This window comes from Emys orbicularis, chromosome 6, assembly GCF_028017835.1.
Source record: "Emys orbicularis isolate rEmyOrb1 chromosome 6, rEmyOrb1.hap1, whole genome shotgun sequence".
NCBI lineage: Eukaryota > Metazoa > Chordata > Testudines > Emydidae > Emys > Emys orbicularis.
The window spans coordinates 77,287,107-77,575,464 of NC_088688.1; the positions used below are offsets into that span (position 1 = coordinate 77,287,107).

The window sequence follows — 288,358 nt, forward strand, 5'->3', positions numbered from 1 at the left end:
CGATATAACACGAATTCGGATATAACGCGGTAAAGCAGTGCTCCGGGGGGGGGGGGGGGAGAGGAGGGGGGGGCTGCGCACTCTGGTGGATCAAAGCAAGTTCAATATAATGTGGTTTCACCTATAACCCAGTAAGATTTTTTTTTGGCTCCCTAGGACAGCGTTCTATCAAGGTAGAGGTCTATCCTGACAAAATTCCCCATACTTTTGTAACCCTCCTCTATACAAAGGTATACAACTTTTTTTCTTTTCTGGATTAGGTGTATTATACATTTAGGACCATCATGGTAACAGTTGAGGTGCTAATCACACTCCTTGCTCAGTTATTCTCAGCTATGATTGGCATATACCATGGTGAAAAGGTTCATCCATTTTTCTGCACCATCCTGATGCTGTTATCAGGGTGAAGCCTGGCATCCTGTCCTGATGATACCAATGCACTTCTGGGAACTGAAGCAAAGACATACACTGGATTTGTACATCCTAAAGTATTGTATTCTGCTCTAGATGCAAATGGAGAATGGGAATTCTCATTGTTTTATTTGAATGAGGCAAAAATATTACACAACTTTGTTTTAAAAGTACTCCAAACTCCATGAGTGAATACATGAATGGAATAGGGATGTCTCTCATTCTCATATAAAGGGTACATTAACATCTCACAGATAAATTAGAATTACTGAGCGCTCACTGTCATCAAAGAATTTTTTAAAAAGCGTGCTGGAAAAAATATTGTGTAAAACATCAAGGTTCAAATGATTTTCTGGAAAAGTGACATAAGTTCCATATAAGAACAGCTATCTTAATATTAGATGTAATGCTTGTTGGCTGATTGGAAGGTGTGTTGGAAAGAGAGATGTGTAAATATTTGCATTTTATAATTTTTCCTATGAAGGCTGACTCATAGTGGAATCTTTTTACTGTGTAAGAGGGTGTAGATTTTGACCACTCAGTAGCTAGTATGTTGCCTCTAGTTTGTTTTTAGATTGCTGTGATGTTCTGTAAGTTTCTGTATTATGTCATGTTAATGTTGTACTTTTATTTATATATAATAAAAAATATGGTTTATATGATGCTTATGTACCCTTAGGACAATGGACGCCATTTTGTTGGCTTTGCCATTTTGAATATGGCCAAACAACTATTTGGACTCCATATTGTAAGCCCTTCTTTATCAAACTTTGGTGCCCTTTTTCCCTAACGGCGGGAAAGGCAGGGAAAATGCCAGAAGAGTCTCACGCACTAGGGTTTTCGCGCGCTAGAGTCTATATAAGGCTGCCGCGTCCAGCATTGAATGCTGTCCGCCACAGAGGCAGCCTGTAAACCAGTTATATGCGTGCGCGCCGAGAGTCAACATCCGCCCTAGATACTCACCTGCAGATCATTGAGGAGTATCCTAGGCTGTTCCACTTGCTCCATCAGGTTCCGTGTTCCTCCTACTAGACACCATCTTCAGCAGTGGAAGGTCCGGAACCTAACGGCCGCTGGGTCGAGACCAGCTGTCTGTTGTCCAATCGTGACATCACTCTGCAAGTATAAAACAGACTTTAGTACAGATATCCCTCGCTTATTTAGGATTGTACAGGAGCCAGGTTTCACGCCCAACTGGTTCAAAACCACTGAGTCATTTTACTGTTCTCTGTTTATCCCCTGGGTTCCCAGTTGTGTTTGTTTCCCTAAATAAAATCATTTTGTGTTTTTACCTTCAATCTGGGTCCAGTTTTCTTTAATCTGGGGAGGCGTGCAGGCAGTGAGGATTTTTAACAGGTGATAGATACTGCGTCTGAGTCGGAGCACCACTCTCTGATTTATTAGTTTTAACACCCTTTGCCCGTTGCCCCCCGTGTCGGCGGGCCTGCTTACAACCATTGTATTGAGAAACTCCAGTGCCTCCATGCTTTGGAGTAGGAACCTGAAATTCGGCAGGGGCATCACCTTGGTGTCAAGGCTGAGCCTTTTGTTGTTGCTGTAGAAAACTATCTAATTTTGCCCAAGTTATAAGCCTTTGAAAAATTTCAGTTTGCATGTGATCTGTAGAGGCATCTTAGAGTTTGGCAACTAAATTCTTCAGATTCCATCTGCACAGCAGCTGTGAAGGGATGACAGATTCTCTGTGTGACTGGATTGTGTGTGCACCATTCCCAAAGAACTAAGCATGCTCCAGGCCCAGGCATGCAGGGGCTAAGAAGGATTTTTCCTACAATGGCTCCTCCCAGCTTCCACAGGCCAATGTGGTGCCATACATGGAAACAGAAAGCAGGGAGACTGTAGCCAGGCATTGTGAAGGATGAAGCTGGCTGAAATACACAGGGGTGAGGTGCCTGGCCTGAAGGGGAAGAGGGAAGTGTGGAAGGAGTAGATTGGGACAAGGATCCTGGGTGTGTGGGGAGACACAAGAAGACTGAGGCAGGGAGCCAGTGGGATAGATACAGGGTGGAGTGGGCAAGAAGACCACTCAAAATGTTACATATTCTGAAAAATCAGGTCCTACGCATTTCAGACCAGGCACCTAAAATTAGTGAATACTTTAGACCTTTATCTCTGTGTGATTTAGCTCCCCATCTCTAAAATGGGTACAGTACCACCCCATCTCACAGGGGCATTGTGGAAATATTCATTAATGTCTGTGAAGCACTCAGATGCTATAGTAATAAGCACCACAGAAAAGCCACTTAGGAAATCGGTAATTCTATATTCAGAGTATTTGTTGTTTGTTTGTTTGTTTGTTTTCAATTACACATTGCAAGCTTGTATATAGTTGGCTTTTCACTATCACCTTGAGTTCTTTCTCAGCATTATTGGTTTCCCAGTTTCTTTCTCTCTCATTTGCCTATCTGTGTTTTGAGTTACTTCCCCACCAAGATCTACTAATCTGCATTTTTCCAAGATGAGTCTCATTTTGTTATATCCAGTCTCTGTAGGTCCCTTTCTATTACGCTGTCCATACTGGGATTTTTTTTAAAAGCTGACATTGTTCTTTTTAAATACTGATTTGAAAAACACTTGGCTATTGACAAGATTTGAGATGACAGATGAGAGAGGAGAAAAAACACTGGGAATTCAGTTATATCCATGTACATAAACTAAAATGACTGTAGATGTTCTAAGCCTTCAGACATGCATGCGTGAGAGTTCTGCAGACATCTCTTAGGACAGAACTGGGCTCAGTATATCTCAGCATGGAGTGATCTAAATCACCAATTTTAATCATGCTTTAGATCAGGAAGAAAACTTTTATTTAAATTGATTTTAATTTTGTTTGGTATTTATACTTATTTCCCTAAAGAACTCATTGGTTAATAACTATTAAAATATGTTGGTTTGCACCTAAATGTAGCCTCTACACTAAAACTGGAACTACTTTTTACTAACTATACACTATATATCTATTTAAGCAATCAGCGGTTCTCAAACTGTGGGTTTGGGACCCCATTTTAATGGGGTCCAGAGCTAAAGCCCTGGGCTTCAGCCCAGGATGGCAGGGCTTAGGTTACAGGCCCCCCATCTGGGGCTAAAGCCCTTGGGCTTTGGTCCCCCTGCCCAGGGTGACGGGACTGAGCTGGGCCAGGCTTCGGTCCCCCCTCTTGGGGTTGTGTAGTAATTTTTGTCAGAAGGGGGTCACAGTGAAATGAAGTTTGAGAACCACTTAACATACACTTATTCAGATTTTTAAGTTTTACATTTTTATTATCTTAAACAGTATTTAAAAATATAGTTAAATAAAGCTACTTTAAATGGCTGGGTAGGAAAAAAAGTTTATCAAACCATGTTTTGCATTTAAAACTAAGGGAGTATTATCTGTAGTCAGGGAATTGAATTGATTGTTTGTTGTCACCATATCCTTCAAGATTTTAGAACTAATAGATCTCATTCTCTCCTATTTCATTATTATTCATAGATTGGTAGAGGAAAGCAAGATTTCCTGCTTTTTCAACACCCAGTTTCTCAACTTTGAATTAACTAGTCATTGAACTGAACTAGTTGAATGAACTGAATGAGTTATTTGAAATATTCTCTTCACCTGCAGAAGAGGCTACTGCTGCAAAATCTGGTTTACCACTTCACCGAACACCAATTCTAGGTGCTTAGCTAATAACTTCCACCAGTTACACAGTCTGACTTTCTTTAAAACTTTGGCAGCCAACATATACTGTTTGAATGTTGTTTTAAATTTAAATTATTTTAATAACTTATAGTGAGTTTAAGACTTAATAGAGGTTCTCATAATTTCAAACTTAATTTTTAAAAGGTTTCTTTTTAAAAGAAAAATGTATTAATCTACATTAAAGAAATCAAATGTAAATGTAAAAAATATCCATTTTTTATTTAAAAACATCACTGATGTTTATCCACTCTGATATATGTTGAAACAAACATACAGTGAAATCATGGAAAGTACAGGTTGACTAAGATAGAGCAATCAGTTAGACATTATATACAGGTTCAGATATGGCATATATTCCTTTGTCCAACCAAATGCTAAGAGCTAAAAGCTGATCCCATTGAAGTAAGTGAGGGTCTTGCTGTTACATTCTCTGACAGTAGATATGCCACACATTTTTGAAGGATTGCCAGATTAAGTAAAAACAAGTTACAAATAACATTTTATATTCTGTAGTCAAAGAACAAGTTAAAACTGTGAATACTGTTATGAGTGACCATAATGCTATAACTAACACCTTATGTCTGTTCTTTGAGTTTGTTCTTATTTGCTTCTGTGGAATACTTTATTAAATGGTGTAATAGGTACTCCAAAGTATCTGAGACATAGATTAATCGTCTAGCCACATTAACACTAACCATGTTGGTTTGAAACTTGATGAAATAACAGAAATAGTTAGACTGTTGCATTAATTCCTTAAAACCAGTGGAAAACCATAATTGCACCTAAGCACTATATTATTTTGATATACTTGCCAACCTTTTAAAGAGAGTAATAAATATATAATCTTCTTAATCAAAGAGACAAAGATAAAGCTGACATTTTTATGATGTAATACCAGAGTACAAAATATGCCCTTTGTAGTTGAATCATAATTTCCAAATAAACTAACAGTGTACATTCCCTGTTATGTATTTGAGAAATTTGCAGAAGTGGAATAGTGGAACAGGAAGCCTACAAAGATCTAGAAATGACTAACCTAGCTAAAATCCGTTGGGTTTAATAATGATAATACAAACCACATAAAAATATTTAGAGGTGGGAGAAATATCCTTTCTGACTGGAAAGTATTTGAATATTTTGAGCCTTTAGTTTAGGGAAACAATTTACCTGATTTCTCGTGCCACAATAAAACCCACTATGCACACTGCAAGTTATCAAGACTTATTTAACGTCTATGACACCAGTAAGTTAAGACTTAATCAAGACTTATAAGTGGTTTTCATTTCATATCCATTACTAGCAGTGTAGGCTGGATTCATTACTAGTCTTATCTGGTGCAGTCAGGTGAAAAATGGATGTGTTTTGAAAAAATTTACTTTCCAGTGCCAGTGAAACAGACCATCTTTATTTTGTTTCTTTAGTTCAGTATCTTCTGAAGTCCATTTTAAGTTTAATAAGTATGAGTTTGTTCAAACCATTACACTGAAGTAAAATATTTTTCTTTAAAACAAGTTTTTAGAACCTACAGCATTACAAGATTCCTTCATATCAATAGCAAATATCTAAAGTTGTTAATTGAAGTTCTACAATTTTCAAAATTGTTCCAGAATTTAAAGATTTCTTTTTTTGGTTTTTTTGAGAGACAGATCTGTAAGATTTCAATCCAGAGAGGGGATGAGCACTTTCTGTTAAGAACTGAAAACCCATAACTCGCCCTGAAGTCAGCAGGAGTGGAGGACATTCATTCAGAACCTGAGAAGAGTCAACACTTTTCCCAGTGGGGCTCTTTGTTAAGCACTTCCTGCAATTGTATTTGAACATAGCCTTGACCAATCCAGACAGTCATATATGACAATTCCATGGTTTGTAGACCACTTCTTTGTCTTTTCTGGTGATGTGGCAGTGCTTGGGGGGAGCAAAGCCTGAAAGAAAAATATGTATGATTTCATTCTTTCCTTTGTTTTCATTTCACATTTGAGAGCAACAAAGACAAGGCACATTGACCTAGATCCAAAAAGGGACTTGGGGGCCTAACTCCAACATTTGAAATCTTCTCTGATATCTTCAACCCTCCCTGCTCAACTGTCCCCTAGTCCTGTAGATGCCTATGTTTCAGCTGGTGAGCATGCACAAGACCATCTAAGTCCTGATACCACTGAGCTGCTCAGCACCCTAGCTCACACATTCTCAAATTCAGCATTCCCTCACCTGCAGGACCAGATCCAGCAGGTGGTTTCTGAGCATGATTAACCTGCATAAAAGACAGCCAGATTGTTTTGGGGCTGGGTGGTGGTGATGGGGATGTCCGTCCACCCATCCAGTTACCCAGTAGTTATGGTATTCATCATCTCTGCTCCAATGATTATTGAAGTCAGTGAGAGTCAGAGGCTCTAAAGAGCCCCAAAGAGCTTAGAATCTGTGGTACAGTATTTGTTTAGTCTGCAATGGACACAGTGTAGAAATAAACTCAGACACTTCAAACATTAACACAGTCCTCACAGAACAGAGGCACACTGAGCTAACAAATGTTTTTCCATGATCAAATTAATAAACAACTCAAATAACTGATGCATCGTTCTGTTTTTTGCTTCTACTAAATGAATAGCACGCTTAAAAAACAACTTTTTTTTCAAAAGCTGCTTTCTATAAAGGAAAAATAAATTGGAAAATAAGAACATATAAAAACGGCCGTACCGGGTCAGACCAAAGGTCCATCTAGCCCAGTATCCTGTCTACCGACAGTGGCCAATGCCAGGTGCCCCAGAGGGAGTGGACCAACAGGCAATGATCAAGTGATCTCTCTCCTGCCATCCATCTCCATCCTCTGACAAACAGAGGCTAGGGACACCATTCCTTACCCATCCTGGCTAATAGCCATTAATGGACTTAACCACCATGAATTTATCCAGTTCTCTTTTAAACGCTGTTATAGTCAATACTTTTGTGCTGACAAAAAATCATAAATAATTTATACATTAAACTTGATTTGACTATATTAGCTAATGTCCCATAGCTAGACCCTGCTGCTAACACCATTGACACTTGACATGAAATGCATCCTAGAATACTCAAGGAGCTAATAGAGAAGGTATCTGAGCCTCTAGCTATTATCTTTGGAAAATCATGGGAGACGGGAGAGATTCCAGAAGACTGGAAAAGGGCAAATATAGTGCCCATCTATAAAAAGGGAAATAAAAACAACCCAGGAAACTACAGACCAGTTAGTTTAACTTCTGTGCCAGGGAAGATAATGGAGCAAGTAATTAAGGAAATCATCTGCAAACACTTGGAAGGTGGTAAGGTGATAGGGAACAGCCAGCATGGATTTGTAAAGAACAAATCATGTCAAACCAATCTGATAGCTTTCTTCGATAGGATAACGAGTCTTGTGGATAAGGGAGAAGCTGTGGATGTGGTATACCTAGACTTTAGTAAGGCATTTGATACGGTCTCGCATGATATTCTTATCGATAAACTAGGCAAATACAATTTAGATGGGGCTACTATAAGGTGGGTGCATAACTGGCTGGATAACCGTACTCAGAATTGTTATTAATGGTTCCCAATCCTGCTGGAAAGGCATAATGAGTGGGGTTCCGCAGGGGTCTGTTTTGGGACCGGCTCTGTTCAATATCTTCATTAACGACTTAGATATTGGCATAGAAAGTACGCTTATTAAGTTTGCGGATGATACCAAACTGGGAGGGATTGCAACTGCTTTGGAGGACAGGGTCATAATTCAAAATGATCTGGACAAATTGGAGAAATGGTCTGAGTTAAACAGGATGAAGTTTAACAAAGACAATTGCAAAGTGCTCCACTTAGGAAGAAAAAATCAGTTTCACACATACAGAATGGGAAGAGACTGTCTAGGAAGGAGTACAGCAGAAAGGGATCTAGGGGTTATAGTGGACCACAAGCTAAATATGAGTCAACAGTGTGATGCTGTTGCAAAAAAAGCAAACATGATTCTGGGATGTATTAACAGGTGTGTTGTGAGCAAGACACGAGAAGTCATTCTTCCGCTCTACTCTGCTCTGGTTAGGCCTCAGCTGGAGTATTGTGTCCAGTTCTGGGCACCGCATTTCAAGAAAGATGTGGAGAAATTGGAAAGGGTCCAGAGAAGAGCAACAAGAATGATTAAAGGTCTTGAGAACATGACCTATGAAGGAAGGCTGAAAGAACTGGGTTTGTTTAGTTTGGAAAAGAGAAGACTGAGAGGGGACATGATAGCAGTTTTCAGGTATCTAAAAGGGTGTCATAAGGAGGAGGGAGAAAACTTGTTCACCTTAGCCTCTAAGGATAGAACAAGAAGCAATGGGCTTAAACTGCAGCAAGGGAGGTCTAGGTTGGACATTAGGAAAAAGTTCCTAACTGTCAGGGTGGTTAAACACTGGAATAAATTGCCTAGGGAGGTTGTGGAATCTCCATCTCTGGAGATATTTAAGAGTAGGTTAGATAAATGTCTATCAGGGATGGTCTAGACAGTATTTGGTCCTGCCATGCGGGCAGGGGACTGGACTCGATGACCTCTCGAGGTCCCTTCCAGTCCTAGAATCTATGAATCTATGAAGTATTTTTAAATGAGTATTATAATATACCTTAATATTTTGGAACAATATAAGAATTTATGAACCAAGTCACAGTGAATACAGGAATAAGAGCCATTTAGAAGTAATAACTTAAGGCCAGGTCTTTCAAACACTTACTCACATGAATATGCCACTGAAGTCAATGGGACAACTAATGTACTTAAACACTAGTTATATAACTGCATCTTCCCAAGACCAGGACCTAATACTTGTAGCTCTCAGCTTATAAAATAGGCTTTAATACTCAGCATTGTGTGTGTCGGTTTGTACTACTGCTGAGGGTTTGTGTCTCTGCAATCGCTGCCCTAACAGCATCTTAACTCATCATTTAAAATTTCTTTGAATCTCTGTGAAAACTGCTAGCTATGTTTATACATAATGATCGCCTGTCCCTAAAAATTCTTCATTCACTGTGGCAACAATTCACATAGTAGTTTCATATCTTCCAAGAACAAAACTCAAAAATCATTTATCACTTACATTTTTCTTCAGCCCAAAACACCTTAACTAATGATTCTCCCCTCCATACCACAAACAGAGTTAGCAATACATAAAGTCAATTAAAAGTCAGAAAGAAACTTAATCCAAAGGTTGATATAAAATGAGGGGAGAACAGTGGTCTTGGGCTCCTCCTTCCCCCCTCGAAAATTCTGAAATGCAAGTACAATTTAGAAGGTTTTAATGGTCCCAATGAGAGCCCTAAACACTTAATGGACTCTGCCAGTGCAGGGAAGAACCACCTGTAGCCGGACGCCCTTCCCCCCCTCCCCTTTGCTATTTCGAGTGCAGTCTGCAGAGTTTCCTGTTATGCTGTTACAAAGCCAAAAGCAGCGGAAGCTCCCCACTGATGTTAGATGCTTGCTTAAACTGCATTGCTCTATATGATCAATTGTACTCATGCTTATGAATATGTAATCAATTAATGTAAGGAATGAGTGAGATAGTGTGAGTGAGTGACAGCTAATGGCAAAACAAAGAAGCAAATATCGCCTTTTATGGAACCATGGTATTATCTTGGTGAAGGTATAAACTTCAAGATGGGCAGCCAGGTCGGGTACCAACAAGGAAATTTAACAGCGCGCCCTCCAGCAGATCCGAAGGGACTTCAGGGGCTCTCGTTGCCCCGCAGCCAATCTGTGGGCAGCTGTTGCCTGGCCAGCCTCAGCCACCTACAAAATCAAAACCAACATCCGCGCCTGCAGCCTGCCAGCATGAATGAGTTGTGTGTGTGAGTATAATTGCACAAATAAGGGAAGCAAAAAATCAAGCCTCAGTGCTGATCTAGTTCACCCTTTGTTTGTGGTTATTTCTTGGCTGGTTCCAAGAACAGGCATCAGAACCAGGGCCAGTGCATGGAAGTTTCGCGCGCTAGGTGAAATTTCCACCTTGTGCCACCCCCCCAGCCCTGCAGCAGCTCCCCACCCCCCTCCACCCTGAGGCGCCCCCCCTGCGGCAGCTCCCCCCCTGCCCTGAGGTGCCCCCCCCGCGGCAGCTCTCCCCCCCCGGACTGGGGAGCCGTGCGGCAGCTCCCCCCCCACCCTGAGGCACCCCCCCACGGCAGCTCCCCGGCCCGGGGATCCGTGCGGCAGCTCTGACCCAGGGGTTCCCCTGGGCTGCCGGCGGCGCGCTGACCCAGGGGAACCCCTGGGCTGCCTGCCGGCAGCTCAGACTCCCTCTCCCTCCCAGCGCAGTGGCCGCTGTAAAAAAAATGGGGGCGCCGCTTTTTGGCGCCCCCAAATCTTGGCACCCTAGGCAACCGCCTAGTTGGCCTAAATGGTAGCACCGGCCCTGATCAGAACCAAAACAATTAATAAGATTTGCTTAAATCTAAATTTAATATTAAGGGGGCTCCTTGTGCCTTTTGAGTTTGGAACCTTTAAGGAGAGACTGACCACTCTTGATTTATCATTTCAGATTCAACATGCAACTTTAAATGCATACACAAATATGCAGGCCCTTCCACTGCCTTCTCATGTGGACTCCACTTACTCTTCCATCCCTGATATGTGGGAAGCTGACATGCTATCATTCTCCATCTCCCTCCCTGCCACATGCAGTCCCTCACCCCACTCAAATTCTCCATTCCTGCCTTACTTATAGTCTTCTGTTCCCCTATTTTGTCCCTGATATTTTCTTCTTGGTCTCCTACCCCATACATTCTCATTCCTTGTGCCCTTTTTATTTTGCACTCCCTCAGTTTCCTTCTGCACACCACATTCCCGTGTCCACCCCATCTCTCTCTTTCTGTCCTACATTCCCTATAGCCCCAAATCTCTCCTATGCCCCATACTCCTGTCACCCAAAGTCTTTCTCCAGACCCGAAGAAGAGCTATGTGTAGTTCAAAAGCTTTTCTCTTTCACCAACAAAGCAGATACAATAAAAGATATAACCTGACCCACCTTGTCTCTCCAGCTCCTCACTTTTCTGCACCTCAAAAACCTCCTTCCTGTCCCTCACGTTCCCCTAGATTCCTGCAGTCTCCTACCTACCTTACATGTTTCCATTCACTTCAAAATCTACCCCCCACCTACAACACTTCTCTGTCTCTTTACAGTTCCTAGCACAGCATAAGCAGTGGCATCTTCTCTGAGGACATCCCAGCTTTAGTTCCCCTTGAAACCATTGGAGACCACAGTCCAATTTACTAGTAGCAGCCTCGCTTTACAGCAATGCTAGTTGTCTTGAATGAAGGCAGTCTCTGATGTCAGTACCACTGAAGGTAATGGCAAAATTTACATTTGATAACAAAAATTGGGAGATCATGAGAAACCAGACTTGTGATTAAATTATAATTACTGGCAACTCTGTACTCTAAATCAAGGACTAGCACAAGCACTTTTGAGCAGTGTATAAATAATGTAATCTGATAAGTCTTGTAAAAATTCTTAATTTTTTTTTGTTTTGTTTTGGACATACAAATAAAACCTCATTAGTTTTACCACAATCAACCATCCAAACCCTTTTAACATCCCACTTGTTTCCCTGATGCCCACAAAAAGAAGTATAAAAATAGCAGCTACCTGTATTTCTGGGCTTACCATTGCATCCCATCGCCTAAGAATCTATCTTTCAGTACTTGATCCTGCAAGCACTTATGCATTTGAGTAGCTTTACTCATGAGCTCCACTGAAGTTGATGGGCTTATTCACAATAACAAGCCTTATGGTCAGTAACAAGTGTTTGAAAGACTGGGCCCTTAGATTGCAAAATTGTTGGGGGGCAGAGACCATCTTTGAGTTATACAGGGGGAAACACAATGTCAAGTTTAAACAAGAAAATGAAGCATCGTAGTAACAGCAAAGTTCAGGCTAGTACATTTTCATGACAACTTTGCAAAGATGAAACAGTTTTAATATGTTATGACTAACTTCATCTGTCTGGATGATGGGGATGACAATAATGCCTGGAGAAGAACCCAAACTGATTATTGCTGGATGCTGTCATATTTGCAGTGGTCCACTCCAACCAACCACATTAGAAACCTGCTTCAAGCCAGAGCTGTGTTTAAACACCCAGCTCCTTGTTTTGATGACCCAATGGAGCATGGGTGTGATGTGGAGCAGAGAAGAGGAAAAGTAGGGATGGTTGTTTGTGACTGCATAAAATATAAATACATGTAGGGTGACCAGATGTCCCAACTTTATAGGGACAGTCCCCATATTTGGGGCTTTGTCTTATATAGGCACCTATTACTCCCCCACCCCATCCTGATTTTTCACACTTTCTATCTGGTCACCCTATGTTCATGAACTAATTTGAATATAGTAGGCATAGAGGAAATTAAAATGTATAGGGGGATTTAGCACTCAACCTACTGGATTATCACCAAAAGGGTTCTCCCACAGAGTTAACATGGGCCTAGCCTCAGAGCAGCGGGTCTCAGCCCGCAGCCCACATGTGGCCCAATTAGCATACAGCCAAGGCCCAGCTCAGCTGTGTGCTAAAGGCGACGGGGACCGGGGCCTGGGCTGCCGCCGGCTCCGCAGCAGGCTCTGGGGTCCAGGCAGCTGGCTGGCACCCCGCAGGCTCAGGGTCCGCGAAGGCTTTGCCGCCAGCTCCGCACAGCGGGCTCCAGGCGGGGGGTATAAGGAAGGATATTGCTCCGTGTAGGAATGTGCTACCAGTAGCACTTTGCACGACAGGCTCATGGGGCCAGACTGCTGCCCGGCCCCGCAGGCTCCGGGCTGCCAGTGTAGTGGCATGCTCAGTTCAACCTACCTAGGAAATTCTGCCAGGGAGCAATTTGTGCCACTACACCGGCGGGTCTATGATAAAGCCCACATGTCAAGGAAGGCGGTTGCGTGACCCAGGGGGCCCTGCGCACGCAAGGCCGAGGAAAGCAGTAGCCCCGCCGCACAGCGCCTCTCCAAGTCCTTGGCGTGCGCCAGTAGCCGGCCCAGGTGTGGACGCAGCTAAGCCCGTCCCGCCCCCGGGGATCTGGGGCCCGGCCGGCGCGGGGTGGCGGGGGCTGAGGCTACACGCGGAGCTGAGAGGAAGCGATTCTCCCCCAGCCGCTCACAGAGCAGCGCCTCGCGCCGGCACAGCAGCTGGGCCTAGAACAGCCATCGACACCTGTCCCGGACTGGCTGCAGTGCGGGGCGGGGCCTTCCGCTGCCCCGCCCCTCCGAACACTCAGCGTCCAGCGCTCCAGAACGGCCGCTGCTCAACTCGCGCGCTCCCGGCTCTGGAGATAGGGAAGGTGGCGCGCGCGCTCTAGTCACGTCCTAAAGGGAGCGGGGCCTGTTCGTCACGTGACTGAGGGGACCCGGAGCTCGCGCCCCAGTACGGAAGGGAAGATGGCGGCGGAGAGGGAGCCCCCTCCGCTCGGGGAAGCCAGGCAGCCCGAGCTCGAGGAGCTGGAGGACGGCGAGGATTTGTTCACCAGCACTGTATCCACCCTGGAGGTGAGAGGCGGGGCCCTGCTCCCGCGCGGCGCCCCTGTCACCCGGCCCCCGCCGCCTTTTTCGTGCCCTGCGGGGCAGAGCCGCGGCCGTCGGGCCCCGCGCGCCCAGTAGCCACAGAGCGCTGACCCGCCCGAATGTCCGGGCTCCAGCGTCCCCACACCGGCCTCCGCCGCGCTCCGGTGACTAGTGACAGGAAGCCCCGCCCCCAACCTGCCCCGGTGCGTTGGCGTCCTCTGACCCCTTCCGAGCTACCTCTCCCCGCGCCGGCTAACGGTCTCCCCCATCCCTGCTGGGGTGTACACCCCCTGAGCGGGGCGGTCACTTCTCTGGAGCTGTCATCCCCTGCTAGAGCGCTCTCCCTCCAGTGTCCCGGGCTCCCTTCCCCGGGGAGCCTCCGCTCCGCTGCCGAGATGATCATGCTTTCGCCTGAGAAATAGCTACCTGTCTCTTCTTCTGCCAGATGGTCTTTCTTCCCCCATCTCTGTCTCCCTGCTGGAATAACATCTCATTCCCCTTTATAATGTTGCCTACCCCAGATCTCACTTTCTGCATCTCCCCAGCCCATGGTCTGAAAACATAACCCACTTCCTTCCAAGATAAAAATCCCTCTATCTTGCCTTGCTCAAGGAATCTATGTGATCACTCCTTAAAATGAGTTTGTTCCTTCCCTTTAACGCTGGCATTGAGCAGCTCCTGGGAGCTCGTCACTGTCTGAAGATTCTCATTTTGATGCAGTTCAGTGTCATCTGTCTCTCTTTAGGGATGGATGGTACTTATGGCTAGTTAGAGAGATGCATCCATGTGAGGGCTTTTGAAACCTACAATTACCATATTATTTTTCAGTAACTAGGTTTCTTAAAACTTTGTGCAGCTATTGAAAACTCTAGACCTGTCTTGCTTTTTGTAAGCAACCCATCTCCACCCTCCCCCCCATTAAATATAATTGAACATTTTTTTGAAATAAGCAGTGTCTGCATAGGTTAAAAAAAGTTTTATAAAGTGATAGCTTCCCTCTCCTCTGTAATTCGTCCTGGTTTTTGTTTTCAGTATGCAAAACTGTAATGCACAACATTACATGTCCTGTTCATGCAGACATCTATCTAATATGTGAAGTGTTCCTGTTTTTGTTGAAGGAAGCTTCCTGCCCCTGAACTTTACAGTGATGGGTCAGTGTGTTCAGTTCATATGTGGTCTATCTTTATCAGTGTTATCTTCCTGTAACAAAAATATAGTAAATTATGTTCTCAAACACATAAATAAGGCACATAAATGTATTTTGAGGAGAATTCTCTCTACAAATAAAAGGCAAAATACTAAAACTTTAAATATGCAGTTTGCAGGCAATTTTTTTCCAGAAAAATAAATCTGCAAAGCATACAGTAGTAGGCCCACTTATGTACATATATAAAATATTCAGTTTGTTTGACCAGATTGAAAAACTAATAGGGCTGTATATATTTTAGTACTTTCAGATGAACTGCATTAAAACACAAAAAGTAACTCTCTTACTTGCCTAGAATAAAACTACAAACTTAGAGAGAGGTGTGATGGAATTTATGGCTAATCCATCTCCATACAACAACAAACATCTTTTTGTGTTTAAAAGTCCAGTCTTAAATGGATACAGTTAACTTCAAAATCACATTTCTGTATGAAAAGCTTGGTACCTCCTATGGTACAAATAACACTACAGATTAACTGAAAAACCAACGAAAGTTCAGTTTGTTTCCATTGTGCATTTGACAGCACTCTGTGTACAGTGCGTTTGTTTCACTGTTTCTCTATGTAGTCAATTGGAAGAAAGTGATTAATTGAAAAGAGCCTTATAAACATGAGTAGAAGAAAAACCCTCTATTTTTTAAAAAGTCGATACTTTTTTTAGAACTGTTTATCAAAAGAATTACTAACTCATTTGAATTGACTAATTTAAAAAAACAACAAGGAGTTCGGTGGCACCTTAAAGACTAGCAGATTTATTTGGGCATAAGCTTTCGTGGGTAAAAAACCTCTAAGTGAGGTTTTTTAAGCTGCCACCGGACTCCTTGTTGTTTTTGTGGATACAGACTAACACGGCTACCCCCTGGTAATTTAAAAAAGTGTCCTTTTGAGGTTTCAGCAGAGAGTATGAAGTTACTCCTAATAACATTTTCTGGGAATTCTGATTTTTTCCCTCTTATGTATGAGTAAACACTGTTCCTCTTATAACCTTCCAATCACACATACCCAATGTTCATATGTAAAATATTTTGATATGTCAGAAAAAGACAGTTCATTTACATGCAGCAGGTTTTTTGAGCAGAGGGGGTACATGTGTGGGATAATGGCTTCAGTTATAATTTTGACAAAGTTCAGTTTTATATATAGTCTACAAAGTCCTGCCTAGTCTCAAACTAGATTGTAAACTCTTTAGGGCAGCAGCTCTGTCTCTTTTTCTGTATTCTAAGGTTCCTAACACACTTGTTTGCTGTAAAATAATAAATGGGTCACACTCTTGGCCTAACAATCTGATAACATTGCTTTACATTAGGCTGCTGTATTAAGAGATTATGAAACTTGTGCTTTTAAATTCTGTGGCTCTAACAACTTTCATATTGTACCTGCTTTGGTAATATTTCTTAGATTCTTTAGGAGTATTATTTTTAATAAAAATAAAACAAAACCAACTTTGAGTGTCCTTCATAGTTGGTGATTAACGTTTACTGCACACTTATCAGTCAGACACTGATATTGGGGAGAAGAGGGATGGAAGATGGTGGGTGGGAGGGCACAGTGAAGTCCAAGGATAACTCCAAGGAAGGTGAAAACATCCTCTTTCTTCATCGCTAATTGATGGGGATGGGGGAGATCCCAACTACCTGAGTGCTGACTATGGAGCCTACAGAGGTGGGGACTCCCTCTCTTGTTTTGGCTCCTATATGTCTGTTGAACGTGAAGCTTATCTTTTCACTCCTCCTCAGGCTGATCACAGGAGAGTCTTCCCACTTTTTTTGTTTCTGGCTGGAAGAAGAGTAAACAAGAATTTCTTTCTGCTGATGTTTTTTTTTTTTTTTGTTATTAAAATTTGCTTTTCCCTCTCTTAGCATAGTCTATTGTTTCCCCTCACCTTTTGCATTTTGTTGCCATTCACATATCACAAGATCATGCCCTTCATTTTCTATTTTCTGTTTGGTGGAAGTAAAACCAAGAGAGTGAATGAAAACTCTTTATCAGATATTATGCTTCAAATTTAGATTTAAAATGTTTTATAACATCTATGTATTTATTTAGTTTTACTCTGCAAAACAAACATTGTTAACTTAAATATGTTTGCTCCAGTTAATAATATAAACCTTATACAAAGTGTAACACAAGAACATCACACTTAAAGAAAATTAAATGTAAGTAGTGTGAAAACTGCTAGCTCAGGAAACTTTGCCTTACCCATATTACACCTCGTACATCTTGGTAAACAGCAATATTGACATGTAAAAAATCACTGTACAGACTTCAATCAACCTTTATTGTCCCTCTACCCACTTTCAGTTTTTCTGTGTATATCACTGTATATTGCAGTATGTAAAGCATATTAAGAACATAAGAACAGCCATACTGGGTCAGACCAAAAGTCCATCTAGCCAAGTATCCTGTCTTCTGACAGTGGCCAATGCCAGGTGCCCCAGAGGGAATGAACAGAACAGGTAATCATCAAGTGATCCATCCCCTGTCACCCATTCCCAGCTTCTGGAAAACAGAGGCTAGGGACACCATCCCTGCCAATCCTGGTGATAGCCTCTTGATGGACCTATCCTCCATGAATTTATCTAGTTCTTTTTGAATCCTATTGGCCTTCACTACATCCTCTGGCAAGGAGTTCCACTGTGCATTGTGTGAAAAAATACTTCCTTTTGTTTGTTTTAAACCAGCTGCCTATTAATTTCATTTGGTGTCCCCTAGTTCTTGTGTTATGAGAAGGAGTAAATAACACTTCTTATTTACTTTCTCCACATCAGCCATGATTTTATATACCTCTATCATATCCCCCCTAGTTGTCTTTTTTCTAAGCTGAAAAGTCCCAGACTTATTAATCTCTCCTCATATGGCAGACGCTCCATACCTCTAATAATTTTTGTTGCCCTTTTCTGCACCTTTTCCAATTCCAATATATCTCTTTTGAGATGGGGTGACCACATCTGCGCGCAGTATTCAAGATGTGGGTGTACCATGGATTTATATAGAGGCAATATGATATTTTCTGTCTTTTTATCTATCCCTTTCTTAATGATTCCCAACATTGTTTGCTTTTTTTGACTTCTGCTGCACACTGAGTGGATGTTTTCAGAGAACTATCTACAATGACTCCAAGATGTCTTTCTTGAGTGGTAATAACGAATTTAGACCCCGTCATTTTATATATATAGTTGGAATGATATTTTTCCAATGTGCATTACTTTGCATTTATCAACATTGAATTTTATCTGCCATTTTGTTGCCCAATCACCCAGTTTTGAGAGATCCTTTTGTAGCTCTTTACAGTCTGCCTGGGACTTAACTATCTTGAGTAGTTTTGTATCATCTGAAAATGTTGCCACCTCACTGTTTTTCTTTTTTCCCAGATCATTTATTGTGACATGTTGAAGGAATATGAGGGGTTAAAGATTTTGCATATTAACCTTATGATCTGTGTGCATAAAACCTTGTATATTGTTAAATTACAGGCTCTATATTCATGCTCTGTATCCAGAACATTTGGAGGTTTTTGAGGCTTGGTGAAAGGGCACTAAGCACTTTAGTTATTGGGGAGTGGGAGCTGAAGCACTCATATTTTATATGCTTGAAACTTCAAGCACCACATCACTGTTTAACTCTCTTAGCTATAAGTTTATTTGCTATAAGTATAAAATTTTAAGATGCCAAATAGAGTAGAGCAGAGATTCTCGAACTGTTTCAGAGTACTGGCTGCATCTTAATAAAAAAATGGATTGCTTATTTCCCCTCCCACTCATAGTCACAAACTATTCTTTTGGCAACTGCAGCAATTGCTTGCATGGAAAAGTAATACTAGGATTTTTGTTTTGTTAAGTTATTTATTGTAACAAGTGTTCTTTTTTTTAAAAAAATGGTAATTGCTATCTACCTCTGCTCTGTATTTCATCTCCCCTCACATCTTTTCTGTTCCCCTCCTCCTCGCTCCCTTGTAGGTGCTTCTCTGCCCCCAGGTCCCTTGGTTCTCTTCACCTCTTCTTTTTATCTGTTGCCCTGTTCTTTCTCTTCCCTTGCACTTGGTTCCCTGCCCCTTATTTGTCTTATTCCCAGACATTCTTCTCTTGGTGGGTGACAGACATCTCCTGTCTCCTCTTCTACGTAGCAGGTGCCAGGAACAGACCGCTAGGCTGACTTCCTTATTTCCATCTGCTTTTACTGGTCTGTAGGCTCTTCATTACAATAGAAGAACCTATAGAAGCACCTGAAAGCAAGGCGAGCCAGCACTATAGGATCTAATAGTCCTTCATGGACCACAGTTTGGAAACATCTGAGGCAGCGAGCTATATTTAGTTCAGTGACCTGCAGTTACCGAGCTTGCAAAGGTCCCTAGGCTGTTTAGATCTACAGATTACTAAAGAATATTTTCTGTTGCCTTCCATGCCAGCATTTGTGATTGAATAATGCCAACTGTTTTTTTAACTAGTCTATTTTATGAATATCTGTTTGTGTGTCCTTCTACCTCAACTTTTGATTATGAAGACAAATCCATTTTTAAACTAAAGAATCTAGGGAACATTAGACTTCAGCCCTAACATTTCAAAAACTCCTCAACTATTGAATGTTTTATTGTAACTTTACAGAAAACTAAATCTGTACCTTAAGACTAAGTGGTGCAGTTTTGATGACAATTCACACTTGTTTTAATCCTGGATGAAAGAACTTAATCCGTGCTTTAATTGAAACCATGCAACCATAACTGGAGCCCTACAGATGCTTCTGTAATAAAAGTAATAAATGAGCAGATAAAATTCCTGATAGTGGAAAAATCTGCCTATATTTCCCTGAAACTGATTCACATTACAGTAGAGGAGAAATATATGCTTTCAAATGCAAATTTAGCTTGGAATGGGTGGGGGTAAGGGCAGAGTCTTATACTTAGAAATTTGTTTTAACTGTCTCTGATGCCAAAAGAACTGACACACTACTCTTCTAGCCTCCTGTTTTATATTTATTTCTTCTATCATAGGACAGATGACTGGATCCATATCTGTTGCTTTTGTCTCCTTGAATGCTTTTTTCCTGTCAGGAGATGTTTCAGTCTTTCCCTACATCTCATGTCTCTTTTCAGTTTTCTCCTTCCATTTTGTATCTTTAACCTGTTTCCTCACTCTTGCTGTTTACTCAATGCATGTACATATGCCATTACTCCTGGGGGAATTCTGTGCCAAAAAATTAAAATTTCTGCATATTTTATTTGTCTAAATAACAATATAATTACTCCAGTTTCAATTATTTTGATAATTTATTTAAAAATACCTGTCAAAGTATATCAACAATACAGAGAAGAGCAAAAAGATTTCCCCAGGAGTAGAGAGTTAAAGAAACCCCTACAATAACCCAGTTACAGTTGTGCGGTGCTGGAGGGAGCTGTTTGGGGCCTCCAGAGCTCAGATACCCACACCCCTTTTCCCCCCAGACCTGAGCCCCGTGGCACCCCCCTGGCCCAGACACCAGCATCCCCCTCTCCCACCAGAGCCCAGCCACAGAGCACCCCCCAGCCCAGACACCCACACCACACCTCTCCCACCAGAGCCCAGCCACGGGACACCAGCCCCCCCTGCCCACAGAGCCCAGCTGCGGGGCAGCCCCCAGGCACCAGCACCCCCCTCCCAACAGAACCTAGCCATGGGGCAGCCCCCAGTCCAGCACCCCCTGTCCCCACAGATCCCAGCCGCAGGGCAGATCCTGGTTCAGACACCAGCACCCCCATAGCCTTTACTCAGTCCAACTTTTTTACTGTCTCGCCAGGGGACATGGTGTGCTGTGGTCTTGCCCTTCCTCACCCTTTGCCAGAGCTGGGTCTCCCAGGCCCTCTCTCGTCCCGGGAGAATGAGGATCAAAGAGCGTGCAGTCTCCAGGCTAGCCGGGCTGGGCACTCTGCTTACTGCAAGCTGGGCTCTGCAGAGTTCAGCGACACTTAGGGGCGGCCAGAAATTCTGTGGGGAAAATGGAATTCTGCGAATTCTGCATTCCACAGTGGCGCAGAATTTCCCCAGGAGTAATATGCACGTGTACATACACAACCCCCACTGAAGGTATTTTTGGGCCTTAGTCTTTCCCCCATGTAATCTTGCTCAGTTTTCTGATAATCTTCAAATCTCCCCTCTCCATGACCCTACTAGTAGTTTATGCTGCTCTGATACATCAGCTCTACTTTTCTTGGGTATTCCATCTGCTCTTCTTGATACTTACAGGAGCAAAATAAGCAAGAGATTGAACACTTTCTGGTCTCTGCTCAATCTAGACAGAATAAGGAGTGGAATAGAGCAGGAATAACTGAATATGCCGAATAATGGCTTATTCGTGAGGTTGAACAGTGTTGTGTCCCAGCTCCACTACATCCTTTCAGTATTTGTTGTTGATTCAGTGTTTTAGTCACTACTGTAGGTTCAGTTCAGAAAAGTTCAGTGACTTGGCCTTTTTACTACCTTCATAATTATCAGGAATAACACCTGTCTTTCTGAAGGCAGTACAATTCTAATTTGGGCTCATCTGTGTACAAAACTGCAATCTAATGTGTTTGAAAGCTTCGGAATAACTGTTTTAGCCTACAGACCTTTATTTAGAAGGTTTAGTCCTCTGGTTAATAGGTATTTAATGTTTTCAAGCTTTTTTTTTTTTTTTTAAACTGTTAAATTACTTACATATACTCTCAACTTGAACTCTAATTAGCAGTCTTTGGCTTGGAATTTATGTAATGTCTTTCAGACCAAAAGAACTCAAACAGCTTTACAGTTAGATACTACAGGAAATATATAGATCCTTATCCCATCTTAAAATGCATCATCATCTGTGATGAACACGTCATCTGTCTAACAGTGTCTAATACACTGTCCAGCAGTTTATAGACCAGAAAAGGAATTCATTATACAACTGAAATGAGGCATTTTTTTGTAAACTGAATGTAATCAAATTGTTAATCCCTACTCGCTTTGTGAATAGAGCCATGGGATATTTAACCACAAGTGGCCAGTATCTCAGTTTTCTTTCTAGATACCATCTATGCAGGATTATCACGCCTGCGTCTTATGCCTCCAGCACAAGCTATGTGGGTAATTCATTTAGTTCTACTGGTTTTTGTCCTTCTGAGATGGCTGTAGGCTTGCTTGAGAACATCCCAAAAAGGCAGATATGGCCCGGCCCCCACCCCCTATCCGACTCCCCCTGCTTCTCGCCCCTGACGGCCCCCCGGGACTCCTGCTCCATCCACCTCCCCTGCTCTCTGTCCACTGACCGCCCCCAACAGCCCCCCTTCGCCCCTTCCAACCCCCCCCCCTCCTTCCTGACTGCACCCCCCTGGGACCCTTGCCCCATCCAACCACCCCTTCTTCCTGACTGCCCCCGGATCCCCTGCCCCTAACTACCCCCACCACCCCATCCAACACCCCCTCTCCTTCCTGACTGCCCCCCCGCCCCATCCAACCACCCCTTCTCCCTGTCCCCTGACCGCCCCCGGAACACCCACCCCTGATTGCCCCCCGCCGCCCCATCCAACCTCTCCTCTCATTACTGACTCCTTCCCACCTCCCCCCGGACTCCTGCCCCATCCACACCCCCGGCCCCTGACCACCCCCCGAACTCCCTTGCCCTCTATCCAACCTCCCTTACCTGCTCCCTTCCCCCTTACCGTGCTGCCTGGAGCACTGGTGGCTGGCGGCGCGGCTGCACCAGGACAGGCAGCTGCGCTGCCTGCTTGGAGCCAGCAACGCACTGCACAGCACAGAGCACCAGGTCAGGCCAGGCTCTGCAGCTGCGCTGCCCCAGGAGCTCGCTGCCCCGCCACCCAGAGCATTGCGCTGGTGGCGCAGTGAGCTGAGGCTGTGGGGGAATAGCAGGGGAGGGGCCGGTGGCTAGCCACCCAGGCCAGGAGCTCAGGGGCCGGGGAGAACGGTCCTGCGGGCTGTAGTTTGCCTGCGGGCTGTAGTTTGCCCACCTCAGCTGTAGAGACTGAATACAAATAGTGGAGTTTAGTAACTATATAGCATGTAACCATGTAGTAATCATGTTTATGTACATGTATTTTGGTAAAGGAAACCCATGACATACATTTAAAAACAAAAGCATGGAAAATGAAGTAAAAGCTGGGTAAAGCAGCAGCATTTGGTACTTTGACCCTACCAAACATAATTTGATCACAACTTTTAAATCCTCCATTCCACTTTCCTACTAGACAAATCCCACCTTCAACAGCCTCACCCTTTCACCAACGCTCCTTTAAACAAGAAGAGTTACAAATCAGAGCTATTTAAACCTTGGGAAGCTGAGCACTTACACAGGAAGGGGCCCTTACAGAGGAAGTTCTGCCATCAGCTCCCCTACTTTTTATGAAGGAGAAATCAAGCTCAGGGTCTCTTCTGATTGCAAGAGTGGCAGCCGTGCCAGGGGAGACATGGTCTCCCATTTAGGCAAGTCCCAAGCAGTTTAAGAATAGGTCAAAACCATTACTACCTAAAATTCCACCCAGAAACCATAAGGTAGCCAGTGTGGCTCAATCTAGCACGCTGGATGAATCACACTGCCATTTAAAGGCACTGTTTAACATGCTGGTATTTCATCTAATAGCCTGCTTAAATTTAGATAGATTTAAGATGTAGCCCTCAGAGGACACCTCATCACAGTCTTATATGGCTTGAGTTGGTCACGTTGCTCTCATCTATGCCACAATTTCCTCCAAACACCAAAAAGCAAGCCATCATGAAGGGAGACAGTATTGTCTGCCTCACGCTGAATGTACTCTATGTATGTTCCTTCAGTTGCAGGCTAGCCAGTGAAAGATGTGAATAGCTACAATGATACAGCCCACTAGCAACAGTGTTGCATAGGACACAGATGCCAAATGAAACCAGAAAGTGAAGTGCATTGCCCAAGGACCTAATCCAGGTTGAGATCCCCTAAACAAGAGAACAGAGGCTTTGTAAGATTGGGCATGTAGATGTGAAAAGAGGCTGGCATCGTGACAGGACTATTAATATGCTTATTGGTCACTTCCCTGTTACAGATGCCCATTAAAATTGCACCCGCCACATTATCCATGGAAAATGGGAATGTTATACATTAGGTACTGAAGCCCAAAGTTTGGGTGCCTAAAATTAGGAATCTAAATATAAATTGCCTGAAGTGCTAATCATACATAATCCCAGTGAATCCAAACTGGAGCATTTTCTATGCCAGGGAAATCCGCTGGCGGGCCGGGCCGGTTTGTTTACCTGGAGTGTCCGCAGGTTTGGCTGATCGCAGCTCCCACTGGCTGCGGTTCACTGTTCTAGGCCAATGGGGGCTGTGGGAAGCGGCATGGGCCAAGGGATAGGCTGGATGTTCTCAAGGGGGGCCTTTTTGGCCCTCCATACAATTTCTGAAACCCGATACGGCTCTCAGGCCAAAAAGTTTGCCCGCCCCTGCTCTACAGCAATCTTGCTCTGATTTTTACAGATCTGAGTTTGCTTTTGAGTAATGGGAGTTCAAACTTTCTACCCACTTACTTCAGTCTGTCCCTTAAGTTGTCAAATCAATTAACTGTTTCTGGTTCTTTGGCATTTGCCTTCATTTTATGCCTGTTTTAAAGTTAATTTTTTCCCCTTTGTTACATTCCTCTGAGTTGCTTACTCTCCAAGAGTAAAAATTCTGATTAGTGTCCTTTAAGAAGAGACAACTATTTGTTTATTCTGTTTCTCTGAATATACCTTGCAGGATTGTCACCAACCTACCTAACCATCTCTGATTTGGGGGGTTAAAATCTGTTATGCTGTGGGTACTCTGTTTCTTCACTGCGATGAAAGTAGTGCTTCTCTACATCTCTGATTCTCAACCAGGAGTACATGTACCCCTGGGGGGTACGCAGAGGTCTTCCAGGAGGCACATCAAGTCATCTAGATATTTACCTAGTTTTACAACAGGCTACATAAAAAGCAGTAGTGAAGTCAGTACAAACTAAAATTTCATACAGACAGTGACTTGTTTATACTGCTCTATATACTATACACTGAAATTTAAGCAAAGTATTTATATTCCAATCCCTTTATTTTATAATTATATGGTAAAAATGAGAAAGTAAGCAATTTTTCAGTAATAGTGTGCTGTGACACTTTTGTATTTTTATGTCTGATTTTGTAAGCAAGAAGTTTTTAAGTGAGGTGAAACTTGGGAGTACGCAAGACAAATCAGTCTCCTGAAAGGGGTACATTAGCCTGGAGAGGTTGAGAGCCACTGCTCTACATTATTCCAGAGTTTGCCCTGGCCCCTTGAGAACCTTATAATTGGGAGGATTTCTACTCCCACCCTAAGCCCCATCTTCTGTGCTGTGCTGCCTGGAGACTCAGCACAGAACCCCAACCTATGTGGGTTTTTCCTATATTCTTGGAGGTTAGGGGAGCTCTTGCTTCATGCTTGTAAGGAACTGGCTAGAATGTGTTTTGGTAGATGGGGCGGAGAAGGGTGTCTTTGAGGAACTCAAAGTTGAAATCTACCCAACAGAGCAGTGTTCCTGAACCAGTTTAAGATTTGGCCCTCCAAGCCAAAGATAAGAGCTAGGGAATTTCCCGCATGACTTGTATTGGAGGCATGAGACCCGGTTGAGAATCCTTAATATCACTTAAGATGGGCAAGACTGTCTGCTTTGCTGCAAGGCTTTATTGTCCAAAGTCTTGGCTACTGGCATAAAGTCTTGCTATTTTGAGTCACATCCTGACATCAAATTATTTTTTCTTTATCAAAGAGCGTTGTGCCATAGATTCAGTATATGACTGTTTTTGTAGTAAAGGCACTGTATGCTCTATAGGATGTTTGTCCTAACTTCTACTAAAAAAACCCCTCATAAATACCATGGGATTCCCATGCAGCAAACTAAAAAATCGAGGTAGCTTTAGTTTAATTTGAAATGATGGACACATTTTATTGAGTTAAATGAGCATGCATATTAGTTACAATCAATATAGCATTTCTTGTTTGAATGTTATTTTAGCTGAAATGTCAAGCAAATCAGAATTGTGATGATTCAGAGTGATGTCAGCTATGAAGCTGCATGATTGCCTAAACACCCTTTGAAATGAGTGGGGACAATTTACACCATGCTTAAAGTCTGTTACTCAGGCTTTTTAAAATGAAGACTTGGATACTAGAGTACGGTTCTTCAGCAAAAGGTGAATTTTGTAGCTGTGGAAGAACTGGGGCCTGGTTACAGCACTGAAGCTGGATTTCTTTCTTGTTTGTCCCAGCTAACCTCTGAACGCTAATCCTGTGAATTGTTTGATACTTTAGTATATGCCTCAGAATGAAAAATAAGTTAGATAGGTAACAGCAGATTTAAAATGCTGCTTGTCCCTGTGAGGCCAGCTTAACTTCCATGACAACATGATTTGACACTTTACAGTTTGCAGAATAAAAATCCTAATGGAATTAACTCATTCCTTTACTCTTTGTAAAAACTGATTTGTGGACATATTTGTACATCTTGGACAACTGTTCAGAAGGGTTAAATTGCAGTTTGTTTTGAACATAAATTTACAAAAAGGAACTGAGTGCAGCAATCTGAGAAACCAGACTCAAACATTTCAATGTTGAAGATGGTAGATAAACTTATTCTGGATTTGTCTACAGCAGCTCTTGGTTCTATCTTATTAACTATATAAAACATATTTATTAACTTATGGAAATGCATATCAAGAGGAGGAAAAAGTGAATTTTTTAATGTCCATAAAGAATAAGTGAAAAGAGTTGGTGACTAATTCATTTCCTTTGGTCATTGTTATCCTACTAGGAGTAGGAAATGGAAATAGCTGACACGGTTTCCTTTCCATGTTGTTGTTGCTTTCTCTGCTTGTGTTAAAAGACTATCGTGGCAATGCATGAAAATGATTATAACAGATTACGGTACCAGTTCTTTGCCTCCTAACTGTTTGTTCCTTTTAACAGTCAAGCCCATCGTCTCCGGAACCAGCCAGTCTTCCTACAGAAGACATCAGCACAAACTCTAATGGTCCAAAGCCTGCAGAAATCATACTAGATGATGACAGGGAAGACCTTTTTGCTGGTAATTTTCTCTTCTTTTCTCTTAAAGTATATAGTTCACATGGACACTTACACTTTTGAGTTTGGGGTATACTGTAATGGAAACTTTATTCCTTTTTCTTTCAGAAAGCTGCAGTTTTGTTAGATGTATAGTTGTGAGGAAAGATGAAGTAGTTAAACTTGTAATGCTGAACTTGATTTAAAATGCATATGCCTTAATATGATAAAATGGACTTGTGGCTCTCTAAAACAATGATTCTCTCCCACTCCCCCCTCAGCAAATGCTTTTTGAAGAAAAACTTTTAACAGTTGGTCTACCCTTTTGATATTTGGATTCTCTTCTTTGGCCACTGTTGTCAGTCGTTGTTTTGGTTACTCATCTACATTATTGAAATGCTGTGTGAACTTCTGGGGATACTGCTTTTTTAAGATTATTGATAACTGCAGTAAAAATCTCAATTTAGTAAAATTGTTTGGACTATGTCCTATTTAGTGCATTGCGATCATCTGACGACATTTTAATGTAAAATTTTATGTTGCTAAATATTGTACTCAGGCTCAAACTAAGCCTTCCTAATTAATTGTTTTAATGGTCGAATCATAGATTTAGTTCGTATATAACACACAATGTTGTCTACATATAAAACTAACAATGGGTTGGAAACACTTTCTTCTCACATTTACCGCCTAATTAATCATCTACTGTTGAACGAGTAAAATTGTCTCAAGTAACTATCAAATGGAAATGGCAACTTGATACTGTAGTGAAACTTGTGATAGCTACCATGGACATCTTTCCTTAATACCTATACTGAAATTAGAATATTTTCACAAGGTTTATAATATGGAGATATATTTCATATAATAAAGCAGATTTCCCAGGTTTCAAGTGAAATAGGAGTTGTCACATGGGATTAGAACAAGATGTTCTCCATCCATCATTCACAATATGTCACATGCTCCACAGCATCATACTCTGCACCAGAAGTGCATACCTAACTGTAATTATAATACGTCTACAAACTATGATAAACTTCTTCATTTATCTTATCAAATATCCATTGTCTATCCTCCAAAAATCAAATCAAATATACATTGTTCAGTGATCAGCATGCATTCACCAATCAAGACAATTACATGTTTGTTTTACCATCTATACGTACAGCAGGCTGTATATCTTCAAATAAATACACTAACCTGCTCCTCCAGTTCAGTGCCATTTTTCTCATAGTCCTAGCTTAGACTGTATGTTTTGGTGTGGAATGTGATGCTCTAGATGTCATGATGTGTATGTTAGATGGAGTATAGCAATGTGCAGAAGTAAATTGGATGTAGATAAAATAGTTATTGCCTTATTGCTTGTTTCTTTGCCTTTTTGTATTGTGGTTCTCAGCTTTGCATAAAGAGCCCTTGTCCCTCCTTGAAACTTTTTTATAGGCTGGAAAATTGGGTGCTTAAACCTGGATTTAGGAGCTAAACCTTAAGTACCCAGACTCAAAAATGATGGCCTAAAAGCAAATTTAATTGCATCTCCTACTGTTAGCTGGAGTAGCAGACATGTAGCCACTTAACTACAGCTGCAGAAATGTAGCATTGGGCTGCCTGTAATAATAGCATTAGGAATCCTGTCCTAACAATCCACAGATGATGCAGGATTTGATGAAGCTTGTCACAATGCGCTTACATTAGTGCTGATAGAGCGTCAATATATATTCAGATCTTTGGCTTATAACCACTGGATTTCTCACTTCCTGATGCTGAAAGCAGGGTGGTATTCTCTCTTCCCTCTCTTGGATACTGGTTCTGCTTTACTGCATATCGATAGGGGGGTTGGTGATTGGATCCTGTTAGCAATTTAAATCACTGACTCTAATCAGTAAGCAGAAAACCTTGATTGAAACTGGCAATTTTAATTATGTTTTGCATTTATACTTTTCAATTATTTTCCTAAAAAATGATTCTCATTGGTTGGTGACCATTAAAACATGTTGATTTACAACTAAATGTAACTTTCGCACTAAACAGCTATACACACATGTAGCAGTTAAATAGCTTACTTTACATTTGTTCAGACTCTTAGTTTTTACATTTTTGTTGTGGTAGAAAATTGTGAATGATGGAGTTCTTATTTGCTAGATTAACTTGCTATTTGTGTCAAGCTCTGTTGGGATGAAAATTCAGTTTAAAATGCACAAAACCAGTATTTAAATTTTTTTCATTAAATAAAACTACTTTAAATGTGCCAGATAAATAAGGAAAAAAGTTTATCAAAACATGTTTTGAATTTAAAACTTATTTATTAAACAAAGGAAGTATCTGTAGGTAGTGAATTGAATCGATTGTTTCTTGTTATCGCATCTTTCAAGATTTTACAACGATTAAATCTCATCCTCTTACACCAAGTTTTCATTCTTAGGGTGGAGGAGGAAAAAAAGCTTTCTTGCTTTCTCAACACCCAACTGGTTTCTTAACTTTAAATGAACTACTCATTGAACTGAACTAGTTGAAGAAAATGAAATGGAAAATATATTCTCTCTGCACCTGCAGAAGAGGCTATTACTGTCAAAAGCTGGCTTAGCACTTCAGCAAACTTTGGCTCCAGGTGCTTCGCCAGTGACTCAAACCACTGAACTGGTGAAACTTGGCAGCAAACACCCACTGCTTAGTATTAATTTTAATTATTTTAACAGGTTGACAATTTCAAATAGCTTTTTTTTTTAAAGAACACCTGTATTTAATTTAAATAAAAATCAGTTTTCTTTATTTAAAAAAAAGTTGATTATTATCCACCTTGTGGAGTTCTGTTATTGGCACTTTATTTCTGAGATCCAGGTAGAATAAGTGGATTATCAGTTGTTTGTGGACCGCAAGAGCCACAGGGGAAGCTCTGATGAGCAGCATATAACTCAGGTGGTTAGTGTCTCATTCTTGCTTTTGTTAACATAAAGTGCCTGATCACAAGGTGGCATGGCTATTAAATTACATCAGCAGTGTCTCAGTATGATTTTTAGAAGCTGAATATTCTGTGTTTCTTCTTGAACGAACAAAGAGTCATTTTAACGAAAGAGGCAGTTACCTTATGAAGCCAGAAGGAAGTCTCATTTATCAGAGGCTTACAAATACCTTCATGAGAATTATGTATCCCATTTGAAACAATCTTACTGGGGCTGTTTCTAGGCCATCATTTCTGTAATAAGGATAATAGTGCTCTTATTTCTGTTTTAAAAAGAACTATAACTGTAAACATTTCTGAATGTTTATCTTTGTGTATGTTTCTGTTCTTGGTCCTGGTGTAGAAGTGGCTATCTCAAAGAAAACTAGCAAATCTATGTCATCATCCTAGTTAGATTTCAAATACTGTAAGCCCAATAGTATTTTAGATGCAGTCTGTTTAGCAAGTGTAATTTTTTTCAACCCTTCTTTAGACGCAGTGTCACACTGATGCCAATGCTTTATTCAGCTGGTTACCGTTACTAACACTTGTGTACCTCAGGTAACATTTTTCAAAAGCTACCAAGTCCCATTTTGAAAAGAGACTTATGCACTAGGAGCCCAAGTCTCACTGGCTTTCAATACACCTAGTGCATGAGTCTTTTCTGAAAATGGGACTGGTAACTTGGGTGCTTGTGGAAATGATCCCCTCCTGTTTTAAGATTTTCCTGACTATGGAGTGCAAATCTGTTCAGTGTTTATTAGAAGATCATTTTTGTAGGTATTGAGTGACTACTTAAGATGAGTTTCACTGTACTTCAAAAAAATCATGTATAGTAGCTTTATTTGGCTCAATACTCTTAATGTTAAAATATAAAATCTTTTGCACAATAAAAATGTGCTGTAGGCTGACACATACATTAGAAAACTTGTGACTAAAGCACCTTAGACTATATTAAAGCAAAATTAAAATAATTTGCATTTTGCTGCTTATGCTGTTAAGCATTTTTCTTAGCTAGAACAATACTAGTCCATTTTACTTTCACATTCACGAGCATACACAACAGAAGAAAGTTACTTTTGTATAAAAATCATTTCTCTGAGGTTTTAAAAATCAGTGTAAACACTTCTAGTGGTCTTAGATTTTGTAAAATATTTTAAACATTTAAATTTGGATTAAATTGGTGAATTTCCTCCTTATGTGACTAAAATAACATGGCCCAAAGACTGGCTTAACATATGCTTTACGTTCGGGTCTGAAGTTTGCCAAACATTTTCTGGTGAAACAGACAAGAAAAGAATTTTTCCAATGGAAATATATCAAACAAAAATGTCATTTAAGTGATTTCTTAAGAACTGAAAGCAGAAGCATCTAGGAATCAAAAGCAGAAGTGTCCACGTTCATCTGAATTGCTATGACAATTTCTCAAGTATGTGGATCTCGGCACATGTATCACTTTATAGGTGATAACCGGCACTTTGTATTACACTTGAGGGGGAGAAAATAGCTAACCAGTATGGATCTGAGGTTCTTAAACTAATTCAGTATAGCTAGTGTGGGGAGACAACCAACCATTTGTTCTGAAACTGGTTCTGTCCGACTGATAACGTGTGGTATGGTTAGGTTCTCTATTGTAGTCAGAATTGGTGGTTCTGCTTGTGTTAGTTTCTCATCTGTTTTATAGATTTTTTTTTCACTTCCAGTTGTATAGTCTTAACTGGACTACCTTTATTTCATGGTTTTGTACCAAGGCTTCTTGACGTTTGAAAGTATGGTGGCTGAGCACATGAGGTTAGCAAATTGACAGATAAATTACAGCGCCAAATACTGACAAATGTGCAGTAGATAATGGCACCAGAGGAAGAGCTCCAGTGGAATAGAAAATGATAAAACTGTACATTTTGCACTGAAAAATGGGTGAACGGTCAATCTTAACTTTTCTCATTTATCTGTGTGAAAGGGCACTAACTGCCAAAAGCAAAATGGAGACTTCTGCTAGGTCTCTGTGAGAGAGCCTAGCCACTTATACCCTGATTACGTGGGACAGATGTAACTGATTGGATGTAGTTGGACAATAAGGGTATGTCTACACTGCAACTAGACACCTGCAGCTGGCCCATGCCAGTTGACTCAGGCTCGCGGGGCTTGGGCGGCGGGGCTGTTCAATTGCAGTGTAGACGTTTAGGTTAGGCTACAGCCTGAACTCTGGGATCCTCCTACCTTACAGGGTCCTAGAGCCTGGGCTCCAGCCCGAACCCAGATGTGTACACCACACAGTTAAACAGCCCCACAATCTGAGCCCCGCAAGCCTCAGTCAGCTGGCATGGGCCAGCCATGGGTGTCTAATTGCAGCGTAGACATACCCATAAGTATTAGAAGTGAACTGCAAAGCAAAAAGCGGTGCCTTTTACTGCCCTTTGAGAAATAAAGCAGTCTAAATACATACAGTAGTAACGGGTTGCCACTTTCTTTTTGCTGGATATCCTTAGTAAGCTCTTAGGAGGACTTTAATGGTGATTTCCCACATTTATCTAAAACCTAAGCTACAGCTTTCCCCAAGTGAGGTGGGACAGTGCTTCTTCTCAGACTACATTTCTTTAGTTGGTTACTGTGAGAATCAGTATCCTCTCTACATATCTGAGGGCATGCAGGGCTGCAGCTTTGACATCACCATTTGGGTACTTCGAAGACAGCTAGCCAAATAGATGAATCTTATATTTCTGACTTTCTTTTGGGGGGGGGGGGGGGGGAAAAAAGCTTTTTTGAGGGGAAAAAAACCTTCTCGGCGGTCACTATACATTACAAAATAGCAGTAAAGGGCATAAACTTTTACTTTTCAATTCACTTTTTGAAAATCACTGTGGAACTCTAGAGTCTGGAAATGCCCACACTAACAGAGCACTGGCTGATGTTTAGCGCAAACTGTTTGTGTGTTGTACTTATGTGGCTCCCATAATTTAAGCAGTTCCTCAGATACTGTGGTTCAGTATGTAAGTAATGTTTGCCAGTGAGAATCTTTCCTCCTGTTAGAGGGCGTCCTGACTTGAGTGCTTCTAAGTGTCAAAATATGCCCAAATATCTTCATGATCTTCATGGTCCCTGGAGGTAAAATGGGGATGAGAGAATGGCAAGAAATTACATATAGAAGAATTGATCATTTTGCTACATGAATCAAGAGTTATGCATGAAGTAACAGGAGCTATAGAAACAGCGAATATAATGTTTCCATTTTGCTATGAAAAAATTAAACAATTGCATCTTGAATAGTAGAATGAAGGCATATGAGTTTATATACTAAATATACTTAGAATCTGGGTCCTTAATTACATTAAAAAAGGTGTGCAGTTATGTATGCAACACGTATAACTTTAAAGATTGTTAACCTCACAAAAGCAAGGCAGTTCAGTTTCCAGCTGAAAATATAAACTGTTGCTGCAGCCTTGAGCTGATGTGCTATTTGTAAAAATCAATAGACTTAGTGAACTGAATTCTTTTCCATTAGGTTGGTATAATTCAGAGTAACTCCAAAGTCAGTCATGTCCAAGTTACATTGGTATATGAATACAGTTTGCCATGGGAAGTCCAGATTATAACCATTTTCTTGTTTGTCATTCTAAAGTAATCAAAATAAAATTATATGAAAGCTGCTAAATGTTTACTAAACATTATCTACTATCAAAAGGCTATTGGTAAACAGAAATAAGTTTTTAAAGTGCATATCTTGTTAAGTAATAATTTGAGTAAAAATATCATTGAGTTATTTCAGAATATACAAAGCTCTGTTCTGGTTGAGATAAAGATTTATATAGACTGTGGCCAAATTCAGGTACTGGGGGAAGGAACGATAAACTTATAATTGACAAATATGTAGTATCTAGGCATTGGGAGTCATTCTCTGGACTCCAGAGAGTACTTGGATTATGTCTTGAAATGTAATGGTTTGTATATATTATACATTTTAATCCTATTTAGTGTAAGTATGAATATTTCTACTATTCATATAAATGCCTAATCTTTTTGAATTCTGCTAATCTCTTGCCTGGATATCTTACAGTAGTGAGTGTCTGAGGTGGTTTATGCATTGTGTTAAATTACCTTTATCGGTTTTAAATTTTGTGCATTCTTTAGCTTCATTGGTTGTCCTCATTCTTAAAACAAGAATTATCTGTATAGGCTATGAAAATGCTCAGTTATCAATTCAAAGCCTGCTTAATGGACAATTTAGCTTCTGGATTGATTGTTGACCATATTGAACTTCATGAATTTATATAAATACTGCATATGTGCAGCAGATCTGTATGCTTAAAAATTTGTAGGAAATCTTCACTACCCTGCATGCAGGCTCTCCTAATTTAAGAGAATGACTATTGCCACTCTCACAATCTTAGAAACACACCCCTGTCTCCCTCTCTCCCCCCCAAAAAATACCCCCCTAAAGACTTCCACTGAAGGCGGCTTCATCTGCTACAATATCTAAATACTTATTGGGTTTGAGTAGTGAATTCTTAAACTAACCACTTCACGCACTGTTTTTATTCTTGCCAAAGTCAGTTCTTCCTTGTGCCCCCAAATATCCCTTGATTTAATTGCCGTGTTCTGAACGGAGCCCTGGCTGACAAAGTTCACTTCAAAGTAAATTTTTACGGATAAATTTTACAACAAAACCCCCTGAAATTGGAGGAAGGCTGTAATGTAAACTATAACTAACAGTACAATGGAAACCCATATAAGCATTATCCATTAAACTATTAGTGCAATGTTTGCAATAATTCTCAATTTGAAGAATGAAGAGATATACAATAAGATGTACAATCAATTCCTATGAATGACAATAAACTTGTAGGTAGTGTGCTAGTGAAATATTTTATATCATGCATCTATGTTATGGGCATCTTGTGTAATATTTTGTACTAATTCATAAAATCTTTACCTAGAAGCTACAGAAGAGGTTTCTCTGGATAGTCCAGAAAGGGAACCAATACTGTCTCCAGATCCTACTCCTGCAATCACTCCTGTAACGCCCACTACACTAGTAACTCCCAGAATGGAATCAAAAAGTATAACAGCCCCTGTGATTTTTGATAGATCCAGGGAAGAGGTAACTGAATAATTTAGTATTTTAACACTTTGTTGCAAATACTATTGCTATGATATGTACAGATTTAAGTTATGGTATTTCATTTTTAAAACAGCATGAAAAATTGCAACTGAAGGTATTAACTATGTAGACTCTGAATCACAAGAACATTCATTGCCATGGGGGTGTGTGTGAAATTTATGCAAATATCTATTGCGTGTTTACTTTCTGCAAGATGTCCTTCTTAGAAAAGATCTTATGAATATTCATTTAGGGGATTCTGTTCACAACTCCCTGTTTATTGAGATCAAGATTCAATCTATAGTCCATAACAATTATTTTCCTTGCTCCCATATGAACATCTAATACACTGATAATATAAATGTTGCAAAATAAAAACATTACTTGAAATAGTCGTGGGGAGATGCTGAGTACCTGAACTCCCACTGGCATGTTGTAGATCTAACTTTAGGCACTGCTTTAAAAATCACAAGTGGCATATGTATCAAGAAATGTTGCTACATGGCTGATGATCACCTGGATGATAAGAACTTTGGTGGTGCAATAAGATCACCAGTGATGGACAAACTGAATAAACTGCTGGACCACCTTAAGGATCTAATCGTAGGAGGCCATCAATATTACTTTGTTCAAGAGCAAAAATCTGGTGCTGAGCAAATCAGCTCCCATTCATAGCAATGGGAGTTGCAGGCACTCAGCGCATGAGAGTATTTGGCAGATGGGATATCAAATGTGAATACAAAGCATTGGTTTTATAATTGGCTTCATATGTAAATGTCCCAGTACTAAGTGAGATACTTCATCACCACACTAACCTTTGCACTTGCAATATAAGTACCAAATTTAATTATCTGCATTATAGGTATGTATATGTAGCTTACCTAGTTTTTTCTGACATCTGTTTAACTGCTTGCACATGTGAATAATGAGAAATAATGGAATTCAATATGTTGCTTGTCCAAATGGAATTGGTAAAAGTACTTTTTTTGTGCTGTATATATGGTTATAAAGAAGGCTAGGGAGTATGTAACTACTGTGTGATAAAGAGAAATGTATTCTGCTTCTGGTGGTGGTTGACAGTTATGTTTAAGTTATTAAAGATGGACTAAAAAGGGAAACACTTTATCTTGGAACGGAGATTGTTCACATGATTTTAACTCTACATGTCAGTAATTTCCAGGGTGGATAAAAATCAATGATTTTTTATTTATTTTTAAATCAAAAAAATCTGATTTTTTTTAATTTAAATTGGATTTTTTGATAAATAGGTTTTTTTCATCAAAAAGCAATCTGAAGATAGTTTTAATAAAGATACATTATAGCTCAAAGATATCTCATCATGGAATAGGGATTATAAATTCTAATTCTATAGTATGAGACAATATATTCATGTAAAGTTTAAGAAAAGTTTTGTAAAAGAGTTCCAATAGTTAATGGATTAGGGACCCAATCTTCTGGGGTTCCAGGGGCTTCTGTATAGATTATTTAGGTTAATCTTTCTATCTGCCCAGTGGGACTCAATGCTCAGTCTAGAAGATACCATCAGAGATGCTTAGTTTTGCAGTTCTCAAACTGTGGATGTGTGTACACAGAGTCAATCCCTTACCTCTCTCTAAAAGTGCAAAGTTTCAGAAAGTTCAATGAATAGAAGATTGTTGGGGGCGGAATAGATCTGGACAAGGAGAAGAAGTCGGAAGATAAATGTGAGAAGGGAGGGACAGGCAGTAGAAACAGAAGTGAAACTGTTTGAGCAGCATATTCCAGAATTCTTGGTCTTTCTGAGTGTAGCTTTCATTGATTTGAGATCTACCATACCATTCTCTCACTAGAAGGGAAAACCTATAATGGCAGCAGGCCTTAAAAGAGACCCAGTTTGGGAATATTTTAATAAAGTTCCTCTACCTGTGAAGAATATGTATTAAGGTTATAACAACCAACAAGAATGCACTTTTATGTAGAAATCCATGATTAAATCAAGTCTTCCTGACTAGTGATTTAAATCAATTTGATTTAATCCACCCTGGTAATTTCCAATGTTTGTGTCCTTAAAGCAAAACATTAATTTAAAATTCCCAGACTTAAACATGTTTTGGGTTTTCCAAGAAGATTCATATTTCTTGAAGTAATAGATTCTTCCTTCGGGTTAATAGTTCCAACCCCCCAGTGTTTCAAAAATACATTTATCCAGAACTGTATTTTTTGACACTCTGCATTATCTGAATCCTTTACTTGTCCCCAACACAAGATACAGGCTGCAAAGGGCATGTATCTCATGCTGGGGGACAAGGAAAGGATTCAGATAATGTGGTGCTTCAGGTAACAGAGCAGAGACCCTCAGCCAGGATTGCGAGGAGGATGAGCCCCCGGATACAGAGGAGGCCACCCTGTTGCTAAATGGCTCTTACAGCAGCAAAGGGAGCCCTGTGCAGTCCCACTGTCATGGGAACAAGTGAGCAGGGCCATGACAGCAGACCTGCAGAGCCCCCTGTGCTGCTGCAGGGCTGGTGACACCCAATCCCAGCAGGCGCAAGGTACACAGGGGAGGCTGTGGTTCTGGTGGGGTAGAGCAGAGACTCCTGGCCAGGACTGCGGTAAGGAGACAGCCAAGCTCATGACTGCATGGGGAGCCGCCCCACTTCTGAATGGCTCCTGCCCTCTGTTATCTGAACTCCTGATTATCTAGTTAAAATCCGTGTTCCCTATGCTATTCTGTTTTTTATTTCAGAAGGTGGAGACGCCTACCAGGGGAGAGGCTGTTCTAGATTTGATTTTGACAAATAGGGAGGAACTGGTTGAGAATTTGAAAGTGGAAAGCAGCTTGGGTGAAAGTGGTCATGAAATGATAGAGTTCATGATTCTAAGGAATGGTAGGAGGGAGAACAGCAAAATAAAGACAGTGGATTTCAAGAAGGCAGACTTTAGCAAACTCAGAAAGTTGGTAGGTAAGATCCCATAGGAAGCAAGTCTTTAGGGGAAAAACTATAGAAGACAGTTGGCAGTTTTTCAAAGAGACATTATTAAGGGCACAAGAGGAAACTATCCCACTGCGTAGGAAAGATAGGAAGTATGGCAAGAGACCACCCTGGCTTAACCAGGAGATCTTCAATGATCTAAAAATCAAGAGTCCTACAAAAAGTGGAAACTAGGTCAAATTACAAAAGATGAATATAAACAAATAACACAAGTATGTAGGGACAAAATTAGAAAGGCCAGGGCACAAAACGAGATCAAACTAGCTAAAGACATAAAGGGTAACAAGAAAATATTCTACAAATACATTAGAAGCAAGGGGAAGACCAAGGACAGGGTATCCCGTTACTCAATGGGGGAGGGGAGTGAAATAATAACAGAAAATGTGGAAATGGCAGAGGTGCTTAATGACTTCTTGGTGAAAACTGAAACAAAGAAGGTTGGTGGCGATTGGATGTCTAACATAGTGAATGCCAGTGGAAAATTAAGTAGGATCAGAAGAGGCTAAAATAGGGAAAGAACAAGTTAAAAATTACTTGGACAAGTTAGATGTCTTCAAGTCACCAGGGCCCGATGAAATGCATTCTAGAATACTCAAGGAACTGACTGAGGAGATATCCGAGCCATTGGCGATTATCTTTGAGAAGTCATGAAAGATGGGAGAGATTCCAGAAGACTGGAAAAGGGCAAATATAGTGCCTATCTATAAAAAGGGAAATAAGGACAACCCAGAGAATTACAGACCAGTCAGCTTAACTTCTGTACCCGGAAAGATAATGGAGCAAATAATTAAGCAATCAGTTTACAAACATCTAGAAGATAATAAGGTGATATGTAACAGTCAGCATGGATTTGTCAAAAACAAATCGTGTCAAACCAACCTGACATGGTAACAAGCCTCCTGGATGGGGGAAGCGGTAGACATGATATATCTTGATTTTAGTAAAGCTTTTGATACTGTCCCACATGACCTCCTCATAAACTAGGGAAATGCAACCAAGATGGAGCTACTATAAAGTGGATGCAAAACTGGTTGGAAAACCATTCCCAGAGAGTAGTAATCAGTGGTTCACAGTCCTGCTGGAAGGGCATAACGAGTGGGGTCCCACGGGGATCAGTTCAATATCTTCTTCAATGGTTTAGATAATGGCGCAGAGAGTACACTTATAAAGTTTGCGGACGATACCAAGCTGGGAGGGGTTGCAAGTGCTTTGGAGGATAGGATTAAAATTCAAAATTATTTGGACAAACTGGAGAAATGGTCTGAAATAATGAAATTCAATAAGGAAAAATGCAAAGTACTCCATTTAGGAAGGAACAGTCAGTTACACACATACAAAATGGGAAACGACTGCCTAGGAAGGAGTACTGCGGAAAGGGATCTGGGGGTCATAGTGGACCACAAGCTAAATATGAGTCAACAGGTAATGCTGTTGGGGAAAAAAAAAGTGAACATCATTCTGGGATGTATTAGCAGGGATGTTGTAAGCAAAACACGAGAAGTAATTCTTATGCTCTACTCTGCTCTGATTAGGCCTCCACTGGACTATTGTGTCCAGTTCTGGGTGCCACATTTCAGGAAGGATGTGGACAAATTGGAGAGAGTCCAGAGAAGAGCAACAAAAATGATTAAAGGTCTAGAAAACATGACCTATGAGGGAAGATTGAAAAAATTGGGTTTGTTTAGTCTGGAAAAGAGAAGACCGAGAGGTGGCATAACAGTTTTCAAGTATGTAAAAGGTTGTTACATGGAGGAGGGAAAAAAATTGTTTTTCTTAAACTCTGAGTATAGGACAAGAAGCAATGGGCTAAAATTGAAGCAAGGGATGTTTAAGTTGGACATTAGGGAAGACTTCCTAACTGTCAGGGTGGTTAAGCACAGGAATAAATTGCCTAGGGAGGTTGTGGAATCTCCATCATTGGAGATTTTTAAGAGCAGGTTAGACAAACAACTATCAGGAATGGCCTAGATAATTAGTCCTGCCTTGTGTGCAGGGGACTGGACTAGATGACCTCTCGAGGTCCCTTCCAGTTCTATGATTCTATAATTGGGAGTATACTGTATTCATTTGACAAGCATCTCTACAAAATTCGTTTGTGAGCTGCACAGCATGAATCTCTTCTTTCCTAGACTGTTTTCTTGTCTCCTTTGAACTGCTTCTTGCTAGACAGATCTCTCTGCTTTGCTGTGATTCTTGTTCCCCCACTCCAAACTGGCTTCCCTATTGTTGCCACTTCTCCTATGACAATGTGTGGATTTCATAAAGGATTTAATGGAAGGCCTGACAAAGTCTGCATCATGCCACATGGAGTTTAGGAAGTGCACATGAGTGGTCAGGACTTGAGCGGTGTCTAAAATATTTCAGTTCCCCTTACGTACAATAAAATGGAATTTAATTTTCCTCCCCATTCAATCTCTTCCCCCCCCCCCAATTAAAGGCATCTGTAATAGCTAGAAAAAACTAATTTGATATTTCTAGACTAATTCTAGATAGTTTTCTCTTTATGATCCAGAAATTTAGGAAAATGTTTTAAATGAAAACATCTGAGTTTTGTTTTTAACCCCATTTCTTCTAAACATGAAGAAAAAATCTCCTTTGGAATAAAATGAGATCTGTAACATTTCAGGTGGATAAGGTTTCCCGACTAAAAGCCTTTGTCGGAGGGCTCAAAATGAAACTTTTGGGGAAAGCATTTTTCAACCTTTACTATGGTAAATACTAGTGTCTTCACGTTTTCCACTAAAATGGGATGGAAGGGATCTCAGGCTTGGTCCACACTGGGGCGGGGGATCGATCTAGGAAATGCAACTTCAGCTACGAGAATAGCGTAGCTGAAGTCGATGTTTCCTAGATCGAATTAAGTTTACTTACTGCGGGTCCACGCGGCGCAGGCAAGCTCCCCCGTCGACCGCGCTTCCTCCTCTCGGCGAGCAGGAGTTCCGCAGTCGACGGGGGAGCGCTTCTGGAATCGATTTATCGCGTCCAGATGAGACGCGATAAATCGATCCCAGAAGATCGATCTCTACCCGCCGAATCAGGCGGGTAGTGTGGACCTAGCCTCAGTTATGCTTTTTTAGGTTCCACACAAATTAACTGTTTTTTCTTGTATTCATAGATTTAGTTGGGGAGCTACCTTAATTATCCTTTGAAAGTTAACTCACTAGTATACTGTTAATGCCATACATTCTTCTCTGTAGATTGAAGAGGAAGCAAATGGAGACGTATTTGATATAGAAATCAATGTCTCAGACCCAGAGAAAGTTGGTGAGTTGGTATCTCAGACGCAGAGAAAGATGGCATTCTTTCAGCATTAAATTGTCTACTTGCTATTTGAAAAAAAAACTTTGGTTTTAGCATAATTTTGCATTTATTTATAATTCCAGCATATATGTGATTCAGAAGACTTGCCCTTGGATTAAGTACCTTTCTTTTAACTGTGTATCTTCTTACAGGGGATGGCATGAATGCTTACATGGCATACAGAGTAACAACAAAGGTAACTATTGTCTGCAACTACTTTTCACCTTGAATATAAATATACAGAATATCAACTACAGTACACCTGAGTAGATGAAAAAATAACTGAAAATTAAAATACAACTTTTCTGTGGATTTTTTTAGACATCCCTTTCTATGTTTCACAAAAATGAATTCTCTGTTAAAAGAAGATTCAGTGACTTTCTTGGTTTGCACAGCAAATTAGCAACAAAATACCTGCACGTTGGTTACATTGTGCCTCCAGCTCCAGAAAAAAGTATTGTAGGTAAGCATGGTTTCTATAAGGATGAACATATACATCCAATCTTTGACTCGGCTTTATTTGTCTTGCATTAGCCCTCAAATATTATTTAAATGCAAATATTAAAATTGTAACACATGGTGTCTGAAAATAAAATGTACAGTTCATGTCAAAATATCATTTGAACAAAATATTTTGCATAGAATACTGCCAACTGCTTGGATCTCAGGATCTTGAAAATTAAAATGGGTTGTAAATTAAAATTAAAATGCTTGTAAAAGAAGACTATTTTTAGTGCAAGTAGGGATTAAGGGTGAGAAGAGAATAGGAACAGTAACAAAAGCTAGTATTCAACAGTAAACTTCAGTTGAGAGAATATATATAACTACCCCCCTCCTGGAGCATATAAGAAGTGAGGTAGTATGAAAAGGAGATCTGACCTAATGCCTGGCCTCCTGTTTCTTGTCCATTTTCCTAGATTTTCAGCCTAGTCTCTTTGCTTTGAGACTTTTTCATTTTACTTATTTTGTGTTCATTACCAGTTGTTTGAAGTAGTATCCCCTGCATTCCCTGTTTAGTCCATGTCCTAACTTCTGTTCAGCTTTGAACCCCTTACTAGTATTTGTCAATAGATTTTGCAGCCCTTTTTGTAATTTTTGAAAACACCTGTTAATGTCCCCTTATTTGTCCTCATTTCTAATGAGAATAAGCCTATCTCCCTTAAAGTGCGGTTCTGCTTTGAATAGTGACCCTGAATGACACCGGTGTCTCCATGAATGCTGTTTATGATCAGATCCTCAGCTGGTATAAATCAGCATGGTCTGAGCACATAAATGCTGGAACTAATGGTGCTGGGGATGCTGCTGCACCTCCCTGGCTTGAAGTGGTTTCTATCATATACAGGGTTTACAGTTTGGTTCAGTGGCTCTCAGCACTCCCCACTGTACAAGTTGTTCCAGCACCCCTGGTTTAGCAAGGATCTACCTCCAGTGTGTTCTCTTAATAAAGATGATTTCTTGTTGCCAGTCCTTCAAGCTTAGTGTGGGCACTGGGAGTAGCAGTTTATCTTTCTGCATCACACATAATTAAAGGCTCTCAAGGCCAAATTAAGCCTTCAGTTATACCCATGCAAAGCCATTACATTCAATGGCTTTACATGGGTGTAACTAATTGGAGATTAATAAGCAATCTTATTCAATACACAAGGAGGAATAGAATCCATCTTCCTCTCCCATAACTGTAGTTGGTGTCTTAAGGTAACAGAAGTAAAAATTGTAAAACTTATTTTTGTCACTGAAATAAGTAAATATTGCTGAGTATGCACAGGAAGCAAATCTTTATGTAAAATGGTACCTTCTTACACAAGTCATTCTACAGTGTAGGACTGCATTTTAACTTGTCCTCATAACTTAAATATCTGGTCTCAATAATCTTCACTGGCCTCCTCTAAGGCACTGGTATAATGACCAATACTTTATACTATATTCCAGATGGGTGTCTGAAGTGTGCTGCACTAACAGTATGTAATCTCTTGTGATTCTGTTCCTCTACTGATATAATCTAGCTTCTTATTTGTCTTTTCTAACTGCAACTGTGAACTGAGCTGACTTTTAATTACTCTTCCACAGTAACCACTAAATCATTTCTGTAGCGTGCTATATGACTGTTCCGGTTTAGTATATACAGTACAGAAGAATCGTTTAATCTGCATTGGGATGATAGCCAGAGAATAGATTCACTGCAGTATATTTCAATAACTAAACAATGGGTAACTGATGCATCTAGTAATTTTGTTCTAAGTATTGACTGGAAGTGTTTAAATCTGTTTATTGCTCAGCGGTGTGAATTGGTGTTCATTTGTAAAGTTTTCACCAAAGCTGTTCATTCACTTGAGGTTGTCTGAGTGTTCTACTGAAATTAAATTAATGGATCTAATTTTTATCTGTAGTTTAAACTGTTAACAGAACAGGGAGGTAGTGATTTATTCAGTGTAAAAGTCAGCCAATTCTGATTTATTTTTTTTCCATCTTGCTGTATGTGATGCAATAGTCTTGTTAGATGCTCAAAACATGAATCCCTCATTACTTTTTGTCCTTCTCTCTTTTCTACTGATCTGATGGTTAAGAAGAGAGATCCTGGCAGCTCTGGCCCATTTGTACATCATGGGGAACACTTGTGGCATCAAGCTGTTTTCTCTCCTTGCTCTATCTACAGTGAACAGCTCCCATCAAATCCTCGGACTTGAAAAATATGTGGTGCCTGAAAGTGTCATGAAATTCTAGAGCCACAGTGTATCACTGTCCTAAAGTATCTCTCATACACAGGGTGAGAGGGGGTACTGGACTAGACTAGATGTACCATTGATCTGGTACTGTATGGCAGTTCTCACATCTCTGGAAAACCAATTTTGATTGTATGAATGAGTCCAGCTGAACTAGGCTGGGTTAGTGTGTGTGTGTGTGTGTGTGTGTGTGTGTGTGTCATTCACAATGAATGTTGATAAACCCTTTATCCCACAGAGTTTCCATAATCTACAGAAATTGTGGTAAAAAAAATTTAGTTTATTGGGATTACTTTTATATTTTTATTCTTGCTTACTACGAGTCCACTTATAGAGGGTTTAGAGGGAGCTATAAAAGCTCTTAGAAAAAACTGTTGGAAAAAATTAAACCCCAAAGTTGTGACTTCAGGGTCCTGTATTTTGGGACCTTGTAGGGCTAAAATTGAGTTGGGTCCAACCAAGACTGGGAATCTTCCCTTTGCAATGAATGGGATGAGATTCCTATTTCTAGCCCTGGACAGTTATGAGATACCTTTAAAAAGGGGAAGAAGGAGAATCCGGGGAACTACAGACAGGTCAGCCTCACCTCAGTCCCTGTAAAAATCATGGAGCAGGTCCTCAAGGAATACATTTTGAAGCATTTGGAGGAGAAGAAGGTGATCAGGAACAGTCAACGTGGATTCACCAAGGGCAAGTCATGCCTGATCAACCTGATTGCCTTCTATGATGAGATAACTGGCTCTGTGGATATGGGGAAAGTGATGGGCGTGATATACCTTGACTTCAGCAAATCTTTTGATGCGGTCCTCCACAGTATTCTTGCCAGCAAGTTAAAAAGTTGGCTATATTGTCGGGCTCAACAAGTAGTGATCAACAGCTCGATTTCTAATTGGCAGCCGGTATCAAGCAGAGTGCCCCAGAGGTTTTTTGTTCAACATCTTCATTAATGATCTGGATGATGGGATGGATTGTACCCTCAGCAAGTTCGTGGATGACACTAAGCTGCGGAGAGAGAGAGAGAGATGCTAGAGGGTAAAGATAAGGCCCAGAGTGACCTAGACAAATTGGAGGATTAGGCCAAAAGAAATCTGATGAGGTTCAACAAGGACAAGTGCAGAGTCCTGCACTTAGGATGGAAGAATCCCATGCACTGCTACAGGCTGGGGACCGACTGGCTAAGCAGCAGTTCTGCAGAAAAAGAGCTGGGGATTACAGTGGACCAGAAGCTGGATATGAATCAACAGTGTGCCCTTGTTGCCAAGAAGGCTAATGGTATATTGGGCTGCATTAATAGGAGCACTGCCAGCAAATTGAGGGAAGTAATTATTCCCCTCTATTCGGCATTGGTGAGGCTACATCTGGAGCATTGCGTCCAGTTTTGGCCCCCCCACTACAGAATAGATGTGGATAACAGGGCATAGATCACTTGATGATAACCTATCTGTTCATTCCCTTTGGGGCCCCTGCCATTGGCCACTGTCAGAGGACAGGATACCAGGCTTGATGGACCTTTAGTCTGACCGAGTATGGCCATTCTTATATTTTATTAAATTAAAAGTAATAGAATGAAAATGTTGAGTGTTTGACTGTATCATTATTATTAAAAATGCACTATAATATAAAGAGGTCTTCGCTAGGAGGCAGGTTAAGTAATATTTAGGAGCCAGTTGAAAAGAAGAACATTTCAATTTAAAAAGAGCTCAAGAAAAAATAAAACTAGAATAGGTGATGATAAAATAGTTTCATAAATACACAGGTTCAAAGATTGTATCAACAATTAACTGAAGGCCCTTGTATACAAAGCAGATTTTGTTATGAAAAAGGAAATAAGTGATAAACTATTGGCTCAAACGCTTAAAGGGATTCAAGAGCAATGTATTATTCCACCAATTAAAAACAATCTACAGAAGACAGTTACACACTCTAATGATATGTGTGCTACTTTGGTTGTTTATTATGAAAACCTCTATGCCTCAGATACTCCAAGCTCCTGAAGTTATTCAGAAATATTTGGAAGTAGCAAAGTTGCCAAAGACAAACAAAATTGATAAAGAAATAACAGAAGAAATCTTAGAGGTTAGCAAGTAGGAAAAGTGTTAAAAATTCCAGGACCTGACAGCTTTCCAGCTGGATTTTATAAGTATTTAAAGAAGTATTAGTATGTCCCTTGAGAGGTACCTTCAATATTATTCCATTAGGGGTGGGCTTCCGTAACCTATGAAAGAAGCCACTGTTGTTATCCCTAAAGTTGGAAAAGGCCTTACCTTATGCAGCTCATACAGGCGCATATCACTGCTGAATCATGACAAAGATTTTAGCAAAAATAGTAGCTAGCCGATTGCAGTCTATGCTCTCAGTTTGTACGAATCCAGATTAAACTGGATTCACTAAAGAGAGACATGTGAGACAATATTCTGATAGTGCTTGGAATCATCTATAATGCCAGATCAAAAAGAGATCTGCTTCTTTTGTTATCACTTGATGCAGAGAGAGCTTTTGATAGAATAGAGTCAAACTTTGTGTCAAGGCCTGTCCCATATGGATGCTGGCCCTCAGATCCTTAAATAGATAACTACTCTTTACACCAGCCCAAAAGCATCTGTGTGAGCTAGTGAGGTTAAATCTCCCCTGTTTGAATTACACAGAGGAACTTGGCAGGGATCTCCATCGTCTCCCCTCTTTTGCACTGGCCATGGAGATTTTGCACAGAGGATAAGGAACAGTGAATTTATCACTGGAATAGAACTTGCAGGGACACAGCAAAAATAGCTTTATGAACAGATGACGTAATACAGTTTTTCTCTGAACCAAATATTTCCCTAAAATTAGTTTCTAAAGAAATCTATTACTGCAGGAAAGCATCTGGATTTCAGATTTGGCATAATTTACTTTAAATGCTAGCTGTAAATTTACCAGACTGAGATGTCATTCCTTCCAAAAATATTTAGGTACAGATGGGTAACAAATTCTATAAGATACCTGGGAATTCAACTCTCAAGCTAGAAGAGCTCTATGATTTAAATAGCAAATCACTAGTACTACAAATGAAAATAAGATCTGGAGTGCTGTGGGAAGTATGCAATTTCTTGTTTGGGAAGAATAGCCACAGTCAGAATGAACACAGGATTTATTTTCTTGTTTAAAAATCTTTTTGTAATCCTTCTAGAAAAAACTCTAGAGGAAATGCAGAGGATGTTAGAATTTATATGGAGTGTGTGTGGGGTGGGGAGGAAGAGTGAGCACCAGTGCTTTGTATAGGAAAGCCATTAAACAGGATGGATTAGCTGTTTGAAATATTCTATGATATTGTCAAAACAGTTAGCTCAAAGCAGTTGTGGATTGGGGGAGTCTGATACAGCCAAACTATTGAACAAGAAAATTGTGGCAGTGAAAATATCGATATGTTACCAGGCATTAATAAAAAGTCATACCTTCCAGAAATGTATATACATCTCTTAGTGAAGACTACTCTGGATTTGGAATAGAACTAGAAATAAACTATTTTTCCTCTCCAGTGATGCCCATTGCAAATAATCCATTGTTAATCCAAATCACGAACCAGAGAGCTTTACAGATTGGGAGAGCCATGGAATCGCAGAATCATAGAACCATAGGGTTAGAAGGGACAGCAAGGGTCATCTAGTCTAACACCTGCCAAAATGCAGAATTACATATGGTTGGCCATCTATTCAGTAAAGAAACTTTTCTAACATACTTAGAAATCAAAACCAACTTTAACTGGCCCAGTCCCCCATTGTACCAGTACTTTCAAGTTAGGCTTTGTTTCTCAACTTTATAGAAAAGCTGTTTTATACAGAAATCTCATTTGAATAGAAGCAATGGTATCTGATCAATTAAGGAACAGAAAAATAACTAATTGATATTGGTTTTTGCAGACAATTTTCCTAACCAAAATAAAGTCCATATCTGACATGCTGGGAAAAGGATCTGGATAGACAAATTACCCTGGGTTTGAGCTTGAGATTGCTTGTCCTCTTTTCAGTCTGTAGCATGATAAAAGAACATTTCTTTACAATACCATTTCAGTGGTACCTCACAGCACGCAGGCCTTGGGGGAGGGTGCGGGGGTGAGATATTGGAGAAATCGTGGTGAAAGAGGAAATTTATATGCATATATAGCGGACATGTCCAGTCATTAGAGAGTATTGGGATGACATTCGTAACTAAATATTCAGCAATTTGTGATGTTTGTTACCAAAGGATCACTTCGTCATTTTCTTGGGGCTTCCAAGTGGAAATGGTCATACTAAGCTAGTGGTACCTTCTCATTTGAGAGAGAAAAATAGTCCATCTATACAGGAAGGTGGTGATTATGGAAAATTCACACACCAACTGCAAACCAAGCAAATTAGAGGACAGATACTTAGATATAAGGTTACCATGTAGTCAAAATTCAGACAGTGTACTCACCTGCGCGGAGGGGGGAAAGACACATGTCCAATTTTTTGAATGTTAACATTTGATAGATATGCCTGCTCTGTTAAATATATGTAATTGGAGCTCAGTGTAATAAAATCACTAGAAATAATTATCACTCAATCTAATAAAATCACTAGAAGTAACATAGGTGTAAGGATTGTCACTGTAATATAACACCCTACTAAAAAGAGAGATCTGATGCTAATATTATTGTATGTCTTTTTAAACAAAAACTCACTTTTGTAATGATTGTTTTGTTTCTGATATTTACATGGCAAGGATTTGTAAACATGTTTACTTCCGAATTAGTATAAAAAAAAAAAGGCAAGAAAATACACTATACAGTAGTCTATTCAATAAAGTGGCAAACTTTTTAGAAGTTGCAACTTAACTCTGTGGAGTGTGAGTTCCTAATAAGTTTCAAGTCATCTGACTTCTGTTAGATCTTTTTTTTTAATTAGGGCTGTCAAACAATTAAAAAAATTAATTGTGATCAATCGCAGTTTTGATCGCACTTTAAACAATAATAGAATACCAACTGAAATTTATTATAAATATTTTTGGATGTTTTTCTACATTTTCAAATATATTGACTGCAATTACAACACAGAATACAAAGTGTACAGTGCTCACTTTATATTAGTGTTGATTTACACTGTAAAAAAACAAAAGAAATAGTATTTTTCAATTCACCTCCAGACAAGTACTGTAGTGCGATCTCTTTATTGTGAAAGTGCAACTTATAAATGTAGACTTTTTTTTTTTTTTTACATAACTGCACTTAGAAACAAAACAACATAAAACTTTAGAGAACTACACACCCACTAAATCCTACTTCTTGTTCAGCCAGTCACTAAGACAAACAAATTTGTTTACATTTATGGGAGCTAATGCTGCCCACTTCTTATTTACAATGTCACCTGAAAGTGAGAACAGGCGTTCACCTGGCACTTTTGTAGCTGGTTTTGCAAGGTATTTATGTGCCAGATATACTAAACATTTGTGTGCCCTTTCATGCTTCGGCCACCATTCCAGAGGACATGCTTCTATGAGGTGAACTGAAAAATACTGTTTCTTTTGTTTATCTTTTTTACAGTTCAAGTATTTGTAGTAAAAAATAATATAAAGTGAGCACTGTACACTTTGTATTCTGCATTGTAATTGCAATCAATATATTTGAAAAGGTAGGAAAACATCCAAAAATATATATAATACATTTCAATTGGTATTCTGTTAACAGTATGATTAAAACTGCGATTAATCACTATTAATTTTTTTAATCGTGATTTAAATTTTTTGAGTTAATCACGTGAGTTTATTGCGATTGACAGCCCTACTTTTTATAATTGAAATTGTTTTAAATATCCAAAATTTTTATCAGCAGCAGTGTACTTGATTTCAGAAATTTGTCGTTTGGGAATTTTTAGAAAAACATACTGCATACAGTATCCATTATCTTTCTCTGTATGCCTTGGTGCTGATTTTCATGTAACTTTGACTTTAACGCATAACATTCAAGTGAGCTTTAATACCTTTATAGTTCTAAGCACATCAGTTATGTTCATGATTGCCTCATGGTAATGTAAAATCAATATCACATAATTTTCTTCAAAGGCATGACCAAGGTTAAAGTAGGCAAGGAAGATTCATCATCTACAGAATTTGTAGAAAAAAGAAGAGCTGCACTAGAAAGGTAATATGTGTATTTATATTTACTGCATTCCCCTGGTATATTCATGTACTAAGTAGGCTCTGTATGCCCAGTCTGATCCAGCAGCTTGTACAGTTCTTGAGCTGCTGGATCAGATCCACACAATCTGAATTTTCTGACTAAAGTCTGGTCAATTCATTTTACTTTTTAAATTCAGTTGCAACCTAAAAAAAAAAAAGTAAATAACAAAAAAATTCTAAGTTGGATGCCATACTAAAGAGACTTGATCGAGAATTATACCTTAATGATTTCCTACCTTTTCAAATATATTGATTGTGGCAGGACCAAGCAAACCTAGATCATCCCTGACAGGTTTTGTCCAACCTGTTCTATAATATAGATGGCATTGTTCATTTATAACTACACTGCATGCTGTATAGTAGTACTGTTAAGTCAGAGCCAAACATGACAGGTCCTTGCCCTAAAGGGCTTACTAAGGTACTGGCAAAAAAACAAAAAAAAAAGACCGTGGGACAAGACAGGACATATAGCATGAGACTGTTGTTCAAGCAGCAATAGATCTTTGTGTTCCAAGAAAAAGCAAAAAGTAAATTTCTCAAAAGAAAGCAAACATCAGAGCTGTAGATTCATTCATCAGTTACTGATAACTTCACTCATCAAGGGATGAATCTAAATTTGGTTGCCTTGTACTCCTTAGGTTTCTTGGCTTTTCTTTAGCATACCCATGTCTTCCCATTTTCAGTTGCTTTGGTTTTGTAACATTCTCTTCTTGGTATATGTAAACAAGACTTCTCTTAGTGATTTTTCATAATAGTTGTTGGCACAGGCAGATAACCAAATGTTGGGTGGGGGGTTGGAGGGACAGGTAACAACATACACAAACATGATTGTAAGTCACAGCAGAGAGGCAAAGGATTGAAGGGGCAGGGAGACTGAACTATCTTCTAACCCTTAGAGGTGATTCCTCCACAACAGGGGGCTTGAGCATATTGGCAGAATGATTAAGGGAAGCTTGCACGCTGCTTGCTCCGTGGATAAGGACATTTCCAGTGCTGTCAGGAGCACTAAATTGTTTTAAGTTATCTAATATTTTAATCTTTAAAATCATAGGTATCTACAACGAACAGTGAAACACCCAACCTTGTTACAGGATCCTGATTTAAGGCAGTTCTTGGAAAGTTCTGAGGTATTTACGTGGTTTTTTTTTTTTTAGTTTGTTTTTTGTTTTTTAAGTTCTCCTATTTGTTCTCTAGTTAATAATGGTACTTTATACAAAGTAATATATTCTCATCTTTAGATATGGAGACTTAGTCCCATAATTTCTTGTGCACTAAGATTAGATTATATCTTCAGTGGGATAAGATGTCTCAAGGTACAAAAACAATGAGCTACAGAGTCTCTTGCCTTTACCTCTTATTAAAATGTAGATTAGGTCAGTAGTGACTCTGAAGTTACCTGACTGCTCACTAGTTTATGGGAAATAAATTGTTCTTCCCAGCTCCAGATGGACAAATATCCAAGTCACTAAAATACACATGGCACTGCTGTTGGCTGCTTTCAGCAGAGAGTTGAGGGTTTAAACTGTCATGGAAACAAAATTATCCTCTCACCTGTAACCCCTAGATGGGATTCCCCTGACGTCAAGGTTGAGGTTTGTTGGTGGGGGTAATATGGAGAAGTTTGCGCTGCTGTTGGCCATACTATATCTGTTCTGTGGATAGAGGACTTTGATAGCACTGGTGACCAATCTAGCACATTTCACAAGCATTAAATACACTTAAAAAATCTGTATATATGACAACAGTCAGTTTTATGGATGCACATAATGTATCTGCTGTAATACTTGTTTAATAAGCCCACGTCATTATCCTAGTCATGTTACCCCAACCATACCAAAAGAATCCCATCACTGACATGTGCATCATTACTGGATAACTTAAATACTAATTCTCATGACATTCCTGTGAGAGGTAGGTTTCAAGACTTAACTTACATTTAGAAATTAATGTACACAAATACAGTGTGCTCATTTGTACACGACCAAGATACGATCTGAAAGATTTTCATAATGTACTGAAATATTATTATAGCATCTCAATGTATTTATCGTTTTATACTATATCTAAGCTTTTCTGTCTGTTTCTTTAGTAGCAGTTTGCTCTCTATAGCACATAGGTGGCCAGTTAAGGCCTTTGGCTATTTCGTAACAACTTTTGACAAATAGGGTGTTTGTTCCATCTAAATGTAAAGGTACAGAAGAAAAGCAAATGGAAAGTCTATATTTTTAAGTTTTCCTCTGAGAATGTAAAAGTAGTAAATTTGAGAAATTAGGTTCTACTATATTGAAATGTATGAGAGTGAAGAAAACACTACATCCTTTTCAGTCCCTCTTGTGCCCAGTTAAACCTCCAGCCTTTTAACCGGTTTGTTTGCCCTTATTTGTCATTCAATTCCAGCTGCCGAGAGCAGTTAACACCCAGGCTCTGAGTGGAGCAGGAATATTGAGGATGGTGAACAAGGCTGCCGACGCTGTCAACAAAATGACAATCAAGATGAATGAATCGGATGCAGTAAGAGCTGATTTTTCGACTTGAATAATGAGACAAATTAATGAGGCTCAACAATTGCATTTTAAGGCTGAAGGAGTAGAAAATGGGATATTAATTTACTTTATTGGCTTGGGTTCTCAGCTGCATCAGTTGACCACCATGGTTGTACATGGTTAATTTGTTCCTTTAAAACAAGGAATGTAGTTTGTTATTGGTAACGTAATTTGTACTGCTTGTTTTTTTTTTATCTTTTGCCAGTGGTTTGAGGAAAAACAGCAACAATTTGAGAATCTGGATCAGCAACTTAGGAAACTTCATGCCAGTGTAGAAGCCTTGGTCTGCCACAGAAAAGGTAGGTTTTGTTTTAATGTGGGTGTTAATTTTAGTGCCCAGGAGTTAAAATATTTTATTAAAACAAACTATTTCATATCCATGTTAAACTGATTTTTACTATAGACTTGCAACTAATACAAGGTAAGTTAGCCAGAGACTCAGAGTATACTGTGGTTTAATACAAAACATACACTAACTTTCCAATTTAAAATTCCTTTATTATTTTATTTAAACTTATCAAACATTTTGGAACTTCTTTTGTATCCCTCAACTTACATTTTATTATCCCAAATGTATACAATTCCTATTATACCCATTAAAAAGGGAATTTTTAAAGGTTGCTATATTGATTATACCATTGGATTCTTTTCTCAAGAAGACTTGTTTGATTAGTACAAGCTTTGCAAGAGTGAACTGTGCACTGATGGTACAAAACATGGGTGATAAACAAGTTTATTCTACAGGTGATTACCAATTCTATTCTTAACAGTCATCCTTACAGGTACAGGTACAGGTAAAGCTAAAGCAATTACAAAGGACATATTTGTTTTAGAACAAGGTTGAAGTTTTAACAGTTGATGCAAAATGACTGTGTAGGTAAGATAGGTCAAGAAATGCTTTGTTGTGCATCCTGTATGTCTTAAAATGTATAGTTTACAGTGTAAAAAGCAAGATTATGAATTTACACATTTAAACAAAATGAGAATAAAAATTATTACGTAAATATACGTGCAACATGGTCAGATAAATGCTGCTGTTGAAACTAACCCTTGCATTAAGCCAACTGTACTGAGAATAAGTCATCATGGCATTTAATTTGTCTTTTAAAAGTAAAAATTGTCAGTAGCTGATTTTTTTTTTATTTTTTTTTGTCTTATCAAATGAATGGGATAGAGAAGGGCTAGCTTAAACCATTGCAGCTCTTTAGCCAGACAGGTTTTTTGTGTACTGGGCTTAATAGTGCTACAGAGTATCAGTTTTAGATTATCAGCTACGTCTCCCTAACAGAAAGATAGAAACATAACCTTTTTAAGACAGTAAAATCTTAGTTTACAGCACATTGTAACATTTGAGAATGCAGCAAAACTCCAGATAGATGTGAAAACACAAAATACAGAATCTTTGTCCCTGATTAACACACTGGAAAATTCTTTAATGATGTGTATTCTTCCTCATGCATCCCATAACGCTGGCACTGTGCCTGCCTAACCTGCTGGTTAGGCCTGCTAAGAATAGACAGTGGTGTCAAATGGGAAAGGACTTTATTAAACTCAAGGCAAACATTAACAGAGTGTCTACAGAGCATGCTAAGTGACTGAAAAATTGGTGGACTTCAGTTTCAAAACTTTTACCAAATGTACACTAGTCCTTGTGCCAAATTTCAAACTAGTCATTTTGCTGTAACCCTATATTAATATTTTTTCCACAATTGGAAGTGTGAAATTTTATCTTAAATTGCTTTCCTAAATCTCAAATGAGGAAATTTTGCTCATGTTGAAAAATTAAAAAAAAAAAAATTAAAAAAAAAATGTTGATCTTCAGGCAGAGATGGCGTTAAAACTTCAGCCCTAAAGATAAATATTTCAGGATGCTATGAACACATGAAAACGGAAACTTGCTTTGGTACTATATAGGGAGTGTGATCAGTGGCTGCTAGAATTTCAATAACTACCAAAGTTATTTTTTGAAAAAGCCATAGATACATGTATTTATTTAAATACCTGAAAAGAAGAAGGAAAACGAGTTTTAAAATTACAAACATTTGTTATCATTGGCCCTGTTTATGTGGTGCTGCTTTTTACAATCCATTGTTACCTTAGTTGTAAGTTTTGTCAAGTTTCCAAATGGATTACCTGTGACATAAGCTAACATGCACATAGGCAATTGTTTATCGAATCCTGTTTGTACGAATTAACTCGATACAGCATTATTATTTAAAATGATTTGCATAAAATTAAACATGAAAATTAAACATAAAAATGTGTAAGTATTTTTGAAGATAATGTTGTAATATAATAAACTTTTACTGGGTTCATTTTATACTGCAAGTAGGTCATCTTTCATATATTGATGTAGGTGCACCTAATTACAAAGGCGCCACCCATATGATTATGGCAGCCTTTTAAAACAGAAAACTGACTTGCCCGCCCTTTACCATGAGAAGATTATAATTGGGGGTGGAGGATGAGGAGGAGGCAACGTGTATTTTGCAGCAAGTACCCTTAAACTCAATGTCAGTGTTAATTTATTGTCTTATGAAATAACTTCATTACTTTCCACCCTGTTTCCAAACATGTGCATCTGTGCTTCATAGCTGAACTTTCTTATTTATATAAAACTAGTAAAGACATATTTTAAGTTGAGCATTTTTGAGCATAAGTTTTTGCTTTACTCTCCAGGCAGCCTGGCTCCATTCACTGGGTCTTTGTTCTTGCAGTGTTGTCCAGTCAGCCTAGCTCAGAACTTCCTTCAGGGCTACCCGGGGGGGGGGGGGGGGGAGGCAAGTGGGGCAATTTGCCCCGGGCCCCGCAGGGGCCCCCACGAGAATATAGTATTCTATAGCATTGCAACTTTTTTTTTTTTTATGGAAGGGGCCCCCAAAATTGCTTTGCCCCAGGCCCCCTGAATCCTCTGGGCGGCCCTGGCTTCCTTTCCCCTGTGTGTGCCAGGGAAGTGGGGAGCATAGCCACACTCAGCTACACATTTCCCTTGTAGCATAGTTCTGCAGCAGAGGGTCAATTCCACAGAATACATCAGGACACAGACGATAATCAAAGATTTTTTTTTACTCATAATTCAGGAGTAGAATTTTACAGAACAGGATTAGAGGCTAGACACAAGGGCTGGCCTTCACAGGCCAATGCTTGGGCGTTTGAGCCTAATGTTTTTACCGTTATCTTGAATTTTGTTTTGAATTTTAAATTTGGAGTTCTAGGATCCATAACTGTCTCTCAAAAAAATTAATGTTTTATCTTCATCCTGATTCGTTTGCTTAAGAGAAATATTTGAATGTATACAGTTCAGGCCAAAGCACAGAAATGGAAACCTTTTAGTTTCCTCACTTTCTCCAGCCCCAGTACTTAACGATTTCTTCCACTTAGAGTTATATACTTGATCCTGATGCACCATACTCCTTGACATGAGTTTTGCTGCAGAGAAAGGGCAGTACTTAACCCCCTGTATATGGTTATTTCTCAGTGCCTTGTTTTTGTTCTCGCTATGTATGCTTTGTTTTCTCACAAGCTTTGAAAAGGGTAAGTTATAAGTGTAGATATATTTTCAGAATTGTATTTAGATGGAAAGTTGAATTATTTTAAACACAGGCCTATCTCTGGGGAACCTGGGTGGTCTTGTCTCAAGAACCAGTCTTTGATAATCTATCCTTTCTAATGGGTAATTTGTAGCCTCATTATAAACTCTAGGAAGAAACCAGAATACTACTTACTTACTCCTTGGGGAATTCTGCACCTAAAAATTCTGCACACAATATTTTAAAACTCTGCATATTTTATTTGTCAAAATAACACAATATAATCATGCCAGTTCCAATTATTTTGGTAATGTATTTCAAAATACCTGTCAACAAGCATGTCTGTAACAATACAGACCAAAAAAAAAAGATTCAGGAAATGTCTTTTGACAAATAGATTCTTTACTAGGCATATTAATACAGAACTTTGAGTAATTCATTTAAACTACAATACAGAAATGTATTTCCTGCACCCCTCAGAAGCAGTGCAAAGGCTTAGGGGAATCAGGGGTAATGGAGGAGCTGACGGAGAGGGAAGGAGCCTGGGAGTGAACCTGGAGGGTTGTTAGGTGTGGGTAGGAGAAGTATGGAACAGAGTTTATTTTTGTGGGGGGATTGTTAGGGAGTTGGGGAGCCTCCCTCATGCAGACCCTGGGGTTAACCCCTACCCTCTCCCATTTAGTCAGGCATATCTGCCCCCGTCCCCATGTGTCCCTGCAGCCCCCCTCCCATTCAGCCCCTGGCTTAGTGCTGTCTCCCCACTTGCTCCTGAGCCCAGTACCGGGTTTACAATGGCTCCGGTGGCACCAGGCCCACACTTGGAAGGGGCCCACAAAGGGTTAATCCAGCCCTGGCCACAGAAGAGTCAGCAACTTCCCAGCAATGACTGAAACACTCAGCAGCCCAGGGAGTGAAGTGCTCAGGCACAACAGGGACTGGCAGTTGCAGGATGTACTGAGAATTGTAGTTTGCACGCCGCTGTGTTCCGCTGGGGCCCTGGAACCTGCGTTGCCAGTTGCACTACTAGTCCCAGAATGCCCTGCGCCACGCTGCCAGCAAGGAAATGGTCTGGTTCAGGAAGAAGGTTCCTGGCGCTGATCCCGCTGCACCCTCCCTCTCCCATGGGGCACAGGATGGGGGCTCCTGGCTTGCTCCCCCACCCCTGTGTCTCCACCACTATCCTGGGGTGGTGGAGAGCAGAGGGTAGCTGTGATGCTGTGATTCCCAGCGTGCAGCCCCCTGGCAACCCTGATGCCTGGCTGTGGGCTCCTGGGCACTGACTCGATCCTGCAGCTTCATGGCGCGGAGATGGGGAGTGGTTGTCTGTGGTCCCCAGGAGCCAGAGGGGCGGTGACAGCTGGGCTGGGTAGTGCTGGCTGCCACACCCCCTGCCAGTGGGAATGTCCAGAAATGCGTTCCCCCCCGCACTCTGGGGAGGGGGTGCAGCACAGTTTTGGGGGGAAAGGGACAGTTGTGGGGCAAATCCAGGTGCAATGGGGGAGTTGGCGGTGACTCTGTGGGGGGGATAGAAGAAGCGGAGTGTGAAAGTGGGGGTTGATGGGGCAGAGGGCAAGGAGAGTCAGCGTTGAAGGTGGGGGTTGGGTGTGGGGGGGCAGAGGGAGGAGAGAGTCTGGGTTGAAGGTGGAAGGTTGGCTGCGGGGTGGCAGCAGAAAGGAGAGAGATGATAGCCCTGGGGTGAAAGTGTGTGGGGGCAGTAGCAGGGAGATTGAGGAAAGCCTTTGTGTGAAAGTAGGGGTTAGTTGGGTGGAGTGAGGACAGTAGGAGGGATGGGAGAAGAGCCCAGATGTGAAGGTTTGAGTAGGTGTTTGAGGCTGGATTGTGGTAGCCTTTGTGGTAATGTGTGTGCATCTCTGTGGCCCTTTCTCCCTGCAAAAGATGGGCACCAGCAATTTTCCTCCCCAGTAATTTTACTGTTTCACTTGAAGTCATGAGGGGTGGTGAGGCAAAGGGAGAAATAGGCTAAAGAAACTAGCTTTTTAAAAAGTTTTGTAAACATTATTGTATCAAAGTAGAAAATGCAGCTTTCAAAAAATGTATTTACGAAACATAACTTTGGGTGGAGAAGATGGTGGTGTGGAGATGCAGGTGCTACTCCACTGACTGCTACATTCGGGCTTAATATGGCTCATAAGTGTACTAATTAAGCACTTGTGTTCAGGGCCCCAAGCAGGCCCTGAGTGCTTAAACAAAAAAGACAAACTAACAAATAACCCCCTCCCACACAAACCAAATTCAAGAGTATTCTGGGTATATGGATGCTAGCCCAGTTTATCTATGGGCCAAGTGGAGGTCTCAATCAAGTGTGGCTTCAAATATCTTATTATGTTTTTGAATAAATGTTTTCATCCCCATCCTGGCAGTATCGCATTTACTATGGCACCAGTGGTGCTGTCGCGCCAGGCCCACACTGAGAAGGGACCCACAAATATATTTGGCACCGGGCTCAGAAAAGGTTAATCTGGCCCTGCCTGAATCCATGTCCCAGTCTGTCTCCCTGCTCCTCCACACACACACACATTAGCCTTTCTGAACCACAGTCTGAGACTACCCAGCAACCCCATGTGCCCTGCTCCATCCATCCCGTGCTTCCTCGCCTGGTCCCGCTGTGAGGAATGCAGCCTCTTTGCCTCCCTCTCCACCAGCTGGCTGTCCTCTCTTCTGGCTCCACAGCAGACCTTGATGTGCAAAAGCTATAACTGCAGCGTCTCTCCAGCAGAATCTATATTCTTGGAGGGGGGAAAAAAATCTGCAGGGGGACATGAATTATGCACAGTGGCTCAGACTTCCCCCCAGGAGTAACGTCTGAAAAACTTTCACACTGAATTTTGCTCTTGTCTTTCAGAGCTTTCAGCCAACACAGCTGCCTTCGCTAAAAGTGCTGCCATGTTAGGTAACTCTGAGGACCACACTGCTTTATCTAGAGCTTTGTCTCAGCTTGCAGAAGTTGAGGAGAAAATAGACCAGTTACATCAAGAACAAGCTTTTGCTGACTTCTATGTGTTCTCAGAACTGCTCGGTGACTACATTCGTCTTATTGCTGCAGTAAAAGTAAGCCCTGTTTTAAAAATGCAACCTGTTTATCTTGCTGGAAGACAGGATTTATGTTGAAAGTCGCAATTTCTTCACAGGCTAAGAATGCATGGGCAATAGAAGGGAAAGTAAATGCAGAACTGTTACAAGGAGAGCTGTGACTTCAAGCTAGCGTTGAAAATCACTAGGGAGAAATCCCCCTCTTCCAATATTGAGGCATCCCACTATATAAACTGTTGTGTAATGTGGATTAATCAAATTCGGGTTCTCCAACATCCCAAACATTGTATACACTTAAATGGAGAATTTATATATGTGAATGATAGTCCTAGGAAGTGTGTTTATTGTATAAGGACATTGTACTGTTCAGCATGGTGTGCTTATTATATTCAGGTATATAAAATATTAACTTGTAGTGGAACACAGGAGTTACGGGTCTGTACTTTTGTCTTAAAGATTTTTTTTATGTGCCTAGAGGCCTTAATGTGAGATGCCAGAGACACAAAATATCAAATTTAGCTCTATTAGAACTTAAAAAGCATTGTAGGAGTGTTCAGTGAGGGTGTAAACTGTGCTATCTGGTACCAGTAGCTTTTGATTACTTGTTGGGGATGTAAGAGAGTGTTTCAACACTAATTTATCTGGATGTATCTTTCAGCATTTTATCAGAAGTTATGTTTTGGTTTAGAAATTACTTTAAGCTTATGAACACTTAAAACTTAATTCTTACTACTTTGATCTGTTTCCACCAAAACATATTACCAGACAGCTGAGTGGTCTATAAAAACGAAATCAGTGGCCTAAATGCAGATTCTAACAGATTAGTGTTAAAGACTAGCCCTCCTTAATTGGCAGCCTTGTCAACAGACTTGGGAGAGAGAGAAAGGACTGAATGGGTATGGAGACTAAACTGTATGTTCACAGGAGATGACCCCTTGCATGTACGCCTTAGTCTGTGGATATATGGAGGACTTCATTCTGCAGTAGTCAGATACTTTTCATAATAACTGTATTAGAAAAATTAAGACAGTTGGATTGGGAGACGTTTGCAAGATATCTGATGCAGAGTAGGTCTTACTCAGTCATTTCCTGTTCTTTAATTTTGCAGCACATTGCCATAGTTAACATGATACTTTAAAAAAAAAATAATTTCTGTTGCATTATTACACTTACAGGGTGTGTTAGATCATCGAATGAAATGTTGGCAGAAATGGCAAGATGCTCAGGTCACTTTACAGAAAAAACGTGAGGCTGAAGCAAAGCTCCAACTTGCCAACAAACCTGATAAACTGCAGCAAGCTAAAGATGAGATAAAGGAGGTAATCATTAAGTTGAACGCCTGACTACCTATTTATATTCTGAAGGCCTAAATTTTCCATTGATTCATTCATCAGCATTATGCACTACTTTTATATGGATTTTTATTTATAAATCACTTACACATTTGCTATTTTCCATGTTTACTGAAATTGTTAAAAGGAATGATATTAATTAAATATAAAATGTGCACAATTGTTACACCAATATGAAATCTGTAAGGTGCTTTTGTTCTCTCTTACAGAAGGGGGGAGGAGGGGGACAAAAACATTCTTTACTGATTGAGTCAGTTTACTTCTATGCAGTCAAATGACTGGCTTCTGGCTTCTAAAACTAAAATGTATCGCTACAGTCAATTTAAAAAGACTATTTCCATGTTTTCCTTATTGGTGCAACGTTTCTGCCTTTATATATATTTATATATATATATAAAAAAATGGTATAATTTCAGTAAAAGTACTTAAATATAACATGTTGAAGTTTGTCATAATTTATACACTTTTTCTGTCATGCTTCACCAAGGAAATTGAAGAGGTAGGACAATTTTTTTAAAATTTGAATTAATACACATACTCTAAAAGAGTGTGTACCAGCTTTGTCATCCAATTGTGGGAAAACATCACTGCATAATAGAGCTTAAAATCTTCACAGTTGTTTTGTTTGGCTGCTTCATTGGTCGCTAATCACAAGCTGCTTTGTCTTTTCTGCACTTTCACAGTGTTTTGCCTATTAGACTTGAGGAAGTTTACAAATAGAACTTGGCCTTCTCCACAAAATATTATACTACCCAATGGCTCTCGCGTGTTGTTGACTTTTAGGAGAATTAGTGATTGTCCACAGTCATGTTCTCAATGGCTGCTGGACAGTTTGGTGATGTCACTGCCATGCACAAACTCAAAACAGTGAATTGTAACTAATTACCAAAAAGAGGAAACTCTCTATGCCAATTACACCAAAAAAGATTTTTAAAATATTCTATTGATTTTACACCAAAGGAGATGAAGGACAGGGCTGGCCTACTTGGCCCCAAAGCAGGATTCCCTTTTTCCTACTAGGAAGTATTTCTTCACAGGAGAAGGACTTGTTGCAGAAACCACAATTCCAAATATTGATGATTTAATTTTATTCAGATTATTGAGCCATACTCAAATAGCTAAAAACCACTCCAGAGTGTGCATTAATACTCCTTGTTAACTTCCCAGGCATGATGCTGAAGCCCATGAGGGGCAAGATCCTCACTTGTGTCTCAGCCCCTTTATACCAGGTAAAAGGGCTGGAGTGGCATATAGGGACCCTAAAAGCTCCATTTCCAACCAGGGAAGGATTCCCCTGGAACTGTAGAAGATGTCTGTAAGATTGACCTCCACTGACCCCTTCTCTTGCCCCTCCCTTCCCCCCCCCCCCCCTCCTTAGTATAGAGGGCATGCTGAGCGCAGGGCTGGCAGTGGAAGATCTGTATTGGAACTGGGATACAGTACTGTTGAGATACTAGGCAGTGCTGCAGCCCATAGGTTAGCTCAGGGATGCTGCCATAACTTGACAGGTCCCCAGGCATGCCTAGGGGCTTGTCTGTCTGAAAAGCTAGTGTGTGGCAAGCTGGGGTAAATCTACAGCTCACTAGCATGCCACACACTTAACTGGTCATGTGGACCATGCTACCGCACACTAGAGTGCATTGACCTTACACAGCCAGTTACTGTGGGGCATGCTAGTGCACTATAGATTTACACTCCAGCTTCGTATGCACTAACTTCATCTAGGCAAGCCCTAAATTAATGCTGGGGGTCTCTCCAGAGCAGCCCAGGAGAGGGATGGTGCAAAGGTGGCTCAAAGCCAAACACTGCACTCTAAGCTTTGAATTCTGTAGTGCACCACTTAGAGGCACAGCATAGAATCTCCCTTGAGGTGTACATCAATAGCCTACTGAAGCACGTTCTGTTGTGGCTTATTGCCTATTCCATGTCAGAATGGGCATCTGAACAGTAAAGATAAGGGAAATTAGAATAAATGTACTTAAATGTTAACTTTTTTTTTATTTTGCTGTATATCTCCAGTTATAAAACTGTTCAAGCATTGTTCCTTGATGCAAAATATATTGCAGTGCATCATTTGCTATGGTCTTTGTACTGAATATCACCTTTTTTATAGAATTATCTGGGGAGAGGGAATAGTATTTTCTTGTTGGCAACCTAATATAGATTGAACTTTCTAAATTTTTGGTATGTTTGACCTGTTGGTTGGTTTATAGGAAGATGATTGTACCAGGCAGCGGATCCCCATGCTTCAGTTACACCTTGAAACTAAATTTGTCAATCTCAACCTCTGAATGTTTCTCAAAACCTGATGCCTCTTTGTATGAAAGTGTAATAGGTTGCAAGCATTGAGAATTGCAAGCCTTTTTTTCTATCGTCTCAATTTACAATCAACAGCAGCTGTGCGCATCGTAGCTCAGTTTGTGCAGGCAAGAGAGCAGATTCTGAAAACTGACTACAGCAGTTATGGACAAGGTACCATATCTGGCAATGCTGTACGTTGAGTTCTTTGAAGGGGTCAACAAACATGTGGACAAGGGGATCCAGTGGACACAGTGTACTTAGATTTCCAGAAAGCCTTTGACAAGGTCCCTCACCAACGGCTCTTACGTAAATTAAGTTGTCATGGGATAAAAGGGAAGATCCTTTCATGGATTGACAACTGGTTAAAAGACAAGGAACAAAGGGTAGGAATAAATTTTCAGAATGGAGGGGGGTAACTAGTGGTGTTCCCCAAGGGTCAGTCCTAGGACCAATCCTATTCAACTTGTTCATAAATGATCTGGAGAAAGGGGTAAACAGTGAGGTGGCAAATTTTGCAGATGATACTAAACTGCTCAAGATAGTAAAGACCAAAGCAGACTGTGAAGAACTTCAAAAAGATCTCACAAAACTAAGTGATTGGGCAACAAAATCTCAAAAAAGATATACTGGCATTAGAAAAGCTTCAGAGAAGGGCAACTAAAATGATTAGGGGTTTGGAACGGGATCCATATGAGGAGAGATTATAGGCTAGGACTTTTCAGCTTGGAAAAGAGGAGATTAAGGGGGGATATGATAGAGGTATATAAAATCATGAGTGATGTGGAGAAAGTGAATAAGGAAAAGTTATTTACTTGTTCCCATAATATAAGAACTAGGGGCCACCAAATGAAATTAATGGGCAGCAGGTGTAAAACAAATAAAAGGAAGTTCTTCTTCACACAGCGCACAGTCAACCTGTGGAACTCCTTGCCTGAGGAGGCTCTGAAGGCTAGGACTATAACAGGGTTTAAAAGAGAACTAGATAAATTCATGGGGGTTAAGTCCATTAATGGCTATTAGCCAGGATGAGTAAGGAATGGTGTCCCTAGCCTCTGTTTGTCAGAGGGTAGAGATGGATGGCAGGAGAGAGATCACTTGATCATTACCTGTTAGGTTCACTCCCTCTGGGGCACCTGGCATTGGCCACTGTCCGCAGACAGGATACTGGGCTGGATGGACCTTTGTTCTGACCCGGTATGGCCATTCTTATGGAGCTTTCTCCGTAAGCTAGGGATAACTTGTGATCCTGAACCAGGCTGTATGTGGCAGTGAAATATTAATGGCATGCTACTAAGTATGACAACTTAAGGTTTTTAAAAAGTAACTTTTTAGGTAATTTAGTTTAGTTGGATGCTCCTTTTACAGACAGTGCCATCAAAGGTTTCACTAAAGAATGTTTTAACTGATATAGGAAGAGTTTGCTGTGAATAATGGGCTCTTGCTAACAAAAATTTCAAGTCTGTATAATCAGCTCTAAAGGAGGAGATATTGTTAAATAACAGCATTTTTTGGCATTCCTCAGTGTAAAATATAGTTGGATTGACATGGCCACTACCTTGAGTTTCCCTAAAATGTTTCTTTGTCAAATTTAAATTAAATACTCTTACTTTTCAGCTTCAAGCAAATAGCATTTTGTTGAAATAAAATGCTTTCTCTCCTTAATTTATTAGTGCTGGTAGATTATAGCTAGAACTGTCTATTTATTCTAGGTATGTGAATGAGTAACATAATGTCTTATCTATGCACGTTTTTCCTTTGCCAGTGGGAGACAAAAGTTCAGCAAGGGGAGAGAGACTTTGAACAGATCTCCAAAACCATACGCAAAGAAGTGGGAAGATTTGAGGCATGTATAACTGTTTTACAAATTCAGTGACATTTTCATTTGCTGTAAGGATATAATAGCAATATGGCATTCTAAAAAATCGGTTATTTATGTTAATCTACCAGAATTAATCTATTTCATTTATTAACAGAAGGAACGAGTGAAAGACTTTAAAACTGTTATTATCAAGTACTTAGAATCATTAGTGCAAACACAACAGCAGGTAAGCTAAACTTTGTGGAACTCATTCCAAGGGTTTTGTTACTAACCTAAAATGAAGCTCTGACTATGAGAATTTTTCAATGATAAATGGTATTAGTAAAATTTTGTAAAATTAAAAACTGACCGCATTGGAGGGGTGGGAAGGAGACAGAACCACACTTATATGAATATTGGTGCTGTCTTTCATCCATGTTACTACTGGTAACCTATTTATTTATTTATTTATTTATTTATTTATTTTAACTTCGCTTCAATATATTTACAGGGGGAGAAAAATGCTCCTAGTCTTGTTTTTTCTATCACTGATTAACTGAAGTAATTTATTCACGTGTGGATGGGCTGTAGAAAGTTTGCTTTTTCTTGAAACAGCCACATTGGACTTGTATGCAAAAACTATAAGATAATATAGGTACTCTCACTCAAGACACTTATATGCTTCATAATCTCAAAAGTAAAATTGGAAGCATGGAATTTTTTTAGCCATAGAGTGAAGTGTTTATAAATTATTATGGAAGGGGTGTCTATTTTAGTTTTAGAAATTGAGTGTTTGGATTTTAGTTTATTCACCTGACAGATACAAATGCTGAATGTCAAACAACAGTAAAATTACGTTAAGAGTAGGTTCAGTTCCCATGTGAGTAATGTATAAATGCTATTTCAGATGGAAAACCTTCTTTCTCATTACATGTAACGTATCCTAATCCTCCATTTTACATCAATCCAAATTCTTTCAAAGTATTTCACCCCATCACATTAGCTAGAAGTGGAGTGGGAAATCTGCCTAGAGGAGAGCTACTTTTGTAAATATATGCATGCTTATTGTGTAAAGACAAATGACTGAAGTGTCAACTTTTAGAGATTACTCCATAGTAACGAATGGATTTATGTAAACATTACTACTAGGTGCTTTCCTGCAATTGCCACGTTGGCAGAAAATGTGCTTTTGGAAAATGCTGAACTTCTTTTTTTTTCTTTTTTTTCTTCCTTTTCCTCAAGCTGATAAAATACTGGGAGGCATTCCTACCTGAAGCCAAAGCCATTGCCTAGAAAGGAGAATATTCCAAACCAGAAGACACTTTGGATGTTTGTCCCGGTTAAGCTAAATTCCACAGTGAAATCACTTTAAAATCGTTCAAATAAACCACTATATATTTTATGAATTACCATGTCTTTTTTTATATGCTACAGCATTTTATTAACAAGCTGCATGTCCTGACCCTCTTTGAAGTGGACTGTGGCATGATATTCTGCAATATTTTGCTGAATTGAACACTATTGTGTCTTAATACTTGCACTAAAATGTGCACTGCAAGGCCAGAAAGTTACGATATTTTTGTTCTTTACAATACAATATGTTCTGTAGTATGTTTACCTGATCTTTATTAAACAAATTTAATTGCATTGATTAATGTTCACTTACACATTCCTGTACAAAATCATGATTTTGTGATTACAAAAATAAAGGGATGTACCTTGTGAAACATTAGTTATACATTATTTTTACCTTCATTTTTCTATAACATTATTAATTTTCTAGATTACTTGGAAGTGGCATTTCTAGTAAACTGGAGATAGAATTTTAGAAACCACTGACAGGAATTGTAGTTCTAAATTATGAAAAGTTGGCACAAGGAGTTAAGTTTCTGTACACTAGCTGCCATGGCAGAATTCAACTTAAATGTTAAAAGGTTATGAAAAATATTTTATTAGTATTCTTGGAAAAACACTTTCTATTCTGATTCCTTTTAAATCCCATTCCTTTCTCTTTTAATTTTGAAACACCTATTTGCCAAGATGGTGGATTCTGAACTTCTTCTAAAACTAATATGATCAGTAGAATGGAGACTGTCAGATGGTGATAGGGGCAGGTTTAAATGAGACTCTATTTTCAGGAAAAAGATTCTCATCTTGCCAATATATGCTTCCCTCATCAGAGAAGATCACCTACCTGTTCAGGTACTACAACCACACTGTCCTGATGAAGTTAATCCAGATCAAATCTCGGTCTGAATATCATGTAGCTTCTGAGACTGGTTACGAAGGGAAAATCTCTTGTTCACATTAATATTTTGATAATCACAGGGATGGGGCAGGGAACAGGAAAAAGCACATAAGTAGTTTAATTGGGAGTGGACAGTAATAAGTTTAGTATGTTACTTAGTTTTTTAACAAGGCTATGATTTTTTTATTAGAAAATTAGAGAATTATCTGCATGGAGGATAGATTTTATTTGTGCCGTCTGCATATCTATGCTTAAGTTTTAGTGTTTTGCCTATTTATGTTTGATGTAGGGGTTTAACTACTGACACAGAAGGCACACAAACTATTTTAGGTTGGTGGTTTTGATTCCGTTCAAGGGAAACATTATTTCACTAGTAATAGCATATAGAACTGCTTGCTCTTCATTTCCAGAGTAGATATTTTAATGCTAAATAGTTATGTCAAACTATCACTAGAAAACCTTGTGCATTTCACTACCTCCTACTTACTAAACTCTGATTATAATAATAAGAATGCTAGAGACTGTGAATCAGGCCCACAAATTCACTTAGTCCATTCTTGGTTATAAACAAAAAGCAATATTTTTGTAGTTTGCATTCTTGAACAAAATGAATACAAACACTTAACTGATTTTTCTTCTCAGCTGATATTTCCTGAATCAAACACAACACACAGAAACTCTGTAGTTGAATTTTCATTAGTTGGGCAAATTCCATCACTTCATCTACCCTTATCTGAGCAGAGCCATCAGCATTATTGGGAGTTGAGGAGGAAATAAATAGGCAAAAAATGATGAGACTATGCTATTAAAAAAAAGAAAGGTACCTTTTGTGGCCTTATGTTTGGCTTTTTTATAGTATTTTAAATCTAACCAAGTCAAGAAGAAATACTAAACTTTAAATCCTATCTCGTATAAGGTTAGAAAACCCACTTACATTGGAGAAAATCCAGAGAAGAACAACAAAATGGTTAAAGGTCTAGAAAACATGATCTATGAGGAAAGATTGAAAAAATTGGGTTTGTTTAATCTGGAGAAGAGAAGACTGAGAGGGGACATAAGTTTTCAAGTACATAAAAGGTTGTTACAAGGAGGAGAGAGAAAAATTATTTTTCTTAACCTCTGAGGATAGGACAAGAAGCAATGGGCTTAAATTGCAGCAAGGGAGGTTTAGGTTGGACATGACGAAAAACTTCCTAACTGTCAGGGTGGTTAAGCACTGGAATAAATTGCTTAGGGAGGTTGTAGAATCTCTATCATTGGAGATTTTTAAGAACAGGTTAGACAAACACATGTCAGGGATGGTCTAGATAATACTTAGTCCTGCCATGAGTGGAGGGGACTGGACTAGATGACCTCTCAAGGTCCCTTCCGGTCCTATGATTCAATGATTATTTGGCCTACATAATATAATTAAGAGCTAACAGTGTCTCATGTAGTGCCAGTACATAAGCTTTTCAGAGAAAAGGTTATCTTACAATCTAAAAATGGCAACATCATCAATTCTGCTTAACCATATCTGAAGTAATACACCTGGACCGTCTCCCATGGTAGAGAGTTGCTCACTTGCCCACAAGTCTTCTGTAACTTTAACATCTAGGCTGAACTCCCTTCTATGTAGCTCTATAATAACTACCTTTTCACTAAACATTTTCCCTACTCCTCTCAGCATCTTTTAGTAGCTTCAGTCTTTGCATGCCTATTAATCCCAAGATTTGTACAGTTTTTACTGCCCCTCTTGTGTTTTCAGGCTTTCTTTCATATACATATTGAACTTGAAGGTTTAGTTAGAGATACATCTGGTATCATTGTAACGTTCCAGGAGCCATCCGTCTGGCTATACAGTGTCATCTCCCTAGTTCAATGATCAATATTAGAGAAATATTTTTTTCACACTAATATCATCCAAACTTCATATTTAGTCTACTAGCCATGTGTCAATTGTAGTTGTGCAACCTTCCCGGTTTGTTTCTGTGTACTGAATCGCCTCTCCTTGAACATGGCTGTCTGTTCTAAACTTTCCTGGTCATTTTGCATTAGTTGTCTTCTGTTGGCTATCCATCTGACATTTTGTTGTTGTTGCTTCTAAATTTTGATTTCTGTAGCATGCCTTGTTCTAATAATGATCCCGATGGACTAGATATAAGGCTCACTACTTGGAGGATTTATTATGGATTACTGTTCCAATTTATAATTCAGACTGTATTTTTTATCTAGTTATATCTCATTTGTCTTTTATATAGCATCATATCATGTTTGGTGGTGGTGTCCATGTAGTAATCTTCATCCTGATAATAGACTGCACTTATCTTGCACCACTGAATGATTCTCCTGTACTTTGCCCACTAATCTACCTTTCCCAGGATTGACACTGAAACTTTCTAAATGTATTGGTTGTATGCATTATTGGGCCGACATTGTCTTCCTTCTGTGTTTGTACAACACCCATCAGAATGGGGCCCCTGCCTTATTAAGGCATTTAGGCACTACCACATCATAAATATTTAATAATATAAAAGAGGTAGTATAAATTTTATTTAGCACTCACTTAGGATGACTTTGACTTTGCCACTCCTGAATAGTCTAGTCATTCCAAACAGAAGCTGATCAAGCCTTTATAACAAACTATTCATAATATTCTCATGTTACAGGAACGTGATAAAAATAGTTTATTAAATTGATGACTGTATCAAGTTAATAGAACTGTTTAGTGTGCCAAACTTTTATTGTCAGGTTAAATCCTTACTGTGTACTCTAATATCCTGCCTAGAATATTTTCCTTCCTCTTCTTTCCTGTGCTTTTTAAAAGCTCTCTATTCCATCTGTATCTGCCCAAACACTTGAGTAAAGTTCCTTTGTCTTCAGATGGAAATAAAATAATGAAGTTCTTAGTGAAGTTACCCAATATGTAATTAATTTGATGGCTCACAAATATAGCAGTTTGTCTCCAGCTGTGACAGGAATCAGCTTCCTCATCTGCTAGCTGGGATAGAAGAACCTATTTCAAAGACTTGGACTATCCACTGCGCACAGCTGCTGTCCAGTTAACTGAGACATCTGCAACCCAAGTGTTCCCCCTTTCACGTAATACCTGATGTGGAGCTGGTTGAAAACTTTCCAACTAAACATTTTCCATTGGAAAATGCCGATTTGACGGAACCCGGGCTGGGGAATGGTGGGCTCCCCAGCTATATTTTTGTTTTATTATACCAATTTCAATAGGAAATTACCGGTTACTAAAACAATTAGCATACCAATTACCAATTTTAATAGTAATGACCAATTATCAGAATACCAATCATCAATTTTATGTAACAAAATATGAAATAACTTAAAATAATAAGTCAGAATGCTTTGTCATGTCATAATATATTAGCTGAAATATTTATTGTAAACTGATATATAAAAACACAAGTCACATGGATAGTAAAAACTAAACTATTTTGATTTTACTGAAACAAAATATTTTGATAAGGCCAAATCAAAATGTCACTTTGACTTTTCTAAAACAAAACTAATTTAGTTCTCCAAGAAATTTTGTTGTTCTGATCCTGAAGAAGAAAAAAATTCAAGACTTCAGAATTTCCTGTAGAATAGGAATTCTAGTTTCCAGCCAGCTCTAGCCTGACATAATATGGATGATGTTCCAATCTGGCATATGGAGTCTTGCTTTCACTGCACAGGATTGCATTAGAGTAGACCTCAGCCTACCACATGGACTCCCTGTGCTCCTACTATAGGTAATCCAGTTGAAATTCTCTAAAGAAGGTGATTCCCATCCTTCCTCCCATAGATGTTCTCTTCTCCTTAGCCAGTCTTTTAAGATCCATCAGTAGGAAGCCATGCAAGGTAGTATGAGCTTATCCCTTTATTTCTAGCTGCAGCTAGCCCTGGGCTCTCCAAACACATAATTCAGTGGTGTGTCTCATATGATGCTCTTATTGGTGCCTCACATGGGAGTATGGTTGTCGTTTTCTCATGTGTTCCTGCATCAAAAACTGCACACTATGCTTCAAGACTGGGGGTCCACTTCATTGCATATGGCTGTTGAGGAACTGATTGCTCAAAGAGAGGAGTGAAGTGGTCAGAATGAGAGCCAAAAAAAAATTAAGCAACTGCATTTTAAATGGTCTGAAGAGGAGTGTTGTGTGTCTCCACTTGGTATTTTCTGATATTTCCACAATGAGCAAACCTTTGAAAAATTCTAAAAACCAGTTGAAAGACAACTTCATATCCTTTTATGTGTTGTGAGTTATGATGTGAGACTTGTAAACAGAGTGCATGTGGTGAATGAATCAGCTGTAGGTTTAATTCAAAACTTTAAGCACCTATAGAAGTGTATGGAGCTGAACTTCAGAAGCTCCTATTTCCTTCAAATGAATATGGAGAAGGGAGTTCCCACTTGCTGCTAGTGCCTGGGGACAGTATTTTGTCAGGCAAGTCTGAAAGAATGGTGGACTTGGGTGCAGGCAGCTCCAGTGACACTTTTAAACTGCTACATGGCATCCACAGTCTCCGGCAAGCTTCTTTTAACCCTATAAACACTGAACCCATTTCTGCTGCTGGCTTTCTCCACTCTTACAGTTGATCATACTTCCCATTTGTTATTGTTCATTAGCAAATAATTTCTCTTGTTTTGCCCCTTTAAGGGCAGCTGTATGGACTCAGGAACTTCATTGAACTCACCTTTTGAGGGAAATTGCAGAAGGCAAGCAAAGATACTTAAGAACGGGCAGTGGCAACATCTTTGGGATTATGCTGCACAGCAAGGGTTTTATTTGGCAAATTTTCAAAACTGAATTATATAGCCATTTGCATTATCATATAATTGTGTTAAACATGGAGCTCTGACTACATCTAATTTTTTTGATTGATCTAGAACAGGGGTAGGCAACCTATGGCATGCGTGCCAAAGGTGGCACGCAAGCTGATTTTCAGTGGCACTCACACTGCCCGGGTCCTGGCCACCGATTCGGGGGGCTCTGCATTTTAATTTAATTTTAGATGAAGCTTCTTAAACATTTTAAAAACCTTATTTACTTTACATACAACAATAGTTTAGTTATATATTATAGACTTATAGAAAGAGACCTTTTAAAAACATTAAAATGTATTACTGGCACGTGAAACCTTAAATTAGAGTGAATAAATGAAGACTTGGCACACCACTTTTGAAAGGTTGCCGACTCCTGATCTAGAATGTCAAACTCTTTCCCCTCTTTAGGACCTTCTCCGGATTTAAGGTTTTTATTAGCTATTGGGTCTTCTACTAGTTTAGTCAGTGATTAACTCAAGAGTTGAACATCTATCTTAGAAGTTTATATACAAAGCTTTATCCTTGTGACACCACTGCAAGGTAGGGAAAGTATTGTTATATCTGTTTTACCGATGGGGAGCTGAAGCACAGAGATCGTTACTTGCTCAACATCATGCAGGAAGTCTGTGGTAGAGCAGGGAATTGACTCCATGTTTGCTGAATCCCAGGATAGCACCCTAAGCATTAGGAATCTTTTCTCTCTCTCTCTCTCTCTCTCTCTCTCTCAAAAAAAAAAAAAAAAAATATATATATATATATATTCATTTGGGCAGGTAACTATGTCTAGCTTCTGTTTTCCTCTTTGCTCTATGGTTCATAATCTCGCCAATAGATTTTTTTTCCCCTCTCCTTGCGAAAGGTTTGTTGTTCCCACTTCCTGAAAATGGATAATATGGCAATTTAAGATTGTGACCATTTGAGTACTCTCCAAATATTTTTTTAGTGATATTTTTCGCAATGTATTTGCTTGCAGAAGGGACAAAAGAAAAGATTCTACGTTTATTTAGCCCCTTTCAGTTTTAGGTTGCATTTTTTGATGGCTAGTTGATATCTCTTAGTTTTGACACTGAAAGGCAATGTTATATTGCTTAGCTCTTTAACCAGGTCTTATTTTAGCCAGATAGTTTTATCTTTCTTATGTATTTAAGTTTGAATAATTGCTATTTTGAGGTTCGCTTTAAACTCCCACCTCCTCTCCAGCATGTTCTTTTGCCCAGTTTATACTACCTATTTTTATTTAATGTCTTCCAGTGGTTACCTCTTGCAACCCTTCTTTGCACTGTGTACATTCTATGTTTGTGGTTATTTGCCCTCCAACTTCCTCCAGTCTTAAAATCTGTTACCACATCTTTGCATTGCGTTATATTTCCCGCTGTTTTTTATGTAATACTGAGTTCTAAAGTTTTGATTTGTCTTTTTTCCCCACCCTAATAGCTGCTATTGAACTGTTATAATACATTTAATACATATACATATAATACATTTCAGCTGTCCCATAAATTTTTCTGACCAGAGGTGAAATCTTGGCTCTATTGAAGTCAATAGCCCAACTTCCACTGAATTCAGAGGGGCCAGGATTTCACCCCAAGTGTTTTGCTACATCATAATCCTTTTCCTGTGGCTTTAATACATAAACTTTGGCTATTTCCACCTAACATCTTGTGTATAACTATATGTATCTTTTTTCTAAATACTGGATCTGTCAACAGCTCTTGGATTTTGGAGGTAGTTTTGCACTATTTTCTAGGGTACAATGAGGTTCTGTGTCGTCTTGTATCCTGTTTTGTAGTATAGCATGTTAAAATATTACTGAGTGTACTTGAGTAGAGAGTGGAGGATAAGTAGATACTGACTTTAAACAGTAAACTTATGCATTGTAGTGGTTGCAGAAGTTTCCATTAGTAATTCCTCTTTACATACTCTACTTTCCAAATAATTTACCTTTGGACTTCATGCTTTCTGTGCCTCTTCTCCATTTTACTCCAACTTCCACAAGATTTCAGTTGAATCCACTTATTTGTGAAAGGACGTAGGAAGTTATTTTACAGTGCAATAAATAGTTTTTCCAGGGTATACTTAAAATATTGTGAGTAGTATGTGCTTTATAAAGTCTGAATACTTGAATGTAAAATACAAAGATTAAGGATATTTCAGAATGACACAGTACATACATTTCTGCTGTTTCCTGTGTATTTCATAAAGAGGGATGCAGCTATTTGCAGTTAAATGCTTATTAAATGACCTCAGGTAAAAATGACAACAATCCCATAACTACTTTTCCTTCTTCCTGCCCCCCCCCCCCCCAAATAAAAGCCACAATGACTTAGAAGAACGAGCTGAAGTATGGACTCATTTTCTGTTCCCACCTCTGCCCCAGGCTGCCCATAATTTGCATTAAATACTTTATAGCATCTTACAAACATCTTCCCCCGAAATAGATCTCAGTTTTGCAGCTAAGGAAATAAGGCTCAAAGGCTGTGTAAATAGTTGCTCAAAATAATACAAGTTAGTGCAAGAAACTGGATTACAGCCCAGTTCATGCCTAAATCATTATATCACAGTGCCTCCTACCCAAATCACTTATAACATCTTTTTCTTGGTAAAATAGGGATACTCCCAGCTCAGAGAAACCTCTTGCTTAGCTGCCTTTTTATTGACATGCTCATTTTGTTCTTTTGTGCAGGAATGCAAAAGATACTGTGCAACAAGTGTGGGTTTAGGACTTGATGCTGACAGCTGTAGGGAAGGAAACTTAGATCTGTAGAAAAGAGTGGAAATTAGTACTATACTCCCCATTAGCATCCAACAGGTACAGTGATATGCTTGTGCAGTTTTTCAGAAAAATCATGTCATTTCTTGCACAAGCAGAAGGTAATAAATGCATGGGTCTGAGAATTCACTGTAGACTCACCCACATGGTAGAATGGAAGTCACCTGCCCCTCATATAAGAAAAATCTTATATTAAATTTAAAATGCTGTAAGAGCAATAAGGTTAGGGTGATGTTTTCATTGTCTCTTCTGCAATTTCAGCTAATTTGACTTTGGAAGAAGTTAACCAAGCTCTGAATTGAGACAGCAATACCAACTTGACTCATCAACGGGAGTTTTGTTTCTGTGATTAAACTTGAAAAATATTCTCTCCCAAAAATCCAAATGTCAAATTTAGGGTTCACTCTTCCATCTCTTCCATCCCGTCTTCTAAAACCAAATTGTTCTCCTATGTATATTATATTATATCACCTGGATTATTTGAATTATAACATTGTGGTACTGATTTATCAAATGAGCAGAGCCTTTTATTTTCAGTGATAGAATAGCTTTTGCTGGCCATCCACCGTCCTGCCTAAACTTTTTTAAAGACTTCATTAATCCAAATTTAACCGCAAAAAAATCCAACTCCAAATCAGATGACCCATGGTCCATAAGCAAGCCCCTACTTTGATTTTTAACAAAGGAAATAGTTACTCTTAGCTCTAGTGCTTTCAGATGTAATTCAGGAGACCAAAGGATAGTTCGGGGTCCAAATTAGAGACTCATTTGTTTGCTGAACTCAAACTTGTATTGTCATCCCAAAGTACAAGGAAGCAGCTAGTTGTTAAAGAATTTCTTAATGAAAAATCAGGATTGCACCAATAAGGATACCTTTGAATTACATGTGGCCATGACTCATTGAAAGATATGGGTGAACCAGTACAATACTGTTTGCAGATATACCAGCTAAAACACCAGGTCAGTCCTGTGCTTGAATGAGGTTCATAATGTTGATTTCATTAGCACAGCCAGTTTGGCTAAGTTTCTTACTTCCCAGGGCCAAGAACTCCCAAAAGAATTTTTTTTAATTTGGTTTAAATTACAAGACATGACTAGGAGTCTAAGGAATCTTGCAAAAGGTCAGGAGGAGAATGTCCTCTGACATCAAAGGGTGAAGGTTGTAAACCATTATTTGATCTTTTTAATAATCTTCCAAATTTTCAGACAACTTTATGTGAAGATTTGACATGTCCATTAACCAGCTGCTGCTTGTTATGGTATTTTGCTATAATTTGTTTCCCAGCCTTAAAGTTTGGCACATAATTCTGTGATGTTGTCCAGGGAAAATGTAGAATAAATTGAGACTTAAATTTTTGGTTAAGTCAAAGCCATTTTATTTTGTTTATTTGTAATGCTTGGAAATAACACATAAAGGAGTTGCAAATGGGATACGTGCAAACAACCAAAGACAGCAGCTTTTTGACTGCTCTCTGACTAGACAGCACTTTAACACTTGTTTGGATATTTGCCAATTTAAAAAAAAAAAAAAAAAGGCCTTTAAGACAAATTGTCAGGATAGACTTGGGACAGTCATCCTGCTGGTTACATATAAATCTCTCATGACCAGAAATAAAATATTGAAAATCGTATGAGGCAAAGAACATCTAGAATTTCATATACCCAAATTATACTTCAGTACAGAAGAACTTTTGTGATGGTTTTGTAGGCCGCAGGGATTATTGTCATCCATCCATGTGGTCCCTGCTAGTGTGCACTAAAAGTTTCGTGGTATATTTTGACATCAGTTGGACCTGCTGGGTCAGAACAGTTGATCGAAATATTGTAGCCCAGGGCCTTGTGGGAGTGCACTCAGAGACACCAGAATGGAGACAGAGATGCAACTAGTCTATAACAGTGACAGAACTTACTCTACTCCAAACCAAAAGTTTGTTTGAACTGTTGAGAATAGCTGAGTATTCAATGCTGTGAATCCGTCATTATTATGAACTCATGACCAAGGGATTTTTCTACTTGGTATGATGTCTGAAACAGATTTATCAGCAAGGGATTTCAGTTATCCAGACAAAAGATCTGGCCAATATCTTTCTGCTGCTTTGCTTCGAGGCTGAAAAAAGACATGCATATTCCTAGCCCACTGCAGTTTATTTCAGGAGATATGAGGCTAAGATTGCAATACTTAAAAGGCTATCAAAGAAATGCTAACATTCGCTTTGCACACAGCCTTAAGAAAAACTGTAGCTGTAAAAACATATCACATCATCTAGCTATAAATATATGTGTATTGCCAACTATTTAAAAATGTTAATAAAGAAAGGGAACCTGCCATCATGTTTCCAGCTCATGGTGAAATCTGTGTAATTTAAAGTTTTAATGTTCTGAACAAAGAGTTTCTCATATCCTATACGAAAAAATTCTGGATCATGGCAGGAGGAATTGAACTAACTTTCTTTACTGTAAATAGTATACGATTTACTACTTCTCCCTTCCCAAGAGTAAGGACCTGATCCTGCATGGTCCAGAGTGCCCTCAGCTCCAGGAGTTGAAATTGATGGAGCTCAGCAAAATTAAGCCCTGGTAAATCTGTTCTTCTCCGAGAGCCTCTGTGTATTCCAAGTAATGGGATTCAGCCCCTTTAGCATTGAACTGCAAATGTCAAGAGGCATTTTGTGAATACTGTCATTGCTGTGGACAGACCATAAAGGATGATAGTGAAGTGATTTGATCCCACACAGAACTGGAGGTACTTCGGATTGGGCAAGTTTTACTGCTACATGGAAGCAAGCATCCTTTAAGACACAAGCTGCATACCAGTCCCCTATGGTCAGGGATGGGTTAATGTACCCTGATGACAATATGTACCCTGAACTTGAAAGTTTTTATATATCTGTTGGGGTTTCTGCTATCCAGGACGGGTCTCAGATCATCTCCTTGCTTGGGTATTAGGAAATATCTGGAGTAAACCCCCTCCTTTGGTGCTGCACAGGAACTTTATCTATAGCACCCTTATGAAGAAGGGAGCTTAGCCCTCCAATAGGAGTTTCTTGTGAGAGAGGGTCCCCAGAAGACAGGGAAAGTGAGGGGGCCTGGTATCTAATATCCAGTGCTCTGCAGGAATCTTGAACAAACAATGAAGAAGAAAGAAAGATGAGGTCCAAACCATAGGGGGAGAAGTGTGCAGCTCTTGAGCATTCCATCAAAACTGATACTTGGGAGCTTGTGGCTGGGATGATATACAGCAAAGGATTCTGCTTCTATGTTCTTTTTACAGGAGCCATTTTAGAAAAGGCCAGAGGTTGATATCGCCTCTGAAGTAGGGTACTCTGCTGTTACTGAGCAGCTGGAGATTGGCTTTAGAAAGGCTGTGTAATATGGCTTTTTTTAGCAGCAGATGCAAATGAAGAGAGTCCCAGAGATGGAGCTACAACTCTTAGACTTGATCTTTTCCAGAGTGTTATCTGACTTGTAACAAAAAAGGTCAGTGCCCTCAAAGGGTAGGTTCTCAATTAGCTTCTAAGAGTCTGGCGCAAGGCCCGATGCTCAGAGCTAGGAGTATCTTCTCAGAGCTATACCAGTGGTCATAACATTGAACCTGAGGTGTCATAAGCTGCCCTCAGAGCATACCTGGCTAATGTCCTTCCCTCAGTAGGTATCATGACATAACTGCTGGACACTTTTCCACACAGGAGTCTAAGGTGGTAGAGGAATATATCTTTCTTCTACCCGCATCCAATCTACACTCTTCTCTATGCAATGGAGCAGACAGGGATGTTCTGCTACCTTCAGACACTTCCTGAGCTGTAAAATAAACCCACATGGAGTTGGTCCACAGAAGAAGAAAGAGAGGTTACATACTGGTAACTGTTTTTCAAGAGTGGTCTCCCACTACACCCCTGCTGTCACCTGTGTCTTGGAATTTTTTGTATTGCAGCCTTGAGAGAAAGAACTGAGAAGGCCTGGGGGGTGAGTTTCCTTATATAGACACATTCAATTATGCAATCCTAGCGCAAAATCTTATAGCTGTCCCCTCCCCCAGCAGACACAGCTTTTCTATACAGCAACTTGTGAGGTGCTGAATCCTATTAGTGTGAATGCCCAAAGGCAACTCTCAAAGAACTGTTACCAGTAAGTAAACCTCTTTATCTTCTTTCTTAAAATCAATAAATCTGCAGTTTTAAAGTGCTGTTCTGCTCTGAAAACTGACTGTAAAAATGGCACCTTTTCACCCAACCAACTGGGTATTCAAAGTCTGGCTTGGTTTACTGACTAAAATAAGATATAGCTATGACTCCTATTAGCATAGCCAATAAGAGTATGGAAGACTGAACTGGCATCTGTGAGTCACGTACCAACAACATTGCTGAGTAAATTCAGTCTGCAGAATCTTTATTGTTAGGCTCTGAATTAGCAGGCTCATACTTGACTTTCAGAGTCTAGGCCTAGTTTGTAGGGCTAGCATCTACAGAGGGGGGGAATAAATCTTCGTGCTAAAATCAGCAGCTTTGATCCAGAAGCCAATGCAAAACATTGACTATTGAATTACCCAATGCCATTTTTAATTAAGAGTAGAAACTCATTCTTAAAAGGGCCTGTTCATTCTCAACAGATAAGCATTGGAAAGCTGTTACCGGTTCAAAAATGTTGGTGTCCCTAATTGGCCCATCAATCCTTCACCCTTTTAACAATTTTGCTTTTAAAAATCACTAGTGGGACTTATATATTTTAATATAGGCATGTCCAAAACTAAGCTATTGTACATCTAACCTATGTGTTTGCATTGCAACATTTAGTGGTGTAAATAAGGGAAGGAACAGTGGAGGATACACAGTTTCCTCTTTTTTTTGTTTTGGGGTACTCTTTTTTTCTTTTTTTCTTTTTTTCTTTTTTCTGGTCTACAGACTGACCACAACCAGGTAGGGTGACTCCACTGGATAGGCTAGAATCACCCGGAAATTGGGTGTGGCAGGCAAAAGGTGTGCTCATCAGTTGTTTGAAACTACTTAGGTGACTTCCATTGTAGGCAAGTTGCTTGACAGTGCAAATCCAGAAAATGGAACTAATAAGAACTCAAGAGGTGGGAAAGGAGTTTATAATAGTGCACGCCTGTGAAATTGGTGGATTCAGCAATACAGGAGCTCAAGGATTGGAAGGGTCTACTGTAATGATAGTGTTCAAAGCACTTTCAGTTTTGTTGGATTAAACTGCAGGCTCCCAGTGGAGAAGAGGATGACTAGAATTTGCTCTGGGCTGTGCAAATTGCAGACGGTTGTTGCAAAGACTCAAGGGAAGTTTTGTAGGAGGCTGTGGCACTGTCATTTGTTTCCCAACTTTGAGAAGTTAGAATGCCCTGATGTGGACTTGGACACCATTCCACAGAGATTGAGAAGGGTAAACCCTCCCAGAGAAGATCCCTAGGGAAGCTGTATGTATGTGTGCATCCATAATTATGTTTTTGCATTTGAACTTATGATAGTAACAAGTACTAAAACTTGGGAGAACATCCTCAACCCCCAAAGTGTTGTCTGTAAACAAGTTATTGACAATATTCACAAATGTTTCAAGGGTTATAAGTAAATTATGTATGCAAATTATTTAGTAAATATTTTCCTTTAGAGATTGTGTTGCTCTCTTTCTATCAGTATAGTATAGTAGATACTATATCAGTGGCTCTCACATTTTTTTACTGGTGAACCCTTTCACATAGCAAGCCTTTGAGTGCGACCCCCCCCCCCTTATAAATTAAAAACACTTTTTTATATATTTAACACCATTATAAATGCTGGATGCAAAGCGGGGTTTGGGGTGGAGGTTGACAGCTCGCAACCCCCCATATAATAACCTTGCGACCCCCTGAGGAGTCTTGACCCCCAGTTTGAGAACCCCTATACTATATACTATACTAGATCTGTATAGTAGATATAGATATATATCAGAGTCCTGAAAAAACTAAATTTCTGGACTGTGCCATAGCAGAGAGATAAGCGGAGATACAGGAAAGGGGAAAGAAACATTATATCCAACATTAGCATAGTGCTTTCTCCACATCTGTTACACATGGTCATTTCTAAAGTAAACATAGATAATTTCAGATGTGAAGGCCAATCATAGAATCATAGAATATCAGGGTTGGAAGGGACCTCAGGAGGTCATCTAGTCCAACCCCCTGCTCAAAGCAGGACCAATTCCCAACTAAATTATCCCAGCCAGGGCTTTGTCAAGCCGGGCCTTAAAAACCTCCAAGGAAGGAGACTCCACCACCTCCCTAGGTAACGCATTCCAGTGCTTCACCACCCTCCTAGTGAAATAGTGTTTCCTAATATCCAACCTAGACCTCCCCCACTGCAACTTGAGACCATTGCTCCTTGTTCTGTCATCTGCCACCATTGAGAACAGCCGAGTTCCATCCTCTTTGGAACCCCCCTTCAGGTAGTTGAAGGCTGCTAAAGGCCTCAAAGATTAATACACTGCTCAAATTATTTAAGATGTTACCATGCTTTTTGGTTCATGAGGATCTTCATAGTATCTTCATTCAATGTAAGTGGAGAAATAAGAATCCCAGAGTGCATCTCCATTCACTTCAGGCTGTCCATGATTTGTATTCTTTAAGTTTTAGCAGTGCCGGTCATATAAATTGTCCTTTTGGCTTCTTGTTCCCTAAATGTGTTGCTAGTAGTAAACCAAGACAATTTCAGGTCTGTCAGCCATGTGGAGAAACCCTGATTTCTATGTTAAATTAGAATTTTAAAGCTTCGCATGCTAATGATGATATACTGTGAAAATTGAATACTTAATATTCCAAAATATATTAATGCCTCTTGCTCAAATTCTGCTCACCATATAATTTTCCTTCTTCCTCTTGGTTGATGATGTACCATTGAATTTGCAACTGGATTAATGTCTCAAAAACACTTTTCTCATTAGTGAACTGTATTGCTCTTGGGAGGAAAATAAAGTAGCCTTTCTGTTGCTTTTAGGAGGAAGAAAGGTAGCCCTTCTAAATGATCAATAAATGACTGACAAACCACAAATAATGCCATGCAACAAAACTCTTGCACTAGTTTTACCCTGGTGTAATCGCTCTGACATCAATTGAATCATTTCTGTTGTACATCACCTGAGATCAGAATAAAACTTAGAAGTCAGTTATAGGACGCTCAGGGCTTAACATTTCTGAAGAATCCTGGATACCATAAAAATTATTCTCATTAAGGTATCTTATAGTGCTAAACTTGGGGACTGTTTAGATTTGTTACATAGCTTACCTTTTCCTTTGCTGTATGTTTAATGACTATTAGGCTGGAAAAAATTGGATGAAATTATCTACAATATAAATCCTCCCAAATACCTCAGTAGCAGGTAGCCCATAGGGGTTGGGAATGGATTTCTGTCAGCCTGCACCTCCACCATCATGGAGCAGCACCAGAGTTGCTCTATAGCAGGGGTAGGCAACCTATGGCACGCGTGCCAAAGGCAGCATGCGAGCTGATTTTCAGTGGCACTCACACTGCCCAGGTCCTGGCCACTGGTCCGGGGGGGGCTCTGCATTTTAATTTAATTTTAAATGAAGCTTAAACATTTTAAAAACCTTATTTACTTTACAAACAACAATAGTTTAGTTATTTATTATAGACTTATAGAAAGAGACCTTCTAAAAAAGTTAAAATGTATTAATTGGCACGCGAAACCTTAAATTAGAGTGAATAAATGAAGACTTGGCACACCACTTCTGAAAGGTTGCCGACCCCTGCTCTATAGCCACTACTACAGCTTCTAGTCTACAGTCCAGTACATAGTTCAGGTACTACCATTGTGCAGAGGGAAATGGCCAATAAATTTGGCAGCCCTGATTTCAGGTGAGTGCTTACTGTGTATTGTTGTATTGTGTAGAGGTTTAATGTGTAATATTTAAATATTTTTATTCTGGTTTTGTCTTCGACTCTCTTGGCCACAGATCTTTCCTTCCAGAGCAAAGTGTAGAACACACTTCAGGTTAGCTTTTCCACAACAAGGGAAAAAGATAGACGGGATAAATAAAGAGGTGGCTCACTAGATCATCTTACTAACGGAACTTCATACATGATCATCTTGGCGCTGAGATATGGTGATAGATGTGGTATGAATACTTAGATCATTTACTTTGATTTGTTTGAAAGTTAATAGGGGTGGGTTGTTTTTTTTTTGCAACAATATTATTGTATTTCAATTTGTGTTTATTTCATTATATAGAAACCAGAGCCCTGCAAGGGCATAGGGTTAACATGCTATATAAATGCAACGATTACAGGAAAACTCCAAAGATAAGTGAGAACAGTGAGGAAAATGATCAAACTGACCACTTTTCTAATGAGAAACTTGGAAACAAAAGCGTGTGTGTGCACGCGCTCAAGTCTGTTAAATTATCATAATTGTAAAGAGGAAAGAGAATATAGACTGTCATCTGCATCTGTGATTCCTGTGAGCTTGTGGGGTGGTTGTTGTCTTCTATTGCCTCAAGATGGATGGCTGATGTTTGGGGTTAGTAAGGTTTGCATAAGGGAGAGAAAAGTGCTATATAAACTGTTAGCTACAAAGCAGCATGGGGATACATCAAATGCATCTAATATTTCACTTAGAACTTGCCTCCAAAATTTACTTTGTCATCAATTCAGATATTTGCTTTTGGGCTAAATTTTGTTTGTATGAAATTAATCTCTCAAATGAATAAACATCTGCTCCTTCCTTTGTATTTTGTTCAGTAGAGCAAAACTGACATTTTAATGGAGGTTTCATCAGACAGGAGAATTGATTATTCAAAATGTTTCAGAATACAATCCACTTTTTCCTCATCTGTACAAAACAATCGTAATTTAATGGATCTGTTTAAAGCAGACACACTTGGTCTCAGTTTACAAATGAAATGCACTAAATTGTTTGGGTTCTGTGTATTTTAGCGACTACAAATCCTGACATTCACTGAAGTCAACAGGAAAGCTCCTGGCCAGAATTTTTTCCTGACTCTGTGCTTTATGCCTGCAGCTAAGATCTGGAATGTTCAGGCAGATGCTCTCTAGGTTTGTTGTACTGGTGAAAAGGGTGTTCTGAAGAGACTTTGCTCCCTTCTTCCCTCCTGATTAGAGCAACAGAGTTAAAAAATTATTATCTTTATTGCATGTTGCAAGGCATATCTATTTTCTGAAGACGTAGTTTGAATAGTGGATGAGATTTTTCCCCCCTATGGAAGATAGAGGTGGAGGAGAGATTCCTTATTGTTAATTGATGTTAGTTCAGTGTACAGTATGTGATTTTTATAGTTCTTGTACCTAGGCCTAGAAACCAATATATAGTACTCTCACTTTATAAACCAAAATAAGCTGTCTCTTGTATGGTTAAAAATAAATAACAAAAAATTATCAAGAGCCTTTCCAGCCAAAGAGGACCTTTTTCCCCTTAAAGCAGAATGTGAATTGTAAACAATTTCAAAGTCAAAGGTTGTAACTGTTATCCTGGCTTGATTCTTGAATAGAGTGTTAAAACTCCAACTGTTTACTGATTTGCTTGTCATCTTTCATGCATAGGTAGCCATGTGAATCGGGTGACCTTGATCTAGAGCCAACAGTAAACTGAAAATGGTGCCAGGAGGTAGTATGACCAGTGAATGATTCAACAGGCTACAGCAGTATTGTTTTGGGATAATAGTTACTATCTGTTACCTTCTATTTATCAAAGAGCTACTGATGCCTCCTAGGAAACTCTTGAACTTGCTTTTCTTAGTCCATCCTACTTGTGACTTTCTGTATTTCTCTGTACTGTTCCTCAGGCAAGCTGTGCCTAGACTTGCTCAACATGCAAGTATATAGGTGAGAATGAGACATTAAAGAGAAATTTAATGTCTACTAATTTGAGGTATCATAGAAAACACCTATGTGGACATAGCCTGTAGCATAGTATCAAAGGTGTTTTTGTTTGGATTTCTTTGCTATTACTAAAGCAGGTGCATAAAAACACTATTGTTTGTTTAGAAAGTCATCTGTTTATTCCTCTACACTGACATCATAACCAGTTGCTACAGCAATTTTGCCAACCAGCACTGGATTTGAGAGCAAACAGCGGTAGGGTGACCAGATAACAAATGTGAAAAATCGGGATGGGGTGGGAGGTAATAGGAGCCTATATAAGAAAAAGCCCCAAATGTTGGGACTGTCCCTATAACATCGGGCCATCTGGTCACCCTAAACAGTAGAAACAGATGACCGGCACTAGTGCAAAACTGACTTCAACGGCAGTAGTTGCCAAAAACCACTTTTGTACATTTCCGTGTTGGGCGATAACAACTCTGTTTCCGTGGCTGGCTTACAAAGGAGAGACTCTCTAAGAGATTTGAGGGGACGGAGAAAGAACAAGAATGCAACTAAGAAAAAAACCCGTTGAACTATGTAAGGGAAAAAGCATCATCATGTTTATCCTGATGCCAGGAAGAGGGGAACTCAGTGAGCCACAGGCTCTTAATCAGCACCCCATGCTGACCTCGGTGGCGGCTGGAGAAGCTAAAGGCCGAGCGCACCCATTTGCGCACATAGAGGAGAAGCCGGGGGAGCTGATGGCCTGGCACAAGGGTGGATACCGCCGCCGGCTGTGGCCGCCCGGCAGGTTCCCTGAGCGCCGAGCCGCTAGCCGGGATCCCCCTGGCGGAGCGGAGTGTTTTGGACAGGGACCGAGCATGCCGAGGGGCCGCCTGCCGCAGCCACGGGCTGCGTGAGCCCAGGGTCCGGCTCCAGTTCCCTGGCTGGGCAGGTCGCGAGCTGCACAGGGCTGCCTGGCTCGCGCGCCCGAGGCCCGCGTCGCCCCCGCCCCGGGCCGGCTGCTGCGCTGGGGGCCTTGCCCGCCCCCCGCCGCGTACTGGCGTCATGTGGGCTCCCCGCGTGTCACGTGACTCGCTCGCAGCTGGCTCGGTCCCGGGGAGCTGCTGCTGCCCTGGAGCGCTGCGGTGCCCGGCTCCCCCCGCTGGCCCGGCCCGCGCGCGCCATGGAGCTTTACATCCCGTCCTTCCGCTACGAGGAGAGCGAGCTGGAGCGAGGGTACACGGTGAGGGACCGAGCGGGGGCCCGGGGCCGCGGGTTCGGCAGCGTGGTGGGGCGGGCTGCGTGCGGCTGGTGCCCAGCACCGTCACCCTATGGCTCTCCCTAAGGGGCCGGGGCTCCATCCCCACCGGTGGCGGGTCTCTGCCTCCCCGCCCGGCCTGGGCACCCCCGCTGGGACCCTGGGCTACTGGAGGACAGCTGGCTGGCATCGCCGAGGGGGGCGTAAAGAGCCAGTGCATGGCTGGCACCCACTGGGAGGCCCCTGGCCAGGCAGCTCGCAGCTGTCCTTTCCATATGCTGGCTCTTTTCATAGACGCATAGGGCCGGCCCCTTGGAGTGAGGCAGGGCACGGCACAGCACCCTGGTGCCATTTGACATCCATGTGCGGGCTGGCTGCTCAGGTCGGTGGCTTACTGAGACCTGCCTGGGAAGGGGAGATGGAGCATGGCAGGCTGGGGAGCCTGTCTTATGCACAACCCTAGCAGCAGTGCAGACAGCTGTAATCTGCTCTGTTTTATTGTAACTGTTATTTATTCATTAACTGTATTACAGTAGCGCCGACGAGCACTAAGTGGGGACCAAGACCCCGATGTGCTTGGGGTTGTACAAACACAGAACAAAAAGATGGTCCCTGCCCTAAATAGCTTACAATCTAAGTATAAGAAAAGGGACAACAGATGAATCCGGACAGATGGGGGAGTACAAAGAAACAGTGCGGCAGTATTGGACAACACGATAAGCTATGGTCCATCAATGGTTAATTAGCCATAATGGGCAGGAATGGTGTCCCTAGCCTCTGTTTGCCAGAAGCTGGAAATGAGCAACAGGGGATGGATCACTTGATGATTACCTGTTCTGTTCATTCTCTCTGGGGCACCTGGCATTGGCCACTGTCGGAAGACAGGATAATGGGCTAGATGGACCTTTGGTCTGACCTGGTATGGCCATTCTTATGTATGATCTCAGCACACCAGAGGCCCAACCACTGTCAAGTTTTTTGTAGGCATTGTGGAAAACAAACATTTAATAAGGGATTTGAAAAAGAATAATGAGGTTGCTTTGTGGATGTTTATGGGGACTTCCTCCCAAGCATACGGGGCAAGATGGAAGAGCACAAAAGTGCTTGTTTGAAAATTTAACAAGTGGCCGATGGAGGCTCGCATCATCATCACCATCATGATTATTATGCCAATTAGTTGCAGCTCTTGGACTCCTAATGATTTATTTCCCAATAATGCCACCTCATTTTGCAACATTTAGACTTCCATTGTCTGTTACAAGATTACCGTTGATTTTCTCACTTTTGTCAGAGAATCTATATTCTCATCTTCCTTGGGCCTGCTAAATGTCATGTATTTTGTGTGTTGGTGACACATGCTGTAGACTTCTCTCATTCCCACGCAACTGGTAAAATAGAGATAGATGCCTCCAAGTAGTACTCTGTAGTTTAGGGGTAAGCACCTTAAGCTACAAACCAAGCTACCTTGGGTTCAACTCCCAGCAATTTTGCTCACTGTTCTTAGTATTTCTGTGCACCTCACACCTATTATTAACGAAGGTTTCATACACCTACCTTAGGGGTGGCAAGCATCTTTGCTCATTTTACAGCTAAGGTAACTGAAGGATTGCTGGAAGCATAGCTGGGGGGGAAATAAGTCACATCTATTTTCAACACTGGCTTTCAGATGAAGTGGGCCAAATTATATGCTTATCTAACTCATACCAACACACTATGAATTTTTGTCCCTCTATGGCTAGATCAGATACAGAGGTTTGAGTCCACTAATACTTGCATGATAATTGGTATAGTACCAGATCACATGATGGAAGTTCATGCTTTTAGATCCAGAGATCCCAGGTTCAGTCCCTACAGGTGACCCAGATAGGAGTGTTGTTACACTTTGCTATGCTGTCTCTAACCACTACAACGTACTCTGCTCTTAGAGCCAGGAATAGAACCAATGAATCCTGGGACCCATCATTCTGGTGCTAATTGACAAAAATGGTTGGGTAACCCAGTGATCGATCAAATGTGTGTTGTTTCCCCCTCTCTGGGCTGCTTATTGAGGATAACACACTTTCTATAGATGAAGTCATAGAGTTTTGTGTTGTGAATTCAGCTCTGGCTGATTAGCCTCACAGTAGCGTTATATAATTGTTGAAATGATTTTATATTGCAAAACATTTAGAGATTAATTTGAACATTATGTTAGTATATGTTTTATTGTTGTAGCTAGATACCGACCCAGGTGATGCTCAATCTGCCAGGAGGCTGTCTTTCCTTTGGGATTTGCCTTCATGATGATGATGATTATTATGGCTGCAGGTTTGTCATGGTGGGAAAATGTCACAGCATGATTTTCCTGTTTGTCCGTGACTCATCCCGCAGCAGAGGTTCCTGCAGCTCCTGTCCCATAGATCTGGATGCAGTGTTGTGCCCCAACCTAGTGCATGGAATAGCCGTGCCACTGGCTTGGCTCACCTGCCCCTCTGTCATGACAGGAGGGTGGGGGGGAATCAAACCCGAGTGGCGCTGTGACCCTGTGTGCTAGGTCACAATGCCCAAAGTGGGACACTGGGCCCGACCCCAGCCCAACCCCATGGGATAGGAGCTGCAGGAGCCACTGCTGCCAGGAGTGAGTTTGGGATGGGCTCTCTCCCCAGCCCTTCCTCACCAGATCGGCCTTCAGCTTGTTGTGCTGGGGCAGAGGGTACTGCTGAGTGTGGTCAGTGCCCCCTCAGTGAGGCGAGGGGGAAGGTATTTTCTATCAAAAATCGCAAACTGTTATAGTAATTTAGTAAGCTGTGACTGTTCCATGGCTTTTGATTTAAAAAAAAAAAATGTTGTGGCAAATCTGCAGCCCTAATGATGATATATTTTGAGTATATTGTGTTTTGGTTTATGTGATCTGTCCTTTCAGCAACAGCATGAGAGAGTCTTCTTCAAACAAATCCTATAATATCTGAGAGCAGTGTGCAGAGATGTTGCTTGCATATGCAGAGACTGGAAGACCCTATCTTGTGTAAGCTCCAAAAAAGTCAGAACTTAATATAATAAACTTATCTTTCTAGAAAACAAACCTCAATCTTGAAAGTATAAAATTAGCACATACTAAGGCACTGGCTGCCCGAGGACATAGGTAATGAACTTCATTGCATTTTGCCTGTCACTCACCAGTAAGAATCCAGCCCAATGCAATGGGGATTAAAAAGTTTTCCCCATCTAATGGATGTTGGTGGCCCCTTTATTATCTTTTTGATTCACCTCCAAAAATCACCAGACTTTGCACTAACTGGTGGACTTATTAGAGAGGCCATGAACTTCAGAGGCATGGAGACTAAACTACCCCTGTTACCTCTAGGTGAAGTTCTTTCTACTCTCCCCCTCCCCCAACCCACACAAGGTCAGGCATACTGCCAGGGCAGTGTGTGTGTGTAAAGCTTGCCCTGATGCTGCCCTGGAGATAAACAGAAGGCTTCATTTTCTAAGGTTGCATGAGCACTAAAGCCAGAATTTGTTGTTGCATACAAATTATTTACATATTTACAACTTTGCAAACTAGCTTATTAAATAATTTGTGTAAATGCCACACATGGAGCTGCACAAAACTTTGCAGCTATGCTTCCTACTTATTCTGTTTCTTCAGTGTTGTTTCATTCACCTGAAAGCAGATGGATGTGGGGAGAAATATTAATTATTTTGGCCTTTAAGTTCATGTCTTGACTCCTGCAGCCCTACCAAGACTCTTAGATTGGGAGGAAGACTCCCTCCTTTTTGGAATAATTTTAAGACCGTTAATTTTGGACAATGAACATTCTTAAATAAATTTAGACTTCAGCAAAAAGTACTAGACTGTTACGGTTACAAAAGAAAACAAAACAGAAGTCCACAACAACACATGTTTCAAAGCCAGGAAATTATAACTTGGTATTTTAAGGTCCCAGGTTCAAATTCCTTCTGACAACTAAGTTGTTTCTGTATGCTCAATCATTGTTTGTTAAATTTTGGGTGGTTCATCCCAGCCCCAGGGAGCAATTGCTCTGAGAGGGAGGGGCGAACTGCCTCATTGATCTCAATGCAATGGTAACTTCAGGACTTACCCCCTTTCCCCCCACCCCACCCCCCCGGAACAGTATCCCAAAACCATTACATTGGAGGTCTCCATGTGTGGCAGGAGGAGAAGAGTGCAGCAGGCCTTGCCCACCCACCCAAGCAGATACCCCAGCAGGCAGAGTGTAAGTACTGGCCTGCCCCACCCCAATTCTCCATGGGAAAGAGGGAATCCCAACTGCTATCCCTGATGCTCCCAAGGGAAGAGAAGCCCCTATTGCTACACCTAGGAGGGAGGGGAGAGTTTAACCAAAATATAGTGTTGGGATATGTAGTGCGCTTAGGGATCCAGGTTACCTTGATTTGGCCCTAGTTTTTGAGCGCTCAGTTGAAAATCAGGCTCTGTTTCAGTAGCAATGGTATAAGAATCCTTAAGAATTTGCATAAACTTTTACCAATTTAGAAGCATTTTTACCAAAGGATAGAATTTATTACTTCTTTGTACAAAGTTCAGTTTGAGAGCATTTGACATCTGTGACCTGACATCTGTGTCTCTTTCCCCATGAGGAATAAAAATAATTCTCTACCCCACTGAGGTGTTCTGAGGCTTAATACAACCTGTAAAACACGTTGGAATTCTTGGGTGGGAGATGCTATATAAGCAAGTACAAAGTAGTAGTAATATAATCTACACTTCTGTTTGTAATAAATTGTCGGGTTTCCCGTCACATTTCCTCACCTCTTGGCTCACAAAGTGCTCAACTGGTTCTTGCTCTGTTGTAGTTGGCAACACAGTGCTGTATCCATTCGCACCAGTCCATTAGGTTCCTCAGAGATCCAACCAGATGCTTAGACACAAAAATCATTTTGATCGCTGGTAAAAAAAAAAAGCTGTAAGAGAAAACAAAGTTAAATCTAGCCTCATTGGTGGGACATGTGAACCAAGAATTGTGCGGTGTGTGTCTGTTTGCCTTATGTATTTGTGCAATGGACCCAATCCTTTATCCATGGTTCACCAAAGAGTGGTCCAGAATGGATGAATCTCCCTAAAGCTTCACAGTATGAGAGAGTCTCCTGCTGATATGACCACATGAGCCTGGTATATAGCGATGTATAGCTGGGAGCTTCAGGAATAGGGGCCAATGGCTAAGTAATGTCACTGTGACAATGGGGAGTGGCAGCATTGTCTGGAAACCTTATAGCTTAGTAGACAATGATGGATATCATGGCTACAAGATGCAACAGAAAGCGCTTTTCTTTAATAGACAGAAGAATGGATCCTGAAGAGGACGGATGTCCCATAGGAAACAATTTCACTTTCTGTAATGACAGGTGATAATCAGTTACTATAGACGTTTCTTTAAAAGTCAAGCGACATGACTAGGATCATTGATCCAGGAAGCCACAGTTTGCTGAATTGCTGAATATAAAAGTGTCAGTGGCCAAGTCATGTCTACTTCCATTCTGTTGGGTCTCATTGCCAAAAAAAAGGAAAATGCAATTTTAGGTAGCCTTAACAAAGGCATAACATGCAAATCACGGGAAGTGATAGTACCGTTCTAATCAGCGCTGGTTGGCCTCAGCTGGAGTACTGTGTCTAGTTTTGGCCACCAATGTATAGAAAGGATGTAGAGAGACTGGAAAGGATCCAGAAGTGACAAAGATGATCAGAGGGATGGAATGCTACCCATATTAGCAAAGGCTGAAGGAACTGGTATGTTGAATTTGGAAAAGAGGAGATGCGGGGAGGGGAGAATGGGTAGACATGACAGCAGTCTTCAAATACTTGAAAGGCTGTCATAAAAAGATGGAGAAAGGTTGTTCTCTCTCTCCATGAAGGGCAGTACAAGAGGCAATGGGTTCAAACTACAGCATAGTAGATTTAGGTTAAATCTCAGGGAAAAAAATTTAACTGTAAGAACAGTAGGACAATAGAACAGACTGTCTAGGGAGGTTGTGGAAACTCCTTCACTGGAGGTTTTCAAAAGGAGACTGGATAGGCATCTGTGTTGGATGGTTTAGACACAACAATTCCTGCATTTTGGCAGGGGGCTAAACCTTGTAGTCCCATCTAACTCTATGGTTCTGTGATTCTGTTACATGAGAATTAAGGGTCACATTGAATCTGTAGGTTATAAGAGAGGCCAATATGAAATTTGGGATACAGAGTGGGATGAAGTATCAGAGGGGTAGCCGTGTTAGTCTGGATCTGTAAAAGCAGCAAAGAGTCCTGTGGCACCTTATAGACTAACAGACGTATTGGAGCATGAGCTTTCGTGAGTGAATACCCACTTCGTCGGATGCATGTAGTGGAAATTTCCAGATGCAGGTATAAATATGCAAGCAAGAGTGAGTCAGACTAGAGATAACGAAGTTAGTTCAATCAGGGGGGATGAGTTCCTCTTCTAGCAGTTGAGGTGTCAGAGTGGGATGGAGATGCTGGAATTTGGGGTGAAATGGCTTTTTACCAATTACAAGATACCTGAATATGCTGAGTTGGAAAAAGTTATGGCAGAGTTAGGCGTTGATGAGGCTGAAGCAGGCTGAAAATGAGAAATGGGCTAAAATAGTGAAGAGGGATAGAGATTTGGATATCGCAACCAAGGTTAAGTTTGGAAAGGGGGATTGGATACATATAATAAGGGATAGAAGCCTAGATTATGTCAAAATTAATATTTCCCTTGCTATGCTATCAGCTGATGCTGCAGCTGATCTGGATGTACTGTGTGTATTAGTGTGAAAGAGGACAAGGTGCTGGAAGTTCTACTTCTATTTTATTCCTGTTGTGTTGTCAGTCTTAAGTACGTTCCTGTGTTAATTTTTTTCATTAAAAATCTAAGATACAAAACATAATGGTGAAATCTCTTGTTATAGGACTACTCATTACCAGACTCTCCCCCTTCCCTGTAAACAATCACTTTTGGTTTGGTAGGAGCCTGAGCAAAAGATAAGGATGCTCATAACTCCAGTGAACTGTGTCAGGCAGTTGAGAGAGATGTGATCAATAGTGTCACCTTCAACATCAGGGCGAAGGAGAAGAAGACTATAGTGTGGATCAGACAAAAGGAAAACCAGTGTGAGTACCTTGAAGTTAATGTGGCATGGACGGCAGAACGAACCTTTTTGAGGAGTTTCTGTGGAGAAAGGGCAGATTTCTAGCTGTTGTGAGGAAGCTAGATTGAGAAAAGGATTTTTGAGAAATGCAGTGGTGATGACAGTCCTGATGGCATCAAACAAGATGCTAGTGAACAGTGATATTGGTTGATCACTGGTGTGAAGTGAGAGGAAGAAGGGAGTGTAAGACCCACCCTCTGGCAGCTCCATACGGCTCACATTATAGAGCACACAGCAAACTGCACTCTTTCCCCTCCCTCCCAATTCCCCCCCTTTGAGAGGGAAGGTTGTCTTTTGGCATTTGCAGAGAATAATCCCAATCTCTCTTTTCTTAATCCTTCCACAGTTTATTCTCATTGGTTGGGAAGGAGAGAGGTGGGAAGAGCTCTTGACTTTAGCTGTGTGAGCTCTGTTTCCTTCCTTCAGGGTTGCTCTCTGTCTGCCTGGCCAGCAGCTACTGCTCAGTGTTTCCATCTCCTTCCTTTGCTACTATTCTCTGAATCTGTCAGCAATAGAAGGAAGACTTAGACAATGATCTGTGTGGTGCCAGTTGGCTGCGGAGGCATAAAGTAACCTTGGAGGGCAGGGACAGAACTAAATCACCACAGAAGCCAAAAACTCCCTCTCCTTTTCACTCTTTCCCAGTCTGAGAGAGGAAACTGAGAAGAGAGGGATGAAGAAGAACTTGCAGGAATGATGATGAAAAGCTTGAAAGTAAGGAGATCGGGAAAGGAAAATGAAGACAGAGCCTATAATACAGCACCTATAATTTTAGAATCCCCTCGCCTCTGTCAACAAGAATACTGGGAGAATCCATCCCCCATTCCAACTCCACAAACTAAAATTTAGCTCTTGAAACATATGACCTGTTCTCTCTGATGTATCTTTTAAAACAATTCTCCAAAAAATTATGATTAAGCAATGGCTTTGATGTGTCCCAATTTTGTCAGGGGACTCTCTTTCCATAATACTTCAGTGAATTGAAAGTACACCCCAGATGGTGAAAAAAATTATGGAAAATGTCTGTGTTCCTCATTTAATACTAGGGGACAATTAGACCTCATTGTCAGTTTGGATTGATGACTGTAGCTTCCAAACTATTGAGCCTGTGCTAATAAATGCAACAGTTGTTCATAATTTGGCAGTGAATGACCTTTAAATGTAGATGTTTACTGAGGATATCCTTAGGGAACAATTTAACTTCAAAATGACACCCATGAGTACTTGTTATCATTTAAATATGCTTCCTTTGTCAATAACAGAATAACAAATACTAGTTAGATTTCTAATGTTGATTCAGATACTGGGAAACCTGCTGAATAAATTAGTGCACATTTGATCTATATTGACCAAAAAATGTTACACTGGTATGTTCCAGGTTAAGATGACATCCATTTAAATATGTTGTAGAGCAGAGAGGTCATGTTTGACTGACATATATGCTTACAGTGTTTTTAATTAACTTTTTTTAACACTATTCCCCAAATTCCTTTTAAGTAACAGATTTTGTGGAAACAAGGTAAATATGAACATATAATGTCTTCAAATATTGTGATGGTTATAAAAGTAGTCCGTAGCCTTTATCTTGCCTATAAAATTATTGATGAGTTAATTATGGTGAGCTTTACTCTAACATTTTTGGAAGTGTGGAACTACTATAGTGTACAGTATGCTTTAGATTGTGTATCTGTGCTCTTACTCCTTCATTTAAAAGACTGAATGAGAGTCAAAGAAGTGAAGACCTGAATATTCCTCTGCATGAAGACTGACTATAAAGAAGCCAAACTAGCAAATACTTGCTTACATGATTGTATCCTCTGTGTTTTTTTTTTTTTTTTTCAAACGTGGAAGGCTTCAGTGGTTTTATAAGCATAGGTGATTTCTGTGGGAGTGATTATACTAATTAGTTTATGTAAAAGTAGCATTCTAACACTTCTATTAAGCCTCTGAGCTGTGTGAACAAGATATTGCCATAAGCCTGAGCAGACTGAGTCTGACTTGAGTGTTCATTAAATTAATAAGTTCTGGGACTTCTCCACCACCAGCCTATGTTCTGAGAGCTCCCTAAATATGACATACTGTTACAAGTTATAGTGAATCAGCAATGGAGACGTTACTTGCTCCAATTCCACTGGATTTTCAAGAAAATGACACAGAAATATGGAGTCCATCTTAAACAACAGTTGGACATTTTTTCTCATAGTCACAGATGCAAAGAAAGCATCTAAATGTCATAGAGTACAATTTCTCCATCTGGCAGTCCCAGCAGCACTGTAGGTAGATTATATTTGGGAAGAGGAAGAAGATAAACAGGATTTGGCACATCAATGTCAAAGTAATGTAACTCCAGAAAAATACTACTTACGAAACACAATTGTTTAATTTCTAAAGACAATATGAATCAGTTGATCTCTGTATAACTGACTTAGAGACAGTTGATACCAAAGATGACTATAACTGAAAGAGATTATAGAATATGTGTGTGTATTTATACAAAAATCATATTTTCTCTCTTTCCTCCTCTCTTTTTTTACTTTGGGTTTTTGGCAGCAGTTTTAGTATAGCTAGTTAAACTCTTTCTTCTGCATAGCCAGTTTTCCCTCATGTTTGTTCATGGATTTTAAGGCCAAAAGGGGTCATTATGATCAGCTAGTCTGCTAAAGATAGAATAGATAACATTTTAATTTGGGCAAGGGACTTTAAAGAACACCATGGAAAATTTGCAAAGACCCCTATCACTGAACATGGGAAAATGAAAGCAAAAACAATACAAAATCTGTTCGAAAATATTATCTATGTATACATAGCAATCAGTTAAAGAACAAGAGAGATTTTTTTCTGACCTGGGATGAGTGCTCATATAATAGACATTAGCTCATTGGGATATCTGTAATCACTTGTGAAATGCACAAACAAAAGAGCTGATGCAATGCCATGAAATTGTAGTGAAAAAGCTAGGAGGGTGTCCTATTTCAAATTGTTTAAGAAACCACTGTGAATTGATTACTACTGTGAGTTCTTGGAGATTTCAGAACAGGTATACACAAGCAGCAGACTATGACTAACTGTATCAAGTGGGATGCTGGAACAATTTTTATAGTGAGGGTGCTGAGAGCCATTGAACCAAATTATAAATCCTGTATATAATGGAAACCACTTCAAGCCAGGGGGTGTGGCAGCATCCCTAGTTCCAGCATCTATGCAAAGTCATAGTTTGGCCCTGAATTCCAGATGTTCTGACAATGGATCACAATTGTTAATTGTAGAACCTTAGGAATATTCTTCAGAAATAGCCAGTTGCTATTTTGGAGAAAAAATTATATGCTCAGAGAATTAAACAATAGAGCTATTCAGTGTGCATGACAGTAAAAATACATAAATCCATGTTGCAATGTAATGTTGAACTGGTAAAAGTACTGTTGGCATAGTGCCATCAATAAAACTATTTTGGCAGAATGTGTTCAGACTGAGATACTTGTGCCAGCACATTGTGCCCACACAGCATCAAGTAGAAATACAAGAGTAAAATGACTGGCTTCTCCACACAGATGCTAATAAACAGCCAATTAAGGACTTTACTTCCCAGAAAGAACTGAGAAAATACCAGTCGTAGGCCTGGTCTACACTAGAAAATTAAGTCTGCTTAACTGCGTCGCTCAGGGGTGTCAAAAATCCATACCCCTGAGCAGCATAGTTAAGCTGACCTAACTCCCAATGTAGACAGTGCTAGGTCAATGGAAGAATTCTTCCATTAACCTAGCTACTGCCTCTTGCGGAGTTGGATTACCTGCGCCAATGGCAGAACCCATCTCATAGGCTTAGGTAGTGTCTACACCGAAGTGCTACAGTGGCACAGCTGTGCTGCTGTAGTGTTTTAAGAGTAAACATACCCTTACAAATGCAACCAAAAGAGAAACAAATGATCCATTTATTTAAAATTATGACAGACATAAAAAACACTGTCCTGCTTGCCAGCTAAGCTTATTAGTCCTAAGAACAGATGAGCTTTGAGCTTTTTGTAGTAGTCTGCACTGAACCCCCATTTGCTGGTGGAATGAGCACTCCCCCTCCTATTTCAATCAACTTTAATCACTCGAAACTTATAAATGGAAAAGATTTTCAATGCCATAGTCATCACTAGTCTGCTTTGGAGTAGGTACTGAATGAGAAGTGACGCCCAAACTTTGTCATACACACTGTATGTTTTTAAATATTATTATTTATTTGTATAACAGTACTGCCTACAGGTCCCACTTAAGACAGGGACCTCTAGATGAGAATCATGTAAGTCTCCATTTCCTTGGCATAGGAGTTCTAAAGATCAGTCTTAAAATATGATCATCTTTTGCTGGGGTTGATACTTGTCTCCCTCACCTTGCATGTTGTGAAGATTAGTTAATGTTCGTAAAGATCAATGTTCGTAAATATCACTTCCCACGTGGTAGCTAGTGCTATATCAGGAGACTGACCTAACATGCTTTGCTTTGACTTATTGTAGAGGTGAAGATGGTATGGAACTTGACTGTAGATGACTTTTTTTTCTCCCATCAAAGTAGCATGAAAATTATAGTGTAAAAATTAATGAATTTCATTATTCTATTTTTTCTGTTGTTTTGTCTCCCTCTGTAATTGATTCACTGTTTAAATGGATTCAGTTTTTAAACCTGTGCAGAAAATATTCATACACTGCAATATATTCAGTTTGGAGAATAATGAAATCTAAAGCTTCCCCATCATCTTGTACATAAGCACAAATTAAGAATCTTGATTATGTGGTGAAACAATCAATTGGGTGGCAGTGAGTATTTATTGATTACAGAGAAGCTGCTTTTATGAAATGTGATCAGATGCATTTCACCTGACTGGCTTTACTCCTGGTCTTTCACAGATCTCTCTCTTGTTTTTTGTTTTTGTTTTTGTTTTTGTTTTCCTTTTCTGAAATCAGAATCTCTCCTGGAACTGGAAAAAGGATGCTTGGCCACTCCTGAAGCCAAGCTATGGTGATTGCTGCAATCTGACTTGACTCTCTTGATGCTTTTTAGGTGGGAAGAAGAATGGACATGCTAATTGTATTTAGATTTTAGGTTAATGGATTAATAGATGTATTGTAAAGTCATTCAGTTTTCCAAAAATATTGCAGTTGCTTACAAGTTGTAAACAAACTCATCTCATAAAGACCAAGGTAAAGTAAATGTAGATGTCATAGGCCAAGTTATTGTGGAATTAAACAGAAAAGGGGAATGAGATGTTTCCCTAACCCCCATAATATTTTTCCTCTCAACATATCTTCTTGCTCGAGTGTCAAAGCATCCAGACAAAATATTTTGATGTTTACTTCTTCTCCCAAGTCTCCCAAGTCTCAGCTGTATTCCTGTGGATTCCAATATCCCTATCTTCTTTCTTGATCTGTTCTTCAGTAGTTCTAGAGGTCTCAAATCTTTGTCTATGTCAGATCCTCCATGCAGGTTTTCAGTATTTTTATTCAAATATCACTGATGTCTATGGCCTAGACTTTCAATAATCTTCCTGCAAACCCAGGTTTTCCAGCAAAATGAATTGCCTCTCGCTCCAAACATCATACAGTGATAAACTAAAATGACTATGTACTCGTTCATAAGCCGAATGTTTTTGGTAAAAAAGTGATGCATCAAAGAGCGGGGGTCGGCTTATAAATGGGTCTACACCAAAATGTGATGATTTTAAACTCTATGGAATCATTGAATTGAATATCTAATACGTTGTTGTTTTGTTTACCTGGAGCGTCTGCAGGCATGGAGCCCCTCAGCTCCCTGTGGCCGTGGTTCGCCGTTCCCAGCCAATGGGATCTGCGGGAAGTGGCGCCACTTCCCGCAGCTCCCATTGGCTGGGAACGGCTAACCGTGGCCACAGGGAGCTGAGGGGCTCCATTCCTGCAGATGCTCCAAGTAAACAAAACATCCCGACCTGCCAGTGGCTTACCCTGATGGCCGGGAGCCAAAGTTTGCCAACCCCTGAAATATAGGGTTGGCTTATGAAAGGGTCATACAGTTTTTGCTATTTTTACCTAACCATGTTGGGGGGTCAGCTTATAGATGAACGGGCCAATGAATGAGTATATACGGCACTTAGTTTTTCTACTGCGTTGCATTTGCCACTGGTGCCCAGTCTAAAGAACTAAACAAACATGGCACAGATATGAAGTTCTAGGCAGTTTTTATTCTTTGGAATATGTATTTTTTTAATTTGCTGATGTCATATCACTCAGTTTTGACAAATTACCTGTGAACAGATGAGCAGGAAGGAAAACTTTACAAGAGTTTCAGTGTGCATTTCAACTATACAACAGTGGTTGAACAAATTAGGTATAGCTGCAGAATTTTTTTAAAATGGCAAAAAAGTGAGGAAAAAGCCACAGTATGCTATGAATAAATGACAAGAGACAAATATGATCAGGTCAAAAATATCCTTTTAACAAAAAGAATTCCAAATCAAGTGATACTAAAAATAGAATTTTAAAAATATAAAATGATCTGACACTTCAATAATCTTTGCTGGTTTATATGTGCATTCCTGGTTTATTTTAAATTCAGCCTTCTTGTTATCTTTATTGATCATCAATACATCTTAAAAATATTTTATCATTCCTATGTAAACTCTGGACTGTGAACTTTAATTTCTGGAGGAACACTTATTTTTATGGTAACATTAAATTGACATCATTATTGAAATGTCAGACGGAAGATTGCTTGAAGCAGTTTTGTGTTCACATGACAGCCTCCAGTACATAAAGAAGCCTTTGTGTGTTGCTACCTATTTTGATCACTTTTTTTTTTTTTTGTGGCTTTTAAATATGGATGAAATGGATGATTCCTAATGGTGTATTTTTACATTGATCTGTTGCATAAACACCTCTGATTTAACAAGACAGTCATTTCATGGTGAAAATTGTTTCAAATTTCTTATTTCAGAACACTGAATTACAATATTATTTCAGAATGCTTTCATGACCACAATTAGATCATTTTCTTACATTATATATTTACAAAGTCCACATAATTCTGTGTATGTGTGTCGCCCCTCCCCTCCCCAAAGTGGTGAACAACCGTACAAAGTGTGCTGGGAGAGTTTATTATGGAAATATTATATTTCAAGCTTCCAAGGGCTGGGGAGAAGTATGTGGGTGCATGTATGTGTGTAAAAGAAGGCTGGCCATTTCCAGAGTAATAGTTGTTCATTTCTTTTAGAAGATAAAACAGTCTTCATGCTGGGATTACTTGGACACGTGGGGAATATATTGTACAGTGGTAAGACTCATACTTTCAGTTAAGAAAGATCTTAAACTATTTTTTTTCTTTCCTCTTGGTACCAGCTTGCTATGATATGTATTTATGGAAGATAAATATGGAGGATTCTTCTGATCCTTGTTAATTTGGATTTTAAAATAGATTGTTTTCCCTTACCATTTCTGTTATACATTTATTTGGGGATAATATTATTTAATGTTAAAGTTAAGTTCTTAATTTCAACATTAATAACGTTCTAAATATAGTTTTAACTGCTAGAAAGAAATGGCCATGTGAAGTCTCTTTATTAATAATATCACTGGTCTACAATTTTTGAGAAGTCATCTGCTTCAGAGATAAAATGTGCTATTTATTATGTATTTTGATGTGCTGAATTCAAATATGACAATTAAAACAACTGATTGGCTACTGTTTCTAAGATATTTACGTTTTTACATTTTATGTCTATGTATATTGTGTAGATAGTAGAGTTTTAATCATAAATTGTAAACCTAGGTCTTTTCATGTGTTTATGGTTGCTTTACATGATAATATTTCACCTGTCCTGTTTATGTAACACTTTAAAAATCAGCAAAAGGGTTATATAAATAAAATTTATTATGAAACAAAAGGCAAAAAACTATTATGTACATAGTTTAGTCCTATTCAGTGTCTACTCGGCGCTTCTTGGCTTGTCTCTTGTATTCATTAAATGGAGCATCTCTTGTCACTGTCCAGCAATATTCTGCAAGCATTGATGGGCTCCATTTGCCCTGATAGCGTTTCTCCATTGTTGCAATGTCCTGGTGAAATTGCTCGCCGTGCTCGTCGCTCACTGCTCTGCAGTTCAGTGGAAAAAAATCTAGATGAGAGTGCAAAAAATGTATCTTTAGTGACATGTTGCAACCAAGGCTTTTGTATGCCTTGAGGAGGTTTTCCACCAACAACCTGTAGTTGTCTGCCTTGTTGTTTCCGAGAAAATTTATTGCCACTAACTGGAAGGCAGTAAAACAGCTTTAAGACTCGTCTTCGATGAATCAATGAACATCCTCCACTCATCTGGATCGTGAACGATGTTGAGGGCTGCCATCACACCATCGATGTTGTTGCAGGCTACAAGATCACCTTCCATGAAGAAGAATGGGACAAGATCCTTTTGACGGTCACAGAACATGGAAACCCTAACATCACCTGCCAGGAGATTCTACTGCTGTAGTCTGGAGCCCAACAGCTCTGCCTTACTCTTGGGTAGTTCCAAATCCCTGACAAGATCATTCAGTTCACCTTGTGTTATGAGGTGTGGTTCAGAGGAGGAGGAGGGGAGAAAATGTGGGTCCTGTGACATTGATGGTTCAGGACCAGAAGTTTCATCCTCTTCCTCGTCTGACTCAAGTGAGAATGATTCTGGTGCATCAGGAACCGGCAGTCCTTCTCCGTGGGGTACTGGGCGTATAGCTGATGGAATGTTTGGATAATGCACAGTCCACTTTTTCTTCTTTGACACACCTTTCCCAACTGGAGGCACCATGTAGAAGTAACAATTCCTGGTATGATCTGTTGGCTCTCTCCAAATCATTGGCACTGCAAAAGGCATAGATTTCCTTTTCCTGTTCAACCACTGGCGAAGATTTGTTGCACAAGTGTTGCAGCATATGTGTGGGGCCCACCTCTTGTCCTGATCTCCAGTTTTGCAGCCAAAATAAAGGTGATAGGCTTTCTTAACCATAGTGGTTATACTGCGCTTTTGTGATGCAAAAGTCAATTCACCACAAACATAGCAGAAGTTATCTGCACTGTTCACACAAGTACGAGGCATCTCTGCTCACTTTGGCTAAACAGAAATGTGTCCCTTTGCAAAATCAAACACTGACAAATAAGAGAGCATGACACTGTATGATTTCTAGAGCTGATATAGGGCAATTTGTTCAGCAGCGTGATGTAAGCTTCGTTATGATTGCATCATCCATGACTTCTAGGAATAACACGATGCAATTCATATCATGTATGACGCAATACCAGCTTCAGATTGCATCAGTCATTGTTTTGCCTAAAAAGCAAGTACTGTCCAAACCCAGTCATAGATTTATTCATAGATCCAGTCAAAGATGTATTTTAATCATTTCTGGTTTAAATTGAGATCCCTTCCCTTTATAACTCACTTATCCTCCACCATTCCCAAGTCAAGGGTCTTATATACTGACCCAATAGCATATCTTGAAAACTAGAGCCAATCAACAATTTTAAGCATCATTTTCATTCTCAGTGACCCAGAATTAGTAAAGTTTGACTACATTTATTTCAGAAGCATTTTGGCTGTAGAGCAGTGTATTTTGTCCCCAATTTGTAATAAATTGGTAAAAATATACTTCCTTGAGCTTCCTTGGTTTTTATTAGTTGTTATTAAAGGAATTGTGTCTCCCTCTTCCAATGGGCTGGAGCTAAATATGTTTAGAACCAAATAAAGGCAGTTTGCAGCGTTCTTGATAGAAGGTAAGGAATTTTGACAAGAACCTTTGAGTTTGATGTGAATTAATACAGTGTAGCTCAAAGCCATAAGTTCGTCTTCTGTAAGTTAGTCAGATGGTTAAACCTGCAAGAGGTACCTTTATCCTTCTGCTCTTTCTTTTTCCATCCAAATAAATGACATTGTTAATTTAATCTGTTTCCAATTTTTTAAAAACTCAGTAATGATCAACATAACATGTACTAGAGCAAAACTCTCCTGATCTGCTTCAAGGTTGGAGTATTAGATTTTATAATGCTTCATAAAATATACAGTGACTTTGATTATGAAGAATACCTGGAGTCTAAGAAGGGTACCAACAACATGCAGCAGATTCAAAACTATTTTCTGATAGTTGCACTCTGAATTGCCAAAACTTGTTCATTTGAAGGGAGGGGAAAGTAATGACAGATGTAACCCTTATCTTTTAGGGGCTAAGAACTTAATGGCCCATTTCTCAAATGAGTTTTTACAATAACTAGATAGCTGTATCACACCCTTAAGTGAAGAGCTCATGGACTTTCCTGCATGGTTATTTCCAACCTCAACTCTTCTAACAAGCTTCCAAAGTTGTTTTTGCTTATAAAAGTGGAAATGGACCTGATAAAAATGTTTAGTCTGCAGGACAGTGTTTTATTTATCATATCACAAAAGAACAATGTTTTGTTGCATTGTGGTCAAAATAGAAGTGACCTTGCTTGTTCACGAGTGTTTGAAGCCTAGAGATAAGAGGCACAGAATAATAGAGTACAATGGAAAGAGTGTAGTGTAATTATTTGTGGCTTGTCAAGTGAAGCCCTTTCAGGCCCCAAGTGATTCAAATCTGGGAACTCTGCACAATTCTGTAAACTAACCATAGCCAGCATCAGAGAAATCTCGCCCAGCTTCTCCGACAGTACTGAAATTGCATCAGTTTGTCATGCACTGAGCATGCCAGCTCCACACAATATCATTTGCTTGCAAATGGGCCTAGCCCTAAAGCCCTGAGACACATTCTTTGGTATCTGACTCTTGGCCTGTGATTTGTCATGTCTCTGGTGCTATCAGCGTGAAGTAATTTTAATAGATTCTGATGGTTTGCTTGTGGAAGGCAAAGAATGCACTATAGATTGTGTCAGGTAACTTTCTGTGGCATGTAACATGGTAGAGGCTCTCATGCTGGTGATAGCTTTCTTGTTTCTCCATACTCTCTTTGTTTGGCTATTTTGTGTGGTATTATTAAAAACTGGTATGGACAGCTTTGGTAACTCTTCTCAGCATTTTCAAGTACTCTGTTGCTTAAGTCTTGCTCACGTGTAAATAAGAACCCTTTTTCTGTTAATAGTTTGTCATCTTCAATTGCAAACTGTAAAAATGAATCAGTGGTATTGTCTCTTGCCACCCAAGCAGAACAACTGCTGAAGTATGAAATGTAGACAATAAAAATTTCCAAAGAATGAAACTGTATGTGTTGGTACATAATGTAAGGCAAAAATCTTTGTTAAGGTCAATATTAACAATGTAAAGGTTTCGGGTTTCTTGAGTGAACCATATATTCACTAGCATATTAGTACCAGGCTTCCCCTTGCAGTAACTTTTTATGCTGCAAAACCCCCTATTTGCATCGCATAAAACTGAGGTTTTATTAACCCACTGTAGTGCAGAGATTATATGGAATTAATCACTTCATAGATTCTGGATATAGTAATTATGGAAATTGTTCCGAAAATTGGATCTTTTAACTTATTTAGAACAATTCAGCCACTTAATGAAATAAGTAAATGGCATATTGTCTGCTCATCTTTTGAAACCACTAAAATGAGATTATTTTGCCATTGACAACTCTGCTCTTTGCATCATTTTTTTTTCAACTGACTGCCTTAATTGATTACTTCTATGATGTTAGAGTCTGCAGCGTAGATCTCCAGAATTCTGCTGACACCAATCGATTACCGTAAAGGTGCTAATGTTAGTGATTTCATCCAAGAAACATTCAAAAACTGTGTCAGTAATCTGTTGCTAAAAACTGTCAGATCATTGACTCCTGTTGTTTTGGACATGCAAGTGTTGATTAACAGGGACTTCTCTGGATAGCAAAACACATTTCTTTGAGTCCTGTGGAAAGAACATTTTTCTGTTTTCGTGCTGTACATTAATGTGGAGTACATGCACACACTTTAATTTGTATCTGATGGTTTAAAAATGTTTTATTAATATTCATTGTATCCCTGTGGAATTCACGCAAGAAGTGCTCAGACACAGACCATTTCTTTTGACTTTTCCCTAGGGGATGTCTGACAGGAGAGTAACTCTGAGCTTCCCTGCAGCAAGTCTGCATGAGTCTTTGTTAATTCCTTACCCACCTCACCCTCTACACTGGTTTAGCAGCTTGCCTTATCTAAGTGACTGTTAAAATGAGGTTGAATTTTCCTGTGTTTAGTATTTACTCTGAATATATTTAGAATACTATACTGTATTATAAAGCCCCTAGGAAATATTTTGGATTGTGATCTGAATTAGTGTTCAGTAACATAAATGCAAAAAATGAAGGAAGTGTTTTGTCTTTAAGTTTGAGGTAGGATGTGCAGGGAAAATTCCATGTCTTTAGTTTCTGTTGCATTTCCATGAAAATGTTGAGGGATAGTATACTTTTCCTAAATTAATGTGCAGGTTGTTACAGTATGATGTGTATTGAGTGTGTGTGTTAATAGATACATAAATAAAACCAGTTCTGCCTTGTCCCCTAATGCCAAACCAGAGTACCATGTTATATTGTCAAGTAGTGGTGGGAGGCACAGCTTGGAAGATCCCCTTATAAATCCTGTGTATTAATACTATATCTGTTTCATCAGAGCCAGAATAACAGGAAGCAGCAAAAGAACCAATTAATTCAGCCCGTTTAATCTCCTAATAAGTGTGTGGGGAGAAAGTGTGTGTATGTGCATGTCAGACCTGGCTACACTGGCAGACCGAAAAAATTGCATAAAACTTACGAATGGAAATTTTATGGAAGTTTTAAAGACCCAAAGTGGGGAGTCCCACTGCACAATCTCCCTAATCCAGTGTTTATCACCTCACAATCCTCAAACCTCCCCTCATAGGCCAACAATTCTTCTTCCTTCCCCACTCCGTTAATTCTCTTACTCATCAACCCTATTCCTTCCTGCAGCCTATTAGGTCTGCCACACGGTAGTTCTCTTCCCTCCTCTCCCCACGCAGCCTATGCTTCACATAAACACTGAGTTGGGCTCCCTGTTCCTCCTCTTGCTGCTGTTCCTCTTGCTACCACTCTCACCATCTCTTCTCCTCCTGTTGGGTTCTCAGGACTTCCAGCCCCCAGCTCTGTCTGAGTCTATCTCAAGGACAAGGGAAAGCTGAGGATAAAGGAGGCAGGCTAGGGTGACCAGATAGCAAGTGTGAAAAATCGGGATGGGGGTGGAGGGTAATAGGCGCCTATATAAGAAAAAGCCTCGAATATCGGGACTGGCCCTATAAAATCGGGATAGCTGGTCACCCTAAGGAAGGCTGATTGACTCTGAGAGGAAGGCAGGGTAGCCAGCCATGGGAAGCTGAATAGTAAGGAACAGACCAAAACCTTTCTCTTTCATTGATTTCACTCTTCTGGGCAGAGTTCTTACATCGTGAGTTATGTTCAGTCCGGTGAAATGGAGTGTAGAGTTCCTTTCCCCTCCCCCTTTTTAACCTGAAAGCTCCTCTTACTGAAATTTTTGTTGAACCAACCATGCTCTCTTCGGTCTCTCTATCTCCATGTAGGAGAATGGATGCTTCCTCTTTTGCTCTCTGCAAGAGATCCTTTTGCTAATGGATTCCTTTTCCCTGGAAAATGAGTGTTCTTTTATTTTTCCTCAGGAATTTTGCATTGGGAACTGAGAGCAGTGCTTGGGGCAAATTTCCCTAGCATCAAAGAATTTCCTCTGTTGCTTGAACTCCACCAGCAGTATTCAGCAGCTCTTCACCTGCTCTTGCAGCAAAGGATTGAGCTGCCTCCAGCTTTGCTGCCCAATGGGTGAGGGCACCAAGATAGTTTTAGCACTTGCCACTGACCTGCCTCTCTTTGAGGTACAACACTTTGGAGACAGCAGCAGGGCAGTTTTGAAATAACTCTCCCAGTCTGCTCTGCACTTGTACCTGTATCACGCTACAAAGCCTGCAGTCAAGTTTGGTAAAGAGGAGGAAAGCTCCCTCAATGGGAACCAGTGCAGAGACAACTACCATAAGTCTCCCTTTGTGCTCAGGACTATGGCAGCAACACCTGCTGTGTTCTATCCCAACCAGTGCAAGCTCCTCTGAAACAGTTACACTCATACAACACGTGCTCTCTGTGCTAGATTAGTAGCTCACTAACTGGTTGTAAGCAGTGTTGTAGTAGCCATGTTGGTCCCAGGATATGAGAGAGAGAAGGTAGATGAGGTAATGTCTTAGGTAGGGTTACCATACGTCCGGATTTTCCCGGACATGTCCGGCTTTTTGGGCCTCAAATCCCTGTCCGGGAGGAAATTCCAAAAAGCCGGACATGTCCGGGAAAATAGGGAGGGAGAGGTCGTGGGGCTTGGGTCTCGGCCGGGGGCCGGAGCCGCTGGGGCCGCCGGGGCCAGGGTGGGCCGGAGTCGCTCGGCCGGAACCAGGGCCGGCGCCCCAGGGCCCGAGCTGAGCCGGGCGGGAGACGCCGGGGCCAGAGCCTCTTGGCCTGGGCCGGCCGGCCGCCAGAAGGAGCCGCTCGGCTGGGGGGGGCCGGACTGGGCCGCGCCCCGCCCCAGCCCCAGCTTACCTGCTGCCTCCCTGTTTCAGGCTTCCCACGAACATTTGATTCGCGGGAAGCAGGGGAGGGGGAGGAGCAGGGGGGCAGAGCGTTCAGGGTAGGGGGCAGAGTTAGGGCGGGGACTTTGGGGAAGGGGCAGAGTTGGGGCGGGGCTCGGGGTGGGGAAGGGGCAGAGTTGGGGCGGGGCCGGGGCCCCGTGGAGTGTCCTCTTTTTTTTTTAAATTAAAATATGGTAACCCTATCTTAGGTAACCTCTGAGTGGTTATAATGCAGTCGGCAGAGGGCAGGGAAGGAAATTCTGTGGCTATGCTTGTGTGTGGGTGAGAAATTGCTCTCAAATTCACTTGAATAGAGGATTCTGGTTCTCAAATCACAAGTTCTCCCAGACCTGCTTGTCCATAGGCTCAAAGCCCTGTCTTCTTTACAAACTGCCAGTGACCAAGCCTTTTTGTAGCCCCTCACTTCTACCATATTCACTACCAGCTACCTCAGTTTTTCTAAACAAGATGGCTTGCAGAGGCAGGAATTTTAGATGGCAAGTGGGATTCTGCAGGCAGATACATTTGCCATCTCACTTTGTCTGCTATGTTTAAGGGACTAAGTTGACACCTGCAGTCTTTTTCCTTAGCCCTCTTGTGCCTTTTTAAAATAAAACAATTTCTTCCTACAGCATGGTTCAGAATTGGAATGATTTATAACTGCAAAAAAAGTAGAAAATCTGAGCAATTAAAACAGGAAGGGAAAGTTTCCTTATTTTTCCCTTTGATATTATACATACCTTTATACTTCTCATTTTAAAGAAAAGTGACTCGTGCATCTCTAAATGTCAATGCAGTAAATCAAAAACTCCTTTTCTTTTTTGAAATCTGATTGTTAATAATAATTAAGGGTTGAAACCCATGAAGTGTGTGGCTCTTTACTTGAGTGCCCAGGGAGATTGAAGTGTTCTCCTACTGGTTTTTGAATGTTCTAATTCTTAATGTCGGATTTGTGTCCATTTATTCTTTTGCGTAGAGACTGTCCGGTTTGGCCAATGTACATGGCAGAGGGGCATTGCTGGCACATGATGGCATATATCACGTTGGTAGATGTGCAGGTGAATGAGCCTCTGATGGTGTGGCTGATGTGGTTAGGTCCTATGATGGTGTCCCTTGAATAGATATGTGGACAGAGTTGGCACCGTGGTTTGTTGCAGGGTTTGGTTCCTGGGTTGGGGTTTTTGTTGTGTGGTATGTAGTTGCTGGTGAGGATTTGCTTCAGGTTCGGGGGCTGTCTGTAAGCGAGGACTGGCCTGTCTCCCAAGGTCTGTGAGAGTGAGGGATCATCCTTCAGGATAGGTTGTAGATCCTTGATGATGCTCTGGAGAGGTTTTAGTTGGGGGCTGTAGGTGACGGCTAGTGGCGTTCTGTTACTTTCTTTGTTGAGCCTGTCTTATAGTAGGTGACTTCTGGGTACCCTTCTGGCTCTGTCAATCTGTTTCTTCACTTCACCAGTTGGGTATTGTAGTTTTAAGAACACTTGATAGAGATCCTGTAGGTGTATTAAAAAAACAGTAGGAGAACACTTCAATCTCCCTGGTCACTCAATAACAGACCTAAAAGTGCCAATTCTTCAACAAAAAACCTTCAAAAACAGACTCCAACGTGAAACTCCAGAACTGGAATTAATTTGCAAACTGGACACCATCAAATTAGGCCTGAATAAAGACTAGAAGTGGTTGGGTCATTACAAAACCTAAACCTAATTTCCCCCATACTAATTTTCCCCTACTGTTACTCACACCTTCTTGTCAACTGTTTGAAATGGGCCACTCTCATTACTACTACAAAAGTTCTTTTTCCTCCCTTGGTATCCTACTGTTAATTGAATTGTCTCGTTAGACTGACCTCACACTTGGTAAGGCAACTCCCATCTTTTCATGTATTTATACCTTGCTCCTGTATTTTCCACTCCATGCATCTGATGAAGTGGGTTCTAGCCCATGAAAGCTTATGCCCAAATGAATTTGTTAGTCTCTAAGGTGCCACAAGGACTCCTCGTTGTTTTTGCTGATACAGACTAACACGGCTACCACTCTGAAACCTATAGATACTGAAGATACTTGGATTCACAGCAAATTCTTCCAACCCTTTCATTGAGAGTGCCTTCATGCTTTAGAAAAGGAACTTGAACTTTGGCGGGAAGAGAGTCACCCTGCTGTCAGGGATGTGCGTTTTGACATTCCTGTGAAAATTTGGCTCAAATTTGGCCAAATCATAACTCTTTCAAAAATAAAAATCTCAGTATGCACATGCTCAGTAGAGACTTGTTAGAGTTTGGCAGCTAAATTCTTTGAAGATTGCCTCTGCACTGAGCATGCTTCTATGTGCTGACTGGACTGAGCATGTGCCATCTGCACAGAGCAACAGAGCATGTTCCATCCTGGGGATTATGGGGCTGAGCAGGACTTTTCCTGTAATTGTTCCTAGTGCCTGCAGGAGGCATCTGTGGCACCAGAACTGACAGCAGGGAAACTATTTCCTGTGCTTTCCATGCCCCCATTTAGAGGAGGAGGAAGCATTTGATTTAAATGAAGAGGGGTGAGAACTTGTGAAGGAAGACGGGGTTGCAGGAGCCCAAGGATGGGGGGCAGCAGAAGGCAAAGGGTGCAGTAGCCTTAGAAGGATAGTGGGTGGGATAGGACAGAGAGGAGCAGTGGGTACAGACATAGAAGGGTCTATATCTATTGGAGCACATTCCCCTTCAAAACATGGAATTGAATGCAGGGGCTCTGAGTATCTACATTCCTCTGCTATGAGCAAATAGCTGGGGAACTCACTCTCACTCTAGTGGTTGATCCACGTAGAGGGTAACAGCCTACTACTGTGGACTGTGCTGTGGATCTAAAAGTTCAAACCATGTTGATGACACAAGTTTGAAAGTAATATGATGTATTTTCTGGTTTATGTTGGTTTTCAGTTTTTTGTTTTAATTAGGCGGTTACACACCAAAAAACAAACAAACAAACAAAAACCCTATGTTAAAAAAATTAAGGTTGCAAAGTCGGGTATTCCAAAGTTAGGAAATTTCAGAATTAAAGATGTCTGTGTGACCTTAATTTGGCCTCCTTGTTTACATATTATGATAATCTTTAATTACACGATCACATGTTATTTTTGGACTGGACTCCAGCCTCGGTCAGTGCACAGGATGGATGGTGATCTGAGAATGAATCATGACTGTGTAGTGAAGGATGCTAGTGTCTGTGGGACCCCCTTTCTCATTTGTTGCAGAAACAGGAAGGTGTGTTGTAAATGAGGCAGGGCATTACAGAAAGAGATGGTCTTCTGGTTAGAGAAGTTGACTGTCACCCAAGATAATTGGATTCTATCCCTTCCTCTGCCAAAGATTCTTGGTGATGTTGGGCAAGTCACATAAACCAAAATGTTTACAGTTGGCTACTAATTGTGTGTTCCTCATTTTATGGATGCCATGAGATATCTGGGGCCAGATTTGCAGAAGGGCTGAGCACTCTTAACTGCAATTTATGTCAATGGGAGATGGGCTTTATAAGTCCCTTAAAAATGCCAAGTACTCTGAAAAATCAGATTCTAGGTATTCCCAAAATGAGTAGATAAATGCTTTTGAGCAATTTTGGACTTAATATAGCTGTGTGTGTGTTCCCCAGCTATAAAATGGGGTGGTAATACCACATAAGCTCAGGGAAGTTCTGAAGATAAATTCATTAATGTTTGTGAAGTACTTGGAGGCTATGGTGAGAGCACCATAGAAATGCCCAGGAGGAAGTTAATGGTTTTATATTCAGTGTAAGGTTTGGATAGTGTGTGTTCAATGTGCGGCCCTAAGCCTTATTTAATGAGGAGGATAAAAAGAAGTATTGAATAAGTATCTATTTGCTGAATGAGGCAGGAGTCCAGTGGAAAAACTAGTATATGATTATGTAATTAAAGACTCTATCATAATAGAGAGACACAAGGAGGCTGAATTAAGGTTGCCTTGCAACCTTAATTCTGACATTTCCTATCTTTTGAGTACTTGACTTAGCAACTTTAACAGTCTCTTATTATAGGTTTTTGGATGTATAAAAATTTACATTTAACAGTTGATATTGTGGCCCACAGATGATTTGACTGCAATCAGTAATGAGTTTCACTGTGTAATCCTGACAAATGATGTCAGATAAACTGCAACAAGCTTTGTAAATGTTTTATAATGTGTCATTGTTTTTCTGTTTTCTTCTTTGTTGTAACTTTGTAAATATTTAAATATGGATACCTAAAATAAAATCTTTATAAATGTTCAGCTGCTGTTGAAGACACAAGGGAGTTGGTGCACTGACTTAGAATCGTATGGCTGCACTTTAATTTTTTTTTTTTTTTCAACTGTACATGCAGTTTGCTTCACAGGTCTGACTAATGGTCAAACTGTAGGATGTAGGCCCAACTACCGTTAGTTTTTTGGTAAAACTAAAGTTTTTTGGTCAGAGGTCCAGATTCTGCATCCTTTACATTGAGTAGTTGCATTGACATCATTGGTGGGACTACTCATAAGTTACCTAACATGGATCATAGTGACAGCTTGTGGCTAACGATTTGCAGTTGGACTGACTAAATTTAAGCAGTGTGTATCTGTGGAAACAATGCAAACGTCAGTAATTATAGATTATAATGTATTATTATTTACTTCTTAATTTTCAGGAATTTAGTTGGGGGAGGGCAGGCTGTGATAAATGAAGGGGGAAGGTAGCTCCCTTTTATGGACACCTAGCCAGCCAGATAGCTACAAAATCCCTGTTAGTAGCTGTTCTCTACTTGCTTTATCTGTAAAGGGTTAAAAAAGCCCATTGGTAAAAGGAAGGGAATGGGCACCTGACCAAAAGAGCCAATTGGAGGGCTAGAACTTTTTAAAATTGGGAAAAAACTTTCCCTTTGTCTGTGCTTGTTCTCCCAAAGAGCAGGGACAGGGCTGGACTATGCTGTAAAAAGCTTTAAGCCAGGTATAAAAAACCCATCAAATCTTACCTAGAAACTACTCATTTGAAACTCCAGATATGTAAGTAGATCAGGAAATGTCTAAAAAGATGCGATTAGGTTTATCTCTTTTATTTCTGTAAGGCTTGTGGACTCCTCTGTGCTAACCTCCAAATGCTTTTGTTTTGCTTGTAACCGTTAAGCTGGACTTCAAGAAAACCATTCTTGATGCTTAATTATTATATTTGCTCTTTTTAAATCTAGCAATAGCCTAAATTCCAGATGTATTTTCTTTCTTTTTGTTTTTAATAAAAGTTACCTTTTTTTAAGAACAGGATTGAGTTTTTTGTGCCCTAAGAGGTTTGTGCATGTTGTTTAATTAGCTGGTGGCAACAACTGATTTTCTTTGTTTTCTTTCTTAGCTCTTCCCAGGAGGGGGGTGGAAGGGCTTGAGGGTACCCCACAGGGAGGAATTCCCTAGTGCGCCTTCCTGGATTCAAAGGGTTTTTTTGCATTTGGGTGGTGGCAGCATCTACCCATCTGTAGTGAGCCGGTGTGGCGCCCCTCCGTCCCGCATAGGGCCGAACCTCCCCTAACCCCAATGTGGGCGGAGCCACCGGGTCCGGCGCCCGCCCCTCCGAGGTCACGGCCCCGAGCCGGAAGTATAAAAGCCCGCCGGCAGAGCTCAGTGGAACCCAGGCCGCCAGAGAGAGCAGACGTCCCGGGCCGAGCTCCTGCTTGGGAGACAGCCCCAGGCCGCGAGCCGCCTGCTACCCCACCGCGCCGGTCGAGCCTACCTCTCGCCAGGTACCCCGAGGAGGACTGGGCCAAGCCTGCTCCAGACCAGGTACCCCGAGGAGGACTGGCCAAGCCTGCCACGGACCAGCTACCCCGAGGAGGACTGGCCGAGCGTGCCCCGGGCCAGCTACCCCGAGGAGGAGCCAAGCCTGCCCCGGGCCAGCTACCCTGGTGGAGAGCTGCCGGACCAGCCCCCAAGCCCCGCACCAGAGGAAGCGATGCTACTGGACTGGCCCGAACCCGGCATCGCCAACGAGGTAGGCCCCGAGGGGGAATACGGAAGTAGCCCGGGGATAGCCGACCCTGGTCAGGCTGCAGAGGCCTGTGAGCCAATGTCAGTGTGTTTCGGTCAGGATACCCCACTGACCAGCAGCGGCAGTAACCGCTGCTAGGGCCCCGGGCTGGAACGCAGTGGAGTGGGTGGGCCTGCGTTCCCCCCTGCCACCCCGCTCACGGGTGGCAGGCTTCCCCCTCACCCGACGCTCAGGTGTAGGAGCCTGGGCTTACCCCAACTGCTTGTTTGCTCAGCCCCTGCATCCAAGGGCCTGAGCTGTGACTGTTTGTGCCCCGCCCTGATCCAGGGCCTGGGCTCCTTAACTGCTTGTCTGCTCAGCCCTGCACCAGAGGGCCTGAGCTCCTTAACTGCTTGTCTGCTCAGCCCTGAACCAGGGCCTGAGCTCCTTAACTGCTTGTCTGCTCAGCCCTGCACCAGAGGGCCTGAGCTCCTTAACTGCTTGTTTGCTCAGCCCCTGCATTCAAGGGCCTGAGCTGTGACTGTTTGTGCCCCGCCCTGATCCAGGGACTGGGCTCCTTAACTGCTTGTCTGCTCAGCCCCTGCGTCCAAGGGCCTGACCTGTGACTGTTTGTGCCCTGCCCTGATCCAGGGCCTGGGCCTGCTTAAACTGTGGATTATTGCTCAGCCCCTGCACCAAAGGACCTGAGCTTTGACTGTCTGTGCTACGGTGAGCCGGTGTGGCGCCCCTCCGTCCCGGAGGGTAGAGCCCCGGCTCGACCCTACTACACCATCCGAGGTCAGAGAGAAGCTGTAACCTTGGGAGTTTAATACAAGCCTGGAGTGGCTAGTATTTTAATTTTAGAATCCTTACGGCCCCCCACCTTCTACACACGAAGTGCCAGAGAGGGAAATCAGTCTTGACACAGGCTGATTCTAAACTAGTATTATAACCCCTGCAAGCATACTTACCACTAGAGATTGAAACACAAACAAAAAACACTCTTGTGCCAGTTTATAGCCACATCTTGAAGAAAAGAACAGTTTTTAAAGCTGGAGTAAAAGTCTCTGATTTTTGCTATATGCAAATACTGTTCAATCCTTATACTCCTCTCTCGCCTAAAGTATAGTAGGAAAGTTGCCTATGGTTTTCAAGGCTGAGATTTAACATTACTTTCTCCCACCTAGATACTTGGGTCCATTGAAATCACTTGAAAAAATTGTGTTCTCTTCAGTGAGGCAGGATTTCACCCTCAGATTTATTTGGTGGCCTGTTTCCCTCTATCTTTCTTTCACACTTGCATGGTAAACTATACACATGCATGCTTTTAAAGAGAGACTGATGGTAGAAGTAGTACCCTCAGAAGGCTTGAGTATGTAGAACACTTTGTTTTCTTTGAATTAACCATGGATTGGGGAATTGTTTTGTAATGAAAAACGATATTTAGCATTTTAAATAACCAGCCATGCTATGTTTCCTGTCTAGGTTGTGTGATTTCTTGAAACAGTTTATTATAGTGTTGTTCTTACTTATTTTATGAGTGGTTTGATGGGTTGTAATAATGGATATTGCATTAAAAGCAATTCAGACTTTAGAAATGACTACGTTTATATCTAGCAGTTTTTAATTAATACTTTGCTTTTAAACTAGTAAGAGAGCATAATGGGTTGTGAAGTAAGTGTGTGACAAAACATTTTATTATTCATTTGGCTCAATAACAGATTGTGTACTAAAGCAGATAAGTTAATATTTACACACATTCTTAACCCTCATTTATTTGCATAGCATGGACAATAGAAAGCGTAATATGATTCACTGGCTAGATTGTGGTAATAACTGTTCATATTTAATTGGGTGAATACATTACATGCGGCTAAAACTCATTTTAAAATGGCTTTTATTAAATTAACATGAAGTTTATTTCCATTAAGTGATTTTTTAAGGAAAGTTCAGTTGTTATTAGTTTAAGATCTATATGATAACATGCCTGATATCTTAACTGTAAATACTGGTATATGGTGTACAGGAACTAAAAGTAAGATAATTGTTATATTCATTATCTATTTTATTCTTCCAGAAGATTGAGTATTAAAATTAGTGATGTTTTCTATAACATAATTCTAGCTCTAATCACGTGGAACAATTAGAGCATTACTTATAACTGAAAAAGTTACATAAATAAAATCTTTATGTGGAAACTCTCCCTACAAATTAGCTATGTGCTATACAGAATTACAGTACTGTGTTGTGCCTTTACTCACATGTCTGACTAACAGACCAGTAGGGGTCACTGTGTGCATTGAATTTAAGTAATCTAAGTAATTTAAATTAATTTTTAAAATTACATGTTCAATTACATTTTAAAATAAAATAAAAGGGAGGGAAAATCCTAGAGGTTGTCAGAAAATGAAGTGAACTTTTTTATCAGAAAAAGGCGGCTATCTGATAAACTGGTTTTCTTCTTTTATTTGTTTATTTGTATTTTTCTGTTGTCTTTTAACTTGGGGTGTCTACAAATAGCACATACAACAGTATGTATGGCCAAGATTTTACAAGATGACTAGAAAGTTTGGGTGTCTCAATGTTTGGGTGCCCAGCTTGAATCAACTAAAAGGTGCCTGATCTTTAGAGAGTGGATTCACTCAGCACTTGCTGAAAATCAAGTGCTTTTAAGGTGTCTCTGGGCACTCAAAGTCACTGATAATTTTGTAAAATCTTACCCATATATGTTTAGGCTCAAGCAAAGTCAAATGCTGCGAGTGGGAGGAGAGAGAGAGAGAGGTAGAGATTCAAAACAAATGTTTATGTTTTTCTCCTTCTTCCTCTCCCCTTCCGAAAACCAAAACTTAAAAGTTTCTTTAACAGACCAGTGTGAACACACTAAACACATTTTTCCTTTTAAAATAAGCATATAGGTTTGATTCTTGGCCAACATGGACTGCCAGTGAAAAAGGGAATACAATGTAGGAAAGGATACAACAATCCAGAGCAGTATTCTGTCCTTCAAGATCAAGTGGATGGGTATTGGAAAACATGGAAGGTCTTCACTCCCTTAATACTGATCATGAGGTGGAAATCAAGATGACTCTGGATCATGTCAGAGCAAAATGTGAGACCCGTCTGTTTGCGGAGGTTTTCTATAATAGTAACACTTGAAGAATGTCCCAGAAAAAAGTTTCTGAAGATAAACATTAGAAGTAATGTCTTTGTGAAACACCCTCTCATGTTTATGTGCGCAGGCACTTGCATGCGTGTGCGCATGCACACACATATACACCCATCTATTAATGGCTATTTCTGAGGGAGATATGAAGAATAGTCCATCAGACCACATGTTACTTTATGTAATATTTTTGGCACCCTGATCTCTAGTGAGTATTAGGAATTCATAGACAATTCACTAAGTTGTTTAGCACTCCAGGGTCTGTATTGGCTGTTCCTATTTCTGTTTTTATCCCTTGGACACTCAGTCACTCATCTCTTCCACCCTTACTACCACAGTTTTTGTATATGCACTGTTCTATCCTGCAATAGTGTATCGTGGAGTTCACATATACACCTTGGGTCTGATCCAAAACTTATAGAAGTCTGAGTCTTTCCCTTGATGTCAGTGGGTTTTGGATCAGGCCCCTATTGCATGACAAGAGAGAAAGGATAGTCTTATGGTTAAAGCAAAAGAATGAGAGTTGGGAGATGTCAGTTCAGTTTCTGGCTCTTGCAAATCATTTGAGGTGGGATCCATGAAGGGACTTGTGCATTGCAACGCTAAGCGTCATTGAACCTAACTTTTAGGCATCCAGAAAATCACAGGAACCACACTGTGATTCACAAAGTCTGAATTACATGCGTAGGCTCCCTATACAATGAATGGCACCTAAGAATGCAATCCACAAAAGCCAGCATGTTAGGTGCAAAGCCACCTAAGCCAGCCAGTGGGCGATGCTGACACAGGTGTGTGCACGGAGATAGGCGCCTAAATCCAGGTTGCTGGGAGGTGCCTATTGGAAGCCTAGATAGGAACATGACAGAAACCCACCCCCTGAGTTGGATAGCTTAAGCATCTAAGCTGCCACTTGTGGGAATGAGTTAGGCTCGTGCCTTGCTTTACATAAAACAGCAGCAAGAAAGGAAGTTATGCTACACACCTTATAACTTTTAGCACAGTGATTAGAGTACTCACCTGAGATGTGGGAGAAGAAGGTTCAATTCCCCTCCCTGCCTGAAGGGGAGAAAAGGATTTGAACAGGGATCTCCCACCCCAGAGTGCTCTAACCACTGAGCTATGGCATATTTTAATGTGGGGCTCCCTCAAACTCTCCTGTTGAAGCTATTGCACTGTGGGCAGGGAACTGGACTTGGGGTCTCCCACTTCCCAGGTGGATGCCCTAACCACTGGGTACCCCTGCTCCAATCACTCATTATTTATCCACAGTGGAACAGCTTCAGCAGGGGGGATTGAGTTAGTCCCTTATCAAGCTGTCCCATAGCTCGGTGGGTAAAGCAGTGATACTTGGACTGCAGCTTGCGAGCTGTAAGTGGCTCTTTAATGTGTCTCCTACAGCTCTTTGTAACACATAATATTAAAACACTGTGATTTAATTATTAACCAACCTAAGTTATTAACCAATCAGGATGCTTTTAGTATGTTATTAACCAATTAAGTTGCACTGAGTTATTAATTTACATGATGTGAGAAATTTTTACATCTATATATCTATATCCACACTCTCTCTCTCTCTCTCTCTCACACACACACACACACACACACACACACACACACACACACACACACACACACACACACACACACACACACACACACATTCTCTCTCTTTCTCTCTCTCACACACACACACACAGACACACACACTCTCTCTCTCTCTCTCTCCCCTGTCATACTGTTTAAATATGAATAGTGCTATAGTAAATGAAACAATGCATTCACACTACTGTGGCTCTTCTGGGTAACGCTGATCTCTACTTTGGCTCCTGAGGCCTGAGTATCACTGAGGTAGAGCATTCTCCCAAGAAGTGGGAGACCCCTGTTCAAATCTTTTCTCCCCCTCTGGCAACTAAAAGTTGTAAGGTGGGCATCACCATTGCCTCGTACTACTACTCTGGATGTATTTTGACTGGACCCAATCTGGTAGGTGTGCTTAGAGGCTGCTACACACAACTTAGGTAGCCGAATACTTATCTTCCCCCTGTTTGTGAATAGCTCTGGGACTTAGGCAGGAAATAGGTGCCCAGATGCCTAGAATACAGCAGCATTGCATATGCCCCGGGGTCTAAAACTTAGGTCACAAGTGAGTTTACATGCCAACAGATTAATCAGCAGCCAGGCGAGAGTTTCGTGTATCGCAGTGGTGTCACATGCAGGATTTAGGTGCCTAACTCTGGGGTTTAGGTGTCTGTTGCTTTGTAGATCCCACCTTTAGTCCCTGATCCTGCAATTGACTCAATAAGGGAACAAGTATCCACCAATTTGGAGTAAATTGCAGGATTGGGGCCTTAATCTCTGCCTCAGTTCCCCTTCTGAAAAATAGTAATAATCCTGTCATATCTCTCTGTGTTGTTGTGAGGGTAAAATCATTAATGTTTGTGAGGCTCTCCAATACTGCAATGTCTGGGAGCAGAGAAAGCAGTATATAAATGCCTAGATAGGTACTAGGCAAGCATTTTTCCTATTTTTCTGCAACTGCTCTGAACCTTCTGGATTTGGCTCATGGTCAATAACTCTAAATTGTGCTGATCATAACTTTATTTCCATGTGGTCCATTCTGACTACACAAAAATGTCTCACAAGATTATGGCTTTTTCTGTTCATATAAATCTGTTAAAATTTTAGGTATATGGGTAATTTTGGTTTTGTTTTTCATTTTGCTTTTCATTTAATTTTGTTTTTTCATTTAAAATGTATCAGTTGGTAACTGTGGAGATGGTAACTTATATGCAGAGAGATGAATACAGGGAGAGGAGTCCAAGAAATCGAAGGCAAAATCATAGGTGCTGGAACTAGGGGTGCTAGGGTTGCTGCCGTGCCCCCTGGCTTGAAGTGGTTTTCTTTATATACAGGGTTTACAGCTTGCTTCAACGGCTCTCAGTAGCCCCACTATACAAATTGTTCCAGCACCCCTGGGCAAAATCCAATTAAGCAGGAAAAAATATCCACTTCCCTCCCCCTTGCCAAACATCCCCAGGACAGCATGAGAGCAAGAAGCCTGACTGGCATAAAACTGAGCCCCTCTTTTTATTATAGTTCATGTTTTATTTTTTGCTTGGTAAGTTTTTCAAGAAAAAGTGATAATTTCTGTGCTTGTAAAATGTACCACCTTCAAATGGTTAGTGGTAAATTTTTGACAGGAATATAAGAACTGTGGCATGCTTATATCCAGATGCTATGAACATCTGCCAAGTTTGTGTGCCGTCTCAATGCATTTACAAACAATTTTAATTTCGATGGACATGAACCTTACAGCATCATGGTTTTGGGTTTTTGTTTCTTTGTTTTTCATCTTCTTTTTGATGTCTGCATTGTCTGTGGAGTTTTATTTAAATAATAGATTTCTCTTTTTTTCCCCTCCGTGTCTGATGGTTGCTCTTGTTTTAGTCTTTTAAAAAAATAACATTTCTTGACACTGTTGCTTTAATCTCTATGGTGCTGTTCTTCAAAATGAACACCATGCTCAAGTGTTCATTTATGAGACACTAGTAGTCAAACCCCTCTTTGTGTGCCCTGCTATAGCAACAAAAATAAACCGGAAATTAAATTTTATTTGTAAATATTTTTAACTGCTGGTGCAGTAGACAAGAAGTTATTTGCAGAATTCTCTATGGTCCACATTAATGGTCTCATATTGACATGCCAGAAAACTATCAAGGAAAAATTCATACAGGTAGCTGGTAATACTGATGGTTTATAATCGCACATAGTATATTCCACTAAGTTAGAACAATTAAGTTATTTACTCTGATAGTTAATGTTAATGATTGCTGCTTAGTTAGGATATTATTAGCACCTTCTGCTAAATGGAGACACATTTAGCTGGTGCCAAGTAATTAAATAGTGTTTAACCAGGTGTTATTAAATGTTAAATTTTGAGGCCTAGTGGTTTTTTAAAAGAGAAACTGTGTTCAAATTTATTTTAGACTGAAATAATAAAAGACACCTATACAAGGCTCTAGACACCCTAACATATAATTAGTAATACAGCAAAATCCCAGCATCATTAAAATATAAATTCAAACAGGATCTCAGCCAAACAGCCACCTGAGGGGAGGGGGAAAGGGAATCCTTTCCAGGCCTGCATCTTTGATGGAAGCATACCCACAGCCCTCTCCAAAAGGCAGATGTCTTTTGCAGCATTCCCAGAAGGTCACCAAATTTGGGCTATTTTGGACCAAGTTGAGGGAGCAAGTTCCAGGGTCCCAGAGGAGCTATAGATAGATATACGTATTTTATTCAGTATAGTATTTTATGATTTTCAGAGCTTTTAGTTTTAAATGACCTCTTAAGGGTGATAAGAGTTGAACAGGTGGTCCACTACGGAGTTTCTTTCTTTCTTTCTTTCTTTCTTTCTTTCTTTCTTTCTTTCTTTCTTTCTTTCTTTCTTTCTTTCTTTCTTTCTTTCTTTCTTTCTTTCTTTCTTTCTTTCTTTCTTTCTTTCTTTCTTTCTTTTTCAAGAATAGATCTGCTTCACTTTAAAGTACAGCAGTGGGTAAAGCTGGGCTCTGAGCAACTGCAGGATGTAAATCCTACCCCTGAAGGAGCTGTCCTTCCTGGGTGTGCCCAGAACACCACGCTGAAAACCTTGCTGCAGGTTAAGATGCTGAGGCAGGGAAGAAGAGCTGCTACATCCTAGAGGTGCTCTAAGATGCTAAGCCTCTCGAGGTAGTGGGGTTGGTGTGTAATTGAACCAGCGCAGTGGCTGAATATTCTGAGTCTCCCAGGTGAGTAGAGGGGGTGGTCTTGCCAGGGAGTGGCATGAGATGGTTGTGAAGATGGGCAAAGGGGCATGATATGGAAGGAAGGTACTAGAGTTGAGTCATGGGGCCCCCACTTAGAAGTTGTGCTTGGAGATGCTCAGAGTTATCATGCTCCTGCTCTGCTTATTACAGAGTAGCAGTTAAGCAATGGAAACATAATACTGAACAGTTTAAGCCACCTGAATAGTCATTTCAAACATTGCCAGGTTTTAAATAATATTTTGATGGCATTTCACCTCAGATAGCTTACATGTGATAATAGTTAGTAACACAGCTAAAAAGCAATAGTTTAGATGGTCAGGGGGCCTCTATTTATGTCTCTATTAAATGTATTCCTATCAAACAGAAGTCAAAGTAGTGCAGAACACTTGTGTTTTTAGTAAACCTTTCATAAGATATCAGCCTATGGCACTAAAATCTATTCCTTTCCAATACCAAAGCAAGAAGCCTTTCATGCATAATGAATTGAAATATTAGTTTTTCTTTTGACTTTGACTTAAACTCCATAGAGTTTAACTAGGAAAACAGAAAAGTCATTACTTCAGCTAGTGTGCCTTTCTGGAAAGAAGTAATGATAGTGCTGCAGGCGTGCCTTGAGCAATGGTCCAGGCATTTACTCAGTTCATATATCCCTGTCATAAAGAGTCAGTTCTGTTCTTTTGAAGTCATACGCAGTGATGTAGGCTTCCTGTGAATCATTTAGTAAGTCTTCTGTCTCCTTTAAAAAAATGTCTGTGGTGTTTGATTTTTTGCAATGAAATCAGAGTATTGAGATCATGTCATAAATACAAACAAGTAATTTTGATTGTCATTCTGCAGTTAGTACTTGGTAAATGCTTTAGGTAAATTGAAGCAGAACATAAAATGAATAAAATTGGAAAACTGGGCTAGATTCACAAAGGGACTTAAGTGCCTAATTGCCACTTTTAGCCCCTAAGTCCCAGATTTAGGAACCATTGGTATTGACAGTACCCCTGCTCAGCTGTCGCTGAACCCTATAAGCACTGCAAACACTTGCTTGTCATCTAAGTGTTTTCAGTAAAAGTATCCTGGGTGTCTATGTTACTGCCTCGGAGCATGCACACTGCTACCTTACTCTAGCTGTCCAGATGCCTGCGTCCAATAGGGTTTCATGAGCCAGGTGAAGATAGGTGTTCCTTCACCTAACCCTCCTGCGGGGCCTGATCTGGTAGGCGTGTTCAGAGCATGCCCAACTCCACACAGAACAGCTAATGGAGGGGGGAAGGCAATGCCCTTTCTCATAACTTTTAGCTTAGTGGTTACTGTATTCACCAGGGATATTGGACACCCCTAGTTCAAGTCACCCCTTCTACCTGAGGAGGAACAAGGAATTTGAACAGGGATCTGCCAGCTCTCAGATGAGCGCTCTAACCACTGGGCTATGAGATATTTTGATGTGGAGCTACTTCAGTCTCTCCTGTTGAAGCTGTTCCATTTTGGATTAAATAATTAGAGAGTAGTTGGCCGAGAAAGAAAACATGCATGCATGAGAATGACCCAGGATTGGGAGACATAGGATCCTTGCCTAATCCTAACTGTTGACTTGTTATCCAAAATGGAACAGTGTCAAGAGGAGAGACAGAGGGACCTTCCTCCTCCAGTCTCTTGCAAGAAACATGTCAGGCACTGACTCCAGGAGAGGGTTTTCAGCTGAGAATCCCAAGCAAAAGACGTTGCCTCCCCCCAACTTGGACTTAGGCACCAAACTCCTTTAACACACCACTCCCCCTGTTCCTCAGCATCTCCTATTAGCTGGGTTAGGCAAGGAGCCACCTAGCAGGCTGGTTTTTGTGAACCCCATTCATCTCTTCCATTCATTGTAGGAAGCCTGAGCACCTAACTCAGGCTTTGTGAATTGCAGTGATGATCCAGATGCCTAAAAATTAGATGTTATGACACTAAACTAGCCCATTTTATTTATACATTTATAGATGTGACTAACTTTTGATAATGTGAATTATTTATCCTAAAAAAATTGAAGAAGCAAAATAAACTTTATTATAATTATATGGAAATGAAATTCACATTCAGATTCCCCACTTCCTTTTTCCACACCATCTCTCTGTCACAGAGTCCCTGTTTTCTGATTGGAACTCCCTAACTACTCCTCCGTATTAACAGTTGGTTTCTTGCTTTCTTTATGGGCATTGAATCCAGAGTATGTCCATCAGCAATTAGGACACTGTATACTAAATAGTGGAACATTCTTCAGTTTCAGTATGGGTGAGGATGAATCAGCTTTGTACAGAAATAGAAGAGACCTCACACTTTGGATTGGCTGTCCCACCACCCTCCAGATAGAACAAACGTTTCTAGTTCCATTGTTAATTTTTTTAACAACCCAGAATGAACCCATTTCTCATAGTCATTGTTATCAGTTGCCATCACCATCATCTATATCAGGGGTTCTCAAACTGGGGGTCGGGATCCCTCAGGGGGTCACAAGCTGTCCGCTTCCACCCCAAACCCTGCTTTGCCTCCAGCATTTATAATGGTGTTAAATATATTAAAAAAGCATTTTTAATTGATCGGGGGGTTCGCACTCAGAGGCTTGCTATGTGAAAGTTTGAGAATGACTGATTTATATCAATGCCAAATCTCTGTGCCCAGTTACTTTTGCAGATTAGGCTGCTAAGAGGAGTTTCCTGTATAAGCACTAAGGGCAAGATTCAGACTTGGAAAGGGCAAAATATAATTTTTCTGCAACTTCTTGTTTAACGCAAATTTTTCTGATAAATTTTAGTTCTCATGAATAAGGAACTAACTGGTGAAAGGTTTTTATGGCAGAAGTGCAAAACATATCTGTATACTTTTGATTCCTTTTTAAAGGAAGATCACTGCTAAACTGCATGTCTTATCTATCCACAAATATGCTGGCCAAGCTATGCTTTTCATACTCTGAAAACTTCCACACTCTCATCGCCTTTAATTAATTTTTCATATTTCCAGGAGTCACACAGATTGAGAGAGGACCAAAGCCTTTAATAAATCACTATTTCTGTTATCTTGAATTTTTTGCTGTAAGAAACCCTAACAGGACTGTACATATTTAAAATGAATCTGTGCATACATACACTTACAAATGTCTATGGTGGTTGCCATAAAAAAGTCAGGATTCAACAATAATTATCACTCCACAGCATAGTTATTTCCAATTATAGGCAGAGCTGCCAATGGCGCCTAATACTTTCCATTATAAGACCCTGTTTTCAGTTTCTTATAACTTTGCTCAATTTTAACTGTTTGGGCTGAAATTTTCATGCCAAGTGACTCCCTTAGGCTGATTTTCCACATCAACCACACCATCTGGGGCTCGTTCACCTGCTCATCTACCAATGTGATATATGCCATCACGTGCCAGCAATGCTCCACTGCCATGTACATTGGCCAAACTGGACAGTCTGTATGCAAAAAAATAAATGGACACAAATCTGACATCAGGAATCATAGCATTCAAAAACCAGTAGGAGAACACTTCAGTCTCTCTGGTCACTCAATAACAGTGGCAATTCTTCAACAAAAAAACTTCCAAAACAGACTCCAACGTGAAACTGCAGAACTGGAATTAATTTGCAAACTGGATGCCATCAGATTAGGCCTGAATAAAGACTGGGAGTGGTTGGGTCATTACAAAACCTAAACTTAATTTCCCCATTACTGATTTCTTCCTACTGTTACTCACACCTTCTTGTCAACTGTTTGTAATGGGCAGGGCCGGCTCTAAGTTTTTTGTCGCCTCAAGCAAAAAAAAAAGAGCACCACCCCGCCGACTCCCCCCCCCCCGAGCGCGGCGCCGCGAAACCCACCCCCAAGAGCCGCGCTGCCGAACCCGCCCCGAGCGCCGTGCTGACGAAACACCCCCCCCCGAGCACCGTGGAAACACCCCCCCCAGCCCCGCCGAAACACCCCCCCCGCCCTCCCGGAGCGCCGCGCCGCTGAAACCCCCTCCCCCCTCAGCGCCGTGCCAGGCCGCCGAAACAAAAACAAACAAACAAAAAAAACCCCTCGAGTGCCGCCCTGCCGAACCAAAAAAAAGAAAGAAACAAAAAATAAAAAAACCCCGAGCGTGCCCACCACCCCAAGATTGGCTGCCCCTTACAAGTGCCGCCCCAAGCACGTGCTTGGTCGGCTGGTGCCTGGAGCCGGCCCTGGTAATGGGCCACTCTCTTACCACTTCAAAAGTTATTTTTGCTCCCTTGGTATCTTGCTGTTAAGTGATTTATCTCGTTAGACTGACCTCTCACTTGCTAAAGCAACCCCCATCCTTTTATGTATTTATACCTGCTCCTGTATTTTTAACTTCATGCACCTGATGAAGTGGGCTCTAGCCCACGAAAGCTTATGCCCACATAAATTTGATAGTCTCTAAGGTGCCACAAGGACTCCTCGTTGTTTTTGCTGATACAGACTAACACGGCTACCACTCTGAAATTTAAGAAAAAGGTTAGGGAAAAACATTGTTTTGCTAATGTTAAAAATTGTGACAACCATTTTGTTGAGAAGCATCTTTGTGCTTTGGAGCAGGGAGTTGAAATTTGGAATGGGAGTTGTGTTGGATGAGAGACATGTTTTGCTGTCCCTGTGAAAACAGACCCAAATTTCATCTCTGAAGCTGTAAGACTGAAAATCACACTTTGCGTATGCTCAATCCAGGTTGTTTGGAGGCAGGCAGTGAAATTCTCCTAAGATTCTGTTTGCATTGAGGGCTCAAGGAACTGAGCACGATTCTTCCTACAAGTGCTCCTTTTGGTTGGTAGGAGCTACTGTGGTGCCAGACTGTCTCACCCATATTCTCGATGCTCTCCCTGCTTATTCTGTACTGTTACGTAAGGAAGGTCTGAGTTCTTCCCAGTGAGAGAGTGTAGAGGGATGTGTTCTAGTTGTTTTAAGAGACTCTTTAGTTGCCTCTCATTGATATTCTTGAGGTTCCATCTTTCTGGATGTGTACCACTCAGCCACAGTAAGTTCTACTGAACGTCTGGTCTCTCCCTGGAGGTTTAGTAGAAGCCCTCTTTGAAAGCTGAGTCTTCTGCCTCACCTAAATGTAAAGAATCCTCTGAACATTTGGAGGGCCAGAGATCTTAATTCTGAGTCTGAAAACTGTTCTTGGTTACAAGCGGGTAGCCTGAACTTTCAACTTAACTTGGGAAGAGGTGGGTAATAGGTGGTTATCAGTAGTCAGAAGTGATCCAGGTATTAACAGCTGCAACTTTATTTTTCTTCTGGAGATTCTTTGTTTTTGTATTTTTTCTTCTTCTTTCAAATAATGATCATGTTCATCCCTGCTGAGTATGGGATCTAATGAGACCTTAGATGAAACTTTGGCACCTCTTATACAGTCAACAGTGTTCTTGATGTTCTGTAGGAAGTTTCAAGATCCTGAGTTATCAGGGGCCGGTTAGGGCTTTGTGGGCCCCGGGGCCAGAGCAAGTGGGGGCCCCTTCCCACCCCTTCCACCTTCAGTCCCCCCCTTCCCTCTCCTGGTGTGCCTGCCGGGGAAGTGGGATCAGGGCGTGGGGGCTTGCCCCGCTCACCTGCCCGGCACTCCTGCTGGGGAGCAGAGTCGGGGCCCAGGGGCTTGCCCGGCTGGAGCGCACTGCCGGCTGGAGTGCTGGGTGGGTGGAGCGGGTCGAGCACAGAGGTGCCCATTTTTCCGTGGTCCCCCAATTGGCCAGAGACGCTAGGCATGGGCCCCGTTGGTTCAGTGGCTAATCCACCACTGCTGGCTCTTGTTTCCAAAAGACAGGATGCTCACAGTCAATTATAATTCCCTTTGTGTTAATGCCATGATCAGTTCTTTAGTTAGATTATAAACATAAGCAACTACTTCTTTACAGTACCTTAACTACTTATTATGCAAATAACCTGTAATTGTTTGCGTATACATAATTATGTAATTACAGGTTTGTTTGTGGTGAAAACTAATATACATTTACATAATTGTCTTCATGCTAAAATAATCAAAAGTTATAAAGAAGAAAATTTAGGAACAGATATAGGACAGTTTATGTTGGGACCCTGTACCAAATAACAATTTTGCATTTAAATCAACAATGTTTGAGGGACTCTTATGGAATAATATAATAACCTCTGATATACTAATGATCAGTTATCACCACCGGTCTCAAGCATAAAAATGGCCTTTTAAAACGTCTTTACTACAGAAGTTCTAAAGGAACCCTCCTGAGTAGCCGTTGGTCATTAAATGGTAATTCTATTTTTTTTAAAAGGTCAACTCAATTAGATTTTGGCAAGATTGAGACTTCAGTGTCTCTTGGAACATTCATCAGGACATACTGGCTGGTAGTTTGCAAGTATTCATGAGCAAATTGGGTTAGTAATACGTTGATACCAGTACAAATAGATTGTCCTCATCACCACGTAGACAAAACAGTCATGAAATCTGTGCAATGCCTTAAGCACTAGTGGCATGATATAATGAAGTTGTGTTCCATTAAGCACTCGTGTACAGGGGAGCAAAATGTCATCACCTGAGTGTGGCTGCATTTCTTTGATACAACCTCATCTGTTCCATCAACTAGTTTTGCTCTGATCAATAAGCAGTTTTCTGTGGCCTTTCACTACTGTCAGATGTCATTGAGTGATGTAAATACACGTCAGAAACTAGAAACTTGACAGCTCACCCAGATTAAGCAGGGAAGGGAGGAGGGGGAAAACCAGTGGAATGGACAGAAATGACAGCTGATGTCTGCTGTGTATAAATGATCTGATAGTGCTACAGACGAGACTTTTTTTTTCATCTTCTGTAAACCCGCAGTAAAATTATCATAGCCCGTACACAATACAGAATAGACATTGAAAAAGGCAGAGAAAGATAGTTTTTGTAGTTTGCAAGCACAGTGACCTTTGTGTGTTAAACTAATTTTTTATCTCTTCAAATTATCATTGTGGGGGAAGATACGAAAATAATCAATGTAGTTAGTCTGAATGTTGGAGAAGAACAAAAGTGTGTAAAACCAGGAAATATTTTTGCTGTTTTTTTCCACCTAATTTAAAAATAGTTGAATTGATTTAATTCAAGACTTGTGGTTAAGCACTTGGGGGGAAACTCCTGCTGAATTGAAAACTTTTATATTGAGGATTAACCAAAAAAGTGAATTTTATGGGAGAGAGAAACTCATGAAAACATAACATATAAAAGCAGTGTATGTGATACAACCACTACACAACAAAAGACCCCCATAAAACTCTCTAAAATTAGTTTCCCTTTAGTTCAAGCAAGTTTGGTTGTAAGATGACCTTCAATATTACACCTTTCCCCACCCTTTTTAATATTAAACCGAATATCCTGTTTGCTGCTATCTTTCACACAAATCAGATGAATACTTAAACATCTTCCTGGGCAGTATACCCAATATGAATCAATATTATGAGCCAACATGCCATTCTGGTATACTCTTTCAAAGTGCTGCTGAACTTATTTGTTTAATAATTAATCGTGGGATCAAACTGAGTGAGTGGTATTTTTTTAAACCTTGTAAAATTGTTTAAAACTAGTAACTGTCAAAGCTCACGAATGCATGTGATAAACAAGAGTAGCAGGAAGAATTATTTGCTTTTCAGCAACTGTGAACGCTAGATGAAATATGTAACTTTCATTTGGGTAAAATTGTTTTTATTTGGTTAGACTTGATATTGCAAAGTGCTGAGTGCCTTCAGCTGTCATGGATGTTGGTGGGAACTGAGGATGCTCAGCAGATTTCAGTACTGGATTTATAGGTGGTCGATGGCAGGCATTCCGTTGTGGAACAGAAAGGCTCTTCTTGTCCTTACAGAAACACTACAGTACTGGTCCCAGATTAAGTAGCTGGGGTTGTCTTGGAGTGGGTGGTTTAATCTAGATAAATTTCATGTAAACAGTTCTAATAATATTGTCTTGATTTTGTTTGTTTGTTTGTTGTTGTTTTGGATAGAGGTGTGGATTTAATCATTCCTTTGCAGTGCTTGCAACCTATCTTTATAACATTGTGCTAGATTGGAAAAAGTAAAAATTCGACTCAAAATAAAAAATGAACCTGACTAAAGAGGTCTAGTTTCACTGTACACTGTACTGTTGTCTAAAAAGAAAAAAGTAAACATAAATTGTAAAATAACATTTAGAATGTTAGAATCCTTTGTTTTAATAATCTAGCGATGTCGAGAAGAGAGAAAACTGGATTAGGAATCAAAAGACCAGTGCTGTGTTCCCAGCCCTGCCTCTGACCTGCTGTGTCACCTTAGTCAAGTCACCTCTCCGTTTTCCCCTCCTACCCTTTGTTTTATCTATTTAATGTGTAAACTCTTTGGAGCAAGGACTCTCTATTACTTTGTGCTTGTACAGTGCTTATCACAATGAGCTCCGTTGTTGGTTTAGACTTCTAAACACTACCTTAATATAAAAATAAATAATCTATCAGAACAGCCACAGTAAGTATATTATTCTAAAATGTGATTTTTTTTTTTTAAGGACCACTTGTCTTTTAAAGGGTACATCATTTTTTTTTAAAGATCTTTATGTATCTATCATGTGGACATTGTTCAATACTTTGTACTTTTCAGGCCATTCTTTGTGCTACCCCCATTCATGGAATTGACTTGCCAATCCCAGAGCCTGATTCAAAACCCATTAAAGTCAAGACTTCTATTGACTTCAGTGGGATTTGGAATAGGCTGTCAGTGCAACAGGTATTCAGCATCTACTCACTACTTCCTCATGGCCCACACACCCTACCCCTTACCTTCTCCATTGCAACTTTTAAGAGAAGAGGGATGAAAATACACAAAAACAACCCATTCAAAATATGCCAAATTAATCACTTTCTCCATTTCCCTGTGCATCTGGTCTGATCTGCCTCTCTCTTTAGATGGTGAATTCTTCAGGTAGCTACTGCTTTTATCTTTGTCTTGTATAGTGACAAGCACCTGGTCAGCATTTATCTACCATTAATATTATTTTTAATTAGTTATGTGTGCTACAGAAACTAGATTAGTGCTTTAACTCTATAATTTAACAAAGTAATGACACCTATACTTTTCAGATTTAAATTCATTTACTGTTTGGGGACAGGTGAGACTGAAAAACATGCGTATGTTTTATGATAGATAAAAAGAACCTCAATGGAAAACATAAAAGTAGAGACTCCTTTAAAATCAGAAAATTGCTTTCCAGTTAGTGGGTCACTGACACAACATCTGACAGATAGCGCTACTATTTGTTTGCAAATAAGATAGTGGTGTTCTCCCAATAAATAAACAGACAAGTTATTTGACATACACAAGGTGGCTAAGCTCGAAAGTATCAGGAGGTAGCCGTGTTAGTCTGTATCCACAAAAACAACAAGGAGTCTGGTGGCACCTTAAAGACTAACCGATTTATTTGGGCATAAACTTTCATGGGTTAAAAACCTCACTTCTTCAGATGCATGGAGTGAAAGTTACAGATGCAGGCATTATATAATGACACATGAAGAGAAGGGAAGCTCGGAAGCTTGTCTGTCTCACCAACAGAAGTTTGTTCAATGAAAAATATTGCCTCACCCACCTTGTCTCCCTAAATCCTGGGACCAACATGGCTACAACAATACAGCATCCAAAACAATATTTAAATCATGATAGAGTATGTTTAGGGAAACCATCCCTAAACATCTAGAGTGAAATCCTGGCCTCACTGAAGTCAATGTGAGTTTTGCCATTGACTTCAGTGTGGCCAGGATTTCACTCACAGGTTTCTTTTTAAGGCTAAATACACAAATTCCATAATCTGGACATGATTGTCCTGCCAAGCTGCACTCCAGGTCAAGTGTGAGGGGCACTGTGGCTGGTACAGCAGCTGGAAGGGGCTGAGTTGTAGCTTCTTTTGCTTGCCTGTAGTGCAGGCTACTTTTTGCCAGAGAAGTGTTTCCTGTGGAATTTTCCTCCCAGTTACATTGGTCTGAGGCCCAGTATTTGCCTATGAATTAGTGACAAGAGAAGATCAGATATCTCACAGTTCATCATGTTCTCATAAAATACTCCACCTCCCCAAAATATCTTACCAGACATCTCCAAACAAAACACGCCACTTCTTCCCCCCAAAGTCCCAGTCTTATTAAAATATTTTTTAAACACGTCTTTAGGACTGTATCTAAAATAAAAGGTGGCATATAATGAATACATTGAGGTGTGGTATAGATTAACACTTGTTTGGGATGGTGTGTGTGGCCACTTGTCAGTGATGTGGCCATCCCAAATACATGCTGGTTACTCCTCTATTCCACACCACTTCATGGTGTATTCTCTTTTTATATATCTGAGATATATATATATAGTCACCTGCTCTAGTTTAAAAAAATTGCACTGTTTCTTTCACTACAACTTCTTTTTGTTTATTAAGACTTCAGAGATACAAACCAGTAGTTCAGTAATTGCTTTCTTGAATCTGCCTTTAATAATTACATTTAGTAAAGCTGTATTGAAAATTAGAAAGGTACAGACTAATGGAAAACTAGATTTTTCACTGAATTAGAAAGCAAGACAATCCATATATTGACAACATTTCAAGTTGAAACAGATCAAGAAAACTGTTTTGGACTGTCTGTGCAAAGAGGCAAACATAGGCTTGATGTGCAGTGGCATCTGCATTTTCTAGAAGCTGAGAAACTATAAGAGATTTCATGTAAATAGGTATCTTGAGAAGAGACAATACAAATCTGATTTGGATGCAAGTCATTTGAATTTTTTAAGTCTGAATTTTGTCTTTGGCACTAACAAAGAAGCTAGAAAGTAAAGAATTGTGTTAATGAAGTGGAAATATCTTTAAATGAAAAAACACATTTGGGGTCAAATGTTGGACTGAACAAAAACATCCAGAAAAATCAGTCGGAAAAATGTTGGCTAGGACTGGCCTCACAGTGATTCCATTATGACAGCAGTGTAAGACAATCTACACTAGATAGGTGGAATAGAAAAGAATATTTGGATATTGGTTCAGTTATTACTGTGACACAATGCTTCTCACTCCAAAAAATGTTTTAGGGACTCTTAAAACAAACCAAAAAATCACCTGAAGATTTTCAGATGTATATGCCATTATTTCCCTAATTAAATGTTTTACATATATGTTTCATAAGGTCTTAAATATCTACATTCTTCTTGGTACATACAAGCAGTCTCACTCGAGACTGAGTGTTCATCACTTAATATATGGATACTCATAGCAGTTGTGTCTTGTAGTGATTTGCTTGTCCTTATAAAATTGTCTAGTTTCTTAATTAGTTTATTTTCAGGGAAAATATAAAGGCATTCAATACTTTAAAAATTATTTTTGGTGTGGATTTTTTTGTTAATTCTGCTTATTCGTGCATATTATTTTGCATTTGAAGTACACCTCTACCCCAATATAACATGACCTGATATAACACGAATTCAGATATAACGCGGTAAAGCAGTGCTCCGGGGGAGCGGGGCTGCACACTCCGGTGGATCAAAGCAAGCTCGATATAACACGGTTTCACCTATAACGCGGTAAGATTTTTTGGCTCCCGAGGACAGCGTTATATCGAGGTAGAGGTGTAGCTATCTTTATCTGCCTTTCTTTTTTGATTAAGAGTGAACTGCTGTGATGATGATGGAATTGTCTTTGTTGTATTTAAATGGAGACTCAGGTACTCTACTAGTTATCTAAAAAAGCAACTACAATACAGGAGGCAGCAGTGTCGGTTTCTCCACATTGCTCCTGGCTTGAAGGACCATATATCACTAGAGCATTTACTCTCCTTGCTCTCTTTGGTCTCTGATGAGACTATCAGCTAGTGTGCCAATTGTGGTGGTGGTCTTTGTGATGTACTCATTTCTCCACAGAGAAATAGACTGAAACTAGGGCAGGTCAAAAAATATTCTCTTTCTTTCTTTCTTTCTTTCTTTCTTTCTTTCTTTCTTTCTTTCTTTCTTTCTTTCTTTCTCAAAAATATTTTGGTTTTTGACTTTCAAATTTTGTGTGTGTGGAAAGTGGCCTTGTTTTCTCAAAAAAAATCAATTTTTCATTTTCAGACAAAATAGTTTTGGCTTTTGACAGTTTTTGGCCAAAAAACTAAGTTTTCATTTTAGGGGATTTATATTTTTGGATGAAAAATTGGAAACTTTATGCTAAAAATTTTGATTAAAAATATATATTTGTTTTCATCAGCATTTTTTGTGGAAGGAGAAAACCGTTTTCCAACCATCTTTAATTAGACACCAAACAGCTGTTGAATGGTAACAGTTTGTCACTGCTGAACCTTGCTGGATTTGACCCAATGGTCTAGAAATGAACACTGTAACAGCTACCTGCTATTAAAATAGGTTTTTACAAACTGCATATTTTGTGGAGTGTTGTATTGATGTAGTTGGAGAAGAGACTTTACAGTTCCTGTGTGTTAAGAGATAATGAGAGATTAACAACTCTCTAAAGCCAAACCAGTCCTAGTTTTCCTCAAACTCTTTTGTTAACAGTATTCTCATGTCACAGTAGTAGCAACCACAGAGACGTCTTATACCTTCCTCCAAGACCATTTAAACAGAATACAAATTACTGTTAGAGTTGTTATTTTTATCTCTACTGTGCTACTACGATTTAGTGTGGAGAGAGATAACTGGCAAGTTTTTAGAAAAAAGCCAGGAGCTGAAAAAGTTAACTTGTAATGTAGAAATGGAAAAAAAATAATAATCTGCAGTGTGGTTTCTTTTAGTTTTTCATCCATACAGCGTCCTAAATTGGGTCATTTTATTTCTTCTGCCCTTACAGAATAATGGGAGGAATTAATTCCAGTTGGCTAGCTAGTAAAAGTACAGATACATTCAGTATTACCCTATAAATGCAGTGAGAAAAAAGTTATGACCAAAATGACATTTTTTTCCTTGTACAAAATTTTAAGAATGCCTTAAATATAAATAGTATTGATTTTCAGTAGGGTAGCATCTGAACGTATGTCATCACATCTTGGAAAACAGTAGTTAAAATAACCACCTCTGAAGTGGTTCATAATTTTTCAAGTCAACACCTTTTCTTGAGACCATTGTTCTTCTGTTATAGCAGAGGTACAAATTACCTGATTATGATATATCATGTAATGTAGAGTCTCTTTATTTGTGGGGGAGTCAATGCAAAATCTCTTGGAACAGCTCTTTTTCTCCCTTTTAACGTGCCCTAAAAGAAGAGATTGGAAAATGCTGAATCCACATGTAGAACGACAGTGATTCATGCTGTAGAGCTGTTTTGTCAGGGCTGCAAGGCTCTAGCACTGACATGTCTGTCCAGCTTTGGAAGAGATAATAATGATATGGGATCTTTGAACCTAGCAGGGCCGGCTCCAGGCACCAGGCAACCAAGCACATGCTTGGGGCGGCACCTGGTAAGGGGCGGCCAATCTTGGGGTGGCAGGGGGCAGCGGGGGGGGGGGGGGCGCTCCGGCGGCGCGGTGCTCGGCGGGGGGGGGGGGGCGGGCTCCGGCGGCGCGGCATTCCGCGGGGGGGGGCGCTCCGGTGGCGCGGTGCTCGGCGGGGGGGGGCGGGGAGGGCGGGCTCCGGCGGCGCGGCGCTCGGCGGAGGGGTTAGCACGGGGGGGGTCCGGCGGCACAGCGCTCGGCGGGGGGGGCGGCACGGGGCGCGGCGCTCGGGGGGGGTGGGTTCCGCAGCGTGGCGCTCGGCTGTGGGGGCTCGGGGGGCGGCGCTTTTTTTTGCTGCTTGGGGCAGCAAAAAACTTAGAGCCGGCCCTGGAACCTAGGATATATACAAAAGGAGATTATGCCTTTCTTTTGAATAGAAATTACATAAAAAACCCCTACACTGCAGTGTCAAACAGAAGGTAGGAAATGCCAATATTAAGGATGCACATAGTATCTGATTGTTTCACAAACATTAATTAATTAATCTTTACAGTTCTTCTGTGAATTATGTGGTGGCATTATCCCTATTTTACAGATAAGGATCTGGGACACAGAGGTTAAGGCCAAAATTTTCAAGTGCCCACTAATTTTGGGTGTCCGTCTTAAGACACGTAGGGCTTGATTTTACTTAGCATTTTCATAGCTTAGTTCCAAGCATAGGGTATTCAGCACTTCTTCAAATCAGGCCCTAACTATCTCAAGTTGGTCACGTAGAAAATTAGGAATGCACACAGTGACCACTTATGAAGAGATTGAGGTAAGTGATTGCCTAGCATAAAATAGAACTTTTGTGGTAAACTCAGGGGCTGAATCCAGTTCTCCAGTTTGTCGTTCAGTTGCCTTAGTCATGAGACCATTCTTTCCCTATCTGCAATCCCCTGCCTTGTTCACTGTGCACCTTTCAACTTCTGCAACAACTGAGGCAAGGTCTTGCAGACAGAAGCCTCCTTAATTACACAGTGCTGAGTACCATCCTGTGCACTGAATGAGGCAGGGATCCTGTGGAAAAAATAGTGTGTGATCAAGTAATTAAATGAATATTGTATCATAATGTATATGCACAAGGGAAGGCTGAATTAAGGTTGCACAGGCAACTTTAATTCTGGTATTTTCTAACCTTTGAGTGCTTGAATTTGAAACCATAATGTTCTTTTAACATTTTATGAATGTAATCACCTAAAAAAAATTTAAAAAGCAAACTGAAAAAAATAGAAATTCCATCATGTGGAACCATGTTGACCCCTGGCACAGGTCAACAGCAGGATTGAAGTTTTTTAGATCCACAGCATAGACATCTATCACTTGATTTAAGGATTACTGATAGCAGTAGTAGGCTATCATCTTCCAGCCTGCCCTCTTCTACTCTTCTCCTCTAGTGTCACTCCCACATGTCACCAGGTATGTCACTCTTTCTTCCGTTTGTATTCTCCCACAGTCTACACCTCCTACCCTATTCCTGTCCTCCTCTTCCCATTCCTTGCCCCTTGGTATTCAAGAAAGGCTGCTTTCTCTTCCCCTAAAGTGGCAGAGGAAGGAACATGTACTGGGAGCACATAAGAGACAGTTTCTCTACTCTCAGTTCTGATGCCTAGCATCTGAGCGACTCCTGGTGTCCAGATGATGCAGTTACTGGAAAAGTCCTGCTCAGCCCCTGCAGCTCTGGAATGAAGCATGCTCAGCTGCTTTGTGGGGACAGCATATGCTCAGTCCAGTCAGCATGTGGGAGCTGTACTGTGGGGATGGATCATGCTTAGCGCAGACAGAATCTTTGGAGAACAATGCTACCAGCATCTAACAAATCTCTACTGAGCATATGCAAACTGTGATTTTTCAGAGGCTTATGCTGTGGCTAAATTTGGGTGGATTTTCACGCAAAAGGCACATCCCTAACACCAGAGTAATTCCACTCTTCTGCCCCCAAAGTCTCTGCTCCAAAGCATGGTCTTGAGAACACGGTTGTAAGAAATTTTTAACGTGGGCAAAACAACGTATTTATCTCTAACTGTGTTCTTAGGAATGGCTGAACTATTTTAGCAGAAACTTTCCAAAAATGTTTAAGTCTGAGTCAGGCAGCCAGCATGGAAAATTTAAGCCCAAATTGTTAAAGCTTGGCAAAATTACAAGCAACTGAAAACAGGGTCTTATAATGGAAAATGTTAGATAATCTCAATTATATACAATACTACCAGCCCCACCTGTAATACATTTTATTAAATTAACTCAGTATTTCAAATGTAATTATCAAGATGTCTAAATTAGTTAAAAATAGCAATATCATGTTTGGGCTGGACCAGACCCATGTGTCAAGGGAATGAGGTGACTGAGAAGGAGAATGTGATGGGTAGGAGACTGTGAGGGATAAGGGAAGGAAATATGGGTGCAAATGAACGTACTGGAGTGGCAAGAGACTGCTTGAGTTGGAGCAACTATCTATCCTGTCTAGGGAGGAAGAGGGATAGTGGGGGATAGAATGGCAGCTCCCCTCTATCCAGGGGATAACACAAGGCAAGTCAAGTTTCCACCAAGCAGTGAACAGCTTGTGTGTGTGTGTGTGTATTTAAAGTTGATTCATCTAAACAGCACAGCTGCTGCGTGGAGTTTATACTCCTGCTTACTCAGAAGGAGATTGTAACATCTCTTAATAATGAGGCCTTTGTAATTACAAAGAAAATATCTTTTTTATTAATTCATGGCAATGTTTCATGCAGATAAAAGTTAGAAAAACTTGTCTTTTTCTACAAAAGCCAAGAGAAAGAGGAAAACATCGAGGTTCAAATGTTGTTTTCCATGAAGTTAATGAGACAGATGAGAGAGACCCATGAAACTTGGAAGTATGGGAATGAGGGCAGAACAGCTGTTCATGTTACTTGCCCTTATTTCTGTTTCTAGAGATGCTGGCCAAAATTTTGAAATATGGGAGCCTAAAGTTTTGAACCTAAATCCATATTTATGCATCTAAAGAAGTGATCTAATATCTGGAGGTATTGAGCATCGTCATCTCCAAAAGGAAGTTGGTCAGCACCTCCCAAAACCAGGTCACTTCTTTAAATCCTTAAAGATTAATTCAGGAACCTAACTTTAGAAACTTAATTTTTAACATTTTGGATGTTGTCTTCTCATAATGCCTCCCTTAGAAATTTTCTGGTTTTTATTTTTCTTATTACTATTTTTAGAGAACTCAAGCCATATTGAAAGAAGCAAACATTTTTTTAAATTTGTTTTCCTGTATTTTGTGCTTCTGATAGAGTGGTGTCTTTTGGTTTTTGTTATTTTGAGAATGTGGCAGGTGTAGATTTTATGCCTATGACTGATATCTTCTGACTTTGACACTTCCAGTTAGCATTTGAAGAGACTGGTGTGTTTTATTATCTGCAATTCCAGCGACAGGCAGCAATAAAACATACAGCAGAGTTTTTTCATTCATCTGTTGCCTGTCACTTCGGCCAGCTGTGTGCACATTTTTCTTTGCTTTCAACAGTGATTCAGCATCAGAGCTGTTCATAATTTAAAACTACATGTTGAAATGTGGTGGTGGTACAATACTTAACATGATTTCATTTACATCTTTGCATTTAGTTACGCAGTACTTGCCTTTGTAGCTGAGTCACCAAGGGTACGTCTACACTGCAATAAAAGACCCGTGGATCAGCTGACTTGGGTTTGTGGGGCTTGGGCTGCAGGGCTAAAAATTGCTTTGTAGAGTTTCTGGCTTGGGCTGCAGACCCTGGGACCTGGCCCGAACATGTCCACAGCAATTTTACAGCCCCACAGCCCAAGTCCCATAAGCCTGAATCAGCTGACCTGGGCCAGCTGCAGGTCTTTAATTGCTGTGTAGACGTACCTCAGGAGGGCAGTTACAAATTAATGTAATTTTCGCTAAATCAGTTTTGTAGTCTTCAAAATTATAAAGTGTGCACCAGTCTCTGATAGGTCATACCTCTGATAGGGCATTCATTCCCACACCATAGAATTGCTGAAATGACACTTGAATTGCACATCCTGTAGTGCAAAGTCGTTATTTTAATATTTCAGCTGGTTTTGTTTCCAAGAAAATATGGCCTTATCATAAATACACTCACTGGAATCCTGACAAGCCATTTACATTTTCCTTTTTTCTAGGAGATTGATATGTGTGTGTACCAAATTCTCAGCTGGCATAACTCCACTAAAGTCAACTGTGTTATGCCAGAAGAGAATTTGTTCCATCTATTTAATATGCCTTGTATTTTGGCTCTCTACCTTATTCATAAGAAAATGTTTTCCCTCTCCTCCCTACTAACTCTCCACCACATTCACATTTTGTGGAACCAAATCAGTCTTCATTTGTTCTTGGGTCAGAATCCTTACTCCCCATTAACATGGAGTTCATCTTGCACTCTTAGGCCAGGTCTACACTATGTATGACAGTCTGCCAGCATGCCTGTGTTGGTGACGGGCATGAAGAGGTGATCCCTGACAGACATAGCTATGCTGGCAAAAACCCTTAGTATAGTTATAATGAGTCAACTGAACTTATACCAGTATAGTTTATCTCACTCGGTGAGGGCTGGAATAAGTGCTTTGCTTGTATAGTAGAGTGGTATTCCGGTGCCAGGAAAGTGCTCCTAGTGTAAACCTGGCCTTAGTCACAAATGACAGGTGGCAGCAAGCAATTAGAAGTTATATAGTTTAGGCCCATTCCCCTGCTACTCTCTTTGCTGTTTATGCAACTTCCAGCGTTTGTTTCTTCTGCTTTGACAAAAGACCGTCATGGAAATGAATGTTTATTCAAATTATTCTATTCCCTGAAATCCGCCCCTTCCTCCCCCCCTCAAAAAAAAGAAAAGAAAAAAGAAAGCCTTAGTTTACCATAGTGGGGTCTTTCTCTCTTCACTGTGCCAGTCATCTTTTTCAGGACCTTCTCTCAGTAGAGGTGGGTTCCTTTCCAAGTATTGGGAGTAAGAATGAGACTGTCTGGCCCCTAACAACAGAATAGCACTTTGCAGCCATTTCTTTATCCCACTCTGGGTTGCTCAGAAGTGGTTAACCTAACAAATCGAATCTTTTTGTGGGGTGCAGGGCTTTACTCAATTGATCTAATGACGCCTCCTTCCAAAATCAGATGATATGCTTGAACTGGTGATATCTGATGGGGGAGAGAGGAATGGAGATATTATCTAATAGCAGAGATAATTCATTCTATAATTACAAAGTGCAGACAAACATTTAAGTAAATAATAGAGAGAGCCTGTACAAGTTAATTGCTTAACTAGTTAATTGCTAGAGAAATCTGGTTTGGAAATACCTGTAATCTGTTGCTTTGAAATGGGATACCTAATAAAATCAGCACAAGCATCAGAAAAATAGAAGACCTCTATTCAATAAACATAATCTGATATTGGTTTCTGTACCGTTTGAAATAAACCCTGTCTGTCACTACTTCTGACAGACGTAAGTGAAGATTGCTGTGTCATTGTAAAGCTGAGTATAGTAGGGCTTGAAAGAGGCAGAGTTGAGTAACTCTTTGAAAGGGCATTTCTTTAAATTTGAAGTTGTACTGGTTATTCATAAAGCCACAAAGGAATGAACAGATGCTTGTTTTATATTCTATGTCACTTGCTCTGAAATAGTTCATTATTTTCAACAGACATTTAGATCAGTATGAAGATCATTATGAGAGTATTGCAAGATGCATACTTTTAGTATCTCTCATCAGATAGGGTTGCCAACTTTCTAATCGCACAAAACTGAACATCTCTGCCCCGTCCTTTGTCTGAGGCACCACCCCCGTTCACTCCATCCCCCCCCCCCCTCTGTCGCTCGCTGTCCCCCACCCTCACTCACTTTCACTGGACTGGAGGGCTCTGGCTGGGGGTGTGCGCTCAAGGGTGGGGCCAGGGATGAGGGGTTTGGGGTGAAGGAGGGGACTCAGGACCGGGGCAGATGGTTGGGCTCCCAGGAAGCAGCCGCCAGGTCCCTGCAGCCCCTAAGTGCATGGGTGGCCAGAGAGGCTCCACAGGCGCCTCGTGCCCACAGGCGCTGCCCCCGCAGCTCCCATTGGTCATGTTTCCCGGCAGTGCGCGGAGCCTCCCTGGCTGCCCATGCGCCTAGGGGCTGCAAGGACCTGGCGCGTGCTTCCGGGAGCCACGTGGAGCTAGAGCAGGCAGGGAGCCTGCCTTAGCCCCGGGCCCCCACTGTGTCACTGACCCAACTTTTAACAGCCCGGTCGGCAGTGCCAACCAGAGCTGCCAGGGTTCCTTTTCGACCGGGCATTCCGATCAAAAACCAGATGCCTGGTAACCCTATCATCAGAGCAATTTAACCACAGGAATAATTTGGAAATCCAAGAGTTCAGTGTTTGCCTCACCTGCTCAATTTGTAATACAGAATTTAGAATTCTTACTCTAAAAGCACTTTGAGACCTATATATCTCAACTTATTCATTATTGTTGTTGTTTACATTTGTTTCTAAGGATCTTGACAAAAAGGTGACAGCTGTGTCAATTGGGTTTTAAAAGGAAGGCATCTGTGCAACATTTGTGCTTTAGAAAAACAGCAAAAGTGTCAGATCTTGTAGCATCTTAGTTTGGCTGTGTTTCCATAGTCTGCATTACCTTGGCAAGGAGAAGCTTTGTAATTAGGAGAGACAAGTAAGTTATTTTTCAGGAAATGACAGAGATGTTCCTATGGGATTTATGAAGCATGTGTTTGAAAAAGATTGGTGAAAGTGAGTGGAAAAAAATCCTGAGTGCTGGCTCTTATATGCCAGCTACCTTTTTCATGCAGTAACAATGGTAGTTCCACAGGAGACTCCCTACTGTTTCCCGCTTAGTGAGAATTAATGTCTCTGGGATACCACAAGGAACATATATTGTTCTACCTCTTTCTCTCAAAGGCCATCTTTACAAAGATTGCCCCAGAGTCCTATGGCTTTTGTACATAATCACTGCAGGTACCAGTCTGTTTTGTGGATGAGGAAGTTGATATTGGAAAAGAGCATGATACAAAGAATATCCATAATTATTTTATTATACCGTTGGTGTATAAGGTACTTTACAAAACACTTTTTAGACAGGTCCCTGCCTTAAAGAGATTACAGTCTAATTTGGTGTGAATACAAAATTATAGGCTGGTGTAGGAGTCTTAGATCAGTGACCTGAAGGTTAAATAAAAGAAATGGGTTTTAAGTTAAGATTTGAAGTAGAAGACACATTTGTGAATGTTTTAAATGCCAGAATATTTTAAAACATTCTTATCACAGAATTTCAGTCAGGGTAGCATTGTGATAATATGGATTTGTCAAGGGAATTTTAAAGACAACAAAGCCTTTTTGTTGGATTTAGAGTTAATGATAACAATTAATTTATTATATTGTTAGAAATAATAAGAATGTTCTTCCTGGTCAATGTCCATTGATTGCTTCATAGAATTGGGAGCGATTTGAATACATTTATTTCCCATGAATTAACAGAACAGTTTTCTGTGATATACCTCCTTGTGTTTTGATTCTGGACCAAGCAATATCATAATAAGAATACCTGATACAAATAATAATAAGTATATAACCCCCCTCCCAAAAAAAACCCCAGCTGCTGTACTTGTGTGATTATTTATTTGTATTACTGTTGTACCTAGGAGCCCCAGTTATGGACCAGGATCCATTGTATTGGGTGCTGTACCTATGTGCAGCTAGGTATATGCTAGAGCAGCCATGCAACTGCTGTTATTTATGCTTGTGATTGGATCAGCCCCTGGTTTGCCCCAGGATCAGTTAAATGCAGTCTAGGTATAAAACCAACTCTGGTTCCACCTACACACCCTGGTCTTGCAGTGAGGATAGCCCAACTGAACCTGAGAAAATGTGCCATTGTCTGAACATTAATGAAACACTAAACATGTGGAAATCCTATTAGTGCTTCATGGACCGTAGCTGCCATTTCAGTTGTTCTGGAATTTCTTCCATATGGCCATAACAAAGGTTTAAGGTTGAGCTGCTTGAGATCTGAATGCATTAGCTATTCCTCAGTCAAAAAGTCTGTCAAGCATGCTGAGACTTTTAAAGGGATGTATTTATTTCTGTAAGTCATACATTAAATGGTATTGGTAAGCTCAGCCCTTATAGGAATATGACTTTTGTAAATTTCTCCTCAGTGCTTCTGGTTTTTGAATAACTCTCCTCATCTTGTACAAATTCTAAACCAGGATGCTACAAGTCTGTCCCTCTACTGAAAGGTTGTTTGTACAAATTTATATAGTTTATAAAGTATTAAAATATATATTATACAATGCATATGAATGCATACAAACTAATTCTACTTAAAAATATTGTGCAATTTAGATATGTGTATAATACCTGTATATTTCCTCATCTTGGACAACTAAAATTTCTGTCTCGAACAGTGTATTTCCTTGCACCAAAATTAAATAGAATTTGTTATGAAATAGTAACATTGTTAACGACCTGCTAACCCCTCCAACCTGTCCATGTCTCTTCCTGTTGTGTGGAAAAGGAGGTGTGTCTGGCCCAACAAGGGATAATATGTGAATAAAACTCATGTTCACTGGTACATAGTTAAGTGTGGTTTTGCATCAGGTTATCTCTGGTTCGCTCGTATTGTAACAACCAATGATTAACAATCATTTTAGCTTTTTATTAAAGATACAGGAAAAGAAAGAAAAACAGTTAACACTTCATATTTCAAATCGTTTAAGCAGGGGTGGCCAACCTGAGCCTGAGAATGAGCCAGAATTTACCAATGTACATTGCCAAGGAGCCACAGTAATACATCAGCAGCCCTCCGCCCCCGCTCCCAGTGCCTCCCGCCCACTGGCAGCCCCGGGTCAGCGCCTCCCTGCACCTCCCAATCAGCTGTTTTGTGGCGTGCAGGAGGCTCGGAGGGGGAAGGGGGAGGAGCGAGGGCATAGCAGGTTCGGAGGGGGGGAGAAGGGGTGGAGTGGGGGCAGGGCCTGTGGCAGGGGCAGGGGTTGAGCAGTGAGCACCCCCTGGCACATTGGAAAGTTGGCGCCTGTAGCTCCAGCCTTGGAGTCGGTGCATATATAAGGAGCCGCATATTAACGTCTAAAGAGTGGCATGTGGCTCCAGAGCCACAGGTTGGCCACCCCTGGGTTTAAGTAAGATTAAGAATATACTTTATTCCCTTTTCTTTAGCTATAGACTGTTTGTATAGGGAAAAACTCTTGTTGGGCAGTTGGTATTAACTGTCCTTTTGGGGGAAAATTAAAGAAGTTAGTTGAGATGGTGTACAGCTGTAGTTGCTGCTGTTTTGCTGTTGTAAAAGTCCAGTCCCATTTCCTTGAAGATAAAACAAGACAAACGCACACAAAATGGGACAGAAAAGAACATCAAAGATAGAAAATGGAGCTTCTGTCTCTGTTGCAATTAAAAGTCAGCACCATCACTGCTGGGGAAACATGGGTATAGTGTTTGGTCATACCAGCCTCTATGGGGCCTGGTAAACAATGTCATGCTGTTTAGGGCAGTGGTTCTCAACCAGAGGTCCGGGGCCCCTAGGGGGCCTCAAGCAGGTTTTAGGGGGGCCTCCAAGCAAGGCCAGCATTAGACTCGCTGGGGCCCAGGACAGAAAGCCAAAGCCCCACCACATGGGTCTGAAGTCCAGGTCCCTGAGCCCCGCCACCTGGGGCTGAAGCTGAAGCCTGAGCAATGTAGCTTCGTGTGGGGCCCCTGGGATACGGGGCCCCAGGCAATTGCCCTACTAGCTACCCCCTAATGCTGTCCCCTAATGCCGCCCTGGCTTTTATATGCAGAAAATCAGTTATTGTGGCACAGGTGGGCGTGGAGCTTTTATAGCACATTGTGGGGAGGGAGGCTCAGAAAGAAAATGGTTGAGAACCTCTGGTTTAGGACATTGCTTTTTGCAACCTCAGTGGTCACGGGCTCACAGCAGTGCTGCAAAGGATGCTGTCTTGTCTGGCTAAGCCAGACTGCTGTTAGACAGAAGGCAAAAAAGAGAGAGAGAGGAAAGAGAAGAAATATGGCAGGGAAGGAAAAAGTCACAGGGGTGGGGTAAGTGGGTGTAAGTACAGGAACCTAAGTTTCATATTGCAAGTATTTGACGATGTCATCAGTTCCCTCTCTCTGGCCCAGTCTGGTCAGGATGCCTTTCAGGATCAAGAAGATAAAGGCCCAAAGGTGTCAAGGTAGATCCCAGGGTCCAAGAAGAGATGGAAAGGTGGAGTTTTCTCCTTCCAGTCCAGCTGTCCCCCCTACCACTCCCTTTCAGTGAAACCCAGATAAACAATGTCCAAAAATGGTGACAACCGTTTAGCATTAACATGAACCAATTAAAATACATTTTGATTATGTCAACTTTAAACATTTTCTCCCATTTCTGGAGAAATGTTTATCTCATTGTCATATCAACCCATTACTTGTTACCGGGAACCTGGAATATGTCTTATCATGGTTCTTTTAACCTATACAACCCAGTTTGTACAAATGTATTTGTCTCAACTTTTGTAAACAATTTTATGTAAAAGGCTGAGTTGGATTTTTTTTATCTTGGACAACTTAAAGTACAGACCTCTGATCCTTGTTCCAGTCCCATTGATTTAGATGGGAGCAGTATATAGGAGTTGTTGGTATTGGAAATAGTCACCTTTGTATCACCAATAAGAGGAGAGTGATAAACACACAGTTTACTTTCACTGGTATTGGGGGAAAGGTTGGAGGGAGAAAGGGATTTGTGTCACCTTGAATCTGATTTTCCATTCCTGTACTCAGTGCTCCTTGGTGTAAGCTAGAGCAACCTTAGGGCTATTTTAGCTTGCAATACAGCTGCAATGCTCCCTTTGTGATAACTGAGAATTTTGGCAATGCAGTGAGCTGAGAGCCAGTGGAGACCCATTCTGACAGCTCTGTGTTGTCTGAGAAACCCCATTTATGGCCACTTTATGCTGCACCAGCGGAGTGTAATAGGGCCAATGGGGAACCAAGAATTGGGCCGCTATTCTATAAAAACTATAAAAGGGAAGCAGTTGGTGTCTTACTAATTTGTAACTTGTATTATTATTGCATTTTTTTAAATTAATTTTAAAGAGAGGTAGTTATGTAGATGTGTCCAACTTTGTTAGGATGTCCTACAATGAGTTCTTAAAACAGCATTTGATTTAATAGATTCCAGCTCTTCCACCCCAAAATTTTGATGATGAGTTGAAGTGTCATCTTTTTTGGCAGAGATGACAATTTCAGTTGGAGAAAGATATGCATCTTTTGCTCTGACTTCAGATCCAGAGCTGTTCATCCCACTCTTTGTTTTGCACAGATTAAATTGTGTTGGACAGTCACTCCTGCATTAAACTTCGTGCAAACAGCTTTGATAATGGTTGAGCAGGCTTTTCTTGTGGTACCAGAGAGAAAGGATACATTTTATTTTGTGGCAGAATTTATGGGTGGGTAGCCTTCTACCTGGTGCATTTAATAAAGGACACAGTAACATCACTGTAAACCTACTGTACTTCTTGCCCTAGCCAAGACTAAATGTGGATCATTCACTGTAAGTATAATTTCTGTCTGTTGTAAGAGCAGCATTAGTTGTCTGACTCCATGATTAATTATTACATTTTTCATTCTCAGGGCATTTAGCTATATCTCACATATAAAAAGTGGTATGTCTGTTCAGAGTTATCTGTTCAACAGAATGTGAACATTCTTACATAGAAAAGTAATTTCCTTGCACTGTTACAATTTCGTCCGTAATTCTTCCTTCTTTATTTTGGCACTTTCATCTTGGTGCACGAGTTTCCTCACATTGTTTTTCTGTCAGTGCCTGCAATTGCTCAGTTGAATTATTGTCAGACTTGTCTATATTCACTAGGTATTTTGTGTCTGTTAGGAGATTCCACCCTTCCTTTATACACAGATTTCTCTCTCTCTCTCACACATATACATCGCTACACCCTTGTTGAAAATAGTGACACAAAACTCATCTCTGTGCTAAGATTGTGAGTAGTGATCTAGTAAATGATGATGAGATAAGATTGGAACTTCTGCAACCTCAGTGAAGAAATTTAACAATCAGTACTCATAAGTACAATACGTTTTTTCTATTTTTTCAGCTTAATTTCTGCTTTATGGGGTGCTTTGCTCAAACTTTATTTTACGTTTAAGCAAAATATTTAACTTGTAGACCTTTGGGGACTGTTAAGACATTTATGGAAGCAGGATGAAAACTTTTATATACTCCTACATTTGACTGCTATAACACTAACAGAATCACAAATTACTTTACATTTTTGCAACATAGGTGCTACAATGAGTAGGCTCAGAAATGCCAGTTATGGGGAAGGGAGAAGAGTAATTTCTGAATTTATTTCATTTTAATACATGAGAAGATGCACTGTGTGTCTTTTAGACTTTTAGGCTACTGCATTAATGAAATCAGTGCACTTGAGCTGTAACATCCACTGTATATGTTCCCATTATTAACATTTAAGCCTGCATATTGGTGTAAGTAACAGATGATGTGAAGGCAGCAGATTTCATTGTAGTAGAAATGACAGCAGCATCATGCACAGACACCGTTGAGGCAAATCTCTTATAGCCTCTATGAAAGCTACCAGCTACTCTATTCTGCAACTGATGGATGCAGCCTCCTTGTTCCCAATAATTATATGCATAGTTATTAAAGCGTTCCTGTTTCTTCCCTGGTGAGGAAATCTGAGCTTAAAAATGAAATACCGATTCTGGGGCCCTGGAACTATTTACATAGTTCATAAACTAGTTCTGAAACATAGATCAGTTGGGGATAAAAAACAGTCCGCCCAGAGCTTTTCATTTCCTTTTTCCTCCCACCTTGGGTCAAAATTTGACCTCCTGTAAGAATCATTCAACCCTACTGACTTCAAAGGGAAACAGATTTACTTCACTGAAGTTTCATGTGTGTGACTGAGGGCATAACTTGACTTACATGAATTTGTAATTCTCATGAAAGTTGTCTGATGGACAGCCCTGGAGACTTTTACTACCCAGGGAGCAGCAGCTTAAACTTCCCCATCAATATGTCTCAGCCCTCACCTGGAATGTTGTTTAGTCTTCATGTTCATTCCTTCCTTCGTTTATATGTTGAGGCTGCTAACCAGCATGCCAATTGAGACAATTTTTTTGCATGTGTGTGACATAGACATGAGTCACTCCTAACTGAATGGAGACTGTCAATTCATTTTATATAGATCACCACAGCAATTAAAAGGTAATGACTTTTGATCACTACCGAACTGGTCAGGTTCATATTCCAGTATCCAATTTTCTCAGCCACTTAATTCTCCAGAGTTCTTCCTATCTAAAGATGATTCATTTTCTGCATATTCAAAAGTATTTTGTCTCTTGTATTTCTGGAATGCTCTCTGAAAGAAATGCTACTTTGGTGAAGTGGTGCAATTAATTGAAACTGACTTACGCGCACATTATATAGACAGGATTTCCCTCCCAGCTATTTTTCATTTTAAAAGGTAAAATGAAAGTATTTATAGTATTTATAGCTTAGAAATTAAAATGTGTTAAATTAGCAGCTAACTTTAAATTGATCTTTTAAAACCTTTCTCCATACATATCATTTCATTTACAGCTGTGAATTTGCAAAATATGCCTGCTGATGTCTTGAAGCTTTGCCAGGAGCAAATAATTTCTGGGGACAGAGTTTCTGGTAGCCAAAAAATGGGTTAAGCTGTTCAAAGTGACTTGGATATAGTAAAACTCCTGTTATAGTGAAGTAGAATGAAATCCCAAATTGTTTCAATGGATTATAATGTACAAACTAATTCTGGTTATAATGAACATCAGTATATAGTGAAGTTGCCCTGCTAAATATTGTCTTCACTATGGATCTATCCATATTATGGCTCAAACCAAATTAAAGCCCATGTTTAACTTGGCTTCAGTAGGATTCTAACTAAATTGTTTTTTTAACATGTTTGGCCAACCAGTAAGAATCATTGCATATTTGAATCATGTTTAAAAAACACGTTCTAGCAGAGAACCCACCGTACACTGAAAAATAGGTTCCAACTCCCTCCTGAATAGCTTCGTCTGATCCATGCTAGCTGGCCAAACTCTGATAGAAATCATTTTATCTGGATCTGAGTGTGAACACTGTTTCCAAACTCATTTTAAAGGACAGTAGAGTGGGCCAAAATCTGGGTTCTTATGTAATATACTGTTGTTTAGTATAGCCTCTTACCATCCTGGGGATAATTACTTCCAGTATTTCCTAAACAAAACAGAACATGTGTAAGAACTGTTGGAAACAGCAGACACCCTTCTTTACATTGCTTTTCTACTGATCTTGTCTTCCTTTAACAGACCATGTTTTCACAAGCATTTCAAAATATTTCTCATCACTTGCCCTCAGAACTTGATCCAGTGACCTGAGAATCAAGAAAATGTCATGTTAGTGGCTACTAATTAGTGGATCGAGAGAGCTTCTTTGTCTGGCCTTTCAACCTTCCACAGGCAGCAGCAAAAGCTGTCATATGTATCATGCAAAGAAAATGAGCCTTTACCACATTTTTTCCCATGGTGTAAACAGTAGAACAAGCCCAGCTGAGACTAGAGATGAATATGCAGGTTAGGAAGAAATTAACCTACAATGTACTGTTTACATTTATTTCTCTTCTGTTGTAGAAGACATACTACTTCTGTCATGAGGAACATATTGTACATATGTGTGGCTGTTACCATGCAGCATTGTATGAGAGAGAGAAACAGAATCCCTGTATTTGTTCTGTTTATGTTGTCATTGCCACTTTGTTTTCTTCTCCCTTCAGTCATGTGAAATAATTTCTGTCAAGGATTATTATTGTATATTAAAAGCTAAAGATTAAGAAAAGCCCCAAAGCTTAATTGCCTTTAAATGTGTTTGCTGAACAAACTTATTAGCGGAGCATTTAGTCAGAGTCCTCATTAATCAATGTTGTACTCCAGTGTCTCCTGAGTCTTCTGGATTTTGGGGGATCAGCTACTGTAATTAAAGGAATGAAATATATCATGGTCACAAAATTAATGTGTTAGATGACTGAATGTTTTGAGTGGGTGAAATTAATCTTTTTTTAATTGATATTTTTACAGGTCTTTAAGATAGAGGTGCTGATGAGTGGAAGAAAACATTTTGTCGAAAAGAGGTATAGTGAATTTCATGCCCTCCATAAAAAGGTAAATTATCTCTCTCTCCTTTCTAGGTGTGTAACTCAGGTGATATAATTTCAGTTTACCTTAGTTGATGTTTGTTTCACTTCTTTTGAAGGTGTCACTGGTAATGTCCTATCTTAACTATGTGCATTTCAGGTCATCTCTCATAAAAGAGATGTCAGTATATTCCAAATGTTTTGTTAAGGAAGAGGGATGTTTCTCAGTGTTTCACGCTTTCCTTTCTTTTTGGTTCTTTTGTACCTGCCATATTGTTGTTAAACATCAGTAGAATCTTATGTCCGTGATAGATTTATTCTTGTAAAGGCATGAAATAATGCATATTTCTGTAGAAAAGGACTCTTTTGGGGAAGATAATTTGTATCTAGTCAAGCATGCTATTTGTTAACACTAGAGAGTTAGGTGGCTAAATTCCTGTATGTTGAGTTGAACATGTGGTTCATATGTACCCACAAAGTTAGAGAAGAAAAAGACCTACTGTATCACAGTCCTTCCACTGCCCTTGTTGCAATATTGAATGTATCCAATACTAAATAGATACTAAGTTTGTTCTTTTCCAAAGGCTGAGAATAGTCATCTCATTTATATGTATGAGATAATACATTTTACTCACTAATTTCCCAACTTGAAATCTATTACTCTTTTTGAGTTGCTTAGAAGGGTGTCAAACGGAGCATGTGATTGTCCCCCATCCAGTAGTTGGAGCTGGATACTTCTATTTAAATTTTCTGTTCTGAAAGGCAAACTTCTTATTCCATAAGTTTCTTCTGAAACAAGAAGTCTGGAAAAGAAGCAGTTCACTGAAGGTGACAGAAAAGTGAATGCGCCTGCTGAGCTCCTGTTTACTAGAGAGCTTTATAGGAATAAGAATATGATTTGTTTTGTAGATTTTTGCACAGTAGTTGTTATGTGCATGCATTTCTTAACCTTTTTCTCCTTGGTAGATTGTGCAACTAGCTGCCATTTAAAATTTTTCAGTTACATTTTCTTTACAATCCATATTTATCTCCCAGTATTCAGTTGGGGCCTGATTTTTTGCCTTGTGCTAAGGCTGATTATACCTATCAAAATCAATCACACTACTCACTGAGGCCCCAGTCCTGCAAAATATATATATATATTCACAAGCTTAACTTTACATACACTAGAGTGGTCCCATGCCTTACATTTGTGAGTAATGTGTTTCATGATCAGGTAGTTAATAAGGTACTGCTTAGTGTGGGTAATGGTGGCAGAATCAAGCTGTTGATGTGTAAGGAGTACTCTGTTAAATATAGTCGTATCTGTCCTCCAGTTCTGGTTATCTAACTTCAGTGTAACTTCTGTAGTTGCCAATTTATTCCCTGCACAATTTAGTTCCTCCCTACTTCTCTGTTTCTGACATTTTTTCACTTACCCATTGCCCTCTTTGCTCTCCTCAAAATTTAGGAATAACTGCAGCATTTATGTCTGTGTTCTTCTGTTCTCAACTGCTTTCTTTCACATGTTCCCCTATACCAGGATCCCCTCTTGGATCTGGCATGCTGTACCTCTACCCTCTTCATAGTCTTCCTTAAAACACACTGCTTCCAGGACGTCTGTAAATGATCGTCCTTTCGTCTCTCCCCAGAAGTGCTAGCAAAAGAAATAAACCTCCAAACCTGGAACTATAATAAGACCTATTCTAGACTTCACTGTTAACAATTACTTGTTTTTCCTATCCCTGGTGTGCTCATTTCCTGTTTAGATTGTACTGTGAGCTCTTCAGGGCAGCAACCTTGTTTCTGTATTCATTTCCTTTATAGAGGTAAAGCACACAACATTCTTTTTATAGCAAGTTCTCCTTCCTCCACCACTTTACCAAAGACCTTGGTGGAAATCTTGATCTCCTTTAGCAATAATGCACTAGCTGTTTTCTCAACTAGTTTTTTCTCTTCTGTTCATAATAGAGGAATATTGATGTCTCGAAGCTGTACTAAATCAGTGCATTTGCCTTTTCTATACTAACACCAGTAGACCATGAACCCTTTGGCAGAGAAAGCTCAGTCAATACAGATTCTGTGGATTCTACTCTTCTTAAATATCTGCCTCCCTGTTTTCCTACTTTCCATAAATAACAAAATGTCCTCACTCCTCGTGGAGATTTTTGATATCCCCTAACCTGAATAATTACTACAAACAGCTTTATTTTTAAATAAGATCATAAAGATCATTTAAAGCAAAACTGAAATTTCTTCCCTTGACAGCTGTCCCATATTAAAGTTAACAACTTTTAAAGATAAAGCCATAAAGGCAGGCTGAAAACAAACTCCCATACCCTACAGGTTTTGCAGTTCCCTCAGGGCAGAGCCTGTTGTCGCATTGTAGCGTATGTACTCCATTTGCAATCAATTTTTGCTGTAAAGGAAATTTTTTTAAAGTGATTCCACTTGATTAGACCTGTATTTCACTGTAATGTAAACAAACTTGTGTGTCATATGGTTTTCTTTGTATAATAGTGTCCACGTTTTCAGTGTGTGAATCAATTATTTTATAGTCCATTTTTTTCCTCTTTCCTTTGTAAAAAATAATCATTAGAGAAAAAATACATATCTAGAATCTTTAAGGTAAAGTATGAACTTCAATATTTGATGTTTGTGAAAACAAGACATCTGTGAAGGTGTCTTTTAAAGGTGTCACATGCCCCAAAGCCCTTGCTTAGATGGACTTTTCCCCAAAGGAGTTGAGCCAAGTGGAAGTAAGGGGGCCTATCAGGAATGACTATTTTCTGCTTCCCTCTTTCCTAGGGTTGCCAGGCATCTGGTTTTCGACTGGAATGCCCGGTCGAAAAGGGACCCTTGTGGCTTCAGTCAGCACTGTTGACCGGGCCACTAAAAGTCCAGTTGGTGGCGCAGCAGGGCTAAGACAGGCTCCCTGCCTGCCCTGGCTCTGCATGGCTCCCGGAAGTGGCCAGTATGTCCGGCTCCCTGGTGCAGGGGCAGCCATGGGGGCTCTGCGTGCTGCCCCCGCCCCGAGCGCCAGCTCCACAGCTCCCATTGGCCAGGAGCCGTGGCCAATGGGAGCTGCAGGGGCAGTGCCTGTGGGCGTAGGCAGCACGCAGAGCCCCCTGGCCGCACTGCCATCTAGAAGCTGGATGTGCCAGCTGCTTCCAGGAGGCACCTGAGATAAGTGCTGCCCGGCCGGAGCCCACACCCTGACCCCCCCTCCCGCACCCAAACTCCCTCCCAGTGCCTTGGGACGGAAGCAGGGCAGGGGGCAGGGCAAGGGTGTTCGGTTTTCTGTGATTAGAAAATTGGCAATCCTACTTTCCCCTATTGTGGGTGACTAGAAAAGGCAAGAGGAGATACTGATGAAACTACACCATACTAGCAATGTATGAGGGAAGGACTCCAGTTCCAAGTTGGAATAGGAGATTCCTTACTCAAAACACTAATGAATGTCCATTTTTAAAAACAAAACAAATAAAAAAGTTCTCAAGAAATGTGGCTTGATTACCCTCCTGTCTGTGTCCCCCTCTTCCCACATTCCAGCTGCATAAAGGAACTGATAAATCCTGCTTCCTGTGCTGCCAAGTAAGAAAGAGTGAAGACCTAAAATCTGGTAGAGTACATTTGCTCATTTACACAAGCTCTCTGTTCCCACAACTCACAGGCAGGTGTTTATTATTGCTGGCTTTTCACACACCTGGCTGGCCTTGCACAGAGTAGATTTGGCCTCTGTGTATGCAACAAACTAGACTTTGCATGTTTACACACCTGGATATTCAGAATGGTCTTTGTTTCTGATTAGAATCTTAATTATTTTCACCTAGTCAATCTCCAGAGGGATTGAAATACTTTATTTCTATACATAAACATATATTATATTAATATAAATATAAAATATAAATATATATACAATTATAAAATAAAATTATAAAACATATATTATAAAAACATATATTATAAAATGTTTGCCTTTCTCAGTACAAAAAAAAATGTAAGGAATAGATGTGATTACCATTACTAAACTGGAGTCCATAAAAATACTAAAATTTACATTTGGCAAAATTATCTACAATTTTTTTTTTAATAATTTAAAATAGATAAAAATAGCCTTGACACATCATTTTGGGAAATGATTCCATACTTTTAAATTTGACCCATCTTTCATGGTTCAGGCAACAAACCATATATTAATAGAACTATCAAATGACCCTGAGGTCAGTGACAGCATTAAAAAGAAATTACCCTCAGGTAAATAGTTCTTTTATTTATATGGTTGGCTTCAGACAGTATCCAACAATCTCAGGAACTATTTCATTAACATACAAACATACATGTATATAGTACATTTACATATTATTATAAGGATAATATATATTGAAATGTGTGTGTTATAATTTATATTTTGTCTTTCTGTATACAGATATAATAAATGCACATACATACACTGCATATACTTGCTCCTTTCACCTGTCTTTGTTGATTGGATGGGTTGTGTAACAGGGCCACAGAGCAAGAAGGATTGTTAATCATCAGTTGAAGTGTCAAAAGTAATAAGAAAAGCCAAAAAGGAGTTTGAAGAACAGCTAGCCAAAAATTCAGAAAGTAATAACAAAATGTTTTTTAAGTACATCAGAAGCAGGAAGCCTGCTAAACAACCAGTGGGGCCCCTGGACGATCGAGATACAAAAGGAGCACTAAAAGACGATAAAGTCATTGCGGAAAAACTAAATGAATTATTTGCTTCAGTCTTCATGGCTGAGGATGTTAGGGAGATTCCCAAACCTGAGCCGTCCTTTGTAGGTGACAAATCTGAGGAATTGTCACAGATTGAAGTGTCACTAGAGGAGGTTTTGGAATTAATTGATAAACTGAACAATAACAAGTCACCGGGACCAGATGGCATTCACCCAAGAGTTCTGAAAGAACTCAAATGTGAAATTGCGAAACTATTAACTATGGTTTGTAACCTGCCCTTTAAATCAGCTTCTGTACCCGATGACTGGAAGATAGCTAATGTAACGCCAATATTTAAAAAGGGCTCTGGAGGTGATCCCGGCAATTACAGACTGGTAAGTCTAACGTCAGTACCCGGCAAATTAATTGAAACAGTAGTAAAGAATAAAATTGTGAGACACATAGAAGAACATAAATTGTTGGGCAAAAGTCAACATGGTTTCTGTAAAGGGAAATCGTGTCTTACTAATCTATTTGAGTTCTTTGAAGGGGTCAACAAACATGTGGACATGTGGGGATCCAGTGGACATAGTGTACTTAGATTTCCAGAAAGCCTTTGACAAGGTCCCTCACCAAAGGCTCTTATGTAAATTAAGTTGTCACCGGATAAGAGGGAAGATCCTTTCATGGGTTGAGAACTGGTTAAAAGACAGGGAACAAAGGGTAGGAATAAATGGTAAATTTTCAGAATGGAGGGGGTAACTAGTGGTGTTCCCCAAGGGTCAGTCCTAGGACCAAACCTATTCAACTTATTCATAAATGATCTGGAGAAAGGGGTAAACAGTGAGGTGGCAAAGTTTGCAGATGATACTAAACTGCTCAAGATAGTTAAGACCAAAGCAGACTGTGAAGAACTTCAAAAAGATCTCACAAAACTAAGTGATTGGGCAACAAAATGTCAAATGAAATTTAATGTGGATAATGTAAAATAATGCACATTGGAGAAAATAACCCCAACTATACATACAGTATGATGGGGGCTAATTTAGCTACAGCTAATCAGGAAAGAGATCTTGGAGTCATCATGGATAGTTCTCTGAAGACATCCTTCCAGTGTGCAGAGGCGGTCAAAAAAGCAAACAGGATGTTAGGAATCATTAAAAAGGGGATAGAGAATAAGATGGAGAATATATTATTGCCCTTATATAAATCGATGGTACGCCCACATCTTGAATACTGCGTACAGATGTGGTCTCCTCATCTCAAAAAAGATATACTGGCACTAGAAAAGGTTCAGAGAAGGGCAACTAAAATGATTAGGGGTTTGGAACGGGTCCCATATGAGGAGAGATTAAAGAGGCTAGGACTTTTCAGTTTGGAAAAGAGGCGACTAAGGGGGGAGATGATAGAGGTATATAAAATCATGAGTGATGTGGAGAAAGTGAATAAGGAAAAGTTATTTACTTGTTCCCATAATATAAGAACTAGGGGCCACCAAATGAAATTAATGGGCAGCAGGTTTAAAACAAATAAAAGGAAGTTCTTCACACAGCGCACAGTCAACCTGTGGAACTCCTTGCCTGAGAAGGTTGTGAAGGCTAGGACTATAACAGGGTTTAAAAGAGAACTAGATCAATTCATGGAGGTTAAGTCCATTAATGGCTATTAGCCAGGATGGGAAGGAATGGTGTCCCTAGCCTCTGTCTGTCAGAGGGTGGAGATGGATGGCAGGAGAGAGATCACTTGATCATTACCTGTTAGGTTCACTCCCTCTGGGACACCTGGCATTGGTCACTGTCGGTAGACAGGATACTGGGCTGGATGGACCTTTGGTCTGACCCAATATGGCCATTCTTATGTCAGCTGTAGAGTATTTATCTTGTAAGCAGCTAAGCCCTACTGGAAACTTGTACTGTTTCAGGTTTGTCTCTCTTCATCTAAAGCAATTTATTACTCACCTACAAGAGCTGTCATAGACCCCAACAGTTGTGATGTTAGCTTCTTCAACACTCTTGACAAATTTAAAGAAAAAATTGCGTTTTTATACTATGACTTTAAGATCAGTAAGTAGAGGTTTTCGGTGATTTTTTCTGCTTGAACTTGGACACATATAATTGTGATTTAGTATATTTGAAAAATAAGCAAGTTGCAAAATGTTTCTAGAACAACTGAGGTTTACTTATTGGACCTTCATAACTTATGATCACAGAGACAGTGATATGTTGGCACTGCTTTTTGCTATAGTGACATCTCAGCAAGCTCAGAGATGAAATGTAAATTCTCAAACCCCCATGGGCGTGCATGTCAAAGTCAATTTTGAGTTTCTGCCCTCGTGTTTCTCTTTTCACATTTACTCAGAGGCAATATGCAGCTGAAAGAATGTCTATTGTCACCTTCCATTAAAATGCAGTGGAATCCATCCCAGTTATTATTTTGCCTTTTAGTACTGAGAAAATAAGTTTTTAGTTGTTTTTGGAATGAGGATAATTTTTATCTTCTGTGGGAGAAGTATTATTAGGTATAAATTATTTTTAAAAAATATTTGTGAGCTATACTGCATGAATTGTCACAGGAATGACAATAGAAACTTACTTAGGGATAGATTCTGTAGCAGAGTTTTGCTAGTGCTATGTATAAATTATTACAGAATTATACTCACCTTAGTATTACAGTTTTTCCCTTCATCTCTTAGGGTGCCTGCTTTCTGGAAAACCCATTAGCTAGTGAGAGGCTTGTTTTCCACCACCTTTTCCAAAATACCTGTATGCTGAATCGGGAAGTTGTTTCAATTGCAGTCTGTCTATCTACTTACTTATGTAGTATTTATCAAGGTAGTATCTGAGTGCCTAGCATCCCTGTCAAGTACTATTCCCATTTTACAGATGGAGAACTGAGGTATGGGGCAGACTTGCCCAAAGTCACACAGGAATTGAATCCAGATCATTGGAGTGCCAGTCTAGTGCCCCGTCCACTAGAGACTAGACCATCTTTCCTACCCAGTCATTCTCAACCTGATTCACAAGGATTCAATAGTAGTTCAGTAGCTCAGCAAACCAGATTCATAGCTTTTACTGCTCTTTTGTCACTCTCTGGGGTCCCAACCTTCTAAGCTGATGAAGGCAATGTGAGCTTGAGAGTACTCAGTATCTTGCAGGATCACACCCTAAACGAGGCAGCATACACTTCAAAGAAAAGCTGTGTTAAAATATTTGTTGGGGTGTAGATTGGATTGTCCAGTGAGCAGTATTCAGCTAACTGTCATGTTATTTTGTTTAGTCCCTGGCTTGAGTTGGTGTCCATGTCTTCAAGTATTAGAGCCATCCAGCTGCTGCAGTTTTTCTTTAAATCTTTGGAACAAACGGTATTATTAGTTGGATTCCTCATTGCCAAAAGGTCAGCTAAGCTGAAATAACTTTTATCTGTGACTTGTAGATTTGAAGAGGAATAGTAAAGTCAGTTCATTATTCCTCAATGAGGTGTTTAGTAAATAAATTCACTGCAGTTACTGACCTTTATAAATGGCTACCTCCCCCCCCCCCATTTTCTGACTGACTTGTAGCAGGAATGCTTTACAGTAAAGAGGGGTTATATTTTTATTTTTGGTTTTGTTTGCAGCTGAAGAGGTTTATTAGAACACCGGAAATCCCTTCCAAGCACGTGAGGAACTGGGTCCCTAAGGTCCTGGAACAGCGGCGACAAGGCTTGGAAATGTACTTACAGGTGAGCTCCCTGTCAGCAGTGTGTGTGTGAAAAAGCAGCGCTCATTTTCAGAGCTGCCCTGTATGCTGGTATAGCACTGGAGTATTTTAAAATATTCCCAGAAATAAGAGACCTGGGATTTCACTGGTGGACTTTGGGCCCAGAGGAAAATGGTAGACCTGAATTCTTTTCAGACTGGGGCCCCTCTTTGTACTTTCTGTCTCCTTGCAGGGGGAAAGAGGATAGGATTCAGCTCGCTAGAGGTAGGCAATGGGGAGTCCACCCTGAATTATGAGCTATATGATAGGTCCCCTGTAAGCCCCCCACTGCACTCACTTAAATGTCTGCTATGGGAAGACTGGGCAGATAGCACCCCTCTCTGATGTCATGTTTAATAAAGTTTTGGTCTGCTGCTTAAAATAAATCCCTGTGTCTCTCCTCATGCACTTGCATGTCTGGATCAAGAGCTTGTTTTCAGAGTTGACCTGTACACTGGTGTATCACTGAAGTGTTTTAAAATACCGCAGGTCCAGATAGTTGAATCCATTCGGTGAAATCCTGGCTCCATTGATGTCAATGGCAGAACTCCCACTGTCTTCCGTGGGGCCAGGATTTCACCCACTGTCAATAGCTACACTGTAATAAGTTAGGGCTGACCATTAGGGGAGCTGTTTAAGCTGGCAAAAGGGGAAAAATGTGTTACATACTACTTCACAGTAGTGATCATTTGTGGCTTAGGTACTTAATGAGATTTTACCTAATCTTTGCTTAGACATCCATTAATTGTGGGAATTCCTACTGCAACCACGTAGCACTTGAATCACTCACTACTTAGAAAATGAAGAGTGCCTACGTTACAGATTGTTGAAATTTCTCCCAGATTCTAGGAAAGGTTGGGAGCTGGGGAGGGAAAAAATCATACTTTAATTTCAGAGTATCTCCAAAAGGGAAGAATTTTGGAACTGAGGAGGAAAATACACTTTAAATTGTTTGTTTTGATTTAATCTTAAGCTAATTCAAAAATTAGGGGATGGTTTTCAGGCGTGGGCATCCATGTAGTAAAAATGAATGGATGGCTGCACACAGAACTTCGGGGAAATATTATGTTCCGTTTCAGATTATTTTAAAAAGAGAATAGACGTTTCAGTGTAAGCAGACTATTGCCTAATTTAACATTTTTTTTATTGTTCTACACAAACGCTTCCCTCCTTCTTTCTTCTTACTCTTCACCATATTTGTTGTATCAGAAGTAGCTAAGGAATTTAGGTACATTTCTTGGGTTGATGTGTGTATACAAAGTTTGTGGGATTACTTTGAACATTCTTTTAAATAAATTGCTGTTCTCAAGAATGGCAAAGAGAAGTGGAGCATTGTTGATATTCTTGATTTATTTAGTCTTTCCCTATGCATATATTTATGTAACCAGTTTTTGTTTTCCCCTGTATTAATGGATTATTTTGTTTTTACCAAGCTTCTGTTTTTGAAAATGTTCATATTTGTAGAAACTAGTAGAACTTTTTTGTTGATAATGACTGTGGAAAAAAGATGATACAACAATCTGTTGTAACGTTATTACACTATAATTATTATGTATGTTTTATTATGATGAGACGCTGTGAATTTGTTCATGTATAAAAATGTGATCTGCTTAAAATTGACTGTTGCAGAATATCACTCCTGAGATTAATTGATTGATTTAGGGGTGTATATTTTTGAATAAGGTGAGATACAGGTGAAATTATTACCATTATTTCATTGCTGAGAAATTACAAAGACACTATCACCCCCTACTGGAGGAGTTAATTAACTTACATTCCTGCTTATATCATTAACTTGGGTTATATCGTCACTAATTCTGATGTGCACATGCACAGAAATAAGAAGAAGAACGCTCGTTCATTCATCTTCATTTGAAATGGGGATAAATTTCATGTGTGCCAAAAGGAAAAAAAACTGATGAGGAAACAATTTTTAGACAAGATTTTAAAAAATATAAGCTGAATTTTAGTAACCCAAGTGCATATTGAGTCACTTGAATAAATGGCCAAATTTTCAGAAGTGCTGACCATCTGGCGATTCCCAAAGATGTCAATTGGAGCACTTATTTAGGTGGTTAACTTTAGGCATTAGTTTTTTAAGTTGTTGGCCTTTTATTTCAAACTGTATGAATCTAAAGTGTTGAAAGGAGATCTGTATAAATGTAACAGCAGGGATTTAGTGTTTATCTACTTTGGCTATTACAATTTTCACCTGCTGTATGTGTAGCTGTAGAGTGCCAGCAGCTTTTTGATACTAGTAGATTGTTAGTGAATTATGATACAGTTGTAAAAAAAGTAGTAATTTTTTCAGGCCCTTATGAGGGGATTGAGTGTTTACACAGTTGCTACTGCCAATCATTGTCTTTATGCTCTCATGTAGTAATTTCTCAATATATGTGTAGCACCTTTAAAACACATAAAGTTGGCAAAATGGGTGTTGTACCATGCAGACTGCAAACAAATATTGACCTCTTTCAGTCATTGCCTTATGTTGTTTCTTTATTGTTTTTTTCTGTTGTATACTTCGGATAACTGGGTATGAGCGCCCCAGATAGTAAAATTTGAATCAACATGTTTAATTGCATGAAAATGGAATGTTACACTTTGTCTTTTGTGCAGCAAAAGAAGCTATGTGTAATTCTCTTACAGTGACTGAAAATGCTGCAGCTGCCACTCCAGTGGATAAAAATGTCCCATTACGTTTCATTTATTAACCCAACCTCTTGCATTATTTCAGAATAAATTTTAAAAATCCAGGTTCTAATTTTTTTATATTTTTGTATTTTTCTGATGAATTTAAAAATAGTTAATTAGCACAGGTTTTTAAGAGATCATGCAATTCCAATGTTTGCATTTCTTTTAATATTTATCCCCATTTATTGTATGTTGAACATTTGTCGGATTACTTATTTGTTTCTTGATTTTGAAAGCTGTGAGAGGCTTTTTGTCTTTTCATAATGGATTGATTTTCTGCCTGGAAGTGCTAAAGGTTGATTTATGTTTTGTTTTAAATGACTGCCACATTTTACAAGTTCAAGAATGGAAGTTACAATTTTCACTTAAAATACTATGGAACAACTGGCTAAGAAGCCCCAAAATGTATTCAGTAGTTTCAATGGTAATAATAAATAGCATTATATGGCATTGCCAATACTGTTCACACACTGACTGATTGATAAGAGATAGGTTGGAATTATTAGTTCCTATTTATAGATAGGGAAACTGAGACACAAAGCGTAAATGGGAGACAGTGACAGAGCCGAGACTAGAGCTCACACAGCTCTAATTCAGAGTCCGGGCACTAGACTACACTGTCTCAGAAAATACTGTTGAAGGACAGTTTATCCATCATCTGCCTGCAGTTAGATATATAAAAAAGAGATTTCATAATAAAGGGGTTTAAGGTGGGGGGAGGTCAGATATAATTTCACATGGGTCCCTTATACATAAAGTCTCTAATTCTGAGCAGAAAGGGTAGAAGCTTAACATATTTTAAAATTTTATTAAAGCTAATGTTCAAAAAATTATGTAATACATAGGTTGAGAAAAGAGTGTCTGTACATCTGGGTATAGTGTTTAGATTATCCACAAATACAAAGTTTGTTTTTAAAAGTTATATGATACATATAGTACATAATCAGCAATACCGCAAATGTAGGTGAATAAATTTAAGAATATAGTTTAGATATTAGCATCCAAGTATTCGGGTAGATCACTCATGAAAAGTTGTACAGAGATTTGGTTGTGGAAAGCAAAATATATCAATGAGTGAAGATTGTCCCTCAGTAATTGAGAATTTAGGGTAGGTTGTTCATTTAGAAAATACAATCCATGAGGAAAGTAGTTCAGTTACTTTCCTGACTGCGCTTCTCATCGGCATATTACTGGGAATGTCTGATAAGAGGGCAGTGGGCCAAGAGCACACTGTCTCTCTCTCTAGCGGTAGAGAGGGAAGGGCCTGGCTGCCTGGAAGCTGAGAAGATACCAAGACTGGAGCAGGGCTGGGGGAAGGCCAGAGGAGCTGTGGAGCTCCGGCCTAGAAACCCCCCAGGCTGCAGGCCTTGTTAAAGGCCAAAGAAGGTACTGGGGTTGCAGAGAGCAGCCCAAGGGCAGGCAGAGGCAGCAGGTCCAAAACCCCCCTTGCCGGTGATGAGTGGTACTTACACTGCAGTCTGCCCTGGAGAATGGGGGGCTAGGTGATAACTGGCAGTGGCCGTAGACTGAGGCAAGGTGGGGATAGAGGGTGGGGGTTCCCCGGGGAGGGGAGATCCAGATCTGTGGGGGTACTGCCAGGGGGCAGCACCTCAGCCTGAAAGGGGCACCGGGGTCCAGGAGGGACTCGGGCTCAGCGGCAAGCAGGACACCGGCCTGCAGAGGGCGCTCCGGAGGCTGGAAACGCTAATTCCCTGGACGACCAGCAGGAGACGCCGCACTGGTGAGTCCCACCCCGTGACACTGATCTATACTGGTGAGATTGGATCAAGGTTTGTTTTAACCCCTTTACTTTCCTAAGAGCACTAGGAATTAGAAGCAGGGATGGAAATCCATAGCGCCAATTGTTAGTCCAGGGAATGAGGAATACATCTGTTGCTTCCAGTTCTTTTTCTTTGACTCCAGTGTGCAATCTGTGACTGTTCATATGGCCTTTACCCCAAAGAGGTATAGAAATGGAAATCTCCGTTAATAGCATATCTGCAGAAATACTGGTCGCTTGAGAGGTCTCCATTCCCTCCAGGATGGACTGTATATTGGATTAGAAAGCCACTTTTTAGATAAATCTTCTTTACTGATGTTAGGGTTTATTTGTCCATTAGATAATTAGTTGGGGTTCTAATAATAGGTTACACTGAGGGATTCCACCTAATTGTTTATATAAGCAATTACTGCCATGTTGTCAGTCCTGATCAATATTAGCTAAGATATGATTCATTCTCAGAAGAGCAGTTCTTGTGATCCTCATCTCTGATGAATCGATAATGGAGAAGTTTCTCTGATTTAACCACCTGCCCTCTACTGCTTTGCACATTAGGTGATTCCATGTCCCAGTAAACTGACACTGGATGTTACTAGAGAGACAAGGTGGGTGAAGGTAATATCTTTTATTGGAGCAACTTCTGTTGGTGAAAGAGACAAGCTTTCAAGCTGCATTGAGGTCTTCTTCAGGTCTGGGAAAGGTTCTCAGAGCGTCACAGCTAATTACAAGGTGGAAAGATTGTTTAGCACAGGTAGTTAACGTATTTTCCAAAGGACGATTTAAGATGAAGTGCCCATTAATACTTCTGCCTTCATAGGACAAAAAAGGACAATTAGTGGGTTACAGATTGTTGTAATACAACATAAATCCAATGTCTTTATTGAGATCATGACTTTTAGTGTCTACCAAAGGTATGAATTTAAGCTCCCAAACTCGTCTTTTGAAGAAATTTTGCAGTTTCCTTTGAGGACAAGGCATGAGAAGTCAGATATGGAGTGATCGTTTTGTGAAATGTTACTGTCATCCAGTTTTTCTTCCCTACAGGCTTGCCCTTTGGTAGGTTGTCTTTTAAAGTTCAACAGAATAAATATTTTCTAACTCCCTTGCGCAGAAGAAATCTCATTGCTTGCTGATATCTGTCCCAACAAGATGACAGACAGAGTTATCAGAGGTTGCCTGTGGAGTTGCACCTGTAGTTCAGAATCAAAATACAAAGTCAGCAATCATAGATGCAAGAGGATTTAGTCAGGAAGTGGGATATCAGAGAAGCTGCATGCCTCTGGTGAACTTCTGAGTATTGACTCATTTCTTGTGGTGTGCGCGAGCTGAAGGAAGCTCTTCTTGTGACTGACAACAATCCAGTGTAACAGAGCACTGATAGACCTTCTGAACTTTTCCCTATGCATGGGCCAATGCATCTGCTTTCACTTAACCTGCAGTTACTTTGTCCTTGTGCTGAGGCATAACTGACCACCATTACTATTGTAACTTTTTTTTTTTAGTAAATTCAAGGGCTGAGATATGTCTGAAAGGAAGTGCAGGGGGAGTTTATATCAAATTCACGGTCAATTTTGGTCAATTTCATGGCCATAGGATTTTTAAAATCCTATATTTCATTATTTCAGCTATTTAAATCAGAAATTTCATGGTGTTGTAATTGTAGGGATCCTGACCCAAAAAGGAAGTGTGTGTGTGTGTGGGGAGGGGGGTGTCGCGGTACTGCTACCCTTCTGCACTGCTGCTGTCGGTAGCACTGCCTTCAGAGCTGGGCAGCTGGAAAGCGGCGGCTACTGGCTGGGAGCCCAGCTCTGAAGGCAGAGCCACCTCCAGCTGCAGTGCAGAAGTAAGGGTGGCATGGTATGGTATTGCCACCCTTACTTCTGCGCTGCTGCTGGTGGGGTGCACCTTCAGAGTTGGCCGCTTGGCCACCAGCCGCCGCTCTCTGGCCACCAGCCGCTGCTCTCGGGCCACCCAGATCTGAAGGCAGTGCAGAAGTAAGGGCCCCCCTGCAACTCCCTTTTGGGTCAGAACCCCCAATTTGAGAAACGCTGATCTCCTTTGTGAAATCTGTATAGTATAGGGTAAAAGCACACAAAAGACCAGATTTCACAGTGGGAGACCAGATTTCACAGTCCGTGACACGTTTTTCATGGCTGTGAATTTTGAATTTTGCTTATAATTTGACAGCTCATATAGCCAAGATAACAAGGCATGATGAATGACACAGTAAGGGCAGTTTCTAGTCCATGAGAAGATAAAGCAACTTTCTCCTTTACAGCCCTTTTTCTTTTTCAGTCTGAAATTTACCCAAAAGTCTCAAGAAAAGCGTATCTCAAGCAGAAGAATTAAATGTACAAAAATGTCTAGAAAAATGCTTTTACAATTTTTTCATTTTTAACTCTAAAAAAGGTTTAGGTTTATCATAAACAAATATATACGTTCTTTTGCTTGTCAAAATGAATTCCACCAGTAAGAGAGCTAATTTTCTAGATGTAGTTAATTGTCACCTAAGGTTGCTCACACCAAGCTGAGTTGCCCAAGCCTTCTGCAGGAATGGAAGATTTGCTGATGCAAGCAGCTTTTCAAGCTCAGGACAGCACCCCAGAGATCCACCTTTATCTTCTGGAAGTTTGCATACCTTCTGTTAAAAATCTTAGGAAGAACTAGAATTTTTCAGAGCTTGTAATACCAATTTTATTAGGAATTTCAAACTTAAAGATATTAATATCTTAAGTCATTCCATGAAGAAGAGAGTCACCCTTTTCAGCTTCTGAGTCTAAGGCCTGGTCTACACTAGGGGGTTAGGTCCATTTAGCCGCATTAGGTCGATTTAAAAATGACTGTGTCCACACAACCAACCCCGTTCCGTCGACCTAAAGGGCTCTTGAAATCGACTTCTGTACTCCTCCCCAGTGAAGGGAGTAGCGCTAAAATCGACTTTGCTGGGTCGAATTTGGGGTAGTGCGGACGCAAATCGACGGTATTGGCCTCTGTGAGCTATCCCAGAGTGCTCCATTGTGACCACTCTGGATAGCACTTTGAACTCCGACGCACTAGCCAGGTACACAGGAAAAGCTCTGGGAACTTTTGAATTTCATTTCCTGTTTGGTCAGCATGGCGAACTCAGCAGCACAGGTGACCATGCAGTCTCCCCAGAATCGTACAGTATAGAATGTTTCTACGCTCCCCCATCATCTTCGTCCCTGAGGTTATCGCAGATTAGAAGGGCGAAAAAAACGCACTCGCAATGACATGTTTTCTGAGCTCATGCAGTCCTCCTGCACAGATAGGGCACAGCTTAATGCGTGGAGGCGTTCAGTGGCAGAGGCCAGGAAAGAATTAAGTGAGCGCGAAGAGTGGAGGCAGGATGCGATGCTGAGGCTAATGGGGGAGCAAACGGACATGATGAAGCGTCTGTTGGAGCTGCAGGAAAGCCAACAAGAGCACAGACCCCCGCTGCATCCACTGTATAACCGCCAACCCTCCTCCCCATGTTCCATAGCCTCCTCACCCAGACACCCAAGAACGCGGGGGGGGGGAGGGGAGGAGAAAGCTCCGGGCACCCAGCCACTCCACTCCAGAGGATGGCCCCAGCAACAGAAGGTTGTCATTCAAACAGTTTGATTTTTAGTGTGGCTACAATAAGCAATGTGGCCTTGTCCTTCCCTCCTCCCCCACCCCACCCGGGCTACCTTGTCCGTTATCTAATTTTTTTTAATTAATAAAGAAAGAATGCATGGTTTCAAAACAATAGTTACTTTATTTCGAGGGTGGTTGGCTTACAGGGAATTAAAATCAACAAAGGGGGCGAGTTTGCATCAAGGAGAAAAACACACAACTGTCACACCGAAGCCTGGCCAGTCATGAAACTGGTTTTCAAAGCCTCTCTGATGCGCAGCGTGCCTTCCTGTACTCTTCTAATAACCCTGGTGTCTGGCTGCTCAAAATCGTATACCAGGTGATTTGCCTCAACCTCCCACCCCGTCTCCCCCTTACTCTCACACTTATTATGGAGCACACAGCAAGCAGCAATAACAATGGGAATGTTGGTTGCGCTGAGCTCTGACCAACAACGCCAGTGAGCTTTTAAACATCCAAATGCACATTCTACCAACAACGCCAGTGAGCTTTTAAACATCCAAATGCACATTCTACCACCATTCTGCACTTGCTCAGCCTATAGTTGAACTTCTCCTTACTACTGTCCAGGCTTCATGAACGATCCCCCGAGCAGGAGAACAGAGTTGCAGTGGAAGCGGTGGACGAGGACGGTTAGCAGTCCTACTGCACCATCTGCTGCCAGCAGCTCCCAGGAGGACCAGAATGGATCCCTCGAGCTCTTCGCTGGGGAGCAGGAGAGCAGAGTTGCAGCAGAAGCGGTGGAGCCGTACACCATGCCCTGGAGGTTGCTAGGAGCCAGGCAGGGAAGACGTTCCCAGAACCCCCGGCCAAGCTACATGTCCCACGAGGATGGTTAGCAGTCCTACTGCACCATCTGCTGTGAAGGCAAGGAGCTGCTGCTGTGTATCAATGCCAGCTGCTGCAGGTGCTTCTGTGTCGAATGCTTGGAGGTCCGGGTAGGGCAAGGTACCTCGGCCAAGGCAAAAGAGCAAGAGCCCAGGAGCTGTTACATGTGTCAACCACAGAAGTGCTATGGGGTGTTACAGCGCTGACCAGACTGGAATGTACGGCTGCAAGACTTCTTCACCAGTGACAAAAGACAGGAATATGATGCACCTAAAATCTAAAAAGGCCCACACATTTCCCAGAGTCACTACCCTTGATAACAGAACGTCAATGATTGCATTGGCTACTTGGATCACAGCAGCCCCCACAGTAGACTTGCCCACAACAGCAGCGGTGACGGTGAGCTGAGCGGGCTCCATGCTTGCCGTGGTATGACGTCTGCATGGGTAACCTAGGAAAAAAGGCGCGAAATGATTGTCTGCCGTTGCTTTCACGGAGGAAGGGGAGACTGACGACATGTACCCAAAACCACCCACGACAATGCTTTTGCCCCATCAGGCATTGGGAGCTTAACCCAGAATTCCAATGGGCGGCGGAGACTGCGGGAACTGTGGGATAGCTACCCACAGTGCACAGCTCCGTAAGTCGATGTTAGCCATGGTAGTGAGGATGCACGCCACCGACTTAATGTGCTTAGTGTAGACATACGCAATCGACTGTATAAAATCGATTTCTAAAAATCGACTTCTATAAAATTGACCTAATTTCGTAGTGTAGACATACCCTGAGAAGAAGGAAGCTCTGATTTCAGTTCTTTTCTTAACTCTGTCTCTCACTGGATTTGATTGTGAAGAGGAAGAGATCTCCAACACTCTACCTGGTGAGGAATTTAATCAGTCCTGCATTGCTTAGCAGATCTAGTTGCTGTTGGCCATTTAAGGCAGTACTGTGGCTCTTCTGACAGGGAAGAAAGTGGAATGCCCTGTAGTATACTATTCATGTTGAGCGAGACTAAAGGTTGGCCTGTGCACTGAGGTAGAAAAGTCATCTTGTCCATCTCTTCCAACGCATGATTCTTCTACATTGTACACTTGCTAGGGCTCTGTCTCTCTGAATAGAGAATGAGTATTCTGCTACTGCTTGTGGCTGAAATATTGCTTTATTGTCTTCTCGATTGCAGAAGGAACAGAAGATTCCTGAAAATAGAGGAATTAAGTCCTCTGCGACAGGTAGGGTATTCCCCCCCCCTCTTTTTTTTTTATTCTCTGCCTGTGATTGAGAAAAAAATACCTGTGAGGTCAACTCACAGTAGCATGTATAGGTCAAGCTGGTCTCTGCAAAGGCAGAACAGAAACTGGAATGTCATTGTATGTAGAATGGAGATGGTACTTAGTGAGTGGGGTTGTTGTACTTCTACAGAGTCATATAGGACCAGAAGCAGTCTGTACGCCCCCCTCTGTAACTGGAACAGTTTGACAGCTCTGCCATTTCTACCTTAATTATACTTAAAACATTTTTTTAAAAGTTGCCCATCAAAATCTATAGGGATGGAAAACCTATGAACCTGTATTGTGGAGTGATGTAAAATTACAGTATTGGGGAAAAAATAAAGCAAGATATATGTTTATTGATTCTACCCAGTAAAAAGTATCTTAAGCATCAGAAATAGGATAGATTAAGTAACAGTTCCAGAATCAAATAGTAACAAGGACATGAATACAGAAATGTTCAACCATTAGAATCTTTTCTTCTATTTCCATGAGGTAGAATTTACATCACATGTATTAACTCTGAGTGTTCATATCCATTACATTTTCCCTCCTGTGCTGAGACATATACTCTATACTGGTCCCAGTTCAGGAAACCATCCCTGCTTCTCGAAACACGTAAGCAAGTGATTAAGTTTAACTTTAAGCACGTTTCAGTTACATTAAATGTATACCTAAGTGCTTCGCTAAATTGGGGCAGGTGTGTACAATGATCACCTCTGTAAAAACAAAACAGAATACCAAACAGTTACCACCATTATTTCCTATTCTAAATACACAGGGAATCTGTGGAATTTCATATGCCACTGTGTGACGATGGTTGTAAATGCTGACCACTGCATGAATTCAAATGGTTTACATTATAGCCCATAGATTTGGGCTAGCCACTCGAGCTCAGAGCCAGAGGGTCAGGTGCACTCAAGGGCCCAAACTGTCACCCAAGCTGCAACATTCACACTGCTATTTTTGGTGTGCTAGCTCAAGCCAAGCTATCGTGAGTTTGTCTACCCAGGATGGGAGGCTCACTCCCAGCTGCAGTGTAGACATAGCTTTTGAGGCCAAGATGAATGGGATTCTCTTTGTGACTTGTCAGTATTGTTCATAACCAACCCAAGAGGTCTATGGATGATCCTCCAACTAATTTAATAATGAGTTTTTAAAAAATATTCTTGATAAATTTCCCATCAAACAGTATTTACAAGTCTGATTTCTGTTTCTGGAATGGGATTTTGTTTTAACACTAGGTGAGTGTATGTGATAAGCGGATCTAATTTTATAAAAGGGTAGGGAATATAAACCTTTAATCTTGTGAAATACAGTTTAACTGCTATTTTATCTGGAACTTTCTCTTATCTGAAAAACGATTGTGTCACCTAATATCTATTAATCACATTGAAAATTCCCTCAATTATCCAAAATTAGTCAATGTCTTCCTCCTGCAGCCCCCATTTAGTCTTCAATAATCAAGATTGCACTCTACCTATATGGAGCTCTAGAAGCAGTGGTATGATAAGTGTAAAGAGAGAAAATGTTCATTGTCCTCATTAAAGATTGTAAACGGAATGTTAAATAATATTAATGGCTGGGATTGTCAGTACTTAACAGTACTTTCCTAGTACAAGTGATTTTATTGATCGATACAGACTCAATATAACGGGGTAGATTATTCTACTGATTTTATCGAAACTTTAACTAAGTTTGTTAGTGCACCACATATCTTTAAATAGATCTAGATGATGATGTAGATTAAGAAAAGCAGACCACCATCCATCTTTTTTTGATCCGTTAATAACTTAAATCCATCATTGTTGCTACCAGCTGTTTTCAGATTCTGTTGTGCATACCTGTTTCTTTGGTGCTTGTTACAGAATCTTACAATTGTTTAGAAGGCTTTTGGTTTTAAAGAATGTAGCTGGCAGATGCAGGGTCACATATATGCTATAGGTAAAAGGTATGGTAAAAATAATTGTATTGATAACATAAAGGACAGATATTTATAAAACAAGCCTTTTGTGAAAGCAGTTCCTGAAGAGACTTCCCTGGCTTTTTTTTTTTTTTTTTTTTTTTGTGCAAAGCTGGCAGTGCTTTAAAAAAAATTACCCTTATTACTTACTTTGAAAATGACAGTGCCGTTTTAAAAATGGTATTATTACTGTGTATTTTGCAATTCATTTTTTTTGTTTGCTGTATATTTAAAAATAACCTCTGATTTGTATTTGCTGTACAGAATTGGGCTCTGTGAAGTTTTTCTTTTATTTTACTGAGTAGTTTACTTTTTACTCATATTTCAGGCTTGTTTCAAAGCAAGAAAAAGCAAAAAAGCAAAATTTTAATTAAAATTCAGGACAATTTTAGAGTTACTGATATACTTCTCATTTTCTTTTCATTCTGGTAGTAGTAGTTGCTATACAAACACATAGTAAAAAACAGTCCCTGCCCTGATGTTCTTACAGTCTAAACAGACAAGACAGAGGGTAGGAGGCAAAACAGATAAATGATCTGGTCAAAGTCATACAGCATGTCAGTGGTAAAGCCAGGAATAGAACCCATGTTTCCTGATTCCCGGTCCAGTTCTAAAGCCACTACAGTCTAATGGCTGTCAACCGTTTCCATACTGTGGCTCGTTCTACAATATTAAAAAGTTTTGGGATCCTGCTTCCATCTAGCTATGAAGAAAGGATGAGTGTTCATGTCCCTTCAGATTGAGAATCCATGCACTAAACCATGCTGTCTTCCATTCATGAGTGTTTACTAGATTTGACAAATTTGGCTGGAGAAAAATGTTTTCAGGCTGTATTACTCCAGGAATTGACTAGGTTTCTCCATATCTTTTTAGACAATCTGACTATGAATGTACAGATTTTAAAAAAACAATCAGTGTTACAGCATATATTGTCTTTTTGATAAATACCTACATTCCCATTATTTAGCAAACTCAGTAGTCTTTCTTACTTTTTTAAATACTCCTTTGCAGGGGGTATTTTTAAAACTTCATTTATTTTTCTTAGTAACTGTACAGAATCATTTCTAAGTGAATAACTGGTGAGTGGGAAAGTTGATTTGCTAGTGATGCAAATTCCTGCATGTACAAAGCCATATATTACATTTTAAATTAAGGGTAATGAGTAGTGTATTTCATTCTCTTCTCTGCAGCTTTAACACGGGATATTGTATAGGTGAGGAGAACTGGGATAATTAGTGAATACGCATTACGTTGCAGTCTATAATTACATAATCGCATACTGTTTTTTCCACAGGACCCCTGCCTTGTTCAGTGGATAGAAAGGACTTGCTCTTAGGATAAGTAAGGGTCTGGTAGTGAAAGACGTTGTCTGTAAGACCTCTGCAGCATTTGTTGCAGCAGTTGGAGGGTGTGCAGTGAATGAGGCCAGGGGATAGCAGGAAAAGAAAGAATGGTCTTGTGATTGAGGCAGTTGAATGGCACCCTGTAGAACTGGATTCTATTCCTACTCCTGCCACAGAGTTCCCATGTGATGCTAGGCAAGTCACTTAAACCACAGTTTTTGCAGGTGGTCAGTAATTGTGTATTCCTCAATGTGTGTATTCCCTGGGATCTGATTTGCAGAAGTGCTGAGCACTCATAGCTGCAGCTTAAGTCTGTGGGAGCTGTGCTTTGAATATATTAAGTTTTGTATGTGCCACATACACTGAAACTCACATCCTTGATGTCTCAGATAGGGCTTCCAAAATTAGTGGATACTTTTGACTTTAATCTCTCTCTGCCTTAACTCCTCATCTGTAAAATGGAGATGATATTCTCCTGTCACCTCACAAGTGTATTGTGAAGATAAATTTATTAATGTTTGTGAAGCACTTAGATACTATAATGGTGAGTGCCACAGAAAAGCTCATGAGGAAATTAATAATTCTGTCTTCAGAATGAGGTTTGAATAGTATGCACTAAATACATCCTCAGGCCACACACTGAACATTGAGGAGGAAATAAAATATTGAATAGCTAGCTGTTCATTAAGTGAGCACCATACACCCTGTGCATTGACTAAGGCAGGAGTTATGTGGAAAAAATAGCACGTGATCATGTAATTATAGACTGTGTCATAATGCATATGCACAAGAGGGCTGAATTAAGTGTTATTGCAATATTAAATATATTGCAAGCCATGCTAAAAGACAAAATATGTAAATCACATTATAATGTAACATATGTGAAGCATTAAATCAAGCCAGCATTAACTCTGGTGCTCCCACTCCAACAGTGGTGAATGTAAAATTGGAGGAGTGACGTAAAAGTGCCCTGGCAGGTCAAGAAAGGCTGCTTGAGCATGAGGTGAAAACTGTGCTGGTGGTAGTTAAACAACAGGTGGGTGAGGGAAGTTGACAGGTGGAGTTGGAGGTGGTGGTAAAGAAGGTAGGAATCCTGTTGTGGTCACCACAGCCCTCTAATATAACAACTTCAATTTATTAAATTATGCATTTTATCCTGAATATAATACACTTGTATTTGTCTTCCTTCCTTAGCAATATATATAGCTTCTTTTGAGAAAAATGCTAAAGGCTTTAAGGATGAATTAAGGGGAGATATTCTCTTCCTCAGATGTAGGACAGGAGAATCACAAATGCTTGTTACTTTGCTGTACTGTGCCTCATTCCTCAATCTAAACCTTGAAAATCCAACCTGCAGTAGTAGGTTTTAAATTTCCCTACTGATCTGTTCACTGCTGGCTTAATCCAAAAATTAGTAATTCACAATTTAGAATAACATAATTCATTTTTTTGAAGGCCTTTTGGTTTAACACGTCTTAGTTAAGGTAGGTTTGAATTAACATGAATGCCAGGGAGAAATAAATATGCTTAGCTTAGTGCTGCCCTCCCTCCCCCTTAATAGTAATGGAATCTGTCTGTGACCTTTCCCCCCTCTATTACTGCACAGTTGGCTCAGCATGGGACCTTGGGCTGAAGGCGAAGCTGAGAGCTGAACTAGAGATGGGGGAGGAGCTGGCCTAGAGGTGGAGCTGGCCTGTGGGTGGAGAGGGAATGAGGATAGAGCTGGCCTGGGGGCGGAGAGGGAATTTGGACAGAGCTGAGCTAGGGTGACCAGACAGCAAGTGTGAAAAATCGGGACGGGGGTGGAGGATAATAGGAGCCTATATAAGAAAAAGACCCCAAAATCGGGACTGTCCCTATAAAATCGGGACATCTGGTCACCCTAAGCTGAGCGGAGCTGTGGCTGGGTTGGAGCTGAGCTGTGACTGGGTTGGAGCTGGGCTGTGACTGGGTTGGAGCTGGGCTGCGGTTGGGGCCAGAGCTGGGCTGGAGGTGGAGTGGAGCTGTGGCGGGGACCAGAGTGGGGCTGGGTGATGCTCCCTCCCCGCACCCTGTGGAGGCTGGTCCAGGTCCCGCCGTGTGCCCCCTGAAGGTTCCTGTGTGCCCCCATGGGGGGCATGCCCCACAGTTTGGGGACCACTGGCTTAGCTAAATGACTTCCATACTTATACATTGTGGTATGGATTTTTCAAGTTATTGGTCAGTGGTCATTAACACCCAGAAATGTCATGAAGTTTGTTCTAGTGCACGTGTAAATACTATCATCCATGCCTAACAAAATCCTCAAATAGTATAAATGTGAAAACTCTCTCACTTTTGCAGCACAACCCCTCTCTTCTACTCTCCACTACCATTGCCTAGTATATATTTTTATCTAGTTTATTTTTCTTGATCTACAGGTGAAATAAAAAGTTTACAGAAACTAAACCAAGCATGAAGTAGAACTGGAACCTTTAATTTCATTAACTACATTGTAAGTGGTGAAGATTAATGTATATATCTCTTGCTAATTCTTTCCAATTACTTAGTTCATATAAATTCCCAAACCTTGTTAATTATGCTGAAGTCAAATGGTAATTCTTAACAGTATTTCCACAGCAAGGGAATTTTCCTGGCGTAACCTTGCCCTCTTGTAGAAACTCTCAGCCGACTAGGCACTCTGACTCTAGTCCATTCATTTTCAGCTCAAGCCTAATTGCTGCCGACTGACTGCCACAGGTACCTTGGCTTTCGTACATTTAAGGAATGCAGGTTCTTCAGAGAACAATAAGGAAAGATTAATTGTTTGTTTTGTTTCATCCCAAGAGAAATGTGGGCGCTTAATCAAGAAAAATAATTTCTTCTGTTGATTTGGCTTATTTGGGGAAAGGATAATTGTATAAAGGAAGGTATAGAACTATGCGTTTTGTAAGAAATATTGCCATTTACTTACACAGGAAGCAAAGATACAGTGAAATAAATGTAACACAACATTGAAATTGATGGGGATGGTTCACATTTCTTATAGTAAGTAATTTGGCTGTTGGGCTTTTATTTGAACCAATATCGTTAGGTGGTATTGTCATTTGTTTTGTCTGCTTCTTTGGAAATCTAATCAAGGAGACAATAGTAGGGGTAAAAAAAACCACTTTTCCAAATTATCCTTAATTACTAGAGCACAAAGCAAGCTAAACACTCTAGTGTTTCCAATTAAAGAACCTGTTTCAAGCAGGCACCATTAAATCTATCTTTCCCAATCTGATAAATAAGCTATCAAAGAGTGGAACAGATTAATTGGGAGCAATTAGTTCAAGGCATAGTATAAAAGAGTAAACCAACATTATCAATGAATGCAAATTTTAGGTAAAGCAAATAAGGAATATTTTAGTACCTACTCCCTACCCTATTTCTCTAGTCAGCACAAAACAGAAATTTTATCTGTGACACTAAAATTAGTGTGATTAATTTCTCTTTGAAAAGAGAGTACCAAACCCCATCTCTTTAAGTCCCTCTTTTCAGAATGTTAGGACGTAGGTTGTACAGAGAAGGCCACCATTAAGATATATCATTGATATTTCTCCCTTAACACACTGTGTGTTATGTACACAGTAAAGAAGTAAGCTCCAGTAGGAAACTGGATGGCTTAGGGGATTTGAAACAGGCAGAGGCTACAGGAAATAACAGGCATAGAAAATGACAGATTTCACAATTTAGGTCTTGTCAGAAAAGTTATTACTTCCTACAGCATCTAAGCTTTCAATAAGGCCCTGTTTAGTCTACAACTTCTAACTGAGTTTGTTGTGTTAGTGGTGTGGCTGACTGTAAACATGGTTTGGATCTGTGCACAGCATGGTTAATTCGCTGTTAAGTAACCATAGTAGCTAGTCCATGTTACACCTTTGCCCGGAGTCTAAAGTGGCACATGGTTTTATTTCTCTTACTTTTTTTCTCACGTTGAGTTTTGTTTGGTCTTTTTGTTGTTGTTTTGTTTTGTTTCTGCAACATAAGCACAGTTAGGGAGCTCTGTTTAAGTAACTAGTCTGGCAGGTCCTCCTTCCTCCCAGCTGTAGTAGGATATCCCAGTTTGTATTGCTTTTGGTGTCACTCAGCATACATGTCCTCTGGGCGCTCAGTCCCCAGATAAATTCCTAGATTTTCCCAGAATCTACTGATATAAACATGAGTAAGAAGCATGGTGAGTGCTGATGGATAAACATAGTTGGCACATAGTTGTATTTACAAAAAAGCTGCTGACATTTGTTCTAACTAAATCAGAAGAGGTGGTCTGTTCCAAAATGTGGCTCTACTTTTAATATAGTCAAGGGCTGGAGGGAAAATTGTTGTAGTTTATTCCATTTGGAAAAAAGGAGCAGAGTATATCCATGGTCCTATATGCACTAAAGAAACTGCTATTTCTAACCAGTTTTATAAAACTGTTTCAGCTAGCACAGTTGTACTGTCAATGTGAATAGGGTGGAATTTTGTTATAAACAACTTTTCAGTTAGTGTCCAGAATGGATTTTTAAAATTCTCTCTCTGTCTGTGGCCCATCTGTACTGGCAGCACTGCTACTTGAAACTGTTTTTAAAATCATTTCCCTAAAACAGCAGTTTCTGTAGTGCAGACAGGGCTTTTAAGGCAAATGTTCAACTGGAATCTACATTTTTTTTTTAACGTGGACAAAACTCTTTGTGACACCAGTGCAGCCATGTTGGTCGTGTCTGTTCTAGGAAAATCAACATTACCATCTCTATCCATGGTGGAAAAAAGTTGTCCCAGTGATGTGCACATGGTCAATGGAGTTCATCCTCCATTTTAGAGATCCTCCTTATTTGGTGATGCAGTTCCCAATTGCCTGTCCATAACAGAACATGTGCTTCTGCAGCACCCCTCCCTCAGACTTCCTGTCTGAGAAGCTAAACCATTTAAAGGTACAGTTCCCATGCCACAACATGTGCAGACACAGTGAAGAACAAGAAATAATAGTTAGTAAGAGATTTATAGAATTTGGGGCCAGCAGGGACCATTATGATAATCTAGTATGATCTCCTGCATAACACGGGCCATAGAATTTCACCCAACAATTCCTTCATCAAGCCCCTAACTTCTGGAAAGTTGGAAAGACGTATGCAGTCTTGATTTAAAGACTTCAAATGATGGAGAATCCACCACATCCCGTAGGCTAGTTATTCCAATGGTTAATTACCTTTACTGTTAAAAAATTAAGCTTTATTTCTAGAGTGAATTTGTCTAGCTTCAGCTTTCAACCATTGGATCTCATTATGTCTTTGTTCTGCTCAATTAAAGAGCCCTCTACTATTATAAATCTTCTCCCCATGTGTATTACTTATAAACCATGTGTATTACTTATAACCAATCACCTTTAAACATTCTCTTCAATAAGATAAATAGATTGAACTTCTTAGATCTTTGACTGTAAGGGAAGATTTTCCTGATCTTAAATCACTCTTGTAGCTTTCTTCTGAACCCTCTGTCAGCAGCTATGTAGATACCAGAGTTGGACACAGTATTTTGGTTATTGTCTCTCTAATGCTATATCTACTCTGCATTCTAGTGCTTATACATCCCAGGATCATGTTAGCATACTTACCACAGCACTGTACTAATACTCCATCTGTCCCATAGAATACCAAGGAATGTGGCAAAAATAATAATTTCAGTTCAGTTTCAAATTCCAAAACCTGCTAGTAATTAAACCAGGGTCCTTGATGGCAGTATTTCCATTGGGGAGGTTGCAGCACAAATCACTTGCAAATTCATTTGCCTGGGAAACCCACAGCCAGAAACTGTGCCCCCAAAGTGAGTGACCCAGACAGACCAGAACAGCCAGACCAGGTGTGACCAGAACAGCCAGAACTTGAGTATTCAGTGTTTTAGTGAATCTCAGCTTCAGCTTCCCTTGTATTACTGGTGAAGATTCAAATTTCTCTCCCCTCGCTGAGTAAAGGACATGTATTGTTGCCAAATATATGGATATTGTTTACAAAAAAAGCTTCTCTTAGTTTTAAATATTTAATGTCATCTCTGTATTCACCAGAAACATGCAGCATACCGAGAACAGCTTAGGGTATTGTAACTTTTCATGTTTGGGCAATTTGATTTTAAAAAATAATGCTAATTATTTTATAGGATTGAATGCACAATTTGTTATCAGAATTACGCCTTGGTTGGACAAGTTACATCTCTTTAGTAATAAGGATGTGGAACCTTATGGAAAAATGAGAGCAGTTACTACAGAACTGCTGTGATAAATGGAGTCCTCTGACTGATGTTATTCATTTGTCATCAGCACAGAAAAGGTTAATAAGCACTCGCTGGTCAAGTTATGTTGGCCTTTTTCACCAGTAATTGCATTGTTCCATGTCTTTATCAAGAAATCCCTTGCTAGCGAGTTTTGGGAGGGACAAGTGTCAAGGAACAGAAGCCACAATGAAGTACCTGTGATTGAGCAAGGATTACATTGCTCAGTTCATTCTGTAAAAACTTGTCAGTTTGCTGCCCAAATAAATGCCTAGAGTGCGTAAAACATGGCGCAGAGTGACCCTTAGAAAAAAAATCAATTGTAATTCATATTTCATATGTCTATAATTGCTTGTGAAAGCATGGCAGCAGTTTGTTTATAGGGCAGCTCTCCCTTATTGTGGTTTGTTTCTTAGGGTTTTTTCTTCTTCTCAATGGACATGTCCTTCATGTATTCTGCATTACACCGATCTGTAGCAAAAGACAAGCTTTTCTATTTCCACATTACTATTCTTATTACTGCTGCACTGTGCTGTTTGAGCTAGTGCACTAAACTAGAGAGATAAGCATACCATGTACTAAAAGTACAGCAATTTTGCTTTGAAGACTCCTGAAAAAGACTTGCTCTTTTTTTGTTTGTTTTTGTTTTCTTGTAGACAAGGTTCTATCATCTGTGAAGTTATCAATTTGCTAGTGTTTTAACTGAATCCATTTTTGTAGCGTTGGTTTTTAAACAATTTCCCAGGCAGGTAAAGAATCCTTACAGACAGCTAATTTAAAGGCCGAACTTTGAAAATGCCCTCTTCTTTTTTCTTTTCTTTTCTATTTTTAAAAGATGTTGCTGTAGGATTCCTATCCCCACTGTGGACTGAGATGTCATAGGGATAGAGAAAATGCCGCTCACTTTATGGATTACTGTTAGGTCAACAAAACTTTGGCAGCATTGATTAACTTGACAGTGAGTACAGCAGTACATTTATCACTTATGGCTGTGCTGTAGAAAATCTAATAAGAGGCAAACAATTCCCTTTAGAGCAGTAACAGGTTCACTGTGGCTAACAGTGCATGCACTGGAAATTTCTGCCTTTAAATTATACCCTTGCTGCTAGTTGGGTCATTGACTCAAAGCTACTGCACTTCCACAACCATGTTCTATATTATTAATTTGATCAAAATCATTTGGTTTATATAAATGTGGTTAAACTATAGTTTGTACCTGTGGGGGTTTTTTTTAGTTTATATTTTTTTAAAAGAGACACAGAAATTGATTCGGTCCAAGCCTTATGAAGTGGAAATCAGATCTGGCTCTTGTAATTCCTAATGTTTGAGTTCTTGCAAGATTATAACAAAGAAAATTCTTAATTCTTGCCCACAGAACATTTAATTCACAAAACTGGCACAGATTTCAAGAAATATAGTTTTTCATTTAATTAGTTGCATCAGTTGATCTATTGTAAGTACGTATATAAAGATACATTTATATGTGTGCAAATATGGGTTTTTATTGAATTACCAGAGACGCATTCTAAATAACAAAACATTCTATACAAGTTTGTTTACGATTAACTGGATGGACACATCTCACTTCTGTGGGGGTTAGAACTGAACAAGCGAGGGACTTATTTTTCCTTGTCTCTTTGAATGTATGATATGTTCTGCTTTTTGTAATGAAAGCAGTGTTTGAGTCTAATAGTACAAGTTTATTTCTGATTGTGGCTATCTCTTCTGTGTAACACTGTTCAGTTGTCTTTTATTAAATCTTCTTTGAAAAGTTTGTGGAGGCAGAATTGAGACAGAGTCTTTACTAATATAAAAGAAAATACTCTAGGTCCTCCATTATAGAAAGGTCACTAAGATTTTTAGACTTTTTTCCTTGGTAATCCTCTGAAATAATTAGACTACATAATTTTTTCTTATACACAAATGTAACTAAGGTTTATTACTGTCCAAAGAACAAACATTAAGACTTCTACCCTTTACTCAACTGCTGTATACTGAGCAGAAAAGTGTAATGGAGAAAATCTAGTGTCATTTCTGACCTAAACCTTCAGTATATGGTTAATTTTTTCTTCCTCCTTCTTTGGTAGTACATTTTTTGAAATAGCCATCTACCCATCTAATGTTAAAGTTCATTTTTGTGTAGCATTAGGATATATAGTCCACTTGAATAGAGAGCTTTTGTGAGCAACAAAACTTCTGTCATTTTGAGTGCTCTGTATTATTTTAGGAAGCAGCTTAAATTGGAGGGTTTTGTTCTGCAATATGTGTAAAATGATGTAGTTTTCTTTGTGGGGAGAGAAGTATTCTACTTGAATCAATTGTCAGGAGGTTTAATGTAATAAGGCAGTTTGTGGTCTGACTAAAAGAAACACAGTGCAAAAGAAATTCCCATAGCAGTTTGTTTTTAACAGAAAAACTGACTTCACCTGAAACATGAATACATTGAAAACCAAGACTTAATAAGGCAGAGCAGGTTTAGAATGAAACTGAATGGGTTGCAGTCCAAAGCATGTCTTTTAATGGCTATGAACTAACCAAATATTCATGCTAATGGTACTGTAGCTCTATCAACAGTATTACAGCAGGTTCTTTGTTTTAGTAAAAGTACCAGACAGGCTGACACATGTACCCTTTGGGTATTAGAAAATGTTACCATTAAAACATTGTATCCAAAGTCTTGGCTAAAAGTTGGGTTTCTAACTTTCACAAAGTATTGTATTTAGAGACAGCAACACACATTTCCTCAGATTTCATGGGCTCATACAATAGGAGTACCCCCACTGCTTGCCTTACTGAACAGAAACCTGATATTGATTAACCATCAAACTGGCATCAGAACTACTCTTAGGATTCAATTTTTTTGTTGTTTTGCATATTTTATTGATCAAAAGTGGTAAATGAGCATCAAGCGTGCAAGAAGACGATGAATTGTTTACTTGCATAAAATAACCTTTCAATAAGAGAAGATGCATTGCTCACACTTTTGGTGCTGTTCTGCTGCCCGAAGCAGATGGCATTCAGCTGCTATTGATTTGCTCCTATAGTTACGGAGCAGCATGTAACTAGACATGCTCATTTCACTGAAGGAGTGGCAGGGGGGATGTTTTCAAAAAGGAGTTGGGAGTGAAAGAGGAAGGACTCTTTTTTTCCTCGTACAAAAAAGGAAAAACCTTACAGTGTAACTTCCTCGCTGTATATAAATGAAAAGTTAGATTTATATTGCTAAGCAGAAAGAGAGGTTCTAGCTACTAAAAACAGTAGAACCTCACTAATGTAAGATGCATTACAGAGATCCCTTACAGATTGAATTCATAAGTAAGCAAATACCTAAGATTTTTTTAAAAATCAAGCATGCTGCATCAGAACACCTACTTTGTTCATTCATTTTGATCAGTGTAGTTTAGATTTTTGTTCATAGCACTATACGGTATATTGCCAAATGCTTCACAATATATTTTGCAAAAGTATTGACTTCTTAGTAGTGTGAAAACTTGCTGCAACACACTGGACTTGATTATGCACACTGTGGACCTCAGTGGCATGGGTTCCACAGGAGCTGCTCAGTACCTCACAGAACCAAGCCATTGGGTACCAAATCTCTTCTGAAATGTGAGGTGCGACTGCAGAATTTTTTTGTGAGAGTTATTAGGTTTGCAGGTTAGTGAAGTGAATAAAATTCTACTTTGAAGAGCTTTTTTTTTAGTCAGGTAGTTTTTCTTATCAAATATTAGTGAGACAATGTGTCAATTAAGTTTGACAGCATCAATGCAGCATAGGTAACCAAAAGACAAACTAAAATTAAGGATGCTAATAAATTTCCATCACATGAACATAGGAGTTGCTCTGCTGGAGCAAAACATTTTCATCCACCTAAGTCCAGTACCTTGCCTCTGGCAGTGTACTATACTTGATGATTTAGAGGAAGGAGGAACAAAAACCGGTCTGTCTCTGGCCAATATGTTAACCTGGAAAGAACATATCCTTCCAAGCTCCACAAGTGAATTACCTTATATTTAGAAGCATGAGTGTTAACAGCCCTCTGCTTCTTGACCTAATTGGTGAAGATACATATTACTTTAGGTAATGTGTCACAGTTACAGGGTAACTGCACCTGTATTTCATCTCCACCCACCATGGTGATCCCGGCAATTACAGATCAGTAAGTCTAACGTCGGTACCGGGCAAATTAGTCGAAACAATAGTAAAGAATAAAATTGTCAGACACATAGAAGAACATAAATTGTTGGGCAAAAGTCAACATGGTTTCTGTAAAGGGAAATCGTGTCTTACTAATCTATTTGAGTTCTTTGAAGGGGTCAACAAACATGTGGACAAGGGGGATCCAGTGGACATAGTGTATTTAGATTTCCAGAAAGCCTTTGACAAGGTCCCTCACCAAAGGCTCTTACGTAAATTAAATTGTCATGGGATAAGAGGGAAGATCCTTTCATGGGTTGAGAACTGGTTAAAAGACAGGGAACAAGGGTAGGAATAAATGGTACATTTTCAGAATGGAGGGGGTAACTAGTGGTGTTCCCCAAGAGTCAGTCCTAGACCAATCCTATTCAACTTATTCATAAATGATCTGGAGAAAGGGGTAAAAAGTGAGGTGGCAAAGCTTGCAGATGATACTAAACTGCTCAAGATAGTTAAGACCAAAGCAGACTGTGAAGAACTTCAAAAAGATCTCACAAAACTAAGTGATTGGGCAACAAAATGGCAAATGAAATTTAATGTGGATAAATGTAAAGTAATGCACATTGGGAAAAATAACCCCAACTATACATACAGTATGATGGGGGCTAATTTAGCTACAGCTAATCAGGAAAGAGATCTTGGAGTCATCATGGATAGTTCTCTGGAGACATCCTTGCAGTGTGCAGCGGCAGTCAAAAAAGCAAACAGGATGTTAGGAATCATTTAAAAGGGGATAGAGAATAAGACGGAGAATATATTATTGCCCTTATATATATTGATGGTATGCCCACATCTTGAATACTGCATACAGATGTGGTCTCCTCATCTCAAAAAAGATATACTGGCACTAGAAAAGGTTCAGAGAAGGGCAACTAAAATGATTAGGGGTTTGGAACGGGTCCCATATGAGGAGAGATTAAAGAGGCTAGGACTTTTCAGCTTGGAAAAGAGGAGACTAAGGGGGGATATGATAGAGGTATATAAAATCATGAGTGATGTGGAGAAAGTGAATAAGGAAAAGTTATTTACTTATTCCCATAATACAAGAACTAGGGGTCACCAAATGAAATTAATAGGTAGCAGGTTTAAAACAAATAAAAGGAAGTTCTTCACACAGCACACAGTCAACCTGTGGAACTCCTTGCCTGAGAAGGTTGTGAAGGCTAGGACTATAACAAGGTTTAAAAGAGAACTAGATCAATTCATGGAGGTTAAGTCCATTAATGGCTATTAGCCAGGATGGGTAAGGAATGGTGTCCCTAGCCTCTGTTTGTCAGAGGGTGGAGATGGATGGCAGGAGAGAGATCACTTGATCATTACCTGTTAGGTTCACTCCCTCTGGGACACCTGGCATTGGTCACTGTCAGTAGACAGGATACTGGGCTTGATGGACCTTTGGTCTGACCCAGTACGGCCGTTCTTATGTTCAGGAGTGCCCAGATAGGGCTCAGGGCTCCAGCCATCACCAGTCTCTGGCAGGGACTCTTGTAGCACTTCCTTCTGACCAGAGCTGTTAAGGCTTTACAACCAGAATATACTGTGTTATGCCCAGCAAGCCAAAGGCTTTACACCTGCCATCCATTGTGTTATCCCCAGCAAGCCTCTCTGTCTAAAGGCCAGCCCCCGTCAGTTGATCTCTCTCCAAGGGCTATAAACAGTGTATTGCCTGCAGTTACAAGTTACCACACAGCTCTTTCTAAGGAAGCATGTTTATTCTTGAGGCAAAAGCATTACAGAGAAAACATACCAACCCCATCCCCAACAACAATAAACAGATTTAAACACACAGTAAACATACCATCAGTCTTCTGGGGCCCTAGCAGGCCAAAGTCTTTCCAACACATCCACAAGAGTTAGTGCCCCCTCGGACAGAAGGTCCTGTCTATCTGCTTTATCAGAAAGAAGGCCCTGTGTCAGTTCAAACTCATTGTTTCATACCAAAAAACCGTTCTTTGTCTGTTTGTCTCTGGAAAACCTGGCTTGAACCAGTATATGCAAAACACTCCAGGTGGTGGTACGTCTCTAGAGTAGTTTAGTCTCAGTGATCACTTCCCACTGTTTTTAGTTCTTGAGGGAGCTGTGGTGACCCTCCCCTATGGAGTAGAACACAGTCATACATAAACCATTCATAGATTTAATACAATATGGTCTTCAAAGATACTGCATGCGATTTCAGTACCTGTCACAACATGAATGTTTGTCTAATTTTTTTAATCTTGCTAAACTTTTGGTTCTTCTCTTAGTTCTTGCTTCAGTGACTTCCTCAGTTTGACTATACTGTTACATGGTTGATCTTCATTTTAAATTGGTTGCTATTTTGTTTTGAATATCTCCTTGCTCTTGTATTATTGGTCCTGGAGAATAAAAGCTCTTGAGCAGTTACTACTAAATTGTTAGTTATTTGCTTCTATCTTATGTCCCCTTATATTCTTCTCCTTTTCAATTTAAATAATCATCAGTGTTTAAAAGCATGCCTTCTATACTGTCCCCACATCCGGATATTGACAAATAACTTTTCATAGCATAGTTTTATTTTGGTCTTTGATAAAGACCAAAAGTAATCTATTACTTTTACACTGTATGTATAAACTTCCACGTTAACTTTTTAAAACAATAAGGGTTGCTTCATATGCTTTGACACATCTTTACATTTATTTCTGCTCTCTGTCTGTATAATGCTACCTTGTTTCAAAAGGTCCATCCCAGACTAGTTAGATGTTACTAACCTTTCGTGTCAGCTGTTTGTCTCACAACACTTACAGGAGGGTAAAGGATTACAACCATCATAGTAAATAGAGAATATTTTAATCTTGGCTATTAAAATTTTAAACATTAAAATGTTTAAAAATCTTGGCAGTTTTTTAAAATTATTTATTTTGCAGAGATTAAACCTTTTTAGTCATTCAGAAAGCAGATGCTTTTGAATCAGTATTAGTGCTGTCAGTGTAGCATTGCTGCATTGTTGTCACTTTAATTAGATGTCACTTTCTAATGGGACAAGGGAAATGTTTTAAACATAAGAACTAATATAAACAAGAGCTAATTTAATGTGATCCAGTATAGCTGGACAAATCTAAATGTTATTAAAAGGCATTTCATGGTTACAGTTCTTTTCTACTGTAAAACTGTTTGTTTTCACCATGAAAACATTTTCACTTTATTCCTGTTATATCTGAGTCATAAAAATTTGTATAAAGAGAAAATAACTTCTGTTTTCCCCAAACTTTGTAGCTCCCACAGCCCTCCAGAGTTTAAAAGCGCTCCATAGACTTTCCTACTGGCTCTTTGCTCCTGTGAAAACAGTTTACATAATGAGCTCTAGAATTCAGATTGCACAAAATACTATACAGTAGAATTGTCTGTTAAACTGTGATAAATTCCACTTTACAAAAAAATAGAATTATATACTACTTTTGCTTAACACAGACAGACAAATTTCTAAAGTAGCCTTTTCTGAATGCAACATGAGTGTTAGTTTGCTTTTTGAAAGATGCTTGAAGTAAGCTCCAGAATTTTTAAAACTGGGTACACTTATTTTCTTTCAGTGGATTCCCTAACACATTACAAATTATAATGAACAACGCAGACTCTGGATTCAACCAGATACTTTGTGCTGTGTGTGCTACCATTTTCCTGATAAGATACAAATATTCATACACACTTACATGTTTTTCGTTAATTGAGTGATCCCTACTTTATCTCTGCACAAATTACACAACTAGAAGTTGTGGAGATTCAGGCTTGAAGCATCTCCTTGGAAATGAGTGTGTTAACCCCAAGTGTAGTGAATTCCCTACTCTTTCTGCATTCTCTTGTTCTGACTTGGTGTGGGCACCTGCTGCTTAATGTAATTAGTTTCAAAGGGAATGTCACATCATTTCTCAGAAGTTTATTCTGACCCAAAACCTCTAGTAAGGAAATATCATGGAGACAAAACAAGAAAAGTTACTGTGGAGCTGAATTGCATCTTTGCTGCAGTGCTTTGTGGTTAGCATAGGGAACGATGTAAATGAGTGAATTAAATATTTCTGGGTCTTGTCATGTTTGTGTGCATATGCATGAAGTAGTCAGTATTGTGGAGAGTAATCTCATTTTCTTAGAAGTTGTTGTTTATAATTTTTAACCTTCCACCTGACCCTCATCAAGGCCCACAACCATAAAATGGATATTGTGGAGTTAAGGCTGCGGAACATCTTTCTAATGAAATAAAAACCCATCAGATAGAACTGCCATTTCAGGGCCATTTTTAAACTATAGTCCAGTTGAATTCACACATTTTTACACATTATTTTACTAACAATATCCAACATGCTACAATATTTATATTTCATCTAAATACAGCTGCACTGGCAGAGGAGCCTCTGTAGGATTGGGGAAGAGCTCCCTATTTCTGAATGCAGGAATGTGGTTCTCCTGGATTTGGCTTCTCTCCATGCAAATAGTGACAGGGAGGTCTGACTCCTTCTGTGAACCCATTTTTTCAAACTTGGTTGTGCATGTACTCTTCATTAAGGACTACAGTATTTCCGTGACAAGAATTTTTGGGAAAATGGGAGAAATTTGTTCTAGTGACTTTCACAAAACTCAAATATAAGTGAGAGGATGTTGCTCAACCCTTCTGAAAAATAAATTAATCTACAGCCAGAGAGGAGCATGGAAAATTTCAACCAAAAAGTATGTGCTGCAGTGTTGACGATTCAGGATTTAACCCTGCTGAATATGTATGATGGAGGGGTTATTAAAAAAAGCTAGGTAATTACCCACCAAAAAATGCATTAAAGAACATTATTTATTCAAACTCTTGAAAGTTAGGAATGACCAGAATTAAGGTTTCTTGTACAACTTTAATTTGGCCCCTTTGTTCATATGCATTATGACACAGTCTTTAGTTACATGATCACCTGCTGGTTTTTTCCATGGGGCCTCTGCCTAATTCAATGAACATACAAGGAGTCAGAATTCAGTTGCCCAGACAACGGTAAATCTGGTATTGTCCAGCCACGCTGAAGGAAAGACAGGAGGCAATGGATGTGGTTAAATCAGGCCACAACTTTATTCAGTTAAAATATCCAGCAATACATTTGGCAGTGCAGGTAATCCTTTCCACACAGTTCCCAACCTGGTCCCAGCCATCCCAGTCCTGGAATCCCAGGCCCTCCGTATGAGGGTTAAATGGGCTATAAAAGGAGGGGGGATCAGCTCCTTGCTGTACCAGATGTAGGAGCCCCAAACCCAACTTCCCCAGCTCCCTTAAGGAATGCTTTCCTCTAAATCCTATTTTATCCAATAACCATATCACTTCCTTTTTCTGTGAGTATGGGCCTCCATGGCCATGTTGGGATCCCTAGGCAACCTATTGTTGGCAGTTCTCTAGGACCCTGACCCCATCCCATTGGGATGATAGGGAGACCCAAACTTTTCCTCCCCAGCAGCAGGAGAAAACATTTGAGGAGCAGGAGTCCAGGGTGGACAAAGAAGCCACGCCTCAGACCACCATCTTGTCCTCTTCTCCAGATGAGGCCCTGGTGCCTCTTAGCCTCCCCCCCCCCCCCCAGCCGATGATTTTCGCAAGTTCCAAGACCTTGTGAAATGGGTGGTAGACTCTCTACAGATATGCCTTGAGGAGATCAGAAAAACCCAATACAAGCTACTGGACAAAAACAGATTGACAGAGCCAGACGAGTACCCAGAAGTCACCTCCTACAAGACAGGCCCAACAAAGAAAATAACAGAACACCACTAGCTGTCACCTTCAGCCCCCAACTAAAACCTCTCCAGTGCATCATCAAAGATCTACAACCTATCCTGAAAGATGATCCCTCACTCTCACAGATCTTGGGAGACAGACCTGTCCTCGCTTACAGACAACCCCCCAACCTAAAGCAAATACTCACCAGCAACCACACATCACTGAACAAAAACACTGACCCAGGAACCTATCCTTGTAACAAAGCCTGATGCCAACTCTGTCCGCATATCTATTCAAGTGACATCATCATAGGACCTAATCACATCAGCCATACCATCAGGGGCTCGTTCACCTGCACATCTACCAATGTGATATATGCCATCATGTGCCAGCAATGCCCCTCTGCCATGTACATTGGCCAAACCGGACAGTCTCTACGCAAAAGAATTAATGGACACAAATCTGACATCAGGAATCATAATACTCAAAAACCAGTGGGAGAACACTTTAACCTGTCTGGCCATTCAATGACAGACCTGTGGGTGGCTATTTTACAACAGAAAAACTTCAAAAACATACTCTAACGAGAGACTGCTGAGCTGGAATTGATATGCAAACTAGATACAATCAATTTAGGATTGAATAAGGACTGGGAATGGCTGAGCCATTACAAACATTGAATCTATCTCCCCTTGTAAGTATTCTCACACTTCTTATCAAACTGTCTGTACTGGGCTATCTTGATTATTACTTCAAAAGTTTTTTTTCTCTTACTTAATTGGCCTCTCAGAGTTGGTAAGACAACTCCCACCTGTTCATGCTCTCTGTATGTGTGCATATATATCTCCTCAATATATGTTTCATTCTATATGCATCCGAAGAAGTGGGCTGTAGCCCACGAAAGCTTATGCTCTAATAAATTTGATAGTCTCTAAGGTGCCACAAGTACTCCTGTTCTTTTTGCGGATACAGACTAACACGGCTGCTACTCTGAAACCTGGATTCTGAACGCTGCGACTCCATCTAGAGTTGCCCTCCTCATTAACAAGGCTCTACTGGAACCCACTAGAACCATCTGGCAAACCCCAGCTACAGTGACACCCACTTGTAAAAGGGCTGACAGAAAAATATTACATCCCCCCCAAGGACTCTGAATCCTCTTCTCCCACCCATGTCCCAATTCTCTAGTTGTTCTTATGGTGAACGAGTGGGGCAAAAACCATCATTATAAATCTACCCCATACAACAGAGATCAAAAGTGTCTGGATCTCTTGGGAAGGAAGGCCTACTCATTGGGTACGCTGCAATTTCATATTGCATATTGCCAAGCGTTGATGGCTAAGTACAACTTTACCAACCAAATGAAATTTGGGTCATTTATTGAGCACCTTCCCCCAGATCAGAGAGAACAATTCCAAGCCACTGTTGTTGAAAGTTCCTGGCACAGTCATCTTTACAGGAGGCACACAAGGCTGCAGACATTGCAGCCCATTCCATCTCTGCAGCGATGGAGATGCATAGGGCTTCCTGGCTGCAATTGTCTGCCTTCCCAGGGAAGTTCAAAATATGGTTGAGGATCTCCCATTTGATGGACAGAAGTTGTTTGCAGAGTACACTGATGGGTCATCACATACCCTTAAAGATTCCAGGGCCACAGTATGCTCGTTAGGCATCTGTACTCCTGCAAACAAACGGAAGTTCAGAAGATCGCAAACTGCTTAGAGATCCCACTCTATACAGTTCTCTGGATTCCAGACACCCATGGAACCCCTTCCCTAGCAACCAGCACAGGTTCCAGAGAAACAGACTCTAACCCAACTGATGTGGCTCCACAACAGGCAAATATCATCAAAGGGACAGTTAAGATTTTGAATTCCCACCTCTCATTAGCCTGTCAGCTTCACTGTTTTGCCCACTTTCCCCCATTTGGAAACCAACTCTCTCACTTCCAGCATGCGTGGGAGCATATTGACAAATTGGTGCTGAAAGTTATATCATTGCGCTGCAACTTCCACTTTACCTCCCTTCCTCCTCCTCATTCCCTTTCCCTGTCCCTCTTCATTGACCCCTCTCACAAGCCCCTGCTGAGGCAGAAAGTAAACACCCTTCTTCATTTAGGAGCAATAGAACTGATACCTGCTCAATGTAGGGGAAAGGGCTTCTATTCAGACTATTTCCTCATACCAAAGAAGAATGAAGGATGGAAACCATTTCTAGATCTAAGGGCTCTGTATGTGTGTATATATATCTCCTCAATATATGTTTCACTCTATATGCATCCGAAGAAGTGGGTTGTAGCCCACGAAAGCTTATGCTCTAATAAATTTGTTAGTCTCTAAGGTGCCACAAGTACTCCTGTTCTTTTTGCGGATACAGACTAACACGGCTGCTACTCTGAAAACAGATTTGTGAGACCCCAGAAATTCAGGATGGTGATCCTAGAAGCTATACTTCCTTCTCTAGATTCAGGGTATTGGTTTTTGGCCCTTGAACTCCAGGATGCATACTTCCATATAGTGATGCACCCGTCTCACAAAAGATTGCTCTAATTTGTGGTAGGCCAAGATTATTTCCAGTATTAAGTGCTCCCCTTCAACCTCTCCTCAGCTCCGAGAGTATTCTCAAAGTTTCTGTTGGCAGTGGCTGCCTACCTCCGTCGCCAGACTATAGTGGAATTCCCGTATGTCAACGATTGGGTACTCAAGAGTCGATTCTCAAGGACAGTGCATTTTTGTTTTTCGACCTGGGCCTCCAGCTTGAACATAGAAAAATCCACATTAACACCCATTCAGAATATACAATTCATAGGGGCACTTCATCTGGATTCCCTGGCATCCAGATCATCTCTTCCCATGGACAGGTCTAGACATTATTGACCCTCATCAAAACAACTCAAGACAGCCCCCAGACCTCAGTCAGAAACTGCCTTCGACTTCTGGGTCAAATGGCCACTTGCACTTTCGTGACAGAGCGTGCGAAGTTACACTTCTGCTGTTTCTGGGGTGGCTCAGAACAGTTTACTCATCAAACAGGCGCAGTCTAGACAAGCAGGTGTCAGTTCCTCAGCGGGTGAAGCATTCCCTAGACTTGTGGAAGATTCATCACAATGTAGGGGCAGAGGTACCCTTCCTCTAGCCAGCACTGACAGTGACTGTAACCACAGATGCCTCTCTTGGGCTTGGGGGCACACCTCAGCTCCTTAACAGCACTGCTTCCTGCTGCTACCTGCTCTGTCCAGGTAAACTTTCCCCTTCCTTCCTCTCTACTACCAGTTGCACATGGAGCCCTTAAAGGGGCAATTACCCCTTTTCTCATGGCCAGGCGGACAAGGACCCGCATGCAGTTGCAGCAATCACATTTCCTAATTTTTGAATATTTGACTTTGCAACCTGAATAATGTTCTTTTAATGTAGTTTATTTGTATGTAACATGTATTTAGCTCTTTTAATCTTTCTTCGTAAGACAGTTTACCTTATCCCTTATGTATCTTTGTTTCTTTTCTTTAAATTCCCTCCAACATCTTTGATATTAAGGTGATCAGAACTGTACACACATTCTGCGTATGGTCTCACCAGTGCCTTGGGGAGAGGGACTGTTACAGTACTGTTCCATAATGGGAAGGTTCCGTGCATTCAGCCAAAACTGCAGTGATTATTTTATTCTTTTGCCTCCATGCAATATTACAAATTCATACCTACTCTGTGTTTTTGTTTTTTTCTCACGTTTATTTTTTTTAAAAGCCTGGTAAAATATTTGTTTTTTTCCCATCCTCGCCCATGACTTTTCAAACATAATTACCTACTTCCTTTAACACCCTAGGATGCATATCTTCTGGATGCATATCTTCTGGATGCACTGATGAGTGTGTGTGTGTGTGTGTGTGTGTATGTATATATATATATATATATATATATATATAATTGTTTTCTCATGCATTCTAGTACCTGCTTGTTTTCAGAAGCTGTACTGACAAGATCTTAATTCTTAATTGTCTATTTTTTGTTGTTGAAGGTTGACTTTTAAAAACCATGTTCGCAGCTCAGGCAAAATCAGTGTTGATTTTGTTTTTCTTCATCATTAATGGCCTGCTTTCTCTACTACTTTTTCCCAGGATATCCTTTATTAACATTAACCATTTTGAATAGCATTAACTTATTCTGCTCTTTTGCTTCCCTTATCTTTTTTCATTTAGCTACTCAGCATTCTTGCTTGATTCCATCAACTGCCGTTTTTGTTCTGTTTTTTGTTTTGTTTTGTTTTTTTGCCTGGGGCGGCAAAAAAGCTAGAGCCAGCCCTGCACAGAACCTGCCCCCACTCCACCCCTTCCTGCCCCCTCCCCTGAGCCTGCCATGCCCTCAACTCCTCCCTCCCAGAGCCTCCTGCACGCCACGAAACAGGAGGTGTGGGGCGAGAGGCGCTGATTGACAGGGTTGCTGGTGGGTGGGAGACACTGGTAGCGGGGGTGGGAGCTGATGGGGGGCTGCTGATGTATTGCTGTGGCTCTTTGGCACTGTACATTGGTAAATTCTGGCTCCTTCTCAGGCTCAGGTTAGCCACCCCTGGCTTAGGGGCTTGTATCCTCCCTCTACTTTTTGTCCCCCTTCTGTCCCTCCTTCATAGTTTGCACGCATCACTCTTAACATTCCATTTGTGAGAATTTAGTTAAATAAATGTCCACTAAGGTTGTGCTTTCCATTTAGCATCACTTCTACTTCCTCCTGCATATTTTCTATATTTCTTGCATTTTCTATACACATTTAAGTGTTTCAGTGCCTCTTTTTATTCTTATGCATTCACATTTTGCTGAAGAACATTTTTGGGGGGGAGTGGCATGTGCTTCTAAGTATGTTAATTAGGTAGAGTGAAAATAACATTGACCCAGAACAGCATACAATAATATGCTTTATTGAAGAAGAGTGAAATTCTTCACTATGGAACCATGCTGGATAAGAAGCAAGCATTCTGATGTGATTAGCAAAAGCGTATCTGCTATTGCTTTTTCAGGAAAAGAAAAGATCATTCTTAGAAACCAGGTTTTTTCATGTAGTCTACTTCTTTTTAGTTTAATATGTTCTTTTGCTAACCTTTTTATCATTTCATAGGATTGTGTAAGCAGCTGCTGGAAAGCAGGTAAATAGAAGAATATAGACTCTAAAGCATTCTAAAAGCTTGTAGGTTTCAGTCCCAGTGGAGACTGTCACTCCAGCCTACTTACTGTAGCTAGGATGTATTGATTTTTTTCTCCCCCATTTTTAGCTGCACCACTGAATTAGGTATTGTGAAGCATCCTTCCTTGTGAAGAGAGGAAAAACTGTCATGAACTTTTTCACCCTAACAATAGGGCATCTCAGACTAAACCAGAATGAAAGGAAAAAGCTTTAAGGACTCTTAGAAACTCTGCAACTTAGCTCTCCATACTGACTCTCCTAACTAAAAGGTGTTCCACAGATCTTGAGAAACTATGATAGATGATTGGAAGGAATGAATTTTTAAAACTGTTTTGTTAAAAAATAATCAGTCAGTAAAAACAATGCATTCCTGTAGCACAATCTTGGAAGGTTAGCAAACTGGTCTTGTCCAAGTTTTCAACAAGATGTTCAGTTACTGTTATAATTGGCTGATGAGTAGGTTTGGACCTAACTAGAATGCCAGTGTTCGATTTCACAGTGTCCTCTGTGAAGATATGTCACCATTTATGCTGGCTTTAGTGACAATTTTCTAAAAAGGAAACTCGTGGGAAATCATTATGCTGTTTATATGTCTCCCTTGCTGGAGAGCATTATCCTGTGATATTTTAGCACTGTTTTCCACTGCATGATGGCATCTAGGTAAGGTTAAGGCAGAACAAGTCCCTCTGCAGTTTTGTGACTATGTTTTACTTACTGAAGGAGAAAAGATAACTGACAATTAAGAATTTGGGATGTCACTGAAAGAACATGTGCAACTAATCAATGACATCCTGAGGGAACATGATTTTATGAAGCTGATAAAGTAGAAAAATCTGGATTTTAGTGTTACATAATAATAATTGCACCCTTTTGATAAAAAAGACATTTCTAATGATGTAAACACTAGTATTTCCAGTGTTATATTTTTCAGGAGCATGCAGTGGCTTATTAAAATATGGCAGGAATTGGTAAACAGCTTTTTAAAATATGTGAAGAAAACATGGTACTCAACACAGATGGAATTGACCCATTTGAAAAAATGTTTTTCTGGAGTCACTTCCTAAATTATTTGCTTTCAGTAGGCTTATGTGTTTTAGTTCTCTTCTCATTTTGGAGAGAGAACATATATGCTGCTCTTGTTTCTTAAATCAGCTTGTTAAAACGGCACAGGGTTTGGAACAGGACTAGCTATGGTCTTGCTAAGTAGAGTTTAAATACGGTACATTGAAAAATCCAGACATTAATTTATAACCTTACTGTGATCTTTTCCTGTTTCATAGATATGTTTTGGAGTTTGTAACACAAGTCTTATATAGCTCGCTGTGCTCCTATCTAAAACGTATAACCACATACTGGACTGAAAAGTGGCTTTATTTGTATGTGTTTTATCACTAATTTTATCACATAGTCAAGAAGAAGTACTTCTTCTGCTTATCTGTTATTTAAAGATTAAGGAGAATATGGTTTGTAATATATGCATTCTTTAAATAACTTTCTAAATGAGAGTGTCTAAAATTTATGATTGCATTGCTTGTTCAGGTAAATGGAACTAGTTATGATTGTAGCCCCTACTTATTTGATTAATTTGATTAATTTTTTTAATTGCAAGTCTAAAAGAAATACAGCAAAGATTAGAATTGTTACATATGTTGGTCAGTTGTCATCTGTGCTGTCTTTCCCTGTTTTCAGTTTCTCTTGCAGCTCTTCCATTATATGGCATACAATGGCATACAAATCAAAGGGCCAAATTCTATACTAGCCCAGCAGAGAATTTGATCCCAAATTAGGATTATTCTAGAATGTCATGATTTATTCCTTAATGTTTCTGGAAGTATGTAAAATATAGCTATGACTTTTTGGCATGCATTATCTGGAAAATGTACTGTAGTTCAATGAAACCGTATTTGTATTTCATTGCTTCATGACAGTCTGACAAAATGCCACATCAAATCAAGGTGGGTTATGTCGGTCTGTCTTGCAGTTCTGCAGTTTCAGGTTTGCTGGTTGCCAAAATAAAGGGCTTGAACAGGTGCTAAACTAATGGGAGTAAGATCCTGAAATGTCTAAGGAAATAATGTCCATCGGAGACCTTGCAGTTAAACAAATTTAATGAAATCATGGGTGCTGTATAACTAGTTGTCCAGGCTTGGGTTGATTTGACTTGGAATAATTGAGTGAGCAGCAGCAGCAACAACAAATAAGTTTGCTTCAATAATATGTTAGCATCATCAGAACAACTTCTCTTGTTCAGTGACATGTCCTTCCCCTCCCCCCACCATCTCTTCTTTCTTCTAAATTTACCGGCAGCCGACCTCACCAAGTCACTCAAATTGCTCTAACATGGTGTATGAAAAACTCAAGAAGTGGAACTAAGGGATTGTGCATAAATTACAGATGCCCTGAAGCAGCTCTTGCACACACGATTTTTGGTGCAAGATTGATTAATATTAGTAAATTGTTTTTGTTTGAGCAAATAGTGCACATTGTTATGCAATTCACATGTCCTTTGAATAAGCATCCCCCTCCACCCCTCCTCCCATGCATAACTTGAATGCAGAGCAAGATGAATTTTGCAGCACCATAGTGCTGATTTCACAGAATGTAAATGAAGAAGCATTTAATGCTGCATCCTCATTTAAAGGTGAACTGAAAGGCTTTGTACCAGCCAAGACTTGAGAACTTTGTTTCTCTTGAAACAAAGAAGTGGTGTCACGGTAAAACAGTTTGGGAGCTGCATTCTCTGATCGAGGGTTGTTTTTATTAAACACGTTGTTATGACATCAGATCTTGCTGGAGAAATATGGAACCCTGAACTCAGGTCCCGAAAGAAGAGTAAAAAAAGAACTGATGTGCAGATATCTTATTTTAAAATTTATTTCTATTTTTATGTCTACCCATATTTTATGGTAATGTTTATGAATCGTAACTAGCTTTTTTTGTTACACAAATAGTTGAATTGCTCTTTCCCCACATGTACTACTGCACAACATTAACCAAATTGAAAAATAAGCTTTTGTATTGTATAAGGTTAGATTACATACAATAGGAATGTTGGCTCATGAGCTTGTATAGTGTAATGCTCCCTCCCATTACCAACCTTTGCCTCTTGTTTTCTCACCCTGTCACAATGGTTCTGTTCTAACCAAGGGCCCAATCCTGCAAGCACAGTATGCAGCTTTACTTGTGTGAGTAGTTTCCTTTGATCAAACTTTACTCATGTGAGTAAAGTTACTCATATGCATTGTTTGCTGGATTAGGCCTCTGAGATGGAAAGCTCTTCAGCAGAGTGACTATGCCTTTTATCTGTTAAGTGCCATACATCTGTATGGCTTTTGTAGTAACAAGTGGAGATGTTCAGCAGTATGAGTGACAAGTGAATAGGGCCTTAATCCTCCAGAGAAACCATGACATGTATTTGTGAACTATTTTATTTGTCTTATGTGAGGAGTGGAGACCAGCTACGAACTGCCTCCTACCAGTTACTATAAAACTGTAGAAGTCTATCGTGTTCTTAAAAAATCAGCCTGTCTCTCGTGAATGGGTATTTAAAAATCCCATTTACCTGTTGTGTCCTTTTCTATTAAATCTGTTTCTAATTAATTTACTAATTTACTCCTAAAACTACAAATCATCTGTTTGGTGAAAAATATTTGGGAAGGGGAATGGATTCCAGGCCATACATTATTAATATGAAACAGTATGGCAGGTCTAGATAGTAGCTCTTTCACCAGGCCTTTGTCATTGGTGACCACACTATAGATGTGACCAGTGCATTGTAAGCCAATCTGTCAAGCCAAACAAACAACTCACCTTGTTAACATTCCCTAAATCTTGCATTAATAACACCGAGTAAGCCCAGGAACACACAGGAGAGTTCCTTTTTCCTACTGCCATGATGGATGGGATACTTTCAAGTGCTGGAAATGAAGTAGCTGAGGTCATTAAGCATGTGCTGCTGTTGATTTTGATTTTAAAAGGGGACAACAAAATCAAAATTTTATTCTGAAATGAATGTACCAAAAATCAAATTTAAGCTTCAAACTTATAGTAAACCTTTTCTTGGATAAATGTTTGTCGCTGATACTGGCATGGGAAAGGGCAGTCTTGCATCACCATAATCTGACATAATCTCAGAATTTAGTAACACGGATTGTGGTATTGGAAGATGTTGTGTGACTAGAAAAGAATTGGAGTAATTGTGGTTTGCTTATTAAAAGTTATTGTTAGAGGATAAATAAAAATAATGAGAAAAGAACTGAATGATATTGTGTATTTTCTGTATTACAGACTATCATTTTAGAAAATGAAGATCTCCCCAAAATATTTCTAGACTTCCTGAATGTTCGGCATGTCCCTTCTCTGCCGAAAGCAGAAAGTTATGGGTAAGAACACATTAACTAAAACAACTCCAAATGTTCAGAAAAACAAGGCAGAGCTGATTCTCCTCTCGCGCTGTATTAGTTCTCTGACGATTTAACACCATTGATTTTAAATGGACTTGCTGTTAACTTACACCACTATAACTAAAAGGAGCATTAGTTTCATTGTGGGTGTATTTGCATAGCTATAAAAACATGGTAAAATAAAATACATCCTGTACAAAGACAGAAGGGTGACATTTATTGTATATCCATTGAAAGCAAAGCAGAAACAGGCTTAGATGAGAGCAAGATAGAAAAAATGGGATTTTTTAACAGATCTTTGAAATACCTACCAAAAAATTTTTTTTAAAGAAATCCACAAGATTTCCAGTCTGGGGAGGGGCGGGGCAGGGTTTGGAATCTGCTTTTACTTATATGGGGGCAAATTGTAACTGGTGACCCTCAGTGCATGGCTTCCCCCATCTCCATGGTGGCATAGACTATACCAGTGTCCACAGTTCCCTTCCAGGAAAGAGTTCAGGGTTGGTTTGGATGAAGGGGGCACGAAGATGAACATTATCCTCCCTTCAGTATACCAGAAATTCCCAGAATAATATAGTCAAATTATATTACATTCTGCTGTACTTTCCACTCTTAGGGTGCAATTCTCTGCTGTGCCTCTAAGAGGTGCAACAGAGAACTCATAGCCTTGGGGAAGGAGGGTGGGTAAAGAGGTTTAAAGCCATGTTTGTGCCATCCCTATCCTGAGCCTACCCACGGGCAGAGCAGACCCCGAAGTAATTTAGACAGCCCTTCTTTGGCTCCCCTACAGGTTGCATCACTGCCCGGAATCCCCACAGTATTGTGTGCTGCGGCCCTGCCCCGACCCTTTCCCTAGCATGCCAGGGCTTGAGATGGTCCTAGGAAAGTGGCCTTATAACTGTCTTCCACAGTTCCTGCACCAGGGAACCCTTCCCCAAGCAGATCGGGGGGGGGGGGGTTGGAGCCCCTTTATTCTGCTACAGCCCTTTTACCTGGTGTAAAGTGGCTGGAGCGTGGATAAGGATCTCACTCCCAAAGCCTAACTGTGGTCAAGGAAGTTGCCAGTAGAGCTGTGCTGTCAGTCAGTGGGGCTAGAGCCACAGCAGACCAGAACTGATGTTCGTCCATCGTTATCGATAAAGACCTCAACAACTCATTCTTTCGATGACCGGGCTCTGTGCGTCCGAAGATGACTGATCAGTCCGATTCGGGTGTGGAACGTCCTGTCACACGTCGGGCAGACATGTAATGGCACTGTCGATGATGTACGAGCAGCTCTGGACTTGCGCAGCTCACGCTTTTTTTCAGCCTCAGCAATACGCCTCGCCTCAGAGGTATTACTGCCTGTGTGAATGAGGCTGTGCCATGCTGAACGGTTCAGTGCGAAGGTTTCCCATGTGGCGGTGTTGATCTCGAAGAACTTCAAAGAGGTCTTCAGCGTGTCCTTGAACCGCTTCTTTTGTCCTCCATGGGAGCGCTTTCCCTGAGTGAGTTCTCCGTAGAAGAGCTGTTTAGGAATGTGTTCATCTGACATTCTCACAATATGTCTGGCCCACCTGGTCTGGGTTCTCATCAGCAATGTGTGAACTGACGGCAGACTGGCTCTAGTAAGGACATCAGTATCGGGCACTTTGTCCTGCCATCTGATTTTTAGAAGCTTTCTCAGACAGGAAATGTGGAAGTGATTGAGCCTTTGTGCATGACTCCGATAGACAGTCCATGTCTCGCAGGCATACAGCAGAGTTGGAAGCACCACTGCTCGGTAGACCTTCAGCTTCGTTGGTAGGCTGATCCCTCGACGTTCCCAAACATTGGAGCACAATCGGCCAAATGCAGAGCTGGCTTTAGCAATTCTGCAGTTTACTTCATCATCGATTGACACTGCTCGGGAAAGGGTACTGCCCAGGTACGTGAAGTGGTCCACTGTCTGAAGTCTCTGTCCATTTACAGTGATGGACGGTTCTGAGTACGGAGCGTGGGGAGCTGGCTGGTGCATGACCTCAGTCTTCTTGATGTTAATGGTGAGACCGAAGTTGTTGCATGCAGTTGAAAACTTGTCCATACTGGCTTGCATTTCTGGCTCTGTACTAGCATTCAGAGCACAAATATCGGCAAAGATTAAGTCTCGAAGTACAGTTTCCTTCACCTTGGTGATGGCACGCAGTCGCCTCAGATTGAATAGTTTCCCGTCAGTTCTATACTTCAGGCCTACTCGTTCAGTGCAGTGTTGAAAGGCATCAGTCAAAGTGGCAGAGAATATCATGCTGAACAAAGTGGGTGCTAAAACACACCCTTGCTTGACGCCGTTGGTGACTGGGAAGGCCTCAGATGTTTCACCGTCATCCAGGACACGAGCCATCGTACCTTGATGAAATTGACGTACCATTCGTATAAATCTGTCTGGACAGCCAAATTTCGACATGATCCTCCACAGGCCCTGGTGACTGACAGAGTCAAATGCTTTCGTGAGGTCCACAAAAGTTGTGTAGAGTTCACGATTCTGCTCTTGACATTTCTCCTGTAGCTGACGCACAGCGAAGATCATGTCAATAGTCCCACGTCCCTTGCGGAAGCCACACTGTGATTCTAGGCTGATCCCTCGACGTTCCCAAACATTGGAGCACAATCGGCCAAATGCAGAGCTGGCTTTAGCAATTCTGCAGTTTACTTCATCATCGATTGACACTGCTCGGGAAAGGGTACTGCCCAGGTACGTGAAGTGGTCCACTGTCTGAAGTCTCTGTCCATTTACAGTGATGGACGGTTCTGAGTACGGAGCGTGGGGAGCTGGCTGGTGCATGACCTCAGTCTTCTTGATGTTAATGGTGAGACCGAAGTTGTTGCATGCAGTTGAAAACTTGTCCATACTGGCTTGCATTTCTGGCTCTGTACTAGCATTCAGAGCACAAATATCGGCAAAGATTAAGTCTCGAAGTACAGTTTCCTTCACCTTGGTGATGGCACGCAGTCGCCTCAGATTGAATAGTTTCCCGTCAGTTCTATACTTCAGGCCTACTCGTTCAGTGCAGTGTTGAAAGGCATCAGTCAAAGTGGCAGAGAATATCATGCTGAACAAAGTGGGTGCTAAAACACACCCTTGCTTGACGCCGTGGGTGACTGGGAAGGCCTCAGATGTTTCACCATCATCCAGGACACGAGCCATCGTACCTTGATGAAATTGACGTACCATTCGTATAAATCTGTCTGGACAGCCAAATTTCGACATGATCCTCCACAGGCCCTGGTGACTGACAGAGTCAAATGCTTTCGTGAGGTCCACAAAAGTTGTGTAGAGTTCACGATTCTGCTCTTGACATTTCTCCTGTAGCTGACGCACAGCGAAGATCATGTCAATAGTCCCACGTCCCTTGCGGAAGCCACACTGTGATTCTGGCAGTAAGCCCTTCTCCAGGTGAGTGATCAATCGGTTCAACAGAACCCGTGCAAGAACTTTCCCCGCTGTAGAAAGCAGCGAGATTCCATGGTGATTGTCGCATACCTGGCGATTGCCCTTCCTCTTATAGAGGTGCAGGATGGACGCGTCTCTAAATTCTTGTGGAATGGTTCCCTGCTTCCAGAAGGACTGAAACAGCTCAGTGAGTTTCCGTAGCAGCACGGGTCCACCGACTTTGTACACCTCTGCTGGTATGGCATCTGACCCTGGAGCTTTGCCACTTGACAGCTGATTGATAGCTTTCTTCACTTCGTCCTCTTCTGGTGAAGCATATGGAGTCATTGACTACAACCTGGGGCATCTTGTCAATGGCCTCATCATTGATGACCGAGGGGCGATTGAGAATTGCTTCAAAGTGTTCAGCCCATCTCTGGAGAATCTGCGTCTTCTCTGTAAGAAGCACAGTACCATCAGAGTTCAGGAGGGGAAAACTTCCAGAAGACTGTGGACCATAGAGTGTGTTAAGGGCTTCATAAAACTGCTTATAGTCATTCCTGTCCGTATATGCCTGTATTTCATCTGCTTTGGCGCTCAGCCACAAGTCCCGCAGTTTGCGCAGTCGGTTCTGTACTGTTCTGCGAGCGTTGATAAAGGCGGTCTTCTTTGCCGCTGAGGATGGATCGTTTTGATATGCACGATGCATGCGGTGCTTCTCAGCAAGTAAGGCCTGGATTTTTGCATCATTTTCGTCAAACCAGTCTTGCCACCTGCATGTGGAGGGCCCCAATACCTTCGATGCAGCTGTATGGACAGTGTTGCGGAATCGCTCCCAGTCTTTCTCAGCGTCATCCTCAATATGAAGATCAGCAAGCTCATTCTCTAGGTCTTCCGCTAGATTTTCAGTGATGCGGCTGTTCTTCAGCTTCGACACGTTGATCCTTTTGAGAGCCTTACAGCCTTGTGGTCGTCTCTTCGGCATGATACGGAGCTTCATTTTGGATACTATGAGCCTATGATCCGTCCAACACATAGCTTTTGTAACCCTGACATCTTGTCTGTCCCTTCTCCTGATGATGACATAATCGATCAAATGCCAGTGCTTGGAACGGGGATGCATCCACGAAGTCCTGTTACGGGTAGGAAGGCGGAAGACCGTATTGCTGATCAGAAGGTCATGTGCTGCACAAGTTTTCAGCAGTAACAGGCCATTGCTGTTACACTTTCCCAATCCATTTTTCCCGATGACTCTTTCCCAGGCTGCGGCATCGCATCCGACTCTTGCGTTAAAATCGCCAAGCAGAATTAGCTTGTCTGTGCGGTGCACTGACGATAGCAGAGTATCTAGTTCTTCGTAGAATTTATCCTTCACATCCTCTGGGTTGGTCATTGTAGGAGCATATGCGCTGATCAGAGTAGCTTGTTTTCCTTTTTGAAGCGGAAGCTGCATTGTCATGAGCCGGTCATTCATACCCTTGGGGGAACTGGCAAGTTTCCGAACAAGATGATTCTTGATGGCGAAGCCAACTCCAGATTTGCGACGCTCATCACTGCTGCGGCCACTCCAGAAGAATGTATAGCCACCACCTGACTCAGACAGCTGTCCTTCATTAGCAAGGCGAGTTTCGCTAAGGGCTGCAATGTCAATGTTGTAGCGTGCGAGCTCTCTAGCGACAAGTGCTGTTCTTCTCTCCGGTCTGTCTGCCGTGATGTTGTCCAGTAACGTGCGCACATTCCATGTGCCAATAGTGATCGGTGTCACTCTAAGTTTTGTTTTTGTTCGACCGCTTTTATGGGATCCCCGCCAGCCGCGGTGTGCTGGCCAGGGTAAGGTAAAGCAGGCAATGTTTAGGGCACCTTTTCTAGCCCCCTCCTCATTCTACGGAGGTGAGCAGTGCAATCCTGAATAGGGCTGCTCAGTCACTCAAGAAGATGCCGAGCATCACTGCTGCTTCGGTCAGTGAGGAACGACCATTATGCCTGAGCCGTGCAGGTCCGCGGCTACAGCTCCCAGTGTATCCACACCTGCTGCTTCGTCGCTCGCCCATCGCCACAGGACTTGATATGATGTGATATGACCAGAACTACTATGGAGGCAAAGGGATCTTGGACAGGATTTGTGGGTCAGGTCTTTGCTTTCTTTCACACTGTAGTAAACACTGCCCCCCCCCCCCCAGCATAAGAATGCAAAGGAAACTGTCAGGGCAGCCTCATAGCCTTTTGTACTCCCTTACATGGGTGTTTCCAAAAAGACTTAGATCTGGGTCATGATTTTTCACAAAACCTTGTAATTGTAGTTTCAAACTGTGAGCCTGGGAAATCATTGTTCACATTCAATACATACAGAATCTCTTTAAGATATGTAGGGTTTACTTTACTTATCATACACTTGATACTGGTTTGAAAATGCTCATATAACAGCAAACATACTTCACTTATAGCTAATGTAATGTTATGTGTTATGCTGCTGTCAATAATAATAATATGAAACATAAATGTGCTAAATTTATTATCCCCCCAAAAATGTAAATATGCCAGCTTTGGTGATTTAGGGACAAGCTACTTGACACTCTTCTCTTGTAGTTAATGATGTCAACCAGAATCTCTCAGTGGAATTGTACCCCACCACTTTTATATATTTATGCATGTGAATCTATTCCAGTGAAATACATGTTGTCACTTACAAGCTGGGATCACAATAAAATCATGAGAGTTCTTCCATATTAATTGCATTGCATTACATAGCCACTGACCAGAAAAAGGGTCTTTCCTTTCCTAGCTGTTATTAACAGCTGTCTTTGTATATGGAGTTGTATGTTAATGTTGTTATAAGCAAGCATAATCTAATTTGTCTGCATTTTTGTTTTAGTTCATTTGATGAAACAGAATCTGAAGAATCAAGGTGAGCAATTCATAATTACTGCTAGCATTTCTAGACAATTAAATGTGGTGTAAGTAAATAAAAGCCATGCTTCCTTTGCTAATTTTCCTAAGGAAATTGGTTTAACAGTCTACTAATATATAAAACAAAGACACTGAAGTAATTAGATATATATGTATATATAGATAGATATAGATATATTTACACACATAAAGGGCATCCTACATTTGTTCCAGCAATTGACAAAATAACAATAGCTTGGCATTAAATGTTGGGTGAATTCATTAAACACTGCATCTGGTTTCATAAGCTGGACCAGATCTGTTTGTATTATGAATTGCACATCTCTCTCTCTAATTTATATTCTGGAATTTCTTACAGAAACAAAAGGGACACCTTCAGCTTAACTCTCTCTGTGAACATTTTTACCCCATGCTGGGTGTTGGTTGTAACAGGACTATAATTGGGGAAAAAATGAGATTTTTTCCATGCTTTTGACAGAACTTTGCATACGTTGGGTTTCACTGTATACAGTCAGTCAGTTAGTTGCTCCTGTTGTTTGCATGGGTCTTTCACATGGGAAGAGATGAATATTTAATAAAAACTAAAACCAGGAAAATCGGATTGTAAAATCTGAAAGCTTGGCAAGGGCATTCGGATATAGAACCTAAAATTACTTCTCATTTAAAAAGGAAAAAAACTACTCCTGCTCTGGCCCCTTTGCTCTACATAAAAGACTCAGAGCAGTGTGAACAGGCCTTAGCCTGCTACTGGTCGGGGAAGGTTCCCTTGACATAGCTATTGTGGACAGCAGCTATAAGGCTGCCTCCCAATTATACTCTCACAAGCCTTGGCGTAAGGGGTGTGCTGGGCTAGTATCTGGGGCAGGAGTATTGCACAGATTCCCAGTAGTTCTGTGGCCCATTGGGCAGCCCAGGAGGCTAACCTAATGTAGAGGTTGCCCCATGGTAGTCTAAATATTCTTACGGACCACAGAACAGCCCAGAATCAGGAGGGCTAAATGGTGGCTTAAAGCCATCATCACCGCTACCACCACCACAGGAGTGTGACCCCTTCACCTCATATTTCAAGCTGATGCTGTCATGTTAAGTGTCACTAAGCAATAGTGAGCTTTGCTCCCAGAAAATTTTCTCCTTTCCACAGAGTTTGTGCATATAAACATACTGACATTATTCCTGAGCAGCTTGGGTCACCTCACTTTATCAAAGGTAGTTTGTAGTATATCCTGTTTACTGTCCCTTGATGCTGACATTCCTGTTCTTGACCTTTCCAGCAAACTGTCCCACCAGCCTGTGCTGCTGTTCCTAAGGGATCCATATGTCTTGCCTGCAGCCAACGGTAATCAAACTTGTCATCTGTTAACAGCTCTTTACTGATCTGACCCTACACCACATAAACCACATTATTATTAATACAGGCCTTGCCGAGTGATACTGGTCCAAATTCTAATAATCTGCCAATAAACCAATAGTTCTTATATAAAGCTCTTTAAAATCCTAATTGGGGCAGATGATTTATATGAAGACGTATTTTTTTCTCTGTTGTTTTTCTAACCAAATCTACTGTGGATTCAAATCATAAAAAGACGTAAAATACTGCTTCTCTTTTTTTTGTTGACTATGTAGGTTCTTTTGCCTGCAGGGTTTGATCTAAAGATACAGTCCTTTTTGATGTGCTTTTTCCCTAAACACCAGTCGAGCTGCTGTGAGCATATTTGTATTTCCACTTGGATTATTGTCATTTCTTATCATTTCTAAACTGTAGGATTTTTTTAAAAGATTGTATGTTTTGCGCATAATAGATGTGTTTGGAGGATATTTACGTTACCCTTGATCTGTTAATATGTATTTCAAAAGAACATTTGGAAGAAGTAGTCCTAATCCACCATCTCTTTTACTGTTCCCCTCTCCCCTTTGTAAAAATAATTCAAGGACTTTTTCTCTGTGTTTTCTTCCCAGAGATTACGTTGTTGGCACATATTGCACAGTGTTCCTACATTGTTCATTTTAATTGATAGAACTGCTGCCTTTTCCACGCTTTTGTATAAGGAAATGTACTTTTGTGTATATGTAAATTTCAGTATGAGAATTTTCCAGTTCAACTGTAAATTAAGATTTTCCAATGAGAAAAAAAATTAACAAATTGCTCTTACTTATTTATTAAGCTCTGTTTGCCTGAATGTAGGCTGCTAACAAAAATGAAGCAGATAGCTTTGGAAATCAGCTGACACTGTGGAGGTTTCCCCACATGGCTCTGCAAATACCCCAGGTGTTCAAAACATGCATCAAGAAATCGTAAGATTGTCTTAAATCAGGAAATTTAAAATAATAATAAAAGTTGCGTTCTTTGTGTTTGCCTTTGGTTTCTCAGCCTTTGGAGTGCACTTCCTTCACATTTTCAAGCTTTTTTCCAAAACCATGAGAGCTAAAAACTTTTTTTTTTTTTTAAACGGAGATTCTCAAGAAGCCACATGAATCCAGGAGCTGGGACTCTAAACATCAAATATTGTGACACTCATGATAAAATCATAGGAACTAGAATGCTATGTACATGATTCCTATCTCCTAATACACCTCCAATTTCAGGCCTGGATTCCTCCAGAGCACAGTGCAATTACTGAAGCTTTCATTCTTTGAGTTTACCTGATAAAGTACGTAACAAGTACAGTATACCAATAAATATCAAGGGTGAAATCCTGCCCCCCATTGAAGTCAATGGAAGTTTTGCCATTGAATTTAATAGATCCAAGATTCCACCCCAAAACTGGAGGAGAATTTTGCAGACACTAAAAACTAATTCTGCCTTTTTCATTTTATTCTGGAGGAGCAGAATGGCTAAACCAACACTCAACAGTGTTTCGTTTCACAAACTATAATTAGGCTTTGCAGAATTCAATTTTTATTTTTTGATAATTTCAACAGATAATGTCAATTTTAAGGTTTTTTGGGTTGTTTTTTTTTTAGATTTTTCTCTATTTACATTTTCACCAATTGTGGGAAATTTGGCTGGGGTCAGACAATATTTAATGATATTAGACAGTGAGATGCAAAAAGTTAAAACCTTATAATGGTTAAAACACAAATTGTCAACATCACATGTCAAAATATACAAAATAAATATCCTTGAATCAAATGCTAATAAGTTCTCAAGCAGCACTTCTCTTGCTTTGCCTCTCAGTTTCAGATATCATCTGGAAATATTTTTCATTGGTTTCTGTGTGTGTACAGTGAAATCAGCGTTTACCAACATTTATTGATAAAAATCGAATGCTTCCAAACCTAACTATAACGCGCCATTTCCATCTGATCCACATACTAATATAGAAGATTACCTGGTTTTACTTTGGGGTCAAGTACTTTACTTCCTAGACTTCTTAATCAGATCCTCATTTTGTTGCACTTCATTTCCTCAAAGATTTGTTTAAAAGTCATTCTGGATAACCGGATAAGCAACTTGCAATTAAGCTTTAAAAAAAAAAAAAAAAAAAAAGTTCTGAATGTTAAATTTAATGCAAAATCTTGAGAGACAAAGAATGGAAATTACATATAATTGTCTTAAAATATACAGATAACACCCTAAATTTTCAAATCATTACACAGGCTTTTAGCTCTATGACTCCTATTAAAGTTTCTGCAACACTTTGCATCTACATTTTTTCTTCTCACCTGTACTCTAAGAATGACCATACTTGCTTTTTTATTGAAGTCACTGGGAATTTAATATTGAATTTTTTAACTATTTTAAGTGGTGATTTCTTTTGAAATGGTTTGTTTTAATGTGTGAGATGTGTTGAGATTTAGTTAATGGCGTTCAGAACAAAGAACTCTTCAGGGCTTCACCAAGGCTTTTTTTGGCCTTCAAACATAGTTCTTAGATTTTCATAAAGCAGGTAAAGAAAAAAAGTCAATGCAACAAGTTTTTATTTATACTAACTGTTCAGCAGCCCTTAGCTGCTTCCAGTTCACCTCTCAGAACAATTTTTGATTTATCATACTATGAATCAGTATAATTTTTTATATTTTTTTTAATATTTTTTATTTTATTGAATGTGGAACATGATTTTTATTCAAGAAAACTGTAAGAGTCTATTATCTACATCCTGTTTTAGAAATTACAAGCTCAGTATTATTATATCCTGATTTCTCCTGTCCTCCCTACCTGCCCTGGCTCCGTGCGGCTTCGGGCAGCAGCCGGCATGTTTGGCTCTTAAGTGCAGGGCTGGCCAGGGGGTCTCCGTGCACTGCCCCCACACCCTGAGCGCCAACTCCTCAGCTCCCATTGGCCGGGAACTGCGGGCAATGGGAGCTGCGGGGGTGGTACCTACAGACGGGCAATGGGCAGAGCCACCTGGCCGTGCCTCTGCCTAGGAGCTGGACGTGCTGGTTGCTTCCGGGAGCCACCCAAGGTAAGCGTCGCCTGGAGCCTACACCCCTCACCCTCTCCACACCCCAGCCCTGAACCCCCTCCCGCACCCAAACTCCCTCCCAGAGCCCACGCTCCCTCCTGCTCCCCACATCCCTGTCCCAGGCTTAGCCTGGAGCCTCCTCCCACACTCTCAACTCCTTGGCCCCACCCGCCCAGAGCCCGCACCCCAACCCTCTGTCCCAGCCCAGTGAAAGTAAGTGAGGGAGAGCCAGCGATGAAGGAAGGGGGGATGGAGTGAGCGGGAGTGGGGCCTTGGAGAAGGCGTGGGGCCTCAAGGAGGGCAGGACAAGGGGTTTGGGGTTTGTGCAATTAGACAGTTGGCAACCTTAATTTCACAGTTTACTCACCACTCATGAACATTTGACTCCATTTTAGTTAGACTCAATTTTTAAAGACTGTCTTTTCTATAAATGGGATTTATTTTTGCAAACTAGCCAAACCCACCTGGAAAATCCTGTTATCATTTTTGGAGATACCTAAAATTGAATTGCTTATGTTTTAAAAAAAAAAGATGAAGGGTATGTCTACACTACGAGAGTAGTTCGATTTTAGTTAAATCGAATATGTGGAATCGATATTACAAAGTCGAACGTGTGTGTCCACACTAAGGACAGTAATTCGACTTTGTGAGACTTCGTGAGTCCACACTAACGGGGCAAGCGTCGACATTGGAAGCGGTGCACTGTGGGCAGCTATCCCACAGTTCCCGCAGTCCCCGCTGCCCATTGGAATTCTGGGTCGAGCCCCAAATGCCTTCTGGGTAAAAAAATGTGTCGAGGGTGCTTTTGGGTGCCTGTCGTCATCCGTCCATCACTCCCGCCCTCCCGCCCTCCCTCGCTCCCTCCCTGAAAGCGCCGGCGGGAAATCAGTTCGCGCACTTTTCTGATCAGTGACAGCACGGACGCCACAGCAGTGCGAGCATGGATCCCGCTGCGACCATCGCTGCAGTTGTGGCAGTTCTCAACGCCTCGCAGCTTCTCATCCACCTTTACCAGAGGCACCTGCAGAGAAATCAGGAGAGGAGGCTACGGCACCACCGTGAGGGCATGAATTCGGAGAGTAGCTCAGAGCTCTCAGAAACCACGAGACCCTGCGCCCAGGACATCTCGGTGTCACTGGGTCTTGTGGATACTGTGGAACGGCGATTCTGGGCCCTGGAAACAAGCACGGACTCGTGGGACCGCATAGTGCTGCAGGTCTGGGATGAATCCCAGTGGCTGCGAAACTTTCGCATGCGGAAGGGGACTTTCCTCGAACTGTGTGAGTTGCTGTCCCCTGCCCTGAAGCGAAAGGACACCCGGATGCGAGCAGCCCTGACTGTCCAGAAGCAAGTGGCCATAGCCCTCTGGAAGCTTGCAACACCAGACAGCTACCGGTCAGTCGCGAACCACTTTGGTGTGGGCAAGTCTACCGTGGGGGTTGCTGTCATGCAAGTAGCCAAGGCAATCGTCAAGGTACTGCTATCAAAGGTAGTGACCCTGGGAAACGTGGAGCTCATCATAGATGGCTTTGCCGAGATGGGATTCCCAAACTGCGGTGGGGCTATAGATGGGACTCACATCCCTATCCTGGGACCGGACCACCAGGCCAGCCAGTACATTAACAGAAAGGGCTACTTTTCTATGGTGCTGCAAGCACTGGTGGACCACAGGGGACGTTTTACGAACATCAACGTCGGATGGCCGGGCAAGGTTCATGACGCTCGTGTTTTCAGGAACTCTGGTCTGTTTAGACGGCTGCAGGAAGGTCTTTACTTCCCGGAGCACAAAATAAGTCTTGGGGATGTGGAGATGCCTACAGTGATCCTCGGGGACCCTGCATACCCACTAATGCCCTGGCTCATGAAGCCCTATACTGGCGCCCTGGACTCAGAAAAAGAACTTTTCAACTACCGTTTGAGCAAGTGCAGAATGGTGGTGGAGTGTGCCTTTGGCCATCTCAAGGGGAGATGGAGAAGCTTACTGACTCGCTGTGATCTCAGCGAAACCAATATCCCCATTGTGATAGCTGCTTGCTGTGTGCTCCACAATCTGTGTGAGAGCAAGGGGGAGACCTTTATGGCGGGGTGGGAGGTTGAGGCAAGTAGCCTGGCTGCTGATTACGCCCAGCCAGACAGCCGGGCGATTAGAAGATCCCAGCGGGACGCGCTGTGCATCAGGGAGGCTTTGAAAGCTAGGTTCCTGACTGAGCAGGGTCTCCAGTGACTGTTTAGTTTGTGGACACAGATGCTGAACCTGCCCCCGTTTCTTTACCCAGTTACTGTTGACTATCCTTCCAAGTTACATACCCCCTTCACCACCTTCCCAACAAATAAAATCTGTTCCGTTTTGTTAATGAACAACGTTCTCTTTCTTACTGTTTTCGCGGGAATGTTTTAAACCGGGGACGCAGACTGTGGCGGGGGGCGGGTTTAGTGTTCTGATGCAAATGATGCTTCAAAACTCCGGGAATGACAGGCTCCGCAGTGGTGGATTGGTTGTTTCAACGGAGCCTGCCAGCAGTCCTGGCCTGGACTGCGTGTATGTGTCGGCCAAGTGACTTTCTGGCAGGGGGCGGAGGGTTACAGACCCCCTGCTGCGTGGCTCTGTGATCCAGGATAAGGACCGCGGCATAAGTTCTCTAACTGCCCTCCCCCGCCACAAAGTCACAGATCAACCCCCCCGCCCCCCAGAACATGAAAACCACCTCCCAGACTCACCAGGGTAACTGGTGACTGCACTGTGTATGTGTCCTGATGCTGGACCTGCCCCCGCCTCTGTAGCCTCCTTAAGGTGACTGTCCTGTCCAATTACCAAACCCCTTCCCCCCCTTGAGACAGAATCTCCTCTAAAAGAAAATCTTGGAAACAGTACTTAACAGAAAAAAATATTTTATTATGAACCGCACATGAAAAGGGGGGGGAGAAAACTTGGACGGGGGCTTGTGTGAGATGGGTAGGAAAGGACTTTTCAAACTTTGTGGAACAAGAGCCTTCTAGTGCAACAGCAGTCTGCAGGGGTTGACTGAAAGTTTTAACGGCCCTTGCCGCCCCTCCTTCTTTGGACTTTTGGTGAGGGGGGGGTGTGACTTTGTGGCGGGGGAGGGCGGTTAGAGATAGACTGCAGCGGGGCTCTGTCCTCCTGCCTCCGGTCTTGCAGAACATCCACAAGGCGCCGGAGCGTCTCCGTTTGCTCCCTCATTAGTCCAAGCAGGGTTTGAGTAGCCTGCTGGTCTTCCTGGCGCCACCTCTCCTCCCGTTCCATGACTGCTCGGTGCATTTGTGACAAGTTCTCCCTCCACTGTGTCGTCTGGGCTGCCTGCGCTCGTGAGCAGTCCATAAGTTCATAGAACATGTCCTCACGCGTCTTCTTCTTCCTCCTCCTAATCTGCGCTAGCCTCTGGGAGTGTGATGCCAGGCTGGGTTGGGAGACAGTCGCAGATGTGTCTGTGGGAATGGGAAAAAGGGAGTGAATTCCTGAGACAGATAAATGAAGTTGCTAACAAAGAACATAGTCTTTCTCTGTGAACAACACCATGCACTGCACCTTTCACATGCGCACTCAGGACAAGGTCGAATTTTCGGCCCTCGCCTTCAGTGCCTGGGGTCTTGCAGTTGCGATCTGAGAAGCGTGGCAGGACACCTCTACTTTTGTAGCAGGAAAACATGGTAAGCCGTAGACTTGTGGCAGCTTAAAACTTTAATAGTAGCACTGGGCTCCTTTCGCACTGAAAGCAATGCCACTCTCTGCTGGCAGCAATCAGGGAAGCATGAGCTCTGCCCCTGTCCCACCACCTCGCGGCTATCCCAGGGAAAGGTCCCTGTATGCTGCCCCTCTGCCGCCTCCACCGCGTGGCTGTAAAGCAGACCCAATACTAACATTCCCCTCCCTAATTCAAAGCAGGGCGTCATGTGCGACATCACGCTGATGAGGATCTCGGAGAGCGACAGGGGACGGATGCTTCGGGAGAGCATGCAGAAGCCCGGGCCGTATGCCGCCATGCTCTGCCGTGCTATGATCCCGGACTACTTGATAGAGTCATGGCGTGGGAACGTGTCCTACCACGGTGGACCTAACAAGATCGCCCTGCCAAGGAACCTGATGCGCAGGCTTGAGCAGTACCTCCAGGAGAGCTATGCTGAGCTCTCCCAGGAGGACTTTCTGTCAATTCCCGGACATATAGACCGTATTTTGGTGTAACTGCACTGGAAGGGACTACAGAGTGGAGCGTCCTGTGGTTGCCTAATCATGAAAATCCGGACATTATTTGATTTTTTTTACATAGTTGGGACTAAATAGTTGCCTAAGGCAAAGAAATCATGAACACCCAATTGCTGATATTATTAATATTCCTGTTGTCTTATAAATAAAAGTTTCTATGTTTAAATGAGTGAATGAAAACCCCATTGTTAACAATATAAATATTCCAGTTATATTAAAAATAAATGTTTAGATGTTTAAAGCACTCACTGCTTGATCCTTCCCCTGATTCGGTGTCCGGGGTAACGGATGGGGACGGTTGGTAGGGGATCTCGGTAAGGGTGATGAAGAGCTCCTGGCTGTCGGGGAAATCAGCGTTGCAAGCGCTGTCGACTGCCTCGTCCTCCTCCTCTCCTTCCTCATCTTCCCCGTCCGCTAACATTTCCGACGAGGAACCGGCCGTGGACAATATCCCATCCTCAGAGTCCACGGTCAGTGGTGGGGTAGTGGTGGCGGCCGCACCTAGGATGGAATGCAGTGCCTCGTAGAAACGGGATGTGTGGGGCTGGGATCCGGAGCGTCCGTTTGCCTCTTTGGTTTTTTGGTAGCCTTGTCTCAGCTCCTTGATTTTCACGCGGCACTGCGTTGCATCCCGGCTGTATCCTCTCTCTGCCATGGCTTTAGAGATCTTCTCGTAGATCTTTGCATTCCTTCTTTTGGAGCGCAGCTCTGAAAGCACGGACTCATCGCCCCACACAGCGATGAGATCCAAGACTTCCCGATCAGTCCATGCTGGGGCCCTCTTTCTATTAGATTGCACGGCCATCTCTGCTGGAGAGCTCTGCATCGTTGCCAGTGCTGCTGAGCTCGCCACGCTGTCCAAACAGAAAATGAGATTCAAACTGCCCAGACAGGAAAAGGAATTCAAATTTTCCCGGGGCTTTTCCTGTGTGGCTGGTCAGAGCATCCGAGCTCGAACTGCTGTCCAGAGCGTCAACAGAGTGGTGCACTGTGGGATAGCTCCCGGAGCTATTACCGTCGATTTCCATCCACACCTAGCCTAATTCGATATTGCCATTTCGAATTTAGCGCTACTCCTCTCGTTTTCGAGGAGTACAGAAGTCGAATTTAAGAGAGCTCTATGTCGAACTAAATAGCTTCGTGGTGTGGACGGGTGCAGGGTTAATTCGATGTAACGGTGCTAAATTCGACATAAACTCCTAGTGTAGACCAGGCCTAAGGCACTCGAGAGCCTTAAACTTTGATAACTTACTAGTTATTAAGGTTTGAAGCTACTAGCATGACTTTCAACTTTCTTGGTTTAAGCTTGTACTTTGACTTTTCAAAAATCACACTTTTATACACATGCCAAGAGGCACAATTAGTAAACACTGTGAATTGCCCAAAGGGGCTTATAGCTGCTTTAAGCAGGTGGGAGGCTCTAAAGTAATGAAATCTAGCACGATAGCCCTCATATTTACAGCTTTTTATAAATCTTAGTATTCTCACTGACAACAGTCAGCCCTCTCCACACCATAAATGCATTTTAAATGACATGCATTCACTTTTTTCCCCCTTTAATAAACCACAACTCTTAGTGAGCCTCTTTCAGAATCAGAAGTGATTTGAACTCAGGTACGTCTACATGGGGGGAAAAACCCTGCAGCAGTGAGTCTCAGGGTATGTCTACACTATGAAATTAGGTTGATTTTATAGAAGTCGATTTTTAAAAATCGATTTTATACAGTCGATTGCATATGTCCACACTAAGCGCATTAAGTCGGCGGAGTGCGTCCTCACTACCGTGGCTAGCATTGACTTACAGAGCAGTGACTGTGGGTAGCTATCCCACAGTTCCCACAGTCTCCGCTGCCCATTGGAATTCTGGGTTAAGCTCCCAATGCCTGATGGGGCAAAAACATTGTTGCAGGTGGTTTTGGGTACATGTCGTCAGTCTCCCCTCCCTCCGTGAAAGCAACGGCAGACAATTGTTTTGCGCCTTTTTTTCGCGCAGACGCCATACCACAGCAAGCGTGCAGCCCGCTCAGCTCAGCTCACTGACACCGCCGCTGTTGTGTCCTGGGTGCTGCTGGCAGCAGACGGTGCAGTAGGTCTGCAAACCATCGTCATAGACCGCTTCCGCTGCAACTTTGCTCTAATGCTATTGCCTCAATAGCGAATTTCTACATGTTTTCTGTCATGGGCTCCCGGGTACGTGTGCTCTTCCTCAGGAAATGTGCGTGGTGCTAACCGTCGTCCTCCACCTCTTCCGCTGCAACTCTGCTCTCTTGTAGACATCATACCATGGGAAGCATGGAGCCCACTCAGCTCACCGCTGCTGCTGTGAGCATTGTAAACACCTCACGCATTATCCTGCAGTATGTGCAGAACCTGCAAAAGCAGGCAAGGAGGCGTTGACAGCGCGATCACGATAGTGATGAGGACATGGACACAGACTTCTCTGAAAGCACGGGCCCTGGCAATTTGGACATCATGGTGGTAATGGGGCAGGTTCATGCCGTGGAACGCTGATTCTGGGCCCGGGAAACAAGCACAGACTGGTGTGACCGCATAGTGTTGCAGATCTGGGATGATTCCCCGTGGCTGCAAAACTTTCGCATGCGTAAGGGCACTTTCATGGAACTTTGTGACTTGCTTTCACCCACCCTGAAGCGCAAGAATACCAAGATGAGAGCAGCCCTCACAGTTGAGAAGCAAGTGGCGATAGCCCTCTGGAAGCTTGCAACGCCAGACAGCTACCAGTCAGTCAGGAATCAATTTGGAGTGGGCAAATCTACTGTGGGGGCTGCTGTGATCCAAGTAGCCAACGCAATCACTGAGTTACTGCTATCCAGGGTAGTGACTCTGGGAAATGTGCAGGTCATAGTGGATGGCTTTGCTGTAATGGGGTTCCCTAACTGTGGTGGGGCGATAGACGGAACGCATATCCCTATCTTGGGACCGAACCACCTTGGCAGCCAGGATGTAAACCGCAAGGGGTACTTTTCAATGGTGCTGCAAGCATTGGTGGATCACAAGGGACGTTTCACTGACATCAACGTGGGATGGCCGGGAAAGGTGCATGATGCTCGCATCTTCAGGAACTCTGGTCTGTTTGAACAGCAGCAGGAAGGAACTTACTTCCCAGACCAGAAAATTACCATTGGGGATGTTGAAATGCCTATAGTTATCCTTGGGAACCAAGCCTACCCCTTAATGCCATGGCTAATGAAGCCATACACAGGCACCCTGGACAGTAGTAAGGAGCAGTTTAACTATAGGCTGAGCAAGTGCAAAATGGTGGTAGAATGTGCATTTGGATGTTTAAAAGCTCGCTGGCGCAGTTTACTGATTAGGTTAGACCTCAGCGAAACCAATATTCCCATTGTTATTGCTGCTTGCTGTGCACTCCACAATATCTGTGAGAGTAAGGGGGAGATGATTATGGCGGGGTGGGAGGTTGAGGCAAATCACCTGGCGGCTGATTACGCGCAGCCAGACACCAGGGCGATTAGAAGAGCACAGCTGGGTGCCCTGCGCCTCAGTGAAGCTTTGAAAACCAATTTCATGACTGGCCAGGCTACGATGTGACAGTTCTCTTTGTTTCTCCTTGACAAAAACCCACCCCCTTGGTTGACTCTACTTCCCTGTAAGCCAACCGACCTCCCCCCTTCAATCACCACTTTCAAAGGCAATAAAGTCATTTTTGTTTCAAAATCATGCATTTTTATTAATTCATCACACAAATAGGGGGAAAACTCGCAAGGTAGCCCGGGAGGGGTGGGTGAGGAGGGAAGCACCGGGTGGGGTGGTGGATGAGGGGAGGAGGGAAGGACAAGGCCACACTACAGTTCAAAACTTATTGAATGCCAGCTTTCTGTTGCTTGGGCAATCCTCTGGGGTGGAGTGGGTGGGTGCCCATAGCCTCTCACCCCCCCCCCCCCGCGTTCTTGGGCATCTGGGTGAGGAGGAAATGGAACTTGGGGAGAAGGGCAGGTAGTTATACAGGGGTTGCAGCAGCGGTCTGTGTTCCTGCTGCCTTTCCTGCAGCTCCACCAGACGCCTGAGCATGTCAGTTTGCTCCCCCATTAGCCTCAGCATTGCATCCTACCTCCTCTCAGCGTGCTCCTCCCTCCTCTCATCGTGTTCATTTAATGCTTTCCTGGACTCTGTCTTTGTTTGCCTACACGCATTCTGCTGAGCTCTTTCAGTGCAGGAGGACTGCATGAGCTCTGAGAACATCTCGTCACGAATGCGTTTTTTTTGCCTTCTTATCTGCGCTAGCCTCTGGGACGGAGATGATAGGGGGAGCGTTGAAACATTTGCAGCTGCAGGAGGAAAAAAAGGGAGAGTAGTATTTAAAAAGATACATTTTAGAGAACAAAGGGAAGACTATTTCACACTGAATCAAGCAACTCACATTACATAGCACATGTGCTTTTGCTACAAGGTCGCATTTTGCCTCTTATATTGAGTGCCTGCTGGTTTGGTGTGAGACATCACACACGCTTGGCTGGGCAACAGAATTCGGCGTGCAGGCAGCCATGGTAAGGCAAAGGGTTTCGGCTTCTTCAACCTTCATACCATGTGGGAACGGTTTCAAACAGCAGCGCCCTTTCCCATACCAAGCAAAGCCCGTTGGGTTGGCCATTTAAAAGGAGGGGCTGCGGTTTTAAGGTGAATGTTCAGCACAATCCAACCCCCCCACTCCTTAACTTTCACGTGGCACTGCTGTGTGTCCCTGTTGTAGCCTCTGTCCATCATGCCCTTGGAGATTTTGTCAAATACAATCCAACCCCCCACACCCAATTCTGTGGGATGATCACTTCACCCCACCACCACCAGGTGGCTAGTATCAGGGAAGATCCCGGTCAGCCAAACGCGAACAGCTCAGCAAGAACGGGCCTCCCCCCACCGCATGGCTAACAGCAGGGATGATTTATTTTCAGCCAAAGGCAAACAGCCAAAGCCCAGGCCCACTCACTGCAAGGTTTTGTTCTGCAATGATTCCAGACTACTTGCTACTGGCTTGGCCTGGTAAATTAATCATTAAACACGCTTGCTTTTAAACCCTGTATTATATTTACAAAGGTTCACTCACCAGAGGTTCCTTCTCTGGCTTCATGGTCCGGGAGCCCGCCTTGGGAAGGTTGGGAGGGTATTGGCTCCAGGGTGATGAACAGTTCCTGGCTGCCGGGGAGAAGGGATTCTCCGCTTGCCTGCTGTGCGCGATCCTCAACCACCTCCTCCTCCTCATCTTCCTATCTTCAAACTCCTCATCCCTGTTGCGTGAGACTTCCCCCTTGTAGGTGTCTACGGACAGTGGTGGGGTAGTGGTAGGGGCCACCCCCAGAATTGCATGCAGCTCATCATATAACCAGCATGTATGGGGCTCTGACCCAGAGTGACCGTTTGCATCTTTTGTTTTTTGGTAGGCTTGCCTCAGCTCCTTAACTTTCACATGGCACTGCTGTGTGTCCCTGTTGTAGCCTCTGTCCATCATGCCCTTGGAGATTTTGTCAAATATATTGGCATTTTGTCTTTTGGAACGAAGTTCTGCCTGCATGGATTCTTCTCCCCATACAGCGATCAGATCCAGTACCTCCCGTTTGGTCCATGCTGGAGCTCTTTTGCGATTCTGGGACTCCATGGTCACCTGTGCTGATGAGCTCTGTATGGTCACCTGTGCTGATCAGCTCGCCACGCTGGCCAAACAGGAAATGAAATTCAAAAGTTCCCCAGGGCTTTTCCTGTCTACCTGGCCAGTGCATCTGAGTTGAGAGTGCTGTCCAGAGCGGTCACAATGGAGCACTCTGGGATAGCTCCCGAAGGCCAATACCATCTAATTGCGTCCACACTACCCAAATTCGACCCAGCAAGGTTGATTTTAGCTCTAAACCCCTCGCCAGGGAGGAGTACAGAAGTCGATTTTAAGAGCCCTTTAAATCGAGAAAACAGGCTTGGTTGTGTGGACGGGTGCAGGGTTAAATCGACCTAATGCTGCTAAATTCGACCTAAACTCGTAGTGTAGACCAGGGCTCAGAGACCAACTTGGGCTTGTGACCTGCACTATGGTGCTAAAAATAGCAATGTAGATGTTCCCACTTGAGTTAGAACATGGACTCTGAAACCTGGTGAAAGGGTGGGTCTCAGACCCTGAGCAGGAATGTCTACATTGCTATTTTTAGCACTGTAGTGCAAGCCCGAGTCTGTAGACCTTGTCTCTGAAGGTACGTCTACAGTACATGCTTCCTTTGGGCACATGTAGTGTATACATGCACACAACCCTCCTAGCATGGGTATAAATAGAAGAGTAGCCAGTGAGGCACAGCTTAGGTAAGTAAAGAGATGCCTCAAATGTTGGGGTATGTACACAAGTACATACCCTATATGGCTCTCCTAACCCATGTCTCCCTGTCTACACTGCTATTTCCCTGCTAAAAATAGCAGTGTAGTGTCCCGCTTGCCTCCCTGCTCTTGGAGTCTTTCTCCACCACAGGAAAAGATTCCAGTAGGGGGAAAGGCTCTGGCAGGGGGGAGGCAGCGGGGAAAGGCTTGAGCAGCTCCCTGCTGCCAGAGCCCTTCCACACCGCAGGGAAAGACTCCAGGAGAGGGGAAAGGCTCTGGCAGGGGGGTTCCCGTGCTCCTCCCCCTGCCAGAGCTTTTCCTTGCTGCAGTGAGAGGCTCGTGGCAGCAAGGAGCTGCTGAAGCCTTTCCCTGATGCTTCCTGGCTGCTGGAGTCTTTCACTGCGGCATGTAGCTACACATAGACTACACCGCACCAGCTTTGGTGTGTAGTGTACATGTAGCCTGAGACTCACTGCTGTGGGATTTTTTTTGTTTTTTTGCAGTGTAGTCATATCTTCTGACCTCAATCCTGCAAACACGTACATATGCTTCATTAAGCATGTGGGTAGTCCCACTGACTGCATTGGATCAGGAAATCAATAGAGCTTCTCACATGCTTAAAGTTAAGCATTTGTGTAACCATTTGCAGGATTGGTGCTTTAATTGGCAAAAATCATCCCTGAGGAGCTGTATATTCTAAACCGCACCAAGAACTGTTGGTTGCTTCTTTGTAGAGGTTTCTTACTTCTCTGGAAGAGGGAGGAAGTCTTTCTCAGTTCTTCCACATTTGCTTCCATTTCTCTCATTCATGAAAAGGAACCCTGAGCAAGTAAGGTGTCTTATATTGTCCAGACTCCCTAATTAATTTGAATTTGAAGATTCTTGCAGAAGGTTGGCTTGTAAACCAGAGGACAATCTCCTATGTCTTATATCAACCAACAGTAAAAATATTAAATTGGCACTTTTTATATACTTAACTTTATAGCACATAATGACATAGTTCTGTGTTGAACTCAAATCTATATCAGCACTGGATTTTAATATTGTTATTAGGGAGATTTTTAAGATTGCCTAAAGGATTTTGGATCACAAGTCTTGACTTTGACTCATGGTTGCATAAAGCATGTAATGTTGGTTTAACTCTATGAACACATCATTCTTCATATAAGATGGGTTCTCTTCTTTTAATTAAAAAAGTGCAAAATATCTATTACCTACAAAGTTGAAAGGGGTTTTAAAAGGACCAGAATCTAAAATACTAGCCTAATAGACCAAATTGCTAAAATTCCTTTTGTAAAAGTTGAATAATAGTCCTAAACTTGCTGTATCTTCATGGAAAATTGGTCTAATGGTGATGTCTAAAGCCAAGCATTTTCAAAAGTGCCTATGGGATTGTTTCAATATGTTTACATGCTAGAGTTAAAATGATATGGTAGATGCTTTATGCAACAAAGCCTCGAAGTGAGTCTGACACAGTAAAATGGTAGCGCTTTATAAAATCAATAACAATTTCCCCATATGTACTGTATGTCATGTATATAATAGAACTAGCAGAAAAACAGGTTTCTGAAACTTCAGTGTTTGATTTAGAGTGAAACCACTGGATCACGTTTACCATGTGTATTCTAATACTGCTAATAACAATATTGTGGAATTATCCTAGAAAAGTGATTTGAGTGTGCAGAGCTTTCAGGACTTGTGGAATCATTATTGGTCTCAAAATGTCAGAGTGATTTGTAATAATTCTTGATCCACCATCAGAAATCAAGAGAATCACCCATATGCTGCTTATTGAAAAGGTCTCTGTTAGTCATACATTCACCTAAAAATATCCTTAAGTCTATTGGTCAAATCTATAACAATCAAATTAATTTATTAGTAATTTACAATGCTGGTACTCAGAGATTTATAATACATTATTTGCAAAAAATCCTAATCTATTTGATGACCCTTAAATTATTAATGGGCACAACCCAATTCCCATTAAAGTCGACTATCATCTTTCCACTTAGTTTAATGGGAGTTGAATTGGCCCTATATGCGTATCTGTAGGCTGGTGGCTGAAGGAGAAACTTACTTTGGAAGTGTGAAGCAGCATATCAGAAATAATCTGTGGATGTTTATTCAGCTGTATCTTCTGAGTTTAACCCACCTCTTAGTTTGTTGGCACTGCAAGTTTGAAACTCAATTTTAAGCAATAATGTAAGATGGAGTGAGAAATTCTGACTCTTACTGTCAAAGACAGTCACTCTAGTTTAGACAGGTAGGAGTTAATACATTTGGAGAATATTTTTCTTTTAATAACACATAGACTTCCTGCCTCTGTGTGGATCTATTACTTTCTTTCGTCAGGTAATCTGTTTCAATTTTATTTACTGAGGTAAATTTAACATGAAAAAATGGTGCTGGTTTCCTTTGCATTTGCACTGAAAATATTTTGTGTGTATGGGTTGTTCCCCTTCAAATTTGATGGGGTGACTTTTTGTAAGGAACTTGCCCTTTTATGTTAAATAGCCAGTCTACAATCTCACTGCTCTTGAGAAGCTTCTATGATGGCACAGGCATCTTCAAGTCCACTTGGACTAAACGTTGCTATAAACCACAATGGAAAAACTGTTGTAAAGTATTCCCAGTAGCAATCTTGGAATTCCTTCAAGTATATTGAGATTTTGTTAGAAATTGAATTGCCAGTGTAATCCATCTTCCTTGTGAGAAAAGATTCAGATAAAGAGCTGGAGTCTAGCAGCATTAAGTATTAGAACATCCCTTTAAATCAATAAGCTACAAATCTGGCAGCGCATTTATGCAATGCCCTATGCTATACTAAAGTGGCTTTAGTGCTGAAACAGCATTACTAATAGTACATTCCCAACAGGGATAAACACTATAGTGATGCAATATCCTAAATTATACTAGTCCTTGCCTTGTTATATTCCACAAAAGCATTTATATGGTATTGACATACATAAGAAAGCAGTTTTTCTTTTCTGTTTTTCAGATGACTTCCCAAATGTAGTTATTGAAGGAGTTCTCCATGGGATATTTTATCCTCATCTACTGCCCAGGTAGAAGTGGTGCGTGGATAGAAGAAATTAAAGCAAGTCTTGTCAAGGAAATTTACATAACACAATTCTGTGATGTGATACCAATTCTAAGAGGCAAAAGTCACCACCTTAGTTTAATTTCATACGTTATAGCTTTTAAAATCAGTGTCACTACAGTTTGTGCTTTTAAAAAAAAAATAGATAAGCTGAAAACCTTTTTCCATATTTAAACTAATGTATATACATACTCTAATATTTAATACTAAAGGATGACAGTCATACACTGAATTACACTAATCTTTGAAAAGAATTAAAAGCTTTACTAATATTGCTTTTTTTTTATTACAAATTACACTAATCCTTTTTTACATTAGTCCCAGTGCATTACCCATTGCTGGCAAGGAATGCATTGAAAGTGCTGGCACTGAAGACAGTAAGAGAGAGACTACAAAGTAATTTTAAAAAATGCAGTTGCTTAACTGGAAATTAAATGCAACTTAAAGTATTGTATTAGTATTCTAAAGGTAAATATTTCAAATCTAAACCTTAATGTTTAGGTAGAACAGTGTCAAGTTCTGTGTGAGAGGGAGTTTCCACCTTCTGCAATGTAGCTTTGTTTCAGGATGTTGGTTGTAGAGAACTCCTATGGCATTCTAACCACCTGACGTTTAGCATGACATTTATGGTAACAACCTCATTCAGTTGTTACTTCTAGTGTGTGTTTAATTTCCAAGCCAATTTACACTCTGTGTTTAATATCTTATATTTTGCAAACCACAGTTTACACCACCTTTTGGTGAGGTCAAGCAAGGATATAATTTACTACTAAAATAACTAAAAATTGATTATGTGTTCAGATGAACTTGAAATTTGTTATGTCCATTACTGGATATTGCACTGTAAAATAAACTACTAGAACATGCACACAGGAGCATATGAACTGTGAATGTATCATTTGTACTCATTTCTAGCCTAAAGGGTACATTTCAAAGCTTCTTACTACAGCTATTTCTCCCACAACTTCCCCCTGCCCCCAAACACTGGAAGAGTGAGAAAATGTTTAACCTCATTATTAGCAATTTTCAGCACCATCCCCTTGATATGTTAAGTTTATACAGAAATCTGTCTTGAACATCACATTATTCAGTTCTGCTGTATTGCTGCTTCATTAATATAATATATAAATAATTCATAGGGCTAACTGGAGTAAAGGACTTTTCAGCACAAGTCGTCATGGCAGAATTGGGCCCTAACATAGCAGTGTAGTCCTGAGGGAGCAATAGTGCCTCCTGCCAAACACTAAACTGATTTTGAAGCTGTTTTGATGATTGATGAGACAGTGCAAGATTTGGGACTTAGGTATGTGCAAAGCTGTCACTTTCTACCAGGCTTGAAAATATAATCTGAAATCAGGCTATTGGCTATTCATAAATACAAGTATAAGTCCTATGAAGCACCTTGTGCATCTCAAATTGAGAATTTACTCTTAACTGTGATCCAAACGATCTCTCCTGTGACGTGAATCACAGATATATAAAAGAATCATCAGTGGCTGTAGTAAGTACTGAACTGTCAGTACTCCTCATGAGCACAGAACTTAGCAGCTTCTGATTTAGAGACAAAAGTATTACCTGCTATGCCATACTGATAATTTTGTATCTTGATTCATTCTCTCTGTTAAAGTAGATTTACAGCACAGCTCACAATAGACATTTGTATCTTACGATTAAAACTAGGGCTGTCAACTGCCATTAACTGGAAACAAATGAATGCAATTAAAAAAAAATATTGTAATTAATGACAGTTTTAATCGCACTGTTAAACAATAATAGAATACCAATTTCAATTTATTATATTTTTGATGTTTTTCTACATTTTCAAGCACACCTCTACCTCGATATAACGCTGTCCTCGGGAGCCAAAAAATCTTACCGCGTTATAGGTGAAATCGCGTTATATTGAACTTGCTTTGATCCACTGGAATGCGCAGCCCTGCCCCCCCGGAGCACTGCTTTACCGCGTTATATCCGAATTCGTGTTATATCGAGGTAGAGGTGTATATTGCTTTCAATTACAATACAGAATACAAAGTGTATAGTGCTCACTTTATATTTTTGATTTAAAGTATTTGCACTGTAAAAAACAAAAATAGTATTTTTCAATTCACCGCATGCAAGTACTGTTGTGAAATCTCTTTATCATGAAAGTGCAACATACAAATGTAGATTTTTTTTGTTACATAAATGCACTCAAAAACAAAACAATGTAAAACTTTAGAACCTATAAGTCCTCAGTCACTAAGCCAAACAAGCTTGTTTACATTTACAGGAGATAATGCTGCCCGCTTCTTATTTATAGTGTCACCTGAAAGTGAGAGAACAGGTGTTCACATGGCACTTTTGTAGCCGGCATTGCAAGGTATTTACATGCCAGATATGCTAAACATTCGTATGCCTTTTCATCCTTCGCCCACCATTCAAGAGGACGTGCTTCCATGCTGACGACACTCGTTAAAAAAATAAAGCATTATTTAAATTTGTGACTGAACTCCTTGGTTTTAACTGCATTCTGCCATATGTTTCATGTTATAGCAGTCTCGGAGAACAACCCAGCACATGTTGTTCGATTTAAGAACACTTTCTCTGCAGATTTGACAAAACATAAAGCAGGTACCAATATGAGATTTCTAAAGATAGCTACAGCAGTCGACCCAAGGTTTAAGAATCTGAAGTGCCTTCCAAAATCTGAGAGGGATGAGGTGTGGAACATGCTGTCAGAAGGCTTAAAAGAACAACACTCCGATGCGGAAACTACAGAATCCGAACCGCCAAAATAGATAATCAACCTTCTGTTGGTAGTATCTGACTCAGATGATGAAAATAAACGTGTGTCAATCCGCACTGCTTTGGATCATTATTGAGCAGAACCCGTCATCAGCATGGAAGCTTGTCCTCTGGAATGGTGATTGAAGCATGAAGGGGCATACAAATGTTTAGCATAGCTGGCACGTAAATACGTTGCGATGCTGGCTACAACAGTGCCATGTGAACGCCTGTTTTCACTTTTAGGTGACACTGTAATTAAGAAGCGGGCAGCATTATCTCCTGTAAATGTAAACAAGCTTGTTTGTCTTAGTGATTGGCTGAACAAGAAGTAGGACTCAGTGGACTTGCAGGCTCTAGGTTTTACATTGTTTTATTTTTGAGTGCAGTTATGTAAAAAAGAACTGTACATTTGTAAATTGCACTTTCACAAGAAAGAGATTGCAATAAAGTACTTGTGTGAGGTGAATTGAAAAATACTATGTCTTTTGTTTATCTTTTTATAGTGAAAATATTTGTAACCAAAAATAAATATAAAGTGAGCACTTTGTATTCTGTGTTGTAATTGAAATCAATATATTTGAAAATGTAGAAAATATCCAAAAATATTTAAATAAATGGTATTCTATTATTGTTTAACAGTGTGATTAAAACTGCTATTCATCACAATTATTTGGTTAATCTTGCGATTAATCGCAATTTTTTAATTGTTTGACAGCACTATTTAAAACACATTGTGAAAATTAAGGAAGAAAAAATTTACCTCATATTCCAAAAAAGTTTAATATTGCATACATATATAGCTCATCAAAAATTCCATATAACAATCTTTAATTGAGCCTTTGTATATACCTTGTTTAAAAACTATCAAATTTGTTTTGTCTGCTAGCAATAGCCGGGCAGGGTTACAAAAATTCAAGTCTAAAGTGCAGTCGCTTTAGCTTTTAGAAAACCTTTTAGTTGAAAACTTTGGTTTCCTTCTGGTATGCATGGCATGGATTGCTGTGCACATAAAATCCATCATGCATTAAGAGAAGGATCCTTTTTAAAATGAGTTACTATAACCACAGTTTGTTATACAAAGTGATCTGCTCTGTCTTGGCTAAATCTTGTATTTAATATAGCCTTTATCTGGAAACGGGAACAACTTGATCCTGCACTTTCAGGAGATGGATTTGAACTGATAAGCCACTTGCATCTCTAGTATTGTGACCTTAGCTCTAGAAAAGCTGCACCAATGTGTATTTAGTAGAGCCAGCTGAGATTTTTCACCTAGAATTATTTTGATGGAAAATGGTTTTTTTTCCAAAAACTTGTTTGAAAAATGTATCATTGAAATCAAAATCTGCTTTTCACAAAATTTTGCATGATTTTACTAAAATTCTTACATAAATCATTTGAAAATTTGTTTATCAAAGATCTGGTTTTCAGTATGTATGGATTTCAATGAAAATGCCAGTAACAAATGTGGAAAATTTCATGACAAAACAGAAAATGAAACCATGTTCAAACACTGCAAAATGAAAACAATTTTTCATGATTTTCAACCAGCTCTAGGTTTTAGTGACATGTCCCTTATATTTAAAAAAGTGCTGGTTCCCTGAAGTTTCAACATAAATACATAGAAGCTTTGCACATCTTACAGCTGCTGAGTTTACCGCATTGTTTGCTGACAGCATTGAGCATTTATATGGAAGAAGTCACTGGATAATTTATATCTGCACCCAAATTTTATCCCCAAAAGAAAAAGCCATTATATTTTCTCTTCCAGGGTAGCTGTTGAGTTCATCAATCCTCTACTTCAACTACAAATGGTTCTTTTACAGCTATTTTGCCACTGTTCACGATCACACAGTCTTGAAGAGGGCGGTCATGTTCATCTGTCTGCTGAAGTTCTACAGCGTGCACCACAGACTATTAAAACAAAACACTTACATTTAGTAGAGAAAACAAGGTTTGTAATATCCAACACAAGGCAAAAGACTAAGTGACCTTAGCATAAAAATAAATTTTCTGCAGCTTTTCTACTTGGATCTTTTCCTGCTTAGTTCCTACTACTCCTGAGAGCATTCTGCACCAAAAAATGAAAAATGCCGCACACAATCTTTTAAAATTCTGCAAATGTTATTTGTCAAATAAATGTGGAGGCTCCAGTGTGGCACTGGGGAACACAGGCCATTGGCTGCACAGATATGGGAGATCACTGTGCAGCTCCCCCCTCCGGGACATAGACTCACTAGTGAGGCTGTACGCAACCCTGACACAGCGCAAGGACCGGGCCTGCCCCCGAAACACCCCAGGGCCCTGCCCCTCTGTGCCCGGTGCACCAGGTGTGAGCAGGCAGGCTCAGCAAGGCAGGATCCAAATATGGAGGGGATCCAGGTGTAGGTTGAGAGGGTTCTGTGGAGCAATCTGGGTGCGAGTGGCTCAGTAGGGGATCTGGGTGCACAGAGCCTTGGGGAGGGTTCTGGGTGCAATGGTAATGGAACTCTGCAAGGGGATCCAGGTGAAGGTGGTTGGGGCTCAGCAGGGAAGGGTGGGTGTGGGGGGGTGAGGCTCGGTGGAAGGGTCTGGGTATGAGGGGATCTGGATGCACAGGGCCTGGGAAAATGGGGGAGCATTTCCCTACACAGCGATCCCTCCCCCTACAGCTGAAGAGCAATAGGTGCAGGAAGCATGGGGTGTGGAGAGTTTGCAGAGCTTCCTCCAGTCAGGGGAGAAATCTGGAAGTAGGTCTGACACGGCCCCGAATGCCATGCAGGGGAAGAGGAAGTCCCGTCCTTCCCAGCCCAGCTGGTACTAGCAGCTGAGCCTGGCGCAGGGTAGGAGCTAACATTTGGGTCTTTCCCAGTCCTGTTCCCTGCCCCACTGTGATTTACCTCTCTACCAGCTGTCCTGGGCACCTGAAACATACTGCTGGGGAGGGTCTCATGACCGCTCTTGGGATTTCCCTTTGCTTCCCCATCAGAAAGTCATTTTTCTGCGGAGAAGCAAAGAAATCTGCAGGGACATAAATTCTGTGCATGCACAGTAGCGCAGAATTTCCGCAGGAGTAGTTCCCACATAAACTAAGCTAGGCTGGGTGCTTAGATAACAACTCACCATCTAGTAAGAAGCCTGAACTCAAATGCTATGTGCCCTCGTATCAAAGGTGGACCATTTTTAGGAAAGAAAAAAAAAATTTCATAGCAAAGGAGGAACTGAAAATATCCTTACAGCCGATAAAGCTAACAAGCACACACAATTCTATCCATGCTCTATCATCAGTAATTGAATCCCAGGATCATGAAGGCTGCCTAGTAATTTTCTTCTAATCAGAAACCCTACTTGTGTATGGAGTAATCGTACGACTCCTCTCATACTCTGTATAAATCCTTTCTTACCTACACCAAAGTATTGAGCGAGTATCATGACCTCCACTCAGATGGATATGGGGGAACACAAGCCTGAGACCAGGCACATACTTAAAATACTGTTTTGAAGGACAGAATATAGCTAGGATTATCAATCGTCTGGCCTGAGATGTTTTTGCCAGTTAATGAAGTTCTGATTTAAAATTTACTCTGAATCTGCCAGAAAAGTTTCAACTCCTGTTGTGGCTCTTAAAAGATCAAATGAAATCTTCATGCTCTATATAGAAAATATCTGTAGAATAGGTTCCACATCTGTCTACTTCAAAACAGAGATGAGGAGAGTGGGAAAACAAGGTGTTAGGGCAAACTCAAATAGCAGTAAGTGAAGTCAGGTATAGGGTGATACAGCAGAGTTGTGTACAGTATTTAGGCATTTTGTGGTTTTTCACAGTAATCAAGTGTCAATGAAATATTTTGTAACTGTGTACCTAATATTCTGATGTTTGTACATATCTGAATAAATTTATTTTCACTCTAAGTTTCCGTACTATAGCAGACACCACCATTGAGAATATTACCCATTTTTACAAAACTGGGTTGTTCGCTTGAGAAACCAGTAAATTCATTATTAAATGGATAACAAGATTAGTGCAAGAGGAACATGAACTCAGATAGCACTCTCCAATTTAGGACATCCAAAGGTCTGAGGGTTCCAAACACTGTATAATAGCACTGACTACCTGCCACCAGCCTACAACGGAGTCTGCCAGAAGCAGGCTAGTCACAAGCATCAGGAAATATGAAGGTCAAAGTGACTAATTAGTTTCAATTTCTGCAATGAACATTTGTTGTTTCATAGGACATTTCAAAGTTAAGTGCTTTACATTTCTCTGTCTTGTATACATTATAGATAATAGAAACCAAATTCTGCTGTCAACTATAATGGATTTACATTCTTGCAACAGCCAAATTTGGTCAGATCTATCTACTATGATACTATATTTTTTAAACCTACCATTCCATCAATAACTTTGCCAAATACTACATGTTTTCCATCCAGCCAGGAAGGTTTTGTCACAGTGATGAAGAACTGAGAACCATTGGTATCTGGACCAGAATTAGCCATGCTAACCCATCCAATTCCATAGTGCTTGAGTTTAAAGTTCTCATCTGGAAACCTCTCTCCATAGATACTTGTTCCTGTGACACAAAACAAAAGCAGGTTTAGAAATGTACTAGCAGCAATATAATTAAAGCCATAGAATTAAATTTCCCTTTGGTTCAGAAAGCAGGAAAAACCGTACAATTTTTAGTAATTAAGATGATTCAGATGTTGGGTAATCCCATCTCCTCACTGCTACACACAACACAGTAAAGGTGTTCTGATCCAAAACACTTCATATGTACAAAGGAGTATCTTTGAAAAACCTAACCGTAGACATGGAACAATACTATTTCTTTAGTGACAACTATGTGCTCGGCCCTCTACAATGAGTTTAAACAAGATAATAAGGGCTACTGAAAAAAATTAGCCATGTCTTGAGACATTTTTAACATGTAACTTTATAACTGAACCATTCTTTTTCTAACATGAATTACTTTTTTTAAACAATGAGTCCGTTAGGCTAACCCAAATTTAGTTAGCATCCATGGGAATTTATTTAATTACGTTATTTAATTACAGAAAGACTGCACTGTTCTCTAAAACAGAGAATTTAGACGGGAAAAAATAATTGGTGTAGGTTTAAATTCCACTGTTATGAGAAAAGAAAGCTACGTGGATCATCTGTCTCTTACTCTGTATATACAGTGCCTAGCACAATGGGACCCCATTCAGAGCTGGCCCCTAAACGCTACTATAATAAACATGATTAATGGTAATACAGTGAAAAAGTAGACAGTGTTCACTGCATTGCTGGATTGTGTCTTTGGTGCTCTAATCTTTGGCACTTTCCCTTTCCCCACAATCTGTTCCTATGGGTAATCACTAGCACTGTTATGTAGACAACTCAAACTGGGAGTGCTTGGAAGGAGCAGGCAGGCAGGAAAGAAAGTACAGAAAATAGAAGAGGAAAATCTAGAAGAAAGAATGCATCCTACACAAGAGAGACTGCCCTTTATCAGTTAAGTGCTGGATCCAGAAAAAGCCTGTTCCTGCCACTTCCTGTTGACTGAACTATGTGAATAGCCAGATCATCTGATGTGTTAAAAAAAAAAAAAGCCACCAATGTGGCGCACACTTATTTTCAAATCTATCTCCCACATTTCATCCTTCATGGGTATGAGATGCTCCCCACGTAGACACATTTCAGAAATGAATCCAAGTAACTAAAGGTGATCGCAGTAACCTGGACATGAAGCTTTTGATCAACTAAGTAGCAGCAGGAAGATGTATGACCATTCTAGTCCATCTATTTTAAATGGTTAAAGCAATTCTCACCCTGAACATTTTCAATCTTCTGCTCAAGAATGTGATTGGCAGAAACAACTTTACTCAATTACAGGAAGAAAAGGATGACTTGGGTACCAATGGGTTAGGATAGAAATTGGCAAGAGATGCTGAACAATGCGGAATTTAGTTCCATGCCTCATCCTTTGCAGTCTTAAGGAACTTCTCCCCTAGGAGACTGAGAAGGATGGGAAGTCTACCTTCCACTGGAGCACTGAGCAAGGATCAGTTTTTGGAATTAGATGATCTACATGATCAACTGCGTGTAGCTGTAGAGAAGCTTGCAGTGCTGGACCTTGCACTTGCATACCAGCATGCTGTACTATAGGTCAAGTCCAGGATATGAACAAAATTAACATCAAACGTTTTCTCCAAAGACCGAGGGACAGATTCCCCAAGCAGCCTGTACAGCAAAGTGGCAGCATTACTACAGGCCCCGAGGAGAAGGAAGAATAGAGGCAGGAGTGTAGGCTGCATTCAAACTTTCAGGTGGCAAACCTGCTATATAGTAATCTCATCCTCTAGAATGTGAATGTTATTACTGCTTTTGCACCCTATCTCCCTGCAGATAATACTGCCTTTGTTCAGAGCCACTTAACTGTTTTCCTAAGAAAGTAGTTAAAAAGAAAATACTTGGGGGGGACGGGACCAAGAGCAACCCCTTGTCCCACCACATACACAAATAGCATGGATCTCATATATTTGCATTTGCATAAGAATCTTTTTCAAAACCTATACTATTCTCCTAAGCCAGTTGGAGCAGCCCACCATTGTTTTAAAACATTCTCAGCACATACCTTTTTAAGATATATGACCACAGAAAACTGGTCATATTTCAGTTGACATTATGAAGCTTTAATTGTACATATCATCTGGCAACTAAAGTTTTGGTAGCTAATATCCCATGACTCCTGGATCAGTTGTTCTAAATTCTTCTGTATCTACAATGTCTTTGGCATCCATTTTAACTCAATTAAATGCTTTGTTCATTCTTTCACTATGCTGAACTTGCATGTAAAGCTGTTAGGAGGAGGAGAGTTGGAGGATAATAAGCATGTTACCTCCAGTTCCATCTCCAGCTGTGAAGTCTCCACCTTGAATCATGAAATCTTTGATCACACGATGAAATTTACTTCCTTTGTACCCATATCCTTTCTAAGAAAAGCAATAAAGCTCCAAATGAGTATATATGCATTTTTATACAGGACATTTATCTATGGCAGATGGAAAGAGGCAATCAATCTGAATGTTAGGGTTTCACAGATTATAAACAAAATAAGGGGAAAATCGCAAGAAAAGACTTTGTAATAGGGCACTACCACCACTTTCCAAAACGACAGCAAGACACAAAAATACATGAAGCAAAATAATGTAGAAGGTGGGTGAGTGCTGGGATACCACAGAATAAGGGATGGAAGAAGCATACAATTTCATGATAGTGACAGCAAGTTACAAAATTCTTCCTAATTCAAGAGATCCTTATTTGCTATTCAAATGATCATACCACCCAAATTTACTAGTCCCAACTACAATTTAGGGATGGATTAAGTTCATAGTTTAAGGACCAAGGTCTGCAGAGGCCTATGTAATGGCCTGCACAATGAAATTTTGAGAACAAAACTGTGAAAGGAGTTTGGGATTATAGGTAGGAGAGATGGGCCCATAAGATGGTTCTCTTATATTACTATCCCTAGAATGAAAAAATTATGGACAATCAACGTGGAAAGTTCACAACTGAAATGTCATTTTGTAAAGCCGTACTTTTTCACCTTTTATTCTCCACCCAAACTTGTATGTTGTGTAAAAGAAAGAAAACAAACATACTTCCCCAGTTGCCAGTGCAATGAAGTTCTCAATAGTCTTCGGGACAACTTTTCCAAACAAGCCAATTACAATTCTGCCAACCTCTTTCTCTCCGATCTTCACATCAAAGAACACCTGGATATTTTTATGAAGAAAACAAAATTATACAAATATGATAAAAACAGACTAAACTTCATAAGTATTAAAGCAAATGGCCTTTGGATGGTATTATGTGAATGGAGTTCTAAACAGCATGCACTTTTAAGAAAAACCTCTTAAAGCCTCTTTATTCACAAATTATGCAGAAGAATGTGCTAAGCATTGTGAATACCAGTTCTGGAGTTTCATTCATCACTTTAAAATGCTCAGACAGAAAGCTACATAAAGTTACAATACCAATCCTGTAGACATGTTTCTAAGAGCTTTTTTCACAGGTGCCAATACCAAAATGTATATGAAGATATAACCACAGTTTGTTGGTAAAGATATGCCCACTTTTAGCATTCATGAATACCAAGGTAGGGGGAAAGTTTTAAACAACCAATGCTGCTATTCAGATATATGGACAACAACGGGGAATTACAATACAGGGATTCTCAAAAGCCAGTTTTCCATCCACTTGGAGGTAAGCATATACCCACTTACACTAAAGGTGGCACTATTTAGATCACTGAAAGCAATTGGTCATCTAGACAAAAGTGTACACAATATAGTTTATTTGGCTAATTAACGGTGAGAATTATTATCTGTTAGAAGCCAGTTGCCTTGCTAAACACAAGTTTAGAAGTCTGCCTAGAGAAATAAACATGTTGACTTGAAGTTGGACATCTCACTTCATAGAATCTGCAGTGTAAGAATGTTTCTATAAAATCACTTGAAGAAGGCTAATGAGCTAGAGTATTTTAATGTAGTTCAGACTCAATCAATTTTATTTGAATATGCAGATATTCTAAAGGGATTAAAAATAGGAATAGCTGTCAGAAAGTGAGATATCTTTTAACTTCACAAAAATCTAAATAAAGACTGTTGCGCCTGCTAAGAAAACACTGTCCTCTTTCCCGCTCCCCCACCCATGTGTGTGTGTCATACTGTGATGTGGTATTTGATGTTCCTTGTGGCATTCAACAAAATATTATGTGGCCAACAATTTAGCTTGGTAGTGATATTAAATGACCATGGTCTCTTTCCCATGTGAATGGGTCTTTCATTCTCTCCTACTAGCTGTTTCTGTTATATCTCCTGACCTTACATGGGCTTTTGAATATGAAGGTTGACTATGATTACAGAAATGTCCAAAGGGCAGATGGGAGGGGGCGGGGAAACTTTGGTCCACCTAGTCCATTTTCTTGCCACTTGGCATGAACACCCTACTTTCTGGATGTATCTAGAATTATTATTCAATACTAGTTAGAGAGCAGATTTTCAGAACGGTGCCCATGAAAACCGGGGTGTGTTTGCACACTTGTCTGAATCTGGCCCTAAGACAAATTTAAGGAAAGGGTGATTTTTTTATCTCCTGTTCCAACGACCGCCCTCAATTATCTATTCCACATTTGTTTCTGATCACCATGGAGTAGAAATCCTGTCTAACTTTCAGCTCTTACAGAATTTTTTTAAGGAAGCACAAACGTATCATACAATATGGTACACCAGTTCCAACAGGTGTGAGTCTCCTGAGACATCCACATGGCTTGGAACATTCATCTGGTTGTCAGATAGCTCCACTTACCTTCCATCCTACACATGTCTAAGGCAGATTATTTTCTGTTTATGAGGGGGACCTGCAGAACTAATGCAGGGTTCATTGACTGCCGACTGCTTTTAAGGCAACAACAGAGGCCTAGTAAATTAAGATAAATGTTCTCTTAATTTATACCAGAATGTCAGTGTTTTACTACATTTTACATTTGATTCATATCTGGCTGATCTCATAGTACCTGCTTTTCAAGTTTTGGCACGTAGGGGTAAGAACAGAACAACCTATTCTAAGAGAACACAAGGGAGAAATGGCAAAGCAATAAACTGATCCAACTTCCCATACTGCAAGATTTAATAAACGGAGCCCTGGACGGAGAAGGCAGGGTATGACTGAGCTCTGACTCACAGATGGTTAAAACACTAGTCGAGTCACTGTAAATGCTAGAAAACAGGTCCAAACAGTACTTCAATGAGGAGTAAAGCATGAATACAATTAAATATTGTAAAGTTTTTTTATAAAATGAATATTATGAAGAGCAGGATATGTTTAGCTAATGAAAGTTTGAATGGTGCAGGTAGCTGCTGAAAGAGGATATTCTGGGACTCATTAGCTAGTTGTTACAAAACTTATATAATGGAAATATTAAAATACTCTTAAAGAACTGCAACTGTGTCAAATACCTAAAGGCACCTGACTTTTCCTCTCATTCCCCATAACTAGTTGAGATGTTGTTGTACCAGGGCAACCTCATGCCGTTATATTCCACTTGCATAATATTTCCACGGAAGGCCAACCACTCGGTAGGAGTCAACATATATGGATAATGAAAACATCCAGTAATATTAATTAAATAAGATACAAAGTAAAATAAACTACAACTATAACCCTCCATTGTTCAAATCATAGGCTAACCACCAACTGACGGAGCTAGGAAAAAGATTCTCCAAGAAGCAAATTATTCCATAATTATCCATTGCAGAGTTTCTTGAATCTTCCTCTGAAGTTCCTGACAATGGTTGAGACAGTGTACTGGCCTAGAGGATTTCTGGACTGATCTGATCCAGAAATTCCTGTGTTTTCCTGGCTCCACTGAAGCAAGAGAGATACCCGGCACTAGTACTAACCCTGTGTCAATTTTGCTTGTCCACTGCATGTACAAACACATATTCACAGCAGGGAGTTGCACTCTTACAGTGCTTGAGTTGCCATAGCTTTGTTACCTTCAATGGACTCCCACTGACTTCAGTCTACCCCATGAGAATTTACTCTGTATTCCACCCAGGGCTATGTACTCCCATAGAAATAAGACATCAAAAAGGTAATCTAATCCATAACAACATTATGTAGTATTCATCTATCAGGTTTTATAAACATCAACTAATGGATTGGTTAATATTCGCAACAGCTCAGTGAAACCAGTAAGTATCATTATCCCCAGTTTATAAACTAGGGAAGATTACATGAGCTGGCTATATAATGAGGAGGCCTTAAACAGAACTTCGGAGTTTCTAGATCCTACTCCTGAGCTCAGCTCATGCAGGCATTAGAGCATGGACACACTGCACATAGGGTGCATGATCTTAGCACAAATAACCGCTACTAACCACGATCATTCCCTACTTTCCTCCCAACTTTCTTAATCGACAAGACTGGGCTGGGTCTCTCTCTCCGCTGTGGAGCTGTGACACGCTGCAAGAAGTTAGCACTGGTACTACAATCCCTCCCCCATCAGATCCAGCTGTTGCTCTGATCGAGTTTACAGGTTAAAACACAAAACACCGGGGAGCCCCAGACTGGGGGTGCCTGAGCTAGATGCACAGCAGAAGACGGGTTTACACTGAGACAAGGGTCAGCGGTGCAATTCCCCCCTCACCCACCCCACAGGTAGTGTTTAATGGGGGCGGCGCTGGAGAGGGGCTTTGTCCCCAAAGAGGGGTCAGCAACCCGCAGCTGGAAGGGCTCCAGCCCCGCCCCTCGGCTGGAGTCACCTTGGCAGTCACGGTGGGTCCCCTCTTCTTGAAGCCCCCAGCCCGCAGGGGCCGCGCCAAGACGCAGAAGCAGAACAGGGCCCAGAGAAGGGGCGGCCAGAGCCCTGGGCAGCGCGGAGCCTGCAGCGACCAGGCGGCGGAGCGGCCCATCTCCTGCTGCTATTGCTGCTCCGGGACCGCGGAGGGTGGGACGCGTCTAGGGGCGCCTGCGCCCGGCTCCCGGGCCGGCTCCTCCCGCTGACACCGTGGCGGGGGGGCGGGGAAGCCCGGGCCCATCGCAGCGCGGGAGCGGCGGCGGCCTGGGCGGCAGGCGCGCGGCCAGGCTGGCTGCAGCAAGAGTGCCCCGGGCGGGGGGAACAAGCCCCCCTTTTCCCGCAGCCGGAGCCCCGGGGCATCCTGCCAGGTTCTGCCCCCGCGTGCGGGGCTGGGCTCGGCTCTCCCTTGGGCTTGCCCCGCAGCACCCACAACGCTGGGGCTCGAGCTGCTGCCTTGTGAGAGAAGGAGCCAGTGGTGCTCGCCCAGCCCTGTAGGTGCGGGAGCCCCTGGCTCCGCTGTGCAACTCAGACCCCGCCTGGAAGAGCCGGGGGCCCTGCCACGCTAGTGGAGGCGGAGCCCGCGTGCCTGGGTATGGGAGGCCGGATCCTGCACTAGCCCCTGCCCACTTAGCCTGTGCATGGGCACCGCTGTCTGCCCCGGAGAGTGGAAGCTGCGGCTAGGCTGGGATACCTTAGTGCCAAACTGGGCTCTTAGCTGCAGATGCTCTTGTTGAAGGCTGAAAATCTTGTATATAAACCCATTTGTCACGGCCTTTGGGAAGGGTTAGGTGCCTTCAGACTCAGCTCTTGGGAGCAGGGAGTGGCTTCTACAATGTGTTTGTACAGCACCCAGCACAGAGTAACCCTGAGCTTGGTTGGGTCTTTGGGTGGTAGGGCTGTATAAAAACGAGTGGTGCTACAGCACAGAATATAGACACGTGATCCATAGCAGGGTTAGGTCTGACATCTGAGTAGAAAGAATAGTACTGTGCTGAGCTCCTTAAATTGTAACGCGGAGCCCATACTGCTCCTATCTGGGAATTTGACGGGCTAATCCTGCCATGGACTTCAGTGAGAGATGTGCCTACATATATCTGCGGGCAGAACTTGCTCCAGAGGAATCCTCAGTTTGTGTAGCTTGGTTGAAGTAGTAGAATTTAAGGAGGTATGTCATTGAAAACTGAGCCTTGTTGTTTGGGGTTATTTTGTTTCTGTTCAGTGTAGTTCTTTGGGAAGATACACAAACATGGAGGTGAGGGGAAATAAAAAAATTCTGCAAATTTTATTTGTCAAAATAACACTACATAATCACACCAGTTTCAATTATTTTGGTAATTTATTTCAACATGCCTTCCAGCAAGTATGTCTGTAACAATATAGACACACACAAAAATTCCCCCAGGAGTATAGAGTTAAAGAAACTCCTGCTTCTCCACGTGGGCACCAATGATACTGCCAAGAATGACCTTGAGCGGATCACTTCAGACTACGTGGCTCTGGGAAGAAGGATAAAGGAGTTTGAGGCGCAAGTGGTGTTCTCGTCCATCCTCCCTGTGCAAGGAAAAGGCCTGGATAGAGATCGTCGAATCGTGGAAGTCAACGAATGGCTACGCAGGTGGTGTCGGAGAGAAGGCTTTGGATTCTTCGACCATGGGATGGTGTTCCAAGAAGGAGGAGTGCTGGGCAGGGACGGGCTCCACCTAACGAAGAGAGGGAAGAGCATCTTCGCCAGCAGGCTGGCTAACCTAGTGAGGAGGGCTTTAAACTAGGTTCACCGGGGGAAGGAGACCAAAGCCCTGAGGTAAGTGGGGAAATGGGATCCTGGGAGGAAGCACAAGCAGGAGAGCGCAAGAGGGGAGGACTCCTGTCTCATACTGAGAAAGAGGGACGATCAGTGAGTTATCTTAAGTGCCTATACACAAATGCAAGAAGCCTGGGAAACAAGCAGGGAGAACTGGAAGTCCTGGCACAGTCAGGGAACTATGATGTGATTGGAATAACAGAGACTTGGTGGGATAACTCACATGACTGGAGTACTATCATGGATGGATATAAACTGTTCAGGAAGGACAGGCAGGGCAGAAAAGGTGGGGGTGTTGCGTTGTATGTAAGAGAGGAGTATGACTGCTCAGAGCTCCGGTATGAAACTGCAGAAAAACCTGAGTGTCTCTGGATAAAGTTGAGAAGTGTGAGCAACAAGGGTGATGTCGTGGTCGGAGTCTGCTATAGACCACCAGACCAGGGGGATGAGGTGGACGAGGCTTTCTTCTGGCAACTAGCAGAAGTTGCTAGATCGCAGGCCCTGGTTCTCATGGGAGACTTTAATCACCCTGATATCTGCTGGGAGAGCAATACAGCGGTGCACAGACAATCCAGGAAGTTTTTGGAAAGTGTAGGGGACAATTTCCTGGTGCAAGTGCTGGAGGAACCAACTAGGGGCAGAGCTTTTCTTGACCTGCTGCTCACAAACAGGGAAGAATTAGTAGGGGAAGCAAAAGTGGATGGGAACCTGGGAGGCAGTGACCATGAGATGGTCGAGTTCAGGATCCTGACACAAGGAAGAAAGGAGAGCAGCAGAATACGGACCCTGGACTTCAGAAAAGCAGACTTTGACTCCCTCAGGGAACAGATGGGCAGGATCCCCTGGGAGAATAACATGAAGGGCAAAGGGGTCCAGGAGAGCTGGCTGTATTTTAAAGAATCCTTATTGCGGTTGCAGGAACAAACCATCCCGATGTGTAGAAAGAATAGTAAATATGGCAGGCGACCAGCTTGGCTAAACAGTGAAATCCTTGCTGATCTTAAACACAAAAAAGAAGCTTACAAGAAGTGGAAGATTGGACAAATGACCAGGGAGGAGTATAAAAATACTGCTCAGGCATGCAGGAGTGAAATCAGGAAGGCCAAATCACACTTGGAGTTGCAGCTAGCAAGAGATGTTAAGAGTAACAAGAAGGGTTTCTTCAGGTATGTTAGCAACAAGAAGAAAGTCAAGGAAAGTGTGGGCCCTTTACTGAATGAGGGAGGCAACCTAGTGACCGAGGATGTGGAAAAAGCTAATGTACTCAATGATTTTTTTGCCTCTGTCTTCACAAACAAGGTCAGCTCCCAGACTGACTGCTGCACTGGGCAGCACAATATGGGGAGAAGGTGACCAGCCCTCTGTGGAGAAAGAAGTGATTCGGGACTATTAAGAAAAACTGGACGTGCACAAGTCCATGGGGCCGGATGCGCTGCATCTGAGGGTGCTAAAGGAGTTGGTGGATGAGATTGCAGAGCCATTAGCCATTATTTTTGAAAACTCATGGGGATCGGGGGAGGTCCCGGATGACTGGAAAAAGGCTAATGTAGTGCCCATCTTTAAAAAAGGGAAGAAGGAGGATCCGGGGAACTACAGGCCAGTCAGCCTCACCTCAGTCCCTGGAAAAATCATGGAGCAGGTCCTCAAGGAATCAATTATGAAACACTTAGGGGAGAGGAAAGTGATCAGGAACAGTCAGCATGGATTCACCAAGGGGAAGTCGTGCCTGACTAACCTAATTGCCTTCTATGATGAGATAACTGGCTCTGTGGATGAGGGGAAAGCAGTGGATGTGTTATTCCTTGACTTTAGCAAAGCTTTTGATACGGTCTCCCACAGTATTCTTGCTGCCAAGTTAAAGAAGTATGGGCTGGATGAATGGACTGTAAGCTGGCTAGAAAGCTGGCTAGATCGTCGGGCTCAACGGGTAGTGATCAATGGCTCCATGTCTAGTTGGCAGCCAGTTTCAAGCGGAGTGCCCCAAGGGTCGGTCCTGGGGCCGGTTTTGTTTAATATCTTTATTAATGATCTGGAGGATGGTGTGGACTGCACTCTCAGCAAGTTTGCCGATGACACTAAAGTAGGAGGCGTGGTAGATACACTAGAGGGTAGGGATCGGATACAGAGGGACCTAGACAAATTAGAGGATTGGGCCAAAAGAAACCTGATGAGGTTCAACAAGGACAAGTGCAGAGTCCTGCACTTAGGACAGAAGAATCCCATGCACAGCTACAGACTAGGGACCAAATGGCTAGGTAGCAGTTCTGCAGAAAAGGACCTAGGGGTGACAGTGGACGAGAAGCTGGATATGAGTCAACAGTGTGCTCTTGTTGCCAAGAAGGCTAACGGCATTTTGGGCTGTATAAGTAGGGGCATTGCCAGCAGACCGAGGGACATGATCGTTCCCCTTTATTCGACATTGGTGAGGCCTCATCTGGAGTACTGTGTCCAGTTTTGGGCCCCACACTACAAGAAGGATGTGGAAAAATTGGAAAGAGTCCAGCGGAGGGCAACAAAAATGATTAGGGGTCTGGAGTGCATGACTTATGAGGAGAGGCTGAGGGAACTGGGATTGTTTAGTCTCCAGAAGAGAAGAATGAGGGGGGATTTGATAGCAGCCTTCAACTACCTGAAGGGGGGTTCCAAAGAGGATGGAACTCGGCTGTTCTCAATGGTGGCAGATGACAGAACAAGGAGCAATGGTCTCAAGTTGCAGTGGGGGAGGTCTAGGTTGGATATTAGGAAACACTATTTCACTAGGAGGGTGGTGAAGCACTGGAATGCGTTACCTAGGGAGGTGGTGGAGTCTCCTTCCTTGGAGGTTTTTAAGGCCCGGCTTGACAAAGCCCTGGCTGGGATGATTTAGTTGGGAATTGGTCCTGCTTTGAGCAGGGGGTTGGACTAGATGACCTCCTGAGGTCCCTTCCAACCCTGATATTCTATGATTCTATGACAACCCAGTTCCTGTTTCTCTGCCCCCTCCTCCCCCCCCCCCAGACCAGTGGGGGTGGGGGGACAGACACCCACAAAATCTCCCCCACAGAGCCCAGCAGCGCCCCCCAACCAATACACCTGAACTCCTTTCCCCTCTTAGAGTCCAGCTGGGAGGCCAGAAACCCACAACCCCTCCCCTCCAGAGCCCAGATGCACCCCCCCTTACCCAGACACCCACCTCCTCCCCTCCCCAAACCCAGGGATCCAGAGGTAGAAACAGCCTGATGCTCTGTTCCAGGCTTGCATGGAGTTTCCTGTGCGCTGCCCTCTCTTTCCCTCAGGGCATGCTGGGAACTGCAGCTACCAGGAGCCCTCTAGCTCAGAGGTTCTCAAACTGTGGTCCGTGGTCCGCGAGCTCCATTCAGGTAGTCTGTGGATAGTTCCCTCTAAGGTGCGCACCTGGATGGCTGCACTAATTAGGTGCCTGGACCTTAGAGAAGACACACATGTAAGGTGAGGTGGTGGCCTTGGGGGGAATAGGGAGTAGGTGGGAATGGGCAGTGGGGTGAGAAGAGGGGGTGACGGGAATTTGGGACGTGCAGGACTGTGGTGGCCAGAGAAAGAGGCGACTTTCCCCAGATCCAGGGCAGCGGCTGCCGGGGAGAGACCCCCCCTCCTTCCCAGCCCCAGCTCAGGGGCTGCTGTGGCAGGGGAGGGGGCGCACATCCATCGCATTAGAAAGGTAAGACTACTGATACTAAAATATTAGATGTGTGCTTTTATTTGTAGAACAAAAAACGTTAATTAATTTTTTAAAATAACTTTACAATAGTTAGCTAATGGTACAAACAATATTTGGAAAGATCATTAAGTGGTCCGCCAAGACCCTCAGCAATTTTCAAGTGGTCTATGGGGAAAAAAAGTTTGAAGAACCACTGCTCTAACTCCCTCTCCCTCCCGCCAGCTGTGTCTTCTATGTGCAAGTTGGGCTCTGCCAGGTCCAGCAGCCCCTAGTGGTGGCTAGCAGCACTGCACTCCATTTCTGTGGGAGAAAGGAAATTCTGCACTCACAATGTTAATTTCTGCAAAATTCTGCATTGTGCAGTGGTGCAGAGTTCCCCCAGGAGTAGTGTCAGCAAATCGCACAGCTTCTGGGTATGGTGTTCTGTCCCATCTAGTGGCAGCGAGACCACTTAGAGCGAGAGAGAGAAAATGAGTCTGCTTTACAGCCTTAACTAACAGCCAGTTGGCTTTTAGCTCATGGGGTAGAGGCTTATGCTTTAAGCTCCAAAGGCCCCAGGTTCAATCCTGTCTTCAGACAACAAGGGTCTATTGGCATTACATGTGCACAATTGTATTTGTAGCTATATGCCTTTCCTTTTAAAGAGGAAAAGGACTGCACCAGAAGCAAGCCATTATATTTATATAGCTCTCCAATTCCATCACCCACCATGCCTTCCCATTAGCAGGGATAGAAGCTGGATCCTGCTCCAGCAAATCATTTTAACTATGCCTTTGGCTAGTTTTCTTATCTGATCGGAAACATTTTATATGGTATTCCTCCTGAATATTGATGCCCCTCCTATCTTAGACTTATACTATGTGTCCCAAGAAACTTTGTAGTCTCCAAAGTTTCTGTATCTGAGTAAAAGTGAAAGGCATTCACTAATTTTTTCCTAAATCTTTCAAATGTAATTTCAGATCTCCACTATTAACCCTTCTGCTGCACCTGCTGCTTGATTCTTGATTGTACTAAGACTGTGGTCAGATGGCTAAAGTAAAAAATGTAGTTATCTGGCATGACAGAAAATGTTTGCCAGTGACTACAAGGCAGAACTGAATTGTAAAAAAATGATCACATTTATCTGGCCATTTGATCCATTAAACTCCATTTCCTCAGGAAAGGGAAAAACAGTAGTGGCTCAGAATCTGGGGAGCCAGTTTCTCCTAGTAATGCTGCTTCAGGAGCTGCTGTAATCGAGAGCAGGTATCTGAGAGGAACTCATGTGAATTGAAGATTCTGCTGCCTCTGGACCCCTGCAATGATGAAAGGTGAGAGTGGTTGCAAGGCTCTTGCAGTTTGAAGATAATAGTTGAGTTTGGGGAATGGGCAGGTGAATGTGAATGACTTACAATTTTTAGGAAAAATCACCATGACAAACTTACTAGCCTAAGCCCTGAGTTTCCAATCTGAGCAAGGTGGGTGGACCCTTACTCTTGTGCAGAGTCCAGGGCTCTTACAGGAGCTTCACCCATGCAGATCAGCTGAGGATTAGAATTCCTAGTGAGCTTCAGTGCATGGGGCAAGACATTTATTTGGTTTGAATTCAGCTTGTTTCATTGACAAAATGATAACTTGTTAATGTTCGTGTAGGTGGTAATAGTATTTCGTTAATGACACCGTTAGGGATAATTCTGCTGCACATGCACAAAAATATTATTAATGTTTAAAAATCAAAGTAGGCTGGAAACTTTACAGTTTCATACATTGGGTGCCCTTTCTGCCAGTGTTCTTTAACCGCGAACAATAATTGAATATGTGCATCTTTTTTATATTGGTGTAAGAAACCCATTAAGAGTTAAGGTTCAGCTGACTGCCCTATGTTATTATAGAATACTGGGCAACGTGACTTTCTACTGAGTTAGGATTTATGTGGAAATATAACAAAATGTAATACAAAAACTGTACTAGTTTATTACATTGCATAGATATAAAGAACAGTGAGCCATGCCATGTTAGCTTTGTTAGAAGATAGTTAATGTTGAAAAGAGTGTAAACAGATAACACCAGCTGAATCAATTTCACTACAGAAATATTCCCAATTACACACAAAAGAATTAAAGGTTAAAAATATGGAAAGGATCACTTAAGTCATCCATCTCCTCCATCTTCTTCAACTTACTTTGCTCATTAGTGATATTTATTAATAAAATGTGTTGTTGGCTGTTGGACTTTGAGAAGAATTAAGTTAGTGATGGAACAAGGCTGGATATGCTTTGTCCTTGTTACAATTTTATAGTGGTGGTTGAAAGTATTATTGTCTACTTTTGATGTTAATGTTTTTATGCTTAGATGTGGTTGAGATGAAAGCTGTATGGAGTAAAAGTATTGGGGGGAATTATTGTTCTTTGACTGTAAAAAAAAAAAAAAAAAAATCAAGATACATATGTGTGCAAGTGATGAGGAGAATGCTGACAGTACAATAGAAAGAATCTGTACCACCAAGTTTCTATTTGTAGTGTGTGAATCTGGAAGAACAGAAATATGACTGAATGAAACATTATTTTCTCAACTTTATTTAATATGCGTGATAAGCAGCTTGTTTCCTATAACTGTTGTGGGCAAAGAAAGGGCAGTGCAATGGATTGGCATGACACTGAAGGAGAAAGGATGGTCTGACCGGCGCGGGCAACATTTCCATACTTTCAGTGTTTAAGTTTCTGTGTCATGTTAGATTTGAGTGGTGAGCTATGTTGTGTTCGTATTATGTATCTGGAATTACTCTAAACTCTTTCATTATACCTTTTAGTAAAAGTTTTTTTGCGGGGAGAGAGGTTGCCCAGGTTTTTTAATATTCAAGTGTCTATCATCCATGTACAGAATACTGTTGTAGAAAAAAGAGAGAAATTTTGTCTGGACTGTAGATAACATTAGCATAAGATCTAATATTTTAGAGAGATAAAAGAATGAGATGATACAGACTGTTTTAAATTCTCATGGAAATGTTATCACCATTGATGATTCAGCTAAATAACTTTTGAAAGAAGATTAATTTAAACAATGTTTAAAGAGGGGGACTCCTAAAGAAGGCAAAAACCTACGATGCTACATAAAGTTTATTTTCCCCATTTGAAAAGCAGTATTTTTTTATTGGAAAATTCCTTTCTGGTCCTAACGAGGCAACTATGTAGAATTCCTGGCAATGTATATGTCATGACTATCAAAGTGGCAGTAGATACAAGTCAGGCAAAAAAAAAAAATGTGATTGGTAGTAATTGTCTGTGGAAATAAATCAATCATAATATTTAAATTTGTAATGACTAATTTCTGGCATGATTATTCCAAACTAACTCTTAGAGTTCTGTTCCTCCAGGGCTTCCTTCCTGGAAGCCATTCGGTGCAGACAGACCCCTGAGTCTACAGTCACTGGGGCTTCACACAGCCACAGGAGTCCACCTGCACAAAGGAATTTGCAGGATCAAGGCGTAGGTGTGGTGCATTTTAGTTTAAGACCCCAATATTGTCTGTATTTATATTAGGGCTGTCGATTAATCACAGCTAACTCATACGATTAACTCAAGAAATTAATTGTGATTAAAAAAATTAATCACGATTAATCGCAATTTGAATCGCATTGTTAATAGAATACCAATGGAAATTTATTAAATATTTTTTCTACATTTTCAAATATATTGATTTCAGTTACAACACAGAATACAAAGTGTACACAGCTCACTTTATATTATTTTTTTTACAAATATTTGCACTGTAAAAGTGATAAACAAAAGAAACAGTATTTTTCAATTCACCTCATACAAGTACTATAGTGCAATCTCTTTATCATGAAAGTGCAACACCGGCTACAACAGTGCCATGAGAACATCTGTTCTCACTTTCAGGTGACATTATAAACAAGAAGCGGGCAGAATTATCTCCTGCAAATGTAAACAAACTTGTTTGTCTGAGCAATTGGCTGAACAAGAAATAGGACTGAGTGGACTTGTAGTCTCTAAAGATTTACATTGTTTTATTTTTGAATGCAGGGTTTTTTTGTACATAATTCTACATTTGTAACTTCAATTTTCACGATAAAGAGATTGCACTACAGTACTTGTATTAGGTGAATTGAAAAATTCTGTTTCTTTTGTTTTTTACGGTGCAAATATTTATAACCAAAAATAAAGTGAGCACTGTGCACTTTGTATTCTGTGCTACAATTGAAATCAGTATATTTGAAAATGTAGAAAACACACAAAAATATTTAAATGAATGGTATTCTGTTATTAACAATGTGATTAATCGCATGATTAATCGCAATTTTTTTAATCGCGTGATTAATCACGATTATTATTTTTTAATCGCTTGACAGCCCTAGTTTATATATCACCTTTGTCCTAAATGTGGGCAGAAGTATTGTTTTGCATATTAACATGTTTTGTCATTGCTAGCATTTTTTAATTGATCAAGGCATATGAAATTATCCAGATAGAAATCTGGGCTATTAAAAGAATATATTTCAACTCTAGTTGGGGGGGCACTATGTACTTTGGTTCTTTTGAGGATATTTTGTTTTGGTGCTTGTGGTCCTCTAGTGCAATCGGTGAAACATTTAAAAATATAGTTTTCCACTGCTTGACATCCTTCAGTTTAACCAATCGGGACTGGAAAGAGGTGTTTCATAGCATTTGACTGTTTTTTTTACAATTTAAAATTTGTAAACAGAGCTAAGCATATAGCAACTGACAGATTTTGATTTCTAGTAGTACTAGTATTGGCAGTAATTTCATGGCTTCCTTTCAGTACCGTGGCATACTAGTGCATTATGATTTTACTGTTGAGATTTAGAAATATTTCATACACAAACTGTACTAATATCACATTACACAGGTAAAAAGAATGCTGGGTACAATATATATAATAATAATACTGTGCACTTCTATAGGTCCTTTTGTCATCATTAACTGCTTGACAGCTGCCAGGAATAAAGCTTGGAAGAAAATACTATGTCCATTAGTGTTTCCATGATCAAGCCTTTATTATGGAATTTCCTAACTTTGATGTGGGTTTAATTCTGAACCTTGAAGTCAGTGGAGTTGTGTCAGCTTACTCCAGTCATGAATTTCACCTTGTATAATTTCAAGCTGCCATATTACAGCTTATTTGTATTTGATTTTAGTATATTGCTCGCTAAAGCTACACATGTGCTTAAAGTTAAGTGTGTGCATGTGTGTTTGCAGGATTGGGTCCTAAGGGCTGGTTTACACTGGGGGGGGGGGGGATCGATCTAAGATACGCAACTTCAGCTACGTGAATAGCGTAGCTGAAGTCGAAGTATCTTAGATCGATTTACCTCGGGTCCTCACGGCGCAGGATCGACGGCCGCGGCTCTCCCATCAACTCCGCTACCGCCTCTCACTCTGGTGGAGTTCCGGAGTCGACGGGGAACGTGTTCGGGGATCGATTACTACCCATAGTGAAGACATACCCTAAGAAGTTACACCACTTCTTTTTATGTACATTCTGTGTCATAAGAATAACAGCTGTAAAAAGTCAGGGCCATAGTATACTTTTTATATACTTGTAAGAATCAATAGAAAAAACATCTAACCAAGGCACTATATATGGTCTTCATTGATAATGGTGAAAGAAGTGGGTTTTTTTTCTTTTTCCTTTATGTGACTTCAGAAGGGTGGGGAATATATCATACTTACTGTCTGTTCTACTAAATCACTCATAAATTGGCTTAGACTTCTCCTGTCATCTGGTGCACTTACTGCAAAATAAATGTGTCCTTTGCTCCAGATGAGTGCCTTCCTTTTCATGGATAGTTATTAAGCTTTTTAAGTTCTGTATCCATATACAATTTTTAGCTGTCACCCTTCTCCCTATAATAGTCAAAAAAATTATTTAGGTGATCCAAGCAGTATGTTTCAAAAATATTGCAGCCGGAGCAAGCAACCTTTATGGCTTTGAGCTCAATTATTTACAAAACATCTGATCCATCTGTAATTGCACCCATTGCTGGAGTTAGTGAGCATAGTTAATTAGATGTCTTCAAATCACAGGGCCTGATGAAATGCATCCTAGAATACTCGAGGAACTGACTGAGGAGATATCTGAGCCATTAGTCATGGAAGACAGGAGACATTCCAGAAGACTGGAAAAAGGTAAATATAGTGCCCATCTATAAAAAGGGAAATAAGGACAACCCGGGGAATTACAGACCAGTCAGCTTAACTTCTGTACCCGGAAAGATAATGGAGCAAATCATTAAGAATTAATTTGCAAACACCTAGAAGATAATGAGGTGATAAGTAACAGTCAGCATGGATTTCTCAAGAACAAATCATGTCAAACCAACCTGATAGCTTTCTTTGACAGGGTAAGAAGCCTTGTGGATAGGGGGGAAACAGTAGATGTGGTATATCTTGACTTTAGTAAGGCTTTTGATACTGTTTTGCATGACCTTCTCATAAACAAACTAGGAAAATACAACCTAGATGGAGCTACTATAAGGTGGGTGCATAACTGATTGGAAAATCGTTCTCAGAGAGTAGTTATCAGTGGTTCACAGACATGCTGGAAGGGCATAACAAGTGGGGTCCCGCAGGGATTGGTTCTGGGTCTGGTTCTGTTCAATAGCTTCATCAATGATTTAGATAATGGCATAGAGTGTACACTTATAAAGTTTGCGGACGATACCAAGCTAGTAGGGGTTGCAAGTGCTTTGGAGGCTAGGATTAAAATTCAAAATGATCTGGACAAACTGAAGAAATGGTCTGAAGTAAATAGGATGAAATTCAATAAGGACAAATGCAAAGTACTCCACTTAGGAAGGAACAACAATCAGTTGCACACATACAAAATGGGAAATGAGTGCCTAGGAAGGAGTACTGCGGAAAGAGATCTGGGGGTCATAGTGGATCACAAGCTAAATATGAGTCAACAGTGTAACACTGTTGCAAAAAAAGCAAACATCATTCTGGGATGTATTAGCAGGAGTATTGTAAGCAAGACACAAGAAGTAATTTTTCCGCTCTACTCCGCGCTGATTAGGCCTCAACTGGAGTATTGTGTCCAGTTCTGGGCACCACATTTCAGGAAAGATGTGGACAAATTAGAGAAAGTCCAGAGAAGAGCAACAAAAATGATTAAAAGTCTAGAAAACATGACCTATGAGGGAAGATTGAAAAAATTGGGTTTGTTTAGTCTGGAGAAGAGAAGACTGAGAGGGGACATAAGTTTTCAAGTACATAAAAGGTTGTTACAAGGAGGAGGGAGAAAAATTGTTCTTCTTAACCTCTGAGGACAGGACAAGAAGCAATGGGCTTAAATTGCAGCAAGGGCGGTTTAGGGTTGGATATTAGGAAAAACTTTCTAACTGTCAGAGTGGTTAAGCACTGGAATAAATTGCCTAGGGAGGTTGTGGAATCTCCATCATTGGGAATTTTTAAGAGCAGGTTGGACAAACACCTGTCAGGAATGGTCTAGATAATACTTAGTCCTGCCTTGAGTGCAGGGGACTGGACTAGATGACCTCTCGAGGTCCCTTCCATTTCTATGATTCTATGATCTAGCATATAGTAATTCATTTGAATTCTGTGCTTTAGTATATTTCTCATAACTCCACAGTTAGGAAAGTTTCCTTACAAAAATGTTAGCTGTGGATCTCAGGAAATGTAGACAGTCAGATTTCTTGGCTTTCAAAACAAATGAATTAAAACTTCATTCTGGCATTTGCAAGCAGTGTTTGCTCTGACTTATCATCACTTACAATAAAGATTCTAGAATCAGAATTATGGCCTCGACCCTCTGGATACTTACACATATGCTTAACTTTAAGCATGAGAATAGTCCCATTGACATCAGTTTAGCTCACATGTTTAAAGTTAAGCACATGCCTTAAGTGTTTGGAGGAGCTGGGTCTTTGTTAGCAACTAGTAGTAATAGTTGTAGAAATGTATATTATGGTAGCACCCAAGGGCCCAAATCAGGATAGAGCCCCATTATACTGAGCACTCTACAGACACAGGAAAGACAATCCCTGCCCTGAAAGGCTTACAATCTAAAGTAGTGGTGGACAACCTGCGGCCCGCAGGCTGCACATGGCCTGTCAGGGTAATCCGCCGGTGGGCTGCCAGACCGTTTGTTTACATTTGCACAGCCACCCGCAGCTCCTAGTGGCCACGGTTCGCCATTCCCAGCCACTGGGAGCTGCGGGAAGCAGCGCGGGCCTGGCAAGAGACAGCATGGCAGAAGGCATAGAGGTGTTTAAAGTAGAAACTGACTTCCAGAAAGCAAAGGCTGGTAATTCTGGTATAGTGAAGGTAAAGGTGACACTGAACATCATGATAGGTTAGTAAATCAATGAGGTGGGATGGGGCTAAATTATAAAAGGCCTTGGATGCAGAGGTGAACGGGGAGCCAATGGAAGGATGCTGAGGGAACTGATGTTTTCAGAGCAGTGAGCAATGAGACATGAAGATGATCTTAGCAGCAATAGTCTGAATAGACTGAGGGGAGCCAGGCTGTAGTAGTCAAGGTTGGAAAAGAGGAGGTTGTAGCAACCAAGATATGAAATAACTACACTTGAGCAAGAGTTTTGGCTGTGTGGACAGAGAGAGGGAAGGCTAGATTTTAGACATTTTTAGATGTAAGAAAAAGTGGTAAGATTTAGAAATGGTTTAAATATGTGGATCCAGTGAGAGAGCCATATCAAAGATGATGATAAGGGTATGGGCCTCAGTGACTGAGAAAAGGATGGTGGTGTCCATAGTACCTAGTTTATTTGAAACACGGATAGATGGTAGTTTGCTATTCAGCTGCAATGTTGACTTTGCAATCCTGACAGTAATACAACTTTAGCTTTGTCAGTAAAGTAAAGAAGTATCACTTAGAAGACACGTAGGGAGGCTGTTGCAATGTTTTTAAAGTCAGTTTTGTTTAAGCCTTTTGGAGAGGTTTCTAAAATGCATGGTTTATAAAATTTTCTCTCACTCTGAGTCTTGTGCAGTTGGACTCATAGTAAGGCACTTCCCACTTACAAGTAACGTTTTCAGATGTGCTCAAGTAACATAGGCACCTAAATCCCATTTTCAAAAGTGACTTAGGCACTTAGAGGCCTAAGCATCATTGAAAGTTAATGGCACATAGGCATCTAAGTCACTTTTGAAAATGGGACTTTAAGCCATTTCAGTACTGTTGAAAATTTTACCCCAGTCTGTACAGGAGATAACGTAGGAAAGAGTATCAGTAAAAAAATCCCTTCAAACTATCAAAAACATTTCTAAAATAGCATTTCTGACAGACATGTAGTATATACATAATGCATGATTATGGGGTGTGGTAGAAGGCAATTGTCTGGAATGACTTGCTTAACTTGCTCATGTCATTGCCACTTTTCAATAATTCATTCATCACAAACTTATGCTGGTAAAACCTTTATACCACATCATCATGTATGCTCTCTGTATTTACTGTACGGCAAGTCTGCCAAACTTTAAGCAGCCTTAATTGCTAACATTTGCTCTTAACACACTGCCACTAAAATTGTTTTATGTTACCGTTCGTTACTTCTGTGATCCATTAATGTGAGGCATTAAAACACAATACGAAATTGAGGAGATTTATTAAATGATTTGAACAAAGACAGTTAAAATAATGAGTTCAAGTCAGCGATGTTTTATGTAGTTATTTTTATTGCAATATGTTTTCATAGATACCTACTTCACAATGTATTTTATACATTGAAATGTTTTGATTTAATTGTAACACCATTTACAAAACTAGAAAAAGTCCAACACTTAAGATTATTTTACTGGGTGCCTTGTTTTCTTCCAGTCTTGAAGCATTCCTTAATTATATTGTGGAAGGTAAAACCAGAGCATTATAAAAGGCTAGAGAATCTCACTTTTGTTATCAAATCCATTCAATTATTGACAATCCTGCCCTGTCCTAATGTCTTATAATGGTTATTGTTTTTCTGTTCAAAAATGGTGATACTTGGAGACTCAAACCCAAATCTGAAATGACTACATGGAAGATGATTTACTCCAAAATCCATTTTTACATATGTCTTAAAATATGCCCCTGGTTTCTAGCAGCAGCAGCAGACTAGAAGCAGAGCAGATGTTTCTAGATTGTATCTAGGGACATGTCAATGGTATCCTTAGAAACAGAAAGATTTTGGCTTGGCAAAACAACTGGTGGCATTTTTCTCCTCATTAAAACATCAGATTGATAAAGTCCATATACTGCTGTGTTCCAAAATGTTCACGTTTTTGTAAACATTAACATTCTTATCATTTCATTGGTCCATTGCAGACCTCTAACAAACTAGCTTTTTACAGATCTCTTCCTTTCAGATCTTTCCTTCCATCAACTTGACAAGTGAGAAAAAAGTCATTCCTAAAATTGCCAGTAATGGATGCTGCTCAAGACGGAGAGATTACAGTAAACATTTAAAACCAATTCCAAGAAAGTTTTCATTCCTTCTTGGGGCTATGCCCTGTCTTGTTCCCAGTTGAGGGAATATCCAATGCCTTCTAAGATTTAGCAGTGTTCTATGTCAAAATTCTCCAACTTCAGACAGCATAGCCAGCAAAATGACAGCTTTATATGTAACTCTTGGTAGGGGAATTTAGTAGTTTTGTAAATCCAGACTATATTCACAACTGTTGTGTTAATACATTTCCATAAAATCATACTGAAATACCAGATGAAGTGCAAACTACTGTTTTCACACTCAGGACACCAATCTGTAAATTAAAACTAGTAAATCTTGAATGCGAAGACAAAATTGGTAATCATTTCATAAACATGCTGGCTATGTGTATATGTCTAATGCAGAAAGTGTTCCCATGGAAAATAAACAATGTCATCCTCATCTAAAATGTTGTTTTTTAATTACATGGGTCATAAATTATGTCATTAGGCAACTGGATGCGAAACTATTTAGGAAAACAAAATGGGTGTTTGAAATGTAAATTGAAACTAGACCTTTAAGACCAACGTAAATTCAGTTTTTTCAAAATGGTATTTGTCAATCTTGGGAGCAGGCTATTCAAGAGCATGTATGAAGCCTTCCGACACTGATATCCTTATTGGCTGATCTTCTCTCTCCATCTTCTATCTGTAATGTTCCCTCATTATTTGCATTGTCTGTCTGAATAGGTCTGTTAGATTTGATAGTGTCTGAGGTAGTCTGTCAGTACCTATCCACTTGGCAAGGGATATTGATTAGGGTGGGACTATGAGCCTTTGCATAGGATCTTCTCTGCCATTGTATGTGAGGGGGAGAAGATAGATTTCATGGGGCACAGCTCAAAAGTGATACTGCTGGACTTGAGCCTCTCCCATCAGTTAAAGAGGGCTTCTGTGGCCTATGCCTGTCCGTTCAGACACAGGGGGATTTTACATACATAAGAGAATAACTGTCTTGCCCAGAGGAGACGTTATCATATGGGGCTAAATGAGTGAGACTATAAATGCTTCAATTTTCATCTTAGGGTTGCCAACTTTCTACTTGCATAAAACCAAACCCTCTTGCCCTGCCCCGTCCCACCTCTTCTCTGAGGCCATGTCCCGCTCACTCCATCCCCCCTCTCTCTGTCACTCGCTCTCCTCACCCTCACTCACTCACTTTCACCCGGCTGCGGCAGGGGTTGGGGTGCAAGAGGGCTGAGAGCTCCGACTGGGGATGTGGGCTCTGGTGTGGGGCTGGGGATGAGGGATTTGAGGTCCAGAAGGGGGCTCTGGGCTGGGGATGAGGGTTTGGAGTGTGGGAGGAGGCTCTGGGCAGGGGCAGGGGGTTGGGGATTGGGGGGGTGAGGACTCCCGCTGGGGGTGCAGGCTCTGGGATGGGGCTGGAGATGAGGAGTTTGGGATGCAGGAGGATGCTCCAGGCTGGGACCGAGGGGTTTGGAGGGTGGGAGGGGGATCATAGCTGAGGCGCAGGGGGGGTGAGGACTCCAGCTGGGAGGGCAGGCTCTGGGGTGGAGCTGGGGATGAGGAGTTTGGGGTGCAGGCGGGTGCTCTGGGATGGGACTGAGGGATTTGGAGGGTGGGAGGGGGATCAGGGCTGCCTCTACACCTAGGAGTCGGACTGGGGACATTCCGCTTCTTCTGGGAGCTGCACAGAGCCACGGCAGGTAGGGAGCCTGCCTTAGCCCCCCTGCGCTACTGACCAGACTTTTAATGGCCTGGTCAGCTGTGCTGGCTGGAGCCGCCAGGGTCCTTTTTCAACTGGACATTCCAGTCAAAAAACGGACAGCTACTTCATCTCCAGAGGGAAAGACTTTAAACACTGCTTAATTCAGCAGAAGGGTTTTCCCCTCCTCTCTATGAATGGGAAACTTGGGACAGGAAGCAGATTATTTGTCAATGTTAACCTGAAACTCAGACACAGTAGTAGTTAACAGGGAACATGGAGTTAGGACTTCTGGATTTTTTTCCAAATTTTTCCACTATTCTCTTTGTGGTTTGGGCAAGTAGTTTCCCCTTTCTGTGCTTCAGTTTCCCCATCTGGAAACTTAATTATTATAATACCTGCCTGATACTCAGAGACTGGTGATAGCTAACTCCTTTGCTCCAAAGGCCCTCATCTGCAGGGTCCTACAGGGATACACACTATCCCGTCATCTCTTCAATATCTACATGAGACCGTTTTGGGGAGAGAGAGAGAGAGAGAGAGAGACACCCTGGGTGCAGCTGCCTACAGTATGTTGCGGACCCTTAGCTATATACTGTGACAAAGTTCCTCCTCTATCTTGGTGGGTCCTGCGCTTATTGGTGGATTTTCTTGCCTCAGAGATTCACCATGTGGGTTGGGGAACAGCCCAGAGACCTTCCCCTCTGGAAGAACCCACAGTCCAGGTCAATTGGGAGGTTTGGGGGGAACCCGGGCCCGCCCTCTACTCCGGGTTCAAGCCCAGGGCCCTGTGGACTGCAGCTGTCTATAGTGCCTCCTGTAACAGCTGCATGACAGCTACAACTCCCTGGGCTACTTCCCCATGGCCTCCTCCAAACACCTTCCTCATTCTCACCACAGGACCTTCCTCCTGGTGTCTGATAACGCTTGTGCTCCTCAGTCCTCCAGCAGCACACCCTCTCACTCTCAGCTCCTTGCGCCTCTTGCTCCCAGCTCCTCACACGCCACCACAAACTGAAGTGAGCTCCTTTTTAAAGCCCAGGTGCCCTGATTAGCCTGCCTTAATTGATTCTAGCAGTTTCTTCTTAATTGGCTCCAGGTGTCCTAATTAGCCTGCCTGCCTTAACTGGTTCTAGCAGGTTCCTGATTACTCTAGTACAGCCCCTGCTCTGGTCACTCAGGGAACAGAAAACTACTCATCCAGTGACCAGTATATTTGCCCTCTACCAGACTCCTGTACCCCACTGGTCTGGGTCTGTCACAATACTTTATTCTCAACTGAAGCAACCACCCTGCTACTAACGCCTGGTCTACACTACGAGTTTAGGTCGAATTTAGCAGCGTTAAATCCAATTAACCCTGCACCCATCCACACAACGAAGCCATTTACTTCGACATAAAGGGCTCTTAAAATCAATTTCTCTACTACTTCCCGACGAGGGGAATAGCGCTGAAATCGACATTGCCGGTTCGAATTAGGGTTAGTGTGGATGCAATTCAACGGTATTGGCCTCCGGGAGCTATCCCACAGTGCACCATTGTGACCGCTCTGGACAGCAATCTGAACTCAGATGCACTGGCCAGGTAGACAGGAAAAGCCCCGCGAACTTTTGAATTTCATTTCCTGTTTGCCCAGCGTGGAGAGCTGATCAGCACAGGTGACCATGCAGGGCTCCTCAGCACAGGTAACCATGCAGTCCGAGAATCGAAAAAGAGCTCCAGCATGGACCGTACAGGAGGTACTGGATCTGATTGCTGTATGGGGAGATGATTCCATGCTAGCAGAACTACGTTCCAAAAGACGAAATGCCAAAACATTTGAAAAAATCTCCAAGGGCATGATGGAGAGAGGCCACAATAGGGATTCACTACAGTGCCGCGTGAAAGTTAAGGAGCTCAGACAAGCGTACCAGAAAACCAAAGAAGCAAACGGACGGTCCGAGGCAGAGCCTCAGACATGCCACTTCTATACTGAGCTGCATGCCATTCTAGGGGGGGCCGCCACCACTACCCCACCCCTGACCGTGGATTCCGATGAGGGGTTACTCTCAGTCATGCCTGAGGATTTTGCAGACGGGGAAGATGAGTAGGAGGACGAGCTTGCGGAGAGCACACAGCACACTGTTCTCCCCAACAGCCAGGATCTTTTTCTCAGTCTGACTGAAGTAGCCTTCCAACCCTCCCAAGGCGGTATACCGGACCATTAAGCCATAGAAGGGACCTCTGGTGAGTGTACCTTTGTAAATATAAAACATGGTTTAAAAGCAAGCGTTTTTAATGATTAATTTGCCCTGAGGACTTGGGATGCATTCGCGGCCAGTACAGCTACTGGAAAAGTCTGTTAACGTGTCTGGGGATGGAGCGGAAATCCTCCAGGGACATCTCCACGAAGCTCTCCTGGAGGTACGCCAAAAGCCTTTGCAGAAGGTTTCTGGGCAGGGCAGCCTTATTCCGTCCTCCATGGTAGGACACTTTACCACGCCATGCTAGTAGCAGGTAATCTGGTATCATTGCATGACAAAGCCTGGCAGCGTATGGTCCCAGTGTTTGCTGGCATTCAAGCAACATCCGTTCTTTATCTCGCTGTGTTATCCTCAGGAGAGTGATATCGTTCATGGCAACCTGGTTGAAATACGGGAATTTAATGAAGGGGACAGAGGTGGCCGTTCCTACTAGGCTGTTTGCCTGTGGCTGAAAAGAAATCCTTCCCTGCAGTTGGCCAAGCAGTGGGGGGGGGGCGCCATTGGCGCTGAACTGTTCGCGTTTGGCTAGCAGGGATCTTCCCTGATACCAGCCATGCGGTGGGGGGAGGGGTAAAGCGATCATCCCAGAGAATTGGATGCGGGGGGGATTAGTTTGGTTTCTGCTGCTGCATGTTAACACGAAAACCGTAGCACTCAATGGGCTTTGCTTGGTATGGGAAAGGCGGGCGCTGCTTTTATGAAGGTTGCAGAAGCCGAAAGACAATTGCTTACCATGGCCGCATGCAAGCCGAATTCTGTTGCCCGGCCCTGCGTCTGTGATCTCTAACACCAAAGCCACAGGCACTCAATATTAAGATGCAAAATGCGACCTTGTACCGAAATCTCTCCCTTTTTTCCCTCCCGCAGCTGCAAATTTTTCAAGCCTCCCTCCTCCATCCCGAAGGCTATCTCAGATAAGGCGGTGAAAAAAACGCATGCAAGATGAAATGTTCTCTGAGATCATGCAGTCGACCCGCAATGAAAGAGCTCATCTGAATGAGTGGCCAGTGAACGTGAGGACAGGAGGGACGAACGTGAGGACAGGAGGGATGCTCGAGATGAGAGGTGGCGGCAGGAAGATCAGAGGAGGCAGGATGCAACGCTGGGGCTACTGCGGGATAAAACGGACATGCTCCGGCGTCTGGTGGAGCTTCAGGAATGGCAGCAGGATCACAGAGTGCCGCTGCAGCCCCTGTTTAACCACCCTCCCTCCTCCCCAAGTTCCATAGCCTCCTCACCCAGAAGCCCAAGAAGGCGGCGGGGGGGAGGCTCCGTGCACCCTGCCACTCCACCCCAGTGGACAGCCCAAGCAAAAGGCTGTCATTCAACAAGTTTTGAAGTGGCCTTTTCCTTCCCTCCTCCCCTCCTTCCACACCCCAACCGGGCTACCTTGTCAGTTCTCTCCCTATTTTTATAATCAATTAATAAAGAATACATGGTTTTTAAATTATAGTGACTTTATTTCCTTTGAAAGCAAGCTGTGATCAAAGGGGAGAGGGTGGGTGGCTTACAGGGAATGAGTCAATCAAGGGGACGGGTTTTCATCAAGGAGAAGCAAACAGAACTCTCACACCGTAGCCTGGCCAGTCATGAGACTGGTTTTCAAAGCTTCTCTGATGTGCAGCGCTTCCTGGTGTGCCCTTCTAATCGACCTGGTGTCTGGCTGCGTGTAATCAAGGGCCAGGTTGCCTCAACCTCCCACCCCGCCATAAATGTCTCCCCCTTACTCTCACAGAGATTGTGGAACACACAGCAAGCAGCAATAACAATGGGAATATTGGTTTGGCTGAGGTCTGAGTGAGTCAGTAAAGTGCACCAGCAACTCTTTAAACGTCCAAATGCACATTCTACCACCATTCTGCACTTGCTCAGCCTATAGTTGAACAGCTCCTAACTACTGTCCAGGCTGCCTGTGTGTGGCTTCATGAGCCATAGCATTAAGGGGTAGGCTGGGTCCCCAAGGATAACTATAGGCATGTCAACATCCCCAACAGTTATTTTCTGGTCTGGGAAGTAAATCACTTGCTGCAGCCATTTAAAGAGGACTAGTGTTCCTGAAGATGCGAGCGTCATGAACCTTTCCCGGCCATCCCACGTTGATATTGGTGAAACATCCCTTGTGATCCACCAGTGCTTGCAGCACCATTGAAAAGTACCCTTTGCGGTTTATGTACTGGCTGCCCTGGTGCTCCGGTGCCAAGATAGGGATATGGGTTCCATCTATCGCCCCACCACAGTTAGGGAACCCCACTGCAGCAAAGCCATCTACTATGACCTGCACATTTCCCAGAGTCACTACCCTGGATAGCAGCAGCTCAGTGATTGCTTTGGCTACTTGCATCACAGCAGCCCCCACAGTAGATTTGCCCGCTCCAAATTGATTCCCGACTGACCGGTAGCTGTCTGGCGTTGCAAGCTTCCACAGGGCTATCGCCACTCGCTTCTCAACTGTGAGGGCTGCTCTCATCTTGGTATTCTGGCGCTTCAGGGCAGGGAAAGCAAGTCACAAAGTTCCATGAAAGTGCCCTTACGCATGCGAAAGTTTCGCAGCCACTGGGAATCGTCCCACACCTGCAACACTATGCGGTCCCACCAGTCTGTGCTTGTTTCCCGGGCCCAGAATCGGCATTCCACGGCATAAACCTGCCCCATTAACACCATGATCTCCAAAGCGCCGGGGCCCGTGGTTTGAGAGAATTCTGTGTCCATGTCTTCATCACTCTCGTCGCCGCCTCCTCCTCGCCTGGTTTTGCAGGTTCTGGTTCAGCATAAACTGCACAATAATGCGTGAGGTGTTTACAATGTTCATGACTGCTGCGTTGAGCTGAGCGGGCTCCATGCTTGCCGTGGTATGGTGTCTGCACAGGTAACCCAGGAAAAAAGGCGCGAAACGGTTGTCTGCCGTTGCTTTCATGGAGGGAGGGAAGGAGGGAGAGGGGGGCCTGACGACATGTACCCAGAACCACCCGCGACAATGTTTTTTGCACCCGGTACAGAATATGACTGCCTGCCTTCTCCGTGGCTCAGGCTGCCATGAACATATCGAGCCTATGCTAAAGTCTCTCCTCTGGCTCCAAGTCAGCTTCTGATCCCAGCTTCTGGTCCTGATCTTCAAAGCCCCAGCTACACCAAAGACCAAATTTTGATCTATGAACCACCAAGACAGCTGCACTCCTCTGGGACAATGCAGATCACAAAGCTCAGGACAAAGTGTCCTAGACCTGGGGGAAAATATTCTCTATCCAGGGGATCTGGCTCTGGAACAAACTACAGAGGAGATGAGGCAAATCCAGAGTCTGACTGTCATTAGGAAACACTGCAAAACAGTCCTCTTCAAAAAGACCTTTCCTTGTTGGAGAAAGATGTTCCCACTCATTCTAAATTACAGACACACAGAAATTCAACAAAAAATCATCAACTCAAATAATGGAGGAAGTGTGGGATAGAATTATCTTGGAGAATGTAGTCAGTAGCTGACTTTGGATAGGTTTCATGTTGGGATATTTAAAGCTACCTGTCTATATTATCAAGCCACCATCATGTTGAAAAGCAAAAAGATGGAAAGTAAAACAACAATGAAAATAAAGGACCCAGCCACTCAGATGAGTAATCACATTTGACTTCAATGGGACTACATGAGTAAGGGCTGTAAGATTTAGTGCACATCCTGAATTATAGCAATATGAACTAGTGATAGACAAAGGTGAAGTTAGCTGCTTGATTTTATAGTTGTAATCTGTTGGTCAGTTACAGATTGTTTATATTTTATTGTCTGAAAAACAATTGCAGCATATTTGAAACAGCAGATTTTAAAATAGTAGCATGGATTATTATCAGAATGCTTTAATTGTTCCTTAAGGAAACTTTTTTTTGGGGTCTTATAAGTATTTGAGTGTCTTTCCATGGAACATTACTGCAGTAGACGTACACACAAAGAACAGATTTGAAATAACTTATTTTTCTTATGCCTTTATTTCCCTAGCCGCCATTTGCCATGGTTTATCTCTTCCCCCCACGTACACCCATCTCCATTGCTTATTATATCCTTGGGTTGTCTTTATTAAGAATCTTTTAAAATATGGACCTTCGTTATCTCCTAATGCTGACTGTCCAAATGCATAGAAGAAGAAACAAATGTCTCAAAAATGCTGTTTACACTTGGAGAACTGAAGCACTTCTAAAACTCTTGCTTCTAATGTACATAATTATATGGCATGAGCTGATTGCTGCTTTACTGAGAATGTTACCCCCACAAACTTGATAGGATAGTAGACAATAATCTGTCACCTGACAACTGTTAGGCCAAGGGCAAAGAGCAGCAGCTAGGGTCCATGAAAAAAGAAGACATCTAAAGCAACTGGTCTAGACACTCTGTGGTTGAGGAGAAGGAAGAAGGCTTTGTGACTCTCAGAGCCATCTCTGACAGACACAGAGCCATTTATAAAGCATATGTCAGAAGCTGTTGTAGCAGTTCTATTTCTCAAATAAACTCTTGGCAGTAGAACAGAGACTTTGGGATATTGAGGATTTGGCATCTAAAATGAAATAGAAACTCATGAGATTAGAATGGAGAGTGCATATGCTGATGTAAGACTTTGAAAAGAGTAGCCAAAAGAAGAGTATGAGAGAGTGCTGTAGATGGTCTAACGGAGAATATTGAAGGCCTGATCCAATGCCCATTGAAGTCAATTAAAAGTCTCCCATACATTTTAGTGGGCTTTAGATTAGGCCCTGAAAAACAAATCTGGTGTGTTTTTCCAAGAGTTGATTGCAGATCTAGTTTAACCTGCTTTTACCATGGCATGCAGAAGACATACAGGTCTATTGCTCTTTGCCCATCTGTCCCACTGACATAGAGATGCTTAGGACAATGTCAGTCCATTTTCATAGTTTTACTTGCAAAGTAAATATCTTGAAAATAGCAAAGAAAGTGATCAGTGAGTCAGGTGAGAGGATTTTTTTTTTTTTATTCCTCAAGTCTACTCCAAACAAGTGCAAAAGTCAAAGAGAAAAGACGTTTTGATAGAAAGAAGAAACTACGAGAAGAGAGAGAGGTCCCAAATGTGCATAATGAAATATTTTTAATGCTATCTTTTATTTCTTGTTTTCATTTTAAAAAGAGAATGTTTCCAGATGACTAGGGAAAATCACAGTGGGTCAAATCCATTGACTCCAGGAAGGGTAAGGACTGGGGGGGCTGACATAAAATCCAGTTTTTATTCAAATTCTAATTGTTACTGGATATGGCTGAGATACTTTCTTTAAGGGGAAAACTGGTTCATTGTTTGTTTTAAAGACTTTTTTAGTGGGGTATGATTGGGGTAATTCTGGAAATGCTGCTTATTTATGGGAGTTACAGACATGAATTAGGTAGGCATTGCCTTCTTTTGTTTATAAAATTGTAACTGATTATAGCTTTTGTTTTATTTATTTGCCTTGTTTTTTTCTGTTTTCTGCAATGGTACTTTCTTTCATGTCCATCCATATTATGGGGGGGAATAGGCATAGTCATATTGGACCATGAAGAAAACAAGACAGAATAGACAATACACAATCAAATTTATCAGGCTGACATACTGTTTTTAGAGATAAATTGCAGGTGATGGAAGGACTAAAGCTTGTGCAGTAGATATTGCCAGTCAAATTGAAAACTATGCCTATTTCTACTTTGTTTGTGATAAGATTATAAGATTCACCAACCTAATGACTCTTAAGCAGAGGTTTCTTTCACTTCCATCAGAATGGCGCTACAGTAGGTTGAGAGAAGAGCACTATGGAAGTAGGGTGACCAGATGTCCCGATTTTATAGGGATAGTCACGATTTTGGGGTCTTTTTCGTATATAGGTTCCTATTACCCCCCACCCCCATCCCGATTTTTCACACTTGCTGTCTGGTCACCCTATATGGAAGCCAAGCTTGGTTTGGAGTGCTGAAGTTTCTTTCTGATTGCTTTCCCCTTCATGAGTGTAGTCTCACTGCGTCTTTGTAACTGTTTCCAACAGGGAAGACCTAGTCAGCAAGACAGCAACAGAATAAAAGGTGTCATGGTTTTGTTAATCAAGCTCATCTCCAATGGTAGGACTGTCATAACAGTGTCTCATCCACAGCCCATTCAAGTCAATGGAAAGTTTCCTTTTGACTTCATTGGGCTTTGGGTCAGGCCCTTTGTGCACAAAATACTTCAACTTCAGGTATCTGAGGTGAATACAGACTGTGAGGGGAGATATTTAATTGTCATAGAGTCTTCTTCAGACTCCCCTTTAACAATAGCGCTGTATTTTCATTAGTCTCCTGATTGTTACTACATGTTAGTAGAGGATAAGACAATAAATAATCTTGATGAGAACAGATAGTTGTCCTCTTCTTCCACAGTATGAAAAAGCTGGTTACTTTCCCCAGGTTCCTACAGTCCTTACTCACTTCTTGCTTTGGCCATTTTCCTGATGGCTGCGGTAGGAGTTTGGCCTGAGTATGGACTGCTGGACTTGGGTTGTTGAGATTTCGCTTATGTTCCAGTGGACTGAAGAATGGATGGAAAGTTAGGTGGTCCTGAATTCTAATCCCAGCTCTATGATTGCTCAGTATGTGCCTTTCTGTGCCTGCTTCTCCTCCATAAGATGGGCATAATAATGCTTTATACTTTCCTGTCAACAGTGTTGTGCAGAGGATTCACTAAAATAATGTAACAGCATAATTCCCAAACATTTTTTGTCAGATACCCCTGTGTTAGCTAGAAGGATTGGGATCTCCTTGTCCTAAATACCATTGCTATTGTTGCATTTCCACTTGTTTCTGGCCATTCTCTCCTCTCCTGTTGTGTCTTAGGTTTTTTTCCTTCTCATCTTGTGTATATTTCATTTGTTTTCCCTCTGCTTTATCTCTTTATTCACTTTTGCTCCCCTCCCCTAGTTGTTCTGCTGCAGGAGGCTACATGCCATTCATTGTCAGAGTGTCCATCCTACTTGTATGTTGCAAGAGCCTAGAGCCAGCAAGTTGTTCCCTAAGCCTATTCCCCCTGTGGACATGAGCTGTTCCTTTGACCAGCTATATTAGTGATTGCTGAAAGAGCAGAGGGAAAAGGTAGGTTCCAAAAAGCTTCCTACCCCTTTAGCCGCAGAAGCACATTTGCAATGAAAGTTCACAGTGCACTCAGGATCATCTGGTTTTTCCCAACACAACTGCTCCTTTCGCTCTGTCCCTAGACTAGTGTGGTATGTGTCCTGGGGGGTATGGGAGAACATTCCCCCAACATTGGAAAGCACTGAACTGAAATGGTAAAGCACTATACAAATGTTAAGTGTTGGCAGTGCTGTTGTTATCTAAATGTTCAGGTTGTTGAGCTCAAGAATATGGCTGTACTTATGCACTCATAGTTCATACAGTCAGATCTACTCTCTTGTCTCCCTCTGCTTTTCACCTCAAAGTCCCTCTTTGTGGCATTCCCTTCATCTTTTCTGTTATTGAGATATGAATGATAGGGGAATCCATCTTGTAGCTAGCACTGTAATCCTCTAATATGGGGATTGAGATGTACCACAAACTTAAATCTTTGCTAAGTGTTGAACTTTTGGTGCTTTGATGACTTTTCTAATAATAAAATTCATAATAGTGAAATTTTTCAGTACCCCCACAACGCTATCTGCTCCATCCACAAGCAGGGGCAGGTGGGCTACTAACATATCTGTATTGCCTTCAATCTTATGAAAATTGACTCTGAAGCCATTGGATGGTGAAGTGAATTTCTCAGAGAGTTTCATAAAATAGGGGCCAGCAGCAACATTTTATTCTCTTCTTCAGCATGCAGCAGTAAACTGAAGTCTCTGATACTTATTAACATGGAAAAAAGCATAAGACAAACAAGACAAAGCCAATATGAATTTGGAGACAATTTGAGAAACATTTTGCAACACACCATTTGACGCCCAAATCTTTACCATTCCTATTTTCAGAAGTAGGTCCAAGAACAACGTTATACTCGGTGATCTAGCTGCCATGAATAGGACTTTCAGTGGCTTTAACCAAAGGCTCTATTCATCAAATTTAAGGGCACAGGCAAAGGAAATTCATTCATTTCTGGACCGGTTTGACTTTCCACAATGAAATTCATAAAAAAGAGAAACAAGTCTGAATGCTCCAGTTCATTCTATGGCTATTGCCAGCATATAATCAGGTAAGATGTCCAGTCAGTTCCTTTCACTCACACTTTAGTTGAAGCTGTTGTGCCCCATCTCTTCTGAACAAGCTTCATAAATTCACAGATAACAGTTATGGTTAACTCTGTGCAGGTACAACATCAAAGCCAGAATAGCCACAGAATATCCTGGGGCCATGGATCCTGCCTCCCTCCCTTATGGAGTGTAGTGTCCCTTGGGATAGAAAGAGATACATCTATGGTGTTGGAATAATTTTGGCAGTATGCCTTTTCATGATCTATTTGTATTGCCTCTTGAATTTGTTCTTATCTAGTTTTAAACTTTCTGATTGTTTCAAAACTGTAACAGATATTCCAGCTGCAACTGAAATGCAGACTCATAAACATTAGAGACAGTCCCAAGTCACACAGTCCAGCTCCCTGACAGTGCAGAATTACTCCATTTCTAGTGTGTTTCTAGTTTAATTTTAAATGTCTCAAGTTATGGGACTTTTTAAAAGATCTATTTAGATCATAAACTCTTTGGGACCGACACACAGCACAGAAAGTATTGCCCTGGAGGTCTGAGTGTGAGCTCCAGCCCAAACTGCAACTTCAAAGCACCATCTATGTGGCTACTTTTCAAGTGCTAGTGTCAGCCCTGCTGTCCTGAAGCTGTCAACCCTGGGCTGGGAGGCTTGCTCTCCTGTGCCTCCCAAAGGTGCTCTCTCCTTTGCCTCCATCCTGCCTCTTTCCCCCTATACTGCGCACTGGTGAGGCTCCCCTTTGGCATGCATTCCTTCTTTCCTCTTTGTGGTCTGTGTTATTCCACCCAGAAGACCTCTTTCCTGTTCAGTCTGCTAGTTTATGCACCTCTTGTATGAAAAGTCACATAATCTCTTGCTGCAAGAACCTTCTCCTCTGCAGCTCCTGTCAAGAAGAATAGCTTTTCTGGAGCTATTCTCACCTCATTGACTCTGCAGTTCATTTACCTTCTCACCTCATTGATTTTCTATTTTATTTTGAATACCTTCAGAGTATCTCATCTGACAACATCTCTTCTCCCTTGTATGTCTTAATTTCTTTCTCCCATTCCTGCTAATTTTAATTTTAATTTTGTGCCCAATAATTAATTTTGTGAATAAAATCTGAGTAAAACATGAGTAAGGACCTCAGAACCTTATATACAGTATACCTTATATACCTTATATTCCTTGTTAACTGAACACAGTGGTCCACCACATGAATAGAATCTTTGCTTCTATTACTGCCCAACCAAGTGAAATTCCTCATTTTCTTAAATAATCGACATTAACTACACCTGTAATTGCCCTTGCCATTACTCTCATGTGCTCCTTGGTACGATGGAGACCTTTAAAATGTGAAGGTTACAGGCCATAAGTTAAATACTGTCTGAGGACTTCTTGACTTCATGTACACTTACAGGTTTGGACCATATAAATGCATACAGAGATGCTTTGAAATAAGCCAGATCTGCTTACTATTCCAACTTAATTGCAGAACGGGCAGACTGCCCTGCTCTCTTGTAACTTTTTATTGCAGGGAAGCTGTCTAATCTGGCTCTTCCTCCATCATCAGAACTTTATGAACTGTTCACGTTCTGCACTGAGAACAAAATTAAGATCACTGAGAGTCAGCTGCCCTCCAATGACACTGCCAACACTAACAGTTCTGTAATCCCAAATACTGAACTTGTCACAATTCTCAAACCACAAGTACTTTCAGCATTTTATGCTCTAACACCCCAGGGCTCTATTATGCTTTGCCAAATCTCTGGAGTAAATAGTTATGGTTTTTCTTCACTCGCTAATCCCTCTGGGTTCTTGATTGTTAATCTCAATTTGATGGTGGGGAGTTTAATAATGTCATAAAACAACTATTATCAATCCAGTTTTAAAGGAAAAATCTTACTAATAGAAGTCCCAATGAGTTGCCATCCAATAGTCAGACTTCACTTTTTCTCAGTGATAATAACACATTGCAACTGTGGCAATATCTTTTAAATCAAAATGTCTTGGCTTCTTTGCCGTCTGGATTTTGTCCTCTGTACTTTGAAACACCCCTCTTAAGAGTTTATTTTGATCTTCAGACACTGGTTGATGAATTTTTTGCTGCTGCTGCTTGACCTTTCTACGTCCTTTGACGTTATTTTGATCATAATATTGGGTCTCTTGGAAACCAAGATTGATTTAATTTTCTTTTTGTTGAGTCTAGTATACATATATTATCTCTCTCACAGAAAGAGAGAGAGAGAAATCTGCACACAATGTAGGATAAAGTGGACAACATTATAAGGAACAATTACAAAAATCAGCTATTACAGGAGTCTGTGTAATATCAGTTGTCTGAAGATTAATAATCCTCTCTTACAGGAAAATACATAGGTTAATTCACCATACTACAAATAAAACTAATCATAATAGTAATTAATATCTAGCACATGAGATTTTTCATCCATGGATATCAAAGCATTTTACAAAGATGGTTAAGTACCACTTTCTCCATGTTATAAATGGGGAAGCTGAGTCACGGAGAACATGCCCAAGGCCACTCATTGAGTCAGTGGCAGAGCTGGAACACAATCCAAATTCCTGACTCTTAGTTTCATGCCCTGTCCATTGAATCACCCTTCCTCAACAGTCTCATATTTACTTAGTGGCATGTTTTTTCTCTGAGCTGTCGATATACAATATAATTCTTTTTAGTAGGATCATTTGTGTCTATCTCAATCCAAGTCTTACATGTTCTTCAAAGTTCTATTGTAGGCCACATTCTTTGAAGTGTGTTTGTTACTGGCTTGTATTTGCCTCATGATGTACTCTGATACTACGCAGTTTGCTGTTTCTGCTTTGGTATGCAAGTAACAAATCTGTCCTCTTCCCAGGCTGTTTCTATTAGCATTGTTTTTTTCACTCAGCTCTCTCCTCACAGAGACACAGAAAGCTAAATTGTTAGTCCTTGGTTCCAGAGACAAAGTGCAGCTAATTTCCTATTTGCATTCTTCATAGATTATTTTAGGCTGACCTAGGTATTCCTGTCCCATTAAGTGCCATTTTTTAACATTTATTATGCTGTAGACTTCACATAGGTAATATTTTTAGATTTATTTTTGGTTACATTAGGACTTAGTTAGAGCTGTGCTTTTTTGAAAGGACTGCCAAAATACTGATTCATTCCTCTTTGAAGATTAGATTATTTTAAATGTGAACCCCTCTTAATGTCAACATCAGTTTGCCAGAATATTCTGAAATTATCCGGAATATTCCAATAAGTGATCTGACTTTTATCAAGCTAAAAATGAAATCACCAAAGTGGAGACATTTCCTTCCAATTTTTTAAAGTTAAAAAAAATGAAGTCATAATTCCAGTCTGCTTGCGCCATTGTTTTACATGCAACCCATGATTCTAGGCTGAATACATAAAATAATATTAGTGTAGGTAATTGAGAAGATACTTATGCTGAGTGCAATAATTAACATTGTGTGTTATTTGGAGAAATAAATACAGATTTTTCAATTGACATTAAATGGGAAAATGCTTAAAATGTAATTTTTTAAAAATGATTGTGAAAATAGCATAATGAGGGTTCCATGTTCCCTTCCATTCTCTCGATGTTCTATATTAAATTTGCGCTGTTTGAAAATAAAGTGATGGTTTTGATTTAGTGCCAGTTCTTCGAACCCAACCTGCAGTCTGAAAGTCAAGCAGTGTTTTTTCTGATTGCACATTATCGCATGTAATAAAGATTCAGTAATTGAAATGTAGCTAACAGACAGGGCCGGCTCCAGGCACCAGGCAACCAAGCACATGCTTGGGGTGGCTCCTGGTAAGGGGCGGCCAATCTTGGGGTGGCAGGGGGCAGCGGGGGGGGGGGCGCTCTGGCGGCGCGGTGCTCGGCGGGGGGGGCGGGCTCCGGCGGCGCAGCATTCCACGGGGGGGGGGGGGCGCTCCGGTCGTGCGGTGCTTGGCGGGGGGGGGCTCTGGCGGCGCGGCGCTCGGCGGGGGGGTGGAACGGGGGGGTCCGGCGGCGCAGCGCTCGGCGGGGGGGCGGCACGGGGCGCGGCGCTCGGGGGGGGGGGGGTTCCGCAGCGTGGCGCTCGGCTGTCGGGGCTCGGGGGGCGGCGCTTTTTTTTGCTGCTTGGGGCAGCAAAAAACTTAGAGCCGGCCCTGCTAACAGATCTCTTATGATGCACAGACCAGAAGAGAATCCAGTTCATTCTTCCACAGCTGTGTTGACTCTGCTCACCAAAGAGGAGTTGAATTGTAAAAATGTAGTTTAGTCAAAAAAAAACAAAAGAAGGAAAAGCCGCCCTGACTCAGTACACACAGGGAGCAAATCTGTTAGATGCCACCATTTTTACATGGTTATTTTTCCAACCATACTTTAATAACTCTTGATATTAATCAGATACAATTGTACTGATATAGTGCAAAATGGTTTAGAAACATTTTCAATGTAGTGTGAAGTTTTCCATTAAGTGGTTGATACTAAGTAAGCTTGAGTGTAATATACTGAGCATCTTTATTTCCGCCATTAAAGCACATGCTTTCCACATTTTCCCAGTTCTCAGACATATTAATTATTCTTCTATTAAGCAGAAATAGATTCCAAAGTTCCTATAAACATACTCAAGAACCTAAGTACAGTGTCATATTATATTACATGCATAAACTGTTGCTCTCAACATGCTTATAATTTAGTTTTTGTGGTACAATGACCAAATCATACTCAGCACTCGGCAGGATAAGGCCCAGTGTTCGGATCACATTAGCCCAGGTCTGTTATAGGTATGGATCTGTAAGTGTATACTGAAGTGAATGGGAAAATACTGTTTCCCAGGTTGAGAATCCAGTTCAAACAGGATTCAGTGTAAAAGATAGTGTCTCAGGGATATGCCATTCTCCTTTCCTGAAAAACTATTTCTTATGTAGAACATTAAAGAAAACAAATGTTGAAATAATCGGTGGGACTATTCATACACTTAGAGTTAAGCATGTTCTCAAGTGCTGGATAAGGGGTTACTTACATATCAAAGGGTGTGTCTATGCTTAAGTCGCTGCCTCCGCAGGCTGCTGCAGCTGCTACACTGTAGTATTTCAATGGAGACACTATCTACACCGACGCTGACAGGATGGTTCTCCCATTGGTGTAGGTAATTCACTTCCCAAGAACGGTAGCTAGGTTGAGAGAAGAATTCTTCCATCAGGCTAGCAGTGTCTACACCGTGGATTTTTCACATCCCGAGAGACATAGCTATGCCAATGTAAGTTCCCAATGTAGATCAGCCCTAAGGAACAAGCTGAATTCTCCCATGGTGCCTAGAAGCATATCAGATTGCTGTGGATTGAGAATATGATTATTACTCCACTTTTGTACGAGTAGACAAAGATATAAAGAAGTAATGGTGATTCTGTCATTTCTTTAGGTCACTGTTAGCTAAGGACTCATTTCCCTTCTATTAAATGGCTGTTCTAAAGAACTACCATAGTCTTTAGCCATGACAAAAATCTATATTAAAATTATTTCACAGGTTTTGCTCTTACCGTTTTATTCTGTCTAGTACACATTAGCCAAGTGTGGAACTCTCCAGTGCATCCTAGTAATGATAACAGCAGGAAGAAAAGCTTCATTTAAAAAATGAAGGTGTCTGTTACTCTAAATACTTGACTGTTGGCTACCTTTTGCTCTCAGTTACACACTTGCAACCCGACTGAAATCAATGGGGTTGTATTGTGTGTTAAGGACAGCAGAATTTGGCCTGTTACTCCTAAACGAAATTTGCATAGATCTTGCTTATCAAATACTTATTGTACAGAAAAAAAGAAAATGTTAGCATTGAAATGGAGCTTCCCGATGTGTGCTTATAATCAGAACCCTTTGTGTGGGTGTGCATAGGAGGGTGGGGCTTGGAAATTGTTTGCTTACATTGTAAATGTAACTTTTTGAAAAAATATTTTCTCCCATTTATCTCTTTTATTATCTCTCCTTTTAATATTTAATGTTGCAAATGTATTATCTAACTCTGTAAAGCATTTATGGTAGGATATTGTTTGCATAAAAGGTAGTAAGTCAAGTAAGTTCTACTGTTTTAATCCATTCTTGATCCTACTCTCTGAAGAAAACTTCCTGGCTCAGCTGCTAACTACACTGCTGCTTCTGTGAATGCTGGTCCCATTTTCTATATGGTTCCCCATACTGGAGAAAATAATGGGAAGTTCTGTGGAATGCAAGATCTCCCAGAAGATGCTCAAGACAACAGTGGTAATAGTAGAAAGGAGACATTTTGAAAGATAATTGTCAAGATTACTCAAGGAAAGGGAAGGTTAATTGGGTAGGAGAAAAGAATCCCCTCATCAAGAGGTAACTGGGATCATAGAATCATAGAATAGAATATCAGGGTTGGAAGGGACCTCAGGAGATCATCTAGTCCAACCCCCTGCTCAAAGCAGGACCAATCCCCAACTAAATCATCCCAGCCAGGGCTTTGTCAAGCCTGACCTTAAAAACCTCTAAGGAAGGAGATTCCACCACCTCCCTAGGTAACCCATTCCAGTGCTTCACCACCCTCCTAGTGAAAATGTTTTTCCTAATATCCAACCTAAACCTCCCCCACTGCAACTTGAGACCGTTACTCCTTGTTCTGTCATCTGGTACCACTGGGAACAGTCTAGATCCATCCTCTTTGGAACCCCCTTTCAGGTAGTTGAAATCAGCTATCAAATCCCCCCTCCCATTGTTCTCTTCTGCAGATTAAACAATCCCTCAGCCTCTCCTCATAAATCATGTGCTCCAGCCCCCTAATTATTTTTGTTGCCCTCCGCTGGACTCTTTCCAATTTTTCCACATCCTTCTTGTAGTGTGGGGCCCAAATCTGGACACAGTACTCCAAATGAGGCCTCACCAATGCCAAAGAGAGGGGAATGATCGTGTCCCTCAATCTGCTGGCAATGCCCTACTTATACAGCCCAAAATGCCGTTAGCCTTCTTGGCAACAAGGGCACACTATTGACTCATATCCAGCTTCTTGTCCACTGTAACCCTAGGTCCTTTTCTGCAGGATCTGTTGTACATGGATGGGAAGGACAGCAGGGGTGGAGTGAAGGGGAAAATGTAATTTAAAGTGGGTTCAGTTTCTTACTGGAATCAATGTGAACTTTAAACATATTACAGGTTTAATTCAGAAATCTGGGAATGGTCAAGGTTTAGGTTAGTTCAGATTATTATTTTTATGAACCAGTTCACCATCTCTACAGAATTGTACTTGAACCATGAGTTTAATGGGAACCTTTTAGCCAAGGTTTGCATAGTGCAGTGTAAATCTTTGTTAATGCTTGCACATTTTTAATGTTTCCTACGCAGTTTATTGTGAATAAATATGTTACTTCAGCGCTCTGAGCACATTTTAGATCGTCTGTGCAACCCAGGAGCATAACTGAGGTTTAGTAAGTTGCTCTAAGGATATGAGATTTATTAGACCAAATCAGACTTTGTAATTGACATGGCTGACACATTTTAAAATTCCAATCTTATAGAAAAATATATGGCTTTACTACCAAAAAACAATGTAATAACTTCTAGAGATAGACTGTAATGAATCCATTTCAGATTTATTTATCCACTAACCCACTCACATTTAAGAATTCAGATTTGCAAACCTCAATTAAAAAGAAACAACACAAATAATGAATATTGAATAGTTAAGTTAACCTTTTTAATATAAAAAAGCATTATTATGTTTGAGGTAATCCAAATTAAAAAAAACCCTACTTATCTGCATGCATTGGTCACCATTACATTGCAAGTAATTAACATATCTTTCATATTTGTGGTATTCCCTATAAGTATAAGAAATAACATGATAATGCGGTCTTTTTGAAAAGGCAAAACTGTTAAAACTTTAATGGAATCAACAGTTTTTACAAGCAAATAAAAGAATGGACATATACTTTAGAGTTAATTAAATTATAGCATAGTAGCAATAGCCACATTTTAAAATAGTAGCCAAACATGCTATCTTTGATAAGATTTCTCTTCTTACATACATTTAATGTCCAAATGTCTTTCCTGTTGGGTATGGGGGAAAGTAGCCCAGTGAGTGATTCCCTTTTATTCACATCTCTTTTTTTAGTTGGACAGATTGCAGTATACATCTTAACCTGCAAATTTGCCAGTGTGTAACACAACAAATCAAAATTTATATCAAATGACCAAAATATGGAACACCTGTGTTTTGTCATGTTACCACAGAAATGACCGATTATAATGGTTTTTAACTATGAAACCTTTCTTGAGGGTGTTTTTCTCAAATTTTGAATTAAACCAATTTAAAACGAAAACTGGAAAAACATATTTTATATTATGCAACCACACAGACCCCCGCCATCCGCCAGAGTGGTCATCAAGTTTGAATCCTGGATCTGCAGAACTCCAGCATAGGTTTCCCACCACTTAAACTAAAAAATTAACTGTTATCCTCTTTATGGACCAGCCACTGGAGGGAGGCATGACACATATTTTGCCAGTGGGTTACATAGCTATTTACTAGGCAGTAGTAAAGTGTAAGGGAACGGAAACTCTGTTTTCTATTCCTGGCTCTGGGAGGGAACTGTGGTCTAATGGTTACAGCAATGGTTATAGCCAAGCACACAAATTTGGTACACATTCACTCTGAAAGATAGTGTGGCTAAATGGAAGAGGTTTTAATTTGCTATATTAAAGACCTGGGTTATATTCCTAGCTTTGCTTGAAGTGATCTTGTGCAGCCACTCAACTAATTTATTTGTAAAATAGGGAACATATATATGACTTCTTTCTAGGATCAGATGGGAGGATTTACTAAGTAATAAAGGCTATGAAGTGCATAAAAATATGAACGGCAGAGTTGAGACTTGAATTCATGGTCTCCTAGCTCCCAGTTCAGTGCATGTTCCCTAGGTAGAGTGTTTGCAATGGGAAGCTCGCTCTCTTTTTCTTTTACCAACCCATCTGTCCCTCTTCCATTCCCGCATGGGACATCATTTACTTTGGCAGTTCAGCAGAACAACTAGCTCCTTTCAGCCAAAATGCAGAATAGTCAACAAAATATTGGTACGCTGAGTGCTCTGGGTTGCGGATTAGTTCTTTTTTATATGTCTGCTCAGGTGGGTGAAGGGTAACTGCCTGTGACAAGGTACAGAGGACCTATTTGTTTTCTCCAAACAAGGAAGTTAGCTCACTGTGCAGATTTTGCAAAACTACACAGAGTGAAGTAATAAGATCAGTCTGGTTGTCAGAAGGGAAACAAGAAACTAAAAAACAGTCCCTTGGTAGTTAGAAGGAGAGAAGGCAGAACTCCACAGCCAGTTGTTGCAGACTGAGGCCTTGTCTACACTACGAGAGTACTTCGATTTTAGTTAATTCGACTATGTGGAATCGATATTACTAAGTCGAACGTGTGTGTCCACACTAAGGACAGTAATTCGACTTTGTGAGACTTTGTGAGTCCACACTAACGGGGCAAGCGTCGACATTGGAAGCGGTGCACTGTGGGCAGCTATCCCACAGTTCCCGCAGTCCCCCCTGCCCTTTGGAATTCTGGGTCGAGCCCCAAATGCCTTCTGGGTAAAAAAATGTGTCGAGGGTGCTTTTGGGCGCCTGTCGTCATCCGTCCGTCACTCAAGCCCTCCCTCCCTCCCTCCCTCCCTGAAAGCGCCGGCGGGAAATAATTTTGCGCGCTTTTCTGATTACTGACAGCGCGGACGCCACAGCAGTGCGAGCATGGATCCCGCTGCGACCATCGCTGCAGTTGTGGCAGTTCTCAACGCCTCGCAGCTTCTCCTCCACCTGTACCAGAGGCAGCTGCAGATCAATCATGAGAGGAGGCTACGGCACTACCGTGACGGCATGAAGTCGGACACTAGCTCCGACCTCTCTGAGAACATGAGACCCAGCGCCCAGGACATCTCGCTGTCACTGGGTCTTGTTGATACTGTTGAACGGCGATTCTGGGCCCGTGAAACCAGCACGGAATGGTGGGACCGCATAGTGCTGCAGGTCTGGGATGAATCCCAGTGGCTGCGCAACTTTCGCATGCGGAAGGGGACTTTCCTCGAACTGTGTGAGTTGCTGTCCCCTGCCCTGAAGCGAAAGGACACCCGGATGCGGGCAGCCCTGACTGTCCAGAAGCGAGTGGCCATAGCCCTCTGGAAGCTCGCAACGCCAGACAGCTACCGGTCCGTCGCTAACCAGTTTGGCGTGGGCAAGTCTACCGTGGGGGTTGCTGTTATGCAAGTAGCCAGGGCAATCGTCAAGCTACTGCTATCTAAGGTAGTGACCCTGGGAAACGTTGAGCTCATCAGAGATGGCTTTGCCGAGATGGGATTCCCAAACTGCGGTGGGGCTATAGATGGGACTCACATCCCTATCCTGGGACCGGACCACCAGGCCAGCCAGTACATAAACAGAAAGGGATACTTTTCCATGGTGCTGCAAGCACTGGTGGACCATCGGGGACGTTTTACCAATATCTACGTTGGATGGCCTGGCAAGATTCATGACGCTAGGGTGTTCAGGAACTCTGGTCTGTGTAGACGGCTGCAGGAAGGTCTTTACTTCCCGGACCACAAAGTAACTGTTGGGGATGTGGAGATGCCTACAGTCATCCTCGGGGACCCTGCATACCCGCTAATGCCCTGGCTCATGAAGCCCTACACTGGCGCACTGGACTCAGGGAAAGAACTATTCAACTACCGGCTCAGCAAGTGCAGAATGGTGGTGGAGTGTGCTTTTGGCCGTCTCAAGGGCAGATGGAGAAGCCTACTCACTCGCTGTGATCTCAGCGAGACCAATATCCCCATTGTGATAGCTGCTTGCTGTGTGCTCCACAATTTGTGTGAGAGCAAGGGGGAGACCTATATGTCAGGGTGGGAGGTTGAGGCAAATAGCCTGGCTTCTGATTACGTCCAGCCAGACAGCAGGGCGATTAGAAGATCACAGCGGGACGCACTGTGCATCAGGGAGGCTTTGAAAGCCAGGTTCCTGACTGAACAGGGTCTACAGTGACTTTTTACTTTGTGGACACAGATGCTGAACCTGCCCCCGTTTCTTTACCCAGTTACTGTTGACTATCCTTCCAAGTTACATACCCCCTTCCCCACCTTCCCAACAAATAAAATCTGTTCTGTTCTGTTAATGAACAAGGTTCCCTTTTCTACTGTTTTCGCGGGAATGTTTTAAACCGGGGACGCAGACTGTGGCGGGGGGCGGGCTTACTGTTTTGATGCAAATGATGCTTCTAAAGTCCGGGAATGACAGGCTCCGCAGTGCTGCGTTGGTTGTTTCAACGCAGCCTGCCAGCAGTCCTGGGCGGGACTGGATGTATGTGTCGGCCAAGTGACTTTCTGGCAGGGGGTGGAGGGTAACAGATCCCCTGCTGCGTGGCTCTGTGATCCAGGATAAGGACCGCGGCATAGGATCTCTAACTGCCCTCCCCCGACACAAAGTCACAGATCAACCCCCTCGCACCCCAGAACAAGAAAACCGCCTCCCAGACTGACCAGGGTAACTGGTGACTGTGCTGTGTATGTGTCCTGATGCTGGACCTGCCCCCGCCTCTGTAGCCTGCTACAGGTGACTGTCCTGTCCAAGTAACAAACCCCTTCCCCCCCTTCAGACAGAATCCCCTCCAAAAGACACTCTCGGAAACAGTACTTAACAGAAACAGATGTTTTATTACGAACCGCACATGAAAAGGGGGGGGGAAGGAAACTTGGACATGGGCTAGTGTGAGATGGGTAGGAAAGGACTTTTCAAAGTTTGGAACGAGAGCCTTCCATTGCTGCAGCAGTGTGCAGTGGCCGACTGACAGTTTTAACGGCCCTTGCCGCCCCTCCTTCTTTGTACTTTTGGTGAGGGGGGTGTGGGACTTGGTGGCGGGGGAGGGCGGTTAGAGATAGACAGCAGCAGTGCTCTGTCCTCCTGCCTCCGGTCTTGCAGAACATCCACTAGGCGCCGGAGCGTCTCCGTTTGCTCCCTCATTAGTCCAAGCAGGGTTTGAGTAGCCTGCTGGTCCTCCTGGCGCCACCTCTCCTCCCGTTCCATGACTGCTCTGTGCATTTGTGACAAGTTCTCCCTCCACTGTGTCGTCTGGGCTGCCTGCTCTCGTGAGCACTCCATAAGTTCATAAAACATGTCTTCACGAGTTTTTCTCTTCCTTCTTCTAATCTGCGCTAGCCTCTGGGAGTGTGATGCCAGGCTGGGTTGGGAGACAGTCGCAGATGTGTCTGTGGGAATGGGAAAAAGGGAGTAAATTCCTGAGACAGATAAATGAAGTTGCTAACAAAGAGCATAGTCTTTCTCTGTGAACAACACCATGCACTGCACCTTTCACATGCGCACTCAGGACAAGGTCGAATTTTCGGCCCTCGCCTTATGTGTCTGGGGTCCTGGAGTTGCGATCAGAGAAGCGTTGCAGGACACCTCTACTTCTGCTGCGGGCAAACATGGTAAGCCGTAGACTTGTGGCAGCTTAAACATGTAATAGTAGCACTGGGCTCCTTTCGCACTGAATGCAAGGCCACTCTCTGCTGGCAGCAATCAGGGAAGCATGAGCTCTGCCCCTGTCCCACCACCTCGCGGCTGTCCCCGGGAAAGATCCCTGTATGCTGCCCCTCTGCCGCCTCCACCGCGTGGCTGTAAAGCAGTCCAAATACTAACATTCCCCTCCCTAATTTAAAGCAGGGCGTCATGTGTGACATAACCCTCATGAGGATCTCGGAGACCGAGAGGGGAAGGATGCTGCGTGAATGCATGCAGAGGCCTGGGCCATATGCCGCCATGCTGTGCCGCGCACTGATCCCCGACTACCTCATGGACTCATGGCGTGGGAACGTGTGCTACCACGGGGGACCAAACAAGATTGCCCTGCCGTTGAACCTCGTGCGCATGCTGGAGCGGTACCTCCAGGAGAGCTATGCGGAGCTATCCCAGGAGGACTGTCTGTCCATTCCCGGGCACATTGACCGCCTTTTCCTTTAAGTTGAGCATAACGGACTACAGAGTGGAGGGGCCGTGTTGTGGACTAATCATGAATATCCGGACAGTACTTGATTTTCTATACATAGTTAGTAGTAAAAAGTTTACTAAGCCAAATAAATCATGAACAACAAATTACTGATATAGTTATTATTCCTGTTTTGTTATAAATAAAAGTTTCTATGTTTAACTGAGTGACTGAAAAGCCCATTCTTAACAATATAAATATTCCACTTATGTTAAAATGAAATGTTTAGATGTTTAAAGCACTCACTGCTTGATCCTTCCCCTGATTCGGTGTCCGGGGTAAGGGCTGTGGACGGTTGGTAGGGGATCTCGGTAAGGGTGATGAAGAGCTCCTGGCTGTCGTTGAAATCAGCGGTGCAAGCGCTGTCGACTGCCTCGTCCTCCTCATCTCCTTCCTCATCTTCCCCGTCACCTAACATTTCCGAGGAGGAACCGGTCGTGGACAATATCCCATCCTCGGAGTCCACGGTCACTGGTGGGGTAGTGGTGGCGGCCGCACCTAGGATGGAATGCAGTGCCTCGTAGAAACGTGATGTGTGGGGCTGGGATCCGGAGCGTCGGTTTGCCTCTTTGGTTTTTTGGTAGCCTTGTCTCAGCTCCTTGATTTTCACGCGGCACTGCGTTGCATCCCGGCTGTATCCTCTCTCTGCCATGGCTTTAGAGATCTTCTCATAGATCTTTGCATTCCTTCTTTTGGAGCGCAGCTCTGAAAGCACGGACTCATCGCCCCAGACAGCGATGAGATCCAACACCTCCCGATCAGTCCATGCTGGGGCCCTCTTTCTATTAGATTGCACGGCCAACTCTGCTGGAGAGCTCTGCATCGTTGCTAGTGCTGCTGAGCTCTCCACTCTGTCCAAACAGAAAATGAGATTCAAACTGGCCAGACAGGAAAAGGAATTCAAATTTTCCCGGGGCTTTTCCTGTGTGGCTGGTCAGAGCATCCGAGCTCGAAGTGCTGTCCAGAGCGTCAACAGAGTGGTGCACTGTGGGATAGCTCCCGGAGCTATTACCGTCGATTTCCATCCACACCTAGCCTAATTCGATATTGCCATTTCGAATTTAGCGCTACTCCTCTCGTTTTCGAGGATTACAGAAGTCGAATTTAAAAGAGCTCTATTTCGAACTAAGTAGCTTCCTGGTGTGGACGGGTGCAGGGTTAATTCGATGTAACGGCGCTAAATTCGATATAAGCTCCTAGTGTAGACCAGGCCTGAGTTCTAGCCCATGCTGGGTAACGTTCTGTTTGCTAGTAGGTTATGTAAACTGTTTTGGTTCTCTTGTTCTAAACAGTTCACTCAGAAGACATCAGGAATAAAACCCCGAGGAGGAAAGTTGCTGAAAAACTTCACTGAAGAGCCAATTGATCCATTCCACCTGCTCACACTACCCATACATACTTTGAGCAACAGCATCCCTGGGCCTGACTTGGTACTACAGCTTTCCTCTCTCTGTCTCTCTCCAGATTTAGCATATCCGGACCTGGTGTGGAAACAGGTGCCTTTTGTATTATTAGCTTCAGGGCCGGTGATGCACTGGGAATTTTGCCTGAATAAAAACAAAAAAAAAATCCCTTGGCTGGTTTTAGACCTGACTTCCCTGGTTGCAAGAATGTATTTTAGCACTTGCATGTCCAACTACTGTATCTGATTTACACCCTGAGAGTTGAAGTGTAGGTACTATATGTTGCGGACCATGGAGTTGCACTGCTTGCACTGGGTCTAATTTTTCTCCCATTACCCAGTGATTCTGGTTTATTTTTAGGAAATATTTGGCTATGTAAGGAATTATAGCAAATGTTTGATTAAAATAAAATGAGAGAAAATATTACTTTCCTTGTCAAACTTGCAAGAACCCAACACGTGCAAAATAATTACCAAAAATACTATAGGGAAGTAGCAAAAGTTCTGTTTTAATTTTCAGGCTTTAGTTTGCTCATTAATATACTGCTGTACGATTGTTTATCTCCATGATGTCCTATTTCATTCCTTCTGTGGTATGCTTGGTGGGTGTGTATTTGATTATTTTGGCCTAAGATGAACACTTCTAATAGGCAACATGAGGAGGAGAGGGCACAGTGCCCAGAGAGGCAGAAAACCCTGTCACTCAGTCTTGAAGAACAGGTGGGGTGGGGGGTCTCAGTTTGAGGTAGAACTCATGGACTGAGGTAGGGGGGAGAATGAAGTAGAAAAAGGGAGGAATGTGGGTGTTGGAGTCCAGCCAGCAGGAAGGAGCAGAGAGAGACACGTTTGGTTACAACAGAGGTATATACTTTATTAATAATTCACTTGAAGTGAGACAGGTAATCAGCACTACTTCCAGATGTAGTGAGACCTAAAGGATTAATTCTTAATTTTATTTACAGCACTTCCACTGTGAAATGAGTATCTTTTTGCCAGGCAGCGTTTCCCAATGGTAGTCTGGAAATACTTTCCCCTGCTCCCCCAAACAAATGTAGGCCCTGATCCTGCAAACATTTCTGGACATGCTTAACTTTATACAGGTTAATAGTTCCATTAACTTCAGTGGAACTATATGATGTGTATAAAGCTCTCTCTGTGTGTGTAAGAACCCACAGGATTTGGCCCACAGAGAAGATAAATGTATGCTGGCCCTTTTGAACTCTATGACCCTTTTACATATTTCAGTGTGATACAGCTAAATAAATGGTCCAAATGCTGTAATTCAATGCACAGCCTGACTGCCAAGCTGTGTGCCTAGCTGGGAGCCCAGGGAGCCTGAATCTTCCCCCAGGCTGCAGAGTGACTGTAGGAACATTTTGAAGCTTCTGTTGAAGCTGAAGGCAGAATAGGGTGACCAGATGTCCCAATTTTATAGGGACAGTCCCGATTTAGGGGTCTTTTTCTTATATAGGCTCCTATTACCCCCCACCCCCTGTCCAGATTTTTCACACTTGCTGTCTGGTCAACCTAAGGCAGAAGAACTGTTGTGTTCACAAAGTTCATTTGTGCTCAAGTCTAAAATAACTTTTTATTTTGACTTAGGAAACCAAGAAGGAACAAAAGGGAAGTCTCTGCATGAAATCAGAAAGTGCGTATCCTCTGTTTCAGGGTGCAGGAATTCTGAAAACAAAACTGCTGCTGAACACTACAAAAATGGAGAGACCTGTGAAATGTAGAAGGTGCAGTATGTAGGGGGGGAAAGGGATAAGTTACATAATTACATACACCATCAGAACTATTGATTTCAGTGGGAGTTATACATGCATAAGGGCTGCTAGATGGGACTTTTAAAATAGGAAATTATTACAGAGCTTGCCATGAAGGGTGAACTGCCCCCCTGGAAATCAGTAACTTCCTGTGTGGACACTCTTATTTTGGAATGTGGCTTATTTGGTATAAGTCATATATGGGTAATATCAGTAAATTTCCAGGTGTAGACAATCCCATATATCCAGAGCAGGTAATGAGTTACTTGTCTGAGTAGGTGAGCAGAACCCACTTAGCCTCTTCCCACAGAATCCAAACCTGTTAGCGGTGTGGGATGTTTCAAATATACACTACCAGCCTATTAACACACCGTATAAACACAAGGAAGATAGGGTTCCTGGCCTGAAGAGCAAGAAAAACTTCAGTCTCCAGGGTTGTCAATCTGTTTCCTTTCACCAGCTTAAATTTTTAATGATTTTTTTAAATATTCATACTATAGACCCAGTAACAAGCTGGTGAGTAAGCAAGTGTGTGATGTTATTGTAAAAAAGCAGTTGTAAAGTGAGAAATATGGAGTGTGAGATTTTTGTAAAATAACATCCACACATGATTATGACTTCAAGCTAAAACAGAAAAAGACCCTTTTTATTACTGTCTGTACAGGACCAACAGTAATGGAGAAACCACGGTATTCTCCTGACAGCATCAAACATTGACCTTGTCATTTTAATATCACATACAAACAATCATTTTCATAGATGCCTGACTTATGAAAACATTTTTTAGCTAAAATATAGGGAAAACCTTCTCACCCGTTTCTATTGCTATTTGAAGTACCCTCACACGGTGGATTAAATTTTCAGAAGTGACTAGCAATTTTGGGAACCTCAGTTTTTGGAAATTGAGTCACTTTAAAAGGACCTATTTTAGAAGGACAGTGTTGGTGCTCAGCACTTTCTGAAAATCAAGTGCCTTAAAGGAATTTAAAATAGCACACCCAAAAATCCAGGTGCCCCAAATCTGTAATCACTCTTGAAAATTTGGGTCAGTAAATAAACTAATTTTATTAAGTGTTTCATATGCATATAGTGTGAAATATGGAACACACTTTGTGTGAATAATACCTATAACTTTTTCATTGGTTTTCTTGTTTCTTAAGTTTCCAGTGTGTTTATGGAACAATATTAGAACCTGCCTTTGGCAAAAAATAAATAAAAAAAACCCTCGATCTGTAAATTCCCAAGGTTCTTTCTTTCCCAAGTGTCTTTCTTATATTTCAAAGGATAATTTGTTCTGTCTTCCCCAGTTCAGAGCTCATATGAGGATTATGAACTGAAAGAGGGGTCAAATTAGCCTTAATTTGGCTTGGTTAACTGCTACCTCTTCTGGTCTGATGTTTTTGTCTTTTTACAGCTGAACACTTTGCTTTCTAATTTGACTATTGGTACTCATGATAGGCATTTACTAAGAGTAGATTTTGTTTTGGTGGTGGATGCAAATATTTTAATCTATGTCTTATGAGGACTGGTTGTCTCAGGGAATTGGTAATAGGCTACAGAACCTTTCACCTTTAAGGTCATTGGTTCACATCAGTATCAGGTCAATAGTGGTGAAAAGTCATTACTTGTCTGGCATATGTTTGGTGGCTGTTTTCAAATTATTTCATAGTCTCAGTCCAGTTCCAAGGACAGGTGCTGTCTAGGCCACCAAAAGGAAAGGCTCACAATTGACATGTTTTGACAGTCTCGGAAGAGACCTGAGTAACCTAATGGGTGTGTGAATACAGAACTAAACTACCCTCCCATCCCTAGAGGTGACCCTTCCAGTATGGGGTTGACCAGAATGTCATTGTCTACCTGGAGTTGCTGTGGTGCTGGACAAGGATGGAGAGAATCTGGGACCGTTGTTGATTAACCTGCTGGAAAACCACTATTTACTTAGACTAGAATGTGCGGGAGAGGGGCGACTTCACCAGCTGCCCCGACACCACACTGCAATCCTTAGCGCTCTGACAGTGGCTTGTCTTGCGGTCTGGGCGCTTGTCCCCTCCTGATCTCTTGGAGGTAGCTTGTGGCCTCTTCCGTTCTGCTGTGCCCACCTTGCCGGGGCTGAAGGGGAGAGAGAAAGGTCAAAGCTGGCAATGGTATGAAATTCGAAGTGATTGGATGTGAGGGGGGAGACAGCTTAGGCTGGTGATATGTGCTTGGAAACAAAGGCAAAGGGGACCCTAGGGTCAGTGTATCAATCTAGACCATCTGTTGGCTTTCACGAAAGCCCTGCTGCAAAGCATCCCAAAGCCTGAGGTGCGTGGGTCAGACAAACCCTTCCCTAGATCTGCCTTTCTTCTGTAGCTTCGGGGAGCTGGGGCTGGGAGCTGCCAGGCTGGTAGGTTTCATGGTCTGTGTTAGTCAGTGGGAAGTCTGGCCCGCCAGCGCACGGATCGGACAGAACCCCAGGGCCGCCTAGCCCCAGTGCTGCCCAGGGCGGGAAGGACGGCCGCCCTCTTGGGTTTCTGTCCCCCAGCAGCAGCTACATCTCACCAAAGCACACACCACACCGCGAGCAGACTTGTGAGCTCCCCACGGCTCGTACAGCCCCCAGCTTCCCTCTGCCTTGAGCAGAGCATTAGTTCGGATCTCGCTTGATTCAGAGAGCAGCAGGGACGAAGGGCTATTTTATTATTATTATCTGGAATTGTTGCCGCCTCCTAGCTGCCTTTCTTTCCCCTGGACTTGTAACTTGCACCCTGCCTTGATTTTCTTCGTCCTTACCTCCCTGTTTTCTCTGCAGTATCCCTTGGGTCTCTAGGGTGCTGTACTGTATTGTAAAGAAATGACTACTCTGTTTGCTGCCAGGCACGGAAGGCAGCTGCGCCAAACCAAGTCTGTGTTTCAGGAGTGTTCAGAGCGAGGAGCCTCTGGGGCAAGCTATTGGCAGACACAGACAGGGCTGAATATGCCGCGTAGAGTTTGGGATTTAACAAGTGGGATTTCCTCCCCGTGCCCAGCACCAGGATCTCCTTTGCCAGGAGCCTCCCCTTGTCGTGTGCCACGAGCATTAGTGGTTGTAATATAGCCCTTGCTATTTATGTTTTGCCATGTATGGTTATTTGTATTACAGCCAGTAACAATGGTGAGCCTTGGTTGGTCCCCGGAGATGGGACGGCAGTGAGTTTGGCTGGTGCCTAGGGCTGTTCTTATTTGCTCCCTTTACTGCTGCTTTCTTTGTGGGTCGCCTCGCCTCCATGTAATATTTCGGGGAGGGGGGCGGAACAGCCCATCCCCAAAGGCAGAACCTTAATTCTTGGTTTTGAAAGAAACCTTCGGGAGGTGGGGAGTGCAGACAGCACAGCCCTTCCCCATCGCAGCACAGAGTGTGGCACGGAGCAGAACGGTACTATCCAAAGCAAAGGTCCGAGGAGGCAAAGCGTAAGATCTGACCCTCCTAATGCTTGGGGTTTCGAGCAGGATGATTCAACTGATTCGCCTGCTCCGGATCGGTTTGGGTTTGGATGCCCCATCTTTGGCTAGAATAGGCTGTAGGAACGGGTCCACTTATTGTTTAAAGTCTCCTTCCTCTAGCCCCTTCTCTTCTTCTAGGGAAACTAAATCTAAACGCTGCAATGCAAGGGGGAGTGTGAATGTCCGTGAATCCCATCTGAATAAATGTCTATATATTAATGAATTATTAACTCAGCCGCGAGTGACCTTAAAACTGGAATGAGGAGACGCCTAGGGCAAGAAGGAAAGCTGCTGAATCCTTTATCGGACTCCTGTCAGAGGCAACCGACCATTTGTCTTCCCCAGATCAGGAGAATTAATTAATATGAAAGGCAAACTTTTTAATTGTGTACCAAACAATATCAGATAGGGGCTCCCCCGATTCAACCCCTCCCTTTTAGGGGGTTTAGTTCCCCTCCCTCCGAAAACCCAGTCCCCAAAGAGAGAAAGAGGGGGAGAGAGAGAGACTGGCTAGGGATTTTTTTTTTAATTCCCAGGGAAAATGATGAATTTGGGTAGTTAATTTATCGATCCTGGTTCCTCTTCCTACTTGTTTTATTTTAGAGGTCATTAATCAATGAAGAAAAACACCACCGTGTTCCCCTTTGCATTTAATACACTTACCCTCATTTATTTCTTTTGAACAAATTCCTAGCAAATATTCACCAATCGATTCGTTAGCGATGGATTTTTATAAAGGTTTGATCGGTTTCTAAACGGTCAATGTGATTTGTTTCAGTGCTCGTCCTCTAAATAATGAAAAACCCAACGAGAGGAGGAGGGGGCTAAAAACTCTTTTCTCCCCCCGCCTCTATAAACACAGAAGTTACAGCAAGAAATAATAACAAATAAACCTCCAGAGACAAGCGGCGGGGCGGGGGGGGGGGGCGATATAAACACACACACACACGCACACACAAACTAGAAAGACAAACCAGAGGTTGGACTTGGCTAAGCAAAGCTGGTACTAAACTGTAAGACCAGGACTGACACTTAATTTCGTTTGTTTCTTCTCTTTCAGACCGCACATCTGTTATTTTAAATGCTCAGCTCGTGTCTTAGTGTATCTGTTATGACTGAGAAACGCAAGAAGTGTGTGACCCTTCCAAAGCCAGCTCTTTTAACCCCATCCCTGGAGAGGCAGGGAGCAGCTATCACCCCGCTGTGACTTAGTACCACTGGGATCCCTCTGGTTATTTAGTTTAACAATTGCCTGCCCAGTCTTCCAGAGTGAATCGAGTTAATTAGACCGACTGGATTATTTTCCATTTCGAAAAAAAAATCCAATCGACAAGGCTCATTGGTCCCCTGGTCATTGCTGGACTCTGCATGAGTGACAGAGACAGCCGGGCAGTATTTCCCGGAGGAGCCCTTCCAATCCCAGACAGAGACACGGAGCCCGATCCTGCCCCCTCCCCGCATTGATTTCAATGCAAGAAGGATTGGCCCCACAGTCTGGTATAGCTACAGCGTCTGCCCTGCAATGCTGCCACTGAGCCCTGCTGCATTAGGCGTCCAACTTTCCGGGCTCTCCAGCCGGCCCTGAGGGGGTGGAGGGAAAGGACAACTTTTTTTAATCCTGTTTTATTTTGGATTTGATCTTTCTACCCTCATTTGTCAGAAATCTCGGGAGGAACCTGATCCTCCTGTAGGAGATTCGAACACCTACTCGGTGCCCTTGCAAATCCCCTTCTGCCATCTTGATCACTCAAAGGGAGACTTTCCTCGTTACAAGTATGAGAGTGCCCTAGTTTTGCAATAGCAGATAAAATCTACTAATATGAAACTACAGGCATCATTTCTGTAACAATCCAAGGCAAATGGAGATATTGACAATACACTTAAACCCATTAGCTGTGAGCATTTCCCTACTACTTCATGTTTTTCGAGTGTGAAACGAATGATTAAAGATTGCTGCCATTAAAACGCATTTAATATTTGTAAAGACATTTCGTAATAAAAACAATCATCATTCAAAGATGTGAATTTATAAAATACATGTAAAAAACAAATAAGAGGAAATAAAAAGTTTACCAGAAAAGAACTGATGAAGCATAATATATAGTATTAAAATGAGAACAAAGAAAACCTGTAGCCCTACGCATTTCTGCATATCTATCAACATTTTATACACACAATAATAAGAAAGTGATAAAAAAGGTTCTCTCCCTCTCCACACTTTTCTCCTGTGAACTAAATACCAACATTTCAGAACTTTAAAAAGTAGATTAATAGAGGAAAAGGACTGAGAATTCATTATAACTGGCACAATAGAATTGATCAAAAACAGTGGAGTTTTTTATGGCTAGCTTAATATCCCATAAAATCAGTTCTTTCCCCCTAGTTGTGTTTGCCTTAACTTAGGTGTTATCAATCTATACAGCACATGACGAATGACCTTGTCAAAATGACGCCAGTCAAAACATTTTTTGTCCCAGCTCTGTTCAAATTTGTGTTAAAATGTCCTGCCTTAGACACAGACAAAATCTAAACAGCAGCTTTCCCAGGCTCTGCAAGAATGAACGGGTGGGAAAGAAATAAGTAGAAAGTTGAAGAGAAATGTCTTCAATTAATTGTTTAAAATACTGAGACACACTACAGAGAGAGAGAGAATATGGTGTGTGTATAACGTCAAAATGAAATAGAACAATATGAATTATATTGTTACATTTGATAGGTATTTTGATCTGATCATTTTATATTAAATGTATATATTTGGATAAGTATATATTATATAGGACAAATGATATCCCTTTTCTATCATTTCATGCGATGTGAAAAAGAGCCCGAAGAAACTTGATCTTAAGTACTAAGTGATACATGAAATTTCTCAGTAATTACACGGAAAATAGCCAACCTTGTGGTCCTGAATTTCGGGCAAGGAAAAAAATTGTAGTTAAAGCGCAGACGTTTAGCAAAGGAGGCTACGTCTTGACTACCTAAACTTTAGTTTGTGTGGTGAACTAGAGTACGTATAGATGTTCTGGAGTATGAACGGGCTAACTCTCGAGTCCAGAGAGAACTAAGGCAGAAGTAGAGCAGATTGAAAACAACGGGTTTCTCCACCTATCCTGGGAACTCTTGAAATGGATCTTATTAAAGTAGCCATGGAGAACAGAAGGTAAATTATACCGAGAAATGTAAAAAAGGAGTGTATGCGACCAGATGTGCACCAGGAAAGCAGAGAAAGGGGAACAACTAATAAGGAAACGAATCAAAATACACCGTAGCATCTGCACGATAAAAGCAAAATGTAAATCAAAGGTCAAATACATGAAGGCGATCACATGAAAGTGTCATAGGAAACTGATCTACAAAAGAGTTCAACCTGAGCACACCGAACTACAAGGAAGAGTTTAAAGCTGTCTAAACTCGTCTGTCTAAAGCTTAGTGTAAACCTGCACTGAAAGGAACACCGCCTACTATACAGGTCCCTTCGAGCAGTCCCGCTTTGTCGTTCAAGATGCTGTCGTTTGACAAACCCATAGCAAACAAGTAAAACTTTACACTTCGTAGTCCTGCCTTAGCGACTAAGCAGGACAAGTCTGAACAGCTCAGAAGTCCCACTTAGCCACCGTTCCCTATCTATGGGCTAATGGAAACAGACCTGTTTTAAGTACCCTAACTCCCCCAGTTTAGGGAATGGGGACATCTTTAAGAATGAAACCAGGAACAAAGTGCGGGAGGCTGCCAAAAAGGGGGCTCTGTGTTTAGACCCACGGTTAACCTCCCGCTCCTTCCCCTCTGTCTCTCCCCCTCCCTCTCTCTCACACACACCACACACTGTATTTTGTGCTGTCGTAAAGCCCACGTGTCCAGCGCAGAGTCTGCCAGAGAGGAGCCCGGACGCGCCTGAAATACTCAGCCACAGCAGAGGGAGCCCGGCTGCTCGGCTCTCACCAGGTTTATCCCTTCCAGCCGCTACCTGGAAGCTCGTGTTGTCGAGGGATAACAAAAAAGTCCCCTTCTTAAACCTCGTACGGCTTGTGATCTCCCAGGGCTGTACACACAGCACAGACACACACGTAAAGCCAATAGAAATACTCAGGTAAGGGGGAGCCATGCCATGCCCGGCTCTGGGTCGGATACACCAGGGGAGCTGCGGAAGGCTGTTTCGATGTTTGTTTGGGGTTTTTTCCTCCTCCGAGGCCGATATCTGCAGTTGTGTCTGACTGTGCCGAGTTCGCTCAGGGATGCCGCTGAGCGATTGTTTTTCTCATACATACAGACCTCGAAATACAGAATCGTTTTTCCTCCCAGCCTTTCTATAAAGTGAACTTTGGGGTTGTTTGTGGGTGGTAAAATTGCACCGGGGTGGGGGAGATGGAGAAAGGTCCTTGCAGCAGGCAGGGGGGCACAGTTAGTCACGGAGCTTTGTGGAGGCATGGCGAGCTGGCTGGCTTGTCTTTCTGATTTTGGGGTGGCTCCCAGTGACACCCCCTCTCTTTGCAGACACTTGGCGGGAGGGGCTGTACATGCCAGACCCCCACTCCACCCCCGGCCCAGTAGCTCTGTACTGTGGTTTATTGACAGAGAAGCACTTAGTGTATGGTGCAGTCGTTGAAAAGTTCCCTTCTCTGCCTGTTTCGGAAGGAGCCGGTTATGTATGTCAGGCGGGGACTTCTCTGACCCTAGGCTGGGTTTTTTTTCTCGCTAAGGCTGGGACACGGCAGAAATCAAAGCAGGGCACTTTGTTCTGTCTGCTCTTTCAGACAGCCCCCGCACCTCGGCCGCGGGAGGCGGTGTCTCTGAACGCTGGCTCGGCTTGGGGCAGGCAGGAGGCACCGCGCGGAGGTAGGAGCTCACGCCTGTCTCTCCCGTTTCCCCTGCTCTCTAGGCTGCAGAGATGTTGAAGCCCGGCGA

General features: G+C 41.4%; 4 protein-coding genes across 5 annotated transcripts in view; 3 read left to right on the plus strand and 1 right to left on the minus strand.

Annotated features, from left to right (window-relative positions):
- Positions 1–13,455: 13,455 nt before the first annotated feature.
- Positions 13,456–66,336, plus strand: SNX2 (sorting nexin 2). Its single transcript, XM_065406050.1, has 15 exons — positions 13,456–13,602; positions 26,752–26,869; positions 34,714–34,877; positions 41,047–41,113; positions 41,302–41,345; positions 41,471–41,612; positions 49,924–50,002; positions 51,092–51,167; positions 52,438–52,551; positions 52,789–52,882; positions 58,977–59,182; positions 60,340–60,483; positions 64,580–64,660; positions 64,791–64,862; positions 65,858–66,336. The coding sequence occupies exons 1-15, from the start codon at positions 13,495–13,497 to the stop codon at positions 65,906–65,908; spliced, it is 1,560 nt and encodes a 519-aa protein (XP_065262122.1). The 5' UTR covers positions 13,456–13,494; the 3' UTR covers positions 65,909–66,336.
- A 19,051-nt stretch (positions 66,337–85,387) lies between these two features.
- Positions 85,388–226,302, plus strand: SNX24 (sorting nexin 24). Of its 2 annotated transcripts, XM_065405946.1 has the most exons (8): positions 85,388–85,507; positions 149,683–149,766; positions 158,016–158,120; positions 197,234–197,328; positions 203,610–203,642; positions 204,916–204,980; positions 221,592–221,667; positions 226,231–226,302. In XM_065405946.1, the coding sequence occupies exons 1-7, from the start codon at positions 85,448–85,450 to the stop codon at positions 221,660–221,662; spliced, it is 513 nt and encodes a 170-aa protein (XP_065262018.1). In that variant the 5' UTR covers positions 85,388–85,447; the 3' UTR covers positions 221,663–221,667; positions 226,231–226,302. The 2 variants fall into 2 exon arrangements, with proteins under 2 accessions (XP_065262018.1, XP_065262017.1); XM_065405945.1 differs by lacking the exon at positions 226,231–226,302 and having other exon boundaries at positions 221,592–222,006.
- Positions 225,865–235,901, minus strand: PPIC (peptidylprolyl isomerase C). The gene is made up of 5 exons (XM_065405944.1): positions 235,752–235,901; positions 232,086–232,199; positions 231,323–231,416; positions 228,828–229,012; positions 225,865–226,373 (listed from the first exon to the last, which is right to left on the minus strand). The coding sequence occupies exons 1-5, from the start codon at positions 235,899–235,901 to the stop codon at positions 226,248–226,250; spliced, it is 669 nt and encodes a 222-aa protein (XP_065262016.1). The 3' UTR covers positions 225,865–226,247.
- Positions 235,902–288,341: 52,440 nt separating this feature from the next.
- PRDM6 (PR/SET domain 6) overlaps positions 288,342–288,358 on the plus strand; it is an 84,402-nt gene continuing 84,385 nt past the window's right edge. Inside the window, exon 1 of the mRNA XM_065406992.1 lies at positions 288,342–288,358. This exon is cut by the window's right edge and continues 491 nt beyond it. Within this exon, the coding sequence (XP_065263064.1) occupies positions 288,342–288,358 (17 nt within the window).

What these genes read in the sequence shown, in the direction of transcription:
- SNX2 (XM_065406050.1), top strand. Translation starts at nt 13,495, where the DNA reads ATGGCGGCGGAGAGGGAGCCCCCTCCGCTCGGGGAAGCCAGGCAGCCC. An exon ending in CAGGGAAGACCTTTTTGCTG is followed by an intron (nt 26,870 to 34,713) that starts GTAATTTTCTCT and finishes ATCTTTACCTAG; the next exon opens with AAGCTACAGAAGAGGTTTCT. An exon ending in AAGAAGTGGGAAGATTTGAG is followed by an intron (nt 64,661 to 64,790) that starts GCATGTATAACT and finishes ATTTATTAACAG; the next exon opens with AAGGAACGAGTGAAAGACTT.
- SNX24 (XM_065405946.1), top strand. Translation starts at nt 85,448, where the DNA reads ATGGAGCTTTACATCCCGTCCTTCCGCTACGAGGAGAGCGAGCTGGAG. An exon ending in AGCTGGAGCGAGGGTACACG is followed by an intron (nt 85,508 to 149,682) that starts GTGAGGGACCGA and finishes ATATTTTTACAG; the next exon opens with GTCTTTAAGATAGAGGTGCT. An exon ending in CCGAAAGCAGAAAGTTATGG is followed by an intron (nt 197,329 to 203,609) that starts GTAAGAACACAT and finishes TTTTTGTTTTAG; the next exon opens with TTCATTTGATGAAACAGAAT.
- PPIC (XM_065405944.1), bottom strand. Translation starts at nt 235,901, where the DNA reads ATGGGCCGCTCCGCCGCCTGGTCGCTGCAGGCTCCGCGCTGCCCAGGG. An exon ending in GACCCACCGTGACTGCCAAG is followed by an intron (nt 232,200 to 235,751) that starts GTGACTCCAGCC and finishes AAAAATATCCAG; the next exon opens with GTGTTCTTTGATGTGAAGAT. An exon ending in AGCTGGAGATGGAACTGGAG is followed by an intron (nt 229,013 to 231,322) that starts GTAACATGCTTA and finishes TTTGTGTCACAG; the next exon opens with GAACAAGTATCTATGGAGAG.